Source organism: Lissotriton vulgaris, chromosome 1_1 (assembly GCF_964263255.1).
Source record: "Lissotriton vulgaris chromosome 1_1, aLisVul1.2, whole genome shotgun sequence".
Lineage (NCBI taxonomy): Eukaryota > Metazoa > Chordata > Amphibia > Caudata > Salamandridae > Lissotriton > Lissotriton vulgaris.
Window position 1 is genome coordinate 310,232,904 of NC_141685.1, and position 288,358 is coordinate 310,521,261.

A 288,358-nucleotide genomic window follows, 5' to 3' on the forward strand; every position below is an offset into this window, starting at 1 on the left:
AAAACCAATAGGATTTGTGTTTTTCAGTTTACCTTTTGGTTTTGCCTATGATAATTTGGCTTGTGGATTTTTTTTGTATGAAGGCACACATTTTATGACAACTGCCACAGCCAAAATGTATATATTTATTTATGTCAAAGCACACATTTCACCAGTAGTCCATGGCAATGAAGAGGACGCGGCTTATTGTGTAGATGACTTGCACAATGTGCAAGAATATAATGCTGTCACTCACAATCAGGTAAGAGTGACTGAAGTGGCTGATCCTGTGCCCCTTACTATAGTGAACAGAAGCAAACCAATGGATGAAGATGGCTGACTGAAAACCTGTAAGTATGAGCTTCTAAATTTAAAAAAACATAGCTGTCGGTAGACCTAAAAATGTATGCTCCAAATGTTAACGGTGAAATAATACCGTTCCAAGATGGCCGCCTCTTTGGTGACGTTTCTGTTCACACCAGGTACATTTATCGGCAAAGTCGCGTCTTTGCCAAAGGGGGCGGTGCTTTTAAATGGCGGCGCTGGCTGGGTGTCGGTGCATGCTGAGGGCGCGCTGCCCAGTATTGACATTCTGCCGATACAAATACAAGAAGAAATGGGTAAGGCGCTATCCTTGCACCCCGGTGCATAAAAGAGGTTCAGAGTTTCTGTCCATGCACTGTTTGTGGTTGCGAACAAGTAGCAAGCAAACAAAGTATCCACGCACGGCTTATAGAAACAAGACAGTGAAGTTGGAAGGGAAGTGGGCAGGGATAATCTTGTGTTCTAACAGTTTAAAGAAGGGTGAGAGCAAACCGACGCAATTGGAAATTGAGGGCTTGATGAGATTCTCGTTTTTTGGCATTGAATATTTTGTCAAATTCTTACTTTGAGATATTGTTAAAAAAGGGCTACTTTAGTAAAGAAGTTTTATAAATACACGATTAACTAGTAAATTATAGGATGTTCTGTAAAGCTTCATGACCTCTCTCTTGCACGCGACCCCCTCGCACCCATACGTAACATAGTAAGTATTTAAGCAGTTTGTGGAAAGTTTGGTAGTGCGATCATTGTTAAGAAGAAAGTGCTCCTGCCATGCATTACAAGTGACCTTGTAATTCTATGATTTTATAAAGGAACTCCTAGTTCCTATATGTGATTACGGGACTTCTCGGTGACTTGCAATAGTCTTATAATGTAGACGAAAGTGGGTACTTTATCCCATGTGTTTTCCAGTCCTCATAGACATGTGACTAAACCATATGACCTCTTCTTACATACAAAATGATTAGACGACCATCAAAGCCCATTCATTGATGCAGGACATTAACATTTGTATGGTGAACATTCTGCTACTGGTATGGTTTCGTAGCTCTTTATGTTTTTCAAGTTTTCAGCTCATTACAAGGTTAACACTGCAGATTGGGGTATGATTTATATTGTGACAATACATTACTGATATTGTATTCAGGGCTTCAAGTGGGATAAAAAAATAGGGGGGTCTCTCAAAGGAGCGTGGCCAAATTAATTAAGGGCGTGGCTTAAAAACACGAAAGCTAAAAATCTGTGCTTTGCATAGTGTGCCGTCCTACTTGTATTTTGCTAATTCTGTCATTGCATCCAGACATAATACAACAAGTAACATCCTACCTGTGGTATGCGCTCTAGTCTATGAGCGTGTGCGCGATGACGCGTCACGCCATAGACTAGAGCAGGAGGCGCACGCATGCGCAGGGAGTCGCGGGTGAAAGGCGCGAAGAGGAAAAGCGGCAGTTGGCGACCGGAGCGGTGATAGTTACACGCTCGGCGCCCTAAGCTCTGTAGTGAGTTATACAATTAAATAAACGCAAGTTACTCACCTTCCACTGGCTCAGCGTGTACTTGAAGAGGGAAAGAGAGAACATTACAGTGGCGACGAGGCTGGCATCTGGACACCACCAGGCGCAGAGGACGACAACAATCACCCCCTGCAAACCCCACGCACGAGCCAGCAAGGCAGGACACCTACAGGAAGAGCTAAGGGCGTGGCAGCAGCGCAGCAGCACGGTACAGACCCCAACACCGACTCCATAGTCAGGTCAGTGCTGCCCAAGACACCAGGGGCCCTCAGCCAGCACCCTGGCAACCAAGGGAGATACCCCCAAGCTAGAGGACGGGGGGAAGACCGAGCAAACCGCTCAAAGTGCGAGGGACAATACCCCAGGTAGTCCAAGGGGCCAAGGCGACACGGCAGAGAGCGCAGGAGCATCCGGTGAGCCTACCCAACGAAGGGCCCAGGAGGGAGACCCTAGAGGCGACGTCAGAATGGCGAATCAAGCTTCAGCCCTGATGGCACCCGTCCCTTTCCTACCCAGGCCGGGAGAACCCCAATTAAAATGGGAGGACTGGAAAGAATACTTTCTCAACTATATAGAGGCCCTCGGAGATGAAAGTGAAGGGGAATACACGCCGGAAAGGAAAAAGAGACTGTTGCTCCACAACTTAGGCCCAGAAGGGGTAAGGGTGTTCAAGAATCTGGTACCCAAGGAGAGAGGTGCAGCGGAGACAGATGTCTTTATGAATGCACTGGACGACCTGGACAGCCACTACCGCCCGGCAGTTTGTGTCTCCATAGACCGCTATAATTTCCAACAGAGAAAACAAGAGGCGGGAGAATCCATTGATGACTACGTGGCGGCACTCCGACGCCTAGCTATCACGTGTCGGTTTGGGGCCCTGCAGGATGAATACATTAAAGACCAAATCGTGATGCACACCACCAGCAGAGCGGTCCAGGACAAGTTATGGGCGATGAACGAGACGTCCCTTAAAGAAGTAGTGGCGATGGCCAAGAAGGCAGAAATGTCTAAGCGAGGTGCCGACGCGGCAAAAAGGGAAAGTGGGCCGAGGCAGATGATCAACAAGATTGACGAGGCACCACAGTCCAGCAGGCCCAAAAGCACTTATGGAGACCAGAGGAAGGACACAAGAGGAACTGGAAAACAGACGGCCCGCTCCAGTCCTGGTAACAAATTTGCGTGTTACAGATGCGGCAGTGCAGCGCACGCGGCGCAGGACAGACGTTGTCCCGCGTTCCGCGCCCGGTGCTCGTTCTGTGGTCTGACCGGCCATTTCGAAAAGGTGTGTCGGAAGAAAGGGTCGAAGTCCACCGTCAAGTGTATCGACTCTGCCACAGCGAACTTGAGTGAGGAAGAAGACCCGGAAGAAGATGATTTGGTTCTGTGCATAGAGGACCAGGTACTGGATGTAGCAGGGAAGCGAAGAGATAAGCCCCGCACGGACATGCTCATCGGGGGTGTGAAGGTACATGTGGCCGTCGATTCAGGGTCCCCCTGGACCATCGTGCAAAGATCGATATGGGAAGAGGACTTCGCACCGGTTGTGGGGCCCGATCTAATGCCGCCGGACATCAGACCCATCTCGTATACAGAGGATTCCATCCCCCTGGTGGGGTGCCGGGACTTCGTGTTCGAATTCAGTGGACGGTCGGCCACGTGCACCCTATACGTAGCGGAGAAGGGCCCATCGGTGTTGGGATGGAGAGATGCTGGAGATCTCGGCATCATACTCAATCCAGGAGGGAAAGAGCAAATACTGTTAACAGATGAATGGCCCCTCTCGAAAGATGAGGACTGGAAAGCGGTATACCCCAAGGTCTTTGAGGGCACGGTAGGCAAACTGGACAAATTCGTACATAAAATAGTCCTTAAGGAGGGGGCAGTACCAGTTGTCCATAAGGTCCGGAACATACCCATATCCACGAGTGAAGCGGTGCAACAGGAATTGCTGAAGTTGGAAGAACAAGGCATCATCGAGCCAGTGGACAGTGCGGAATGGCTATCGCCCTTGGTGGTGGTCAAGAAACCGAATGGTAAGGTCCGGCTCTGGGTGGACCTCAGAGAGCTCAACAAAAACCTCATCGTGGAGAGATTCCCGCTCCCCAGGATCGAGGAGATGCTGGCGAGAACGAAAGGCATAACCCACTTTTCCACAATAGACCTCACGTCAGCATATTACCAAATAGAACTGCATCCGTCAAGTAGGAAGTACACATCCTTCATAACACCCTTCGGATGCTACCAATTCCGGAGAATGCCCTTTGGCTTGGCATCCGCCGCGGCCGTTTTCCAGAAGCTAATGCACAGGCTGTTTAAGGACATCTCGGGGGTGCAGTATTTTCAAGATGACATTTTAGTGATGGGCTCCGACAAGGGAGAGCACGACAAGAAACTGCATCGAGTCCTAGGAGTGTTGCAAGGGAAGGGCTTAACAGCGGAATGGAGCAAATGTAGAATTGGGACTCACTCAGTGACCTACTTAGGACACGAAATAGGAACACACGGCATCTCGCCGAAAGAACAAAATGTGAAGGCGATAAGGGATGCCAAGGCCCCAGCAACCAAAGAGGAAGTGCGGTCATTCCTTGGAATGGCCGAGTATTACAGCAAGTTTGTCAGACATTTTGCCACTCGGACCTACAGGATGAGACAACTAATCAGAAACAATGCAAAATTCGAATGGGACGCAGAGGCTCAATCCGAATTTGAGACAGTAAAAGACTGCATCAGCCAAGCCATCCCACTGCAAGGGTACGTCCCCACCGGCAAGACCATAGTGACGACAGATGCAAGCGACAAGGGCTTAGGGGCGGTGTTGGCGCAGGAAAGAGAAGATGGATCCAAGGAAACGATCAGTTTTGCGTCCCGTGCGCTCTCTCCGACGGAACAAAGGTACAGCGTAATCGAAAAGGAGATGCTGGCGGTCACGTGGGCCCTAAACAAGTTTCGGCAGTTCATATGGGGCACAAGATTCAAGCTTCAAACGGATCACAAGCCGCTTATCAAAGTGTTGACGTCCTCGGGCCATGACACAGCGACCCCAAGAATCGCCAAAATGACTTTGAAGCTGCTGGATTACAACTACGACGTAGAATATCTTCCAGGCACGCAAAACAAGGTGGCTGATTTTCTCAGCCGGGCTGCTGCGATGGAGGGAGCGCCGGAGGAGGCCCCGGACAAAGAGGAGATGGTGGCCAGCATGGAGGATCACGAGATGTCGATTAGTGCACAGGAATGGAAGGCGGCCTACGAGCTAGATGAGGAGAAGGTGGAAGTAAGGAGACACCTCACGTCGGGCTGGCCGGACAAAAAGAGGCTCACGGAGGGAGTGCGACGATTCTATGAGATGAGAGAGGAATTGTCCCTGAGCGATTCGGGAATATTCTTGTACAGGGGAGAACTTGTTGTGCCCCCAGTGACACTGATACCCAGGCTGTTGAAGTTACTGCACGAGGGACATTTGGGCATAGTTAAAACCAAGGCGTTGGTCAAGCAGATGTACTGGTGGCCAGGAATGGATGCCCACATAGAAAGACAAGTGCGGGAGTGCGGACAGTGTCAAGGAGCGGACAAGGTGCTCCGCCCACTCAGACCTGCATTGGGGAAGTTTGACACCCCGCAAGGCCCCTGGGAGGATGTGGCTATAGACATTCTGGGACCCGTCCTAGACAGTAGAGGGGTGAATAAATACATATGTGTGATAATGGACAAGTATTCCAAATGGCCTGAAGTGGACATACAAGAGTCAATGGACACTGACACTATATTGAGATTCCTGACATCGGTGTTCCTACGAGAGGGTATACCCAAGTCCATTCTCAGTGACAACGGACCACAATTTGTATCAGACAAGTGGGGTCGATATATGAAAAGGAATGGTATTGAGGTGAAACACACGGCCGTTTATCATCCGGCATGCAACGGCCAGGTCGAAAGGTTCAATCGGGTGCTCATGGGCTCCATTCAGGCAGCCATATCACAAGGAAAGGACTGGGAAGTGGAAGTAATGAGCATGCTATGGGCCTACCGGATCACGCCCTCAGTAGTAGACTCATACTCCTGTGAGGGACTCTTAACCTGCTGGGGGGAATGTTTTGTTGTTTATATTAAAGGGGGGAGATATGTGGTATGCGCTCTAGTCTATGAGCGTGTGCGCGATGACGCGTCACGCCATAGACTAGAGCAGGAGGCGCACGCATGCGCAGGGAGTCGCGGGTGAAAGGCGCGAAGAGGAAAAGCGGCAGTTGGCGACCGGAGCGGTGATAGTTACACGCTCGGCGCCCTAAGCTCTGTAGTGAGTTATACAATTAAATAAACGCAAGTTACTCACCTTCCACTGGCTCAGCGTGTACTTGAAGAGGGAAAGAGAGAACATTACACTACCTACAAGTAACATCATACCTACAACAAGTCACAACTATTGGCTTTGTCAATGGCTGTTAGTTGCATGAGATAAGCAGCAACTATGGCTTGTATATAATATTGAAAAAGCTTCAACTTAATGCCCTGGTGACACCACAACAATGTTGCTGCTCTCGAGTTTCAAAAAGAAAAGGGAAATTCAGAGAGAAAATGACTCCTTAAATGATTTCTCTTCCCCCTACAACGCTCACCTGGCATGACGTCATGCCGTAACTTCTCTAGTGAGAAGTGAGCAAGCGCACATCGATGTGCTTGCTGTCACTGCAGTCTGGGGAAAAGACGGCTGCCTTAATCTTTGGTATTAAAGGTAGAACACTGGAGATTTTTATCAGTTGCATAGGCATTAAACAGAACCATTGCTCAGCTTTCACAGTTTAAGTATCGAGTGTCTTAGTGTAGTGTCCTGGTATGTAAAGTACCATCCATCTATATAGCCGAATTAGGCCTTGTTGAAATACTGTTATTGTTGAATTATAGTGTGAGCATAGTGAAAAATCAACTAGAGAGTATATATGTGTTGGATGTATGCGTTGGTATTCTATCTAATTCAGTGCTTCCCAAACGTTTTTAGAACCATAACCCAATTTTTAGAACCACAAACTTTCGCAACCCACCTAGCTGTAACACCTTGGCTGCTAGGCGTTTTCCCCCCCTGTGCTGGAAAATGATTGAGTGCATGATTCATGACGAGCTCAGCTCGTCATCAGCACAGCTCAACTGTGCATCATGACGAGCTGAGCTCGTCATGAGCATCGAAAGGGTTAAAGGACATGGGATGGGCATTTTTTTTTAAATTGCAAGTAAAGCATCTTTTGATAGCTCGCTTTTATTTACAAATAGCACATTTTCTATTGGAATGATCACTAAATTTGCTCAGGCAAACTGTTTTTGATAAAACTACTTCACAAAAATGATAATGTGTGGAAATATGTCTTTAATGAATATTTGTCTTGATTTGTTTTGATCCTATTAAAATCTTTGTTTCCATCACACTTCAGAAATTAAAAAAAGTGCTCATTTTTTCATTTCCTCCCAGCTGAATGGGTATAGTTTATTTACAGATATTTACATTTTGTTGTGTTTCCAAAAAAACGATACCCTGCAGCCTTTCCCTTCGCACTCCATGTAACCGAACAAGATTGTCACGTAGTTCACTTTACTTTTCTTTCTCTGACTGCAAAGTGAGCGGAGTTTGCAAACACCAACCCCCATGTTAAATAAATAAATAAAATAAGCAGCAATTTAATAGATGTAGTCTGACATTTGACCTCTGTCTTTGAAGCGCAGCAAATGTGACAAGCTAAACACCGAATTTAAAGGCATTTTAATTTATTTATTGTTTGGGCTTTCTCGACGCTCTGTTTTGGAAACGCTGATGTAATTTGTTCTGTTACTTAGGTGCGAGTGATATTGTACCCAATGTATTAAGGCGGTGTTGGGTATACGTGGTGTGTTGTGCCTAATGTGTCATGCTGGGTACTGGAGTGTCATGTGGAATCAATAAAAGCAGTATGTAACATTGTTGATTATCTGTCTTGACTGTCTTCAAGTTACAGGTAGTATTGAACAAAACAAGTCTAAAACTCGAATTTTCTTCTATGAAATGACTACATCTTCATCTTTTAGACTAAGCATTCAGTTTGTAGGGCAAATCACTCAACACATCAGAGTTTAATGTGTGCAGAGTGTTGGAGTTGGTTATTTCATTACATTTCGAATCATTTATCTAATTTTTAGGGCTCTCCTGCTGATGCGCTTGCGCATAGCTGGCGAGCTATTTTGTGGCTTAAACAGAGCTTAACCATCTCGGCGATTTGTTGCAGTGCCCGAGAGCGCGTGCACATCAAAGCCACCAGCCTCCTCAGGCATCTCAAGCTTCCCTCAGCCGGCATTTCTCGTCCCCTAATTATTCACTACATGGCCGGCCGGCCGGCCGGCACATCAAAGGCTGCTGCTCCCGGCCCCTATTCTTCCCTTCTTGCTTCTTCCCACCACAGCAATGCCGACGGCTTGTTTATATTGCAGTCTAACCATCTCGCACGCTGCTCTTGAAACAATAACCGTTGTTGGTCATGATATAATTAAACGCTCTAATTATTTTATCAGGGCCACACAGAATTTTATAAAGTCTTTTGCTGGCATTTTCGTTTTATGCTGATTGCTATTTTACACCTTTCACATGCTGGCGATTTGCTTCAAATGAATGCATTCATCCTGAATCCCGTTACTAGAGCTTTCTCCTCTTCTGCTATATATGGGTTTTAGTTGAATTTCATTGATCTTTTACTAATGATTTATAAAAAGTGCCACCCACCACACAGCTCCACCACACAGCTCCACCGATGCACCCACCACACAGCTCCACCGACGCACCCACCACACAGCTCCACCGACGCACCCACCACACAGCTCCACCGACGCACCCACCACACAGCTCCACCGACGCACCCACCACACAGCTCCACCGACGCACCCACCACACAGCTCCACCGACGCACCCACCACACAGCTCCACCGACGCGCCCACCACACAGCTCCACCGACGCACCCACCACACAGCTCCACCGACGCACCCACCACACAGCTCCACCGACGCACCCACCACACAGCTCCACCGACGCACCCACCACACAGCTCCACCGACGCACCCACCACACAGCTCCACCGACGCACCCACCACACAGCTCCACCGACGCACCCACAACACAGCTCCACCGACGCACCCACCACACAGCTCCACTGATGACCCCACCACACAGCTCTACCCACCACACAGCTCCACTGATGACCCCACCACACAGCTCCACAGATGACCCCACCACACAGCTCCACTGATGCACCCAAGACACTGCTCCACCGAGGCACCCACCACACAGCTCCACCGAGGCACCCACCACACAGCTCCACCGAGGCACCTACCACACAGCTCCACCAATGCACCCACCACACAGCTCCACCAATGCACCCACCACACAGCTCCCCTGAGGCACCCACCACACAGATGCACCCACCACACAGCTCCACAGATGCACCCACCACACAGTTCCACAGATGCACCCACCACACAGCTCCACAGATGCACCCACCACACAATTCCACAGATGCACCCACCAACCAGCTCCACCGATGCACCCACCACACAGCTCCACCGATGCACCCACCACACAGCTCCACCGATGCACCCACCACACAGCTCCACCGATGCACCCACCACACAGCTCCACCGATGCACCCACCACACAGCTCCACCGATGCACCCACCACAGAGCTCCACCGATGCACCCACCACAGAGCTCCACCGATGCACCCACCACACAGCTCCCCCGAGGCACCCACCACACAGCTCCCCCGAGGCACCCACCGCACAGCTCCACCTACACAGCTCCACTTATGCATCCACCACACAGCTCCACCTACACAGCTTCACTTATGCACCCACCACACAGCTCCACCGTTGCAGCCACCACATAGCTCCACCGACACAGCTCCACCGATGCACCCACCACGCAGCTCCACCGATGCACCCACCACACAGCTTCACCGATGCACCCACCACAGAGCTCCACTGAGGCACACACCACACAGCTCCACTGATGCACCCACCACACAGCTCCACTGATGCACCCACCACACAGCTCCACCGATGCACCCACCACACAGCTCCACCTACACAGCTCCACCGATGCACCCACAACACAGCTCCCCCGAGGCACCCACCACACAGCTCCACCTACACAGCTCCACTTATGCACCCACCACACAGCTCCACCTACACAGCTCCACTTATGCACCCACCACACAGCTTCACCGATGCACCCACCACACAGCTCCACCCAGCACGCAGCTCCACCCAGCACGCAGCTCCACCGATGCACCCACTAAGCTCCACCGATGCACCCACCACAGAGCTCCACCGATGCACCCACCACACAGCTCCACTGAGGCACCCACCACAGAGCTCCACTTAGGCACCCACCACAGAGCTCCACTGAGGCACCCACCACAGAGCTCCACTGAGGCACCCACCACAGAGCTCCACTGAGGCACCCACCACAGAGCTCCACTGAGGCACCCACCACAGAGCTCCACTGAGGCACCCACCACACAGCTCCACTGATGCACCCACCACACAGCTCCACTGATGCACCCACCACACAGCTCCACCTACACAGCTCCATCGATGCACCCACCACACAGCTCCACCGATGCACCCACCACACAGCTCCCCTGAGGCACCCACCACACAGCTCCACCTACACAGCTCCACTTATGCACCCACCACACAGCTCCACCTACACAGCTCCACTTATGCACCCACCACACAGCTCCACCTACACAGCTCCACTTATGCACCCACCACACAGCTCCACCTACACAGCTCCACTTATGCACCCACCACACAGCTCAACCGATGCAGCCACCACACAGCTCCACCGACACAGCTCCACCGATGCACCCACCACACAGCTCCACTGATGCAGCCACCACACAGCTCTACCGACACAGCTCCACCGATCACCCACCACCCAGCTCCACCGATCACCCACCACCCAGCTCCGCCGATGCACCCACCACCCAGCTCCGCCGATGCACCCACCACCCAGCTCCGCCGATGCACCCACCACCCAGCTCCGCCGATGCGCCCACCACCCAGCTCCGCCGATGCGCCCACCACACAGCTCCGCCGATGCGCCCACCACACAGCTCCGCCGATGCACCCACCACACAGCTCCGCCGATGCACCCACCACACAGCTCCACCGATGCACCCACCACACAGCTCCACCGATGCACCCACCACTCAGCGCAACCACAGCATCACTCAGCGCAACCACAGCATCACTCAGCGCAACTACAGCATCACTGGTTCAAATATGTTCTTTCAATGTTTCAAGCTGTGTTCAATCTTTCACGCTTTATTACAAATCACAAAAAGATGTTAATATTTCACTTTTGTTCTTGGATTTTCGTCACAATAAAAAACACTGAACATAATCTTCACAAAAGTTATTTACAAAAGTTTAAGCTATTGCCATTACAAATTAAATACATTATTTTAGTATTAACTATTTAAAAAAATTAAAAGCCGTTGTTATTTGTAATATCAATACATCTAAGTCACGTAAATACAAAACATGTTGCATTACAAATGCTATATGTGTCTCATTTGCGAAAGTTATAACTATTGGCATTGTAAATGGCAAAGCTATTAATTTAGCTATTTAAAAAAAAAACACATATTAAAAAATTCATTTATAAGACCAATAGATCAAACTTTCCTAATGCGAGCCCTATTGCATTTCCAATGCTTATTGTTCTGTGATTTTTATTTTATTTTCTTGAGTGCACGTTTAACCGACCTATGACTCATTGTATCATTGTTGTGTTCATTAGGTAGATTATGTGATCTTCTATTATGTAATTCAAAATATAGGTAAGTGATTTTGCGTAAGCTGGATCCCTAATCATGGAAGATTCTGAGACAGGCATATATATGGGCGACTAAGAAGAGATTAACAGGGTAAAACGGTTGGACCTTGTGCACTGTGTGCTCTTAGCCAAATGTAGAGTAGTGGACATCTTAGGTAAGATGGCTTCATAGGTGGGACCTGATCTTCATAGGTTCAATTTCAATTTAGTTTATTGCGATTTTAAATGGTGGACTTCATGTTTAAGGTGTGATCCAAGAAAAGAACAATATAGTCTGAGCAGTCTCGCCCCCCCCGCCCCCCCCCCTCCCCCCCTCCATTGTATTTACAGGACACTCTGAAATAACTCTGTTCCAAGAAATATTGGCGGGTGAGCCCCATTTAATAGTTTAGTATTGGAGTTCTCTGTCCAGTTACTAGATTCCCAAGGCTTATACAGTCTCCACGGGGCTTCACAATGTAAGTTTAGGGCACATCATGTGGAAACAGGATGGGGAGGATAAGGTTGAAAGTTAGGGGGTGTGAGGAAATAGGGTTCTGTTGCAGTACTCCCACACACTTTTTGCCAGCTTTTGATGCAACTTTGACTGCAGAGTACCGGGTCCCTGCTGTCCTGGTTCCCAGTACCAGTGTTCTTTCCCTAAACCTGAATCACAATTGACCATTCAGGCCCCCTGTAAGTCCCTGGTAAAAGGTACATGTGTACCTTGGGCATTGGGACTGAACTGAAGAGGGTCCCCTAAGAACCCCTCACCTAGGCCATGCAGACTGCCAATGCAACTTGCATGACCTGGTGCAGACAAATAACCAACCAGTTGACATGGCACACTACCTGTGTGCCATGCCAACTAGCACTTCCCAAGATATAGGTAAGTCACCCTTCTAGTAGGATTTACCAGCCCTAACTCAGGGTGCACTGTATCAAAGGTAGGGCATATCTGCATGAACAGATATTCCCAAAAGTATTAGGCTCTATCCTCAAAATTGAAAGTGCCAGGGAAGCCATAGAGAGTACATGGGCTGGGAGCTTGACAACTCGAGTTCCACAGCACCATGATAGCTTCACTGAACCCAGAAGTGTTTGGTACCAAACTGCTCCTTTTCAATAAACCCACACTGATGCCGGTGTGGGTTTTAGTGAACCATATATTCAGAGGGCACGTCAGAGGTGACACCTGAAAACCTACTCACCCTGATGTGGACACTCACTGGCTTTAGGTAGCCTGTCGCACACAAGCATGTTTCTGGACACCTGGCTCTCTGAGACCAGAAACAATGTACATGCTGAGCTGCCACACCTCTTCTCCCCCTTCCCCCCTCCCCCCCAAGGATGGGAACAGTGCTTGAAGGGGAAGCTTCAAAGGCTTTCTGCATTTGGAATGCAACCTCATAGCTTCTGCTGCTAGCAGCAGATGGCAGCACCCGGTTTACACCCCTTCTTTGAACGGGAAAACTGACAGAAAAAATTAGAGTAGGAATTGTGCCTACCTTTGCCAACTTCACCCCTAGGATGGAGGAGGCGAAGTTATGCACAGTTTTCACTTCCCTTCATCTTGAAAATGAGGGGACCCTTCCAAATTTGGACTAGGACTATGCCCCTTGCACAGGAGGGGGGCACAGTAGAGGGTGTAGTCACCCCACCTGAGGTGTCCTTTGGCTCTACCTGTTACTGAAAAACAACTATTAAAGGAGGGTCAAGGGGAATATATTTATAGACCGTCCAAACTCGAATAACCCCTAAGGAACTATAAAGAACAAGAAGAGTTGGAGGGTCTGTGAAGCAAAGTGCCAAGTCTGCAAAGTCCTCACTGAAAGCTACACATTTGGATTGCACTGAACCAGACCAAAGTGGTCACTAGACACTAGGTGTACAGTAGATATCCTATCAGCCCACCCACTTGGCGGAGCCTCGTCATGTAGGACGTCTAGAACCAAGTTGGAGTGTCCAAGCCTAGATGAATTGGCTAGACAACACACAATTATGGCTCATACAATAGAAGTGTCCACGCCACTGGGCGGTGCTGGTACAGTGCAGTGCAAAGAAAAAAAGTGTGTGAGTGATGTTAAAATGACGGTCAAGGCAAAAGAAAAACTTTTTATTAGTATTCACCTGGACGTCAGATTAAAAAGAGATGCAAGACAGTGTGACAAAATCACTGTCTACTTTGCTGTGTGGTTAAATAGGCCAACATGTTTCTGCCAATAGGTGAAACTACACCGGCATTCATCAGGGCCACTAGTATGGAATGTTGCTACTGCAAAGATACACTCTAATAGTAGTGTAAAAAAGTGAAGTTGACAGACCAAAGGTTTAAGACTGTCAAACTAATAGTGTGGTCACTCGGACCATCCTACCGTATCCTCTTGAACCGTTTGATGATAGAGGATGCAGTCCCAGCAATGTGTGGGAGTCAAGCCTCACCTCACCCGGCAACGGCTCGGAGATTGAGGCCCCGCTCTCTCCGTTGGTACCTCTCGGCTAAAACCAAAGCCGAAGGGGAGTGCCTTGACCGTCATTTTAACATCACTCACACACTTTTTTTCTTTGCACTGCACTGTACCAGCACCGCTCAGTGGCGTGGACACTTCTATTGTATGAGCCATAATTGTGTGTTGTCTAGCCAATTCATCTAGGCTTGGACACTCCAACTTGGTTCTAGACGTCCTACATGACGAGGCTCCGCCAAGTGGGTGGGCTGATAGGATATCTACTGTACACCTAGTGTCTAGTGACCACTTTGGTCTGGTTCAGTGCAATCCAAATGTGTAGCTTTCAGTGAGGACTTTGCAGACTTGGCACTTTGCTTCACAGACCCTCCAACTCTTCTTGTTCTCTACCTGTTACTCCCTTAAGATGCCCCCTAAATTTAGTATTTAGTAGGATCCCTCAGACTTTCAAACCAGTTCCCAGCGACCTAAGAAGGACGAAAAAGACAACGCTGTGCTGCGAAGCCTGAAGACCACTACTGACTTGTCCCCTAGCCCTGCCGGCCTCTCTCCAGTTCCAAAGACCCTGTGAGAAGACGACACCTGTCTGGCAGCCAGCGACGTCCTGAAACCCGAGGAATACTCCCTGAACTTTGACAAAGACCAGAACTCCAGAGGACAGCAGACCTGTCCCCCCACGAAGCGGATTTCCGATTCCTGCCCGCTCTGCACCCGATGCCTCTGGCCCATGTCCAGGTACACCACTCACCCAGAGCAGGCTCCCAAGCGATCCAGACCTCCAGTCAAGTGTTGGCTGACCCCTCTTGGACTCCATGATGACGCAGCCTGAATCCAGAGACTTCCTTTGACCGCAACTGGTAAGAAGAATCTGAAGTCTAAAGGCACCCCTGCACCCAAAGCCCTGGGTCTTGGTGAGCTGAATTGACGGAACTGTAAGTCAGGTACTTACCTGTCTAACAGCATTATTGTTTTCCTCCCTAGAACAACATTGAACTCACTGAAAATTGCATTGTCGACTTTTGAAACTGGCATATTATATACTGGGCAAGCTTCCTACAGGGAGGGAAGTAAGAAATGAAAACCCTCTGTTTTGTTGGTTTTCCTTTCCTATTCCGGGTTGTCTGAGAAAAGCCACTCCCTTCATGACATCCCTTTACTTTCAGTTTAAGTCCATCTTAATCTGGTAGGAATCATGACTGTGCCGGGGTGTCTGGATGACTTGGCTTCTTTCATCCATCTTTCACACTACAAATGTATGTCCTAACCCTATAGTACTCCATCCTAGTAAAGCACGCCTCACACATTTTTGTCTTTGATCCCCACAGACTTAACAGCAAGACTCTGACCGTACGCAGACAAATCCCTCCTATAGACCGTTAGGGAAAATGCATGTTCATCTTACTTTTGTCAGCATGTCTCAGTGTCTCCAGTGTCGCTAAATTCTTGTGCTATGAAAGAGGCATAGCTACTTTCTAGTCTGCCTGCATTCTCTAGTAGAATTAATTAATCAAATTATAAAGAGATGTGAGTTTCTATTTAAATCAATTTTTTCAACCAACAAAGCTGTAGGGAGTATAAATGCCAAAGGACTCCGGCTCCCCATCTTATTTGTTTATAAAGTTTTATATAGCGCGTACTTGATCCCGAAGGATATCGGAGCGCTTTACAATTCGAGGGGAAGGAAGGTAACAGATCACAACAAGAATCAAATGGGGAATCTAATAGACATTGAATCATGTAGTGCACACATAACAGATCCTTTATAAACCTGGGGTATCGAAGAATGGGCTAGTCGATGAAACATAATGACATAAGGGGAGCAAATACAATAATCCGGATTAATAACCAACACTGTAGTATGTCCAATGCGATTAGAGCTGACAATCGTCCCTCATGTTAAGGTAAGAATTTATTCATGAGGAATCTTTTTGCTTCCAGTTTAAAGCAACCTTGGAAGAGATTCTACGAATTTCCGGTGCAAGAGTTCCAAATTTTTGGTGCAGAGTAATCTGTGCATTATATAGTATTTGTTCAAGTAACACAACTGAATACACAGCCATTCGGAGGCATCTCCCTGCTGGGTCCAAACAGAGGTGGCATGGTGTGCAAAACAACAATTGATGGGGATGTGGCCAAAGTAATTACCAGTGGCTGAAATTAATTCAAGCATTCAAATTTTGTATACTTTAGTATGTTGCCCTAGTGGAATGGATATGCCTAAACATGCATCCCATGCACACTGTCACTGGAACCGAGCTATACCTGGCTGATGAGCCAATAACATGGGAAAACCAGTAATGGGCTGATGGTATTTCGGTTCAGGGAGGACCTAGCTTTCTATTTCTTTACTTTAACACCTTAAACGCGGAAAAACCGCTGCGGTGCAAGCGTTCTATTAAGTGGGCAGGGCTGCGTCGGCCGACGAGGTAGTGCTCCCGTCGGCCGACGGCAGCACGCAAGGGGTTAACACCTTGGCTGCTAAGGGGTTTTCCCCTCCTGTGCTGCATTTTGGTGAACCCCCATTGTTCATGACAAGGTCAACTCGTCATAAGCACAGCTCCACTGTGCCTCATGACGAGCTGACCTTGTCATGAGCATGGAAGAGGTTAATATGGTTAATATTGTTTCTTTGTCTAGATATATGTTTAAGAATCATTGTCCTGAAGAAGGTGCAACTATTTTTGAACACCGAAACGCCGCGTCGACAATTCCTCTTTAAACTTGGTCATTATTTGTGATTGTACTTTTATTAAATAACTAGCAGCTTGCACCAGCGTTGCCCGGGGCAGAAGGGGGCTGCTGGCAGCATTTCAGGCTTGCGTGCACCTTACCTCAGTGCTTGCTCCCAGTCGCACAAACCCAGGCCCCCGCTCCAGTCCGCCTCACTTCACCGCCCCCCACTACTCTCACTTAAATGTCTGCACCAAATGTGAAAGCCGTTTTAAAACCTATCATTTATTTTGATATCCCGCTCCAGTCCGCCTCACTTTACCGCCCCCACTACACCAAGCCAGTCTACACGCCCCGCTGCAGTCCGCTATCCCGCTCCATTCCTCCTCACTTACCGCTCCTCCCCGCGTACTTCACCGCTTCCCCCCGCGTTTCACATACCTTCTCCGCTCCTCCATGCGCTGTTGTCCTCCATTCCGCTCCAGTCCGCCTTACTTCACCGCTCTTCCCCGCGGTTCACGTACCTCATTCCCTCCAGTCTGGCTAAGTTTTCCACTCCTCCCCGCGCTGTTGTCCGCTCCTCCTCGCGTTCCTGTCCTCCTATGATGTCAGCACGCACGTTGTTAGCACACACGGCCGGCGCTACTTCTTAGGGCCTACTTATTTTTTATTGTTTATTTTTTAAATAACGTTTATTTTTTAATTTTTTATAGCCCATGTCATCTACTGACCCCCCCCCCCCCCCCCTTTCCAACGCTGTATTGGGTGTTGCGATTGGTGGTGTACTTTTCAAGTTTACCTGGCTCAAAGGACACCGTTCTCTCTTTATAATAGTAGTATAGATTTCATGTGAAATTAAATATATATGTTTTTTTTAAATGAATGTAAATTTTAAAATTGAAATGGTGATGTTTTTAATATATTGACAAATGAACAACAATAATAATAAAAAGAGAGATAACAAATTCTGCTGTTTCAGTATTAAGTATAAACCTCAATGTTCAATGTGAATTTGGTAATTTGTGAAAGTCTCTTACTCCGTTGCTGAAATTGAAATATAAGCAAATCTTCTTCCTTTCATTAGTAAATTGGAAAAGGATCCTTTTGTTATAATTTATCTACCCATTCCTTTTCCAAAAAAAGGTACCTCCCAATATACTTTAGCACATTGTAAATGACGATGCCATTTATGTATTTGTCAAGAAAACCTACAAAGTGCGTGTTTACGCGCACTGCTTGCAGGTTTTCAAAACACATAAATAAAAGGCAGTGTCATTTACAATGTCAAACTCTCGCAAATGCGAGACCTATTGCATTGCAAATGCTTGTTCTTTGTTGTTCCTATTTTTATTAAAGGCGTGTTTGTCATCTTTTTCTTCATCCTTGTTTCTCACCCTGTTGCTGCCTTAGATTGTTTTCTCCTTTCATACTTTCTCCATTATCCATAGATTTCTCCTTTTCCTCTCCATTTTTTTTTCTTTCTTTATCTTCTTCGTAAACTCTTCAACTTTCTGACAGGTAATTTTCCATGCCTCTTCTGTTAATTAGCTATTGCTAACAGTATATTGATCAGCAAGGACTGGCTGGCAATAATCACCTAACGGATCTTTATCCTAGCCTGTCAGTGGAAACTACATTTTGATTGTCCATGTTTCCTTCTTCTCTCAACCCTACACTTCTCTCTCAATCTATTCCTCTCTCGCATAGCTTATGCTTTCTCCACTTAACACTCCAGCCTTCCACTTTTATTTCTCACTTTCTCCCTTTAACCACCTTTTGAGGCCTTGGCTCTAGACAGCGCATGCGCTGTCCTAAGAGACATGTTGTATCTACTTTGTAGACTTCCGCCCACCCATAGGCTTCCCATTTGCTGGCTCCATAGTCACTCTTCTATTGTTAATCCCCATTTGTCCATGGCATGCATGTGTCCTGCCTCTTCCTGTTTTTAGCCCTCCCTGAGAGTAGGGACCAATTACTAATATCCATACACAGTTGCCATTTTAGCAAATGTTTGCGGGTCTACTTTTTTCATCGGTTAACAACACTTTTCATGAGCATTCATGATTACATTTCCTCCAAGCGATACTCTAAACAGGCCTGTAAATCCTGTTCTCACCTCATCACATTGCTGTGCATTCTGGTGTTGCTTGCCTGTCTCACAACCCCCTTCCTATTTGCAGCTTGACCCATCCCTCTACCCCATCCCTCTTTGCTCCCTGCTTTGTGCACAAGTGCTCGTGAGAAAGGTTTCCCAGCTTTCATTTACTAGGACACATAACGAGCAATGGAAAAACGAATCCATTGGAGTATATTATTTAACAAATGGTTTAATGAATGCTGCGCCCATATCTCAGCGACTGACCTGCTTCCTGCGCACACCTTAATTTACTCTACAGAAATGGTGTCTGTGAAGGAAGCGCGCCACAATACTGAAAAGATGTGCATCAAAATGACTAACATTCAGAAAAGTGTGGACTGATCTCTCTTCTTTTTCAATGATCTCTTTTCTAAGCCTTTTGAATTATGCAAAATAGTAAACCAAGAGAATGCTAATGGATTCTGGGGTGGCGGGATGCACACTGAATCAGCGCGACCTGTGCAATGCATGCTTTACAACAAACTCTTCCGGTGCGATTAGTGTTCGTTCCTGCAGTGAATGCAGTAGAACGAATCCTGCAATGCAAAGGTGAACTGCTCCGTGTCTACCGTTAAATTAGCTCGGTCATGCACATGGAAGAATTTGAATTTTGAATTTTAAAATATTTATAGAGCGCTCTTATACCGAAATCGGTTTCATGGCGCTAGAGGCAGAGGACCAGTGGGTGCGGAGGAAAGGGTTATACGGTTATACGGCTACAAATCTGGAGAACAGGAGGGTCTTCAGATGTCTGCGAAATTCCAGGTAGGAAGATGACGATCTAAGAGAAAAAGGGAGTGAGTTCCAAAAGGAAGGGGCCAGCACTGCAAATCTGGCCCCACCGGACTTCTGTTTCCTAAAGCGAGGAAGTGACAAAAGGGCCAAGTGAGTGGAACGGAGTTCTCGGGGAGGAAGGTAAGGGGAGATGGCTTCACACAGGAAAACGGGAGCGGTCCCTGCTCTAGCCTGGTAGGTGATACATCCAAGCTTAAAAAGGGCCCTCTCCCTCACTGGGAGCCAGTGGAGAGACTGCAACAGAGGGGTCGTGTGGCTGAACCTGGGGAGTCCGTAGATCAGGCGAGCCGCCTGATTTTGAATTTGTTGGAGCCGGCGAAACAGATAAGCCGGCGCCCCATTGTAGATGACGTTCCCATAGTCAAGGCGCGAAAGCACCATGGCCATGAGAATGAGCTTGAGTGCAGCAGTTGAGAAGAAGCGGGCGACCTTTCGGATGATCCGCAGGGAAAGGAAACAGGCAGATACAACTGCATTGATCTGAGTATGAAGGGTAAGCATGGGATTGATGAAAATACCCAAGGTTTTAACCTTGGGAACAGGAATAGGGGGAGGGCCAAGGGCAGAGGGCCAGAAGGAAGGGGACCAGGGACTGCAACCACCCCCCGTCAGGACCAATTCGGTCTTGTCCGGATTCAGTTTGAGGTGGTTGCAGTTCATCCACCCTTGGATAAAAAGCATAACCTTCTGGAAATTAGAAGCTGAGGAAGGAGAAGAGGAAAGATTGAAAACAAGTTGGAGGTCGTCGGCGTAATTAAACACCGAGACCTCCATCTGCTGTAAAGAAAAAATGAGGGGTGAAATGTATAAATTGAAAAGCAAGGGGGACCGGGAAGAGCCTTGGGGAACTCCGCAAGTCACCCTCCTAGGAGGAGCAGAGAAGTTGGCAAGATGGACAGCCTGTTCCCTGTCCGTCAAAAAAGAACGGAGCCAGGCATAGGCCGAGCCCCCAATGCCTGCCGCTTCGACACGGGTCAACAAGATGTCATGATCCACCGTGTCGAACGCGGCGGACAGGTCTAACAGGACTAGAGCCTGTGGCCGGCCGATGTCAATGCCCTCTCTTAACTGATCCATCACCGACACAACTACCTTCTCGGTAGAGTGCAGCGGGCGAAAGCCCGCTTGGCGAGCGGCCAAGCAGCCTGTGGATTCCACAAAGGAGCTCAGGGACCTGGTGATATGAGCCTCTGAGACCTTAGCGAGGTAAGGGAGGAGAGAGATCGGGCGGTAATTGGCGGGCGCAGAGGGATCGGCGCCAGGCTTTTTCAAAATAGGAATAATGACTGCTGATTTATGGGCAAGGGGGACAGTGCCAGAGTTAAGGGAGTGATTGATGAAAGTAAGTGGTGGGGTGTAGCAGTTAGAGAAGAGCTCTTTTAGAGCAAAAGCAGGACCAATGTCTCGAGGGGAGCCTGATTTGATCTGCGCTAGAAGAGGGAGCAAAGAGTCTCGGGTGAGGGGAGGGAACTGAGTAAAGGAGGGGGGAAGGGGGGGTGAGGGAACAGCAGAAGGTACCAAGGGTGGGGGTGGAATGTTGGCCCTGATGAGGGAAATCTTCTCAAAGAAAAAGGAATTAAGGGAGTTACAGAGTGTTTGGGACGGGGGGATTTTAGAGACCACCCTGTCAGAGGCCGCCAATTCATGAATGGTATTGAATATCTCCTTCGGTTGGTTTTCTGCTGCTAAGATTCTGCCAGAGAAGTACTCCGTTTTAGCTTTTAGAATGTCGCATTTGTACTCTTTTAGGGACTGGCAGTAACTAGCCTTAAGGAGAGGGCAGTAAGTGCGCCGCCAGGCGCGTTCCGCTCTACGGGTCGCAAGTTTTTTCCCCCTGAGGGCGGGAGTGAACCATCGGTTGGCCCCATGGGCGCGTTTAACAGTCACTCTCTTAAGGGGGACGGTGGAATTACACGCCTTTAACAGCCAGTTGTTAATGGCTGAGAGCTGGGAGGAAGGGGACAGATCATTAAGCTCCGGGCTGGTAGCCTCCAGGGAGGAGCAAACTGCCGGGAGGGCCGCCTTATCCCACTTTCTGGCCCAGATGTTTTTGGGCAGGGGGGGTTTAGGTGGCCGTCCGAGGCTGGCTGTGAAAGAGATGAGGGAATGGTCTGACCAAGAACAAGGGGAAATGGTTGTGGGTAGGGTTGTGAACACAACTAGAGTGCTGACTTTATACCAGTAACTCGAACAAACTCTATGCGACGCACAATGGTGACATAACTGCCAACACCAGCTACAGGACCTTTTTTTCGGCTGAGAAACCGTATATCAATAAAACCAGCCTCAGCGCCATTCACACATACTTTAACATTGCCAACGCCTGTAGCTCTTGCTGAGACTTACTTGCTTTGCCAATGTTTGTTCTTTAATGCACACGGTTCCTTTTTCCACCTGCTTTCTTTTTTCTTTTTTCTTTTTTTTCTTTCAGTACTCCTGTCTTGTGTACATTCTTTTGCCCTCTTTTTTTTTCCTGTCTTTGAAACTCCCTACCAGTCCCTATCTTCTGTTGTCTCTTTTGCCCTCTGCCTATTTTTCTGTCATTTTCTAATTTTACCCTACTTGTTTCTCCATCTCATTTCTTAGTGTCTTTGCTCTTCTTTCTCTCTCCCAAAGACGGAAGTTACTGGGCCACACTGTGCCGACCCTTAGTTCCACAGTTCTTGAGAGGAAGCCAGGGGCACAAGGCCCGGGCCATAAAGCCTGGACCAAAGAAAAGTAGAATAGCAATAATGTAAAATTACTTTTTGATACCAGTTTAAAAAAAAATGCAATACATTTGTATTGTTACTACAACGTACTTCTACATAAGTATACATGCTACTGAATTGGATTCATCAACAAGCAATACGTAGCTGTTTTCCAAAGGCACATTTTTCTTTTTTTGCGTATCTTTAAGCCATTTTCTGTTTCTTTAATCATAATAATGTACTTGACTTTAACCTGAAATACCCCCTCTCTCCAGATCCTACACAGCTTATGACTATCTGGACCATTGAGATTGCTGGCCCTTCACATTGTTTTATATTCATGCTTAACTAAGTAAGATAACATCATGGTTCCTTAAATTGCCGATATTTGTTCAGTCGGTGCAAAACAGTACATACTTTAAAGTATTCCAGAAAGTATATTTCTAAAAAGAACCGAGTCTTTGTCGGGTGGTGGGGGGGTTCACGGGTGGCGTTGCTAATCTTTACTGTGAAATGTCAGTGCTTCTAGCATTTTATCCCAACTATGACTAATATATGTTTATCTCCGACCAGCACGCTCTTTCTTCTCGATACAAATGTCCCTTCTTGACTTCAAGCCATTGAACAGTGGTTGAGTGCCCTCTCCTGGTGGAAGGAGGATTAGGTTTCTGACAATTGAGCTAAATCCATTAACTTCTCCGTGGCTTTTTCTTGTTTATAATTATAATGCGGGGAGGGGCAAAGTATACACACCTCGAGAATGTTACGGACTTAAAAACCTAACATTTGTGTAAGTGTAGTGATGATCCTATCCATTCCCAGTACGATTGTAAAGCGGGACAAGACCGCAAATGAGATACCTCAACTTCGGTTGAGGTACATCGAGGCTAATTAATGAGCCCCCAGGACGAATTTTATTAATTCTACTGGGTGACAAACAAGCTCTGTTTAATAAATTGAACTGCATTTAATTCGTGCATTGCACAATATTTTTAAATGCATACGAGAATTGTTCCCAATTCTGAATTGTGTAAAGGCCTAGTTAGATTCGTTTCTCATTGTGCACAAAGTTTATTCTGTGACGTATGTAGGTAGGTGTTAAGTGAAAGCTCTGTAAAACCATCTGGTTTGGCATTTACCATCGCCCGTAATGTATAGTGTCTGAAGGATTTCACGTGCAAGTGCTTCGGTGATGCGTATGCGCCATAATCCCTGTAATGCTCATCAAATTCTTTGATTTGTAAGAATTTGCAGTTTGCGATATATCGAGGTTGTATTAATGTCTCAAACGCTTGCAAAAGCTCATCAGAGAACAGCGCTCCAGCCGTGTCTGTACGTTTTGCGAGTCGGCCGGTTTTGTGCACAGGAAGGCCCAACAGTGGGGTTGCAGGAACATAAGGAAGAATGGGTTTTGTAAGTTCTAAGGCACGTTTTAAACACGCTAATGTAGTGTTAGCGCTCTAGCCGCGCCAGCGTGCGTGTGACGTAACACGCAGGGGTCTAGAGCGCGAAGGAGTGCGCATGCGCGAACGGCGGATCGCGCCTCAGAGAGAGAGTTGGAGCGCGATTGCAGTAAGATTCCCGGCACTCTTCCTACGAAGTGATATATATTTATAAATAACCTGTTCCCTGAAACCCTGTAGCAGCGTGGTTATTGGGTACAATCCTGGGACTCCACAGTGGCGACGAGGAGTGGGATCTTCCCCCACAGACACAACCCAGAAAAAACAGTGGAGTAGAAGGAAGAACCCAGGACGCACCAACTGACACCACCAACCTACAGAAGAAGGGGTAAGGCAGAATACCACCGCAAGACGCACAGGAAGAGCGCGGCAGAGGCGCAAAGGTCAAGACAACGCACACCAGTAGGAAGGCGGCAGTGTCCCCACCAAGGCCCTGGTGGAAAAGGGAGTCCATGTTGAAGGGGGAAGAGGAGAATCCAGTCCCAACACGTCACAAGAAGAGAGCGCCAGTGCTCCGGGCAGCCCCAGGAATCTGGGAGGAAACAGCGCGCCCGGCAGCCCCAGGAATCAGGAAGGTGAGCCAGAAAGACAAGCCACAATGAGTAACCAGGCGCCCTCGCTCACGGCACCGATCCCGTTTGTACCCAAGCCAGGTGAACCCCAGATGTAATGGGAAGACTGGAGGGAATACTTTATGAACTACCTCGAAGCCCTGGAAGACGAAACCGGAGATTAATTCACCGGCGCGAGTAGGAAACAAATACTTCTACATAACCTGGGCCCAGAAGGAATAAGAGTGTTCACGAACAAAGCGACAACGCCTCGACAAGCAGCCGATGCAGACGTCTTCAAGCAAGTTCTAGAAGACCTAGACGCTCACTACCGCCCAGCAGTATGTGTCTCCATTGATCGGTTCAGGGGAAGGAGAATCGATTGACGACTACGTAGCAGCTCTGAAAAGACTAGCAGTCACGTGCAAGTATGGGGACGCTTGAAGAAGACTTTATCAAAGACCAAATCGTGATGCACACCACCAATAAGACCGTACAGGACAAGCTGTGGGCTCACGGAGAAGCAACGTTAAAGGAAGTAATTGCAGTGGTGAAGAAAGCCGAACTCTCAAAGCGTTGTGCCGAAACTGCAAAGAGAGAAAATGCACAAAGAATCCTGGTCAACAAAGAAGATGGCGCCCGGAGACAGCAGAGGAACTAACAAATGGTTGGGAAGACCAGGACAAGCGGGGAAGCAGTCCTCGTACAATAAGTCCACGTGCTACAGATGTGGGAGCACGAACCACGCAGCCCAAGACAAACGATGGCCGGCTTTTCGCGCAAAATGCATGTTCTGCGGTCTGATAGGACATTACGAGAAAGTGTGTCGAAGGAAAGAGAAGAAATCGGTGGTAAAATACATGGCGCATCTGCAACCAGAAGAAGAAGCTGACGAGGAATCCGACAAAGATGACAGAGTGCTATGTATTGAGGAGCAAGTGTTAGGCATAGACAACAAGTGCTCCGACAAACCGCGTGCAGACATGCTAATAGGGGGAGTGAAGATCAGAATCGCGATTGACTCATGATCCCCGTACACCATAGTTCAAAGGTCAGTATGGGAAGAAGAATTCAAACCCAGCCTGGGTCCCAAGCTGGAACCACCCGACATATGACCAGTGTCCTACATGAGCAACCCGATCCCTATGGTGGGGTACCGGAGCCTGAAGTTCGAATTCAGAGGGAGGACAGCAACATGCAAGTTGTACGTAGCAGAGAAAGGCCCCTCTGTTCTAGGATGGAGGGATCAAGGAGACCTCTGAATCAAACTGGACCAGGAGACAAAGAACAAGTACTGCTGACAGACATAGAAAACTGGCTGGACCTTGAGAGAGTGAGAAGAGATTTCCCCAAGGTCTTCGGAGGCAAAGTAGGAAAGCTGGAGAAATTCATGCATAAGATCATACTCAAAGAGAACTCCCAGCCAGTGTCCCACAAAGTCCGAAATGTGCCCATCGCAGCGATGGAAAGCGGTGCAACGGGAACTGCGCAGGCTGGAAGAACAGGGAATAATTGAGCCCATCGATAGCTCAGAGTAGTTGGCTCCCTTGGTGGTCGCCAGAAAACCCAATGGCAAAGTGCGCCTGTGTGTGGACTTGCGCGAGTTGAACAAATGCTTGGTAGTAGAGAAATTTCCGCTCCCCAGAATCGAAGAAATGTTGGCCAAAACCAGAAGTGTGAAAATGGTTCTCCACGGTAGACTTCACGTCAGCATACCATCAAATTGACCTACATCCGTCCAACAGGAAACTAACGTCCTTCGGGCTTGCGTCCGCCGCAGCGGTGTTCAAAAAACTCATGCACCGTCTGTTCAAAGACTTCGAAGGCATCCAGTACTTTCAGGATGACCTCTTAATAATGGGAAGGACCGTAAGGACCACGACAACAAGTTGTACAAGGTTCTAGGCGTACTGCAGGAGAAAGGACTGACGGTGGAGTGGGAGAAGTGCAGATTAGGGATGACATCAGTCACCTATCTGGGGCACGAGATAAGCGGACAAGGGATCACTCCCAAAAGGGAGAATGTGAAAGCAATTTGCGATGCCAGAGCCCTGACCAACAAGGACTAGGTGCAGTCATTCCTTGGAATGGCCGAGTACTACAGCAAATTCGTCCAGCACTTTGCCACGAAAATGCACAAGCTGAAGCAACTTATAAGAGACAAAACAACGTTCCAGTGGGACGACTAGGCTCAGAGAGAGTTTGAGGAGCTGAAAGGAAACATCAGCCAGGCCGTGCCCTTGCACGGACATGATCCCTCAGGAAAAACTATTCTCACTACTGATGCCAGTGAAAAGGGCTTGGGAGCGGTACTTGCACAAGAGAGAGAAGACAACACCGTAAAAACACTCAGTTTTGCGTTCAGAGCGTTGTCTCCCACTGAACAGAAGTTCAGCGTGATTGAGAAAGAGATGCTGGCTGTCGCGTGGGCCATGGGGAAGTTCCGGCAGTTCCTGTGGGGTACAAGGTTTCGCTTACAGACTGACCACACGCCTTTAGTCAAAGTACTCCCCTCGAGTGGGCATGCCACGGCCACCCCGTGGATAGCAAAGATGACTCTTAAACTCCTAGAATACACATACGATGTGGAGTACATCCCGGGGACACGCAACAAAGTGGCAGACTACCTCAGCAGGGCCTCAGCCATGGATGGAGCACCCACCCCTGCAGCGGAGAACGAAGAGATGGTAGCGGTGATGGAGGACACGGAAAGAGCCATCAGCATACTAGAGTGGGAACAAGCATACAAGGAGGACGAGAACATAAGAGAAGTCAAGAAATATCTCGTCAAAGGATGGCCGGAAAAGAAGACTACAAGAGGTGCCTGGGAAATTGTATGAAGTGCGGGAGGAATTATCCATGAGTGATTCAGGAAATCTTCCTGTATCGTGGTGACAAAGTGGTGTCACCAGAAAAGCTGGTTCCAACCCTGCTGAACCTACTACATGAAGGTCACCTCTGCATTGTGAAGACTAAATCAAGGGTGAAACAGATGTACTGGTGGCCAGGAATGGACATCCAAGTTGAGAGGCATGTGAGGGACTGTGACCAGTGCCAAGGGGCAGATAATGTGCTCAAACCGTTGAGACCAGCGTTTGGAAGATCCCCAACCCAAGGGACAGCCAAATACCTGTGTGTTTTAGTTGACAAGTACTCCAAATGGCCAGAAGTACAAGTGCAGGAGGAGATGGACTCTGAAGTAGTAATCAAATTTCTTACCTCAGTGTTCCTAAGGGAAGGCATCCCGAGAACGATTTTAACTGGCAATGGCCCGCAATTTACATCCGATAAATGGCACCGATACACGGAGAGGAACGGAATCAAATCCAAACACACCTTGGTGTACCACCCAGCAAGCAACGGACAGGTGGAGAGATGGGGTCCATTCAAGCTGCCATCATGCAAGGCAAGGACTGGGAAGTTGAAATTCAAAGGATGATGTGGGCGTACAGGATCACCCCCACCTCAATAGGGTATAGTCCCTTCCAGATCCTACGGGGCAGACATCCGTTCACGAAAGACAATGTGGTATGGAGAGAAAAAAACTATCACCAGTAAATGGTCGCCGGCTGTGGTCCAGCACAATCTGGAGAAGGCCCAGAAGGTGTGCTCGGAACATTACAACAAGCGAAGAAATGTAAAAGGTTCTGCTCTGGAGAAAGGGGAATGGGTGAGAGTCAAGCAGGCAGCACTGAGGAAGAAGGGAGAGAGCAAGTACAGCCCACCCCTACAAGTGGAAGAATTGTATAGCAGAGCAGCACTACTCACCGACAGAAAAGTGTGGTCCCAGGATCGCATGGCGAAGATCAATAAAATCGTGCAGTGGCCGGAAGAGGAAGGAAATAGCACTCCTGTTCAGAGACCGGAAAGAGAGGCAGAAGAAAGGGCGTCAGACGGCGAAAGCCATTGAGAAGAAGACGCTTGCTTACAGAGAGAGGTTCTGGTAAGACCGAGAGCGAGGATGACACCAGCAAACAAAGCAGCGACGCCCAGGAGAAATGAACATGGTCAGGGGAAAGAAGAGGTGGGGAGCCCAGTGACCGAGGGTGTCCACGAAGCCTCCACTCCGGTAAGGCGCACGCGTGCTGGAAGAGTGATAGTCAGACCTGCACATCTCAGAGACTTTGAGTGAGAGGACATTGGACTTTGAACTGCATTTAATTGTTGTATAAAAAGGAGGAGATATGTAGTGTTAGCGCTCTAGCCGCGCCAGCGTGCGTGTGACTTAACACGCAGGGGGCTAGAGCGCGAAGGAGTGCGCATGCACGAACGGCGGTTCGCGCCTCAGAGCGAGTCAGAGCACGATTGCCTACGAAGTGATATATATTAATAAATAACCTGTTCCCTGAAACCCTGTAGCAGCGTGGTTATTGGGTACAATCCTGGGACTTCACAGCTAAGACAGTGAGTAGGAATACCTGCATCTTGTCTATAGATCAAATTCTAGATTGCATTAGTCCCTGCAGGGCAGTGGTCGAAGTGGGGGAAAAAAAGTAGGGGAACTGTGGGCTGAGAATCAGAGGGCGGGAATAACCTGAGGATTGGATCAGTGGGCCGACTTAGAGGTGAGGCCAGGATGTGCATAACATCCCAATCTTTAGTATTTGTGTGGCATTTCAATGACCAGTTACAGCTTATTATGTTATGTAATTCAACCAATGGATACACATGATTATTTAACGATTAATATGAGCTATTGACATTAGAAACATATTCCACTTTGTGAATTTATTTTAATCACAGAATGTCCCAAAAATGCTTAAAAGTGGAAGCACAAGCCATTTGTTTCCGAGCCATGAAGTTTCTGTTGTCAGCAATATACACAGAGATAATCAATTTTACGTGTGTAAATGACTGTATAGGAAATGTTACATAAGACAAAGGACTACAAGGTGTAGGAGTCACATGATAACCATACTAGTAGACAGTATAGTTTAATAGTGATTGGCCTGGAGAAACACGAACTCAGAATTTAAAACTTAATAAAATGATTGGGGGTTCTCTTTAAAAATCATTATTAATTTGTATCAAAAATAACACTTTTTGCAACATTAGGATAATGAAAGACTGAGGGGGTTGGGGGGACATAACGCTCCAATTTATACGTTGCAGTTTGCATGCAGCTCTTAGATGAAAGTTAGTAGCTCACTGTTCTTTGTTAGGATTTTAATGCAGTAGCAAAAGGATCTCACTGACAAAAGCAGTAACCCACTGACCTATTTACAATATGTGCACTTTGTGATGGGCCTGGTACATTTTCTTTGCAGCAGGCACATTAACCTTCTGTGCGATCTTTCCATGAGTCAAAACTTCCACTAGAAAATCTCCGATCTCGCTCTAGGAAGAAGTTTATTCATCAGAGCTATCATGACATTTTTATTATTGCCGAAAATAGCTGGCGGTCAGGAAGGAGGCAACAAGTGCTTTTAAAACCATAATATTCGACGCCCCCACTCAAAGTCAGCGCCCGTTTTGGTCACACCAGTCGCACTGCCCTAGAGCCAGCTCTTCTCAGGGGTCCTGTGACCTCAGTGACAGTCACTGTTGCTCGAGGGTCTGCTACTTCGCAGGCCTGCCCGCAAGACTGGAGGTGAACTTCAGTATGGATTGTGGTGGGCAAGCCTTCAAGGTGAACCCACACTTGCCACTGCTAGGGTCCATCTGATGGTGCTAACACACCAGCGCTTTTCTGGTGCCTTCTAGGGTCTGGCATGGGAATGTGCTCCCTCAGGAGAGTGGTCTGGGGGACTGTTCATGAAGGCTGAACCTGGTTCCCCAGTTCTAAATTTAGCAGCTCTGACCACAGTGCAACATCTGCTCCCTCACTGAACACCATACTGCCCCACTGAGAGAAACTCATACTGCCTTCAACTACAATCCAATTTGACCTGCTATAAATAACTGGATGCGACTCAATTTAATTTACACACTAGGCAAGAGCAATATGCTGCCTAAAAGAAAAGGTAACAACATCCTGGAAAAAGCAAACACTCATAAGGAATGAAAGATTTAATAAAGCATGTACTGTAAGCAGGAACATGGTGAACTTAATGCTTTTACAGTCATTATTCAGAAATCAACAAATATTTTTGCCTGAAAAGTTAAGGACATAACTACAGGGCCCAGAAAGGACCCATTTCAATGTCCACTGCTTATATACTTACAAAACGTAAGCCGTATGGTTTCAAAAGACCACATTTGTGAACACAAAGCCGCCGTACACATTTCGTTTTCCAATCCACCCATCAACCAGGTATTGCAGTACCTTTAGGCAGGGCCAGTCCTAGGATTTTCGGGGCCCTGGGCAAAAGGGAATGTGGAAGGCCCCTGAAATCTACATAAGTGACACCTTCTGATCTCGGGGAAGCTGCTTTGTGCAGACTCCACTTGGGCCGCAGCTCCTACTCTCAGCCACCTCAAGCACCTCTTGTACAGCCCATTTCGAACTGAAGGTGTGAGAATTGCTTGGGGGCTGAGTTAACTTGTGTGGGCTAAAGTGCTGACAATGGGTGCCCTGCCGAGTCTCTGAACTGGCTGCCTGAGAGGTGTACCCTCCCCATGGCCTTCCCACACCATCCCTTAGAGGCCCTGGAATGGGGGGGCCCCCTCCCATGAGCACGTTCGCGAAGCATTTCTTTCACTCTGATTGGCAGACATACACGAGGAGAAGTGGGGTGTTAATTGAAAGACAAGAAAACAAAAGTAGCGCTTTACTGGCAAACTCTGTAAAGTGGTACTAATGTGTTGGGGTTTGAAAAAAATTATCTGGCCCATTTAAGAACACTCCATCTTGCTTTATTTAATTATTTTTCAGCGTTTGAACATTTTATTTCCAAGGCTGCACTTTGGAATAGAAATGTCAAAACGGCATTTCCAGTGGTTTTCTTTTTTGCATCCATTTCAAAGGGGTACAAATGAACGACAGGAAGAGACGGTGAGAACCATTTCTTGATTCATGGTTTTCGGAAAAGTGAGAAGGAGTTGGACAGAACGAGAGGTAACAGGAGTAAGAAAGAGGGGGCAGCTGCCAGTGGCAGAGCAGAAGCGGACACCTTACTTGTATGGGCAGGAAGTAAGAGACAGAGACCCTTTCCTTCTCTGCTCCCCGCCCGTCCACGAACAGAATATTTCTGACGTCCAGGGACGCATGTTCATAATGAAAAAGTAGGGGAACGGAAGCTACAAAATTAAAGAAGTAGGGGCACGCCGTGCCCTGCACTTTCCCACCCACTTCGACCACTGCTGCAGGGTGCCATTTGTCAACTTGCACCTAGTAGGCTGGGCTTAAACATGAAATGTCTGGCAAGCCTGCTGCTTATCCACCGTAGTTTGGAGCTGAGTAGTGTTTTTAGGTCTCTGCTAGACAGTTCATGCACAGTCTTGAAGAGACATGTTGTGTTTAATCTGTGGGCTTCAGCTCACTCACAGGCTTCCCATTTGCTCGCTCGATGATCTTTCTCATATTCTTTGTCACCATTTGTCCCAGGCATGCATGGTCATGCCTCTTCTTGTGTTTAGCTCTTCTCCCAGAACATGGACCACGCACTTATAAACATCTCCTGCTCCAGTTTTTACGAACAGTTCAGGACCTACTTTCTTCTTTCTTTTTCAGCACTATACACAGTGCTCATGCTTTTAACAACTCTCTTCCGCCTACCCACCCTCATGCCCCGTCCACAGATCACTCCCTCCGATGTCACTGCTTTTCTCTTCATTGCTGCTTTAGGTTTCCCCCACCTTCTCCCTCCCGTCTCTGCTTGCTCCCTCACACCTCCTTGTGCTTGCCCCTCCAATCACCCCATTCCCCCGTTACTGCTTTAAAGCCACATTGTAGTCTGTTTCTTTCTAGTGAGTGGTGGTGTTCTGCCTTTTTAAAGTCCTGGTCGTGCATAGATGGCGTGATGATTGGAGCATATGTACATGACTATTACTTGGCACACGTGTAGTCTGTTAATTTTTCCACGTTTGTGGGTACTAGGTTTGTGTGCGCGTGTTTGCACCATATGTGTTTGGCAATGGTACTTTTAGTTGGAAAACCAGCCCATATGTGAATCAGGTAAGCTTTATCACAGGGCTTGTCAGAGCTCCTAAAGTACCTGCATCATCTTCTGTAATTGCATAGTGACCTTTCTTCTGCGCAAAATGATTGAACTGTTAATGTCTCACCTTGTTGATTCTCATTTTATTAGGGGTGACTATTTCTTCAGATTTCTCACGTTGGGACACTTGCTTACTTTTTCCACATTCACCGGTGAAGTGTTTCCATGCTCCAATGTTGATTAACTTGAATTCTCTTCAAAGGAGCCAGGCTGAGTCTTGATATCATTTAAGGGTTGCCAGCCCTTTTGTGTCCAGGGCAAAAGTAGTCCTTTTATTGTGGTTGAGGATACAATGTATTTCCTCATGTTCATTGCTGTATACCAGCCTAACACTGTGATTCTTTCTGTTTTTTGTGTGCAGTTTTTTATGTGGTGCCAGCATGACCTGAAGGTATTGGAGCGCTTTACAAAAGCACATTAATTTGTGTTAGCACGGGGAGATTAAGTGATTAGCCCAGAATCAAAGATGTAAGTAAACTCTGAAATTCGAACCTGGTGTCCCAGCTCCATAGTTGGGAGCTGTGGCCCATACGCCACATCCTCTCCCAAGGGGACACCACAAAATCTCCCTAGTCTCGGCCTCCGTTCCACATTGTGTTTATAGCCAAATAACTTGATCTCCTATGGCAGCCTGCATTTGCTGTTGGTTGCCTGTCAACCTCCTGACTGTCGCTGCTTACCCCGCTGAACTCCCGTTGCACAGATACCCTCTTCCCCTGACTCTGCTTTTCACATTTGTTTTGTGCATTTTTATGTAGTGCCAACACCACCTGAAGTTATTAGAGCACTTTACATTAGCACCAGTTACTTTACGTTAGGAGAAATTCATTTTTGTAGACAATTTGTCCAAAATCAAGGCTGTTAAGCCAATGCCAAAAATAGAACCCGGTTTCCCTGCTCCGTAGTCTGCATCTCTTGCCCTTACGCTACCTTCTTTCCTGAAAGGACGCCATATCATCCCTCTCTAGCCTAAACCTCAGTTCCAAATTATTGTGATTATGGAAAAATCACTTATTCTCCCTGTTTCTAAACACAAGCATTGGCAAAAGCCAGTAGGATTCACCTGTGTGAAATCTAATATTTTATGTCTCGCTGCTGTCTCAAAGAGACACGTTGTGTTTAATCTGTGGGCTTACAGGCTGCCCACCTACTATTATTAGTAAACTTCAGCGTCACACTGATTTTCTTTACCATTCGTCATGGCATTAGGGTATCATGTGCTTTTCCTGTGTTTGGCTCTCCCATAGAGCATGGACCAAGTACATGTCTCCTTGCATTGCTCCTGGTTTGCATAGCTACTTTTCCTTTGTTACCAAGCACTCCATAGCAGTACTTGGGGTTTCAGGCCATCTTTCTTGTACACATACATAGATACCACTAAAATGCATGTGCGTCATAAACAAATGCAATTCTTGAAGTTAAATTGGAGTGCTTTAAGTGCTCACTAACTACATTTCACAATGACACTGATTTTTGTTGCTGATTTCTCTTGCTATTTCTTGCCCATCTCCAAATCCCCTCCTATTTGACCAGCCCCCCCCACTACCCTCCTCTTGCTGTTGCTTTTATTTTTGTTTTGAACGATCAATGGTTTTGGAGTGCTTGTTAGTCCTCCATCTTGCCATAGTTTTAACACCAGCCAATGGTATTGAAGCTTTTTAAGTACCCCCATGTAATATTGCACAATGACTTATTCATTGTTGTACTGGGGGGAGGGGGGGAGGGGCTGAGTGTGGTGCGGGGAGTATGTGAGTCACGACCCCAGAACTCGAACCTGGTTCCCCAGTTCCCATGTCGGCAGATCTGGTCATTATGCCACATTCTTGCTTCACATCAGAGCTCCTCACCTGTTTCATACTATCAATTCCACATTTGATCAGCAAGACACCAACTCTGAACAAGTATTGGCAGAGCCAATATATCTCGGCTATTCCCAAACTATTGGCATTGTTGATGTGTATGTCTTTTAGCCATGTCGTCTGGCAGGACATCTGCTGTCCAGCAAGGCTGCAAGCCACTGAAAAAAGTGCCCTGTTGCGGGTCAGTGCAAGCCACATCATGGTGCTTTTTGTGTTAGCAGGGGCAGGACAAACTCAACAAAGGGGGCAAAGAGACTTGGCATCGGCTCAACATCCTGTGATTCTGGGCTTTCAGTGACTTACTGTGCAGACCCACGGCCTTCTCAAAGTCCCCCAGATGTCCGGAAAAGCAGTTCCTTTGACCGAGTTATAGACATCAACACCTGTTCCCTCAAATGAATTAATCCTGAACCATGAACTACATTTCATCTAAGTAAATGGTCATACACACACACATCCCTGATTCTCAAGGCTTCCACTAGCAGCCTCAATAACTTGGCATAAACTGCATAAATATATGGCTCAATAGATTTGGCCGGGTTTTGTCTCAGTTGAAAGTTGAAATTATTAAGCCCTCAGACTCAGTTATGGGGGTCTGCTTCATTCAAAGTATCATCTTTATGGAGTCGAAAGAGGAACATATCCCTTGCAGTTCTCTTTACTGCGTCCACCTATATTGTCTGATCTTTGGCCAACGGCTTCATAAGCCTGTTCCACCATTATATGTGTTGTGTGACTGTAAGTTGGGTGTTCAAAGGCGGATGGTGCCAAGCATAAAGCATTGCACTTTTGAACTGTATTTCTATTCATAATGGAGTCAGGAATATAGCACACTCCACTCCAGGTGGCCAGGCATTGTAATATTCTCTTGTATTTCATTTTAATGGAAATACTAAGGATGCATCAGTGTGCATTCAAAAAAGGGAAGATGTCCTTTGATGTACACGTGAGCTGATGCACGTGAGATGCTTTTCTAATGGTGTGGTGTTACTCAGTCCACTGACCGCTGTCTGTTCCTCCTGACGTGTACACCCACGCACAGCCTTGCATTCACGGCCAGCTCACCATCCTAAATACCTGAAAAGAAACACTCCCCAAAAAGATGCCTTTAGGATTATGAAGGGCAGATAAAATAAAAAGTTAGTGGCTTCCTAATATATGGAATCTATGCAATTAAGAGGGTATGTCTGGCAAGGCAAGTGCTAGTCCCTTCCTTTCATTACACATTATTCTTGTCACTCCACATGAGTTGTAAAGTTTATGGTGTGCCCTCTTATCCGCCACTCCATTATATACCATGCAAAAAGTATTTTGCAGGCATAACCACCTCTCAGCAATTATATGTAACCTGTATATATTTTCATGGCTTCTGACGCTGCCAAACTCATTTTCTACAATATTGAAATTAAAACCCTAATTCAGTTTTATATGACTTGTCACCATTTGCATATGATATCAGCATTAACTCGAAGATCATAGCCTGCCACAGAAGTTTTATCCTTAAGGCTTTCAGAAATGAATGTACTTCCCACAGGTAATGCTACAAATGTTCCAGTGAGACCCAAGGCCATGGTCACTATTGTATATTCGAAGTAACCATGACCTCAAGGACACTCTGTGTAAAAACAGCTTACCTGTGCCTAGGGACTTACCAGACGCCGTGAGGTAAACGGCCAGTGATCCTTGGGCCAGCTTCAGCGCCCCAGCACCCACTCCTACAACGCAGTGAGGGAAACGGCCAACACCGCCACACTGAGGACGCCGTGAGGGCTGGGACTTCACATCCCAGGTGCCCCGGCGGCTGAAGGCGCGGGAGTGACGCCACAGGAGCGCCCGGAGGCGCAATAAAGCACGGAGAGCCCTGAGCTCCCTGGGGGACTTACCAGACGCCGTGAGGTAAACGGCCAGCGATCCTTGGGCCAGCTTCAGCGCCCCAGCACCCACTCCTACAACGCAGTGAGGGAAACGGCCAACACCGCCACACTGAGGACGCCGTGAGGGCTGGGACTTCACATCCCAAGTGCCCCGGCGGCTGCAGGCGCGGGAGTGACGCCACAGGAGCGCGCGGAGGCGCAATAAAGCACGGAACGCCCCTCGCACCCGCGAGAAGTCCGGGACAAGGGCGGGGCCGTCTTAGGCCGTCGGAGGCCAAAGGAGGCTGGGCTGGGCCACCTCCCTTGGCTGTCCTTTTCCATTTCTGTGGACCATATGCAAGGTCAGTGATAAAGCAATTTAAATGTTGGTTATAACTGTGCCTGAACTATGGGGAAAAAAACCGCACCTGCAACTAGGTCAAAAGACTCTCTTAAATCGGCCCACCCATTGGTTACTACTACTCCGCGACCAACATTGACCGCAGTCGATAAAATGCTTCAAAAAACAATTGATGTTGTCGCGAATGCCATTCAGAACACAGAAAGGCGCTTTTCACTCCCATCCACCTTGCCCCCCCCTCTATTGAATCATGACAATTCCACTGACTCACTACTTGCTGCTTCCTATGCAGGACTCCCAGGGATAGAGCCAAATGAGAACTGCATAATCACGGACATTGCTCCAGTGTCACAACATACCCCTGGTAGCAGACTACCATCAACTCCTACCCTGCTCAGGGCTGATACAAACATCAGCCAAGACTCCTGCGCATTACTGGTTGATGACCACCCTTGTGTAAACGACACTGATTCACAGGCGGACTCTGATATATCAATCACTGAGGTAGACAAAAGTGAGAGTATCCCTGCGCGAACCAGGGGCCAAAAAGCCAAGAGAAAAATGAAGCATCTAAATATTGAGTCCCCATTAAAAACACATAGAAATAAAGGAGGACGCAAGCTCAACCGGAGGGCCCCTGCCCCCGTAGAACAGGAAAAGATCAGGGGGAAAGATGAAATTATGGCAGCCAAAACTTTACCTATAGAAGCTACTGTAGTACCAGGGAATGAGGCATTTTGGGGGGAGGATGGAGACATTATTGTCCACACTCTTAGGACCAATTAACCAACAAATCTTACATTTGGACAAAAAGCTGAAAGTGTTGGACGATCTTGTATCAAAACTGGGTACAGGGCAGATTTCCATTAATAAAGCTGATAATGGGATATCAGGCTCCTCTAAGGCCAAAACTAGTGGCCCCAATACTAACACCAACTTAAAAACGGTGAGCCAAAATAAACCCACCCCAACTGCGCCCACACCTAGTACTAGCAAACCCCCCCCCCCCCCCCCCCAAAAGAACAAGCCCTTAATTCAAATCAGAATTTAACTAAAACAGTAAGTGTGTTAAGGACGGACCCTAACACCGATAATAGTGAAAGGGCCCCAATTCACCAATCTAAGAGTAATCCCCAAAATTGCCCCACAACCTAATCTGAATCCAATTTATTGAATCCTAGGAAGAAGATGCCCTTTCGCATCAACCTTCCTCCTGAATGCGGGGCATATGTGCTGATCTTGGTAAATGTTCCCAAATTAAAGAATGAACAAGAAGAAAGCCACACAACTCTCAATAATAGGATTCTCCACTGGCTATCCGCTAATTGTAATTTCCCAATGGAAGGAGCAAGGGAGATTATCCAAACACAAAGAGTTGGGTCGGTAGGTCCATTGAGGAAAAAGTTTGAGGGAGACTGTGTCGTCATCTATTTTAGGTCCCCACAATGGGCCCAAAAAACCCTTGCTAATGCACCACTACCCTCACCCTGGGAATTTAATACGACCCTGCTCCCCTTGGGTTACTTCTACAGACATCTAGCCCCAGCTTCTGATTCCATGTTTAAACCGGCTGCACATTCCCAGGATCGAAATCTTGGAATCAGGAATCTTTACCCATTCCATCAACTGAACCAAGATTTCAATCCCATGAACAATCAAGCCCAGTGTTATCAAACAAAACCCACGGGATACCAGATGTCATATCCACAACTCCCTTTTATGTCCCGGCACAACTATAGTGAGAGGCCACACTTCAGCCCTAATGTAAATCCCAATCCAGGGTATAATGAGTTGAGGCCTATATACAACATACCAACTTATAACCGATTTGAGTATGCTTTCTCAAATCTAGAAGAACAGGATTGACTGGGGATAAAGGGAAGTAGTGACGAACAGCGAGACTTAAGTGCCTATATTGAGGAATTTCCCCCCCTGGTGTTAGACACTGTTACTCGGGAAATACCCGCACAAAGTCACACCACAATATCTGTAACCACAGAAGAGGCCGCACTTTCAACTTTAACTATCCCTATGCAGAGTATAGCCAACAATGTTATAAGAAAATCTGCTAAACATATTGAACACTGTGACTTATCTATTCTCAGCTGGAATGTTGCAGGACTAGAGACAAGACTAACAAACCCTGAATGGGTCAAGATACTGGATGGCAAAGACATTATTATTCTTCAAGAGACTTGGGCTGTGGAGAACTTATATATTGAAGGGTATCAATGCTTTAGCGTGACAGCACTGAAACCAGATTTTGGACGCGCAGTGGGAGGCTTGTTTATTGGTATCAAGACACTGGCCGGTGGTACAATCACAGACCTTTCAAGAGGGCACCCGAACATTCAGATTTTAGAGTTCAAGCGAAAGACCCGGATTTATTTAATTAATTTTTATAACAATGATTTTTGTTCTGTCCCTAATAAGAATTTTATGTTTAAAGCATTTTATTAGAAAGGTATAGCTCACATAGAATGCAGATTACATACACGCACTGGGTACTGCAAGAGGCAGCTCAAGACCAGAAATGCTAATGTCCCAGCCCCAGGGCTGTTTCAATGTCCTGCTCTCCGCACAAAGGCATATACAAGAAAAGATAAAAAAAGGAAGAGAAAAACAAGAAAAAAGCGTCGCCCTATGGGCCTGTACCTCTATGAACAGAACAACATGCCCCAACAAACTTCCCCCTCCCCTCCCTCCCCGCCCAGTGCTGTGTAGCATGAAAGCAATCAATCATCCTTCTTCTCACCCACCCCGCATATATCCGTGAGTCCCTGGAGGCCTCCACCCAAATGAAACCATGCCTCACAAAGGGGGTGTAAGCCGCAGTAACCTGAGGTATCTCGGGCATGTTATTTCGGTGAATTCTGAAGCCAGCAATGAATGAAAGGGTTGCCACAGTTCCTCAAAACCAGTCACGTCTCCTGCCAGCGTGAGAGACATTTTTTCCATTCCCAGAACATGCCACAACCTGTGCAGCCAACCCGTGCGTGAGGGAGTGGTGGTCGTGCGCCAGTGAATCAGAATGTTTTGTACCGCCGAGCCCAGCATAACGGCTATCTGCCTCCCCCTCTTAGATTTTAGCGGGTACATTAAGTCGTTTGGTAGACCCAGTAGGGTATACGCTGGGAAACGGGGCAGTTCGATCTCGAAGCATTTATCAACTTCGTCTATCACCATCGACCAGTAGGCTTGCAGTGCTGGGCAGTCCCAGAGTATGTGTGTCAGTGTGCCCACCTGCCCGCACTCCCGCCAGCATCTATCGCTAAGAAGCCTGTTCATTTCGTGTAGTCTTTCTGGGGTGTGATACCAGTAGGTGGATATCTTCGTGAAGGTTTCTGTGAGGCCTACATGGTAGGCCGAGTGACGTGCTCTGTATGAAATACGTTCCCATTCTTTAAGGCTAAGCGTTCTCCCCAGTTCCCTATTCCATCGCTCCCTGCCGGGAATATAGAAGTGTGAAGACGGGAGCTGGAGCAATTTGTATAGGTCAGTGATAAGTTTAGAGTCTGAGGTGCGGGTGATTAGCCATCGCTCATATGGGAGGAGCCTCCTGTCTGCAGAGTCCCTCACACTCGGCTGCAAGGCCCAGTGTCGGACCTGCCAGTATCTCATGCGGTCAGATTCGGTTAACTGATAAGTATCTTTAAGGCTGTGAAAGGGAATAATTCCATCCGCCGCGTACATATGGACGAGTGCCCTACAGCCCTTATCTCTCCAATGTGAGAAGGCCCCGTGTTCCATCCCCGGTGTGAAGTCGGGATTGTCTACAATAGGTGTGAAAGGTGAGGGGAACGTGGTGAGGTCAAACGTGCGATTCGTGGCGTCCCATACTTGCATCGGGACCCGCGTTACGTAAGAAGCATAGAGGTTCGGGGGGCGGTGTGGGCGGCGGAGGAAGGGTATTTCCTGCAAGGGGCGTCCGGCCACCGCCTGATCCTGGAAGAGCCAGTGTTTATCGGACTCCCACCTGCTCCATTCCACCAGATACCTTAATTGGGCCGCCTGGAAATATTTGCGGAGGTCGGGGACTCCCAGTCCTCCAGATTCCGGTGTCAACGTCGTGAGAGTGCGGCACATTCGGGGTTTACGGCCCTGCCACACAAATCGGGACACGTCAGTTTGCATTTGTGGAATCCAGCCCTTAGGTGGTTGCAAGGGCAGTACCCGGAACAGATACAGAATTTGGGGCAAGACCGTCATTTTGATCGCTGCCACTCTACCCAGCCAGGAAAGCGTGCCTTTGTTCCATCGTCCTAATTCGTCTCTCACCTTTCTGCCAACCGCCTCATAATTAAGGGAGACCATGGCCTGCAACGTGGGAGCTAACGTAATCCCTAGATATTGCACCTGATCTTTCGACCACCGCAGTGGGAAGAGCCTTTGTAGGTCGTTCCTCGTGGACAGAGTCAAGGAGATGTCTAGAGCTGTGGATTTCTCCACATTCATCCGAAAGCCGGCTACCTTCTCAAAAGCTTGGAGTTCCGCCATACAGGCGGGTAGGGCCTGCCTCGGGTTTTCCAACGCGAAGATAACGTCGTCTGCGTAAAGTCTGATTTCATGGGTGAAACCCCCCATTCGTACTCCGGTAACGGCCACGTTTTGCCGCACTCGGTGGGCAAAGGGCTCCATGTAGAGCGCGAAGAGGAGGGGGGAGAGGGGACAACCCTGTCTCGTGCCGCGTTCGATGTCAAACCGTCGTGAGTCGCAACAATTCACGCGGACTGCGGCAGAGGGGTATTTGTAGCAATTAAAGACCATGGTTCGGAACTTTTCCCCCATCCCCAGCTTCGCCATGACCCGTTCGAGGTAAGGCTAGTGCACCCGGTCGAATGCCTTTTCCGCATCGACTGAGAGGAGCATTCGCTCCCCTGGGATACGGGAGGCTTTTTCCAAGACGTGAACTATACGTTTAGTGTTGTCCACCGTCTGCCGTCCAGGTACGAAACCGGCTTGATCCGGTTCAATGAGGCCAGGGAGGTGCTGCGCCAGCCTCGCCGCTAGAATTCCAGTATAGAGTTTCAGGTCTAAATTTAGCAAGGAGATTGGCCTATACGAGCCGCACTGCTTCCTGTCCTTCCCTGGCTTGGGAATGACAGACACTGTCGCCCGTAGCAGACCTGGAGAGATAGTGCCAGGGTCAGAGAAGGAGTTAAATAGTGTGGTCAAGATAGGGCTTAACGTCCCGCAGAACGTCCTATAAAAGAGGGCTGTATAGCCATCCGGGCCAGGGGCTTTCTCTAATTTGAGTCTAGAAATCGCCGTAATCACCTCCTCGATCTTAATCTCTCTCTCCAGATAGGCTGCCTGCTCTTGGGTCAGTGACGGGAGGGCCACCGAATCTAGGTACTCCTCCGCGTCCTCCATATTGGTGTCGTCCGCTCTGTACAGATCAGCATAGAAGCGGCGAAAGGCCTCGGCAATTTCGGCGTCACCCGTGACCCCCTGTCCTGCAAATCCCGTCAGTTCTTTCACCTGGCGACTCTGATGGGCCACTCTCAGTTTGGTTGCCAGCAGGCGGCCACACCGGTCCCCCCCAGTATAATATGCGTGTTTGAGGCGCAATGCTGCATATTCCGCCCTATCAAGGTCCAATGAGGACAGGAGTTTCCTCGTAGCTTTCAGCTGTTTCCAGACCCTTGGAGCCCCAGTGCGGCGGTGTACGGTCTCCAATTCCCTGACTTTCTGGGTGAGTTCGTCCTGTTTCCGTTTCCTCTCACGGTTATCCGCCGCCGAGATCGCAATAAATTCTCCCCGTAGCACCGCCTTGAGAGCCCCCCACTGAGTCGACATGGAAGTATCAGCGTTGGAGTTATGCAGCTGATAGTCCTTGATCGAATCATTAATGCTCTGCACCACTTCCCTCCTGTGCAGGAGGGTGTCCCGAAGCCTCCAAACCCCCCTCCGGGCTGAGCTCGGCTGGAGCTGTAGGGTCCCCAAGACCGGTGCATGATCCGACAGAGATATAACACCCATTTCCGAGGCCGTGGCAAGGCTACGAACAGGGCCAGAGACCAGTAGATAGTCAAGTCTGGCATAAGTTTTATGTGCATGCGAATAGTAGGAGAAATCTATGTCAGTAGGGTGAAGTTCGCGCCAGAGATCGTGCAGATCGGATTCAACTAACTGAGCCTTGATCGCCTGCGAGAGTTCCCCAGTCTGCGGAGATCGCTGCGCCGATCTATCTTTCGCTGAGTCAAAGACCAAATTAATGTCCCCCCCTAGCATAATGTGCGTGTCCGGTGAAGCCGTAACCTCCTCCAGAGCCCCGCGTAGAAATCTATCTTGCTGTTCATTCGGGGCGTAAACGGTGCCGACAGTGAACGTGAGAGTACCCACTTTAAGTCTGTAGGCAAGAAGTCTACCTTTTTGTTCGACCAATTTGTGCAACACCTCACCTTTAAACGATTTGGATAGGAGGATAGCCACCCCTGCAGTTTTAGTGGTATTAGAGGAAAAGAACTGTGTAGGGAAATGATGGGACCTCATTCTGTGGCAATCAGCAGTTAACAAGTGGGTCTCCTGGAGCAGACATATGTCAGCCTGAGAGTTTTCTAATAAGGATAGGATGGCTCTCCTTTTCGTAGGGTTGTTTAACCCCTCAACATTCAGGGTCAGTATCTTCAATTCTGCCATGGATGGATCGGACTGTTCAGCCTGTGTGCGCTAACCAGAGTGTGTGAGGACAGGACGACTGCCAGGCAAATACGAGTGCCTGCGCTAGCATTCTCAGATACCGTAGAAGCACTGGGCCAGGTAATTTCCAACTCTCCCCCCCCCAACTACCCCCATCCCCAACTCTGAACAAACCCCTCTTCCCCCATCACTCAAAACCCACCACAACGCCTCCCAACTCTCGGTCATCGCCCTCAGCATCAACCCCCGGGTCATACTTCCCCCCCACACCCGCGTATCCAAAACTTTTTGAAATAGTCCCGGACAAGCCCAAGCGGACCAGTCCGTGGAATGTTACCTTAATGGACGTCCAGCCACACGTGGTCACACCTTCACCCCCCCCCCCATCGAGCACCCAAGCCTGCCATGGAAATATTGCTACTGTGAGTTCCCCCCGGAGCATAGTCAAGCGGTCAGTGCCACCTACTCTGGACCTTCAAGCACCGTAGATGCAGTCCGGACGGCGGCTTCTTGTTCCGCCCTAATCGTTGGAGACCCTGGTCTCCGCGCCGTGTCCACCGTCCTCCTCCTCCTGCTCGCAGCGCGATGCCAGCCGTCGTCGGTTGTGCGCCTCCGTCTAGGCGTATGGGCGTCCTCCTCCTCTGTGGTGATGCTCAGGATTTCGCAGGCGTCCTGGAGGTTCCGGACATGGTGCGTCTCTCCCTGCCACTTGAAGATAATACGAAAGGGGTGCCCCCACGAGTAGGGCGTCTCATGCTGTCTGAGGAAGTCTGTCACAATCTTGAACGACTTGCGCTTCTGAAGCGTGATTGCAGACAGGTCTTGGTATAAGGCCACTGGGTGATCCCGGAAAGTGAGAGAACGCACCTTGCGGGCCTCCGCCATGATTTTTTCTTTCAGCGGGAAGTCTGGGAGGAACGCCAGGATGTCCGGAGGGGTACCATTAGATCTTCTAGTGGGACCTACCCTGTGCGCTCTGTCGATTCTAATGGGGAAGTCGTCCCCTTCCCCCAGGACCATGCGGAAGAGTTCTTGCAGGTACTGAACAATGTCCGGGTTCTCTTCCGAGGGTGGCACACATCGGACCCTAATGTTATTCCTTCGTGACCTGTTTTCTAAGTCCTTGTTGTGTAATTGGAGGTCCAGGTGTTGTTCTCGAAGGGTCAGAACTTCCTGCTGGAGAAGGGTGATCTCTTCAGCTTGCCTGTGCGCAGAGGTCTCCACAGTGTCCACTCTCTCTCCTAGGCCCTCCACCTCCCTGCGGACCTCACGTACCTCCCCCGCAACTTCCTGTTTGAGGGCTTGGAAGTCCTCCCTCAACGTGCCAAAGAGAGATTCCAAAAAGGATCTGGTTACCGGGGGTTCCGCTGCTGCGCCAGATTGTGAGCCTCCTGCTGCTCCAGGCGAAGAAGAGGCTCTGTCCCCCTTGGCCTGCTGTCTGTTAAGCATCTCCGGGAGCGTGCGGTCGGTGCGATCGTTGCGTTTCCCTCCCCTTTGGCCCGCCATAGTCCAGGTCTCCCCACCAGTCTGTTTCTTCCTGTACGTGGAAACCGGGCCTCAAGGAACCCGTACCCAGCACAGGGCGGATGAGAAGTCGCCCCCGTCCAGAAGAGCTCCACTGGTCCGAGTCAGAAGCCCCCCTTCAGCTAGAGGAGGGGGGTTTTTGCCGTTGATGCCCCCACGGAGAGCCTGCCACCGCTTCTCTGGCTTGGGTGAGACCGTTTTGACCTCCGTCGCGATGTCCAGCTGATGCCGTGGGTACCGGGCACCAGGTCAGACCCCCCCCCCCCCCCGGCCAAGCCAGGCGTCCGCGCGGCTCGCGGCCCCCCTGGGGGAGTCCCACCTCAACCAGCGCGTCTCAGGGGATGCAGTTGGAGCATTCAGGGCTGCGCGGGTGTTCCGTTGCGTGCATGAAATGGTGCCAAGGCAGCGGGGGTGCCACCCCACTGGTGGGCCACTGTGTTTTGCCGGCGGTAGGCCGTTTCAGTTAGGGGATCACTCAGTCAAGCGCTATGGTAGGACCTCCACGTGGCCCCGCCGGGCCGCCGATCTGGCGTTTGCGTCGCTCTCCTCTCTATCCAGCCAATAGGTCGGTGTGCTGCGGGCCCCGGGGCCCAGCCGGCGAGTCTATCGCTCCAGGCGCCCCACGTGGCCCACAGCCCTTCCAGGCAGCTCCACCGTCCACAGCGTTCTTTAGGGTACGCAATCCTGGTACCACGGGCCACGCGGGTGCCACAGCCCGTGCGCAGAGTGCCTCCGGCGGTCCTGGGGCGCCCCTCGCCCGGGGGTGATAGTGTTCCTGCAGTAGCAGTTCGTGTCCACCAGGGGGCCGCGCTACCAAGCGCTGTGTGTCGTCTCCCTCGCCGCCCGGGTAGGCCTCTGAGCCGGGCGCTCGCGTAGGTCCCTCCCCGTCCAGCCTGCACCTCGGACGTGGAGACCGTCCGGATCCCGCCGGTGAAGCGTCAGCCCCAGATGCTGCGCTTACCGCACAGATGGTGGCGTCCTCCGGGTAGCTGGGGTAATCCGCCTTGGACAGCGGGCCTTCCGGACAGTTTGTGGACCTCCAGCCGGTCCGAGCGGGGGACCCTCCACTCAATCTGCCGCCATCTTGGCTTGTCGGAAGGCAGCGGACTCGCTCCAGGCACCTCACCGCTCCATTCCGCTGCGCATAGCCGCGCCGCCCGCCGGGATCAGAGAGCTCCACCTACAGCGGCGGCGTGTCCACACCGTGCCTTCCAGCCTCCCGGCGACCCGCTGTCCTGTCCGGGCCGGGGCACTGCTTCCGCCGTGGGTTGCGCCGGCTCCAAGCACGGCACCGGGATCTCGGCGAATTCGGCACGTAGTCGCGCGCTGGAAGCGACTGTCAGGCCGTCGCTAGCTCCCTGATCCGCGGAGCCGGTCTGCGTGGCTCCGGGGGGAAAATGCAGGTACATTCAGGGCTCGGGGCTTCCGATGGGGTCGGGAGCTCTAGCAGACACGTCCTGCTACCCCGCTATCTTGGCCACGCCCCCTCCCTAATAAGAATTTTGAAGCACTTACTAAGACTTTACGAAATCTTGAAACTAGTTTTGCCATTGGGGAGGAAACACGGATCCTTATTGGAGGGGATTTTAATGCAAAAATTGTTAGTAAATATGGCACCGAGGAGAGGAATCGCCTAGATCTGGCGGAACGCAGGGGTATCGAACTAGCTAACGTCCTATCTGAGTATAACTTATGTAATGTTATGGATATATGTCATACCTCTAGCGAACTCCACGCCCCTACGTTCAGAGGGCGGGACTGCTCATCCACAATTGACTTTATTTTTATGTCACCTCAATTATTAGACTGTGTGATAAAATCTATTGTGATAGAAACCTCGTTCGGTGACCACAATCCCCTCAATGTAATGCTAAAACTAGGATGTAATAAGGTCTATGAAAAAATAAATGGGGCAAGAGACATTACACCAACAGGAGATGGCTTGCGCCTTAAATGGAGGGGAGTTGATAGCGGGGTTGTATTAGAAAGCGCAATTAGAGCACACCCTAACCTAATCACTTCCTGCCTAAACATGGATGGGGACTGTCACAGGATAATCGATGATTTCGGTAAACTGTGTTCAGCAATAAAAGCCTCTCTGTCAGTCCCATTACCTAAGGTGCTGAAAGAACCTAGGTGGTTTGACTCCGCCTGCTCACTAGCAAATAGGGAGCTGCGCAGGGCATTTAATACTAAACCAAGATGTATAGTTGAGGTTCAGGCTGCCAGGAAATTTTATAAATTAAAAATAGCCGAATGGAAGGCCACATTATTAACCGAACAATGGGAGTCGTTGCTTTGGAGCGCCAATTTGAAAAACAGCGGACTTTTTTGGTCAGCTGTAAAACAAAACAGAGAAATGGGCAAACAACTTACCCCAGTTAGTTGTAACATAACTAACAACTCATGGGAGGCCCATTTCTCTAAAATATATGCAGCCCCATCTGAAGATACACCCGGCTCCCCACAAGGGCAGCTCCACGGCTTAAAAATAGAACTTCATGAGGTGGTTCTAGCCATTAAAGAGAGCCTTGGAAACAAGGCACCAGGTCCCGACGGCTTACCCATAGATGTGATTAAGCACAGTCCAGACCTATGGGCACCAATCCTCCTCAATGTTTTTAACAGCCTCCCCACACTCCATATGCCCAATACTTGGGCCACCAGCATTATAGTCCTAATCTTTAAGAAAGGGAAGAGATCGGATCCAGTGAACTACCGCCCGATTTCTCTTCTGGATAACACACTAAACATTTTGGGGCGAGTAATATATAATAGGGTGGTAGAGTGGACTGAGGACACGGGCATGCTGGACCCGTGCCAGATGGGATTCAGGAGCGGGGTGGGGACTGTCGAGCAATGCTTGAACTTGAAACTGATAATCGATAAGTATAGCATTGCCCGATCTTCCCCTATTTACCTTTCTTTTATGGATCTCTCATCCGCTTTTGACCTAGTGAATAGAACTACACTATGGGCAATTCTTCTGAACTATGGACTGGATGAGGCTTTCTTGGCATACCTCCACACAGACCTCAAAGCGCAAGTCAGGATTGGGGCAGGTGGAGAAGTATCGGGACCCATTAAAATAGGCAGAGGGGTAAGACAGGGGTGCGTTTTAGCACCCCTGTTGTTTATTATCTATATTAATGTACCATTTATCCAGGGGCTTCCATTGCCAGTTTTATTATACGCCGACGACACGGTCTTGATGGGAAGAACTCCCAATACCCTTCGTCTATTGGTTAGAGGCTTTGTCCAATACATGGGGGGCTTAGACCTGCGCGTCAATTTAAAAAAATCTTTTATTATGCCATGTGGCACCGGGAAACGTAAACTCAATACGATACATATAGGGGCAGATCAATTAGAATCTGTAAGCTCATTTCCCTATCTCGGCTTGGTTTTCGCTGCGAACGGCTCATGGAGTGGGCACAAGGCCCACGCCATGAGCAAGTTCTCGAAAGCCAACAATTCCATCTAGAGTTTGTCCCGACCTAAGAAAATAGGTGCCACTAGAGCTATCTTAAAATTTTTTAAGCTACAGTGTTTACCAGTAGCCACATACGGGGCTGAGGTCTGGGGATAGGGGAAAAGCCCCGGGATCCAGCGCGAAGAAGCTCGATTCTGTAGGAAAATCCTGGGTGCCCCACTCTCCTCTGCAGAATGGATCTGCCATGAGGAACTTAACCTCTCCTACGTATGCGACTTCATTAGACCTAGACCAGCTCTTTCCTGGCTAAGGATCTGGAGAAATGATTTTGTAACCTTCACTCAAAACATAATAAAAGACTGTCTTAAATGCGACCATGGCATGTCAATTCCCTGGCTCGCGGATGTTTCAAAAGCATTGAGCGATGTGAACAGGGAAGATCTTTTCTCCATCCCAATAATATTGAAGCGAATGACAAAATCGAGGTCAAACAAGCACTGTATGCACTTTATAGATGAGAACGAATGGAAAAAGAATCACTCAAATCAACTTTTGTGAATTATCAGAAAAATGATTTAAGCAGGAATAATCTTGCACAATACCTCACTTTACCCATGGCGAACTGGGAAAGATCATTACTGTTCAGATTAAGGGCAGGTTCTATAAAAATTTTATTGGGATTTCCCCTGGGCTATCAACATACAAATGATTATAACCCATGCCCATGTGATGGTATTAGTAAACAGAATGATTTGCACTTTCTATTCTTCTGCAAATTTTATTTAAAATATATTAATTGGTTTTTAAATCCGTATTTTAGAAAACACAGACCACTTTCATTAGGGGAATCTTATTTAATGTTATTGTGCAGATGAATTAATTTTCCGCACTAGCACTTTTTTGAGAACTATAACCTGTGCACGTAAAACTATGGAAAGCCCTTCATAAATTGTTTACCTGCCTCATGAGAAATGCTTCAGTTTTTAAAACTTATGATTCTATACTTGTTTTTTTTATTGTACAAATGAATGTTTTTACTGTGTACTTTTATGAAATTCGAATAAAGGTCTTTTGAACTTGACTACAAATGGTTAAGTGTGTGTAAATACTCAAACAGAATCAAGCATTTTTCTTTTCATCCGTCCCAGGCTGCCACCATCCCGAAGATTCCATGCACTAAAATGGCGCTACAGAACTTTGACATGAACTACAGTGTCCAGTTTGGAGACCAGTGGCCCTCCATTCGGATCGCTCTCTTATGCGAAATGAAATATGGAGCTCTTGTCAACAATTTTGGAGAAACAGAAAAGGTGATGCAGGAGCTGGAGCTTCTTAATGCAGAAGATTTCATCTATGAGTCTCACAAGAAAATACAAAACTCTGAGCCAGATGAAAGTGTGGGTTCCCAAGCAGAACGGACGCCCGCTGAACTCCTTGGTGCTCCAGGCAGACAGGTAGCTGTGGAAAGGTCTTCAGGGGCTGAGACCCCTTCCCAGGAGCAAACATTTGACCCTAATCTCTTACACAACTTTTCAAACATCAAATGTTATACCTTTCCCAAAGGAGACATCAGCCGATTTCCTCCTGCAAGGTGCAGTATAGCTTAGACGGAGCTGCAATTGTATTAGTATTTGTAGTAATGCATAACCTTTGTATATAAGTGTACGTCATTGCTATTTTCAAACCTACTTGATCTTCAGTCAGCGTTGTAACATGTGATCTCGTCTACACCTTTAATATTTTCTATTTCTACCATTCACATCCAGCAGTGGATTTTTCTCTCCCTCTCTTGTTTTTTATGGTGTCTGCTCTGCAAAATGTAGTGTCTTCACTAAACCCATTGCAGAAAGCTTGCAGGTCTTCAAATAGATTGTAGTAGACTCTTTTATTAGGATATAGGTAACAGAGACCACAGCCAACTGTGTTAGAATCCCCAGTCATGTAATTCCATCATAGCAACCATCCACACAATCTAGATCATGACATCATTACATAAATACAGAACACCACATCACCTAAGTATCCAGCATTACACATCAGAATGGAAACAAAGTCTAAAATTAAAATGTAACAATAATACAAAGGGAATATGCATAGTTAGTATGCAGGCTCAAGAACAAACGGACTCAAAGCTTTAAACAGACATGTAGCTGAAGAGGCACCCTCTTGATGTGTTGTGGTCTCGCCAGACAATTTTCCCTTCATTGTGCATCATGAGAACATAGAGAAGATGCATCAAGAGGACCCTCACCATCCCCCTGATGATATTTGGCCACTCTTTTCAGGTTCCAGATTCTATGATCACTCGTTTTCACAGCGTTACTAAACAGTTTGATAACTTTCAAGGCTAAACTTGGAGAAAGTGCTCTCCTTTCTGAGAGATTTTATGTTTATCCAGTCGCCAACCTGCACAATTGTTCATTAGGCTGCTTTTCGCACATCATAAAGATTTTTCCTTCTCACCATTTTCTCTCATTCGCTCTCCTTCCACCTTGCCTATTTGATCATCAACCTCTGCTCTTTTCTCATTCACCCACACTGGGACCACCTTACTATTGGAAAACTGACCCCATAAGAGTGTGAGGTGAGGCGATAGTCACTCAGCTTCTTCCTGAGTTTCCTCTCCCAATTCACACCACAACTTGTTGCAATCTCTCCTTTAGCACTTTTATAAACCGTTCCACAACACCATTACTGTCTGGGAGGTTCAGCACTTTTTTTGTGCTTTATGCTCCTTGCCTTCAAGAACCCCACCACGCTGTAAATGAACTGCACTCCATTAGCTGTAAAGAGCATTGAAGGCAAACACTCCCCTCTCAAATAACTCCTGCAGAAAATGTACCCCAGGCTCCACAGAGTTCACCATTTTTATTTTAGGTCTCTGTGAGAACAGGTCAATGCAGATCAGGATGTATCTCCCAAGTTTTGATCTTCATAGGACTAAGAATGTCTAACTCTATAACTACCCTTTGACCAGAAGCTTGTTCTCTCAAGACCATGAGATAGGTCCTGCACTTTAACACCTTATCACTGCGCACACACTCTATGCAGTTCTTCGCCTCCCACTCAATCATCCAATCCATCTCCGGCTACCAATAGCCTTCTCAGATCCTTCCTTTGGATTTGGCTAGACCCATATGACTGGCATGTGCATTATCCACCAACAACTACTTCACATTTTTATGAGGGTACCAGTTTATTTCTTCTCATCAACAAACCGGTGCAGGGATGTGGAATTCCTATAGACAGACGCCCAGGACATATTGTTTGGGGTCAAGGGCAACAAGTTTTCATGTGTATTTTTTCCTTGGGTCAAGTAGTCCCTACCACCTGCGGCACAAACCCTTTGACTGGCAGCTTGCAGTACCACATTATGGCTCAGGAGAGGGCACAGTCTGCAGTTAAGGTAATATTTTTGTCCATGTTAATGCTGTTCAAACTTGTCTTTATGGTTTATTATTGAAAGCCTTTATTATTAGGTTGAGCGCTCTAAGTAAGTGTTGTAAGCTCTGACGGCACTACTGACAGTGGTTCCAGTATGAAAATGTGTACACACGTTTTCAAAGTTTAGCAATATGAGGCTATGTATAATGCTCCCAGAATGCTCTCTGATTTGAAAATAAGGCCATTAAAATAAAATATGCTCAAACATTGCCAGACTATAAGAGAATGATCGTCTAGGAAAAAAGCAAGTACTTGACGTCAAAAATTTTGGAGGCTAAGAATTCCAGTAGGGAATTGTTCGCTACAGTAAACACTAGCCAATCTTCCGGCCAAACCTAAGACAGCCAGTAGCCCGGAATTTTGCAATACTCTGGGTCAGTTTTTCATAAATACAGTTGAGACAGTGTACAAAATCTTCATAGATAGTAATCTCCCCTCCTCCAAATCACCAAAGCCAGGACCAGATCTTCACACTCCACAAACTAGTTTCTCCTTTTCTTCGCCTCCTTGGGAAGATTGTCCAAGTAGTGAAGACAACTAAATGAGGAGCTCCGTCAGACCCCTGTCCTCCCAAAATCTTCTATCTGTTCCACGAAAAACTCCGCAAACCACAAAATTTAGTTTTCACTGAGATAATACGATCAGGCCGGTTTCCCAATACCTGGAAGGTTGCCTTAGACCTACCTTTGCTTAAAAAAAAAAAAAAGACCTGGAACCGGAGGAACCGGAGGAACCTAGTAACTACCGGCCAATCTCTAGAATAGCATTTCCATCTAAGGTATTGGAGAAACTGCTTAATACACAGCTTACTTCCTTCATCTCCGCAGGAAACCTCCTGGACCACTCACATTATGGTTTCAGAGAGTGTCACAGATCTGAGATTGCTCTGATTATGGCGACAGAGGAACTCAGAAGATCACTGGATTCAGGAGGGAGGCCCGCCTTGATTCTGTTAGACCTATCGGCGGCCTACGACGCTGTCAACCACAAAATATTAACCGACAGACTGGCGGAGTTGGGTATACAGGAATCCGCTCTTATTCTACTGTCATCCTATCTCACAGATGGAACTTTTTCAGTGGAACTGGGTGGCTCCGCCTCTAAATCTTTTAAACTGCCGTGTGGTGTGCCCCAAGGCTCTTCTCTGAGCCCCACGCTTTTTAATATTTACATGGCCCGCTGGCCTCGATTATTAGGCAGTGTGGTTTTTCAGTGGTCTCATATGCGGACGACACCCAGATGGTAGTGTCAATGTCAAACTACGTGGTGGAGACAGCCGATCGCTTTAACAACTGCATGTCTTAGGTAAATACTTGGATGCAGACCAACTGCCTGAAATTGAACGACAAGAAAACGGAAGTCTTGCTGCTAGGCTCCAGCCCTCCCGTCTGGTCGCCGAGATGGTGGTCGGCCACCTTGGACGATTGCCTGACACCAGTTTCCAAGGTCAAGAACCGAGGTTTGATTCTTGATTTCAGACTGATATTTGATGGTCAAATTAACAAGCTTTCCTCCACCTTCTGGGATATTTAAAAGATGATCAGGAAGATCCGTTCTTTCATTCCCCCAGATGCATTAAAGACACTTGTAACAACCTTGGCGCTGTCCAGACTGGACTCTGGCAATGCCCTCTTGTGGGGATACAATCCCAGTACCTACAAAAACTGCAACGACTGCAGAATGCCGCCGTCAGATTGATATTGGACATCCCTAAATATGAATCAGTTTCACATAGACTAGGAGCCCTCCACTGGAAAAAAGAATCCAATTCAAATCGCAATGTATGGCTTTTAAAGTAGTCCAGGGAACAGGGCCATTGTATCTAGCTAGAAACCTAAGATCATCTCAATCAAAACTGCTACAAATACCAAAGTATAAGCAGGTCCGCTGGGGAGGCAGAAGTTTCCTATTGGGGACTGCGAAAACCTGGAATCTCCTGCCATTATCAATAAAACGCAGTCCGTCTTTCATGTCCTTTAGAAGACTACTGAAAACATGGCTATTTTCCAATTGATTTTGCTGGAATTTTATAGGAGCATCGCTTGGGCCTGTCTACACATGTCCGCCCAAATTCAGCATCAAGATGCCTTCTGGCATACATGTGCTGTACAAATCGATAAATCAAATCAAATTTGAGGCAAATATTAGCAGAAGCTTGAAAGCAATATTGATGATCCTTTGCTTTAAAAAAAAATCATAAAAATATTTTGCTAAACTACTGTAAAATGTTAGGTACCATTTCTTTGCAGCATAATTTAGTAACATGTGTTGATCCATGCTAGTATTTCCCAAAAATATGCATAACAGAAAATCGGTGTAATCAGTTCCAATAAGATTATGGGAAACAAAAATAAACAAGCATTGGCAAAACCAGTAAGTCTGAAATTGGTGGTCAGCTTTTTAGTTTTGTCAATGTGTGACATGTTTTTGGCATGGTTTTTATAAAACCTTATTGGTGTGGGTGCTGCCTGGCCCTCGCCATTATAACAAACATTTGCAAAAGCATAATAGTTTTTGGTCTCAAAAAGCACATATTGCCACAGTAGTTAATCACACTACTACTTTTTGTGTGCCGATATGCTCCTTATGAAAGAGCAGAATGCTGTTCCTCACAGTGAAGCCAGCTGATACAGAGAGAGAAAGACATCATTTTAAATAACACAAAAGGTCACGGTCAACACCAAACCAATTTAGGGGCCCAGTTATTAAAGAAAGTCTCAAAAGTGCACCCATGGTATATGTCCTTGCATTAAGTGCAGCTATACGGTTTTCGTGAATTCCCAAGAATTTACAGAAGTAGGACAATAAATAGTACTCCTAACAAAAATTTGTGAACTGCATTTTAGCAAGAGCAAATATGCATGTGCTCACTAATGATAATGCGCCTTGCGACAACTCAGTGGAAACTTGCAATAAGATTGCTCGCTACTTTTCAGATAAGATCACCAACATCTATACCAGTTTTTCTGACAAGCTGCCATCCGGCCGTGATTTTATAGAGAGCGCTGTTACTAATTCCACTGAGTCTTGCCTCCAATGCTTCTCGGTTCCCACTCCCGATACGCTTATAAACATCTGCAAGAGCGTCAAATCGGGTTCCCCTCGGGACCCTGCTCCCCCGAAAGTACTCAGAGAGAGCCTACAGGTACTAGAACCCTACTTTAGGCAGATTATTCAGTTGTCCTTCTCCTCTGCGCACTTACCGACTGATTGGAAGAAGGCTATTGTATTACCTATCAAAAAGAAGCCTAATGTAAGTCAGGACACCTTGGAAAATCTGAGACCAATCTCTTTATTACCCTATCTTGCTAAAGTGACCGAAAAAATTGCAAACAAACAACTTATGGCTCACTTTGAAGCTAATAAATCCTTGCACAGCTCCCAGTCCAGTTTTCGGACTAATTACTCCACCGAGACAGCCCTCCTGAGAGCTACTGAAACGCTTAGGGCAGGAGCTGATGAGGGTCATACGATGGCGCTCATAATGCTGGACCTCAGTGCTGCGTTTGACACTGTAGCCCATTCCACCCTGCTACAGTGTCTAAACCAGGCTGGGGTCACAAAGGAGGCATTGGGATGGCTTAAATCTTTCCTAATAGACCGAAGCTTCCAGGTTCAGAGAGGCAATTCCCTTTCAGACAGCATTGCCCTAGAACAGGGGGTGCCTCAGGGCTCTGCCCTGAGCCCCACCTTGTTTAACCTTTATATGGCCCCATTGGCGGAGGTGGTTCAATCGTACGGCATAAAAATAGTATCTTATGCCGACGATACCCAACTCCTCATCTCCCTATCCCAGACACCCACCTTGGCTGCTGCCAATTTCAAAACATGCATGCAGGAGCTTGCAGGCTGGATGAACCAACACTGCCTCAAGCTCAATGGTTCAAAAACTGAGGTGCTGGTGATTGGGGGTAACTCGGCCAGTTGGACCCTGGACTGGTGGCCTTCCTGTCTAGGTCCTATGCCTTCCCCGTGCAAGGAAGCAAAGAACCTGGGTGTATGGGTTGATCCCAGACTCTCCTATGACAGCCACGTCCAGAAGCTAGCAGGAAAGTGCTTTGGTGTATTGAAGACCTTAAATCGCACCCTGGACCTCCTTCCTTTAGAGGCCAGACGCACGATGACTCAAGCTCTGGTTACCTCCCGTATTGATTACGGTAATGTTCTTCTCTTAGGAACCACTGAGAAGAACATTAAAAAACTTCAGGTTCTCCAGAACACGGCGGCCCGTCTGGTCCTCAGGCTTCCCAGAAGAGCGGCCTCCAAGCCTACACTAGTGGCTCTTCACTGGCTCCCTATAAAAAAGAGAATCTTGTTTAAAGCGCTCCTTATATGTTACAGGATTACCTCTCAGGTAGCCCCTGAATATCTGAAGGATCTCGCAATCCCCTATATGCCCAACAGAGAACTGCGCTCCAAGGGTACCGGGCTTCTGTGTGCCCCCCGGATAAACAAAGCAAGAATGGGAGGGCGCTCTTTTCGTGCGCTGGCGGCCAAGAATTGGAACCTTCTTCCTCTGCATATTAGACTGTCTGAGACAGAGACCTTATTTAGGAGACTCTTAAAAACTCACCTTTTCACCCTTTAGGTCGCTCACTTTCCCCTGCTTCTCTCTCCACAGCGCGGGGACACGCCGAGATGGCGTCACCAGGCGCTTTATAAAATCCTTTATTATTATTATTATTATTATGTGTAGATTTGCTCATGCGAAAATCTGAGTGTTTGCAAGTTCCCTTTCCTTCCAACCACTTTTTCCCCCAACTCTGGAAGAAGGTTTACATCTGCCATTGATGGGAGTAAATTTCTTGACTTGTGAAATCTGGATTTGCGGAGATAATAGAATTCCCTTATCAAGAAGATTGACTGGGATACTGTCTTGATCCCGAGTGGGGGATACCCTCTAAAATTTTGACCTTTGTGAACAGAGAAATTTACTCTCACCTGATCTATGAGGAGATTGGATGAGTCCATTGTGGATGCAAGCCTGAGAGGTTATTTCCTTTAATAGGGCTACATATAAGTGTAAAAGCAACATTTTTCGTATTCTACTTAAGCCCTGATGAAGTACCCCACCCCCCCAGGGAACAAAAAGCTGTGGCTGATGTCCAATCTTTTGAAATTTTCTTCATTAAAAGAAACTGCTGGACTTACTCGATGACTCTGGCTTCTTCCCTGGTGCACCTTCTTTCCTTCAACAGATTCATTCCCGCTGGACACCAGTGGAGCTTAACTGCGGCAGGCTCAAGAAGTGGATGCAAAGGAAACTTATTGTTTTTTGTATATAGGGATTGAGGTGCAGAAACTCTGGTTAGCAGCTGTTGGAAGGTTTTTGGTGAATTATTGCTTCCCAATACCTTCAGCCCCAATATATAGATCTGCCGAAACGTAGCAACATAAGGGGATTGCAGGTATTCAAGAACTACTATAGTATGAGCCCTGGCATAATCAGAGAGGCAATATCAAAGCTCTTAAATAATGAGATTGCTGCCATCATTTATCGCCACACTACATGGCACCAAAGGGACAAGTGGATTTTGTTTCAGGACCAGTAGATGTATGACGCAACCTGCCCCATGGGCAAGTAGATATTTTATTAAATTCCACACCCATGAAACATCAACAACAACGACGAGAGCATCCTTCACCTGCCAAAAGAGCTTTCTCACACTCATTCTTATCACACCAACCACCATAAATCATCCTAATATTTTTCAGCAACACCATGTCATCCATTAATTCTTTCCTCCAATCTTCTTCATGTATAATCCTATCAGTAATTAGACAAGCATTCACCTTTTCTTCATATTCCTCACCACCAGATAAATCTCCTTCTTCTGGATGCTCATCCTTGGTGTATAACATCCTTGAAAAGCAATACATCATTGGCACCAGGCACAAACAATTTGTCAAATTCTTAGAGGTCAACCACCCACTTGGGAATCCTATGGGTTATTAAATCCACTCCTTTCTTCCACAATACCTCTCTGAGGGGCTAATGATCTGCTTTAATCTCGAACCTGCGCCCCAAAGAAATTTCTTAAACTTTCTCACCGCCTAGAAGACTTACAATGCCTCTTTCTCTATTACTGATTAGTTAAGCTCTGCTCTTCTCAACTCGCTTGATATAAAAATATAGTTGTGTCCTGCCCCTTGGATCTCACCATTCGAACAGTTACAAGTCCTTTTGAACCGACATCTGTCATCACGTAAGTTTCATCCCTGGGCTCGAAACATCCCAAATGTGGAGCCTTATCTAGACACACTTTCAAATTCTTCTCATACAACGACCACCAGAGAAACTCTCTGCCCTTTGCCAGCAAGCTTCTTATACATTGTTTTCTCAGTGAACAGTGGCACAAACTTATTATAAAACTCCGCCATGCCCAGAAACTTTACCAGCACCTCATGATTTTGACGGGAACACATAGCCTCTACAAAACTAGTTTTAGGCTTGATACCAGATGCTGCAACCAAGTTATTTAAATATTCAATTTCGATAACATTGAATTGACATTTTTTTACTTCAATTTCAGTCCAGTAGCTTGCAATCATGCCAGAACCTTCGGAGTCTTCACTGTGTTCATCCAGATGAGATGCGAACACCAACACATCGTCCTTGTAGACCCTGCCACCTTAATTTTCCTTAAGAATCTTCTCAATTGCCCTTTGAAACACCGAAGCAGCTGAGATTAGTCCAAAGGGAACCCTCAAACTTGCAGGTGCCAAAGGGCGTAACAAAGTTTGGCAATTCTTGAGATGGGAGATGCTACTTTTTCTTATGGTATGCAAAAGTTCACTCCAGCTAGGAACAGTGTTTGGCACCATTAAGAGAACTCAACATTTCCTTGATGTTTGGCAGTGGATAACAATCCACCACCACTGCTTTGTTGAGTTCTCTAGGCTCCACACAAAGCCTGGAATCCTCATTGGCTTTCCGGGCCGTAACTGCTGGGGTCAACCACTCCGTATCCTCCACCTCCTGTATTATACCATTATTAATTAGCTTGTCCAATTCAAGTTTCATACTGTTCTTTACTATCAAAGGAACGTTCCTCACCTTGGGTTGTGCATCAGATTTGAGTCTAATTAAAAGCAGGTAATCTTTAAGAGACCCCAACTTATTTGCAAATACATCGGGGAATTTCTTCATCAAGTCACACCACCCACCTGACATGCGTCTCTTTAACTCAGACATAGGGATTTTCATTGGGATCTAAATACTCACACACAGATCCATTGATGGAACCAGCTGGTGAGCGAATCCCCTTCTATGGAGACATACATTTTACCCTGTATAGTCCTGTCTTTAAATTCAATGGTGCTTTACAGATATACAAGCCGCTCCATTGGTTCTCCACTGTACCCCTTAAGCCTTATGTCGGATCTCAATAATTGCACCTTCCCCTTTAAATGTTGTTCATAAAAGTCTTTAGGTACGAGTGTCACCTCGGCACCAGAGTCAACCAGCATTTGGATGGGTTCCTCATTAACCTGAAGAACCTCCAAAGGGCCCTCTGAGGAACCCTCTTTTCCCCTAAGAATCGAGCCTTTCTCAATGTCGTCCTCATCACACTCGATCTCCCTTACTTTCTTAGTCTGTTGTTGACCTACAACACTTAGCAAAGTGACCCTTGTGTCCAAAGTTCTTGCAAAACACCTTCACTCAGACACTCTTTATTTGCCATATGACCCAAGTTGCCACAACGGAAGCATTTTCCCTGAAAGGACTTCATAGTGGTAGCAGCTTTGGTATTCGATGAGGACTGATCACCGACTGATTTGTCTTACATTACTGTAACACTCGTGGTTTCTCCTTTATCAATGTTGCTTGAGTTAGAATTCCTTAGGAAGAAATAGTTTGGCCGGTAGAACAGTTAGACACTGGGTCTGAGGATTGTCTCGATTAATATTTGGTTTGTGTTCTTCTTATGCACAAAATGCAAAAGGTAATAAAAAGTGTCTGGCGTACCATATATGGCGAGTAATGTTTGCTGCGGCCTTTGGAGTCATAAATCAATGGTCCATGGTTACTACAGGTGTGTCTCAACCTCACGTGGGCTCAGTGGTGAATGTGTCCAGATGTTAGGCATGGGGTGCATGTGATCACTACGTGTGCTATGTCCTGATTGGCTATGTGTTCCTAACTCATTGGGTATCTGACTTTATGGTGTTTTTATGAGTGCACATAGCCCCTCCAGCCATGTGTGCTTTATTGGGGCAATCACTCCTGCTATTGTAGTGCTACTGCGCCTTAATATTTGGTTTGTGTTCTTCTTATGCACAAAATGCAAAAGGTAATAAAAAGTGTCTGGCGTACCATATATGGCGAGTAATATTTGCTGCGGCCTTTGGAGTCCTAAATTAATGGTCCATGGTTACTACAGGTGTGTCTCAACCTCACGTGGGCTCAGTGGTGAATGTGTCCAGATGTTAGGCATGGGGTGCATGTGATCACTACGTGTGCTATGTCCTGATTGGCTATGTGTTCCTAACTCATTGGGTATCTGACTTTATGGTGTTTTTATGAGTGCACATAGCCCCTCCAGCCATGTGTGCTTTATTGGGGCAATCACTCCTGCTATTGTAGTGCTACTGCGCCTTAATATTTGGTTTGTGTTCTTCTTATGCACAAAATGCAAAAGGTAATAAAGTGTCTGGCGTACCATATATGGCGAGTAATATTTGCTGCGGCCTTTGGAGTCCTAAATTAATGGTCCATGGTTACTACAGGTGTGTCTCAACCTCACGTGGGCTCAGTGGTGAATGTGTCCAGATGTTAGGCATGGGGTGCATGTGATCACTACGTGTGCTATGTCCTGATTGGCTATGTGTTCCTAACTCATTGGGTATCTGACTTTATGGTGTTTTTATGAGTGCACATAGCCCCTCCAGCCATGTGTGCTTTATTGGGGCAATCACTCCTGCTATTGTAGTGCTACTGCGCCTATCTGTGGGATTGATCAAGTGTTTGCTGCTAGCTATGCACCCTCCCACCCGTGACCTATCAATCAACAATTCCCGGGTCTAGGTCACAGGGCCTGTCCAACTACATATTTGCGAGTTGAGGTTGAACAGGCAACTCTGTAAATAAAGACAATATTTTATTTCCATTGATGTATGTTTCATTTTCCATATTAACATTCCCCCCCAGTTGTTTTTTTTTTTTTTTTAACTACACTACCTGATTCATGCATTTCGACAATTGCTGCACTTGGGGCCTGTTGTCCTTAAGTTCGCTGTTGACAACCATTACCTCCCTATATTTACTTGCATTCTATCCAGTTTGAAGACTGTATTTTTACAGCAGGTGAATTCCAATTGTATATCCCTGCATACCAATAGAAACACAACGTCAAATGGCCACAGTGATATAAATACACCGGATATCCGTCATGGGAGCCAGGAGAAACCAATTTGAAAACCACTCCAGCTCAGCGGCCCCTCTCCCTTCATGCATGCTCCTTTGAGGATTATGCAGTGCTTGAATGGCAAGCGTCAGTATTCCATTGTCCATGTCATTCCCTGGGATGAGCATGAAGCAGGCGCTACAGATCTTGGCACAGACCCCACCCTCCATTGTGGTCATTAAGTCCAGTACATAATAGTCCCCCCTCCCCACTGCTGTGCTTTTGTGAACGGCATACATTCTTCTGTAATATCTTTGAAATGAGCCCAGCCAAATGGTATGCTACTCTCCCTTTCACAAGCTTTCTTCTGAATTGTGGTCTTTTTCTTTACCGGGTGCTGGTATAAGTCTGTTAGCTGTTCTCCAGGAATGGCTCGAGTGGGGGCATGCAGTGTGACCAGGGAACACAGTCCTCTCCATCCGTCAACCAGAAGAGTATAGGCTTGTTCGCCGCACTGCCAAATAAATCCCTAAGCTAGGAGGTGCCCCATGGCATATCCGTAATATGTCATATCACTCCGCCGATAGCATTTATCCCTGCTGGAAGCGTTCTTTTTCTTCTGAAAAACAAGGAATACAGTGTAAGTTTCCATACAATTAGGGGTTGACCTTTCCCTTCTAGCCAAGCGTATCCACCCACCTCAGTGTCCCAGATTTCCTGACATGAGTTAGTCCATTAGACCCTCCCCCATGCGACCCATTCCCCTTTTTCTCCCCAAGCTGGACGGCCCTATACAGGAATTCCATGTCGGGAGACCACTTGTTGTTTTAAGGAAACTGCCCCGGACACACTCTCTGTCCACAGGTGGATGCTGGAGTGCACTGAGCTGGGGGTTAGGCTTCCTCTAAAAATCTCTTCGCAGGTAAATATCAGGGCCAGGTGATATCCTCCCCAATGGTACCTTTCCTACCCATGCTGTCCAGCTCAGTTTGGATAACTGTGGGCTCAGGGAAGATGTATAGCGCTGTTGGGTTGGTGTTGTATCTGGTTATGTTTAAAACTACCCTCAGGGGTCCTAGTTTGTTGGGTTGGATCTTGGCTCTTATCCTACCTAGGGAGAGGTGTATAAGGCATTTTGCTTTCTCGGGGGCCACTTCTTCTTGGGACAAATAGTCTTTCTGCACCTAACGCATGTGGGATTAATGAGCAGACGACATATGACCTGGCAGATGCTTGGGAGCCGACTGTAGTAATGTGCTGATACCATGTGTTATGTAAAAGTGAATGTGCAGTGAATGTGGGATGCTGGTGTTCTGTTTAATGTAATTGTAGGTGACGTATGAGAGGTCACTATGCAGGCGCTGTAGCTCCTCATTAGTGAATCTCTTTTGAACTGACGGTTTCTCTGTAGTACTAGAGTGTGGCACTACCCATAGTAGACAGAGCATATATACCCACAGAAATATACGTAACTTTTGTCGTAGTACTGCAGTTCGAGGTATTGGTCCACCTGTGAGTCTTCTGTGCCCTTTCAGTGGCTGTTTTTTTTACTGACCAGTTAAAAAATGTTTGCAGTATTGAGTTCAAAGGTTGACAGAAACGACTTTGTCAAAAAATTAGTATGGTCTTCACATTTTATCCTCAAGTAAGAGAAGATTAGCGTGGAATATGTTCTAAAATGAACTGGATAGTTGGCCACTATCTGCTCCTAGACAAAGGTGGTAATCATAGAAACCATTTAGTAATAACTCTGGAAACACCGGTCCCTCTTGGCCACACACGAGTTGCTCCCGGTTTCCTGTGTCCAGGTTTTCCCTATCCAAATTCCGCCCTGTAATGCTCTGGGTTAAGCTAGATGCACCTCTCACGCTCCCTCCAGATACTGCGGGTGTTAAGAACCCTCTTTAGCACTGGAAAACCATTGAACTTATAAACGGAGACTGAGGTGTCTGCTCCACTCAATCAGGATAGATATGCCACCACAATCTGCGTCCTGGGAGCTATCAAGGGCTATACACAATATACACAATATTCACTTTAACTAGCCGCTGGCTATCAGGCTATCGAACACAGGTGACTTCCGCGGGAACGCCTCCAAGGCTGCCCTACAACTGATACAGTTAGGGCATATAACATTTGTAATATGCCAGATCCTATCAGTGCGCTCAGGTTATCGTTTTACTCTTCTCTCTAGTTTATAATACTCCAGATGCTTTCGACTGTGTTTTAGGTTCGGATGTAGTCTCTTACCCATTTGTGACAGCTGCTTCAGGATAGACCTCCGCCCAGGGTATTAAGCAGAACTCCCAATCAATTGCGGTGTCTGCCCACCTTTCTCGTTGCGCAAACATGAATCCTTCCGGGCTGGGTCTCCTTACTTGGGCTGCAGTCCTCTTTTCTGGCTCATTAATTTTTTTTCCTTGAGTTACAATCCCTTAGAAAAAAACAGAAGACAAGAGGCGTTTGGCAAAACAGGAACAGTTTGTTTAATTAAACCGTTCGGCAGAGAGAACAGTTGCAGACGTTTGGTCTGAGGACTGTCTCAATCAATATTTGATATGTTCTTATACCAAATTGCAATTGGTAATGAAAAGTTTCTGGCGTACCATATATGGTGAGGAATGTTGGTTGCTGCCTTTGGAGTCCTAAATTAATGGTCTGTGGTTTCTACAGGTGGGTCGCGTGGGCACAGTGTTGCCAGTGGTGAATGTGTCCAGATGTCTAGCATGTGGAGCGTGTGAACACTGCATGTGCTAGGTCCTGATTGTCTGTGTGTTCCTAACTCATGTGGTGCCTGACTTTTTGGTGTTTTTCGAAGCATACCCCCTCCACGTTCATGTTTGCCTTATTGGGACAATATCCCCTGACCATTGTAATGTTTCTGCGCTTATCTATGGAATTGTGCAAGAGTTTCCTGCCCGAATGCACGCCTGCCAGCTATGCACCCTCCCACTTGTGACCTATCAATCAGCAATTCCTGGGCCTAGCTCTCCTGGCCTTTCTTTTTTGTTTAAATGTTTTTATTAGGGTTTTACTTTACAGATTCCCATGTGGGACGTCAGACAGATCACAGGCCAATCATCACATATGTAATTATTACACATCATCTACAGTTATAACACATCATTATCATTCAGGTTCCATTCCCAAGTATGGTTACACATCATCTCTCAGGTATCTGTTACTAGATCGTCTTGTTACATGATGCTGTGCCGTGTTGCGTCCGGTCCCTTGGGCTGTATAATGGCGGGGACTGGTGTAACTTCCTCCCCTCTATCTGTGTATGATCGCCCTTTACTGCGTGTCCAATCTATAGTACTCTGTGAATAGGTCGGCTACCGAATCGCCGTGGGAAGAAACGTCTCCCAAAAGATAGAAGGGGGCGGGGGGGAGTACATGGGGAGGGTGAGAACAAGTGGTTGTGGCGGGCGGTATGTAAGCCGGTTACTGGCCTGATGGGTGGGGTCGTGTGCATCCCGGGAGGGGGATGAGCGATCTGTCATGGGGGTAGATGATCTTCTCAGTGGTATTGACTGTCTGTCCTTTTCTATCCTCTCACCGGGGACATCACTCGGCTGGCATTGAGGCCTGTGACCTAGGGTGTTGGGAAGGGTTGCAGGCGGGGGTTGTGTCGGCTCCTGTGCCTCCTCTGCTGTTGGCTCTTGTTTAAATTGTATTAATAGTTGCGCCCCCTCCATAGAGATTGGGTGTATGCGTGTGCCCTTCACCTCTTCCTCTCGCAAGGTCTCTTTCTCCGCTGCCCACCATTTGTTCACCGCTCCCACCCAAGCTGCTTCTGAGGGTCCTGTATGGGCTCTCCAGTGCATAGCTATGTTTCTTTTTGCTAGGAGGATAGCTAGGGATGCGAATCGCCACTGCAGCTTTTCAGACTTTTTCCGGTAAATTCCTAAGGCGCACGCCTCCCATGTGGTTGTGATGCAGGTTGACTATTGTTTGTAGTGTGTGATGTATTTTGTCCCAATAGCATTGTATGGATGGGCAGTCCCAGAACATGTGTCTGACATCGGGGGCATTTGAATTGTGTGTCCGGATAGTACCGATGCAGTTTATTTGGTGTGAGGTATGCACGGTGCAGGATATTAAACTGTATGTATGTTTTTGAAACCTGCATTTCTGGAAACCTTTTTAGTGTATTCTAAGGCATGGTACCATTCTTTGTCGTGGAGGGCTCGACCCACATCGTCCTCCCATGAATGTCTTAATCCGTCCAGGGATACGTTGGTCAATTCCCGGATCGCTTTGTAGTGCCATGTTACTAGGTGTCTGCCTGCCCCCATTCGTAATATCGTGTGCAGTACCTGGTGTGTTGGGGTTTCCCCATCTCGTAGGTCCCAGCATTGGTGACTGCTATCTAAGAGTTGCCCATGTGTTTAGAATTGCCCTTGTGGAAGGTCGTTCCATTCGACCATTTGCTCATATGTTTTGAGTTGCCCTTCGTGGAACAGAGCTTCTACTTCCATCACGTTGTGATCGGTGCATACCAGCAGGGCTCTCACGGTGTAATATTCATCCTTTCGGGGGAAGCCCACCAAGGGAAGCAGTGGGGAGTATAGCGGTCGCCCTTTCGACATTCTGTGCACTCGCATCATGCATTTGCGGGTTATGGCAACCTGTATCGGGTGTGTGCCGTATGTGTTTCTCTGCTGTCCAGTGAGACAACCACTGAAGTTGTGCAGCGAGAAAGTATGATTCAAAGGACGGGGCTCCCAAACCTCCGCATGTTGTAGGTAGATACAGCGTGCGCAGTGCTACTCTGTCGACCATCCCCCATATCAGCATTGTGAGGAGTGTGTCCAAGTCCCGGAAGAAGGACCGAGGTGGGAGCACTGGAAGATTCGTGAAGTAATACAGCATTCTGGGAACCATAATTATTTTAGCTATAGCTACCCGCCTGATAGGCGCCAGGGGTAGTGTCTTCCAGAAGCCTACCGCTGATCGTAGGCCTGCTAACGCTTTGCAATGGTTACCTTCGTAGAGGTCCTCAGGGGAGTGATATAGGCATACTCCCAGGTATCTGGGGGCCGCTTCCCTCCACTTCAATATCTGTGTGCCTATCTCTATGTTGTGTGGTGCCAGTTGGGGACCGAGTGGGTGAATTGTCGATTTTCCCCAGTTGACTTTGAGACCTGAGGTCTCTCCAAAACCTGTAAAGCTGCCCATATCGAGGTGAGGTCGCCCGTTACGTCCCGAACGTAAATCAGCAGATCATCTGCGTATATCGATACGCAGTGTAGTGTTTCCGCTATCGGGATACCCCATGCTTCCCCTTCTCATCGTAATCGTATGGCCAGGGGTTCCACTGCCAGTGCAAAAAGGAGGGGGGAGAGGGGGCAACCCTGCCTAGTCTCCCTCTCCACCGGGAATGGGGCTGAGATACGTTTGCCGACTCTCACCTTAGAGGTGAGTGCTCTGTATGTGTGTGTGCCATCAGTGTGGGGCCCATATTTATTTTCCGAAGGACTTCAAACAGATGGTCCATGTCAGCGTGTCTAATGCCTTTTCTAGATCGAGGATCAGGCACGCTGCACTTGGGAATCTGTGTTTTTACCCTGTCCTGTATATGAAACAGTCGATGTAAATTATGCGAGGTGTTGCGTTGTGGCACAAAGCCGCATTGGGCAGGATGTACCAAGGCTGGGGGAATTTGACTGTAGCGATCGGCCAACAGCTTTCCCAGGATCTTGCAGTCTGCGTTCAAAAGTGTTATCGGCCTGGGAGTGTGGAGTCTCTATGGGGTTTCGGGAATGTCACCAACATCGATTTGCGGAAAAACTCTGGTAGTATACCTCTGGTTAGGGCGTTGTCGTACATGGATGCCAGGTGGGGCACTATCTGGCACGCGAACGTGCTGTAGTACTCTAGTGGGAATCCGTCCATACCCGGCGCTTTTTTCTTTGCTAACGACCCGATTGCATGATTTATGTCGGAGGGTGTGATTTTGCTGTCTAAATCTTTCGCATCTGCCTGGGAGATCTCTCCTGCCTTTCTAACTACATATTTGCCAGTCGAGGTTGATGTAGAGTTCACAACGGGCGAATCTGTTAATAAAGCTGATATTTGATTTCCATCGATGTATACCTCGTTTTCTATATTAACATCAGCAAGACACTCCTCTTTGCGAATAACTCCTACGCATCCCGTCCTAAATTGGACCGTCAACTGTTCTCTGTAGGGACACCAAAACTGCAAGTGCAGGCCAATTTACGCAGTTCAGTGATGTATTGTTCCTCAGATTCCCCATGACGTTGCATTCTCGCTCCGAAGTGGTAGTGCACAAGTACAGTGCTTATTTTGGGAAGATAATGCAAGTCAAATTTTTTTAGCCGAATTTCATACTCCTTCAAAATGGTTAAAAATACCACCTGACCTTGAGGAACCCGTCCTTAAGACTTGTATTGCGGGTGCCAGTCACCCGAAATTGTAGCAGTTTGTAGATCGTAGTCTTGGGAGTCTCAGAATGCATCTCTTCAGCTTCATCAGCATATAACCTAGCAGGCAGCTTGTCGCCAGTGTTCAGTTCCCTGAAGAAAGCTTGCATACTGTCAAATAGATTGTAGTAAACTCCTTTATTAGGTTATAGGCAACATAGGCCTCAGCCACATCCAACGGCCAACTGAGTAAGAATTCCCACATCTGTAATTCCATCATAGCAACCATCCACACATTCCAGAACATGGCTTCATTACATAAGTAAAAGTCTGTAAATACGACAGTTGCCGGAAGAACAGTGGCAATAGCCTCTGCTGATCTGGTGGGCTGGTAGGCCATCCTACCTGGGTCTCAATGATCCTGCACCCAAGTCTATGAGGTTGGTATTATTCCCTTTTGACTAATTATAGTAACCTCAATATACTCCCATTCTTTCAATATGACATTGATTCAGACTGTGTTGTAAACACGTCCAGCTGTGCTACTCTTGTCTATGTTCTTTTGTAACTCTGGTGCTGCTTTATTTGCATTTGTCTTCACAATTTTTATTACCACTTCTCCTACTGTAATGTACTTGGCTAGATATCCTGAATGTTGAACTTTGTTATGTTAAACAAGGGGCCAAGTTGTTTGCTGTGCCTCACTGTCCCTCACTGTTCCTATGGTTCAATGAGGTGGTCTTCTCCATGGTTAAGAATGTGGCTGTTGATGGTAGGTGGACAACTGCCGTATAAAGTGTGATGGGCCGTTAAAGCACCCCTACTGATAGTGTTTCATGTTCTGTTTTTAGATGTCACTTCTTAATTGACATGTATGCACCACGATATTAAGCATGTCTTGACAGTATAAACTATACGATGAGCATGGTTTCAATAGAGATTTAAAATAAAAAGAAAGTATGGCTGCTTCTCCTGTGACTGCTTGCTCCTATCTTTCCTTTTAGCTGAGATTGGTCACTTTCCTTGTATTAGGCAGCTTAAAGACATTTCAAGATCAGCCACTGACTCACTTGGAGCTTCAGCCCCACTGCTTGAACAATCTGTGGCGTGAAGGATGGGATTGCACAGCAGCCTCTTCTGTAGTATTACGCAATAGTGGTCTTTATTTGTTCTTTACTCCTGCTGCTGCCGCCTTAATCTGTTGACCATTCTTTTTTTGGCCTTGTGATTGCTGCCCCATAGGCTAATATGCTCTCGCATCCTTTTGTCTAGCCTCCTTCTCAGTACCCAACTCAGATTTTTATCTATTCCTAACAGACAATGAGAGAGGTTCTAACTGTTTATCATACTCCTCTGTCCAATTCATACGCATCACCCATTGGGTGCTTTTGTTCCCATCAGTCTGACTGTTTTCACCTGGAATTCACATGGTCTCTTCCATTTACTTGAGCAGTTGTTCCTTCAAGCACTCATGTTTCTGCTTGACATGGTAATATTTTTCCAGATAGATCCCCATAGTCAAATAATTATCCAGGACTCTTAAATGTCCAGCTTTGACACTGGCATGACTCCTGGAATCTGCCTCTATTTACAATGAGAAATATAAACTTTGTTTGCAAATATAAGGTTTATTTGTAGTTTGTAGCTGTTTGCCTCATAAAGTAAAATGTGATAAGATTTATTAACTAATAGCCGATTAGGGGGGTTCTTGTTCCTGCTACCTGGTGTAACATCCATGTTACAAACTCTTAATTCTCACATTCTCAGTTCACAGGTCATCACTAGGTTGAGAAATTGAGTACCAGGAAGTTGAGTAATATTGACTGCAGTATTAAGTGTTATAAGAAAACATTTATATTATAAAGTATGTCATATTTTGCACTTGAATAAGAACCAGACAGCATAACCAAGCTATTGGTGAGGCGCATTCTGCGTTGCTTAAAAATAACAGGAGTTTAAATTATCCTACTTTGAATGTGCGCGTGAATCAGTTTGTCCGAAACTACAGCAGGGGTTTAAAATATATTTTTTCAAAGGGTTAAAGGTACATACATTTGTTTGAATCCAAATATTTGAATTAAAGCTGAATAAATAGCAAATGCCTTCAGCAAACATTAGCTACAATCTAATGTTTTGTTTCCATATGTCTGGGAATGTCTTTAGTTTGTCCATCCTTGATGTAGACATTCTTTCTTTTTACAGTTGTTTGTGCTTAACATATTAGCCTTACTCATCTTCTTGTTTTAATTTCTTCTAGACCAGATATTACTGGAATTCTTTCATATTATCTGATGGATGCTGCATCGGTCATGCCTGTCTTGGCTCTTGGTGTGAGACCAGGTGATATTGTCCTGGACATCTGTGCAGCACCAGGCGGAAAAACACTAGCCCTTCTTCAGACTCAGATGTGTAGTAAGTGAAGATATTTGTGCATAATCTTTGAGATCGATCCTACATGGTACAATGACACATTTTATCCATTATTAATCTAGTAAAGTAGAAGAGGTGTTGCCATCTGTATGTAACTTAAAGTTTACAGGTTTGTGGTTCAACTAAATGATGTATTAGTTTGTTCTTCTCAGATGTTTATCCGCTGCCCTTGTTGTTATTCTTGTTATCATTCGTGTTAATACAACCTCCCTCCACACATTTTAGAGCTCTAATTATATTGACTTGGCAGGTTACCTTGCAGCCAATGATATATCTGTTTCCCGCACTTCCCGACTCCAAAGAGTTCTCTACAGCTACATCCCCGAAAACTACAGCAATTCAGAGAGTGTCCGTATTACTTCGTGGGATGGGAGAAGGATTGGTGAAGTAGAGAGTAGCAGATATGACAAGGTATGTACCGCATTACATTTAAATGAAACCGGTCACTAATGTATACAAGTGTCTGTTGTTTATGGTAAAACAGCGGGCTAAATCTGTTGACTTAACAAGAGCGTATTTAAAACCGTTGGATGGAGCAAAGCGACTCTTTGGTCTCTCCTCCACTCAAGCTCTGACTATTCTCTCACTTATAGTGATCCAGGGATGTGAAATTCCTATAGCCCGACGCACAGGACATATTGTTTGAGGTCAAGGGCAACAAGTTTTCATGCATACTTTGTTCTTGGGTCAAGTAGTCCCAACCCCCTGCATCACAAACCCTTTGACTGGCAGCTTGCAGTACCACATTATGGCTCAGGGAAGGGCACAGTCTGTAGTTAGGGTAATATTTTTGTCCATGTTAATGCTGTTCAAACTTGTATTTATGGTTCATTAATTGAAAGCCTTTATTATTAGGTTGAGCGCTCTAAGTAAATGTTGTAAGCTCTGACTGCACTACTGACAGTGGTTCCAGTATGAAAATGTGTACACACGTTTTCAAAGTTTAGCAATATGAGGCTATGTATATTGCTCCGAGAATGCTCTCCGATTGGAAAATAAGGCCATTAAAAAAAATATGCACAAACATTGTCATACTATAAGAGACTGATCATCGAGGAAAAAAGCAATTACTTTACGTCAAATATTTTTGGAGGCTAAGAATTCCAGTAGGGAATTGCTCGCTACAGTAAAAAACACTAGCCAATCTTCCGGCCAAACCTAAGACAGGCAGTAGCCCGGAATTTTGCAATACTCTGGGTCAGTTTTTCATAAATAAAGTTGAGACCGTATACAAAATCTTCATAAATAGTATTCTCCCCTCCTCCAAATCACCAAAGCCAGGACCAGATCTTCACATGCCACAAACAAGTTTCTCCTTTTCTTCGCCCCCTTGGGAACAGATTGTCCAAGTAGTGAAGACAACTAAATCAGGAGCTCCGTCAGACCCCTGTCCTCCCAAAATCTTCCACCTGTTCCCCGAAATACTCTGTGAACAACTAAATTTAGTATTCACTGAGATAATATGATCAGGCAGGTTTCCCGATGCGTGGAAGGTTGCCTCAGTCCTAACTCTGCTAAAAAAAAAAAAAACCCACCTGGACCCGGAGGAAGCTAGTAACTACCATCCAATCTCTAGAATACCATTTCCGTCTAAGGTATTGGAGAAACTGCTTAATACACAGCTTACTTCCTTCATCTCCGCATGAAACCTTCTGGACCACTCACAATATGGTTTCAGAGAGGGTCATGGAACTGAGACTGCTCTTATTATGGCGACAGAGGAACTCAGAAGATCACTGGATTCATGAGGGAGGGCCGCCTTGATTCTGTTAGACCTATCGGTGGCCTTCGACACTGACAACCACAAAATATTAACCGGCGGAGTTGGGTATGCAGGAATCCACCCTTATTCTACTGTCATCCTTTATCACAGATATAACTTTTTCAGTAGAACTGGGTGGCTCCGCCTCTAAATCTTTTAAACTCCTGTGTAGTGTGCCCCAAGGCTCTTCTGAGCCCCACGCTTTTTAATATTTACATAGCCTCGCTGGCCTCGATTATTAGGCAGTGTTGTTTTTCAGTGGCCTCCTATGCTGACGAAACCCACATGGTTGTGTCAGTGTCCAACTACATGGAGGAGACAGCCGATCGCTTTAACAACTGCATGTCTCTGGTAAATACTTGGATGCAGACCAACTGCCTGAAATTGAACGGCGAGAAAACTGAAGTCTTGCTGCTAGGCCCCAGCCCTCCCGTCTGGTCGCCGAGATGGTGGCCGGCCAACTTGGGCGATTGCCCGACACCAGTTTCCAAGGTCAAGAACCTAAGTGTGATTCTTGATGACAGACTGACATTTGATGGTCAAAATAACGAGCTTTCCTCCACCTTCTAGGGTATTTTAAAGATGATCAAGAAGATCCGTTCTTTCATTCTCCTGGGTGCATTAAAGATACTTGTAACCACCTTGGCGCTGTCCAGACTGGACTCTGGCAATGCCCTCTTGTAGGGACACAAACCCAGTACCTACAAAAATTGCAACGACTGCAGAATGCCGGCGTCAGATTGATATTGGACATCCCCAAATATGAATCAGTTTCACATAGACTAGGAGCCCTCCACTGGCTCCCAGTGGAAAAAAGAATCCAATTCAAATCACAATGTATTGCTTTTAAAGCACTCCAGGGAAAAGGACCATTGTATCTGAGATCGTACTTGAAATGCTATGCAGCAGCTAGAAACCTAAGATCATCTCAATCAAAACTGCTACAAATACCCAAGTATAAGCAGGTCCGCTGGGGAGGCAGAAGTTTCCTATTGGGGGCTGCGAAAACCTGGAATCTCCTGCCATTATCGTTTTTTTGTTGTTTTTTTTTGTCAAATCTGTTTTTATAGATTTTGGTTTTCACATAGACATGACCGGCATCTCATATGTAAACTTACAGTCCTGCATAAGGCTGCTTGCCAACATTTGGATATGTAGCAACATAAGATTTGCATGTATTCTGAGTGTACTTTAGTTGGAAAGAAGCGTGCTCGCGCAGGAGCCAGGTTAACTTAGATCTGAAAGTCATGTTGCAATCTCCAACAGTATGTGTGGTTCTATACTGACCCTTCACCTCAGTCATTTAAACAGATGGCTTACATATAAAAACAAAAGTACCAGAACAGTAGCAACATATACCAGTATGTGTATATTTAACTCCCTCGCCCCTTCCCCGCATCCCGGCCCTGGGCCCCCTTATGTGTTTCGCGACTTGGACTACATTGGCGTGGTTACACGTGTACAGGATTTCAAACAAATATAAAGTTTCACTGGAATACCACGTCAGTGCATTAGTAGATGGCATGTCTCCGCTTGTGTGATCATTATCCGTTCCTTCAGAGTGTCTCCTGTGTCCCTCCCTCTCCAGTTGCTAAAGCGCACTGAGTATCTGCTCCCAGTGAGCTGCTATAGACTCCTTCCACAGCTCCAATGTTTCCTCCCTTCGAATGGCAATCCCCTCTGCCCTGGCCCATGCCTGAAGTGAAGAGCTCCACGCCTGCGTGTGTGGTGGGTCCTGCGCCTTCCATCTCTTTGTGAGGAGGCGTTTTGCAACCACTCGCCCCAGATCCAGGACGTCACCTTGTCTTTAGGGGTCCTCCTAAAGTGGTGTAACAGGTGCTCGGGCCAGTCAAAAGGTATGTTGCGACCTGTGCAACCCTGCAACAGCCCACTGATTGTGCGTCAGTATGTACCTAGTCTCGGGCAACTTCATAACATATGTAAAAATCCCACCACATGCTCGCTACACCTGGGGCACAGAGCATCATTACGACGAAAGTACCTGTTGATCAGCTTGGATGTGAGGTATGCCCTATGGACGATGAATAGTTTGATTTGGCGGAACCACATTTTTCTAGGTATACGCACAGGACATTTGAGTATCCGTTCCCATTCCTTATCCGCCAATTGTCGCCCCAGATCCAATTCCCATTTGCGGTGGAGTGGGTCGAGGCTTAAGGCCGCATGTATCCACAGCAACGCCACAAACCAGCAGACCAGGTGCCTGCCTTTCCCCATAACATGCTGATACTGTATGGTTAGATGTTGACTGGGCTCCATAGACCTATCCCCCCCATTTGACTGTCAGCTTCGCTATCCGGGAGCGATGTGCTAAAAGAAACCCGGGCGAGAGCCCCGCCTCTGCCACCAGATACTTGTATGGTGTGAGCACACCATCCCGGTACAAGATCCCGAGCGCGTGTACATCAGCCTCCTGCCGTTCTGCAAGTGTAGGAGCCGTAAGCACCCCTCCTCCCCTGGGGGATCCTTCCAGATGTATTGCAGGTGCGTAAGGGACGATAATTTTGGTGAGGTATAGAGCCCTCCGATAACACTTGTATTCCACAGCTAAGAGTAGCGGCGTCGGCCGCACGCCAGCGGCACCAGCCGCACGTCAGCGGCGGTAGGGTGAAAGAGTTTGGTTATGTGTTCCAGCGAGTATGGCGGCAGTGTTGTGGCCATATCCTCTCTACCCCTGTCTACCAGCCAGTGGGCGACCCATTGCAGCTGGGCGGTAAGGTAATAGTGTTCAAAACAAGGTGCAGCCAGGCCTCCCTGATCCATTGGCTGATATAATTTCGCTAGTGCCAGTCTATGCCTAGCGGTGCCCCAGATAAAGTCGCTTAACATCCTAGTGAGCATGGTAAAGAAGGCCGCCGGATTAAATAGGGGCAGATTAACGAAGTAGTACAGGAGGCGAGGGAGCATGACAATATTGGCGAGCTCTACCCTGCCCGTGGTAGTCAGTGGAAGGGTGTTCCAAAAGGGCATCTGCGATTTAAGGGCCGTAACTGCCCTCCCCAGGTTCCCATCAAACAAGTCAGCTGGCTGGCGGTAGATCTGTATCCCCAGGTAGCGAAAGGTGCCCTCCCTCCACTGGACTCGTGTACTGCCAAGGGAGTACCCCGGGCCGATGGTCTCTTCTCCAAAAACGTAAAGGCAGTATTTACCCACATTCACTCGGAGCCCCGAGATGGTGGCAAAAGTCTGCAGCAGTTGCGCTAGCTGTCCAGGTATGCCTCCTATGTCCTTCACCTACCAGCAGGTCATCTGCATAGTGCGACACTTGATGGACTGGGTCCCACAGCGGTATGCCATCCCCCAGAGTTGCACGCATAACAGCGGCTAGGGGCTAAATTGCCAATACGAACAGTAACTGGGACAAGGAGCTCCCTGCCTGGTGCCTTGACCCACTGGTATGGCATTAGATATGTATGGGCCAAGCCGTACTCAAACCATTGGGTTTTTGTACAGTAGATCGACCAATCTCCTGCCATTATCGATAAAAAGCAGTACGTCACTCGTCCTTTAGAGGACTACTGAAAACATGGCTATTTTCCAATTGATTTGCTGGAATTTTATAGGAGCATCGCTCGGGCCCGTCTGCACATGTCCTGCCTAATTCAGCGCCAAGACGTCTTCGGGCATATGTGCGCTATACAAATCGATAAATCAAATCAAGTTTGAGGCAAATATTAGCAGAAGCTTGAAAGCAATATTAATGATCCTTTGCTTTCAAAATAAAATGTTCATAAAAAAACATTTTGCTAAACTACTGTAAAATTTCAGGTACCATTTCTTTGCAGCATCATTTAGTAACATGTGTTGATCCATGCTAGTATTTTCCAAAAATATGCATAATGGAAAATCGGTGTAACCAGTTCCAATAAGATTATGGGAAACAAAAATAAACAAGCATTGGCAAAGCAAGTAAGTCTGAAATTGGTGGTCAGCTTTTTAGTTTTGTCCATGTCTGACATGTTTTTGGCATGGTTTTTGTAAAACCTTATTGCTGTGGGAGCTGCCGTGCCCTCACCATTATAACAAGCATTTGCAAAAGCAAAATAGTTTTTGGTCCCAAAAAGCACATAATGCTCAGTAGTTAATAGCACTACTACTTTTTGTGTGCTTATATGTTCCTTATGAAAGAGCAGAATGCTGTTACTCACAGTGAAACCAGCTGATACAGAGAGAGATACATAATTTTAATTAACACAAAAGGTCACGGTCAACACCAAACCAAATTAGGGGCCCAGTTATTAAGGAAAGTCTCAAAAGTGCACCCCATGGTATATGTCCTTGCATTAAGTGCAGCTACACAGCTTTCGTGAATTTCCAAGAATTTACAGAAGTAGGGCAAGAAATAGTGCTCTTAAAATAATTTGTGAACAGCATTTTATCAAGAGAAAATATGCATGTGTAGATTTGCTCATGTGAAAATCTGAGTGTTTGCAAGTTCCCTTTCCCTCCAACCATTTTTTCCCCCAACTCTGTATGGAGTTTTACATCTGCCATTGTCTGGAGTAAATTTCTTCACTTGTAAAATCTGGACTTTCAGAGAATGTAGACTTCCCTTATCAAGGAGAGTGGCTGGGATAATGTTTACCCTGACTGGGGGGGGGGGGCTCTATACCTTTGACCTTTGTGAACAGAGAAATCTACTCTCACCTGATCTGTGAGGAGATTGGATGAGTCTGTTGTGAATGCAAGCCTGAGATGTTATCTCCTATAGTAGTACTACATATAAGCGGAAAAGCAAGATTTTTCGTATTCTACTTAAGCCCTGATGAAGTTCCCCCCCAGGGAACGAAAAGCTTTGGCTGATGTCCAATTTTTAGAAATTTTCTTCATTAAAAGAAACTGCTGTACTTATTCGATGACTCAGACTTCATCCCTGTGCACCTTCTTTCCTTCAACAGATTCTGTCCCACTGCACACCAGTGGAGCTTAACTACGGCAGGCTCAAGAAGAGGATGCGAAGGACACTTATTGTTTTTTGTATATAGGGATTGAGGTGCAGAAACTCTGGTTAGCAGCTGTTGGAAGCTTTTTGGTGAACGATTGTTTACCACTACCTTCAGCCCCAATATATAGATCTGCAGAAACAAAGCAACATAAGGGGATTGCAAGTATTCAAGCACTACTATAGTATGAGCCCTGGCATAATCAGAGAGGCAATATCCAAGCTCTTAAATAATGAGATTGCTGCCCTCATTTGTTGCCACACTACATGGCACCAAAGGGACAAATGGATTTTGTTACAGGACAAGTAGATGTATGACGCAACCTGCCCCATGGGCAAGTAGATATTTTATTAAATTCCACACCCCTGAGTGATCAAAGAACCAATGGGTTTTGAAAACTTTATATGCATACTTTTCAGATTATAATTTGTCACCTATGTGCACTAGAAATAAATGATGGACGGCAAGCATGCTTTCCTAGGTCTGTCAAATGATTATGCACGATCTGTCAGATGGATATGTTCCCTTCACACAGATCCTTGTATTGTCCATGGCGGCGCCATCCCACTCCTGGCAGGGATATCTGCTCTCTGTGTGGGACTTGGCACATTCACTTATCAGAGACCTGTTGCCTTTGTTTGGGAGGACTTTTTATTTTTACTTTGAGATGTTTGTGGAATGCTCAAACCCTTAGTAGAACATCCATGTGCTCTCATCGTGCTTCTGATGGATACTTCGGTTTGCAGATTCCTCACCTCCTGAATCTGCCCTGGTGCCAGAATGTATTTGGAAAAGTTGAAATATCTTTCTTGCGCAGACGTGGAGCTATGAATCCAGCTAGACTCCGGTGGTCCACGGATGTGCTGTCGCAGAGCTGTATATGGCCACCCTGGCATCAATTCTTTTTCATTTCACGTGGATCCTGAGTTGCTCTCTACTCAATGTCGTTGTTTCATTCATTTTGTCAAGCTGGCTGTCCTGAGCTCCTTCTACATCTTTTGACTTCTTCCCGTTTGTTACGGTACTTGGTTTTATATTGTTATCCTGGTGTGTACTTTTCAATAAAAAAGTGTACATTGCTTATGGGGAATTTTGACCCATGTCACCGACGCAAAGGCTCTTTCTTTGGCAATATCTAGGAGGGTTCTTGGCACAGATGTGGTCGGACCTTAACACAGGACCTGGTTCACACCCTTACCAGACCCGGTGCACTTGGGCTGCAGAGAAATACTCTTGATGATTAGTTATAGCTAAGCCTATTCTTTGCATTATCTCTGCAGACCTACCTCCTCGGAGTACTGCTTTGGCATTGATTTATGAGGTGAGCAATGTGCCGGTAGAAGCATCCATCAGAAGGCTCCTCGCTGATCTCCTGCCTCCCCGTTCTGAGGAGTGGGATTACACATTTAATATAGTTCCAAGTTAGTTTTCTCCACTACATTCATATTGTTTTGGCGGACTCGTCCCTGCATTTAAAGCCATAAAAAAAATGATAGGAACTGACGCCTGAGAAGTGGAATGGCGCAATATACGTTTTTGCAATATTTTAAAACCGGTGTAGGGCGGGATGGATGTCAGGATACTAGAATCGATCAGAGTTGGGGCATCACGTCTGTGCAGTAGTTATGTAAACCTTTCTGGATCCAGATCAGTGCCTGAGGATTTTTATGAGGTGATAAATCTGAAGGTGAATAGATTGGCCACCAGAAAGATCATTACCAAAGGTACATTACTTATTCATTGGCATAGCCATCCGAAAACTTACTGTTCCCTGAAGAATGTCTTCCGCTTTTCCATACACACTCCAGATAAATGTCAGTTGATACAACGCGTTTGATTACATTGTGCCTACCATTACATTGTGATACTTTATGGGAATTTTTTGTCACAGCTGAGGTGGGGACTTGTATTTTTAACTCCTATGCACGCGTTTGTATGGAAATATGTGGCCAGCGAGGGTCATGAATATTTTATGTTTAAAAGTGAACATCTAGTGTTTGAATTTCACAATGTGAACCCAAGAAGCATGGGATTAATTCAGTCTTCCTCCTCTTGACTAAATTGTGTGATCCGAGTCCATTATCTTTTTCCAACTTTGCTTCTTTGTCCTTATCCGCAAATTATCTGATGATAGGCAGTTGCCTTAATTCACTGTGCTTTTGTCTTTTTATCATCACATCTACTGTAATGATAATGGACAAAGGGGCACAGTTAAATGAGACAGTTGCGTACGATCAGAAACATTTTGTTCAAGGTTAAGCTGAGATTGATAGACCACCTTGAAATAGTTATGTTTAGAATGCACCAATGTTTAATTCGTAAAACAAACAAATACATTCCGGTGGTCAAATTCTTTCCCATTTCCACAAACCATATTTATGTATGTACTTGATATTCGCAGCATGAGACACATTGCATGCATGAAACAGGGACTTCTCTAAAGTATGAAAAGTGGGTACTGGGACAAAGAACAGAAAGTTCTCTGCTCTGGGAGTTGTGTGTTGGTACACAAGGAAAGATGGCCACGATGTTTTAGAATTGGGGATGCTTGCCTTGGAAGAGCACCACAGGTGCTCACATTGGAGAACATATGAAGTTCCTATATAACCTGTGTGTATTAGAGCATATGTCGTCTCCATTCAGAATAGCTTGCTTTCATTTGTAGAGCTAAAGGGTTCTCTGTCTGTATTGGATACACAGGGCATACAGCTTAAGGGCCTTCTCTTTCCATAGTAAACACTGTGTGTCCATGTGACAAGAAGCATCTTAAATTGAGGACACTGATTATTTTTTATATCTTTTCAGTAAACAAACAGAATGTGTTCGGAAGCTTTTTAGATGTATTTAACACACACTTAATCTTCTCACAGCATGTCATGCGTGCCCATTGTGCAGCGGGTTGTGTGTTCAGTGAGCCCTAACCAGCATGCAGGAGGTCAGATACTAGGCACGACTTACTGGCCGTAGCATTGAGGCAGGCACTCCTCGGTGGCTGGGAGTATGAAAGTCAGGCAGAGTAGCACACTACACTTGCAGAATCCACTGCAAGTCCACAGTCCAGAAAGATTGTGTTTTTTTACTGAGTGCAGTGAATATAAAATGTCATAGCTGTCGTGAAGGACCTTTTCAATTCTATTAAGGACGCGGAGGCGATCCCCCGCCAGTAGAGTTCAGCTGGGGAATTGGTAATTTTAGGTATGTGAGCATACAGGTGAGACAGGCCTGAAGATCAATATGCCCTAAATATGGGGACGGTAATCGTGAAGCTCGCTGAGTCGATCCGGTTCTGGAACTGGCTCCCTCTCTCAGTTATGGGGCGTGTTACATTGGCTAGAATAGTCTTGTTACCTAGGTACCTTTATGATCTACAGAATACACTCTGCCATATCCTGGACACTAAGTTTGTTACTCTGAATAGATTGTTGGTTTTGCTGGTTTGGGCTGGCGGTCGGAATAGTGTGAAATTAGACGCACTCAAACTAGATACTTATTTGGTGGACTGGGTTTCTGGGACCTTTAGATTGTATTAGTTTGCTTGACTGCTTCAATATGCAGCACAGTGGTGCATGGAGGGGCCCAATATGGAGAAAGCATTATTAGTGAACCGTAATAACGGTTCTGACCAACCCAATACTTAATGATGGGCACTCTGGTCTCCAGCTCGTGCCCATTCATAATCCGATAGGTAGCAACGGTCTTGGAAGAGGCGATCATGCTTGTTGTCCGTAGGGCGCCCTACACAACCTTGCTCCCTTTGCAATGGCTGCAGGAGCTCTGTCAAATTAAGGCAGTCATGAACATCTCTAAATGGCATGAAGGAGGCTGCTCGACGGCTGGGGATCTCTTTGCTAACGGGACCTTCCTAGCCTATGAGGAGTGATGAAATGGTATCAAATACCTAGAGGACACTTCCTGATGAACCAGCAGAGTCTCATACGCTGGCCCTCCTGCTAAACCCATGCTCAACTAGAGGCCTTATCTTCTGCATTTATAAAGCCCTTAAAGAAGACCGCATCATCGATACGTCCAGATAAAATTCATGTGGACCGCCGACCTGACTGTCCCCCTTACGGACTGGTAATGGAAAAGGGCGTTTGCACAGGTCCGGGTGGTAGCTAGTAATGCTAGGTTTAAACGTACCCAGTTCCACTGCTTACAGTGTACGTATTTGACCCCTCAGAGACTATCGCGCTTTAACTCAGTGCACCATGCCCACTGCCTTAGGTGTTGCTCAGATCCTGCCACTTTCCTGCACATGACTTGAACATGCATCCGGTTACAAAGGTACTGGAATCAAGTTATTCAGAGACTCCGGACCACCACAGCAGTCCAGATAGAACAGACAGTTAAACATTGCCTACTGGGTGTACTTCCAACACCAAAAAAGGGAACGTGCGCCAGACACAAATTTGCACTCCTAGTACTGGCTAAACGATGCATTTTGATACACTGGACTCAAACACTCCCTCCAAAATTTGCGACATGGCTGTCCGATATGCAGGAGTGCGGGGTGGCGGAAGAAAGTTGCCTAAAAATTGTACGCATGGACGGACATGCTGAACAGGATTTGGAGTACTGGCGACACATAACATAACCCCTGAATGACGGGCAGTCACCCAGTCCAGTGAAATGGATAATTAAAGGTTTGGTATCCTCAATCCTTCGAGCGAACCCATCACCGGTCACTGCTGCGCAATGTTCGTTTTTCTTTTTTTCCTTACTCCTACTGTATGATCCTTATTATTGTGATTACTGTACAAGGATTGTAAGTATAAATGATGAGTGGGTGTGTAACCGTGATACATTACGGGGATTGCAATGTAATCCTTGTTGATGGCCCATGGGCGGGTTACGAGTAAATGTAGAACGTAATAATTTTTGTGATTAACAATGCAGTATTATAAGAAAAATAAGTATTTAAAAAAGGACGCAGAGGCGAGGATTATGCTTTACTCTTCCTTTATTTTCCCGCTCAGCATCCTTATAAACATGACAGATACAAAAGACTACAAATCCCATGAGTCTTTGTACTAGAAACAAGAGGCAGTCCCATATAAACAATAGTAAGGAACTTCATTTCCCCTTTCTTCGGGCGAAACAGATGTTATCCCACTTTCCATTCAATAGTCCTGCTTCTGATCCGACCCTGCGAAGAACAAAGGGAACCAGTATCCAGTAAAATGAACCTCAAATAAAATGTCAAACAACACTTCTTATAAGACTAGAATATGCTTTGGTGAAAAATGTTTGAAGAAACACATCCAATAACTCCCGGTGGCACTGAGAGAGCATTGCACTGAGATCAGTGTGGGCCTCATTAACTCCCGGTGGCACTGAGAGAGCATTGCACTGAGATCAGTGTGGGCCTCATTAACTCCTGGTGGCACAGAGGGAGCATTGCACGGATGCAGTGGTGCAGTATGGGCCTCCTTAACTCCAGGTGGCAACAAGGGAGCATTGCACGGAGTGCAGTGGTGCAGTGTGGGCCTCATCAACTCCCGGTGGCACTGAATGAGCATTGCACTGAGGGCAGTGTGAGCCTCATTAGCTCCCAGTGGCACTGAGAGAGCACTGCACTCTGATGAACTTTCGAAAGGCAGGTATATTTATCCAACAGCCAATGGCATGTACATCCAGGGAGGGTGCAAACATGTATGGCCAATTTTTTTTTTTTTGTATGTTCTTATATAGCGCTCGACTACCCGGAGGCATCTCAGCGCTTGCCTTGGGAACCCGTCCTGGCTTTTCCCTGTGAGATAGCCCCTAACGGGTATCCCCAAGGTGAAAGCCAGGCATCCCGCCGCGGGGGGCCGTTGTGGAGATTAAGCAAGCTTAATGCCCAGAGTTGCAGAGTGTGAACCCATGATTAGGTCAGGCACCGAAGCGAGAATTATCGAGTCCGTGGACATTTGAGCTCAAGACCCTGCCGCGTCGGGAATTGAACCCTGGTCCCGGGTCTGACCTCTGCTTCAGGGTCTGCCTGCTCTAGCCAGTGAGCCACACTTCTCCACAATTAAGGGGAATTATCCTCCCCTCCGCGTCGTTAATAGAATTGAAACTTTCCTTCACGACAGCTAGTAATTGTTATATTCTATTCCAGGACCGGAGGCTCAGATTATGCTAGTTCAAAGCTGATTGACCACTAGTGAAGGCATGCTTGAGATAGGCTTGAAATGAAAGGCCTTAAAAGTGCAATTCGAGGACTAATCCGCTGCTCTAAGGATGTCCTTCCAAATGACACTCTAGTGAAAAAGCTTTCGAAGCCATGGCACCCCTGGTGGAGTGTGCTCCAAAGGTTGAGGTATCCACCCCAGCTTCCTTAAGTATCCATCTCACCCATCGGGCGATCCTAGTGGACGAGACCAGTTTGAAAGGTTTCCTTAATGACAGAAAAAGTTGTAAAGTACCAGGGGAATGATACTCTTCCGCCATTGACTCATACACCCTGAGGCAATGTACCACACACAACTTTGGGTGATCCGGGGACGCTGGATAATGGACTAACCTGGTATTGGATTTCAACCAATCGTAAGAGACACACCTTTTGGCGTTAAGAGAAGAGATTTCCAGCGCTCGCACATCTGATACTCGTTTACAAGGGATCACGCACAGAAGCATGGCTAGTTTTCCTGTTACCTCCTTTCATGAAAGAAAACGGTTATCCTGCCAGATTGAAGCAGTCTGAGGAGAATGTTTACGTCCCATAAAGAATATTTTCAGCACAGGGGAAGAGACAACCAAATAACCCTCATCAAGGTTCATCACTGGCCTGAACCCTTTGTCTTTCTTTTCAACCAGGAAGAGGTTGCTGATGAAGCCTCTGGGATGAAGAGACACAGGTGCGATGGCCTCTTCTTGGAGGAGATCTTGGTCGGGACATTTGATCCGGTGTACCGTGAAATTCTATGTGAAACTTAGTGACCGTCTATAGTACCCAAGCATCCTGTGGAACTGCTGCCCACCTGGGCCTGAACCACTGCTGCCTCCCCTCCCCACCCCCCCTCACCTCTGGTAGGAAAAAAAGGGGTATTCCTTACCGGTGACACCACGCGGTGCGTTGTTGGCTATGCAGAAGTCGCACTTTCTGCCATGTGCCTCGCTGTGTCCTCTTGAGGGGTAGAAGCCCCCGAACTTCTTCTGGGCCTGCCACTGCATGGAACGTTTAGTCTGGAATTGAATGCATGGCTGGAGGAGCGCCCCTACCTCTTATGGCCCCTCCTAAAATTTATTGACCGAAAACTTTATTGATAGACTGCTGTGCCTTTTATCTAGAGAGGAGAACATGTTCACTAACCAAGACACGTCTTTTATGATCGCTTCTCCAAAGAGTCCTCCATTCGCCACCGGGCCAGCCTCCGTGGTGGCTTGTTCACCAACTCTGTTCTCAGTCTTTATCAACGGGGAACCCCTATGCGCTGATGATAGCGCATAATTTACGTTTCCAAGGAAACAAAGGGCTCTTTGGGCCCAACCCGAGAGAATCACTGGATCAATCAATTGGCTAGTCTCTCTGGCGTCCTCAACCAAGTCTGGAATTTTAGTTAGTGGCCTCTTGATGTCCTTCACCTTATCTTGGCAAGACAAGGGTCTTTGGTAAGCTTCGTAATAAATGTCACCATTCTGGCAATAACTTCTGGGGTGTGAGCCACATCCGCTAGGGTGGGTTGAGGACACTCTGCCTTCAGTCGGCCGTGGACCTCTTGATCCATAGGTCTTCTGAGGCAGCTGGCCACGTAACACGCCACCAAGGGCACCGGTACCCAATCCGCAGAGTGGGGGTGATAGATGGCCTCAGTATTCAGCATACCTGATGTATCTGAGGTGTTGTTAGTTTGAGGTGCCTCCAGCTGTGGTTTCTTGGTGTCCCCTGCCGAGTGCCAGGGTCTGCTCGGACTTGGCTCATTGTCCGAGTCACCATCTGGATCTGTATCAACCCCTGTATTGTCCTCTGTCTCATCCTGGGGGTTGAAATCTACGTCGGGGGTGGGGGCTGTATCGCCCAGCCGAGAATCCTCCTGAGTGTCATCATACTGGGGGACCTAATCCCTATCGGTTCTCTCCCACTGGCCACATCTGTCCCTTACTCACCCTTCCTCCTCGTCACGTCCCCCTCCCTGTTTACCACCTTCACTGCTCCTTACACCCCCACTCCCCTGTCCGCCCTCAGCCCTCATCCCCTCCAACCCCCCCCCCCCCACTTCTGCCACTCCCGCTCTCCTCCTTACCAACCTAACGGACCCCTAACCTCCCTAATCCTGACTGTGCAATTTTCCGGCTCTCTTTTCAATTTGTGCCTATGATATTTTTGATTATCGTATCTTCCACATTTTGGTGTGCTTATTTCCCATATTTATTATTGTGAAATCTGCCAGGCGGTGACTTTTTATGTTTTTTATATACATCGATGCTATGTATGTCCCCTGTATTATTGACCTTCCTGTCTGAAAAATGTAAAGCGCTCTGATACCCAGATGGTCCAGCCAGCGCTATATAAAACCTCTAAAATAAATAAAATCATGGCGCCTCTTTAGGGAGGCCTTGCGCAGCCTCTCAAAAGCATCTAGAGAACCGGCAGTCTTGGGAGGTTCGGCACATGCTTTGCGCTTGTCTTTACCCTTGGAGGGGCCTCTTGCACCAGAAGAGGGTTCCCTCCGTTCTTCCTCTGAAGAAGGCACCACAGTTCTCCTGACCGTAAGTTCAATAATCCTTTGGCTCAAGGGTTCAATCGCAGAGGAGACTGCCCTCACTAGGGATGCATCCAACGCATCCACAAGTTCCACATGGATAAGGAGCAGGGAATGCTTCTCGTCCACGGTGTCCGGTTATGTAAAAGTAGTAATTTGCACCAGACAAGGGGAAATGTAGCTAAATCTCCTTTGATTAGTTGGGGCTTGTTTGGGGAGGTTTATGCACACTCACTAAGTGTGTGGGCTGGACTCAAGAAAAACGCTCTGCGGAAGAACCGCCCTATGGAGCCAAATAGGTCACTAGGTTCCTTAATGGCAATGAGAAAACCCTGAAAAATGAAAATGATGCTGCTTCCGTGGCGCAGTCCCTGCAGAAAGCATGTGCGGCAGAAGCAGCCCTATGCAACGTCAAAGTCAGAAATTTGAGGGGAATTACGCTCTCCATCGGGAGCACACACGCGCGTGCCCTGTCCTCTGTTGAGATCTAGGTCGGAGCGCAGCGCGCACAGGACTCCTGCAGCGCCGGAGTAAAAAACGCTGAGACTGGACATAAGAGGTAGCTCATGCTCTCTGTGGCAGGGTATGCACCTGAACCAATAAGGAACAACTGCTGCCTTGCTCTGGGTCGTTCATTTCGGTAGACCCAGGCGAAGGCGGATTGTGGCGGAGGTTTCCCTGAGGAGGCGGGCCCAGCCTGTTTAAGAAACACCGGCATATCAACAGGGTGGAATACTGCAATAGCACAGAGAGCACTTATGTGCTAAAACGTCCCTCAACTAACGCCACCCAACAAGGTAGGCAAGAAATACACGCACACAGAAATAAGCAATAGCAAGGAAAGGCACTTGGCTGCTGAGCAGTGAAGGAAGAAGTGCTGTTCCTTGCTATTGTTTATATGGGACTGCCTCAATGGTTGTTGCTGTTGTTTCTAGTACAAAGACTCATGGGATTTGTAGTCTTTTGTATCTGTGATGTTGATAAGGCTGCTGAGCGGGAAAATAAAGGAAGAGTAAAGCATAATCTGAGCCTCCGGTCCTGACAAAGAATCCTCTGCGTGCAATATTAAGCTCTGTTCACATGCTCACAAATATCTGCTTCTAAAATTCTGTCCTTTAACAACTCGTTGAGGTCTGCAAGCTTTGCTAATCTCTGACCCACCAAATGATTTGGAAAGGATGGGTGGGTAGTGTTGAAGCCTCTAAGATAGGAATGCAGCCCTAGGCATTGCAGGGCTTGAGCCCAAAGTGCCTGGGGCTGTGTCATAAAGTGACACTACTCCATGATCCCTGAAGAAGACCCTTGACTAGAGTAAATCCTTGGCTTATCAAGACTACACGAAAGCAAATATGTGCACCAGTACAGATTTGCTTGTCAAACGGGACTGACTGCCTGATCCTTGGGGGTCAGGCAGGGACTGACATAGCAGTACACCACTTTATTTCCATATAACCATTTCAAAAGTACCATTGCCAGTCTTGAAATTAATATTAAAGATGGCAATTCAGTCCAAGTAGCACAATGCTAAAAATAGGAAAGACAGCCCTGATGCATTCTGTAGCCAACTGTCACTGCTTTAGTTGAAACTGCTGACTTCAGCCTAAGATGACCATTTTAAATCCTGGCTTTCTCCACTTATCCATCTTGTGACATTAGACCGATCACATTGTCTTCTTGTCCTTTGTTCAATTGTTCTTTTAGGAGCTCCTCTAGGAAATTCAGCGTTCAATGTAATCTTTCAGGTGAATTCATTCAGAGAAGACGTGTAGACTAGTTGAACGCATGAAACAAAAAGTTGTGTGCAAGGGGCAGCCATCAGGACACACTGAATGGTTTGCCATTATACTGCTGTACTGATGGTCTTTTTTGACAGGTCTAATGTATTTATTTGAATGTATTTTTTCAGATTGTATAAAACAAACTTAGGAAAAAATCGCTGGATATTGTGGTTTGCATTTTTTCCCCTTACATTGAATCACATGTGTAGGCATAACATTACTAGAGTTCCTTAAAGGGTTGGTGTAGATTTATTTTCATGAAAAGTTCTTTTCTGTTGAAACAAGTTCTTTGTAACTGGAGTGGAGAGAGTTTTTGTTCATTATTTTGATGGGTTACAGTTGCAAAAAGACAACATTTAAATAGAGTATTAGAATTTGCCACCATAGTACAATTTTTGTAGATTAAAAAGAAGTTTGACCAAACACATTTAAAGGATTCCCCTGTACTGTAAAATGTCAGAATGTTTCTTGAGACACTATATCCCCTGCATTAACAGTGGAACGTTAGCACGACAGCCACCATCTTACCATTCCCTGACACATGAGAAGAAGAAAAGTGAGGAGGTACTTGTTACTTTATGCGATACTGCAGACTTGCCTATTGTTTAGAAATGTTTGTGAAATATGACCAGCAGGATTTAAAATACATTAATCACATATGTTCCAAATATGTACTATGTACCATCCAAACAACTTTTTTTGTGGCCAAACATATTTTTGGCCTGTGTAGAGTAAGGTATCCCCCATTTGAGTTCAGGCCTAATAGGAGAGGGAAGAAGATAAATGCAATGCAAAAAACCTCTTATCAAGCCTATCTAATTTATACAATGGTGTTACTCAAAGTAGACCTTTCCCCAAGAGAGACAAAATCTCAGCACAGAAATTAAATTCTTTCCAGTTTTATTTATCAAAAATATAATTTTTATTGTTTTCTGTATTATATCAATTTCTGTGCAAACATATTTTTGCCCCATTCTCTCCTGTACGTTCTAGCGGTTAAGTGGTTGCCTGTGGTCAGTAAAACACCAGAACATAATCCAAAATTCTGCTCTTCAACATATTTTGTGTTCATCAATCTTTCAACATATGCTTCAAATATGTACTATGTACCATCCAAACAACTTTTTTTGTGGCCAAACATATTTTTGGCCTGTGTAGAGTAAGGTATCCCCCATTTGAGTTCAGGCCTAATAGGAGAGGTAAGAAGATAAATGCAATGCAAAAAACCTCTTATCAAGAAATACTGGTGTTCATCAATCTTTCAACATATGCTCCAGTTTACTGATCTACTTTTTGGGAACACCAGTATTTCTTTAAGGACAAATGTTGTTCTCTCCTTGGCAGTTTGGGCTGGACTGTTCCCATGAGGCACAGGGTCAGACTGATTTGCATATAGCCATGTCTGAACTGGGGTGGCAGAGTGGGCTAAAGAACGGTGATGGATTTAACCCAGATCTTTTGACTGGGTGTGAGTGTTTGATTGGTTCAGATGCTCCGTCCATTACCACCCCCTTTTGTACCGCTTTTGGCCGCCATAAGTGTGGCAGGGTATGCTCAGACGTGAGTCCCTTGCTCACTTTGCCACTGGATTCAAGCAAGCCAGGCTGAAGACGGCTGGAATGCCAGAAACCGGTCCTCGGAAGCTTGTTTTCGATCCAGGGAAGGCATGACTTGGTAGTTCGGGCTGAACGGTTCCCATGAGGCACAGGGTCAGACTGATTTGCATATAGCCATGTCTGAACTGGGGTGGCAGAGTGGGCTAAAGAACGGTGATGGATTAAACCCAGATCTTTTGACTGGGTGTGAGTGTTTGATTGGTTCAGATGCTCCGTCCATTACCACCCCCTTTTGTACCGTTCTCTCCATGTGGCGCTTAGTATGTGAGCCTTGGTGTGCACAGAGCAGACCTGTAGAAGTTATTGCTTGGCTGTCTATACCACACCAAAGAGAAAAACGCTGTCCCGTTCATACAGTTGGTCAAGTGGCCTCTCTGTCAGCGGTGACACCGAACAATGCACTACATCTTTACAGCACACCTTTGTAGAATGCCATAATAGAACTACTGATAACTAAACCAGGACTGTCCTTCCTAGGATACAAACGAGCAGTACAGGTGAGGATTCAGCTTGTGGAGGCCACTTAAACGCCAACCTGTGTAATATTCAGTAACAGATCTACGTGGGTACACTAGTGTTTTGTATTTTTTAATTTTTAAAAAAATTTTAAAGTGCGAAAATGTTAGAGCGCTTTACATGAGCATCAGTTTTGTTACAGATGGACACGTTCGTTTTTGTTAGGCATGGGAAGATTACGTGATTTGCCCAGAATCACAGGATGTTGAGCGTTGTTGCTGAGACTGGAACCTGGTTACCCAGCTTTGAGGTAGACTGCTCTAGCCATAAAGCTACATCCTCTTCCCATACTAGCTAAACTGTTAAAGTTTGTAGATTGGGAGGCAGATTCAGACTATTGTCAGAGAACTGAGCTTTCGGTCTACCAGAGTAGGGGATGCCCTAAGAAGTGGAAGAAAATATGGGACGGTTGGCGTAGATGTAGAGCGTCGGTTGAGGGATAGGGAGGGGGGGGTTGAAGGTGTTTAAATCCCATTCCTAGAGATTTTAGACATAGGAATTCTAAAGCTAAGTGCAGGTATGGCCTTCTCAAACACTGTACTTTCATGCTTTTTGGTGACAGTCATATGTATGCGATTATGCTCTAAAATGCAGTCACTTGCTGTATGTAAAAGTATTCATGCTTCTTGTATACTAAGCAACATTTTAATAAAAACCTTAAAATAAAAATAGTTAAAGTTTGGCACTAGACACATCTAACCTGCTTAAATATGTTTAGTGTGCGTACACGGCAACAAACACAGCCTGCTGACTGGCCTTTACGCTGAAGGATATATTTTCTCATTAGGTCAGCAGACCTGCTAACATCACAGTGCAGTTTCCAACACTGATACAGAACCTGTGCAGCATGAGGTGCAGGCTAATGTGCAGAGGGCATTATTGGTTCATATCATCAAATGAAGTTTATCTATGTGAGACTTCCTTGGAACTTTTCTTTCTTCAATGATTTGTAATCCTGCAGTGCCCCAACAGTGGATCTTAGAATTTCTTCTATTCCATTGTCGACCAGTAGTACTGGCTGCCCCACAACATTACAGTAAATAACAGGACAAGTAAGATTAGTGCAAAATGTCAGAGGCCTAACCCGACAACAGTCGAAATACTATACCTCCTAGCCTTTCATTTAATTGGAACAAGTCTACCCATACTTTTTGATTGAGTCAGCGCTACCCTTCATGCATACACAAAAGGGGCAAATTATGCCTCACATTTTAAAGCAAACCACAGTATCTTCAAGAACTCAGCTACTGATACTGCAGGGCTTTCAGACAGTAGCGCCAATGGACTGACTTGACCAGAATAGGCATCTTTTCTGCAGTTTTGGTACAAATACTTATTATGTATAAAGACATGTAAGTTGCATTTTTCTGAATATCATAGTTAACACAGGTAACCTTGATAAGGTTCACTCATTAGTGATTGTTTCCCTTAGTATGTGCAAGTCCCATCTGCCATTCCTGAACAGAGTTGGTAACACTCTTAACAGTACATGATATCAGCCGGGCATCATTTCCATAGCAATAGATAGGTGGCTGTGAGTTTGGCGGGACTGGAAATCAAAGTTGGGGGTGCACATCATGGTCACTATGAATTGCATACTCTCTCGCTGTGTTCTTTTCTCGGTTGGATTTGATCCAGGTGCATGTGCAATTATCTCTTTCCCCATTCCCTCGTCTTTACCTAGTTGACCCTGGTTTGATTGAGTTTAGGGAGGGTTTGGTTGAGAAGGCTTGTTGGAAAATTTACATCGCTTCTCCAAGATTTCCTTAGCACTGCACACAATTTAGTTGTGCTCCATTCTATTTTCTAACAGTGGCTCCTTCCTTCTGTAGATGCATTGCACTCTTGTTGGCTTTGTTTTATCTTCAAGCCCATGAAACGGGGGTTCAACTATACATATACTACCTTCCTTATGTTTGTTAAATATACCTTCCATGTACTTATGTAGCTATATATTTATTACTTTCTTCTAATTCAAAATATCCAATGCACTACCCTATTTCTTACCTTATACCACTCTCAATATATCCTCTACCTCAACTCTGACTCATCTCTAAACTCATTTTACGACTCTTTCCAATGCACCACCCTATTTCTCACCCTACACCTTTTATCAATATGTCCTCTACCGCCACTCTCTCATTACTATGATCCCCAAAATATCCCTATCTAGACTCTTCCCTCCTCTACCCCTCACTGCATCATCTAATACCTCTTTTACTATTCAGGTCTTCCAAACAAGCCTTTCTAAACCCTTACCTCTGACTCTTCCCCCCTCCATCTCCCTTTTACTCATCCCAAACCCCCCCTACTGCTATGAACTCAAAGAAAAAAAGATTCAAGACCCTCCCTCTCCTATCCCTCCTTCACTTTTGTATCCCTCCACTATTCATTTTCTATCCCAAAAAAGAGATGAACATGTTCACCACTCAAATTAATTGCATATTTCGCCTATACTAATTGCCAATAATCCCGTTTGGGTTCTTGAGTAGCGGGCTATCAATCAATCATAGACATTTATTGAGCGCTCTACTTACCCGGAGGGTCTCAAGGCGCTGGGGGGGGGGGGGGGGGGGGGCTGCTACTGCCCGAACAGCCAGGTCTTGAGCTTCTTCCTGAAGGCGAGGTGGTCTTGGGTCAGGCGCAGGTCGGGAGGGAGGGAGTTCCAGGTCTTGGCGGCCAGGTAGGAGAAGGACCTTCCTCCTGTCGTCGCTCTTCGGATGCGGGGGACGGCGGCGAGGGCGTGACTGGCTGATCGGAGGTGTCGTTTAGGGGCGTAGAAGTTGATGCGGTTGTTGAGGTAGCTCGGGCCTTGATCGTGAAGGGCTTTGTGTGCGTGGGTGAGGAGACGGAAGGTGATTCTCTTGTTGACCGGGAGCCAGTGCAGGTCTCTTAGGTGTCTGGAGATGTGGCTGTGTCGTGGGACGTCGAGGATGAGTCTGGCTGAGGCGTTCTGGATCAGTTGGAGTCTCTTCTGGAGCTTGGCGGTGGTTCCGGCGTAGAGGGCGTTGCCGTAGTCCAGTCGGCTGGTGACGAGGGCCTTGGGTGACAGTCTTCCTGGTCTCGGTGGGGATCCACCGGAAGATCTTCCGTAGCATGCGCAGGATGTTGAAGCACGACGAGGAGACGACGTTGACTTGCTTGGTCATGGAGAGGGAGGAGTCCAGGATGAAGCCCAGGTTGCGTGCGTGGTCTGTCGGTTTGGGTGCGGTTCCCAGGGCGGGGGGCCACCAGGAGTCGTCCCAGGCGGAGGGCGAGGATCCCAGGATGAGGACTTCCGTCTTGTCCGAGTTCAGCTTCAGGCGGCTGGTCGACATCCACTCGGCTACCTCTTTCATTCCTTCGTGAAGGTTGGCTCTGGCGGCGGCGGGGTCGTTGGTGAGGGAGAGGATCAGCTGGGTATCGTCGGCGTAGGAGATGATGTTCAGGTTGTGTTGGCGTGCGATGGCCGCGAGGGGGCTCATGTAGACGTTGAAGAGGGTTGGGCTCAGCGAGGATCCTTGGGGTACGCCGCAGATGACTTCGGTGGCCTTTGACTTGTACGGTGGTAGGCGGACTCTCTGTGTCCTTCCGTCGAGGAAGGAGATGATCCATTCCAGTGCCTTCTCCTGGATTCCGACGTTGTAGAGGCGCTGTACTAGGGTGCGGTGGCAGACGGTGTCGAAGGCTGCGGAGAGGTCTAGGAGGATGAGGGCCGCTGTTTCTCCGTTGTCCATCAGGGCTCGAGTGTCATCGGTGGCAGCGATGAGGGCGGTCTCGGTGCTGTGGTTGGCCCGGCAGCCAGACTGCGAGGGGTCGAGGGATCCGTTCGTCTCGAGGAAGGCGGCCAGCTGCTTGTTGACGGTCTTCTCGATGACTTTGGCCGGAAACGGGAGCAGCGAGATGGGGCGGTAATTCTTGAGTTCGGTGGGGTCCGCTGTTGGTTTCTTGAGTAGAGCGCTGAGTTCGGCGTGCTTCCAGCTCTCAGGGAAGGTGGCGGTGGTGAAGGAGGTGTTGATGATGTCCCGCAGGTGGGGTGCGATAACAGCGTCGGCCTTGTTGAAGATGTGGTGAGGGCAGGGGTCGGTCGGAGATCCGGAGTGGGTGGAGTTCATCATGCGGACGGTGTCTTCGGTGCTGATCGGGGTCCAGGCGCGGAGGGTGGTGGTGGGGGGCGTTGATTCGGTCATGTCGGACGTGGCGTTCGTCGGTTGGGGCTACTCATCGAATATCGCTTCACCAGCTCATCAGGGGTAGCAATTGCTATATAAATGCAAACCTTACCCCTCTTCTATCCCTCATTTATACTTATCAATCCAAATAACTGACTAACATATCCACCATTCGAGTTACTTTCATATTTCACTATACTAATTCACCACTAATCCTTTATGGGTTCCAGAAAAGCATGCCACTTGCCGAAAAAGCACCTCATCAGGGATAGCAACCACTATATAAATGCAACCTTTTCCCTCTGCTATCCCTCCGCTATCCTTCTTAATCCAAATAACTGACTAACATATCCACCATTCAAGTTACTTTCATATTTCACTATACTAATTCACCACTAATCCTTTATGAGTTCCAGAATAGCATGCTGCTCACCAAAAAGCATTTTGATGCCTTGTCAGGAGTAGTAAGCGCTATATAAATGCAAATACAATACACAAATACAATGTATTTCTACTCATTATTCCTCCCAGGAATCAATGACTCTGTCAAAGCTGACTTGGTGCCTTATATAGTATTGATGGATGAGAAACTCTCATAAAACATGGAGGATATCCCAACTGCTGTATTCCAAGTGCCATACTGGTGGACAGGACATCTGCCAAGTTTGTGTCTGAGTATCTCTTCCCCCAAACTCTAAATCAGGCCTGAAAGTTTTGTCTAATCACTCGAAACACCACCTAGAGAAATGTGATTATCCGGACATATAGGCTGTAGTGGAAGAAGGTATATGAGCAAATAATGATTTAAAAAAATGATAATGTATTTGGTTTAATAACCTACACAATAGTTGTGATCGGGCATGTCATTCTCGGGTACATTAATGAGAATCACATCATGTAGGCTATCATAAATATAACACATAAGAAAAAAGGTCAGGGCACTAAAGTCCTGCACTGGTTGACACTGCTCTGGGTGCACTTACTTTAATATTCCCATCCTTTAGACCCACAGTGAGTTCCTTAGATTCACTGTGAGAGATGAGCACCTCCTGTCCAGGGTAAAGCATATTCAACAGATAACTTGATTTTGTTATCTGTTGCCTTTCAGCTGCACATGACAATGCAAGATAAGCATTGACTAAACTGGATTGACCCATTGCCCTGGTTATTTGCTTTGGTGACCAGAATGGTGGGTTGGGAGGGGCGTGGGGGGTGGAAGGGGGGGGGGGGTTGTGTGTGCCTTTCCTTTTCCCCTTTCCCCTTTTCCTTTTTACCCTTTCCCTTTTTACCCTTTCCCTTTTTACCTTTTATACCCTTTCCCTTTTTACCCTTTCCCCTTTTTCCCCCCCCTTTTCCCCCTTTCCCCCTTTTCCCCCTTTTCCCCCTTTTTCCCCCCTTTTCCCCCCTTTTCCCCCCCTTTTCCCCCCCTTTTCCCCCTTTTTCCCCCCTCCTTTTCCCCCCTTTTCCCCCCTTTTCCCCCCTTTTCCCCCCTTTTCCCCCTTTTCCCCCTTCCCCCCCTTCCCCCTTCCTCCCCCCTTTTCCCCCCTTTTCCCCCTTTCCCCCCCTTTCCCCCTTTCCCCCACCCTTTTTCCCCCTTCCCCCCCCTTTTCCCCCCCTTTTCCCCTTAAAGCATTTTTTTGACTTGGCTATAATTTTGGCATCGTTTGACCAATCTTCCCCAAAAAGTTTCAAGGTAGGTTCTGGTTGTCATGGAAAGTTTGGGGGGATCCGTGCAGCGGAGACCGAGTATTTAGGGGTGAAATAAGGTTGCGTCTGTTAATTCATATAGGAACCTTTAGCCACACCTACAGACTGAACAGACTTCCACCAAATTTGGCAGGGAGGTAGATGTTGGTTCATGGAAATGCCTTTTGCTTATTTGGTGCCAATCCGTTCAGTAGTTTTTGAGAAATGTAATCCGAAAATTATAGCGATCTCTCTGGCCATGGATATTTTGTGGTGGTTTCACGATGGATCACAAATGCTCTGGCTGGACCCAACCTGAACCAAAAGATGCGGCTGACATTTTATTTGTCGGGAACTGTTCGCTGACTGTTTGTGTGAAAGCCCACATAAGGGGTCAGGGTGGCGATACTCTGATCCCATGGTTGAGAAATGGAGGTGTTAGTGACACAAGTTATGTGTCCAAAGTAGATTTTTCAAATTGCGCGTGATATTTACGGCAACGACGCGATTGCCAGCGTGGCCCCCGTTTCCCATCGTGGGTACATCGCAACTATTGACGTTGTCGCAAATATTGTGGAAAGTATAATAAAATATATTAGTGAAGCATTGATATGTATTGTTATAGAGATATTGAGATTTTTCGAAATGTTTTTATAGTTATTTATATAGTGAGTTATCTACTGTGATGGTAATTATATCATAATTTTTGGATGTGTTTGTGGCCATTGAATTGCTGCTTTTGCTTTCCACTTTCGCAACATAACTGCGGGGATCGCTATGACCAACATCATCGTAATCTCCGGCATCACCGCCAAAACAGAAAATAGATTTTAGAGACAGTTGTTTTAGAAAAACATGAGTTTGAAGTGTACAGTAATAAACCCTAGTATGTAAAATATTGTGATGTGTGCATATATGTTTTCACTTTATGGAAAAGGCGCGATCGTCGCAGTTAACTTCATCGCAATGTCTTGAATAACCTCAAAAACAGAAAATAGGTATGAAAGATGGTTTTAAAGTACTATGGAGAAAAATTAGTTTAAACATGCTTTGAAAGAAGTATGTATATAGTAATATGCATAGTGCAATGTTCAGAATGGATTATTTTACATATTATTTTTGAATGTGTTTGAAGACTGTTTATTCTGTAAACTCACTACAAAAATGAGTTTGAAAAGTACTCTAATAAAGCTCTACTGTTAAATATACTGTAGAATATATATATATATATATATATATATATATATATATATATATATATATATATATATATTTATATGTATGTGTATATATATATATATTTTACACTTTGTACAAACCATGCGCTCTTTGCGACTACCGACGTCACCGCGACTACGTCTTTAGTCGCGAATATAATTTTTGGGGGAAAAGTGTCTTCTAAATTGATCACAGAAAGAAAAGTGAAAACAATATTTTACTAAATAGTTAAACTTAAACGTTATTTAAAAAATTTCTTAGAGTGTTTTTTTTGGTATGTGAAATGCATTTACTGATCACAGATTTTCAACAGTAAAAGCGACAGTGTTGTGCCGACTCAAAATTGTTAAAAATAAAACCAGTTATTAACGTACTTACAGATTAACACATACAAAATCAAAACATGAGTGGTATATAATACACAATATCCAATTATAGAAAGAAAATACAAAATTCTTAGAGATTCACTTAAAACAAAAAAAAACAAAGGTTACAAGGACGTTCTAGTTAAGAATCAGCATCAAAAACCTTAGAAATTAACTGAAAAAATCAAAGGTTACAGGGACGTTCTAGTTAGGCTGACATTTCACTGGTACAAAACCATAGAAAATTAGCAGGTGTATGTGTGGCTATATGGGTTATTGATTGGTTGTCTGAGTACAGTGTAGGAGTGTCTGCGTGGGTGGGTGAGGGTGTGTGTGACTCCCTGCATCGATGATCGAGTGGATGAATCAGTGGCTGTATGGGTTCATGAGTGTGTCTGTGAGGTGCTGCCTGGGTGAGTTAGTGTGCATATGTCTGTGCTGCTGAGTGAATGTATGTGTCATTGATATATGGGTGAGTAACTGCATATGTGAAAGGCAATATAGGTGAGTGTTGGAGTGTATATAAGTGACTGTATGAGGAGTGATTGTGAGAGTGTCTTAATGGGTGAGTAGTGGTAGTCCGCATGATAACAGTCCTGAATACCAATCCTTGTGTGGATGGTGCTGTCCTCGATAAAAGTTCAACCAAGTGGGAAAATGTTCAAAATTGCTGATAGTCGGAAGTGACAGGTAAAAGCGCTGCTCTGCCACCAATACAAATCCAGGGGCGGGACTTATGCTGTAATAAAACAAAATGGCTACTGAGCAGAAACAGTGCTGTCTTCGTGTGTTTTTATGCAGGCCAGTGATCAAGAGCTATTGGGGCTTGAAACGCGTTTGGCAGACTGCAGTGAGGTGACAAGGGAACGCTGTGGTGCGACTACCAGGGGCCGTGTGCTGTTTCCCCTCCTTGTGTGACTTCTCCATTGGGCAACCTTTGTTTTCAGATATATATATATATATATATATCTGAAAAATCCATAGGTTTCACACCAGTTATAGTTAGGTGGAAATTTTACTCTCATAAAACCATTGAAATTCCCACGTTATAGTTAGTTGGACTCACTATAACTTGCGCGTGCAATGCACTGCTGATGACGTCACATATTACATCACTCATGACATGGTCAGTGACATCACTCATGACCCCCCCTTTCTTACGCTGTATTGGGTGTTTCGATTGGTGGTGTACTTTTCGAGTTTACCTGGCTCAAAGGACACAGTTTTCTCTTTATAATAGTAGTATATATGTATATGTATATATGTATGTATGTATGTAAATATATGTATATATATATATATATATACATATATCATTTCTATGGCAAAATGAAACCCCTCATTTTGTTCCTTTTCAAATTAAATGTATTAAGTGTTACCACTTTATTCCAATCAAGATGACTTCAGGTGTGCCATACTTTTGTCATAAGTAAGACTGTTAGCGTTCTAGTTGTTCTTTAGAACACTCTGGGACATTCTGTCATTGGGCTATAGTTGGGCTACCTCTGGCTGATATTTGGGTTACATTTGGGCTCTTTTGTCTCTGGTGGCCATCTTGGGAGACTGCATATCAGAATTTTTTTAATGAAATATAAGAGGATTTGAGAAGTCACTCAAAATGTGCCCTAATTTTTCTTTCTTCAGCACTAATCATAATTTCTATGGCAAAATGAACCCCCTCATTTTGTTCCTTTGCAAATTAAATGTTTTAAGTGTTAACACTTTATTCCAATCAAGATGACTTCAGGTGTGCCATACTTTTGTCATAAGTAAGACTGTTAGCGCTCTAGTTGTTCTTTAGAATACTCTGGGACATTCTGTCATTGGGCTATAGTTGGGCTACATCTGGCTGATATTTGGGCTACATTTGTTTTTTTATGTCTCTGGTGGCCATCTTTGGGCTACATTGGGCTACATTTGGGCTCTAACATATATATAGCCCAATGTAGCCCAATATATATTTTTTCAAAGTTAATTTTCGTAAAAACCACTGGAGCATATATCTTGAGACATAGCAAAGGCACATCGGGCTACCAGTCCCTACAATTTTGCCAAGTTTGGTGGAAATCCATTCAGCCGTTCGGGCTAAAAGTGAGGTTGACCGCCCTATGGAAATTAACATGGGGAAAACACGTTTTGGGACCCCCCTTTTATCTCGGCCCCCGCTTGACGAATCCTCCCCCCCCCCCCCCCCAAACTTTCAGGGAAGGATCGGAGCGCCGCGAGGCAAATTTGTGGAAATTTTCAGGCAGATTCCTCACCTGGCACCAAAGTTATTCCCAATAGAATGTTGAGATTTTGCATTGAAAAAAAATCCTAACTATAACTACCTACTGGCGACCGCCAGTAGGTAATATATATATATATATTCACACACACAGCACAAAACTCCGACTACATCCAACACACGCTGGCGAAGGAGACTCAGACCACCAGAGCTCTTCAGGCGAAGTTCTTTTTATTCAAAACACAGCCTGCAACGACGCGTTTCGGGCACTCAAAGCCCTTGATCACATACCTTCACCTCTGCCAGGCCCCCAAGTCAACCCCACTGCTTGTGGCTAAACCACCTTTGGCCATGTGCAGTTGGGGGTTGACCGCAGAACCCAGTCTCTGCAGGCAGCTAACTCATCCTGAATTAACTTTTTCTTTTTTTAACTTTAAGGGGTGGGTGTCTCCACGTGAGCCTGGGGTAGTTGTGTCCACCATGCTCCCTTTATGGGTTGTCATATTTTTTAAATTGTTTTGTTAGGGCTTGGTCTTGGAATTGCGACTGCCACTTTTGGATTCCAGCTGTGGCTAGCCGATTAGATTACTTGGTACTGTGCTTTCGAACTGGTCCAAGGAAGAAAAAGCTATCGGGGCCAATCAGAAGGCCTCGTTTTTTAAACTGACGCTACCACAGGACTCTGCGGGACCAACCGTCCTAATATACCTAACTTGTTAACCCCTCCAAGCCATCCCCGAGTCACTCTATAAAGGTACATTTTAGAAACCGTGGAACAGATTTACATCATATCTCAAAATGAATGTTTTGTTAGTAAAGGTCTGCCTTTTGGCTACATTTGGTGTAAAACCATTACGCTTTTTTATTTCTTTGTATTGGAGAGCAAAGTTTTCTGTGGGAAAGCAAAGATTTTAGACTCCTTTTTCATGCCCCCTCCCTTGATGTCTCAGTGCAAAACTTTCCAGGAAGGAACTGGGGTGGATTCTCTTTTTTTTATGGGGGTGATTTCACACTGAGTTGTCAGAGTGGGAAAAAGTTATCAGCAAAACACTCCCTATAGAAGCTCTGATCTAACTCCACAGTGACAACCCCCGGAGTGCATTATATTTGTAATTTTTTTGATTACTTAAGGCTGGCAGTACTGCTAAAGGAGAAAACGAATATAATAAGCAAAATAATGCAGAAATGGGTAACATCGGACGAAGGTGAACAGAAGAAAATATATTTCCAACTTTAAAGTCAAAACGATCCAACAAACTTGCCAAGCATGAGTTCCAGTCTGTGGGTGGGGAAGACCAGATACTAAGCTTCTTGCCTACCATTATGTAGCGTGGTGAGTAAGCATAGCAGTTCCACTTGGTCAACAAAGTTACTTTCTTAGTTAGAGGAAATTATGGAAATCAAATTCTCCAGCAGGGCAAGGCAGGACACCGTGGCTGGAGAGGGCTCCATGTGGCTGAATATGAAGAATTTGAGGCTCTGCTGAATATTTCAGTTTTGACTCCAAATGCTTTGAGCATAAGATGCAGAGGTAACGTCTGAAGTTGTTTGGCGATCCCAGCAGCAGACTTTTCTAGCCGGCAGCTTCTTTGTTCGCACATGCTTTCTTTTTTTGGAGGTCACAATGCGCCAGTGTGGCGAGGCTGCACTCTGTAGCCTCTAAGGGATCCATGAAGTTGTATACACTGGATGCTAGATCCCCTTGAAACCTTCAATTTTGGCACCAAGAGTTCTCAGCCGGAGAAGTCTGAAATCAGAACTGTGCAATTCATCTCGGTGCCGGGCCAGGTTGCTTCTTTGATACACTCCTGCTGTTTACCTTCAGACTTTGCCCCTTTTTGATCTGGATCTCAGAATCCCCCAAAGGGACGAGGCTGGCCAGGGCTCCATGAGGTCAGATCTAGAATCTTCAGTCCTTCTGAAACCCTCACACTTTACTGCCAAGAGCTCTGAGTGGGACAAACTAGGAAATCCTGTTTGCTCAAGTCTCATCTTTCTCTGGTAACCACGCCTCAGTCCTACAAGTGGCAGTTCGTTTTGGTACAATCTTTGCAAGAATAGTGACATTCATTCTCCTGAACACTCCTCATGACCCAACAATGCAGGAAACGACCTCTAGGATACTGGGGCACAGTTAGCAATGGGAAGCAAGCTCCGCTACTCTCTTCACCCAGGGCACAGCCACAATCTAGTTCACTGGTCTGCTTGATCTTCAGCAACTTGTCTTTTATGACCTTTTTCCCCACGAGACGATGCAAGGCCAGTTGGGCTTATCCTTGAACAGACCAGCCCTTATTTATTTCTGAGGCAGACAGATAACAGGTTCCTCCTCTTCTGGATGTCACGGAGTCCATTTGTGTTCTGAGGTGGTAGTAAATGGAGGCCAGAAAGTAGTTATACCTTAGCAATAGTGGGTGGGTGTAGTAATAACATGCTGGAGTCCCATGGAGATTTCTTCAGACTTAATTGAAGGTAGGCTCTCTCTGCTTCCCAGAGGCCAGCTGGTTTCAGCTTTCTCCAGGAACCACTAGAGGTCATGCCATGACATTCTATTAGCTGACCTGAGTCCGAAAAAAAGCTACAAAATCTCTCCCTTTCTGATAAACAAAAAAATGTAACTATAAACTACAGGTACATATTATATAAAAAGTTAAAACTATCACATACATCTATACTTTGGACATACAAAAACAATAAACAAAAATGATAATTTTAAGCGCTAATAGGAAGTAACGGGCAAAGAAGAAATAGAACACCAAACAAAAATATAATATAGGTACTCCGGAATGTTTCAGGAAGGTAGGCGGGATAATTATTGCTTGTGAGGAGGCCATTGCTAAGTGTTTGACAGACTGAGGTTGAAATAGAGCAAAGTGTTATTTTGCCTTCCTTTGTAGATTTGTTGGCTTGCATTTTGTAATTAATTTAATCTGGTTGAAGCGTTGTGTATACTTTTAAGTATTGTTGTGGTAGGTTGAAATGTTGCAGGGAATCCACTGGATGGCACTGTTGCTTTAAGAACAGCAGGTTGTGATGCTGATTAAATAAAATCAGCATCAAAACCTGCTGTCCTTAAAGCAACAGTGCCATCCAGTGGATTTACTACAACATTTCAACCTAACCACAACAATACTTAAAAGTATACACAATAAATAAGGGAGTATCGGAGCGCTTTACAGACATGATCGATTGAAACAGTTTTAAGGAAGCAGGAGTTACAGAAATCAGACTTGTTCAGCGTTGGGTCACATAAATTCTGTCGAGGAGCAAGCCTACAGTAAATAGTAAGCTAGATGGTAGTCCGGAGGGTTGGGGCGTCAATTAAGGAGATCATCTTTTAGTTGTCTTTCGAAGTTCATATAGGAGGGGGGGTTCATCCTGATCTGGACTATGAGGGAGTTCCAGATTTTGAGAGCGTTGGACGAAAAGGAGCATTTTTTTTTTTTTTTTTTTTAATTGTTTTTTTTTTTTTTTTTTTAGTTTTTTGGTGGGATGAGCAGAAGATTATTGGTGCTTCTTAGATATCTTGACTGTCCTACCTTTGATAGTTTGCACGCAAGGTTGGCTGGTTTCCTGCAGTGCTTAATTTGTAAAAAATGAATTGCCAGGGCTGAAAATGCTGCCAAGGAGCTACAGCTCACTTCTACCTTTGGTGTGCCAACTTTCAACACCCGCACTGCCCCAGTCTCTATCCTGTAACCATGCTGTGCTGTCTGTCCCATAAGACATGCTTTTTACTTCTTTACCTACACCGACAGATGAGTGTGAAAACAAAATGTACACCAAATGAAAATGCTTTTTTTGAACCTATTAATCAGTGCGGTCTGACTGGGTTTGTTGCAGGTCAGGAGGCTGCTTGAGCACAGCAGGTCACGTCACTGCTAGTGCTGCCTGTAATTAGTTTGGTCCAGTTATGACGACGGAATAGGTATCCACTGCTCAGCTTGCTGTGACCCTGCCTGCTACAGCAAAAGCACTGTCCCCAACCGTAATGCTGCAATGCCTGTGAGACATGAGGTTGGCTGTTGCACCTACTGGGCTCAAGCACACTCCGCAATTAGCATGCTTGGAGGCAGCGCACGGAAGTTGTGGTGGGCCACAGCCACATCAAGCACGTTGAGGATAGTAGCAATGCAGGGCTGAAGGCCCCCACTACAATTATCTAATGGGAGGCTTAGGCCCAGGCAGGGTGCAGCAGTCTCTGGGATTAGAATGCAAGCCGTTCGTTAGTGACGACTTCTTGGATTCATGACGGGCATGACGACATCATCACTAAAGTGATGATACACAATCATGCCTGCCTGAACAGATGTATGCCTCCCTATGAAAACGTACCAGCCCGTCACCATGCAAGGTATGTGGTTTTTTATTTTAAATTGGGCAATTAATATTGAGACCATCGCCTGAGGACCAGCAATCGTAGCCCCGGCCCTGTGAAAGAAGTGCAGGTGCTGAGCACCTGAAAGCACCTGCTCAAATTAAGCACTGGTTTCCTGATGTTTTGAATCTGCAGCGGGCTGCCATTGGAGATTTTTTAGGGAGGGGGAGATGTGATTGTGTCTTTTATTTCCAGTGACCATCCTTGCTGGTGCATTTAGTGTGGCTTTTAAGGAGGCTTGGTGTGGCTTTGAGGTATCAGTGAGGGTGGCTTTCCCATAGTCCAGTTTCAACAGTACTATCGCTTGTGTGGCAGTTTTTAGGTTGTTCAGGGGGAGGAAGGGTTTGATTTTGTGTTGGAGTTTTAGGTTGTAGACTGTGCCCTTGGGTGTGTTTTTCTATGTGTTGGTTCATGCTCAGATTTGGGTCCAGGGTGATCCCCAGAGATTTGACTTATTCAGATAGCTTCAATTTACAATTCAGAGCGTCTATGGTTTTTAGCCACTCTTGGACCTGTGGTGTTGGTACATTTTTGGATAGGAGCAGTGTTGGACTTGGCCCTTCTTGCAGGTTCACCCCTAAACTTTTTGCTTTTAATTGAGACTTGGTGGTAGTGATTTTTGGTTTCTGCGCACTTTACCACTGTGTCCCAGGGTAAAGTGCGTGCAAGTAGTGAGGTTGGCCTGCCCTCCCGTATGAATGCATGGGGAATGTATGTGTCCATGTTAGTTCCTGATTTGTGAGGAGGGCAGGTGCGAGTTTGGTATGTGCAGACTCGTGTGATTAAATGCTGCGCAATGATGTATGCGGCATGATTGTGTCTAGTATGGAAGTGCCACTACTAGAAGTTGGCATGTTTGTGTAATTTGTGTCTGGCGTGTAATTAGCTGTAGCTGGCTGGTGAGCCTGGCGTCAGGATGGGTCTGCCCCGGTGGTGAGTGTTGAGATTAGCATGCTGATGTGAGGGAGGGGTGCATCTGGCACCTGAATAGGGCTGGGCTTTCCCCACACAATGCTGGCTCCGCCCCCTGTGGTGCGACTGATGTCCCTAGCCTGGCCAGTGAATAGTGAGAGGGGCTGAGCACATCAAGAGTGCTCCAAAACCAGCTGCGACTGGTTTCTCCCCCACCCTGCACAAAGACAAAGGATTTACTGTATATAAAGAGGCTGTGACATCTTGAAAGAGGTTCTCTACCTGTTCCTGACCTAAAGAGGGGGGCCTGCTGCTGCTGGGTGCCAGGAGGACCGCCACTAGGGACTACCTCCCTGCCTGGGGGGCCCTGTGAGCTGGATCCTGGGCCCAGCCTTGCCCCCCCTTCCTACCTTCCTAAAGGACTTTCCTGGGACTGTGGGCCTTGTAGCGCCTGAGGAGCACTGAATCTTCATCCCCAGGAGAGCGCTGTGGTTTTAACCAGCAGCCCTGAGCTGCCCTCGCCGCCCTCTAGGGATTCCCCGCCGTGGGGATCCCCCTTTTTTTGCTAATTTGCGGCACGGGTGCCCACCCTGCATTGTTGGCCGCTTATTGTGTCCATTTTTAGGTATTGATTCAAAATCAGGTGCCCACCCTGCGTGTGGTGCCTCTGGACGGGAGCCCACCCCGTGTTGTTTGTTTCTTTAAGTCAGCTGTTAAGAATCCCCTGGCAGGTGCCCACCCCGCCAGGGACCTTGCCGCTATTTAATTATTTATATAACGAGGGAGCCTACCCCTCTTGTTGCCCCGTGTGCAGCCCGCTACCAGAGGGAGCCCGTGTGATGCTGAGGGCCGCCGCGCTGCCTGCGGCGACCCGGAAGTGGTGGCAGGAAAACCGGAAGCCGCCGGGAGCCGACCCCGTGCTCCGGCATCCTAGGGCGGTGAGTGCAGTTCGGGACACCAGCGGAGCTGTACCGGTGTCCCGGGAAGTGTGGCACTAAGCGACCCCAGGCTGTACCCTACCCCGTGCTGTAAGTGAGCCAGACCAAGGGAGCGGGCCAAGGAGCAGCAGCTGCCGTAAAGAAGCCCCGTGGAGACGCCGCCTCCAAGCTGCTGGTGAGTGCGGGCGTCTCGTGGGGGAGTTCCCAAGTTAAGGAGGAGCGGGCCCCGGTTGGCAGCGGGTCGCTCCCTTGCTAGAGGACTGCACTTTGTCTCCCGAGTTCCCAGGGACCCCACCAAAGGGGCCATTTCTTATGAGTCCCCGAGCGGGACTCCTACGATCCCAGGGGCATTGCTTTGCTTTAGAGCCCCGGGGGTCTAGGGGGCAGTTGTTTCTTCGAGTTCCCAGGTGGGGGACTCTAACGTGAGCGAGCCACAAGAGGCTCAGGGGGCATTCAGTTTCTAGAGCCCACGAGGCTCAAACCGGGCAGCATTTCCTAAGCGCCGTGGAGGCTCCAAGGGTGCCTTGATTTCTCGAGCCCACGAGGCTCCCAGCCCGCATTTTGGAGGAGAGCCCTGAGAAGCTCCTGGGCATTTGCATGTTTCGAGTCCCCCGAGCGGAACTCCAAAGGAGGCACATTATTGTTAAGAGGCCACGAGGCTCGTGAAGGCCCCATTGTTTTAGAGCCTGCAAGGCTCCCACGTTGCTTCTGGACCCATTGTTCAGTCAGTGCCCAGAAAAGAGCCAGGAGGCACGTGGTGCCTGGCTCCCTACTACAGCTGCCCAGCACTTAGTGGGCAGCTGCCACGTTTAGGCTTGTACTTTGGTTGCCTGCGCAGCCGGCCCTGACATTTGGGACACAGGGCATTTCAGCCCCATGAGGTCAGTTGGCCTGGGGGACAGTTCATGTGTTGTGCCCTTGCATAGGGCACATGTTTGGCCGCCCTATGTGTTTTGCACAGATGTGATTTCCTGCCTAATGGGATTGATGCAATGCTTTTGCCCATGCCTCTAAAAATTTATTTTTAATGCCTAGGAAGTTGTTTGCCCTAGAAGAGTGATGCTAGTGAGGTCATGGTGCCCTGCGTGATATTTACCTAAGGTGTTTTAGGATTACGTAGGTGGTGTTTACCTGTTACCAGGGAGTACTGGTTGTGTGCTACATGTGCTAATTTTGGTACTACATTTATATGTTCTACGTGCTAGTTCTAAAAGTGAGTACTCCTGACAGAGGTCCAGGTGGCCCTGTCCCATGTAAATAATCCCCTCTACATTCTGCCTGTGCCCATGGCACCTTGTAAAGTATATGTTTATTATCTAATGTTTGTGGTATAATACAAAGACTATTTTTTTATATATACCCTTGTGTGGAGATTCCTTTGTGGTGGGCCTTGGGTGGTGTTGCTGGGTGCGCGCGCAAACGCTTTACACATCGCCTTTGAGATAGGCATGACTGCTCGTGCCAAGCTACCAAGGGGGTGAGCTGGGGTTATCTTGGCGGGTAACTTCCTTGCCCTGACTAGAGTGGTGGTTTCTGCCTGGCTTTGGCGCAAGCCTCAGCCAACCAGAAATTCCCATTTCTAACATTGGTGATCAGCGGTGAGGATAGGACTTGCGTTTGCACTGTACCGCAGCAGCAACTAGCTGCACCACAAAACTATGCAATTTGTTTTAGATAATTACATGTTGGGGATTATTGTTTTTGAAGTTCCATGATTTCCTCTCCTGAGAGTGTCATTTTCAGAGTGTGCACTCTTGCTTCAGCTCAGAGTGTTAGGTCCCCTGTGTTGCACGTGTCCCCCAGCATCCTACCAAGATGGAGTCTGCTTTTAACTTCTGTGGGCTGTTGAGATACAGTATGTATGAGTTGGTAGAGTTTTGTGTAGAAAGAGACAGATTTCCGTCTTATCTTGGTTGAGTTTCAGGTGATTGTGAGAGAGCCAGTTTAGGACTTTTTTGAGAGTTGAGTTCAGTCGTTGTACGTCTTTTAGTGAGGAAACTGATAAGTAGAGTTGGGTGTCATCTGCATAGAGGTGATATAAGTTGTTTGCTTGTTTCAGTATAGTAGTGAGGGGTTCCATGTACATATTGAAGAGAGTAGGATGGAGGACTAATCTTTGGGAGACACCCTTGGTTATGGTGGATGCGTCAGAGGTTGAATTGTTTATTTGTATTTGTTCGGAGCGATTATGAAGATATGAGGTGAGCCATTTCATGACCAGGTCATTCGCTGGATGTTCTGTTTTTCACGGAAAACTGGACACGACCAGACAGGGAAGTGGAATTAGGACTGGCCTGCCCCCCGGGTTTTCAAATATTTAATAAACCTAGGGTGGGCGGGGGAGGTATTCTATTTAAAGATACCTGGAACCTTGCCCCATTGTGCGTAGAGCAAGCCCAGGGTTTTGAGTTACTCGGGTTCTCACTTAAGGACAATGGTGGCTCTCTATGCTCCGGTATACTCTGCTTTAGTCCACCGGGTGGTGCTGCCCCCCACTACCAAGTATTGATTGATTTGATATATAATTTATCACTCCCATTTTAAATTATTGATTCTCGGAGACTTGAACCTCTGGGAGAATGGCAACCTTGATATGGCTCTCAAAGAATTATGCCAGGTGTGCGAGAACACTAACCTAACAGCTGGTGCTACGCCCTACCCATCGGGGAGGTCATGTGTGGACCTTATCTTTGCCAGTGTAATGGACGTAACTGTGAAGGAGATACTCCCACTGTGCTGGACAGACCACTTTCTGGTCTTGTTTTCCCGAAGGTTACCTGCCCGTATGAACAAACTTCACTACCGGTTAACGCTCGACCGGGTAGGAAATGTTCTAAAATGTTAAAACTAAAGGAACTCCCAAGGTTTGTTGATAGCAGTAGCTTTGACTATAACAATTCGGTGGATGTAAATTATCTGAATCTATGCGATCAGATCACGTACTCACTAGAACTGATGGTTCCATTGAAGAAAGTCAAAGCTAACAAGAAACCGTCCGCCCCCTGGTATAATGAGGAACTGAGGGCAATGAAGACCACCTGCAAACAAGCAGAAAGGAGATGGAGGAGGAAATATCAGGCGATAGACAAGGCAGCCTTGAAAAAGCTAATCCATATCTACAAAGAAATTATAGGTAAGGCCAAAGCCAAATACCTTGAGTAGACTATCTTACAATCATATAATAAGTCTAAAACCCTATTTAGCTTAGGAAGAGCTATGTCTAACCCAGATTGCGCAGAAACCAAGATACCAGCATCACAAGCTCTCTGTGACGATCTGGCAGTATTCTTTGAGGCAAACATTAACCCAATTCTAACTGGGCTCAACTCCTCCAGGGATGCTGAACTGGATAGAGAGGCTGATGTGCATTTATTACTAAGTGGTGGAACTCCGGATGTAACTTCCTTTAGGGAGGTTACGCTGCCCCTGGAGTGCTTCCATGTCCCTTCACAATAAGAGTTCAATAGGATTGGAGCCAGTATCTCTTCAGGCTCTCCTCTGGACCCAATCCCACATGAGATGTGGAAAGTCTTTGGCACTGAGCTCTTCCCATATCTCTGCCAAATTTGCTGCCAATCTCTAACTAATGGCACAGTGCCTAATTGCTGGAAAGCGGCAGTTGTGTCTCCTCTATTAAAGAAAGCAACGCTGGACCCTCAGTGCCCCTCTAATTATAGACCCATCTCCCTGGTACCCTACCCTACCTGATCAAGATCTTAGAAAGAGTAGTGAGTAAATCTTTCTAAATATGTGGAGAAAAACAATCTTTTGGACAAAGTCCAATTTGGGTTTCGGCCAGGACATGGCACCAAAACTGCCCTGGTGAGGGTCCTGGATGAATTGACAATGCGGGCTGACAATGGTCAAACAGCCATTTTAGTGCTGTTGGGCATGTCAGCTGCATTGATATGGTCAACCATAAGATCTTGATTAGGAGGCTTGAGGAGATTGGCATTGTGGGCAAGGCACTGAACTGGATGCAGTCTTACCTTTGTAGTGATGCAGTGCCATTTTTCTCCCAAGATAGCCCCGTAACATACGGGGTTCCGCAGGGCTCAGCGATTAGTCCAATGCTTTTTAATCTTTATCTGTGTCCTCCTTTGGCATTGATGTCATAAATTACGCGGACGATACCCAACTTGTCTTCTCCTTTGAGGGCAATAATGCAGTTCCCTTGGTGAAATTCCATAACTGAATGCGAGAAACAGCAGGCTGGCTCAGAGATAACTCCTTACAATTTAATGGGGACAAGATGGAAGTACTCTGCTGTGCTGCAAGTAGAGTCCCTCGAACCCTAGCAGCAGATTTCTATCCCATCCCTGCTAATGATCCTCAACTGCCTGTCAAGACGGCGCATAATCTGGGAGTACTACTTGACCGTAATCTACAACTTGATTCTCAAGTGAATAAAACTGTGAACACTTGTCTATCTCTGCTCCAAGCCCTTCGAATAATACTCCCCTTTCTACCTGCCTCAGTTAGACCCCAAGTGGTGAGGAGTATTATTATGAGCAGATTAGATTACTGCAATGCCCTACTCCTAGGAGCTCCAGCTTCTTTGTTAAAAAATCTGTAAAGAATACAGATTATGGCAGCCAAGCTTGTGTTAAACACACAACGCAGTGCATCAGCCTCGCTTGCCCTAAAAGATATTCATTGGCTGCCCATTGTGCAGAGTCCAGTTTAAGTCGCTGTGTGTTGTCTATAGGGCAATACATAAAATGGGGCCTAAGCTTTTGCAGAGGAAATTCCAATGGTACTCCCCAGTTATAAGCATGTGCTCCTCTTCAGCCAATCTGGTATGCAGTCCCCGTGTCAATAGAGTTCGATTGGGCAGTAGATCATTCAGTTTTGCTGCATGATAGTGAACACCCAGCTCTCCCGTCACCTCGAAGACAACAACATCCTGGACCCCTCCCAATCAGGATTCCGCAGCAACCACAGCACCAACACCGCCTTCATTGCCGCCACAGGCGACATCCGGATCCTTCTAGACAACTGACGGCGGCTCTCATCCTCCTGGATCTCTCCGCCGCCTTCGACACCGTCTGCCACCGCACACTACGCACACGACTCCAAGACGCAGGCATCTGGGAGAAGACTGGACGACCTCCTTCCTCTCCGGCAGAACTCCGAGAATCCGCCTCACACCGTTCCGGTCTGAGGCCTCCGAGATCATCTGCGGCGTCCCACAAGGATCTTCCCTCAGCCCGATGCTGTTCAACGTCTACATGGCACCACTAGCACGCATCGCCCGACAGCACGACCTCAACATAATCTCCTACACCGACAACACGCAGCTGATCCTCACCCTCACCAAGGACCCTCTCACCGCCAAATCCAACCTCCACCAGGGAATGAAGGCAGTCGCCGACTGGATGAAGAAAAGCCGACTTAAGCTGAACTCAGACAAGACGGAGTTCCTCATCCTCGGGTTCAACCCCTCAGCATGGGACGGCTCGTGGTGGCCCGTATCACTGGGGACCCCCCAGGCCCCACCGACCACGCATGCATCCCGGGAGTCATCCTCGACTCAAAACTCACTATGACCAAACAAGTCAAGGCAGTCTCCTCCACCTGCTTCAACACCCTCCGCATGCCCCGCAAGATCTTCAGATGGATACCCACAAACATGAGGAAAACAGTCACCCAGGCCCTAGTCAGCAGCAGACTCGACTACGGTAACGCCCTCTACGCCGGAGCCTCGTCCAAGCTCATCAACAGTCTGCAGAGAATCCGGAACGCCTCTGCACGCCTGATCCTCGACGTCCCGCGCCGCGACCACATCACCCCCCCCCCTTCCACCCGCCAACCTGAGGAACCTGCACTGGCTCCCCGTTGACAGGAAAATCTCATTCAAACTCCTGATCCACGCACACAAGGCACTCCACAAGACCGGACCAGCGTATCTCAACAGTCAACTCTCCTATGTACCCAACAGGAAACTCCACTCTGCTGAGCACGCCCTGGCCACGGTCCCGCGCATCCGCAGAACCACTTCCGGAGGCAGGTCCTTCTCCTACCGCGCCGCCAAGACCTGGAACACCTTCCCCCTCTACCTACGACAAACCGAAGACCTGCTGACTTTCAGGAGACAACTCAAGACCTAGCTCTTCGACCAGTAGCAGCAGCACCCGCCCCCCCCCCCCCGCCCCCCAGTGCCTTGAAACCCTTACGGGTAAGTAGTGCGCTTTACAAATTAAATGGATTGATTGATTCCTGTCTTTGGAATTCTCTGCCAATTGAGCTTAGACAAATGAACACTCTATCACGCTTTAGGAAGGAATTGAAAACTAGACTAATTCCTAGCTGTTTTTCAACTCTGTTACACATAGTGTTTTTAGGTAATCAGGATACCTGTTGGGTGGCAGCCGCGCTATAAAAGTGTCCCTTACATTACATTACATTACCATGTTTCTTGGATTCGGAATCGTCCGCCCCTGCATGTAGTCGAGCTGCAAGATTCGAGGGCTCACCTGTTTCTCCCCTCCCATTGAAGAATAATAATAATCCACATTTGTAGAGCGCGAACACTCACCCGTAAGGGTCTCCAGGCGCTGGGATAAGTCGGGAAGATTAAGCAAGCTATTGCCCAGAGTCACATGGTGCTGGGCTAATCTGCCACCGGCGCCGGGGATCGAACCGTGATCCCCAGATTCCAGCGTCAGTCGCCCCGGCCGCGGTGCCACACCTCTTCCCCTGGAGCTCTTTGTGCAGGGTTATAAAACGATATGCAGTAGTCCTGGGATGCATATAAAGTAGTGGCCTCATCAAGAGGGTTGGAGGTGGATCGGCAAGCTCTTCAGGTTGACGTAGTCCGCATATGTATGTGAAGGTTTTCAAATTTTATGATGACATGAGTTAAACCCAAAGCAACCAATTGTTGATATCAACTGACGCGACTGGTCCAGTAGGCTGACCCTGACAACTGCCGGCAGATTGTAGAGGGAGCGCTTGTGACTCCACTGCTGAATGGCGTCATGCTGCCGGGAGTTGTCCGGCTCAGCCTGCTGGGCCTGTCGCGTCAGTGGGTAGGTGGCAGACAAAGTAGTATTAAAATGTTGTTGCAGCTAAGCTGCATTTACCATTGCTTTTCTCATGGGGTCCTATCTGAGGACCATACTGTTATTCTGAGTCTATAACATTCGAAAACCTTCGCATATATATGTGGACTATGTCAACCTGAAGTGATTTCCGATCCACCCCCACCCCTCCCCTCCAATCCATACCCCAATAACAATATTTTTCTGTCTTCTCTGCCCTAGCCGTAACCCTGAACGGTGTGTGTTGTCCGAGTTGCTTAAGTGCACAGACGGGTGGATGCGGCTGGTGTGGGAATTCTGCTAAGGAAACATTTTCCTTTTCGTTCTTCCTGAAAGTCAGACGTCGTTACAAGAGCATTCCCACACTTACTGCCCGTTCTAGTGTGTTTTAAGTTTGTGAGCGCAGTATGTGTTATTTACCACCGCAGCAAAAACACAACAGTTGCAATCGTTTTCTACCACTCAGGGTGCTAGTTGCCAATGTAAACATGAGAAGCAGATCCTGTATTAGTGACTTGGGTTACAGGTTTGTGTGCACGTAATGTTTACAGCCGACAATTACATTTCGTGCAGAAAATATGTTGTGATTCTGCCCCTTTAGACTAAAGCATATGCACTGAGCGTACAGGGCCGGTACCGGGCAAGGTCATTGGATGTTCCCCTACAGCAGCAGCTTTAGTTATAAATGTGGCCCTCAGCCACAAGTAAACATTTATCTCACTTTTCCTATTTGTAAAAGACCTAACTACAATTGTCTGGACAGGATCAGGGTAGAACTTCCGCTGCTACACGTCACTCAACTACTGAGAGGCTGGTGGGGGTGGGGGGCTAGAGAATGGCACATAGAGAAATATTTAACAGGCGTTCACCTTCGAAACAGCAGCAGGCCTGGTGGCTGCAAGTGCTGCCTGCCTAACATGGGACTGACTGACTGTGTGTGTGTTGAACAGGTTCTGTTGGAGGCTGACCTGCTCCTAGCGACCCGCGCCTCTAGTTCCCTCCCCCAGGATTTTCCCGGTGTTACTGTGGTTCCACCGACTGACTGTACCAGCTCTTCTGACCTTTAGGATCACTGGGCTGTTGCAGAATCTCATTTCCCCATCAGCAAGGCCACCGAGTTACATTTCAAGAATGTTCAATTAATATATACCAAGCCTGCATGTATTGACTGCTATTCAGCTACCCTCATACCACACACTTGAATTAAGCCTTTGTCGTGGAATAAAACAAGAGTACAGGGGCGGCTTCTCTTGCACTGCTGCCCTCGAATCTTTCCCAGTAATTGTCTCATTCTGAGTTTAAAATCAGACTCAAAGGTGCTCCAAGCAAAGTGCTGTCAGGTCCGAGTTGTTTGCTTTGCTGCATGTATAATGTCCTCCCTCCAGATAATACCTGGTGGACTTGCTGCTCTTATAACACCACGTTAAAGCAAATACCATAGGATAAAACCAGACACAAAGACCATTTTAGCACCTTACACTACATTGCATGAGGAAAATACACCGATCCTGGAGAAAAAGTCTACCCAACGCCAGCAGCGAACTCTTTACCTGGGTGGTTTTTGAACCTGATTGTCACATCCAACACTTAAAATGTACTTGCATCTTTCACTATACTAATTCAACACTAATCCTCTATGGGTCCCGAAGTAGCGTGTTACTCGCCAAAAAAGCGCCTCAACGCCTCGTCCGGGGTAGTAAGCGCTATATAAATGCAATTACAATACAATACAATACAGTACTCCAAGTGAGGCTCTCGTTGTAAAGTCCCGCGTGCACCGTCAACAGACAACAAGCATTGCAGATGGTCAGATCTTAACAGGAAGTACTCATGTAAAGCAGTGGGTGCCCCACAAGTACACGTCAAAGGTTTATTATATCCAGTTATAGCTGGAGACGGTATGGGGTCAACTGCTGCTGAAACCTTACCAGCTAATGTTTTGAAGCACCAACTTGGCTGAATGGGCGTGAAGACGAGCAACTGATGACATGAGTTAAACACCAAAGCAACCAATAGTTGAAATCAACTTTGCTTTATACGAGTGAGGCACGCATGTTGTAAGTGTAAAACAAGGGTACAGTTCCAGAACGGGAGAAAGAAGCATGAGATGTCCTTTGTATAAATCTCCCTCCCCATCCCCTATCATTTTGCTTTGCTTTCCTTTCTTTGCGGCCTTTTTTTAATTGGTGTCTGGTTGGGGATCCTCAACTAGCTGCTTTCTTGATGAGGCCAGTATCTTTATATGTATTCCATGACTACCTTCTAAACATGTGGTGCATTTGCTGCTTTCTCTATAGAGGAGAGGATGTGGCCTTATGGCCAGAGCTGCCGAATTTGGAACTACTTCCATGTCTCCGCACCCTTTGATTCTGGGCAAATTACTTAATCTCCCTGTTCCTACCAAAATATGAATATGTCCTTGTGTAACCTAACTGCTGCTCATATAAAGTGTTCCAATACCTTCGGGTCCAGTTGCGCTATATATAAATGCTCATTGGCAGCGCTTTAGTTGGGGAATGAGAACCTATTGGGACTGGCTCTCTCTCTAGGGTAGAGTGTCTTTGTGTGACTCCACTGAATACTGCTGATAAAGCAGTGGTGCATCTATGGTGTCTGGTTGTTCTTTCTTGAATGCCCTGGCTTTGTGTCTCTCTGCACCTTCACGGACTGGATTGTGGCTGGTCTATTCCTGTGTCTGGATCCGACCAGCCCGTGACTGCCCTCTAGCTGCTCTAGTTGTGGTGTAGTGGTTTTTACTTATGCTGCTCCTTCCCTCTCTGGCGGTCTATAACAATTGTCTACTCTTTCTAACACTGAGGTATGTCTCTGCTCTTACTTCACTCTGGTAGCTGCGCAGTGGCAGTGGGTCCATTAGGGCTCTGGTGCATTGCCCCACAAGCCACCAGCACCCTCAAAGTAAACAAACAGTAATTAACTGACAATGCATGTCAGACAGTCAGCATGATGCTGGAGGCCGGACCGCCCACCCCCTTCAAAGTCTGAAGGGGGTGGGTGGTCCGGCATCATGCTGACTGACATGCATTGTCAAGCAGCCAGAGGGTGGACGGAGTGCACAGCAGGTAGCAGCACAAGTGCGCATGCTGGGTGAAGGTCGGAGAATTTTTCCGATCAGCCCAGTCATGCGCACTAGTGTACTGTCTGGCTGGCAGTTGCACATTAGGAGACCGAGGGTTGCTCAACGCTGCAACCCTGGGTCTCCTAATGGGCGGCAGGGCGGCGAGTAACCCTGCTAAGCCAATACTGGCGCTGCTCGACCAGCGCCCGTATTGGCATAGAGTTGCCACCCCAGTGAAGCCACGCAGCTATTCCTGAAGACATTGGGCGCCAACACGCGACCCCAGGGCCTTCCCAGGAGCAGAGGCCATCAGATAAGTTTTCTTAATTTTATTTTCCATTTTATTTTCCTGACTGAGTCCCCCCCTGCCCCCCACCCCTGTGAGTACCACCCACAAGGATTGCAAGCCGCACTGTCCCTCCCGCTTTCCTTTCCCCGCATTTCCCCTTCTTTCCACTCTAATAGAAGCTGCTGCAAAGCACTGTGTGTAATCTGAAGGTCATAGGTCTGAATATTGGCAAGAAAGCCTAACAAGTTCATGCATTTGTAGCTTTGACCACAGTGGTCGAGGTTGCAAGTTAGAATCGTGATAAAATAGCTCAGTAGGTTATGCAGCCACTGCAAAGGCTTGCTTGTAGTTTACAGGAAGTGTGCATTAATGTGGCAGTATCTTCTTGCATGAAACAAAGACCGGACAGTGCATACTTTTCATTGATATCAACTTTCTTTCATTATACATTTTGTTTGCTGCTGTAAGGTAAGTCGCTTCTCTTATATGACTGTGTAAAATTGTTAACTTTTACTCATCTGTTTAGGGTATGCAGATAACTGTATTGAGAAGCCACGTGTGTGTGTGTGTGTGTGTGTTTTGAACGAGTCGGCTGGCGCTGGCTCTATGGACCCGCACAGGGGCAGCCAGAACACACAAAGACTAATGTGCACGCCGCATGCTGAATGGGTATAATTCACAAGTGCAAACCTGGAGGGGCTGACTCACGTTGTCATGCCTCCTAGGTCGATAACACGAGATCCAATGAGCTGTCAAATACTGACATTTGCCATTAAAGTGCTTGAAAGTGTATAAGCACTAAACATGAATTCCTCATTCAGAACTTCTCCTAACTGCCCCACGCTCAAATCCCAGCCTCAGTGGAAAGTTGTTATTATATCTCCCTATTTAGCATTTGTGTAGCGTTTAACTGCCACTGGTGTGGCATCGTAGGTAGCACTGGAACTGTCTGGAGCGAGTACTACAGGCAGACGTGCATGTGTGTCTTTGGGAGAGTTTGTAGTTACATACTGTAATGTGTCATGTTATGGCATTGTTTGATAAGGTGCGTACTAGGGTTGTGAGGGCATGCTTCAGGGGGTCAGGGCGGGTTCTGGCAGAAGGACATCTCTTTCGCTGACATAGTACAAGGGCTTGTACAGAGGTCTGCTTCAGGGAAACCGGTTTGCACGTTTCGACGTCAGACCGTCTCTGTCTCTTTTGAAATGTGTATTATGAATCTAAAGGAAGCTCACTGTTTGTTTTTGGACGTGGTACAGAGCTAGAATTGTCTGCATTAGTAGCATTGCCAGGAAATTAATCTCGAGCGAGGTTGTTTCCTTGTGGTGTCACTCGAGCGCAAGGCCAGCACCAGGCATGGGCGAGCCCAGGGCACTTGCTTCTGCTGAGCTTACCTCCCAAACTACTTTTAATCACAATTCCAGACCTCTATACATCTTTTTGTTCTCTTCCTTCAGTACCTTATTTCACGTTCTCCTTCTCTGCGTTCTTTCTCCCTACCGGCCCCTCACTTCTAATTTGGTATGAAAGGACAGGAATTTGCATGTGCTTTCGCCCAGCGTGCTAGATGTTACAGGGGCTTCTGTAGTGCGACATGCATAATAAAGGTCTGTACCGTGCGAAGTAATTCAGTGTGTGTGGACTGCATAAGTAGCTACGGTATGAGATAGTGCCAATGCTTGCAGCCAGACAGCCTCTGGGCGCTACTATCATTTTTAGGTCTCGTACTAGGCAGCGCATGTGCTGTCTCGTCAGAGAGATGTTGTATACAGTATTGTGGGGGAAGCTCCACCCACTTTGCAGGCTTATTTGTGGTTAGCTTGCATCATATTTTCAGCTTTGTGATTGGCTTGGTAATCCCGCCTCCTAACGGCATGTGGTCATTTTTTCCCTTCCTCAGCTATTAGCACCTTTACTTCCTAAACAGTTTGGCTCCACTGCCTCTCCCCGTTCCCTCCCATACTCCGGACTTCATCGTAAGCATGCGCGACAAAACACCACACATTGCCGTAGACCCTAGAGTAGTATTTGTATTGGAAGAAGGAGTCACTTTTCGCTGTATTCGGAGCTTGTTTTATTAGTTTGCTCGGTGTTTTGGGCAATCTTCAGAGCGATGTTCCCGAAGACGTCGAGTGGTTCGTGTATTTAGAAGTCTAATGTCAAATGAAACAATACGCTCGGACGGAAGTGTAATTGTCTTCACCTGCGACGCGTTCCTTCGCAGCTTGACTCTGTGGGGCTGAACAGGAGTTTCTCGGTGGGTCTGTTGAATTTTATAAAGTGCGGTTTAGAAGGCTGTACAGGTGTTTAGGTCAAGAGGCAAGGGACTGTAAATGTGCTTTAGTTCAGCACGGCAGCTGTATAAGTGTTTTGGTTGTGCAAGTGAAGTTCCAGGGGTGCTTGTTTTAAAATGCTCAAATTTACATTAGCGTGGCGCCGATTTTAAAAGCCTGCGCTTTAATTTTATTTGCAGCTTCATCTGCTCCCCCTCCTGCCACCAAAAACGGGCTGCACATTTGATGCTCCTCCCACGTCTTCACCAGTGGCAAAAGCCTCTTCCAGCCATAATGATCAGCCGCCGTGCCACGCTCCGACCTGCCCGCCTTCCCTCCTTTTAAAATGCGCACGCACCTTGTTGGTAAAAGGGAGAACACGTTTTGTGCCATGAAGTGTGTAGTGTTGGAGCAGTTTCTATTATTTCTTGTAATGTTTTAATGTGTGACTGGTACAGTGAAGTAATCCGCATGCATCTTGTTATACTAAAAACCATCGCGTGCGCCATGAATTCTGTAGTATGGGAGCTGTTTTAATTGTTTCCTCTAATGTTTTTAAAGGTGTGAACGAATGCCCATGCCCCTTTTTGTTAAACGAAAGACTAGGGCGTGCGCCATGAATTCTGTACTGTGGGAGCAGTTTCTATTGTTTCCTGTAATGTTTGTAAATATGTGAATGGTGGTGTGAACAAACGCGCATGCACCTAAAGTTGTGCTGCTGGTGACTTTCGCATTTTTTTTAAGAGATCTTTTTATTAAACCAACATCGGTGAATGATACATTACAGAGGACCAGGTAGTTTACTTTTCACAAATCGCATGATTGGAAGGATACATAGACAGTGCATATGAAAGGAAAATTACGGAGAAATAGGGTCATCCTGATCTACATTATGAGGTGGTGTACAGATCTCTCCTCTATAAATATTCCAAGGGCTTCCGATACGGGATCACTTCTTAGGGCACCCCCTTGCCAAAAACACTCTTTTCTCTGAGCATGCACCAGTCCAGGTTTCTTTCCCAGGCTTCCAACGTGGGTGGATGAGCTGCCCCCCAGAGTTGAGCGATGTTTCTTTTTGCTAACATGAACCCCAGAGTGGCCCATTCCGTCTGAGAAGTGTTTAAGTCTGTGGGCTCTCAGATATTTAGGAGGCATCTTCTCGCCTCAGGGCTGAGGGAGACATGCAATACTTTGTTAATCGTGTCGTGTACTTGACGCCAATAAGAGCTGTTATGCGCGCATTCCCAGATAATGTGCATAAATGTTCAGGGAAGGCCACATCGTCTTTTGCATTCCCCTGTGTCAGACCACCCCATGTGTACTAATCTAGGTCCCGTTATGTAAATCCTATGAAGGATCTTAAGCTGAACAAGTCGCAAGCGTGCCGGGATAGCTACCACTTTGGGGGAGGACACTGCTGCCTGCCAATCCTAGTCGTCTAGCTCTGTCCCATCATGTGCCCACTTATCTTGCAATGTCAGGAAGGGTTTTGTCATGTGATTAATTAGCTTTTTGTATATTAATAATATCGTTTTGTCAGGGTGGTGGGCATCTAAGATTCTTTCCTCCAGAGGAGAAGCCTCCGAGGGCTCAGCTCCTCTAGGCAATAACGACTGGAGTGAGTGCCAGACCTGCATATAACGAAAGAATTCCTGGTCTGCCAATTCATATTCACTCTGGAGTGTGCTGAAGGACTCGATCTCCCCTTTTCCCCAAATATCTTTAATAACTGAGATCCCAATAAGGTCCCACTTGTCGAAACCCCTTGTTTTCCACAGATCGCCCAACTTCTCTGAATTCCAAAGAGCGGTGGCCAGTGTTAGTCTGTGCCTCCAACCAAGAAAATTAGTGGCATCATGCCAAATTTGAACTGAGTGCTTTGTGGGGCCTGTTAGTTTGAATCGTTCAGGACGAGAGTACAACGCCCTACCATATGTGCGACGTTAGCATTTTTTGTGGTAAAAATAGTGAGAACTCTGCAAGTGCCACACAGCCGGGGGATAAAAGCAAAATGATCAGCCGTTTTTTGTTTACAAATGAGGTTAGTTAGCCAAAAGTGCCATTGTGAAGTTAATGTAGAGAGTTTGTTTCTAGTTAACATAAATACGGGGGGCTTTGTGCAACATATAACCCAGTTGCGTATACTTTAAAATGTTAACGTTGTTAAGTGTGAAGGTGTGGCGTAATGCGAAAGCTGGTGCTTTTGGAGCAGAGAAAGTAGGTTGGAGCCTGTCATGTCGTGTATAGCAGTCTAGTGTTTGAGGATAGACTCGTGAGGAGCAGGAAAGGGAGGAGCAGGAAATGGGGAATGGGAAGTTAGTTATGAGTCGGACAGACATGAATAAAGATGTGTTGAATACTACTCCTGGCTCCTGTCCTATTTGGGGGGGCATGACAATGGCGACGAGGGTGGGATAATGCTGAAACCCACATCTGCCCAAAACCCCTGCCGTCCGTGAACGGCCCGAGACCTGAGAGCCTGCAGCCTGTGTCAGCGCCGAGTGCAAGAAGCGCGAAAACGAAACGCGCCACACGTCGAGCCTGAATGCTGCCCCATGAACTTGACTTGAAGTCCTGGCAAGTGAGCCAACTCCACAATCCGGTGATTGTGTGAAGCCTGACCAGCAAGCCCTGTTGAGCGCTGGAGCCGCCTGAAGCCGAGCGCTGTTTGGAGCCCAAAATCGGGAGCTCACCCCGACTCGTGAGACTTGGCATATAGTCGCCGAGTGAGCGCGCGACCGAGGAAAGTGAGGTGGGAGCCCACCCCGACCTCACCTGGATGCTGCCGCGGCGAAGAGACCCGGAGAAGAGTTGCTGCCTCTGCGACCAGAGGTCGGTGAGTCCTGGATGAATCAGCATTGACCGGAATGAATGAAAAGGAAGTATCGTGTGAACTGAGACTTCAGTGTCGGCGGCCATCTTTAAGTCAGGTAGCCTATAGAGACACCCCTGTTCAAACGCCTAAGCGGCCATCTTTAAGTCAGGCAAGCAGGGTTTGGGAAATGAGCACTGGAAAAAAAAAAAACCTGGAAACAAGCATTGATACACAGGATAAACAAGCACTGATAAATGCAATAAATAAGGTGTAGAAACAACAAGCACAAGCCAACACAAAACCTCGAATATAACAAACACAAGCAAATACGGAACCCCGAACACAACAAGCACGAGCGAAGGCAAATTAGTGAAGCAGCAAACCCAAGCAAATGCAAGCCTTAAAAGCAACGAACACGAGCTAATGCAAATTCTGAACATAACAAGCACAAGCAAATACAAACAATCAAACGCAACAATTACGAACAAAGAAACATACAGCCAATGGGCGAGTGACGACCAAGCTGATCTCAAGAAACCAAGTCCTTCCAACTGAAGCTTGCGCATTCCACCATCATGCCAGTGAGGAAAGACACGCATAAACCCAACCCCTGCATCGGAGTACCTCCTCCAGTGGCACAGACCAGCGACCACTGTTTAGGTCCTGAATGGTCAAGGTGGCTGGAGTCGTTGGACGAATTCCTCGCAACAACCGGTGAGCGGAGGGATAGCAGACGTCGACTACTATTGCTTCAGCTGGTGGGTCACGAAGGCTGACGCCTAATCAAAACATTTTCAGCAAAGGACACAGAGACATATAGGGGACTCAGAGAGACGCTGCTCGCTCATTTCTACACAAAGGAAGACGTGGATCATGAACGCCTTGCTTTCAGCGCAGCACGGCAGGAACCATTAGAATCCTTACCAAGCTTCATTACCCGGCTGCAACTTCTAGTGAAATGTTGCCACTTCGACACTTTCACAAATGAAGATGCAATCCGACTGCGGGTGATTGAAGGCTGTTCAAAGCCCGACACCAAGCGCAAGATCATTCAAGGGCGGTTCTCGCTAAAAGAGATCATCAGGAGAGCCGAAGTTGGAGAGCGGGTCACAGCGAGGGAAGCATCCAAAAAATTCCACCAGGACGCAGGAAACAAAAAGAGAAGAAAGGAGACATCCCCCATGTCCGCGAGGAAAGCCCAGGAGACAAACAAAACCCGAGAGAGGGAGGGCGAAGGCGGACTAGAGGCAAGATATCATGAAAGACGAAGTGACAGCGGACCAGAGACAAGATACCATGAGAGACAAAGTGACAGGGAACTCCCTGAGTCACCAACGCAAAGGACAATGGATAAGGGTGTACGAAAGACTGGGACAACCAGGAATTGTGACAACCAGATTGACATAACGTCGAGGTCACTCGACACACTACTCTGGAGACATATCAAGCAGTGACACAGACCACACAGAGGAGGCCGAAGACAGTCTACTCAACGGTCATGACGAAAATACCAAACACCGGCGAGGGGACAAGTCACGTTATATCCAGAAACTAACATACTACTCTGGAGAACCATCAAGCAGAGACACAGACCACACAGAGGAGACCGACGACAGTCAACTCAACGGTTATGAGGAAAGGACCAAACACAGGCGAGGGGACAAGCCACGCCATCTCCAGAAACCGATATACACACACACTCGAACAACTCAAGACTCATACGCTCAAGCCATCTGTGATCAGGAGAAAACAGAGAAGCGTTGAATGTTCCAAGACCAAACCAAGGAAGTAAATACGTGGCTAGCAAACAACCCCGTCACAGCAATAACACAAAAGACATTTCATGAGATGCACCCAGAGGAGTGTCTCCTCGACAGCATCGACTCCAAGAGCGTGTCATCGACACTTCAAGAGATGCACCCAGAAGAGTGTCTCCTTGATAGCATCGACTCCAAGAGTGCGTCATCGACCGATTCAGAAAGCATGTCTGGACGATCACTTAGATCAACGGAATCCTGGTACCGACAACAGTCACGGTGTCCACCACCTGAAAACACAGTGGAAGCAAAGACCGTCTTCCCTGTCCAAAGCAACACACCTCAGGCCAACAACCCGCAATGCCTGAACTCCCCACAAAACAACATGCCATGTCAGCCCCAGGAACATCATGACGTGAAGAATATACCGTCACCATAGAAGGGGTCAGCAAGGCTTACGCAAAAGGGGCACAGAATAAGCACGGATGCAGGCGACTGTACCTGCTGGGCGGGAAAGGACCACCCAGTCACCCCACCCAGAAGGGCCAACACGTTGGGAAAGAGAGGTCATCATCATCAGTCAGAAGGGAAACGTGCACCTATGTTGTCTGGTATGCCTGTCCACGGACAGGAGGACAGTGTTGCCCCTGACCGAATAAGACAACGAGAAATAGAAGTGCATGCAGGCGCTCGGAAGAAAACCAAAACAACGTACACACATGTAAGAGATCAATTGTCACTCAAGCAAGAATTACAAAAGAATACGGACAGCCGACATCTAGCGGAGCCATCGACAGCCACATCACAAGAAGCGATACTCCTGTCAAGACTGCCGGAAAGACACAACGAAGTATCTTCAGCAGACTGCGCCCTGCTGACTGATATGCACGACTCGGAACAAGAGGACACAGGGCCAACAAATGAGTCCCGAGACCAAACCGGGTCACCCATGTCAGACAGTGCCTTGCTGACTGGTATTACAAATGAGTCCCGAGACCAAACCGGGTCACCCACGTCAGACAGTGCCTTGCTGACTGGTATTACAAATGAGTCCCGAGACCAAACCGGGTCACCCACGTCAGACAGTGCCCTGCTGACTGGTATGCACGACTCGAAACAAGAGGACAGTGCTGCCCCCGACTCAAAGAGACAGAAGGGAGTAAGATCTCGTACAGATGCTCGGAAGAGAAACAGAACACCCTCCACTCCTGAAGGAGATCGAGCGTCAGTCGAACGAGAACTACCAAGAAAGACAGATTGCCGCTATCGAGCTGAGTCACAAACTGTCGTCTCACACAAAGCAGCCACGATCGCGTCAGAATCTGTAAATGGGTGGATAACCCGGAAGACTATTGAGGCCCGCAACGAATCAGAGAACCAGAAGACCACACACAATACTCCGTACTTTCAAAGGCACACTCCCGCAGTCAAGGATACCCTTGTCGGGGCAGCTGACAGCAGCTTGAACAAAGCAGTGCCTCAATAGACTATACCTTGCTAGCGCCTGAGAAGCTGGCTGAGTCTAAGCCTGGAACGGCAATGTGTCTATGACCCCTGCGGACTCCCGCAGACCTGTGTGTGGACAGTCAAGAAACTACGAACAAGTTGAAGATGACTATTTTGTTAAGAAAGGGGGAGATGTCATGCCGTGTATAGCAGTCTAGTGTTTGAGGATAGACTCGTGGGAGGAGCAGGAAAGGGAGGAGCTGGAAATGGGGAATGGGAAGTTAGTTATGAGTAGGACAGCCATGAATAAAGATGTGTTGAATACTACTCCTGGCTCCTTTCCTATTTGGGGGGGCATGACAGAGCCTAACTGGGCTCAACATGTTATTGTGTAATTTAGTATAGCGCTTGAAGTTTGTACACTATAAAATTTGTTTGTTTTTACTGGTGTCTGACAAAGTAATTAACACTGGAGAAATAGTTAACAATTCTTGGCAGTCAATGTTTCAAACTTGGAAAAAAAAAAGGTGGCAAATGCTGTGGAAAGCCACGCTTTTACAAGTCTAAATCTAATAACAGAATAAGCACTAAAACCCCATAATAGCCATCAATATTGAGGGTAGGATAAGGTTTGGCACGTTCTGTAACCTGACGCTGGGGTGCCGAGCAGAGAAAAAGTGCATTGCCTGCAGACCCCAGGGCAGGTGGCGGTGTGGTTTAAAACCAAGGCAACAAACGCTGCTAATAATGCAACTAAAACACTAAAGAGAACTGCTCTGATGTGTGAAAGCAGAATAACAACATATCGCAGCCATGCCCTCTTCCCCACGTGATGCCTAATGACGGTGATACTTGTGGGAAGATCTCCAGATGGCCTTTAGCACTGGGCACAGGAGGGCAGTGTGAAATGAGGACAAAGAGGCTGGCACACCAAGAGCTTTACAAATAAAGAAAGCCATGAGATGTGCAGTAATCAGGCCATCACATATTACTCCACTTGGCACCGTGTGTCTATTCATTCACAGTTTGCAGAATTACTCTGTTGAACGGAATGTGCAAACAGTACCATTGCAGAAACATTGGAAGGCCCAGTGAGTTTTACCTTAAAATATCCCCGATCCATCATTTCCTTCAGCCATGCACAATTACAAAATGCTACAGAGGCAAACTGTAAAGATTATCCGACTCAAACATTTTTAACTTTGTCATTCAAACTTTGATAAATAGCATTCTTTGATAGTAATATGTCTACCACCTATTCATGTAACTGGAATACAGTCTGACTGGTAGGGACACACCATTTTATCGGAATCTCCCTCTTAACACTGTTTATGGTCCATCAAAACCCGCCCGCCCTACCCTTAGTACAAAGCAGAGTTCTTCCAAAGAAAGAACAATTTATTCCAGAAGTAGTTCTTAACGCCTTAGCTGCGACCGTTATTTCGGCGCAGTGCTGGGCGTTCCAAAGAGTGGGCGGGTCTGCGTCAGCTGCTGAACGTTCGCAGCACCCGCCAGGTAGTGCTCCGATTGTTCAGCGGCCGATGGCAGCAGCTACGAGGCTAATGTGTAATAAAATAAGTGGCAGGTCCCTCATCAGGAGGCCACTGCAGCTTTAACTACCCATTGCCCCTCCCAGCGCTGCCATCATTGGTACCAACACAACTACTAATCGGAACACTCCTGTAAGTGTGACATTTCACACTATTCCAGGCACCCAAAGCTTCAAGAATGGGTTGAGTGGTAGGCATTCATCGTTTTTATTAATAAACCGCTTCTGTTCCCATCTCTAAATTACACAGACCGCATCACCATGTGGCAGTCTGTCATCAGTGCCAGTGTTCGTGTTCACAATTAAGTGCCAGTGCCGAGACCCGGAAACCACTGGCTCAAATTAAGCCCTACCTATAAACCATGATTGTGTAGGACCCGCATTTCTAATCATCATCTTCCCTGAATTATCGCTGTACAGGAGGAACCCACTTTACTGCAGGTGCACTTGCCTATATGTGGCATCCCATACCCTGCGGTACCTATAACAGCTCACAGCTAAGAAATTCACAGGCCTCATTTTCATTGTGCGCTTCTCTTTTACAATACAAACACATTATTGCACCCTTGCTGCTTGGCTTGGTGTTAAAGCGGCACCCAAGTACTTCACAGGTCTTCTTCACATTGTGTGCTTTAGCACCATGGAAGAAACCAATCTCTTCAAAGTAACATCATAGCTCGGCGTCCGTCTTCTTGGAGCCACAGGTAACTACTTCACAAGGATATAAAACACCATGTATACGTTAACATGGCTGTATTGTTGCTGTTAACTACAGGGCTTGCTTTTCCGCTGTGTTTCTCTATTGCCAATGTTGTGCCTCTAAGGCGCACACTTATATAAAATGCGCCATCATCAGTTATTTTAAATCTTAGTTTACTTGGCAATTTGACCACTAGTACTGCCCCCCCTTCCCGTTTTACTGCTACTTAAACAAAGAAAAGTCGATTGCTGTTACAATTAAATTTGGCTTCAAAATACTAAAGCACTGTCAGTTGTTTATTTAAAATAATATATCAAACATTACGTTTTATTACCATCATATTTTCATGAAACACTAATATGCCGAGACCGATTGGCATGGCCAATGCTTGTTTCGAAAGGATGAGTCTGCAGGCAGCTATTTGTAACAGTTCGATACAGCAGGGCTCTGGGCTGGTTAGAGGCAGGGCTGGGGTATGGGAGAAGGACGTACGGGGACGTAGAAGGCAGGACAGAGGGAAGACTGGAAGAGTCGGTACCCCGGGCTTGGGATGAATGATGTGAAGTGAAAGTGGGAGGCAGTATTAACAAGCATTTGCAATGTAATTGGTCTCGCATTTGGGACCTTATAAGTATTTATCCATCTAGCACACTATCCTTGGTGCTGCAACCAGAGGCTAAAATTAAGCAGAGGGACAGACAACCTGTGAGGGAGAAAAAGTCGACAGACTGGACTGACTCGGTCTTTCATCGTTCCAAGATTGGTCACCATCACATCACCAGCTCCACAAGACTAATCTACAAAAATTGAGGTTAGGGAGGATAAATAAGGCTAACTTGGTCTTTTATCCTTGCAAAGTCAATTTAAATTGTCAGTTAATCAGTGCATGCATTATAATTACTGAACACGTAAGGGGTTATGGGTGGTAAAACCATTCATTTTAGAAAAAAGGAAGGAGAGTGGGTATAATTCATAAAACGCATGCCCACACAGCTCTCAGGATACACTTAGGTGCTTGGATGGGTAAACAGTTTCAAAAAATGATAGTGGTTTGCCAAGAATTTCCAAAAGATAGGATTGCTCTTTGCCAATGACCGACGAATCGTTGAAAGATGAGTCGAAAGATAACTGTTTTTTTACTGAGCTAACACTGGATGACAAGCACTTAACTGTTAATTGCAAACAGCAATAAGGACTTACTACTCCTGAATGCAAAGGAAGAGAACAGGTGCAGGGAGAAAATGTGCTACCATCCGCCGTGGTCTATACAGCCAAATAAAAGTGGTCACAATTTAAAAACAAATGTAAAATCTTTTTTTTCGCAATTTCGGATAACATGCTACTGAAATGTTGCAAATTAATATTGGATCCAATTAATCTCTTCTGCTTTTGTACTGCTGCCTTCAGTGAACTCTCCACACTTTTATCTTACTGTCTGTCTGTTAAACTGTATTTCTTTCCTTATATTAATTTTTAGGTCTCGCCTGTCAATTCGCATTGAGCTTGCGAGACTATAGGGGCTTAAACAGACTTTAACCAACTTGCGATTCCATGGCGATTCCTTGCAGTGCCCGTCAAATTTAAGCTCAATGCGCAAGCACATTGACATTAAAAGCGCGTGCACATGAAAGCGACAAGGCTCCCTCCCATGGCTATTCCCACCCCCAGCCGCCAGCACCTCCCCTCGCTCACCCCGCACACAGCCTGGCTCGCATTTCTCCTCCTCCTCCTCTGCCGCCCTCACACACCCTCACACCCTCAATCACACTCACACCCTCACACACCATCACTCACACACACCATCACTCACCAACACACCCTCACCCACAACCTCCACACCCTCACCCTCACACACCCTCACTCACCCTCACCCTCACACCCCCTCACTCACCCTCACACACCCTCACACACCCTCACACCCCCTCACCCTCCCTCACCCTCACACACCCTCGCTCCCCTCACACCCTCACCCCCCTCACAACCCTCTCACCATCACTCCGCCTCACACCCTCACACACCCCCTCACCCTCGCACCCTCTCACCATCACCCCCCTCACCCCCTCACCCTCACACACCCTTACCCTCATCCCCTCACCCACCCTCAGTCACCCTCACACCCCCTAATCCTCACCCCCTCACACCCCCTCACCCTCACACACCCTCGCTCCCCTCACCCCCCTCACAACCCTCTCACCCCCCTCACAACCCTCTCACCCTCACTCCGCCTCACACCCTCACACACCCCCTCACCCTCTCACCATCACCCCCCTCACCCTTACCCTCATCCCCTCACCCACCCTCAGTCATCCTCACACCCCCTAATCCTCACCCCTTCACACACCCTCACACACCCTCAGTCACACACCCTCACCCTCTCACCCACTCTCACCCCCTCACCCTCACCCCTCACCCCCTCACCCCCTCACTCTCACCCCCTCACCCTCACCCTCATCCCCTCACCCTCACCCTCATCCCCTCACCCTCACCCTCATCCCCTCACCCTCATCCCCTCACCCTCTCACCCTCACCCCCCTCAACCTCACCCCCCTCAACCTCACCCCCCTCAACCTCACCCCCTCACCCCCTCACCCCTCACCCCCTCACCCTCACCCCCTCACCCTCACCCCCTCACCCCTCACCCCCTCACCCCTCACCCCCTCACCCCTCACCCCCTCACCCCTCACCCCTCACCCCCTCACCCCTCACCCTCGCACCCCTCACCCTCGCACCCCTCACCCTCGCACCCCTCACCCTCGCACCCCTCACCCTCGCACCCCTCACACTCACACCACTCAGTGCTACAACACATATTGCGTTACAATAGGTGTCACATTTACGAAAGATAAAACTATTGGCATTGTAAATAACAAAGCTATTAATTTCGCTACATTCAAAACAAGCACATAAATAAAAAATGTGTCCTTTACAATAACAATAGCTAAAACTTTCTTAATGCAAGACCTATTGCATTGCTGTTCTTCTCTCCCCTGCTGCACTCTTCTGCTCTCTAGAGATGTGGCCTAACGACCAGAGCTGCCATCTAAGTCACGTAAATACAAAACATTTTGCATTCCAAATGCTATAGGTGTCACGTTCCCGAAAGTTATAACTATTGGCGTTGTAAATGACAAAGCTATCAATTTAGCTATTTTAAAAACCGACAAATAAATAAAATGTTTGTCATTTATAAGACCATGGCTCCAACTTTTCTAATGCGAGACCTATTGCATTTCCAATGCTTGTTATTCTTGACATGGGTCAGCTAATAAAAGCTCACAAGCTGAAACACAGTCATCTAGAGCTAACTACAGCAGGAATTGCTGTCTATGTTCCGTTTTGGATGTAACTGGCAAAAATAACTGGATAGTGAACAAATTGACACATTCATCATCACTAACGAATGCAAGAAACTTCGTGATGTGACTAGACAACAAATCTCCCAAAAGCTTAAGATAATTAAATTGGGCAAGGCACACACAGCTTTGAAACTGAACGCCGCTATTAGCCTCACAGCTGCACTGTAAATTGATTTTTTAACTGAAACAAGATACTTAAAAAATAAATATTAAAAGCCTCACTGTGAGCATGCATGCCTTATCTCTGTAGGCCAGATTTATTTAACTCCGTGTTTCTGAGCTTACAAACATCGCCCTCCTCTCATTATTGGGCAAAGCTTAAGTATTTAGATGGCAGTCAGATAAGCTGTTTCCGGGGGATTTAATGACCCGGGGATGAAAGCTACGGTGTACACACAGTTATTATAATTCGCAAAGGAACAAAAACGTGGAGAACAGAGGATCGCTGAAGAAGACATTGTCACAAAGCTGGACTATTACTTATGGAGGATGTGGCGTTATGGCCAGAGCTAACAACTTTGGACCCTGGGAATCAGGTTCGAGTGCCCGCGTATGCTCAACACCCGGTGATTCTGGGCAAATTTCTTAAACACCCCATGCCTAGAAAAAAAGAATGTGTCCCTCTGTAATGTAACTAACTGGTGCTTGTGTACGGCACTCCTATACCTCCAGTTCTATAAAACTGCAAAACATAAAAATGTGATTGAAAGAGGGCTCCCTGTACAACTCAAACACTGAACACAGACATTTCTACCCTCCAATCTTGAGCCTCCAATCAAGTCTCTACTAACCCCCTTGTGATAGGTCACCCTCACACCGGAAAGGCAAGGGAGTTCCACTTGTCAGATTCTGGGAGATGCAGGTCCCCTCCACGGAAAATAGGGATAGCCTGCCCCTCCTTACCAACCCCAGTGTAAGACTCTCACAACCTCCGCTCCTAATTTGATCAGAGCCTTTGGATCGCAAACTGCTGGAGGCCTCATGACACTCTGCACATTATCCAGACATGATACTCAGACTGGATGGTCACGCTCACTTTAGCACCCCACTCATAGGAACTTATGGCCTGTATTGTCGCTCCAACTATGACACTGCTAGTACTAAATCACGACCTTAAATGTTCCGACCTACCGGCAGAAGTAGTGACCCTTCTCTCCCGCCCACTCTCCTAAGCCCCCACATAATAAACGGTACTCAGAAAAGAAAAAGGAAGTACTGTACATATTAAATTAAGCGTGCGCCTTGCTTACATGAGGCACTAGGCGGTCCGAGTTGGATGATTTATAAAATAATAATGTAGATAGTGAGCGCGGAGCTTGAACATGAAGCTTGGCGCCCCTGCATATTAAATTATGGCAAGCGATGTGGTAGAACATAAAGCACAAAAGTTGCAGAAAATATCAAAAGTAAAAGCATCGGTTTACGAGCGCATTTTTAAAGCTTACTGTTGTAACGTGTCAAATGTCTCCAACAGTCAGTCTTAATTTGATTTGACATTCAACAAATAACGAACAGTCTGGAGCACACTGAAGTCCTACCTAGTCTGTCAGCAGTCAAGCCTGAAGGCACGGACAACGTGAGGGAGAGCAAACAAGCAGCTTCAACCGGTGACTGGCCAGACTGGCCGCGGCTTTGCTGCTTGTGCTGTCTCTTCCTCCCACAGTGAATCGTCACTGTTTTGTCACGCATGCGTATGATGTAAAGCATCGCGCGCATGCGAGACAGAGTGCAAATTCAGCCACCAATCAGAAAACAAACAAGCACTCAAATTGCAATAGGACTTGTAGTTAAGCGAGCCCCATTGCATTTTAAACAGAATTGCGGTCATTAAAGAAGGCACGAATGGGAGGGGTGTGGAGGTGCTTGTAGTAAAAAAAAAAGTACAGACTGTGGGAGGGAAAAGGGAGAGGTAGGGCAACAAAAAATTTTTAAAGTAAAGGGGCTGATAGCCTCTGAAGAGCAAAACTGACGACCTGGCCGCCAGGAGGCGGGACTAAGAATCAAATAACCAATCACAAGGCTGAATTTATGATTGCAACCAATGAAAATTATTGATGGAAAGTGGGCGGAGCTTCCCCCAGCTATAGTGTATACTGCATGCCTCGCAAAGCGATGGCAGCGCTTTGCACTGCAACGCTATGCGAGACCATAAAAAACCGACTATATTTTAGTTTTTGTTCTTGTTTTGAGTTTTTTGTAGCGCAAACTTGATCCGAAGGTATCAGAGCGCTTTACATGAGCACCAGTTGCATTACAGATGGACACTCTGTACTACAGAGCTGTTCAGCATTGTATGTTCTGTGTAAAGATTGTTGAGTTCGAGACCAGTCTCTCATCGCATGCATATGTGTGATAAAATAGCATCCTCACAGTCAGTGGCTTCGATGGGCGCAGGATGGATGCAATGTGTATTTGACGTTTCTTTATTTCCAGAGGGAAAACGCTTATTTGTAAAATCATCCTGTTTTGATGACCGTGTTGCATTGTCCCTATCTCACTGTGCTTGCGCAGCCTGCTGCAGCAACTTTGAGCCAGACATGGGTTTCCTAGCAGTTTATATATTTTGTAGCTCCAATATCCCCCCAATCCTTATTACCTGTGCCTAATGCGACCCCCTCTACTCCGTGACCTGCAACCGCTCCATCTCATTAAGGAAATCGCTCTTCAATGCTGATTATTTTATTTGCAGCCATAATTATATTTAAGTGTGGTTGTGAGTTTAGGTGGCAGGGGCTGAAGAACGAAGGCAGCAGTGGCTGGGAGATAGCTCCGCATTAGATATGTGAAAATAAATAGATTCATTTCCACTGGTGGAACAAAGCAGATGGAGGCACATTTTAATTGGAAAAATGTCATGTAATAAGGTGTGGTGAAAAAAGCCTGAATGAGCACTAGATTAACAATAAAAATGGGAGTACGAGAACTCAATTTGTGCTCACCTCAATGTTTGCCGAGAATGCATAGACACTCATACTGGCAGGAACGGTGCACAGTACAACCTTGCTTTCTAAAAGTGCTTGGAAATGCACAATTTGCCCACTCTTTAATAAAAAAATTCCCATGGGGGGGAACCCCCCTGACGTTGTTAGAGCTCGCTCGCTACACACGTTCGCCGCGGTACACTCCAACTAAAATTTTACGCGTCACCACGTTCAAATGTCACCAGCCGCCACTGCTCTGTATCACATTTTGCCTCCTAACTGCTTCCTATCTCTTCGCTCTATGGCCTAGGTGCAATGAGTGTCCGCACTACCTGTGACTGCATTCTACCTCCTGGTGCTACTGTCTGTAGCTTGGATGTGTGTACCTCCTATGGCAGCTCTCTAGTCTGCCTACTAGCCTTGCATTTTATTACGCGTGGCTGCTCTGTGGCTTGGTGCTTTCTATGTCCTCTCAATGCATTCTGCCTCCTGTGACTGGCCTTTGTAGATACGGGGTCCGCATCTCCTAGCTGCATTCTGCCTTGTCTCATTGCTCAGTGTAGCATAGGGTCTGTGCTTCCAGTGATTGCTCTTTGAGGGACTGGGTCTTTGCCATATAGGAGTGCATTTTACCTCCTATGGTTGGCTTGTATATAATGGGTTTCTGAACATCATTCAGCTGCTTCTACAGCAGGAGCCTGTGCCTCCAATGGTAGTTCTCCTTAGCCATGTTGAGGGAAGCAGTAGTCTTGTATTTCTACCGGGATGTCAACATGTAAAAGCTGCAGTTGTTGCAGTCTCTTATAACTGTTCTCCTAAAGTATCATTGTGTTTCCTGGTTCTGCCAGTCATGATGCAAAGTGGCTTCTACCTTGGAATAGTAATCCCCTTTCAGTGGTTGAGGGGCTCAATACAAATATAAAATGCAAGCTTATGTTTCTGCAAGTTTCACATTTTTAGTTCATCGTGATTTTGTGGCATTTGAATGGAAGTAGAATCTTTAGATAGAAAAAATGTTACATTGTCTTTAAAATTTTAATAGCTAATACACATTTGTATGAAAAAATAATTAAGTAAAATAGGCTGATTTGCTAGTGCCAACTCTTCAATCCCTGACGGTGCAGCACCCAGGATAGTGTGCCGCATGGCTATTATTATTATTATTATTATTATTATTATTATTATTATTATGGAAGTTTGTAAAGCGCCTGGTTACGTGCACCGGCGTGTCCCCGCGCTATACACTTCTAAGGTCAAAAAGGCAAGGCTTGTTTAACACAGGAATTAGTGTTTATAAATTTCTCTCACTTTGCAGTCGGAGAGAGAAAAGTAAAGTGGATTATGTGGCAATCTTGTTGGGGTTCAGAGTGTGAACGGAAAGTCTGTTGGGCGTCATTTTTTTGTAATACGCAAAATGAGAATACCTGTAAATGAACTGTTCACCTTCAGCAGTTCAGAATTACAAAAATGTGCTTAATTTTTGCTTTACGAAGGGTGCTGGAAAGAAAGATTTCAATAGGATCGAGACACTTTACCTGGTGATGCATGAACAATAAATATTAATTGAAACCCAATTTATACGCAGTATAGTTTTTATCAGCAAAGCTGTATGCCTGCACAAATGTAGTTGTCATTTCAATAGAAAATCTGCAGCCAGTAAATGATAGTGCGCTGCGAAGGCAGCGAAGCTCTCGTTTGAGAGGCAGGGCGTGCTCTGCTCGCGAAATCTGGCCTTTGAGGCGGCTGCGTCTGTTTTCTGTTTCCATTAGCGCCCTGCTCAGGCCCGCAGTGCAGTAGGACAGGCAGCTGAGTGGGCAGCCTAAAGTCGCTGCGGTCTGTGACGTAACGCTCGTGCGTGTGCTACAAGCGGGATTGGGGCTGTTGCGCGCGGTGCTCAGTGTGTGCGGGGCCCAGTAGCAGTTTCGGTCCGTCAGAGACGTTCATCACCGCCTCCGGGTACTGGAGACAATATGCCTACTATTAAACTCCAGAGTTCTGATGGAGAAATTTTCGAGGTTGATGTTGAAATTGCCAAGCAGTCAGTAACAATCAAAACCATGTTGGAAGATTTGGGAATGGATGATGAAGGTGATGATGATCCTGTGCCCCTTCCAAATGTTAATGCAGCTATACTTAAAAAGGTTATCCAGTGGTGCACCCACCATAAGGATGATCCTCCTCCACCAGAGGATGACGAGAATAAAGAAAAGAGGACTGATGACATCCCTGTGTGGGATCAGGAATTCCTTAAAGTAGACCAGGGAACGCTGTTCGAGCTTATTTTGGCTGCAAATTATTTGGATATAAAAGGATTGCTTGATGTCACATGCAAGACGGTGGCAAACATGATTAAGGGAAAAACCCCAGAAGAGATTCGTAAGACATTCAATATCAAAAATGACTTTACTGAAGAGGAGGAGGCACAGGTACGCAAAGAAAACCAGTGGTGTGAAGAAAAGTGATACCTGGTCACTTGCACTGATAAACGCACTGTAACGTTTGCTCCAACACTAGGTGCACTGCTCTGTTAATACTTGTTAATATTGGGCGTGGCAGAAAATCATTTGTTTTCCAGAAGGACATATTCTACTGCATGTGTAATTTTGAGTAAAGATTAAACCCCAAGGCTGTGTTTTACCAATGTAATTGGATTTGTGACTTTTTACTTTGCTGTAATAAAACATCTTGATCTTGATAGTGCGCTGCCGCGCGATGCTTTAGTTAGATTAAAAATCGCCAGTCTCATGGCCATTACAGATAGATGGTCACAAATGTTTGTTGTTCTAAAACGTGGGTTGTGGTTCTAAAACATTTGGGAAGCATTGGTTTAAATAGAATCCGTAGCACTCTTTCTTATTCAGAAGTGAAGCCTGTGAGACTCAGTGAAGCCGGTGAGACTCAGTGAAGCCTGTGAGACTCAGTGAAGTCCACCATGCAGTAAGCCTAAGCTAAGAACTTCCAGTGGGGGACTGATAATGGAATTGTACTGCATGGATCAGCTAGGCACAGTAGAGACAAATCACCATTCCAGATTTCATGTACCCCAGCCACGAAGTGCACTGTTTTATTGATCAACTAGGAGCAGGAACCTGGGGTATTTCAGAAAAATGTACTAAATCCCTCAACCAGTGACTAACTGGTTCCCTTTTAAAATGCTCAGTTTGACCAACTCTGAGGAGAGAAAGCTGCCTGGATCCTCCGCCTTCTGATTCTAGATACTTCTGCCTTTCTGCCAGAGGTAATGTAAGAGTTCCCTCCTGCTCTGCATGAACCTCTGCTTCCAGCATTTTTCTGCAGTACAAATGACCATCTCCTGGTGACCTAAAGTGGTCCGAGGCCTAATGTAGCAGACTTGCCCGTGTGAAACATCTATCTAGATGTCAGGGCACCCATATGGTCCTGAGAAAAAGCCCTCCCCCCCGTAAAGATTCCCTATTCGTTTCTTGTTGCATTGAAAGCTGAGTTATTGTACCCACTACAGCTGAAAGATGTGTGCTAGAGTCTCTGAAAACCTTCTACTGATGGCTTGCAAAATCACTGAAAAAGGGAGAAACTGAGGTGTTTCAACTTAGCTGTTATTTTCTGCTTAAATTTTTTGAGACACACCATGCCTTCCTGGAGATATTTTTTCCAAAATGTATCCTGTGTACCGAGGTGAAATGTTTTCAGTGGGACTGACTTCCAACTTGTATACAACCAACTTGCTGTTCTCTGGGAAATATATCTATTAGCTCTTTGCTTTCTGCATTACTAGTGTCCCACTGACTATACACGCAGTTCTAACCAAGACTACTAATGGTGGTTGTAAGGGAACATAGTGTGAAAATTAATGGTGCATGGGAGGAATTTGTATTTGCTCCCGGACTTCACTTTTGGATGATTTTACCATGGGGCTGTTGCTGATCCAACAACTGAGAACTTTATTGGTTAGCAATTCCTTGAATGATTTATGTAAAGCTTCTCACTGAGGTCTTTCATTGCACAGGACACATACTCCTCTCACTTGCAGAATACATTTAACATTTAGCGGCCATCATGATGTCTAGGATTTCTCAGAAGGGAAAGAAGACATTTGTTAAAGTCCAATTATCTGGGTAAATCAGATCTGTTCACAATCGCAGAGTCGCCCAAGAGAAATGCATCTTTGATGTTTGATCATTTATATAGGACAACTTTTAAGAGTTCATGGCACTTTGAGCCCCTGACACCGGCTTAAAGGATGCATGGAAATGCAGCATGTATGAACAGGAAGAACTGGATGGATCTAATAGTGCTTTCTTCAAATATTGGATATGCCAGAAAAGGGGAAAAAATAATAATAAAATACAAGGTTTGTGCTGGACAGACAGTGGCTAAAGGGCACAAGGAATTGATGTGCTACAGCTTCTAGTAGGTTTAGTTAGATTAGTAAAAGGCCGTCTACTGATTGTTTTCTCATTACCGCTACGTTGAATGTTGATATTTGTAAATGGAACAAAAATTGGTTGTCTGGGTACCAGCTCTTTTGGTACTGAATTCCTGAAGGAGTGACGTTTAAAGCATTGGATCTTGAAGTGTACCAATGTGAAGGATAGTTTAAATAAATTGCGAAGGTTTGTTGACCAGTCGAAGTATGGACTGGCCTGGGTCTTCTGGACCCGCGCCCTAGCCATGACTATGAAATGGGACGGTCGTCCTTTCTACCTCATTAAGCGTTTTTTATGAGTTTCTTAATGTATATAGAACGTGTAAGAACGTCCCTTTTGCCCTGTTTTACAGGTGCTGGTCGATGTCCCTTGTACCACTGACAGACACTCCCTCATGGAAGAAGACAATAACATTTTCCACAAGTTGAGAACGAAAGAGCGGCAGATGTTGCCATTACTTCAGGTTGAGTTGCTTGTGTAAGTATGGCAATTTATATGCTGTTAATGTTAACAGAGCCAGGATCAGCATGTATGGTGGCACTGAAAGCTATTAAATACATTTTCTCTACTTTCAACAGCAGTGTATGATTCTTGAGCAAAGTGTGCATAAGTTAGTCTCTTAGAGTTGGAATTCCTGCATCTTGCTTACACAACCAAAAGTTGTCAGTAGTGTGTGGATAAGGCCATAACTCAGTTCTAAGTAGTTTCATTGCACACCTTATCTTATTCGAGTGATAATTATCTACTGTCAACTGCCCAACATATAACTAGCTTCCATAAGGGTAGAATCATTGTGAAAGTGAGGGCTTCTGCACTATTTCCCGCTCCCAGACACAAGATTGTTGATGAATAGACCTACTAAAAACACAGACTGGTTCGAATAGGCTCTTTGGTGCATCAGGCACAAAGATGATTCTTTGGCGTCACTACCTGCAAGTTTTAAGTGTCTCACTCCTTTTGGTTAACACCTACCACCTTTCAGTGTACTTCGTTTCCTGCTCGACTACCCAGAGTTTTCCCAGTATCCCAACCTTGCTTTTAGTTTCTGCCTTCCCTAGTATCTTTTTTCCTCCACTATTTTTTTTCTCCAAAATTATGGAGTCATACCACCACTCAAATTACTTTTGTGTTTCACTATACTAATTCACCACTTATCCTTTATGGGTTGCGGAGTAGCGCGCTACTCGCCGAAAAAGCTCTAACGCCTCCTCAGAGATCGTAAGCACTATATAAATGCAATTAAAATACAATACAATATACACATTACATTGTTATTACATATTCACCATTCATGTAGTGTAAGCAGACAAATGTACAGATCCCATGCTTCCTCTTCCTTTCAGCCCCAACTATGCCCCCTTCACCCTTGTACCACTGAATTCTACTGTTAAAGGATACTGGTGAACGTATGTCCTGCGGCTTAGATTTGTTCCCCCTGATTGCACGGGCTAGCCTTACCTTACTACTCCCTATATCTAGTAGATTCCCATACAGTAACTTCAGTGCAAATATAGATCCGACCGTAATGTTATTTTATTTCTTACCCCTTAACTCGGTGTTGTCTTAATCAAGGCAAGGCTGTCACTGCTAAAGTGATGAACGTGTATGAACATGATGGGGAATGAAACATCGTCCATTTACAGTTGTGAGTTGCAATAATGTCATGCAATCGGGGACTGTGAAATAGTAGAAATGGCGCCAATTCATAAAATAACTAAAATTTATTTACACAAGAAATATGTTTCCATTTAAATAAGAGATTTCAAGAAGCAAGAGAAATGCCAGGACAGGAGCATCAAAGGAAAGCATGTAGAGGTCAGGAAAATGTACATAAGACGGAGGAACCTTTAGTAAATGAGATGATGGGCGGTAAAGATACAGGAGAAGATGGAGGAAGATGGGTGATGTCAAAACTGAGTGACCTATAGCCTCACTTAAGAATGAGTGATGGAGGCTGTGTGATGGGGAAAGGGCACACCTGGTGGGTGAATTTTTAGCTTACTTTTTAAGATGTCAAAAGAGGATCAATATGAAAGTTTTCCTTATTGGTGATGCATTTGCTGAGACGACGGCCTTAGAATGGTCTTCTTTCTGTAGTGGGTGTCTTGATGCGAAGAATAGTCACTACTAAGAGCTCTGTTGATGCCAGAGATCTCGCTTATTTTAGAAAGGTGATCTGGTGTATATGATGAAAGGCCTTTTAGGTATCAACAGAAGCTAGGGCCAGTGAGATATGATCATACATACATAAATAATGGGATTGCTTAGATGGACTGCTTATTTAGAGGCAAGTGAGCAAGGTATCACCACAATTTTTGAATCCAAGCAATCATTTAGGCTCAGTGTTCACATTTTCTGCCAGTACATTCGGTCCATCTAAGCAGTAGGGTAGTATTACTGTAGGGATCCCCTGCAAGAACGTCTATCAATTTTTTTTATATCCACTCTGCCAGTCATTGACGTGCCAGTGTTCACTTATTTGCAGTAACTAATAGACACCAAACACTGTAAAACACATTTTCCTGTTTACTGGCCCCATAAATGATCCTTCTCTGCTTGGGTGCAATTGGACACACATGTAAAGCTAATCCCATTACTTTATAAAAGCGATGTCCTCTGCTAGTGATAGGTTCATTTTACTGATGACACTTTCATTTGTGACTATTTTGTCGACCTCGTAGTTTTTATTCAGTTGTTCCTTTGTAATTGTAGCTTCTGGAGAGACTGTGCTAGCATCCTATGTATTCAAGTCCTTCATCAATTATTCTGTTTTTAATTAGAACATCCTTTCCTCGCTTTTCACTATAGCTACTTTGGGTATAATTTTGTCTTTCGTAAATGCTTTGTACATACAATTTCTTGATCCAACCTGCTTTTAAGTTTGGTATATTCTTCTATAGTTTCCACAGCCTAGTCTTACATGCATGGTTCTTGAGTAAACTTAGTCTCTGCAGTTTTATTTTGGGTGTCCCATTACATATTCAATTTTATGTATGTCACTTCATAGTTGGATATGCTTCCTGCCTTTTGCATTCCATTTCTGATCTTGAGTAATATGTTGGATAGGGAAAAGTATTTCATCCTTGTGTAGATACTAAAAACACATAACCGTAAACTGTTTCATCCCATTCAGTAGGTTGTCATGTTTTCCATGATTCTCTAAAATGATTTTCCTTAATTGCGTCTTTGAACGTTCCTAGCCTTGTAGTCTCCTACTTTAACTCTTCTTGACCTGCCTAGAAGACATCTAACACTACATACCGGTCTCTAATTGTTAATCAATACTTATCTAAATCAACAACCTATTGAGATAAGAATAAAAGGTACAATTGTTAGCATTGGTTGTATATCTGCCCTGAGCTAGAGACTGTTTTTGGACATTCATATTTGTAAATATCAATGTGCTCTCTGACATTTTCTTTGAGTGTTCGGATCAGACACTGCACATTTCTTTCCATTCGCTTTATCCCAGGTTTCCAATCTCTATCAAATTGCTTTTCAGTAAAGTAGCATCTTTGCTTAATATGTGTGTTTCTTGTAGTAATGCTTCACCTTGTTTATGCATTTTTAAATATTGCAACATCGATTTCAGCTTTACAGATTGACACCAGTCAAGTTAAGCAAAACTACTTTCAAAGTCCTCAATTCTTTCCTCATTCTGAGTAATCATTTAATCCACCGCTTCCAGTTCACAGAATGTTTTGGTTTTCAACCATTTTGACCTTTAATTATCAGTACTCTGTATGGTTTAAATATTCCAAAACTCCTGTCCTGCGACCCCTGTTGCACATCTCCCCAAAAAACTTTCATCTTTGCCATTGTACCGATGGGTCTCAAATTCAAATAATTTGTTCCCTTCCTTTAGCAATAGATAATGCTGCAGGAGTCCTGACCTTAACTAACTGCACCACAGAAAGAATCTCATTTCCTAATTGTTGCGTACCATGCGCAGCTTCTGCGTGCTCTGTGGAGCTCTAGCCAGGAGTGGAATTACATTTGTAGCAAATTGGCTATAGTTGGATTTGGAAACCTCACCAGGGCTTGGCTCGCTGTTGCCTTTTGCATCTGAACTTGTTCATTTGGTATATAAACTTGTTAAGATGTTTGGGCCCAAATTAGGGATGCTCACTGATTCAACTTCCATCCGGCCTATTCTGTCTAAGGCTTCTTCCAACCTGTAAAATAAATGTATTAATTCTGCCTGCCTTTCTGTGACCCATTGAAGCGTAGGCTTGGTTTCATCATCCACTGAGCCGTTTACTTTCAGGTCTGTTGATTTGTATTAATCCTCGCTTCCTCCAATCTACATTTGGAACACTAAACGGGAAATATTGTGCAGAACTGAAAAGTTTATTTGGTTACCAATACAACCTGCTAGACAAAAAACTGGCGTCTCTTCCATACATTGGTTGCTCCACCTTATGTAATCTATACATGCCTTATATTTGTTTCTTCAGCCATGGCAAGCTCTCCATCCATATTTCATTAAGTTAATCATGTTTCCACATTTGGTGAAGCATTTGATACCGCCTTAATATTTTCATTTGGTCACCAGAGATACTTCAATTTCATTAAAAAAATGAAAAATCTCTGATTTTGATAGTTGTTAAATGAGCTTGTAAAATTTGAAACTTGAGAACCTCCTACTTTACAGATCTTTAAAGTCCTCCTAAGAATGAAATGTCAGTCTACTAAAGAAATCCGCAATCAAACGTATGCTAGCTTTTTCTTGCATGCTTCTTAATCTGTCATTTAGACTCTCAGGAGTGCCCTGTGACTATCACATTGATTGCTATGGAATGCATATCATCTTTGTCACTACCTCCAGATCTTTTCAGCTGCATGCAGCACCTCTATCTTGAATTTTTAAACAAAATTCAAGTGCCGCATACTTGTATGAATTACCCTGCCAGACTCCAGTGCAGTTATGGCCTCAAGCCAGTCCATGGTTCATTTCTGCTCCGATATGCAATAAGTGACCTCGATTGATTGCCTGTAAAGGCCAAACAGTATAGCTGAAACTTTGGTAATGCCCACCTTCTCTTTTTCAAAGGGCGACTCCGCTTCAAAGCCAACTGATTGGCCTTGCCACTCCACATAAAGGTGTTTATCGCAGCTTCTATACTTCCTGTTTATCAAAACGTAGTCTAATGGTCTAAAAATAAAGCTATATTTGAGAAAAGATAATGTTCTGTATATGTACCTTACCAAAAAAGGTTGAGAGAATTGCCCCTCTACTTTACAAAAAAAGCTTTTACCTCCTAATTTTTTTTTTAGATTGTTATGGGCAATTTTGTTTCACTTTCGGAACAATTACTGCAACATACTTAATCTTTTCCTTGTTAATTTTATACCCTGAAATATAAAAAAAAAAAAAAGGAATTGTTGGATGCAATGCAGTTATCTTCTCATTATTGTGTGTTATATGTGAGTGGATGGATTTACTCTTTCTACCTGAGCTTGCACACTAATAGTTCAGCTTATAAAACAGAGTAAGCGAGACAGTGGACATGCTTACCTGCTCGTTATGATAAATATTCTTGATTTACCAAAACTCTTCTCCTGGACTACAAGAAAATTCTGTAGACATAAAATCCTGCTTGCTGTCTTCTTGGTTTTCCTTTGACAGTGGTTAGAACATGCTCAGGTTCTCCCTCTGGCTAGAGATGGTGCCTTTTTTTTCAGGAGAATCCCTTTTCCCTACTTACAAATGTATGAATGTTTATGGAGTACACTGTGACTTTGTAGACGAGAAGGGCTCTTTGTATGTTTGGTAGCCGTATGATAATACCTAGAGAACAGGTCACTTTATATGTTCTGAAATGCGAATTGTTGAAGGTAACTCAAAAGAACTTTTCATTTGTTCTTTCCTTAGACTCCCTTTGGTCAATTTTAATAGCGGCTGCGAACCACCGTCTTCTGATAATTTCCAGGTCGTATTTTGTTGTTTTTGGAGCAGCTGGTTGTAAGGTTCTCTCAGTTGGAAGTGCACTTTATGACCTCCTGGCTGCCGTGCTGTATTTCAAATAGTTTTCCCCTTTAGCCTATGTTTTACAGGCGTAGACGTTGTTGTAGGAGATTTATTTCTTTATAGGATTAGACCACTTTCAAAATGGTTCATGTTTGTTGTTGAGGTTGTGTCTCAAAGAGGTCTGTATCTTCGTCTTAACATTGTTTTGATCAAGCCTATAATCTGTGCTGAAGTCCCACCGTGGCATGAGGGTGACCGTAAATGCTTTTTGAATAAGTTGATTTGTTAGTTATCAGTTTGCTTCCTGCACCTTGGCTGAAGGCAGTGATGTGCAATATGCATGATCCCTCTTAGATGAGTTGGTTGTGAGGTGCTGGCAGGATAAAACATTATGTTCAGTTATTAGGGCAGTCGCACAACTCTATCTTTTGGATGGCAATGCTGTCCTTTCCAGCAGGAAGCATTCTATGGCAGACACACTGGACAGTTGAGGGTGAAAAAAGTGTCACGACCGGCCTCTGTCCCCTGCATGCCTCTGTACCCTCAACCGCAGGGTCATATTTAATTTCTAAGGGTTTGTGAGTGCATGTAACTGCAGACTGGTGCAAAGGATCTGCAAAGGGAATGAAACACACTCCGAATAGAAGAAAATCAAACTTGATGACGAATGTGATGTTTGTTTTCCTCAAATCTTCTACACTGAGGCACTAATATAGAGGGCATTTCATTTTCTTCTCAGTCATATGGCGGCAATTGAAAGCCAACATTGTGCATGTAGCTACAAAAATGTACCTCAATTAATAAGGTTTTAGCTAGGATTCTTCTAACCGCTTCTACTGTATTCCACTTTCAGGTCTGGAATCAGCTCTCTGAAGCCTGGCGGCAGCGTCGTCTATTCTACGTGCTCCCTTTCCCAGCTGCAGAACGAGTCTGTGGTGGAGCGAGCTGCAGAGCTGGCAGCCACCGACCATGGTGTCCATGTTGCACTAGAGGACCTGAGCCACTTCCGCAAACTGTACTGCAACACCTTTCGTTTTCACAGCACAAGCAGGGTGGGGGAGCTCATCCTGCCTAACCTCACAGCAAACTTCGGGCCCATGTATTTCTGTAAATTACGCAGAATAAAGTAGATCTATTGGTATAGAACATGACCCGTACCTTTACGAAGGCAACCTCATGCTTTAGGGTAACCAGAGATGGACATTCTGATAAGACTCACTCGTATTACAAGAGATTACTTTATAAAAAAATAAATTATTATGACTTTGTTACGTCTCCCATGTTGACTTGAAAGTCCTTACTTTACAATACCGGATTCATAAAATAAACAGTGCAACAGAAATAGTGTACTTAAATTGAAGAATGTGATTTTATGTTCCTATACCATTTGAATGGTCCTGTCCTCATTTGACCTACATTCACTGGTGTATTCAGCTTAAAAATACTTTCACATGCATCTCTCTATTTAGTCCAATACATTTAAAGATCAAGGGCCAGAAGAACTGATCTAATCCGTTTTGACAAGTTGAGTGTAATCGGTAGGTGGGTCGGGCCAAAGATGAGCAAATAAATGGGCGCGATGAGGTGCAGTATGATTTTTTTGTGTTGGTTCTTGGCATATCCAAGGTTTATTTATAGGTCTGGGAACAAGGGGGACATATATAAACTATATAGAAAAGAGCTCCCACCCGACCTGTATACTTTTACTGTAGGCTAGTACTAGCTCTTTGGGCTGCCCACTGCTATGCAGACAAGTCAAACATTTATTTATATTTTTTGATCATTTTATTATATTCAATTCATTCTTACTTTCATCTATGAAAAAAAAACGTATTTTTTACTTTAATTGTACAAAAGTTAAAAACATGTTAGTGTAACCACCAAACAATTTTAAAGTGCAAGTGTGCAGTTATTCAATTCCAACAGACATTTCATGTTTGTTTGACTATATCCTCTCAGTAAATTGTGCATGCACATTGAAACGTATACTGTATCCCCATGATTAAACCTCGCTCTCATCCTGTGTTACGTTTCAATGTGCATGAACATTTTACTGAGAGGCTATAGTCAAACAAACATGACATGTCTGTTGAAATGGAATAATTGCACATTTGCACTTTAAAAATATTTGATGGTTACATTAACATGTTTACTTTTATACAATTGAAGTAAAAAATAAACCATTTTTTTCATGAATGAAAGTAAGAATACATTAAATAATATAATAAAAGGAACCAAACCTATAAATACATGTTTAACGTGTCCTTATAGCAGTGGGTAGCCCAAGGAGCTAGTACTAGCCTACAGTAAAAATATACAGGTCGGGTGGGAGCGCTTTTCTATATAGTTTGGGGCACAATGAAAAAGGCATAGTCCGGGCTAATACAGCAGAGACACCGGCCCCATCTGGCCTCCCTCTAGTGACTCTCCTGGAGTATGGCACAGGCTAGAAACAGGAAATGCAAGTATGAAAGAAAACCAACATTCTGGGAAGCTGAGAGGTGTCAACATATGTTTAATGCAAAAATGCGCTGGCAAGCATGAAAAAAAAGCTTACGTGTTTATATTGTCGATAATTTCTCAGTTGAAATGGATCAGAGAATGCTAAATACTATAACTTTTCAACTGCTTTTATGCATTTTTTTCGGTGCAGTAAGCAGAGTACAGAATATGATCAAATTGAAACTCAAGGTAGATACCAACAAATTGGGGCCTAGATCTTCTTGTCTGAACAATGCGAGAAAGCCTTGAGATGCAAAAAGCTAGGGTAAAAAGCGGACTTACCTGAATCTGCAGTTCTCCCTTGGTTCAGAACGAGGCTACACTTACTTGAATGGTCATGATAAATGTGCAGTGTACAGCAATACAAGGTGGAAGTTAATTTAAAATGTGCTCCAGTGTGAAATTATGCATATGCTTTGATAATGCTTTAGGCAGGTATCAAAACAAAATCACGTTAATGCAAGTTTAAGTTTAAGTTTAAAGTATTTGTAGAGCGCGACATACACCGAGCGGTTTCTTGGCGCTAAAATAGCAAACTACCAGAGGGATAAGAGTCAACCACAAGGACATAACCTGAAAAGGGGGATGTTAAGGCAAGAAGGCCTGGGTAAACAGGAAAGTTTTAAGAGATTTGCGGAAAAGGGAATACTGGGTGAGGGATCTGAGGTGGAAAGGAAGGGAATTCCAAAACACAGGGGCCAGAGTAGCAAATTTAGAGCCGCCCTGTTTTTTTTTCTTGAATCGTGGGATAACTAGAAGATGTTGAACTGAGGAACGAAGGTCTCTGCAGGGAACGTAAGTTTTGATGACTGAAGATATGAAGAGGGGGGCCAGACCAGACCTGGCCTGAAAGGCCATGCATCCTAGTTTGAATAATGCGCGTTCCCGAATGGGAAGCCAGTGAAGGGTCTTCAACAGAGGAGAGGTATGATGGAATCTGGGGAGACCAAATGCAAGTCGGGCCGCCTGGTTCTGAACAAGTTGGAGCCTGCGCAAGCTGTACTGTGGGATGCCGTTGAACAGGGCATTCCCGTAGTCCAGGCGGGATAGGACCAGTGCGGACATAATCAGTTTGAGTGCAGGGAGGGAAAAGAAACGAGAGATAGTGCGGATAGTGCGGAGAGTGAGAAAGCAAGAAGATACCACGGAACCTATCTGGGAGTGCATTGTGAGTTTATCATTGAGCTTGATACCTAATGTCTTAACTGAGGAAACAGGAGTAGGGGGAGAGCCGAAAGAAGGGGGCCAAAATAACGAGTTCCAGGGACTGGAGCAACCACCCGTAAGCACCAGTTCCGTCTTATCGGGGTTGAGCTTCAGGTGGTTGAAGTTCATCCAGTCCCTGATGAAAGACAGAATAGATTGGAAATTAGATATAGAGTCAGGGGAAGAGGAGAGGTTGAAGATGAGCTGGAGGTCATCGGCATAATTATATGCCGTGACCTCCAGCTGCTGGAGAGCAAAGATGAGAGGGGAGATGTACAGATTGAATAACAGGGGAGACAGAGAAGAACCCTGGGGCACCCCGCACTGGACCTTACAGGGGGTAGCTGAAAACTCCCCAAGACGAACCGCCTGGGTCCGGTCCCTCAGGAAGGATGAAAGCCAAATGAGGGCCGTACCTCCGATGCCCGCCGCCCTGACACGGGAGAGTAGGATGGAGTGATCCACCGTGTCAAAAGCGGCGGATAAATCAAGGAGGACCAGCGCCTGAGGTTGACCGTTGTCCATACCCTCCCTGAGGGTATCCAGCACAGACACCACCACAGACTCTTTCGAGTGCCTTGGCCGGAACCCCGCCTGACAGGGGGCCAGCACCCCATTCTCCTCGACATAGGAGCTGAGCACAGAGGTGACGTGTCGCTCAAGCACCTTACCCAGAAAGGGTAGCAAGGAGATGGGGCGGTAGTTAGCCAAGGCAGAGAGGTCAGCTCCAGGTTTTTTCAGAATGGGAACAATGGTGGCAGATTTCAGTGACGGGGTCACAACACCCTGGGCCAAGGAGTTATTAAGAAACATGAGAGGGGGTAGGGTGCACACTGAATAGATCTGCCGTAGGATGTGAGCAGGGCAGATGTCAGCTGGGGAACCAGATTTGATTTTAGGGAGAAGGGAAAGGAAAATTTCCTCGGAGAGAGGGGGGAGAGAGGTGAGTGAAGCATGGACAGGGGGTGGCTGGGGATCAACAAATAAGGGGGACGGAGGAGGGATATTGGTTTTAATGGTCGCAATTTTTTCCACAAAGTAGGAGTTCAAAGAATCACAGAGATTTTGAGAAGGAAGAGGTTTCAGTGAAGTCCTGTCAGAGAAAGCCAGGTCATGAGTGATGGAAAAGATCTCCTTAGGTTGGTTCTCAGCTGCTAAGATTTTGGCGGAAAAATAAGCCTTCTTGGTCTCTAGAATGCTTTTTTTGTAAGCCCCTAAAAGGAGGACATAGCGGGATTTGGAGATGGGACAGTAGTCCTGTCTCCATCTACGTTCTGCCTGTCGGACCGTGAGTTTCTGCTCTTTTAGTTCTTTACTGAACCACCGGTTTGCGTCTTTAGGACGCCTAATCGAGGTACGTCGAAGGGGGGCCAAGCAGTCACTTCCCTCCGTAAGCCAGGAATCAATGGCCTTAGCTTGGGCGGCAGACGCCAAGTCCGATAGAGTGGGAGAAGAGGCCAGTAGTGAGGAAGTAAGGTCCGATAGGTTAACTTTGCCCCAATTGCGAGCCCAAGAGTTTTTGGCGAGGGTAGGCCGCTTGGTCAAGCAGAGGCAGAGGGAAAAGGAGATTAGGAAATGATCTGACCAAGTGCAAGGGGACACGGTGAGTGAGGAGAGGGGACAGTTGAGGGACCAAACTTGGTCTAAGGTGTGACCGTGGATATGAGTGGGGATGTGGACCAGGGAGGAAAAATTGAGTGACAATAAAGTTTCAGAAAATTCTCTAGAAGAGGAACATTCCTTGGGGTCGGAGGGCCAGTAGTTAAAATCCCCAAGGACCAGCACCGAAGCATAGTTAACAGCCAGGGTGCCAAGTAGATCTTGAAAGGCAGGGAGAAAAGAGGGGGTGGGTTGTGGTGGACGATATACCAGCACACAGGCTAGGTGAGGGGAGAAAGAAGAGGAGCGGACCACTAAGTGGTCAATTCCTCCCATAGGGGGAGAGGGAAGAATCTGAAACTGAAAATCCGTGCGGGCAATGAGGGCAACGCCTCCACCCGTTTTCCCTAGTGGGCGGTCGGCGCGGATGGAATAGTATGATGAGGGGAGGGCAGCCAGTAAGGACGGGAGGGAAGACTCACAAAACCACGTCTCAGTTAGGAATAAAAGATCGGGTTTGTCCGTCTCTAGAAGTATGAATAGATCCTGATGGTGTTTGATGGCTGACCTGGTGTTTAGTAACATAATAGATAGTGGGGGGGGGAGAGTGTCAAGAGCGGGCGTCGACTGACGTGCCGATGGAGAAGCAGAAGAGAGGGAGCAGCCCTGAGGGCAGGCTTGGCAAGGGGAAAATGCAAGCAGATGAGCATATGCATTATGGTTACATCCTCAGTTACTTACCCTGTAACTTTCGGATTGTAGCTCGCAGACTCGCATGTAGAGTTGTGGACTGCATGATGCCAGTGTGCACAGAGTAAGAATGGAACTGGCCAAGTGGGAGCGTGAGGGGGCTGGTGCGAGGGTAGAGAAGCCTTTGAAGATGTTCATACATTTTGCAGCTCCAGGGATTGATATATGTTGGCAGGAGACTGATCCGGAGCCTATGGTTGGTGTTCCACTGGGTCTCTGAACCACTCAGATACTCAAATGCAACACCTAAATTACCATTGGCGACCTCTGACCCTGCTTGCAGGCCAGGTCGCTCCCCTGCTGCCACACAGCTCCACCTGTGCGCCAGTGCCTCCCACACTGCCACTGCCTCCCTGCCCGCAAGTTCGTTCCTGCCATTGCCTGTGGTAGTGTCTCTGTTTTTTGGTACCTGTATTACTGTGAATCTGTAATTTATTATACAGTTTTTCTGCTTGTGCCGTCCTCGTCGTTTGGCCTCGTTCCCCCCCCCCTTGTTTGCCTTCTGTTCCCCCACCTGTTTCCCGCCGCTGCTCCCCTGCGGCCCGCCCCCTCACCGCCCCGCTCCCGCCTCCCAGCTGATCCTCCCTCCCTACCCACCTTAAATGGCGGCCGCTGCGCGGCAGTAGGAGCGACCTCTGACCCTGCTTGTAGGCCAGGTTGCTCCACCGCTGCCACACAGCTCCACCTGTGCGCCAGTGCCTCCCACACTGCCACTGCCTCCCTGCCCGCAAGTTCGTTCCTGCCATTGCCTGTGGTAGTGTCTCTGTTTTTTGGTACCTGTATTACTGTGAATCTGTAATTTATTATACAGTTTTTCTGCTTGTGCCGGCCTCGTCCCCCCCCCCCTTGTTTGCCTTCTGTTCCCCCACCTGTTTCCCGCCGCTGCTCCCCTGCGGCCCGCCCCCTCACCGCCCCGCTCCCGCCTCCCAGCTGATCCTCCCTCCCTACCCACCTTAAATGGCGGCCGCTGCGCGGCAGTAGGAGCGACCTCTGACCCTGCTTGTAGGCCAGGTTGCTCCACCGCTGCCACACAGCTCCACCTGTGCGCCAGTGCCTCCCACACTGCCACTGCCTCCCTGCCCGCAAGTTCGTTCCTGCCATTGCCTGTGGTAGTGTCTCTGTTTTTTGGTACCTGTATTACTGTGATTCTGTAATTTATTGTACTATTTTACTGATTTTCTGCTTGTGCCGTCCTCGTTATTTGGCCTCGTACCCCCCCCTTGTTTGCCTTCTGTTTCCCCTGCCCATTTCCTGCCGCTGCTCCCCTGTGGCCCTGCCCCCTCGCTACCCCGTTCACGCCTCCCAGCTGATCCTCCCTACCTCCTCGCCTTAAATGTCGGCCGCTGTTCAGCCACGCGCAGCGGGCGAACCACTGGCGCGCCAGAAGCAAGCCCGTCTGCGCCCGTCTGCGCCTAGACCGCGCCCAGCGCCTGAACACCTGACCCCGCGAACTCCACAACACCAGAATCCAGTACGACGCAGGCACTCTCCTCACACTCCCCCCCCCCCCCCCCCCCCCGGACGAGACCACACCTGCATTCAAGCCGTCTTTTACACGTTGTAGCACAGAGGCCACATAAGGCAGGACCACACTGCAAACAAAGACAACACGTGAACAGAAATGCTACAACAACCCCAATGATCATCAGAATCTTCCAACCCCGCGTCGACATTAGGCCCCAAAACCATCCTAGTAGCGTCCAATCACCTACGTGTATGGACTCGGAGATCTTATGCAACTTCGAGATGGCTTGATAGACAGTTGGAGCGTTATCAGGGATGAAAATGCAGCAACTCGAATGGATCACCTTGCACGCACCACCTCTATCTGCAAGAACAACGTCTAAAACCATACGGTTCTGCAACGTCATAAGCCTATCCGCCTGAAGCTCTGCTGTCAGATTACCAAGAGCACTTGCAGTTATATTAGCAGTCGATTCCACCACACGAGTCAACTGTCTCAGGTTCCTACTATTAACCATAGGTCCCCAAAACGGCAGGAAACCCTTAAAGAAGTCTCCTGCTTCTTGACCGGCAGTGTCCTCTTTGCTAATAACGCCTCACAACTCTAGTCTTGTGATAGTCCGAGGCAACTGTGATGGTCGGTGGCAACAGATTCGCAATATAACAGGTGCCCGAGAAGTCACGGGGCAATCATGTATATGCGCGATCGTAACATACAAAGTATGTACCCTTGGCAGTCGGGAAAACAGGGGAAGAGAGCTTTGGTAAAACATACGTTTCAGTGCAAGCACTCTTCCCAAGCTGAGCTCGCGGATTTCGGCCAAGGCCTTGCAAGCAGAAATTACCAAGATGGGGTACGATCCAGATCGGAGACGAGCTTTTAAGCTGTCTATCACCCACTGATATACTATACTCAGCCTCACTCAGATCCTTGTATGCTCGCACCTCTTCCTCTGGGATAAGCGATGCATCAAAAATATCTCTATCTAAGTCAGCAATCGCTCTTGCCAAAGGCTTGTGGTACGGGCCGGGACCAGAATCGGAAGAGCGTGGCTCTCGATGGGGGTAGGAATCTAGTGCGCTACGAAACATAGTTTGGAATGCTCGAGCTGACCCCTGGGAGCTGTAAGGAAGAACCAAATATGGAATACCCCTATCCATGGTGTGTGGCATTAACCCACACACCCAACAATTAGTAGTATTCATCACCAACTGATGCTGATGTAAAAGCTGGACAAAGGAGTTGTTCATGAATTCCGCACGTCTAACCTGTTCGTGTTGGGGCAGAGGATGAAAGGAATGTAGAGAAACAGTGGGAATAGATTTCAGTTCAGAAGAAGAAGTAGGTGAAACAAAAGGCAATAATGACTGTATTCCGAAATACACTCCACCCACCAATAACATGGAAACAGTCAGAAACAGCAGGAATACCTGAAACAGAAAGCATTTTGTTCGTACAACCCTATGCAATTTCGATATTTGAGCTGACATCCTCTCTACTTCCGACAACTTAGAGAACTCCATCCTCTAAAAACCGTCCGTAACGTTCTTGACGCACTTCGTTCTGAGTAGCTATTATCAATTCCCAGGAGTTCCCAGGAATCGACAAAAGTAACCGACCTAGTGTCAGGAACCTGCTAAACAGAAGGAAGTACCCGTAAGGCCCTACGGTCATCCCGGATGTAAGGTTTTCTTTAATCAAACATTCAATTTTAATGCAAATCTCCTAGCTGTGGAAGAACATACGTAGAAAATGGCTCAAGAATTAATAGAGGATGCAATTGTTCACAATGCTCAAGGCAACAGTAAGAGGGTAATATGAATTCAAAAAGGGAAAACAAAAAGGGATTTTATTTATTAGCCTTTGTTATGAGAACGAAAAAAATATCTGCTTCTTCCAGGACGAGTCTGTTCTTCAAATAATTGTTCAGATTGTGAAACTGCGTCCAATCGATCAGATGACAGTTCAAGCCTCGAATTCTCCAATGCTGATGGTTCAACAGATGTATCTGGCTGCAATGGAGTGTCTCCTACAGGTTGAGCATCACTAAACGGCACAAAACTTGTTGGGGTCTCTGTTTCCGTTGCGGCAATCCCAGTCCTCACCCAAGAATCTGCTGGCAAAGGGATAGGAACTTTTTTGGTGTGGGTGGCATGCACCCAATTCTTTCTGCCTTCCAAACGAACTGCAGTCCTTGTAGCCAGCAGGACTTGGAAGGGACCCACAAATCTCGGCCCCAAGTTGCCCTATCTGCCAAAGTTGCGGGTGACGACCCAGTCACCCGGTTGCAGCCGATGTCCAGGACCCTCAGTCTGTGCCGGTAGAGCTTCAAAGACCTGTTGATGAATTAACCTTAGTTTAGCAGTCAGATCATGAAGATAATCAATTAACATTGGATACTCAAGACTATCAAAGGCCTTAGGCCTCGGGACTCCCCAAATGTTCGCAGGACGGCCGAACACAATCTCATATGGGCTAAGCCCTACTCGAGAGTATACAGTCGCCCTGGTCGACAAGAGAGCCAGAGGCAAGGCATCAGGCCATGACAGACCAGTCGTAGCTTGAATCTTAGCAAGTTTCAGTTTCAGAGTGCCATTGTACCCTTCAACTAAACCCGCTGACTGGGGATGATTGGCGCTATGGAATTTTTGTCGAATTCCAAGGCCCTTACACACACTCTTCATCACACTCCCCACAAACTCACTTCCGTTATCTGACCATACAATCCGTGGCATTCCATACCGAGGAAAGTATTTCTTCAGTAGGACTTTCGCTGTTGACAGGGCAGTATTATCTTTGAGTGGGTAGGCCTCAATCCATCTGGAGAACGAGCAAACCACAACTAAAATGTACTTCAGGTTATTGCATCTCTCCAAATGGATGAAGTCCAGTTGGATAACCTCAAAGGGACATGTAGGAGGAGCAAAATGGCCAGGTGGAGTGGGGGTGCCCTTGCCGGGATTGTACATCATACATACCATACAATTCTTAACCACTCTCTCAGCACACTTAGCAATATCATCATTCTTCCATACAGGGGACAGCAACTTACATATACCTTTCGCGCTAATATGTGACAAGCCGTGAGCCATAGTCACAACGGCTAGCACATATGCATCCGGTAACATCCACCTCTGACACTCCGACAAATCAATCCAACATCCATGCGCATCTAACTTTCCCGTGCTTTCTTTCCACTTAGTCTTTTCAGTTTCAGTGGCCTCATTCTGAATCGCTTTCACGCTCTCAACAGTGTCCTCACACATACCAGTCTCTGCCGGCCACCTTACTGAACTCGTAACATACATTCGGGTTGCAAGATTCTTAGCTGTCTCTTTAGCAATCTCATCCGCTAACGCGTTACCACGACCAACATCATCCGTAACCTTTCGGTGCGTGCTGCATTTAATTATTGCCACCTGTTTAGGCAATGTAAGTGCGTCCAAAAGATCGTTCACGAGCTGTCCGTGTTGGATCTTCGTGCCATGCGATGTCATAAATCCTCTTTCTCTCCACAGACGACCAAAGCTATGTGCAACGCCAAATGCATATTGACTATCCGTAAACACATTCACTCGCTTTCCCTTCGACAAAACACACGCTCTCGTCAACGCAATCAACTCTGCCGCCTGCGCGGAATTCTGGCTCAATCTCGCAGTTTCCACAACCGTACTCAATGTCACCACAGCATACGCAGTCGTCACATCACCATTCGGCAACTTGAAACACGAACCATCAACATACAAAGTGCCATCGGGATCTGCCAATGGAGTGTTTTTTAGGTCAACACGACCCTTCGTTTCTTCCTCAGTTCGTAAATAGCAATCATGTGGTGGTACATCATCTGATTCCATATTAGTTGGCAACAATGTCGCCGGGTTCAGTACATTACAGCGCTTTATTTGTATATGACTTGCCAAAAGCGTCAACTCCTAACCGGACAACCTTGCGCTGGTCAAGTGTTGAGTTTTTGTACGATTCAAGAGTGTCAACTGCATGCGGAACCATCACCGTAAGCATATTATCCATGACCAATCCTGCAGATTGCCGGATGGACACCGCAGCTGCCGCTGTCGCTCTTAGACAACTCAGCAATGCTCTAGCTACTGGGTCCAAGGTCGAGGAAAAATATGCACATGGACGCTGCTTACCACCAAATTGCTGCGTCAAAACACTCAACGCACAACCCTCTCTCTCGTGAACGTATAGTGTAAACGGCTTACTGTAGTCAGGAGTACCTAACACAGGGGCCAAACACAACGCATCACGCAATTCAGAAAAACTTTTCTGACACTCTTCAGTCCATGGCAAAGGAGTCGGAACGTCCTTGCACGTGAGGGCGACCAATGGCTTCGCTAGCAATGAAAAATTTGGAATCCATTGCCTGCAGTATGACGTGATACCTAGTAAGGCACGCACATCTCTCTGAGTTGTTGGCACAGTCATTCGAGCGATCGCTCCAATTCTCTCTGGGGTCAACCTTCTTCCCTCCTTTGACAATAAGTGACCTAGATAGGTTACTTCTTGACAACAATACTGTAGCTTAGAAGGTGACACCTTGTAATGTAAGTCACAGAGATGCTGTAACAGCGATACTGTAGCAGTTTTGCAGATCTCTTTAGTGTCAGCAGCCACTAACAAATCATCAACGTACTGAATCAAAGCCGCACCAGCCGGTAACACAAACGCATCAAGTTGACTCTTCAGGGCTTGGCTGTAGATCGATGGAGACTCACAGTAGCCCTGAGGAGCGCGTTTAAACCTAAAGCTGCGACCACCTAATGAGAAGCCGAATAGATCTCTGCTTTCCTCAGCAATCGGAATGCTAAAGAAAGCATTCTTCAAATCGATCACTGAGAACCAAGAGGCGGATGCTGGAATCAGAGTCAGTAAAGTCGTAATGTCAGGCACCACAGGAAATTGTGGAATCACAATTTTATTTACCACCCTTAAATCAATGACAAAACGGTACACAGGAGGCTTAGATGGATCAGTTCGTTTCAAAATAGGTAACACAGGACTATTACACACATTTCCCCGAGTTTCCTCGATGACATCCTTCTTGATCAAATCATAAATGATCGCTAACAGCGCTCGTTCACCATCAAGAGAGATACGATACTGGGGAATACGTGGTAATCGCACATTCGATTTCAATTGGACAACATAAGGTGAGATATTCAGCAGGCCCACATCATTGGGAACTGTTGCCGACAAAGACTTAGGAAGAGAACTCAATTCTGGTGGGAGCTTATCAGTTGACAAGTACACAGGAGAGATCACTCTCTGACCCAATGTAAGCTCCACTCCCGTAGGAGAACAGTACAGGGTCGCATATAACCGTTTCAGCAAATCCAGGCCCAAAAGATTTTCACCGCAACCAGTAGTCAAAATCAAAGGAGCCTCCAGCTCACGAGGCCCAATTGTGAGGGGCAAAGGGCTAGAAACCGGATTGCTAACGGGGGCGCCAGAGAATCCAACGGAAATATTCGTTAAGCCAGACAAAGGTGCGCCAGGGAGTTTCGAATGCATGATGGAACTTTTCGCTGCACCAGTGGCCAACAGAAAAGGCTCAACTACGCCCGATGTGGCAACTGCGACGTAAGGCCCCCTCTGATCAACCGGAACTGATACTACTCCCTCTCTTTGTCTGTGGCTGTCCTAGTAATTACCATCATCGATATCATGCTCGACGTAACAGTCATCCACATGATACTGTGCAGATCTACCTGACGATGAACCGTGCTGATCAAAGCAATTATTCGAATCTGACGAAGTGGTAGAACGCTCATTCTGATTTTGAGTGACACCACGACCTCTACCACGTGAAGCCTGTTGAGGACCACTACGGCCTCGTCGAGCCGAAACACCATTATTTCGGTCACGTAAAACCGGACAATTAAACTTCAAATGGCCCTCACCCCTACAATATGCGCATTGATTATAACCAAGCATAGATCTCGCTGTGGAGGAGTCATTACGCGACTGCGACCTAGAAGACTGTGATTGCGATCTATTCTGCTGCTGTGCATCGTTTTGATTCGAGCGCGGAGGATACGCTTGCTGCAACAGAACTTTAGTTTTAAGATCCTTTGTTTTCTTATCCGCACGATCATTTTCCTCCTTCTCCCTATTTTCGTAATATTGAGCCGTGGCCAATATTTGAGCAGAAGTAGAAACAGCCCACGAACTTTCAGAATTTTTCAATTTGTTGCTTAGTTCAGGCAACAAATTCGATACAAATTTATCTACAAATAACCGCTGACCTCCCTCAGTGCTCATATCCTGACCAATGTGATCGATGAATGCCTCCTCAAATCTCGTAAAGAAATCAGAGACACTCTCGTCCTTTTTTTGCTTGCACGCAGACAGTTTATCCCAATTAACTCTCATTGCTGGCATAAGTGTCTTCATAAGTGTAATTATCCTCTGGGGCAAATTCTCAATGATCTGTTCAGGCTTAGCCTCACCAACTTGTCGTCCGTCGGCCGCCGCAAGAGCAGCCCAATCACCGCCTAACTCGGCTACGTGATTCTCTTGACGGATTTTTGCCCAAATTGGTTGAGGTACTATGTTACCGAACAGCATGTCGATATCGGCAAGGTTCTTAACAGTAGCATCCACTAACTGGGATAACTCCTTATAATAACCTGCCGGATTTTTGCGGGGGTCAGGCAAAGTTTGCTTTACCTGCAAAACTTCCGACCGATTCCATGGGAGATGTATCCTAACTCTCTGAAAGTGTGGCGGAATAGAAGGATTAGCGGCAGGATCACCTGGCATCCACACTGGGGGAACTTCTCGCATGGGATACTGACCAGGTTGTGCCATCCACTCCTCAGTTTCGTCCTTAAACAATGCTCGAGGCAGTACTGCAGATCGAAAGGATAGGAGACGCTCTAAAGCCGTCGAACTTTACTACCCACAATCATACCGTTCGAAAACTGATTCTGGAGTTCAGTCATTTCGTACGGCACATTGTCTATCTCATCAGTATCCCATACCTCTCGTAAGGATTTACACATTTCCTCAAACACAAATCTCTGCGTGGGCTCATTGAATTGAGAGAACGTCTCAAAAACCATGCGCGGGGTGTATTTAATGGGATACCTCATCCACTGACGCGTCATTTTCACTAACGTATCACTCTCCCTACCACCAGGAATTTGACTTCGTCTTTGAGGGACATCAGAAACATCGGACCCAAGGATCGGTCCAAATGGAGAGTAAAGATTAGCAACAGCATTAGGTATGCGACTACGGACAGACGGAGAAGAGGAGAGAAGTACAGGGGCAACAACATGAGGACTAAACATAGGAGCAGTAGGAGTAGCCAAGAGAGCAGAAGTAGCGGGAACAACAGACTGAGAAGGTATAGGCAGTGGAGCAGTAGGAAGAAGGGCAGGTAAGGGAGCAGGGACAACTTGAGGAACAAGAGGATTCGGCAGAACAGGACCAGCGACAGGCTGACCAGCAGGTGCCGGAACAACAGGTTGAGGAACAGGAGGAACCAGGGGGGCTGTAGTATCCTGTGCGTATGGAGGTGGTGATTTCAGTAGATAGGACAACAAAGAGTCCTCTACCGCTTCCTCTCCCTTCTTATCGGAACTCGACGGTAAAACAGGATAGCACTTATCCACCGCCATGTGTTGCAGTCTAGCAATAACTTCCTTTTCCTTCTCTTCTTTGTCTCGCTGGAACTGCTCTGCATTTCTTATCACCGTAACGATACCTTCCCTCTTATTTTTCTTAAGCTGTTTGATTTCTTTCTGCTTGGCCTCTTTTCGCCATAACCGAAAGGAATCAAACATGGCCGGCCTAGATTTCTTTTTAAACAATTTTGCTTTGAGATTATCCAAAATTGCAGTTTCGAAACTACCATGAGGTGGCCAACTAAGGACACCATCATCTTTAGTGTAGCGGATCCAATAATCATTATATACGATAGGACCCACCCCATGGCGACTATAGAGCTCATAGATCGGAGTTCCAACTGGAGGTATCGGACATGAGTCCTCCAATCTGGAATCCGCACCGCAACATTTAAAGCAACCAAACAAAGTACTACGGCCAGGCATCGTGCACACTAACCGAGTTTACAAACTTCAAGGGTTATCGAATTACGATGTCCTCGCAAAAATGCAAGACCCTCGTTTTTTGGCAATTGCAATCGTCAAATAAAACCCAACAACTAAGAACCAATAACTAAGAACCACAAATGCAATGGAACCATGCAAACAACCAAGTTTCAACAACGACCAAGGACTCTGGGAGCGACCCACAAATACATAACTAAATGAGCAATGGCGTCACCAGGAAGGCCCGTCTATCGTCTCGCTGTACAAAGGACTACGCCAGGCGCCAAAACAGGTCGACAGTCAGGGCATCAGTCCGTCGCAGCCGTCAGGAGGCGGGGATCTTCGCTGGAAAAATCTTCGGACCACTTATTTCGACAACAGGATCGATGAAGCGGGGTGCGCCTTCCCTCAGAGATTTCACACGAAGTTCCTCACGATCGTCGGGCTTTGGACCGGTACCACTGATGGGCGCCAACTGAAGGACTGGGCTATTCTAAGGCCCAGCGGTGCCAGGGGACAACACCTGAAACCTTCGTGGGTTACCTGTTCCGGCGTACAAATCACAGAGACACGGGACACTTCCTTCGGCGTCAAAGATCAAGGTTTATTTACTGCAGGGAATACAGAGATCGCAAGAAGTACACTGTGTGTAGGTTCTAGGAGACTGCTTCAAATTGCAACAGTGGATTGCTCCTTTTATACATATTTTGTCATAGCACAACACGGCGAACAAAAGGTTACAACTCAGTTCCCACAGTAAACTTCAAAAAGGGTTGCTTTCATGTATTCAGGAGCCCGGAACATAATTACAGTAGCATCGCCGGTTCCCAACTGTAAAGTACGTTATCCCACCATTAAGTACATTCCATTCCGGCTGTAAACGAGTTTAAGATAAGAGACAGAAATAGGTGCAAGGAAGACAAAGATAGACAACAGATTGAAAAAGAGTGTAGAGGGCAATATCGGAAGCACGATTGCAGGATCAAAGGATTCGTGCCTAATGCATGCACGGCTGAAACAATAGACCGGCACGGCAAGATGAGCCTCGAGCGGGGCCATCTGCCTTTGCAGTGTCACCCCCCTCGTCATAAAGACACCCTCAAAGGAACACGTGTCTTCCGCAAGAGCTTGGGAATCCCAGGGTCACGAAGCGGACAGTGTCCGTTCGCAGGCTACTTGAGGGCAAGAGAAAAAATGGATGCCGTATACAAAATGGAACGCGTGGGTTCAGATGGAGAAACCCACGAATAAGACGAACGATTCAGGCCAGCGTAGCGAAAACGCGTACACCCACTAAACTCGTCATTTGCGGTTCATAGATACCAAACTCGTCCATATTCGAACGAGTCAGAAACACCATTATTGTCACGGAACCTCAAGCCATCGCCCACAAGTCCACCCTCAAGGTCTCCACCCACGCAGACGACACTCTCAACACCGCCGCGCACCTGCACTTTCAAATCCGCACCGACCCCCAACACCACCCTCCGAGGAACACTCATCTACAGACCCCCTGGACCCTGGGCCCAGTTCAGCGACTCCATCGCCGACCTCGCCAGCACCCATGCACTCGCCTCCACGGACTACATCCTCCTCAGGGACCTAAACTTCCACCTCGAGAACAACAACACCAACTTTGCCACCCTGATCAACAACCTCGGCCTCAGACAACTCGTCACCACACCCACCCACACAGCCGGCCACACACTGGGCCCAGTCTTCTCCACAGGCACCCACATCGCCTTGGACCATACCACCAAACTCCACTAGACCGACCACCGCTGCATCCATTTTACCTTCAAGAAACCAACCACGCACCACCGCACCCAACAGTGGCCCCACCGCTGCTGGAGCAAAGTCAACTGTGCGACTCACTAGCCATCTTCTTCCACCGCAAGATCGCTGACATCCACAACGGCTTAAACACCACGACCACCCCGAGTACGCCAGACTCCACTTCCCCTGTGAGCTCCACCAGCACCAACCGCCTGACCCAATGTCAACGACAATGAGACAAGCAAGGTCATGAACTCCATCCTCTCAGGATCTCCGTCAGACCTGTGCCACACCACGTATTCAACAAAGCAGACGCTGCCATCGCACCCAAACTACGGAAGGTCATCAACATCTCCTTCGAATCAGCAACATTCCCGGAAAGCTGGAAACATGCCAAAATCAACGCCCTCCTCAAGAAGCCCAAGGTCCTCAAGAATTTCCGGCCCATCTCCCTGCTCCTGTTCCTGGCGATAGTCCTCGATAAAATTGTCAACATACAATTGGCCTGCCACCTGGAAGACAACATTTTTGACCCGTCACAGTCCGGATTCAGACGAAACCACAGCACCGAGACTGCCCTCATCGCCGCCACAGACATCAGGCGCCAACTAGACAACGGCGAAACATCAGCCCTCATCCTCCTGACCTGTCAGCCGCCTTTGACACAGTCTGCCATCGCACTCTAAAGACACACCTCCTAGAAGCCGGAATCCAAGAGAAGGCTCTTGACTGGACCATGTCCTTCCTCTCCGGAAGAACACAGAGCATCCACCTCCCACCCTTCTGATCCGAAGCCACCAACATCATCTGCGGCGTTCCCCAGGGCCTATACCTCAGCCTGATGCTGTTCAACGTCTGCATGGCCCTCCCTCGCACAAGTGGCCCGCCATCACGACCTCAACATCATCTCCTATGCCGACGACACCCAACTCATCCTCTCCCTCACCAAGTACCCACACACCGCCAAAACCAACCTCCACGAGGGAATGAAGGCCGTCGCCGACTGGATGAGGAGCAGCCGCCTGAAGCTGAACTCGGACAAAACGGAGGTCCTCATCCTCGGACCCACCCCCTCAGCCTGGGACAACTCCTGGTGGCCTACCACACTGGGAACAGCACCGACACCCACTGGCCATGCACGCAACCTTGGATTCATCCTCAACTCCTCCCTCTCCATGTCTAAACAGGTCAGCGTCGTCTCCTTCTCCTGCTACAACACCCTCCGCATGCTCCGCGGGATCTACAAGTGGATCCTGACCGAAACAAGAGCAGTGTCACAAGCCCTTGTCAGCAGCAGACTGGACTATGGCAACGCACTCTACGCAGGAATCCCAGCCAAACGCCAACTACAACGCATCCAAAACGCCTCCCCCCGACTGATCGTCAACTCCTCCCGCTGCAGCCACATCACCCCCCTCCTGAGAGACCTGCACTGGCTCCCCGTAGAAAAGAGGATCACCTTCATGCTCCTCACCCACGCACACACAGCACTCCACAATGCTGGACCAGCCTACCTGAACAGCAGACTCAACCTCCACGCCCCCACCCGCCAGCTCCGCTCCACCAGCCTCGCCCTCGCCGCCATCCCCAGCATCCAACGAACTACCTCCGGCGGCAGATCCTTCCCCTACCTCGCCGCCAAGACCTGGAACACCCTCCCTACCCACCTACGGCAGACCCAAGACCTACTCGCCTTCAGAAGACTCCTCAAGACCTGGCTCTTCGAGCAGTAGCATCCCCCCACCCCACCCCCCTCCCCTCAGTGCCTTGAGACCCTAACGGGTAAGTAGCACGCTTTACAAGTACTACGATTTTTTGATTGATCGGTTACCTTATGAGGCAAAGAACTAGTGGGTGGGACTGGGCCCGGGCAGCCTCATGCCATTGTCTTTAGGAGATGATCGTTTGTCCTGGCGATCTACAAGCAACCTGCTGGGACAGAACCTTTGCACTCTAGTCCCATGTATGCTACTTTAAAGAGAATGGGATGGTCAACCCTCTCACCTTACACTCACAAGCCTGCACCACCCACCTGAAACCATGAGCTAATTTTTTTTTCTAGCTTTTGGGGGAGCTTCTAATATAGAAGAAGCACAGAGACCAGAAGTCATTAGCCTGGCGTTATGCAGAACGGGTACTCTAGGTGTCATTCTAAACACATTAGTCTATACCTAGGCTGTGGGGTTTTAAGTTGAAACCTATAATAACTGATAAAACCACACTGAAAGAAAAATAGCCCTCACCGGTGAAAACATATAAACACTGAAAAAACACCTGGACAACCACAAACTAAATGCCATTCAAAGAAAGCAAAAAGAGAGTGAACGTTTTCTTCCTGAAGGGGTCAATACAACGCAACTTTGTTATACAAGCTAGCAGTAAGAAAGACTGGCTAACATTATTCTGCTTGAGTTTTGTTCTTTAGGGATGCCACTAAAATATTGTTTCTTCTTACTTTTACTTTTTTCGTTTTTGTGGCCTTTGGTCTAAAGATGCAGAGTTTAGTTTCATGTTTTAGGTCTAGTTTAATCCTTTTATAAACTATAGAGAATCAGGAAATATCAAACTCATATTTGATATTTTGGCTGCATTTGATTCTTTCACTGATAGGTAAAATGGCTGGTTTCAGAAAAATCTTTCCTAATATGTGTCATTGCATTTACCCACAGAGAATGGGTAAACACCCTTAATACATCAGACCATAGTCTCTAGTGGGTCAGTATTGATAGTAGGTGAATTGCCAACACCTCAGGCTTTAAACATTCAATGCAAGGTATAGTGACAAGTATATATATCACCAAGCATCTGGGAGAGTGGTGAAAACATAACACCAGACTTTTGGAAAACATGGAACACATTGTCACTTTGAAAGAACCTTTTTTGCAGAGCATTACAAGTTCAACAAAGATTGGAGTGATATTGTTTGTATTTGTAGTGATTCAGCTACATATATAAAAAAGTTGTGTGATGACCTGTCAAAATTGATACCCGAGCTGAAGTGATTCCCTGTAGGAGATCCTTGCCACTTGTTAGATGGTATGCTGAAAGCATCTTCACAGTCTTCAGAGTTCGTGAGGGATGCTATTGACTTTTTAGTCTATTTTGGTGCACTGTTTACTTAGGCACAGGAACTAAAACGCAAATATTTATCATATTGTGCTTTATGTGGCATCAAAGAAAGAGTCATTCCAACTCTGTCCCTTAGCTGATGGTTCTCAGCCCAAGGGGCTATGAATGCTGAGAGGGCCTTTTCACAGAAGTTTACATAGGAAAGAAGGGGTGAGCGCACATGACCCAAAGATTCACTGAAGAAGTATTGTATGGTGTACTACAATAGGAATAATTTGCAAAAATCTATATGGACCTCATGTACACTATATGTACACTGTCTATATACCATGTTCTTTAGGTGCAATAAGCCAGCAATAATAAAAGCAAAACGTTCCATAAACACCAGAATAACACTTTTTCTGTTGCTTTTAGTGGCGCGAAAATGTGTAACCACTGATAGCAACTGTTTTTTAAGATATTGAAAACCCTGAAAAAAAAACCACCAGAATTTACCAAAAATAGAAACTGAAAACAGGAAAGCCTATCTATACCCCTAGGCGTCACTGTGGCTTAGGAGTGTGGTCCCTCTGCGAGAGTGTGTATTTTATGATTACATACTGGATATGGGCTAGCCTTATTGCCCAGAATGTGCCACCTACTTGTTTTCCCTTCTAAGAGAATGCAGTCAGCACCCACATTACTGTATTTTTCCCAATAAAAGGGTGAGGTATGCTATCTCTTTTATTAGAGGAAACTGATTTATTTGCAGTTCTACAAATGTCTAAATATTAAACAGGGGTAATGTACTTGTGTTTATTGAGAGGTGCTAAACTTATGGCATGTATGGTACACATGTCCACATTAAGACCTCAACTTCCCATGCCTGTTCATCATTGGTGACGGCATTTATCCAGTATTAGGGTATCTTTCTTAGATTCACATGCCTGAATCATTCCCAGTTGTCAGGATGGGAGTCCCTGGAACATAAATAAAGTAATGTCCCATTAGACATATAGAGTAATAGGCCAAAGGCCTTACATTAGTAACATATCCATGTCCTTTTGTAAAAAGGACCACACTCTAGAGAAGAGCCAGTCAGCTATCACCACCCTCTGGCACCTTCCTAGAAAGAGTTCTAGTCTTCCAGATTTTCTACCGCACGTCGTGCCACTGGAGTCTCTCTCTGAGAGACTCCTGTCATTTCTGGGTTTCCGGTGTTTCTTCTGGCATATTTCCATCTTCTGGGTGAAGTTCTTCAGTTCTTCATGGTAGATACACCTAAGAAGGACTTTTTAAGCCCTGTGCTTCCTGTGGTAAAATGAGGCTTCATGTGGATGACCAACACAAAGATAGTCTCTACTGCCTTTACCCGGATCATTCTTCAAAGGACTGCAAGGTATGTCGTACCTTTTCTTCAAAGATCGGGAGGGGCGCCTCTTGATTTGGCTGCAGAGGCTTAAAGACAAAGACCAACTAGAGTCTTCTGAGGAGAGTGAGGGCTCTTCCATATCCTCCAAATCCTCTCAAAAAAGACCAAGGGTGGCTTATCCAGGCCATTCGTCACAGCCACGTCAAAAGAAGAAGCATAAAAAGTCTTCAAAGGTACATCCCAAGGCTCTACCACCAAAGGTTTCTTCTCAGGAGATTGTCACACCTTTAAAATGCCTTCTTCCACTCCGTTGACGACGACCTCGTCGACGGTGGCTTCAACAACGAGGAAATCGATGTCTACGGTCTTGTGTGTCACTTTGTCGACGACGACTGTTTCTACTTCTGTCGCCTCTTCTTCACTATCTACGTCGACAATGACGACTCCATCGTTGATGGCCGGTAGGTCTGTTTCGTCGACGATAAAGAAGTCATCGTCGACGTCCAAACAACCGTTGACGCTACGATCACCGACAACAGTGTTGACGACTGCTTCGTCGATGAAGACTGTCCCGTAGACATCCACTCCATCGTCGACGATGACAACACCGTCTAGGAGACCTCCGTCGACGACGACAACATCGTCGACGGCTCTGTCGACCGGAACTCCATCAACCATGGTGCCCGTCGGCGCTTCACCGTTGACCACTACGCCGTCGACTTCGCTCGTTGACGACGACAGATTCCAATCTGAAAAGTATGTATGTATGTCCATCTCAAAATCACGAAACCTACGTTGACGCCGGCCCTGATTTCCCCTAGTAGGGTCCAGCCATTGTACCCAGCTCACCTCTTGGACGAAGAGGATTCTGACGTGGGCAGTATGTTTAGAACAGCGACAAACCCATCTGAACTTAACGTGAAGTATCAAGACAGTTCGGATTATGAGGGGCAAGATCAGGAGGATCAGACGGTTTATCCTGAAGAATACCATCCGCCTCCACGTCCCATTGTTTGCCTACCAGCATCTTTGGTTTCCGACCTGCAATTCCTCATTACGGATTATAAGCAGAGATTCCCTACTTCTGCCAAGTCTCCACCTCCAGCTGTATCTCCACCTCCAAGACCACAGCTTCCACCTTTAAATCTACAGCCGGAGCCTGTCATTTCACTACCTCCACCTTCCACAGACGATGAGGAGGAGGATCCACATGAAGAAGGGGAACTTCATGATTCCCAGTCTACTCATGATGAGTGGACAACTGTCATACCCTGTCCTGCTTCTTCCGCGCCTACGCAGGCTGACTCGCCTCCTGAAGACATTGGAGGATTTCACAACATAGTGGAAAGAACAGTGCAACCTTTCAAAATACCTATGCCATCACACCAGCATGATTGCTTCCTATACGAATTTAAGGAACCTTTTAAGAAATCGGTCAGATCTATACCCATTATAGAATACGTTTGGTATCAGGGTGTGAAAATAATGCGTAACCCTTCCTCGTGCCCCCAGTATTGCCTTGTCTGGATAAGAGATATAGAGCTCCAGATACTGCTCCAGGTTGCCTGACAGGACATCCCAAACCAGACTCTGTCATCACACAGGCTGCTCAACGAAAATCACAAAATCCTTCTGCCCCACTAGCCGCTCCTCCAGACAAAGAAGGTCGAAAACTTGATAACATTGGGAAATGTTTCTCATCAATGTCTGCTTTAACAGTGCGTGCATCCAATTCCTTGGCACTGTTAGAGCGTTATAACAAACAGTTGTGGGCAGACATCGCTCCATATCCGGCGGACTTGCTGGATGATTCAAATGAGGAAGCAAAAAAGATCTCGCTTGAAGGAGAACGTTCTGCATCAGAGATAATAGATTGCATGATAAATATTGCTTCTACGGGATTTCGCCAACTAGCTGGCGCAGCTGTATTACGACGCCAGGGTTGGTTGAAGTCCACTTCATTCCGACCGGAAGTCCAAACAAAAATCTTGGACATGTCCTACGATGGCCAGCTTCTTTTCGGATCACACATTGACGAAGCGCTTCAATGAATAAAAAAAGGATACCGACACGGCCAGAGCTTTGGGTACCCTGCAATTCAAGACTCCGCCTTTTTGTGGCTCAAGAGGAAGAGGACAATCCTCTCCAAGAGGTGATTACCAAAACCGATCTTCCTACTTTTCTGGTCAGCAATATTGGCCACAATACCAGCAGTGTCAGAAGCAACAGTCATCCTACACTAAATCCTCCTTTCATGGCAATGATGGTCAACAGAAGGGCGCTGCTTGGCAACAATGACCTTTCACTACTGCCAGTCTCCATTTCATCTCCGCCCTCAACAGTTGGAGGAAGAATTTCCCATTTCCTAAAAAATTGGTAACAAATCACAACGGACGTTGGGTTCTGCAATTGGTTCAATTCGGTCATTCACTGGAGTTCACCCAAATTCCTCCCCAAACCCCTCCCTGACCTACGCTTCACAAGAATCTACATATTCTACTTCGGGAGATTTCACTTATGCTCCAGAAAGGAGCTATAGAAAGGATTCCTCTTTGTCAACGGTGGAAAGGATTTTACTCCGGCTTTTTGCTAGTACGCAAAAAGGAGAAAAAATGGAGACCAATCTTAGGCCTGAGAAACCACAACAAATTCTTAAAAAAGCAGTTGTTTCGTATGGTTACCATCCAGGAAGTACTACAACTTCTCAATGCGGAGGACTACATGGTATCTCTGGATCTTCAGGATGTCTATTTTCACATCCCTATCCACCGGACTCACAAGAAATTCTTGAGCTTTGCAGTAGCAGGCAGACACTTCCTATTCCGTGTCCTACAGTTCAGACTCAAATCGGCACCACACATTTTTTTTAAATGCCTCTCTCCAGTAGCCGCATATCTCAGGCAACACCACCATCGGGTCTTTCCATAACTGGACGACTGGCTGGTCAAAACACCATCTCTAGAAGGCACGTCCAGGTCTTCCGACGCCTGTCTACAGCTTTTCGAGCGCTGGGGGCTCACTCTCAATCGGGAAAAGTCTGTCCTCCAGCCTTCTCAACATATAACTTTCCTGGGTGCTACTCTTGACAAGACCCAGAAGAAAGCGTTTCCGTCACAGGAGCGAAAAGACAAGCTTCTTTCATTGGCAATTCGCATACGTTCCAAGAAGTCTTTAACAGTGCGCCTTTTCAAATCCCTCTTCGGGATGATGTCTTCATGCATTCTCCTAGTTCCACACTGTCGTCTTCCCATGCGCCCTCTTCAAGAGGCCCTATCTGCTCAGTGGGTCCAATGTGCAGGTTCATTCGACTATGTGATCTGAGTGACCCCTCAAATGGTCAAGACACAAGGTGGTGGATTTGCCTACAGAACCTTTCTCAAGGCTTGCCTTTCTTGCTTCCAGCTTCGCCGCATATCATAACTGAAGCGTCCCTGGAAGGTTGGGGAGCTTTCCTCCAAGAACTACAGATCAGCGGAAAGTGGTCCTGTTCCGAAAGACAACTCCACATAGACAGCTCGCAGTTCGAGGAGATTTATCTCGCTCTTCTGGCATTCCTACCAAGAATCAGAAATTCTCTAGTGCTCGTGCGTACGGACAATACCACAACGATGCACTAGCTAAACCAGCAAGAGGGAACTTGCTCTCTAACACTCTCTCACGAGTCGCAAAAGATCTAGAACTGGTTGCTCCTTCACAACATTTTTCTTCGGGCAGAGTACGTCCCAGGAACGGACTATGTTCTGGCCGATTCTCTAAGCAGACAACAGGAGGCGTGTCACAAATGGGAATTTAATCAGCGGACTGTCAACCGCACATTCTCTCAATGGGGCACTCCTCTCCTAGACCGGTTCGCTACAAGGCAGAATGCCAAATGCCAACACTTTGCAAGCTGGCGTCCCCAGAAAGGATCTCTAGGGTATGCATTTCCGATCGCATGGTGCAACGTCATTGCATACGCTTTTCCACAGTTTCCCCTAATTCCCAGAGTTCTCAGGAAATTGAAAGCGGAGCCTTGCACACTCATTCTGATAGCCCTAGCTTGGCCACACCAGCATTGGTTCACAGAGCTTCACCTTCTCTCCCTGGAACTGCCAATCCAGTTGAAACCGTTTCCCTCTCTTCTCACAATGAACCACCAACAAGTCCAGCATCCGGATCCGGCATCTCTCAGATTATCTGCTTGGCTCCTGAGTTCAGGGAATTCCAGGGCCTAGACATTCCGCCGGATTGTAGAGCAGTTCTGGCTCTGGCTCAAGCGGCCAGTACAAACAAAACCTACTCCTTAAAATGGAAGAGGTTCTGCATCTGGTGCAAGTCGAAGAAGATACACCCTCTTTCATCTTCTCCAGTAAAAATATTGTCTTACCTTCTCCATCTGGCGAATTCAGGTCTTGCTCACGCTTCCATTAAAGTTCACTTGGCAGCAATATCCTGTTTCAGAAGATCTTCTGCTGGCCCTTCTCTTTGGTCTAACGGGTTGATCAAGCAGTTTCTTAAAGGCCTGTTCATGACTTTTCCCCCTGTAAAGACTTTACCTCCCACTTGGCAACTCAACACAGTTCTTGCTCCGCTCATGAAGCATCCTTTTGAGCCGATACACAGAGCTGATCTTAAGTATCTTTCCTGGAAGACGGTGCTCCTTCTGGCCCTTACCTTGGTGAGGCAATTAAGTGAGCTCCAGGCATTTTCAATTCAAGACCCTTTCCTTCAGTTCAAACACGACAGGGTTATACTATGAACAAATCCTAAGTTTGTGCCTAAGATCCCGTCAGACTTCCATCTCAATCAACCTATAGTCTTACGTTCCTTTTTTCACAATGGCAGAAAGAACTATGCATCATCTGGATATTAAACGCTGCCCAAAGTTTTACATTGACAAGACAAAGACCTTCCACAATTCCAACCAACTCTCTGTTTAGTGAGTGGAAGACCTTTTCTAGGTTGACTGTAAGCCACAAAGTATCTCTCGCTGGATCTCTGCAGCTATTACGTTCTGTCACCAGCAAGCGGGGCAACCCCTACGTTCCAAGGTCCGAGCCTACTCCACTAGGGCGATGTCTACTTCCATGGCACTTTTTGCGGTGTGCCTATCACAGACATTTGCAGAGCGGCAACTTGGAAGACGCAGCATACCTTCACCAGGCATTACTGCTTGGATACGGAACTCATGAAGGATGATGCCGTGGGACAGACAGTACTTCGTCATGTATTTTGATAGAGGTGAGCCTTCTTTTCATCCCACCATCCTTTCTTGTATACGCACATTTCTCTGTTGTGTTTCTTAATGCTTTCTTTGATTGCAATTTGGTACTTTCTATGTTTCACATTGATATGTTATTATCTGGGGAATTTGTATATTCTGTACCATCCGAAATGTGCGTATTGCTTACTACTCTGATTCAGGCATGTGAATCTATGAAAGATACCCTAATACTGGATAAGAAATGTGTTACTTACCTGTAACTGCAGTTATCCAGTATTGGTATCTTTCATAGATTCACATGCAACCCACCCACCTCCCCTGGAAGGGCTCATTTAGTTCTCTCAGTGATACACCTACTTAGCACTGTGCTTACGAAAATATGAGGGACTAGAAATCCTTCCAGGAAGTCTCCAGAGGGTGGTGATAGCCGATTGGCTCTTCTCTAGAGTTTGGTTCTTTTTACAAAAGGACATGGATATGTTACTAATGTAAGGCCTCTGGCCTATTACTCTATATGTCTAATGGGACATTACTTTATTTATGTAATGGGGACTCCCACCCCGACGACGGGGAATGATTCAGGCATGTGAATCTATGAAAGATACCAAAACTGGATTACTGCAGTTACAGGTAAATAACTAATTTCTTCTTTCGATTCTTCAAAGAGATAGTGGGCGTAGGCCCTGCTCTGAAGGGCTAATAAGGGGCTACAAAACATGATTTTTTTATTTTTATTTCATGGATGTTACCTTCTTCCGCCCAACATACAGTGGTCCAGGTGCTTATCACCTCAAGGCTGGACTATAGTAACATCTTTTACTTGGGTGCCTCTAAGGAAAAGTTATGTAAGCTGCAGTTAGTACAAAACGCCGCAGCCCAGCTGCTTTGTAAGATCCCCAAAACTGCGTCTATTTCAGGTGCAATTCAAGAACTTTATTGGCTCAGGATCGAATGCCGCATTAAGTTTAAGTCTTTGAGTCTTATGTTTAAGATAAAATCTGGTAAGGCTCCTCCCTACTTGACTCTTGTTCACCCTTATGTTCCTTCCCGCACACTTCGATCAGCTACTCAGGCGAAGTTTGTCATTCCTAGGATGAGACTAGTGCGTATGGGCGATCGCTCTTTTTCCCACCTGGGTCCTTCTTTATGGAACTCCCTTCTGGCTGGTCTCCGTAGTGAATCTTCTTATGAGATCTTCCGGAGAGGTAAAAAAAGTGGCTATTTAATATGTAGTTCTCTTTTGATTTCTTTGTGCACTTTTCAGGTGGCGCCGGGAAACCCTAGGGTAGCTGTGCGCCTTATAAAATTAAAATAACAATAACATGACCATAACAATGAAAAAACTATTCTCTATCAAGTTGCATACCCAATTTGTTTGAGCTACAGGTTGTACCTTTTTAGGTAGAAGCCGCCCGGACAGCGCAGCTGTCTTGTTGCTAAAGATTCTGAAAGCCGACATAAGAATGCATTCCTCCTATAGCTTACCATTGACTGGCTTTTTGGTTTGTAACTCTCATTTGCTTGCTTTCTATTTGTTTACTGTATTTGTTTTAGACTGTTCAGAATGTGTCCCTCCTTGAAGCATTATCTTTTTTACTGTATTCTTCCACAAGTTCTTGCTTTCTGTAAATAGGCCTTTAAATATTATTATTTTGTCACGCTTGCTGTGCTTTTAAAAACTGAGTTCAAATGTCAGGCTGTGTCTTCTGTGGTAGCTTGGTGTTAGCTTTCCTTTCTCATACTTCAACGTATGTATCTGACAATCTGGGGTGTGAAAGGATACACTTTTTTTTTCGACACACAACCAAATGTAATTGAGCTGTGCAAATATTTCAGAAAATATCTGAATTAGGAAAGTGCAATGAAGCACATTCTTTTTGTAATTCTGAAGTGGGTGGAAACAAATATTTTATTACCATCAAAAAAAGCAATACACTAGGGGCCCGATGTAGGTAAATCCCATTTACCGATTTTGAAATACCGAATTTTACCGATTCGGTATTTCAAAATCGGTAAATGGGATGTAGGTCCCAACATCTGGAATCGTTACCGATTCCTTACAAATTTGGTAATTACCGATTCGGTAAATACCGAATCGGTATTTGCTATTGAATCCTATGGGCCTTTGAAGCCCATAGGATTAAAGTCAAATACCGAATCGGCATTTACCGAATCGGTAATTACCGAATTTGGCAAGGGAGCAGGGGGTGTCACTTTGACACCCTCTAGCACCCCCAAAACGGGCATGTGTGCAATGTGGCACACAGACATGCCCTAAGGGCACGGATGTCTGTCACATGGCACATGTGTACATGCACAGATGTGCATGTACACAGGAATCGGTATTTTACCATGGATTTGTATTCCATGGTAAAATACCGATTCTGTAAGCCATGTGCTGATGGAACATTGGCTACCTACATTGCATTTTCGGTAATTTTACCGAATCGTTATCATTACCGAATCGGTAAATATTACCGATTCGGTAAATTTACAGATTCGGTAATGATAACGATTCGGTAAAATTACCGAAAATGTGCCCCTACATCTCGATATCCCTTTACCGATCGGAAACGGCAGAAAATCGGTATTTTCGGCCGATTCCGATCGGTAAAGGGCTACCTACATCGGGCCCTTGGTCATGCCATTTCTATACATTACCGTTTGTGGGCTGCATAGTTATCAGTAAAATAATGTCTATCCAAATGTAATGGTCATTTCAATTGAAACTGTCTGTAATTGCAGTGCCCTACCACACCATGCATACTGCACTCTATGCCACTCTGTGTCGCTTCACTCTGCGCTGCCCATTCCACTCCGCCCTGCGCTAGTCCACTCCAATCCACCATCTACACTATGACACTCTGACACTTTATACTACTCTTTGACACTCCACTCTATAACACTCCATACTATACCACTCCTCAATACTCCACTTGGACACTTAACTCCACGGTACTCCACTCTGCAGTACTTTACACTTCTCTATGCCACACCACTCTACATTTCACACACAGCCACTCTGACACTTTACTCCTTGACACTCTACACCGTGCCACGGTACCCCCACGCTATTCTCCGTCATTCCACTCTGACACTCTACCACATTCTACGTCATTCCACTCTGACACTCTACCGCATTCTATTCCATTCTACTTGGCTCTTCACCACTCTACACCACGGAACGCCGCTCAAATCTAAGCCACTCTCCTCCCCTCGGTAAATCCACTCTTCTCGCCGCCGCTAACTATTAACCATGACGAATGGCAGCAAAGCTGGTGTACAACATGGCTAAAACACATAGGCATGGCAAATAGCTCTTGCATAGGCGAGACCTATTTGGCTTTGCCAGTTCTTGTTGTTTCTCAGCTATTTGATTGAAGTTCCACAATTCAGCTCACTATTTCCTCCATTTTTAGGGGCAGCATCCACATGCCACTAGTCTTGCTTGCTCAAGGTGCTTCTGTGTCTGCAGCCTGCAGATTTTCTGTCTCTCTGCCAGTGACAATGCGTGTATGTGTGTCTGTCAGTGTGTCTGTCTGTCGATGTGAGTAGTGGATCGGAGTGTTCCAAACTCCGTCTCATAAATTATAGTGTGCACTTGCTGATACCTGTGATGCCCATTAACTAGTTCACACTGAAAGTGGAAGCATGAGGAGAAGATGTACCCAAGTGTGTTCTATTTGCAGAGCAGAATGAAATGTCCTAGCATGACCGACCCTCATCTGTTTCTAAGAAAAGTAGAAACATCAACCGGTGATACGTGAACTCGTGCACCCGTAATTAAAAAGATAAACTAAGGACCGGTCTTTTTATTTTTGCAAGTTCATCTTCATTATTTGCACGTGTGGTGGCACTGATTGGTGAAGGCAAGAATGAGTCAAAAGGCGGGTGAATAAGTGCGTGCATAAAAGGTATGACTGGTGAGTGCATGGCTTAAGACGAGCTGTCATGGTGCGGGCGTCATACATGGACTAGTGTATGGACTGATGCATTTGAGTGATTAAATGGACAAATGTCTGGATAAGTAATCGAGTGCACAGAGGACCGGGGAGTGTGTGAATCTGCAAAGGTAATGAATGAATACATGTGTATGTGGATGGCTGATGGTATGGTTCTGGGGTAATCCCGGTCCTGTTGGTGGCAGAAGGTTGCTCATGCATTCACATATAGCACGGTCTCTGAGCCCTTCGTCCTTTGACGCACTCCGTCAATAACCCGTCCGTGCACTCACTCTTGCATCAGTGCCTCCACCCCTTGACTGGGACTTGTATTCATTCACCCAGTTTTACATCCCCACAACCACACCCAAACAATCCCAGTCAGTGAAGAAGCCAGACTATCGGAAAGGGTTGAAAATAGTGATTTTTGAATTGGAGAAAGTGCTGCCCTGAGAGCACAGCTCGGGGCAAAAGCTAGGAAACGTTCTCCGTTACGCCACTGTCTCCCCATTTGTTCCCCAGTCCCGTATCCTAAGAGAGGCCCGTCCTTACCGATGTGTGGGGATAACACGTTTTCCAACTGTGTTCATCACTCAGAGCAAAGGAAAGCCTTTCACTATTTGAGAGAGAAGCTGCGCCCACGCTCGCGGCTGTGATGCTAATGGATTAACCCTTTAAAAGAAAACCCCAAACTGTCCTGTACAGAGCAAAGTAATGGGGACAGGCTCCAAAGGACGGCAAATTCGGTCGTGGAAAGGCAGTTGAGTGTGTGTTTTTTACACTGAAATACTAAGTTATTTAGTCCTGTTCCTAAAAACAATATTTGCTAAAGTGCTACATTCAATTTTTGGAACAGTTTAAAAACAATCCTTCTGGATCCATAAACACCTGGTGAGCAGACACTGAACGTGTGATGAAACGAAATATGACTTTTAAAGTAAAATTCAAATACTTGTTGAGTCAAGACAACCATGTGGTAAATGTATGCAATGTGCATAACCAAGGCACTGCCACCTAGGAACAGTAAGCTGAAAGGCAGGCAGTCTCATATTAACAATGATTCTTGTTGAGTTTGCAGATAAATACATCCACCATCATGGAATTATATAATTCTTCAATAGACTGGTATCTCATTTCAGAATAAGGTTGTAAACATGGAACTATAGATGTGATTCGTAACTGAGTTTAGAATTAAAAAAAACGAGTTTTGCCCTTGCAGAAATGGAATATAGTCCTCTTCACTATGGAAATAAATCTGGATTTGTAGAGCGTGACTAATCACCAATGAGGGTATCCAGGCCCTATCACCCTGCTGTGATCAGTCGAAATGCCAGGTCTTGTCCCTCTCTGAGAGGATGCTGATCTGAGGTGTAAAGGAAGGTTGTTCCAGGACTTGGTGGTAAGGTAGGAGGAGTGTCCTCCGCTGTAGCTTTGGCGGATCCGAAGAGTGTGAGCGCAGGTGTCTGGAGGGTTGGTGGTTGATATGACTACGTGGTCGCGGAGGGCCTTGTAGGCGTCTATCAGCATCTTAAATTAGTATATTTTCTGGACGGGTAGCCAAACTGGATTCCTGAGGTTGGCTGTGATGTGGGTCTGTTTGGGGATATTGAGGACGAGTCTGGCAGCTGAGTTCTGTATCGTCTGAAGTCTCTTCAGGAGTTGGGTTGGTGATTCCTGCATAGAGCGAATTGCAGTAGTGAAGTCTGCGGTAATTAGGGCCTGATTGATTGCTTTCCTGGTATCGACTGGGAGCCATCTGAAGACCTTTTAGAGCATGCAAAGGAGGTGGAAGCAGGCGGATGTGACTGAATTGATCTGACATTTCATGGTGAGTTTGTTGTCCAGGGAGGTGCCAAGGGTATAGGTGTGATCTGTTGGTGTGGGCCAAAGTTTGGAGGGGCCCAGATGTCACTCTACAGGAGATGTTGTATCCAAAGATCAACACTTGAGTCTGACAGGTGGTCTTCATCCAGTCAGCGACGCTCGTCATGCAGCTGTGGAAGTTGGTCCTTGTGGTGGAGGGGTCTTCTGAGGGCGAGAGGATAAGCTGGTTGTCGTCTATGTAGAAAAAGATGTTGTGACCATGGGTACTGACTATGTTGGCCAGGGATATCATGTAGGTGTTGAACAGGGTGAGGCTGTTGGTGGAACCTTGTGGGACGCCATAGATGATACTTTTGGGTACAAATGTGAAGAGTGAGAAGGCAGATTCTCTGGGTTCATCCTGTGAGGAAGGATGTGACACATTTGAGGGCGTCTCCCTGGATCCCAATGTGGCAGTCTCTTCATAAGGGTGTGGTGGGATACGTTGTCTAATGCTGTGCCTCCCCAGTCGAGGAGGGTTCTGATGTCATCAGTAGCAGCGATCAGGGCATTCTTTGGCCTGTGGTTGATGCGGATGTCCATCTGGGCGCTGTCCAGCATGTGGTTGTTCTCCAGGTGTACTGTGAGTTGTCAGTTGATGGCTTTCTCAAGGACTTTGAAGGAGAAGGGGAAAATAGAGATGGGGCTTCAGATCTTGAGTGTGTTCGGGTCGGCGGAAGGTTTCTTGAGGAGGGCGTCTGACCTCTACCTGTTTCCATTGATCAGAGAAGGTGACTGTGGTGATGAATGCATTGAGAATAGAGGCAAGTTCACCGCAGAGATCCACTGGGTGCTCCAGAGTGGATGGAGTTCATGATAATGTATGATATGTGGTGAGCTGTTCTGATGCGGTGAGCGTAGGGTTGTGGGTGGCATCAGCAGTGGAGGCTGTAGAGGTCATTGGTTAGGGGGTTGAAGTTACTGTAGATGGTGGATATCTTGTTGTGGAAGTAGTCTGCCAGGGTTTTGCAGAGTTACTTGAATTGGGATATTGTTTTCTCGGTGGCTGACAGGCAGAAGAACTCTCTGCCAATGCGAAGAGTTACTTGCAGTGGTTGGAGCAGGCTTCAATGCAGTTTGCCTGGGCACCTTTTTGTTGTGGTTTTTAGGCGTTGATGCCATTTGTTGAGGGCTGATTTTAAAGATTGTGAGACCGTGATGGGTGGTGTTGAGGGCATCTGTCCATTGGGTCTCCGTCACTTTGTTTCAGCTGCAGTGGGAGGACCTTGGGGGTCTTGGTGGTGGTGCATGATGATCCTGTGAGGGTAAAGTGAAATATGGTATCCCATGAGGAGGGAGGAGTGGGAGGCAAGTGAGATAATTGAATGCCTTTGGAAATATCCGCATAATCTAATAAAATGTATAATTCCATAGAATGGCATGGCTATTAGTTATTGATGTGCAAACCACAACAGAAGTGGTTTACACTAGAAAAATTGGAATGATGGGGTAGCCGGTCCAGGCGAGTTTGGTGACATGGCTGTACTTGACTTGAAAGGAAAACGTAACTGTGATATGAGGTCACTGCTGTTCGTACTCTAGCTAGATCAGCTCCTTTGTACACAATTGTACATTTAGTTTCTGATTTTAATAATTTAATTATCAAATTTATATATTTATATGCCCTTATATTCTTCCTTTATACAGATACTGTTGGTTAGTCCAGTGGATTGGATAATGGCCGCTTATTCACTTGTCATCCAGTCTTGTAGTTGCTGAGGCCACACTACAAATTTTTGCTACTGTCTGAAATCGTAACCATATTTGTTTTACTAGCAGTCTCTAGTAAAGTGCACTATGTGTGCCAGGGCAAGTAATGCAAATGCTACTAGTGGGCCTGCAGCACTAATTGTGCCACCCACACAAGTAGCCTTAAAAGAGAGCACTCAGGCCTGCCACTGCAGGGCCTGCACACAGTTTGTTAAACTGCCAAGTTGTCCTAACAAGTGCACCCACTTGCCAGGCCTTACCCTTCCCTTTCTATGCACATCAGACACACCCCTAAGGTAGGTCCAGGGTACCCCCTGGGCAGGGTGCAGTGTATGTGAAAGGTAGGACATGTACTGAGGTGTGTACCATGTACTGACAGTTTTTCACTGTTGAAAGGCCATCTTGCACATATGATAGAATGGGGAGACTGTGTAATGTGTTTCCACCCTATCTTATCAAAAGCTTAAGATGGAAAGGTGCAGTTTAGTGTGCCTGAACTCACAATTAAATAACACAACTTTTTGTGAAGATGGTTTTTGCTTTGTGTTTAGAAGCCACTCTTTTCGAAGTGGCTGGGTTTTTGTGCTCTAACATGTCTGTGTCTCTCTGCCTGGTTGTGGATTGACTGTCTGGATCTGAAAGTGATAGGATCTGGGGAATGTCTTGACCCAGGGGAGGAGGTGAGACCGCAACAGGCTGACCAGCTTCTGGAGTGTAGGGGGAGGAGTAGCCACTGGAGGTGAAGAGGCCTGGGTTGCCGCCATAAAACAATGGCTCCACCTCCTGCTGAGTGATTAAGGATCCAGACCCCCCACTATCAAAGGAAGAAGATAACTAATTTCATCGAGCAACTCAATGTCCACAAATTGCTTTCTCAAGTGAAAGTCTTTTATTCTTGGTATATTTCAATTTGCATCTTCATTGAAATTATCCTTCAAATATATCTCGAAACCATGTACAGCCAACACGTGTTTCGTCTGGTCTCAATCGACCATCGACTTCATCAGGGCTGCAACCCAAACAAAACATGATATCTATTACAATCTTATTTCTTCACTTAGACTCTAGTGTAAAAGGAATTTGGTTTACATTAAGAGTTTCTAGGGGAAACATCCCACTGACACAAATGTGCTCAAAAGTAAAAAGAGGAAAAAATAGTAGTGTGCTATTTACCAAGTCATAGCGAGAATCACCAATGTGTAATATTAGTTTATAGGTGGAATAGGTAGCCTTCACCTTTATGATTGGTACTCATTCAGTAGGTGGATTAGTATACATTATAGTTTGCGACCTTGTTATAGGATTTCATACTTATATTCCTCAGCGGTGCTTAACTCTAAATTCCAATCAAATCTCCAAAGTATCAGGGTTCTCAATTTATTGCAATTTACAAGAATAGCATGTTGTTATTATTTTTGTAAGGGAGTAGTTAGGTTTACTCTGAATTAATCAATTTGGTTGTTGTGGTAAGGTATAATTCCTTCTTACCTACTGTTTTTCACGTTCACTCTATCTTATAAATCGTTGTGTCAAAAGTTCCGCTTTATGTTTCCTAAAAAGTGTGAAAGCACACATTTAGTTGCTATTCGTACCAAAACCTAAGCGATAACCGGTTTAGTACCCGCATAAAGGGTTCTCACCTTGGATTAGTATGCTCATACTTCGGATCGCGTATCTCCGTGTCAGCGTCCTATTCAAGCGCCATCTTGCTATTACTTATTTTTATATGATTGAGGGTAGGAAGTGCCATCTTGATTAAGTTCTTAAGTGTTTGTAATACTGTTACTAACAAGAGTTCTAAATGTTCGTAAATTAATACCTAGATCTATAGTTTGTGATAGTATTCTCAATGAATATTTCGAAAGTCAATTCTTCGCAAGTCATCCCGTTTCAAAGTATATTAATGTTGAGTACATAATAGCGTTATTCGCGTTGAATAGTAGTCGCCATCAGAGAATGGTGAAATTAAAGTAAATATATAGATGAAAAACGTTTATTAAGATAATGTCACAGGTCTCTTGTTTTATTATGGATTAAGATATAAGTATTAATATTTTCTTGTCACATTCTAAGTTTATCACCATCTAAGTTTGTGAAACCATACATATTTATTGAAGCAAAGTCTCCTACGAAAGTTCGTATCAATAAGGTTAATGGAACCGCGGTTATTGCGTTAGGTGACCTATTATTAAAGCGAGCGGTTAAGGTTTCAGTTTAATATTTCTAAATTATCAAGTGACACGTATTTGAATTTGGCAACTACAAATGGTATGAGTAAAGTGATTTATCGTTAGTACCTTACAAGAAGGTGTGAAAAATCAATGCTATGTATATACAGAATGTAGCTTCCATTGCCCTTATATTGAGATTGCGACGTATCGTAAGAAATTACTGTCTTTTTATTAAAGCCTCTTTGGATAATTATCAGGTTTTCAGAGCAAAACAGGGCGAGGGACACCAGTAGTCTATCCCACAATTCGGTCATAGAGAGTCAAATCATCAGATAACATGCAGAGTGATAGGAGATTATAGTTTCAGAGAAAAAGGATTCCAATATTTACGATCAATAGTAAATCACATTTGTTTTCATATCAGCATTGTATTCATTTTGCTATATAACGGATTAATTATAACAATAATTATTTGATGACTCCATAATGTTAGTGCAGATTACGTTCAGTCGTCATTGTCTTGTCCTATATTCCATAAGTAATAATTTTACAACAAGTTGGTCTTCATACATATTGCATAAAATTAATACAGGTTCTAAACTATTGCAATAGAATGGGTCATCTCATAGAAGTACACTGTTTTCATCCTTAAAGAAAAATTCATAATCTATTCACCAATCTTCTACATGTAACATGAGCCTGTTACAGATACAAAAACATTTTACAGCACATGTAATCTTTGCATAGATAAACATCATTATTCATTCCCTAAGAAAAATTTGTATTCATGATCGACATTAAGACCCTCCTCAACAGCTTTAAGTTTAATCAACCAGGTTACTTCCTTTCTTCTCAGTGTAAGTATCCTATTGCCTCCTCGGGGGTCTGGGTCAATGCGATCAATACCATGATAACTGAAAGTGTGTTTAGTACTATCTGGCATATTCCTAATGAGATGAGAAGCAGTTGGATATCGGGTATCACCTTGTTTAATTGCTCTAAAGTGCTCTGACATTCTATCTTTGAGTCGCCTCTTCGTGCTCCCAACATAAATCTTACCGCAACTGCATACAATAACATACACAACAAAGGTTGTATCACAATTAATGAATTTGTCTATGGTATTGTCTCCTGTTCCATTGTAGTTAAATGTAACTACTTTTTTCTTTGCCCATCTACATGAAGAACATTTACCACATTTGTGAAAACCTTTGAATCAGGACAGCGAATCTCTGTTCACTGGTTTCTTAGGGTAGCTTGGACTAAGCATATTTGCTAATGTTAGTCCTTTCTTAAATGTGACAGACGGGTGTTTGGTAATGTATGGTGTATTTCCTGATCTAACATCAGTAAGTGCCAGCGTCTTTTAAGAATTGAGTACAGTTTGGTGCTTTCTGTACTGTAATGTGTAATCATTCTTACTTTAGTTTCAATTTCCTCTTTTGCTTTTGCTGGCTTAACCTTCAAAGTATCTCCACGTTTAAGTTTTTTAGCTCTAGTAGCTGCAGTGTCAATCTCTTTTTGCTTATATCCTCTTCTCAAGAAGCGCAGTGAAATATCTTTAAGATTAGATGACCGATTCTATTGCAATAGTTTAGAACCTTTAATAAAAAGACAGTAATTTCTTACGATACGTCGCAATCTCAATATAAGGGCAATGGAAGCTCCATCCTGTATATATACATAGCATTGATCTTTCACACCTTCTTGTAAGGTACTAACGATAAATTACTTTACTCATACAATTTGTAGTTGCCAAATTCAAATACGTGTCACTTGAAAGGGAGGCTTTCCCAGGGAGGGAGTGTGTCTCCCCGTGCCTTCCTTTTTCTCTTTTTCTTGTTTATTTCTTACAATCACAGTTGGTTTTATGTATACACTAAAAGGGCGGAGGGGGGGAACACACGGGGGTTGGGAGCAAAGTAGGGAAAAATACAACAAAAAAAAAGTCCTCAGCAGGATGTTGTCCTAAAAGGAGAGGGAGTAATCAGGGCCCAGCTTGATAACAGTGAAATTCAGTTAACTAACAAGAAGAGATGGGAAGAAGTCTAAAAAATATAAAAATAACTTCCTGGAACGTCAACGGGCTAAGAACTAAAAGCAGGCGACGGAAATTTTTTGAATATCTGGAAACTATCGATAGCGAAATTATAATCTTACAAGAAACACACTTAAAAAAGAGTGGGAAGAGATAAATAAAACTCTCCACTGGGTCGACTCTTACATATGCACTGACCAAGAGTGTGTTATAAAAGGGGTTGCCATCCTTTTTAAAAAAATCTTTGAAAGCAAGAATTTTATCAGCTGAGATAGACCCTAAGGGGAGATGGGCGATAGCTAATGTCAGCATACTTAGTAACACTTTTACTGTGGTTGGATATTATGGACCAAACACAGATGATCCTACTCCACTCCAGTCACTATACTCCCAACTGATTTCAGCAACATCTCCAGTAATTTTGGGTGGAGACTTTAATATCATCTTGGATCCAAAAGTAGATCGGCAACCTAGAGGGAATCTGGCAAGTTTGCCAAAAATGAGGGAATGGTTGGGAGTGTATAAAAGGGACCTAAGCCTTATCGACGTATGAAAAGAGAAGGGCATCAAACAAGACAATTTTACCTTTAACAATAAGAAACTTGGGATAAAATCAAGAATTGATTATTTTTTAATAGATCAGGAGTTAGTAGAGAATACTCATAATGTAATCCATTTTCCCGCCCATCTCTCAGACCACTCTGCCGTCCAAATTACGTTAAGAATAAATAACGATATAACGACTCCGAGATGTACACTGGACCGCTCAGTTCTCTTAGACCCTGTAATTATTGACCAACTTAAACAGGAGTCTGAGCTATACTTTCAGGACAACAACGGGAGTGCCCCACCTCAAACGGTTTGGGAGGCATATAAGGCAGTAATAAGGGGCAAGATCTGTGGCTTAACTATTCATAAATCAAGGGAGGTAAAAAAAGAGATCCAGAAAATAGAGGAGAATATAAAAACACTGGATCGGCAGATATCCTCAGAAACTTCATCCTTGAGGTCAAGATCTATGCAAGGAAAGGCTTAAACTGAAAGAAAGTTTATCTGTGTTATTAGAGGGTAAAATTAGAGAGAGATGGGAATGTAGTAAACTCGCCCATTATGAATATGGAGAAGGTTGTGGAAAAATGCTTGCTTGGAAGATCAAAACAGACCAAGCTAGAAATAAAATCAGCAGTATAGAGCCAACAGACAGCTCCCAGAATGGGTCTGAAGAAGCAGTCATAAAGAAGGAATTCTTAGCCTTCTTTTCTAACCTCTATATGGAGGACTGCAACCCAAAAACTGAAGAAATAATCAAATTTCTAGACTCGCAAAACATCCCCGTTCTATCCTCTGAAGAAAAAGAAATTCTAAATAGCGAAATAACAGAGGAGGTAGTCATAGCGATAAAAAATCTAAAAAGAGGTAAGGCAGCAGGCCCTGATGCCCTCCCAAATGACTTCTACATGAAACTAAAAGACATACTGGTCCCCCACCTAACTGCCCTATTTAATAAGATCTTTTTAAATAATGATAGAATCCCGGATACATGGAATGATGCAACCATTTCCATTCTTTTGAAACTGGGTAAAAACCCGAAAAAATGTGAGTCTTACCGCCCAATATCTATCCTAAATTGTGATTACAAGATCTTCACCCAAATCATGGTAAAAAGACTAGGGAAAGTTGCGGGGACATTAATAAACTCCAATCAGAAGGGCTTCGTGGCAGGAAGACACCTTCAAGATCTTACACACGAGTTGATTGGAGCAATAGATATTGCCACCACTGAGAAAATTCCTCTGTCGATAATTACAATTGACGCTGCTAAAGCGTTCAATAGAGTTAACTGGAGCTACTTAAGCGAGGTTCTAAAGAAATTTAATTTGGGGGAAAACATCTTAAAAATGGTAGAAAACATCTATAACTCTCCTAAAGCTAAAATATTAATTAATGGCAATCTAACAAACAATATCCGGATAGGTAGAGGAACTCGCCAAGGGTGCCCCCTCTCTCCCTTACTCTTTAACTTCTATATTGAGCCGGTCGCAGAGTGCCTTAGGAATCTCCCTTTAATCTCCCCATTTCACTATCAAGGGTGGTATAAGAAAGTAGCTCTATATGCAGATGACCTCATGGTTTTTACTTCAGACCTAAAAGAGGCTCTTAAAACAACAGAAGAGACCCTGATAGGTTTTGGGAAGTTATCTGGTTACCAGATAAATCAAACTAAAACTGAAACCATGAGCTGGAATGAGGATTTTGTATCTCCTTTTTGCAAGGAAAAAATAAGATACTTGGGTATTGATCTCGTAAAAGATCTGGATAAAATAACCCATACCAACATTCACAGAGTAGAAGTTGAGGTAAAAAAACTTCTGAAAGTATGGAGTGGACTTCCTTTAAAAATTCCTGGGTAAATCTAATATTATATAAATGGCAATCTTGCCGAAATTTACTTTCATTTTTAGCGCTATCCCGCTTGAGTTCAAAAGAGAAACTATAAAAAAAATCCAGGGAGAATTATCCAGCTTTATCTGGTCCTCAAAAAGACCAAGAATCGCCTGGCATAAAATTAGGAGAAAGAAGGAGCAGGGAGGTATAGCGTGTCCAGACCTCCTGGAATATTGAAGGGCCTTCCAATTTAAAAATAGTAGGATGTTGTTGGGCTCTTACGAAACCTACCCATTATTTCTACAAAAATTAACAAACAACACTAGTCATTTTTTCGTACAAATTCGGTCACCCAAAGTTCTTTAAAAAAATCGAATTGAAGATCCTGAAATCAGCCGCTAGGCTGTGGTACTGTGTTAGATCTACATTGGATATCCCTTTCTATAGCGATAAAGCTCCGATTTGGGATTCCCAGACTACACCAGACTGCCTCAGGGACAGTTTAGCGATTCCCCTAAAATCGGCAGGATTAGTAGAATGGGGGCAACTCCTGTTTCAAAACAAGCTTCTTGACTGGGAAATATTATCGCAACGTACGAATTCCACACTATCGAAATTCAAATATTACCAACTGCTGAGCTGGACTAAGTCACTCAAAGAAATCAGAAAAGGTAACATCTCCCTAGAAATAAAGATGCAGGTTAATGAACCGTTCCCAAAAGAAATATCCTTCTGGTACTGGGCCCTAATTTCAGCTGGGGAGGAGGACTTCCGGATCCCAGAGAGTATATGGGGGAAAGACCTGCCGGCGCTGGATACAAGTAATATATGGCAAGTATCTATGAGCAAATGCTGGTCGATTGTAACGTCTGCTGCTCTCAAAATAAATCATTTATTCACCACTCATAGAGCATATTGGACCCCGAAGAGGCTATCCAAACTGAACGGGTCCACAGTGAGGAGCTGTCCAAAATGTGGACTACAGATGGCTGACTACCTGCATTTGTTCTGGCGATGTCCCAGTCTCGATGGCTTCTGGAAAGATGTGGGTATTACCTTAGAAGGGGTAATGGGAAGACAACTAACTGTAAGTATGGACCTAGTTATTTTTGGGGTGACAAGCATGAATGCAGTAAGATCTTTCTCTAAAGCCCATGAAAATTTAATCTTCATGTTGATCCTCCTGGCTAGGAGGGAGATCTGTATAAAATGGATAAGTCCTGTCCCTCCGACCTATAATGAATGGCTTGCGTCAATTCTGAGAGTGTACAACTTAGACAAAAAAAGAGGCTAGCTTCTAAAAAATATAAATTTTGGGACATATGGGAAGAGTTTCATAAGGGTTGATTTAAGCTATGGTTTTCTTTTGTAGATGTTGTGGTAGTAATCTATTTGGATCTCGCACTATAGTCCACTAAAAGTCCAATGATTACGCTATCGCAACACTATTGGAGTAAGGCCTGCAAGAGTAGCCATAATGGCTAGCTCACCCCCATCCGAAATACGAATCCTTCTCCTTACAAGTATATGGAAGTAAGGGGTTCCCTTTCTCTGAAATGTCGGAAAGAGATGGTCCAGACCTTCGGGAAAATAAAGAAAGCTTGGAGTAAGAGAAGGGTCCCTGATAATCTCCTAACTTTAACTTGTTGCGTAATGAGGACTATAAAAAATAAAAAAAAGATGGCGCTTCCTACCCTCAATCATATAAAAATAAGTAAAAGCAAGATGGCGCTTGAATAGGACGCTGACACGGAGATACGCGATCCGAAGTATGAACATACTAATCCAAGGTGAGAACCCTTTATGCGGGTACTAAACCCGTTATCGCTTAGGTTTTGGTACGAATAGCAACTAACTGTGTGCTTTCACACTTTTTAGGAAACGTAAAGCGGAACTTTTGACACGACGATTTATACGATAGAGTGAACGTGAAAAACAGTAGGTAAGAAGGAATTATATCTTACCACAACAACCAAATTGATTAATTCAGAGTAAACCTAACTACTCCCTTACAAAAATAATAACAACATGCTATTCTTGTAAATTGCAATAAATTGAGAACCCTGATACTTTGGAAATTTGATTGGAATTTAGAGTTAAGCACCGCTGAGGAATATAGGTATGAAATCCTATAACAAGGTCGCGAACTATAATGTATACTAATCCACCTACTGAATGAGTACCAATCATAAAGGTGAAGGCTACCTATTCCACCTATAAACTAATATTACACATTGGTGATTCTCGCTATGACTTGGTAAAAAGCACACTACTATTTTTTCCTCTTTTTACTTTTGAGCACATTTGTGTCAGTGGGATGTTTCCCCTAGAAACTCTTAATGTAAACCAAATTCCTTTTACACTAGAGTCTAAGTGAAGAAATAAGATTGTAATAGATATCATGTTTTTTTTGGGTTGCAGCCCTGATGAAGTCGATGGTCGATTGAGACCAGACGAAACACGTGTTGGCTGTACATGATTTGGAGATATATTTGAAGGATAATTTCAATGAAGATGCAAATTGAAATATACCAAGAATAAAAGACTTTCACTTGAGAAAGCAATTTGTGGACATTGAGTTGCTCGATAAAATTAGTTATCTTGTTTGAGCTAATTTAGCACTGATTCTTGTTGTGGTAACCGACTTGCTTCATCTGAGCACCAAAATTTACAATAGTTCATTGTAACATACCTTTACCTGCTGTGCGCTCAAACTTAAACAGTTACCGCATCTCTCTTTGATCAAAGGAAGAAGGTGTCACTGGCAGGGAAACACCCAGAACTGGTTTGGACAGGGGTCAGGGCCCTCCTGAACACAAAGACTTCAAAGAAATTTAGGGGTATAACTATGAGAGCTGAAACCCCTGAACGTCAGATTGCTCAAGCCTGAAAAGACTTGAAACTACTTTGTGGTCAAGAGGAACCTCTGCAAGGAAGAACCAGCTGAAGAGATAGAAGGAAAGGACTGACCCTTTCTGTGTGTTCTGGGGCTGGTCTGCAGTTTGCTGATTTAACCAAGGAGGGGCTAAAGGGACTTTGTTGTGTGCTGTGACGATCTGCTTGAAAGGACCATGCTGTGTTCTGAAGTACCTGAAACCCAAGGGCCCGAGGAGAGTTGGCTCCCTGTTGTGGAAACTCAGGAACACAAAAATTTCCAAGGAGAGTCTCAGGGACGCTGTATGTGTGTTCTTCTTGCAGCATGAGACCTTCGTGAGGATTGCCCTGTGATCGTGCACACCCGAAGCTCAAGAGAGTCTCAGCGACACTGTGAGCGTGTGCCATGTTGCAGCCTGAGATCTACGTTCTCGCCAACGGCCTGGAATCCACAAAGTTGCATTGGAGGCCCAAATCATGAGAAGAGGAGAGGAGAGCGAGGTCGCACCCCTCAGGTAACGTGTGTCGCCGTGGGGGGGAAGGTTCGGAGAGGGTCGCTCTCTGCCTCTCCCATCCTTGCAGTGCAAGCCTCTACTACAGCTCGTGTCACAGCCCGTACTTGCCGAGGAGTGGCAGTACCGGCGCCGTGACGTAAATAATTAATTTACTCTCTTAATTTCTATGCAGGTAAGTACTTAATTAATAATAACTCAATCAGAATGAAGGAAAACAGAGTCCGTGGTGTAAGAGTTTCTAAGGGTTTTATTCCTCATAAAGGAATCAGGATATCATGTTCTGACCACCACACAGGGTGTCAGAAGGGATAGATGAGCGCGCTCACGTTTATTGACAATACATAGCTTATATACTTGATTTACATCATAATGTTCAATGTAAGAGGCGTAACAGCTGAGAGAAAACAAGATAACAGTATACACGTGGTACTAGTACATCATCAAGAGGCGTAAACTAGGCGTAAACTAGAGGTGTGTGCTAGAAACGTCACTGATAGGTGACGCAAATGGGTGGCACCAAGGGGTGGTGCTAACAGAATGTTGCAATGTCAGCAGAAATCGGAAGCTTGGATGCGCGCGCAGCTGCATGACGTGTGATTGACGGGGTGCAGGGGACTTGACATTTACACTGACGGAAAGAGACAGAAGTCTGGCATGTCAGATCAACTTGTGCTTTTATCATATCTGATATCTGATGTTTAGGAACTAAGCTATCTGGGCAGAAAGGTCTCTAGAGCAGAAGCTATTCTATACTTGCTGTGAGTGCGTGTATAAGCGCCTGAGTGTCTGTATGAGAAGCGTGGGGGCATGGGGCCTTCCATGGAAGCATGGCAACAGAGGCTATGAATTACTTGCATAGAGACAGGTCGGCCCTTTAGCCCTGCAGCTGAGGAAGGATGTTTACTGAAACTAGCAGGCTGGAATGTATCTTCGGGGAGGAAAACAGATAACTCGAAGGTTATAGTCAATCTTGGCAGGCAGCAGGCTGAGCTGAGCACGGAGGGCCGCGCTAGAAGTAAGTCAGAGTTCACGGGTACGGGGGCTGCTTGGGCAGGGGCCCTCGCAGTCAGAAGCCAGAAAAGAGGCTCGGTGGCAGAGATTCAGGGCCTACTTTCAGCCAGGCTGAAAAACGTAGGAGTACACTTCAAAAAGACGTTGGCATAGCATACTTAGGAACGGACCATCCAACCCATTCATGGTGGGTCTGAAAGAGGACAAGTTAACGTTGGACGCAAATGTATTTGCGTCTTCATAGCTGGTACAGGAGGGAAGTTACATGCACTTTTAACTCGTACATGGAGTCGGTGGGGTACTCGCTAGGGAACACAACATGACCATAAAATTTATATTACCTCATTCCCTCCTTGTTCCCTACGGACCCTTCATGATATATCGATCCTCATAAATCGATCGGTTTGTTCTTGTAACATTATATGTTCGTCTTTCTTTCTTTGACTGTTTGAGAGGCAACTGGAATGCTCAATGCAGGATGTGGCACACAGTCCACATATCGCTGGCCCACACTGCAGGCACAGGCAACAGCTGAATACTATAACAAGGCCAATGCCTAGGAAGGATAAGATCTTCCATCCCCAAGCTGTTAACGTAGTCCAGAACCAACCGGACCAAGTCCAGGTGCCTGGATTCTGATGTATCTGATTTGCAATTTTATGTAAACGGGTGATAGCTTGATAGACAGATGGTGCATTTTGTGGAATGAAAACACAGCAACTTGACCCGATGACCTTACAGGCTCCACCTCTATCTGCCAAGATGACGTCAATCACAAGACGATTTTGAAGGACAACAGTCCGTATAGCAGACTGCTCCTCTGTTAAGTTACCTAGAGCGAAGGCAGTTTCATTCACTACTGCTTCAAGTGTTCTCGTTAATCTGCGTATTAATTTACTGTTTTGGACAGGTCCTAGGAAGAAAAAGAATCCTTTATTGAAATCAGTGTACTGTTCCCATGCCGTTTCTGTGTAGTCGACAAGGGGAATATCTCTTTTGGGTCTATTCGGTGTTAGATTCGTATTTCTATGGTAATCAGGGGGAGCTAGAAAAACAGGTGGCAGAAGGAATGCAATGTAACAGGTACCATCCCAATCTGGAGGTAGGCTAATGTATGCGGTATGACCACAAACAAAGTAAGAATGACTGGTAGCTTTAAAGGATGATTTACCATGGTCACTGAACTCGACCACAGTAGTGCATTTGCTATGACCTACGTGTACTGAACCTTTCTTGCTAACACATAATTCACCTGTGACTGGTAATACTAACATATGGGGCAAAACTGGAGCAGCTTCAGATTCAACAGTAAGGATCATAAGGCTAATTGTGTAATTACCTAATCCATATACTTCGTTTTCTAGATCAGTTCCTATTCGAGTGGGAAGTCCCTCTTTATCAGGATAACAGACGTTGAGCAGGACTAAGTTCAAGTTTCCCCAAACCCAGCCCCCATCGAAAACAGCAATATCAGGATCTAAGGAATTAATTATTTTAAACCATGCTCCACAGGAGCCATTGTGAGTGAATGGGTACGGAAAGAGGGGCAGAGCTCCCTTGTAATTCTGGTAGGGAGGGAGTCGGCCACATATCCAACAGTCTGTAGCATTATTTGTCTGATGGGAATGGTGTAACATACTAATGAATGTATTGTTGCGCAGCGCAAGTCTGTAAGGAAGTTCATGTGCAGGAAGTTCACTAAAAGTGTGTTCAGCAGAGACATTGTAAGCAGATTGTTCACGCCTGAAAATAGGCCAATATATAGGTAGCAGAATGCTGGCAATAATAATTAAAATACTTAGAAAAAACATTATTAACAACGTCACTATACAGTGACTACGCAGTGATTTACAGTAGGTACGTTTCTTTTCTTCTCTCTCTCTATCTCGATCTAGGGGATACATGTCAGAAACTATTTAACCGATTCACCTAGGGGAGGACTTAAACAATTAAACTGTCTGACTTGCTAGATCGGAGTTTCATTCGGTAGAGTTCTTGAGGAGTCTTTTCTCGTTCGGCAACGGTAAAATCCTTCGTCTCAACACAGTCTTTGGAGGGGGTGGACGAGTCAGAGTCCTGTTTCAGTCCGTTCTTTAGTTCATTGCATAGTTTGATGTGACTCGTATGGACCCACCCCTTTCTCCCCTCGATTTTCACAGCGGTCCTGGTGGTAAGCAGAACGGTCTTTGGAGACTTCCAGCGGGGCTCCAGCGGACTTTTCCGGTCGAAATTCCGGACGAGTACCAGGTCCCCTGGACGGACCTCATGCGCCTTTACATCGGTATTGTCAGGGAACGCTGCGGCAACCTGTGAACGACATGATTGGAGTGCAGACATCAAGGAGGCAAGGTAATCTGTCAACATGTTACAATCAACATCAGTGATCTTTTTCGGAACGGGCGTCCCCCACATATTCGGTGGTCTGCCAAAGACCACTTCGTACGGGGATAGCCCTGATCTTGAGTGGGCGACCATTCTCATGTAGAATAGTGCCACGGGCAGGGCGACTATCCAGTCGACCCCTTTTTCCTGACAGATCTTGGCAAGACGGATTTTTAGTGTCTGATTATGCCTTTCTACAAGGCCAGCTGCTTCGGGATGTCGGACACAGTGGAACCTCCACTGATATCCTAGCAAGAGGGAAACTTGTCTCATCAACTCGGACGAGAACGGCTGTCCGTTATCTGAATACACGACACGGGGCAAACCGTACCGTGGGAAGAATTCACGAACCAACTGTCTGGCAGTGGTCGGAGCAGTGTAGTCTGGGACTGGGTATGCTTCGGTCCAGCGGGACAGAGCACAAACAATTACAAGGACATACTTAAATCCTCTACAGCTATTCATCTGGATATAATCCATCTGGAGGACTTCAAAAGGGTGATCGGGAGGATGGAATCCACCTTGCTCAACAGGGACGCTTTTACCTGGATTGAACTGACAACAGATCATGCAAGTACGCACTTTCTGTTTTGCTGCCGCTCGTAAGTGTTTGTTGTACCAGAGATTCTGTAAACTGTCTAACATCGCCTTCTCTCCTAGATGGGCCGGGCTATGTGCTGTATTTATCATGACCTGAACCATTGAGTCGGGGAGAAACCATATAGATTTTCCCTTCGTCACCCAACCTTGATCTGTCTGAATCCCTCCTAGTTCAGTCCATTTCTTTATCTCCTCTGGAGTAGCATGTGTCTGGATATCAATTACATCTAGGGCGGGATCTCTAACTGCCATACACTGTGTCTGTACTATTGTCTTTGTCACATCAGTAGTCTGGGTGTGAGTCAGTGCTGTATGTTTTGCTGTCTGGTCTGCCAGGTCGTTACCCTGGGAAACAGAATCTGTGATTTTAGTATGTGCCTTACACTTCATGACTGATATGCCCGAGGGCAAATGTATTGCTTCTAACAGTGCTTGAATGAGGGGGCCATGTTGTATCTTGGCCCCATGGGAAGTCAGAAAACCTCGTTCTTGCCAGAGGACTCCGAAGTCGTGCACAACTCCGAAGGCATAGCGGGAATCTGTGTATATGTTAACATTTCTGTTCTTGGCTAAAATGCAAGCTCGGGTCAGAGCGATGAGCTCTGCTGCTTGAGCAGACAGTGTGTCAATACGATGTGTTTTTTTAATTTCAGTTTCAGTGGTCACGGCATACGCGGCCACTAATTCTCCTGTACTTGTTCTTATGCATGAACCGTCCACATAAAGTGTCAGGTCTGGATTTGTCAACGGGACATCTGTTAAGTCTCGTCTAGGCTTTGTTACTGCATTAATGATTTCTATACAATCATGTGGAGCTGGATCTGTCATGACTGTAGGTAACAGTGTTGCTGGATTCAGGATGCTGCAACGTCTGATTTCTATGTGTGGCTGGAATAGTGTTAATTCATAACCTGTCAGTCGTGCTATAGTTAAGTGTTGAGTCTGGGTTCTGTTTAACAAAACCTCTACAGAATGTGGTACTTGAACTGTTAACTGATGACCTAAAACAATTGAATCACTTTGTCTTATTGCTAACGCTGTTGCTGCTACTGACTTTAAGCACGCAGGGAGTGCTTGAGCTACTGAATCCAATGTACTAGAAAAATAAGCACAAGGCTTATGTGAACCTGCTTGATCTTGAGTGAGGACAGACAACGCTGTGCCATCACGTTCTGTAACAAAAAGTGTAAACGGTTTGCTGTAACATGGTGTCGCTAAAACTGGTGCTTGGCATAAAACTTTCTTTAATTCTTCAAAAGCTTGTGTATGTTCCTGAGTCCAAGGGAGGACAGTCGAAGTCGCTGCCTCCTGTGTCGTTAACTGGATGAGTGGTTTAGCTAGAAATGCATACTGGGGAATCCATTGTCTGCAGTACGAGGTGAGGCCTATGAAGGCCCGCACTTCCTTTTGTGTCTTGGGTTGCGGCATGTTCACAATTAACTGAATGCGATCGGGAGTGAGCTGTCTCCCCACTTTGGACAGCAAGTGACCCAAGTACACAACTTGCTGAACACAGAATTGTAGCTTCGAAGGAGACACCTTGTGTCCCTTGTCGGCCAGGAAATGTAAAACTGTTAGTGATGCTTGTTCACATTCGGGCTCACTTCGTGCGGTGATCAGCAGATCATCGACGTATTGTAGTAAAGCGGTGTTAACTGGCATTTGAATACAATCTAGTTGTCTCTTCAGTGCTTGACTATAGATGCTGGGGCTTTCTGTGAATCCTTGAGGTGCGCGCGAAAATTTGAAACTGCGTCCATTTAAACAGAATCCGAAGAGATATTGGCTCTCTGGATCAATAGGCACGCTGAAGAAGGCGTTCTTGAGATCAATTACAGTAAAGAACGTTGCTTCTGAATCAATAGCAGTCAAGAGAGATGATATATCGGGGACCACAGGATACTGTGGGATAATGCATTTATTCAATTCTCGAAGATCAATCACCAGCCGATATACTGGCGGGGCATTGGGATCAGTACGTTTAAGAATCGGAATGATGGGTGAATTACAGATATTGGAGTCGGTTTCGACGATCACTCCTTGGGCAATGAGCTCTTCAATTATTTTCAGTAAAGCCACTACAGCATCGGGTGGTAACTTGTATTGTCTGATTCTGGGTAATACAACACCTGCCTTGAGTGTAACGCGGTATGGTGTAATGTGCATACATCCTACATCAGTTGGGCCTTTTGCCCACAAGTAATCAGGTACATTTTTCAATCTGACGTCAAACTCACGAAGAACGTAATGACCCTTGAAATCCCGCAGAAAGAGTCTAACTCCCTCCGGGGAGCAACAGATTATAGCTCCTAGAGCCTTCAGTGTTTTAATTCCTAACAGATTTTCCGGACATGATTTTGTTAGTAACAGGTCTGTAACGCGTGATAATGGACCCACAGCCAGGGGAACTGGTTCTGATACTTCATTTACAATAGGCTGTCCTGAAAAACCAAGGGAAACATTTTGTGAGCCTGAGAGGGGTGCCCCTGGAACTTCGTCATGACTTATTGTAGTGCGACTTGCCCCTGTGTCAATTAAAAACTTTCTGTCTTTCCCCAATACTTGACTGTGTACATAAGGACCTTCTTGATCTACAGGAATCTCGATAAGAGGCAAGCCACCTTCCCTCTCTAGGCTGTTTCATGTATATCGGGAATATTCGGGGTAAGCAGACTGGGCATACTGGTACATCTGTTGTGAGACTTGCTGAGTTGCAGCAATGGGCTGTGGCTGTGGTACTGCTACGGTCTGTGCTGTCTGTGCGGATGCATGCATAGGCTGTGTATTCTGTGTAGACTGATGCTGGTTATGGTCTTGTCTAGGCGGATGCGGTCTTTCTTTAGTTTTACCTGTCGCTATGTTATGTTTCAGAACTGAGCATTCGTGTACGTAGTGACCTGGCTGCTTGCAATAATTGCATGTCCCTTTAACAGGAGCTGCAGTGTGACTTGTCTGGGTCGTACCTTTTCTGTGACTGTCGGATGGGACCGTCTGAGCTACTAACATTTTCATTTTCGTGTCTTTCATACGTTTCTGTTCCTGATCTTGTTCTTCCCTAATTCTATTCTGGTGATATTGTAACATTTGTAACATCTGGGATGGCGTATTTGCTTGCCATGTACTCTCGACTTTATACACTCTATTTTTAACTAACGGTAGGGAATTCTCGACTAACTTTGATACAAAAAGATGTGGGTACGACTCGCTACTTGGCTGGAGGCCACTATTGATAATAAAACATTTCTCGAATCTTGAATAAAAGTCGCTAGTATCTTCATCTTGTTTCTGTTTACAGGACGAGATTGCGTCCCAATCTTCTTTTCTAGTTGTCAATAATCTGGGCAGGACCTGTACTATTAAACCTGGTAATGCTTTAGTTTTGTCCCCAAGGCCTAACCCTGGAACCCGTTTTTTCTCTTCTTCTTCTATTTCTGCCCAGGCAATCTTTGTGTCTCCCACCTCCCATTCCTTTTCTTTCAGTTTCTCGAATATCCCCGTAGGCAGTAATACTTTCAACATTTTCATGATATCATCATACGTGTAGTCTCCCATCAGTAACATATCCTTAAGCTCTCTATGAAAACCTGCAGGGTCTTTATCATGGCACGGGACTAATTTCTTCATTTCTAACAGTTCTAGTTTAGTCAGAGGCGTATGTACATACACGCGTTTCAAAACCTTGTCCTCACCCATAACAGGGTGTACTTCTCGTAAGGGGTTCTGACTTTCAATACCACCCCCGCACTGCATATGGTACATTTTCCTCTCTGGAGGTGGGGCGGGAACATATTCAGAACTTACAAAGGTATCATATCTGCGTCGTTGTTCTAGAATTATTTGAATTAATTTGGTACTTAAGCCTCTCCATCTATCCATCAGTAGTGCTTCTAGTGTCTCGTGTAAGGGACCTGGATCGGAATAATGTTTTCTGTATTTAATGAGAAGGTGCTGTATCATGTATACACCTGCTAATTTCTGTTCGTCGGGGGAGAGGTTCAAAAATGTCTGTGCTACGGTATCATCATTATATATGTCGGCATTCTCGGCCCATGATACAGCTGATCGGGCTAGTTCTTGTTCATCCATAGAATTGAGTACATGGTACCCAACTCGATCTCGAAGCCTTTTATCAGTCTCCTGGAACTGATGCTCAGCAGAATTCGGATTCGTTAAGGCAGAGAAGAAAACTCTCTTGCTCTCCGGACGGACACCTTTCCTAAGGTAGTTTCCCCTACCTACATATGCTATAATGTCTGTAGACTTTCCTGATGTCTCATCTTCATTTTCTTCCTCGGAGGAAGTTTTATCAGTTGCTTCCTGATGCGCAGTTAATACTGACTTTCTAATTTTCTGGGACATAGCGGCTATGCAAGTCCCCTTGTCATGTTTTGCTTCTGCTATATTTTGGCCCCACTTGTTCAATACGTCTAATTCACTCTGATCTGTTCCAGGCCTGTCTCGTTCTCTTATTACACAATTAATGAAGAATCGTAATATCTGTTTTTGAATGTCAACTTTCTGTTTATACATGGCAGCTTGGACACTGTCGGGGTCTTTCCCTGTCTGTATGAATTTGTATAGTCTGTCGAGGGCTTCCTGCATTCCCACACAGCATAACAAGCTATCGGTGGCAGATCTTAAGCGCAGTGATGCTAATACCATTAGATCGTCTGTTCCGGGTACTGGATCATATCTGCAGAATGACATCCTATCTTTCAATGCCTCAAGCCGGGATGAGTAGTGGGGAGACTGGAAAGGATTCTGTGTGTCCTTTAAATGCAATCTGTGTGTCGGTGGCGGGGTCTGTAGACCCGCTGTCGCACCTCCTGAGGCGGATGCTTGGGCATTATCTCTCCGCGGAGTCTGTATCTGAACGTGAACTTGTCGTTTAGGTGGATCAGGCAAACGTGGTTTCGGTAGGTCAGTTTTGAGTAGGGGAAGTGGCGGGGCTGGCGGAACAGGAGAAGTCTGTTGCGGTACCGGCGGAACGTGACCTGGGGGTGGAGTACCACCCCCGTCCCTGTCTACAGGCAGGGCGCGAACAGGCAGATTGGTGTAGGCTGGTGCTACATCATCTAGATAGGAATTTAGGAATATGTCTTTAGTAGTCTTGTGCATTACTTTAGTTGGAACCAATGGTGACGGCAAATTTTTCGGTATTTCTGAGATGGCGTCAGGGGTACCTTCGGCCAAAAGATACATGTTGTTCACTTGGCTATTTTGGGTGCGATCTATTTGTTCTAATTTTACTCGAATTCCCTCAGTAACTAATTCGTTTTCTTGGGCCTTTTCTGATTCTTGAAGTCTGTCTTCTCTACGGAGTGCTCTTTCAGCACGCTTACGTGATTCCTTACGCCAAAATTCTATGGCGTCTTTCTGAGATTGTCTAGCTTTCTTTTTCCGTAATATTTCTTCTACCTTTATGATGCACTCGGCATCCCATGTTCCGTTAACTGGCCATCGGTATCTTTCCTCTAGGTGCTTGGTATAATCGGTCCATAACTCTAGATACAGAATGGCGTCTATGCCATGTTTATTGTACATAAAATTACCTGGAGTGTCCCTAGGGGGGATTGGAATCTCTTCCTCTAACATCCCTTTCCTAGTCCCTATCTGCCTTAACTTGTTGAAAAACGGCATTGTGCCTACTTGATACTGAAATGCTTGATCCTTGATACTTAATGTCGACTGTAACTATTTATACAAGAAAACACAATAATACACAAAAACAATCACATTCATACCACGACATTAATTACAAAAACATTTAAAACATAGATGACTACCCCTCTACACTAGATGTACTGCTCAACAGTACAGATACACTGTTGTAACAGTGCAGAATTTCAGAAATTCGGAATACTAGATATACTGCTAAACAGTACAGATACACTGCCTAAAAACAGTGCAGACCGGACTTGCGTACCCAAACCCGTCTAGATACGACCCAGCAATGGTACTCACCGGGAAGCACGGAAAACAGAAGGCCTCGGAAAACTCGACTGGACTCGGCTCGGAACTTCGGAAAACTTCGGAAAACTTCGGAAAACTTCGGAAAACTTCGGAAAACTGGTGGGCCTCTTCACACCTCGGACCTTGCTTCCTTCGGCTGGGCTCTGGTCGGGATCCTCCGCACTCCTCACCGCCTCGTCTGGGCACTGATTGCAGTCTTCGTCACCTCCGTGGGTCAGAGGGAGATGCAGGAAATCCTGCCAGTACACGTGTATTCCATCTAACTGATGGCAGGGGACACAGTATGCAACGCGCCAACCGGCGCGTGAGGTGGGGGAGGGGTCCCTATTCGGGCGCCAAAATGACGTAAATAATTAATTTACTCTCTTAATTTCTATGCAGGTAAGTACTTAATTAATAATAACTCAATCAGAATGAAGGAAAACAGAGTCCGTGGTGTAAGAGTTTCTAAGGGTTTTATTCCTCATAAAGGAATCAGGATATCATGTTCTGACCACCACACAGGGTGTCAGAAGGGATAGATGAGCGCGCTCACGTTTATTGACAATACATAGCTTATATACTTGATTTACATCATAATGTTCAATGTAAGAGGCGTAACAGCTGAGAGAAAACAAGATAACAGTATACACGTGGTACTAGTACATCATCAAGAGGCGTAAACTAGGCGTAAACTAGAGGTGTGTGCTAGAAACGTCACTGATAGGTGACGCAAATGGGTGGCACCAAGGGGTGGTGCTAACAGAATGTTGCAATGTCAGCAGAAATCGGAAGCTTGGATGCGCGCGCAGCTGCATGACGTGTGATTGACGGGGTGCAGGGGACTTGACATTTACACTGACGGAAAGAGACAGAAGTCTGGCATGTCAGATCAACTTGTGCTTTTATCATATCTGATATCTGATGTTTAGGAACTAAGCTATCTGGGCAGAAAGGTCTCTAGAGCAGAAGCTATTCTATACTTGCTGTGAGTGCGTGTATAAGCGCCTGAGTGTCTGTATGAGAAGCGTGGGGGCATGGGGCCTTCCATGGAAGCATGGCAACAGAGGCTATGAATTACTTGCATAGAGACAGGTCGGCCCTTTAGCCCTGCAGCTGAGGAAGGATGTTTACTGAAACTAGCAGGCTGGAATGTATCTTCGGGGAGGAAAACAGATAACTCGAAGGTTATAGTCAATCTTGGCAGGCAGCAGGCTGAGCTGAGCACGGAGGGCCGCGCTAGAAGTAAGTCAGAGTTCACGGGTACGGGGGCTGCTTGGGCAGGGGCCCTCGCAGTCAGAAGCCAGAAAAGAGGCTCGGTGGCAGAGATTCAGGGCCTACTTTCAGCCAGGCTGAAAAACGTAGGAGTACACTTCAAAAAGACGTTGGCATAGCATACTTAGGAACGGACCATCCAACCCATTCATGGTGGGTCTGAAAGAGGACAAGTTAACGTTGGACGCAAATGTATTTGCGTCTTCATAGCTGGTACAGGAGGGAAGTTACATGCACTTTTAACTCGTACATGGAGTCGGTGGGGTACTCGCTAGGGAACACAACATGACCATAAAATTTATATTACCTCAGCCGGAGTACTGAGCTGCGCTTTGGTTTATACCATGCCCGGGTTGGGGGCATCTGTTGAAGGAAGCTGACCCGCGAGGCAGTATGAGTGGCAGAGAGATAGTCTAAAGCACCGTGATTGGTGCTGGAGTGTATTACGCATTGCATTATTTCTGCATTACGAACTACTGGATTAGGGTATTACGCATTGCATTATTTCTGTATTACGAACTACCTGATTGTTGTATTACGCATTTCAATATTTCTGCTTTATGAATGACCTGATTTTAAATTACGCATTGCATTATTTCTGCATTTCGAATTGCCTGATTGTTGCATTATGCATTGCACTATTTATGCATAACAAACTACCTGATTGTTATGCAAACTAATGCAATGCGTAATGCAACAAATTGCCTGATTGTTGCATTACGCAGTGCATTATTTTGGCATTACGAACTGCTTAATTGTTGCATAACAAACAGCATTCTTTTTACATTGTGAAGTGCCTGATTCTTGCATTACGAACTGCATAGGACTGTAGTGGATCATCTAGAATTGCTCATTAATATCGCCAGAACCTACAAGGGACCACAAAGGGATTCCCCAACAACAATCTGAAAAAACTAAACGACACATAGTACATTTTACAGCAAAATTCACTAGAATTCCCTAAAAAAAGACCATGGACTTCGAGATGGTTTTTGTGAAATGTTTCAATACCTTATGGTGCGCCAAGAAAGTTTTACACTTCCCAGGACAATATACAGAAACTGTCCTGTGGGCACTATGGGCGTGTACATGTGCTTTGTGTGCCCCATGGGCACCTTGGCATTACAGAAGGAGTTGCAGATGTTTGCATACAGCTCCTTCCGTAATACTGATGGCACTGGTGCACATGTAACACCAATGAGATAGTAAGAGGGTGTTCTCTCATTTGCATGGGGCCTGACCCCAAGCAAATAAGGGAATTACTTTGCCTCTGCCCATATCACAGACACTGGCAAACATGACTTTACTCGTGCACTGAAAGTGCTCCAAAAAAAGATGATGCATTGTCTGATGCGTGGCACGAAGAAAGATTAGACCCCTGCTGTGCTTAGTGAATTAGCTTGCCGCGCATACAGCATTGTGATATGAAGAAGAATTAAATGCCTATTGTATCTTCGTCTTGTTAAATTAAACTAACACAGGAAGGAATGTGTGAGCAAAGCATTTGGTTATTTTTTGAATAGCAAACTAGTGCTTGAGATTAGCGTGAGATAAGCGTTCGGGAGACATTTGTATATATACAACTTTATAATTGGTGGGAGCGAGCGCCCGTGAAGCTGCACGAACGCGAATGAGGCAGTAACAAGACATTTGCAAGTAAACAAGATGCGTGTGAGGGCGAGCGCTAAGAAGTGATTGCTGCCCCTGAAGTATTTGTATGTAAATAAGGAGACCGAGAGCCGGTAAAAGTGCAAAGCTGACGAAGCAGTCAATGGGTCCCGGGGGGACTTGGCGTGAGCCGGTGTCCCCCTGGGATAATTCGCATGGTGGAAAGGTCCACGCGACGCGCTTGGGGCAGCCTGGAGAGAGGGAGGGGCTTGGTGGGCTCGGGGTGGGAGCGGGAGAGCTGACGTCACTCGCAGGAGTGAAGGAGCTGTGGCGTCTTCGTTTTTGCGCTGTTCCTGTCAGCTGTTTTGTGTGGTATTTGTTGGCGCAATTCTTTGAGGCAATTTCGAGAGGGGGAGCTGAGAGACCATGTCTGCCGAGGACATAGCGATGGAAGCGGTACGTGTGCTGGTGGCAGTCGGGCGCACAGACTTATTGCGGCCGGGAGCTACTGTTCACTGCTCTGAAGAGGTGAAGTGCCCGAGGAGAATAGCGGCGGAAGGGGTGAGTCGTGCTGTGGCGGCTTGTATGCCCGTGTCAAGTCGCCAGTCAGTAAATGTTGGTGAGGCCCCAAGTGCAGCGTTAAGGCCTCGTCGAGCGCGCTCCTCAGGAAGGGGTGCTCATGGCAGAAAAGTTATGCTGCGCTCAGCATCTGCGCCAGGTGTGTTAAGGGGTGAACAGGTTCTGCTAGTGCCTCAGACTAAGAAGAGAGCTGGAAAGAGAAGTGAAAAAACCGGCAACAGTGGTGTGAACAGTCAGCAGCATGTTGATTTAAGCGAGGAGACTGTTTCGTGGTTATGCCACTGGAGACAGAGTGTCTGTACAGTCTCCAAGGGTATATATGCTACAGAAAGAAGCAGCATTCTCAGGAAGGATACCCCCAGTCAGCTATTACAAACGCTCCGATAACACCAGAATTGACATAGCGCCAGAGGTGTGGGTTGGGGGTCCTGTGAATTCGCTAGTGGATTACCCAACTGACAGTGAGGAGGAAGAGGTTGCTCAAATGGAATTCTTTGGGGCTGGAGGTGCTGGTCGTGGAGAGCCATCTTTGACTGCACACAGGATTCAGAATCAGGAGTGCGCAGATTTTCTGGAGGTTTTGCTGCCTCAACCTAGAGGCCCCTCGAGGGTGAATATTGAAGTGGAGGCCATGCAGGATGACGACAACATTGACTGTTTTGTATATGACTTCCTGCCTGAGGAGGGCTGGGCGTCACTGTTTGAAGGGAGCTGCTAACTTTGACAGTGAGGTGGTGGCGGTTTTACCGGAGTCCCGGCCACCGCCGTGTCACCCACAGGTGGAGTTTGACTCAGATTTGGGTCCACAGAAGGGGCAGTGGGTATGGGTTGAACATGCTGAAATGCCCAGGAAGGTGTTGGCTGGAGTACATATGGATCAGGTAAAGGGTACGTTGAAGGCGGTTCCTGGCCGGAGCGGCAGGAACTTGGTAGCGGACTCTGGTGATAGGGCTGTCTCTCAGAGTTCTTTTCCATTTGCAGCGAAGCAAGGTGCAGCTTTTGGTAAGTCGAGCATACCCGAGGCGGATCTGGTGCGGATTTCGGGTCATGGCCAGGCGCACTAAACAGCGGCCTGTGTCCAATTGGGGGACATATGATGGTGGTATTGGAGATGGTGCAATGCCAGGCACCAGTGTTGAGAATAATATGGTACATGATGTCTATAATGTTGAATATGATGGTGATGATAAAGAAAATGTGAATACTTCAGGGGAATGGTTGTCGCATGATGCGGCTCCTGGCTTGGGCGGTCAAGAGTTAGGGATGGGGGGTAGGGGACATTTCACGTCTTCTAATGTGTTTCAGAGAGTTGGAGCGGCCTTCTCTGCGGATTGGGGGCGGCGTGGCGGACATCATAAGCGTGATGGTCTCAAGGAATTTCAGCAAAGGGCTACGCAGCTGCCTTCAGGTAAGAAGGACTGGTGGGCTGCGTGGACGCGGCCTTTGGTGAGCGGCTCAAGTGTGGTGCCAGGGGAGGGTGATGCTGATGGGACTGCAAATGTTCTGTTGGAGTTAAACCAGGTTCCACAGGAAATGTCAACGGGAGGTGGATGGGGGGGGGTAAGCTCTGTTTCGTCCGTAGTTAGTACTTTACAAAGTGGGGTTCAAGGGTGTGGTCTGACAAAATTACCCTATATGGGAGTGGCCATGCCCTTGGGCACACACTTGTCAGAAAGGACGAGACAAAAAATTTGGAGCCATGATTATGTGGATGTTTTCCGATTATTACATAGAGATCTGTAGGCTAGAGAGGGATCGAAAGAAGAGATGGAGTTGTCCCGCCGCCCTAAAGTGCCTAATACCATAGAAAACTGGACGGCCGCTTTTATAATTTATGCTAGTGTTTACTGTGAGCAGTATCCGGAGAGGGCGGTGGCGATGTTTAAATACATTGACATCATTAGGAGGGCACACTTGCAGGTGGGGGGCTATGCCTGGCTTAACTACAACGAGAAGTTTAGGGCCAGAGTGAGTCTTTTCAATGACAAGCCGTGGGGGGAAGTGGATCAGGAGTTATGGCTTCAATGGATGTCAGTACATCAGTCCTCAGCGACTTTCCATACGGGAAGTGGACTCCCTATAACATATCGGCCCTTTCTTCAGCGTCCCGCTCCAATGGGGGTGGGTGGAATGGGAAGAGCACAGTTGCCTGCCACGGGTGCGTGTTGGAGCTTCAACCGGGGTGCCGGTGTCAGGCAATTCTGCAAATTCAAGCACGAGTGTGCTCAGTGCGGGCGTAGACACGCCATATTTCAGTGCTTCCCCAATCATCACCATGGAGACCAGGGAAGGGGGCAGAGAGGCAGAGGGGCCATTCCACCTTTTGTCCCAAAAGGCTCCTACCCCAGTTAAGCTTCAGGCCATGTTACCATATTTGGAGGCATACCAGGATGGGTTAGTAGCGGTTAAGTTGCTTTGGGGTTTTAAGGTGGGTTTTCGGAGTGGATACCAAGGTCCTCGAGAGCAGCGTTGGGCTGACAATTTGAAATCTGCAAAAGAATTACCTCAGGTGGTTCGATCCAAATTGAGTAAGGAATTGGAATTGGGCAGGATAGCGGGTCCTTTTCTCAGTGTCCTATGCCCAATTTGATGGTCTCGCCTTTGGGAGTTATACCAAAGAAAGCTCAGGGCGAGATTTGACTCATTCACCATTTGTCTTGGCAGGAGGGACAGTCAGTCAATGACTTCATTGCATCGGAGGATGCTGCGGTTTCATATGCTTCAGTGGATGATGCTCTGCATTTGGTTCGCATGGCTGGAGTGGGTGCGGAGCTGGCAAAAGTGATATTCAAGCGGCTTTTCGGTTGCTGCCCATCCACCCCTTGGATTTCGAATTGCTTGGGATGTTTTTTGAGAATGCTTTCTATGTAGGTCGTGTATTGCCCATGGGTTGTTCCATCTCTTGTTCTCTTTTTGAGACTTTCAGCACGTTCTTGGAATGGTGTGTAGTACGGAGGTCTGGCCATGCAGCAGTTTGTCACTATTTAGATGACTTTTTGTTTATCGGTCAGTCAGGGAGTGAGCAATGCAGCAGGGTGTTGGTTTGTTTTCAGATGATGGCAAAGGAATTTGGAGTGCCATTGGCTCCAGATAAAACGGAGGGTCCAACCACTAAATTGGTCTTTTTGGGCATTGAAATCGATACAGAAGCAATGGTGGCTAGATTGCCCTTGGAGAAGGTACAAGAAATCAGGTCTTTTTTGCGGGAAGTACTTAGTGCAAGGAAGATGGAACTCAGGCAGGCCCAGCGGCTGCTGGGTTATCAAAATTTTGCCTGTCGTGTGGTGAGAGCAGGAAGAACTTTCTGCAGACGGCTTGGCCTTGCTATGTCGGGAGCTTCACTGCCACACCATCGCTTACGTTTGTCTAGAAAAGTGAAGGAGGACTTGGTCATTTGGTTGCGTTTTTTGGATGACTTCAATGGTGTATCGATCAACTTTGTTGAAGATGACACTGTATGGCAGGTGCAGATTTTTTCGGACGCTGCAGGGGCGCAAGGATTTGGGCTGTTCTAGGAAGGGCGCTGGTGTGCGGAGCGTTGGCCGGATCATTGGCTATCGCAGGGTCGTAGTATCGCCTTCTTGGAGTTTTTTCCGCTACTGGTGGCATTGCAGGTATGGGGTGAGGAGTTCAGGGACCGCAGTGTACTATTTCACATTGACAATATGGCAGTGGTAAGTTTAGTCAATGGGCAGAAGGCGAATGATGAACGGTTACTGCAGTTGTTACGTGCATTTATGTTACAAACTCAAGTTCAACATTATTTTTAGGGCCAGGCATATACCAGGTGTGAATAACTCAATAGCCGATGCTCTGTCTCGTTGTAATTGGCAGAAGTTTTGATCTCTGGTGCCAAAGGCGGACAGCTGCAAGACGGAGATCCCCTCGGACATCTGGGACCTGGGGGAGTGAGGATTACTGAATTGGTGGAGTACTCCATTGCTAGGTCCACAAGACGAAGTTACCAGCAAGCGTGGTCTGAATTTCTTAAGTATGCTTCTTCGCAGGATCAAGGTGGTGCGGCTGTGGGTGATGAACAGTTCCTGTTACGTTTTGTGTTACATTTGATGGACAAAGGTTTGTCGCACACGACTATTTCGGGCAAACTTGCTGGCATTTCATTTTATAGTCAGTTGCTGTTAGGGAAAGAAGTACGGGTGGGGTTTTTGTTAAGCAGGATGTTAAAAGGTTTTGGTAGAAGCAAAGTTCTTTCCTTGCATCTGCGGGAACCTATTACTTTTGAACTCTTACGTGGCATATTAAATGTTTTACCTAGTTTTTGTTATAGTGAATGGGAGTTGGTGAGGTTTAGGTTATGCATGATATGGATGTTCTTTGGTGCTTTCCGGGTTTCGGAGTTATTGGGTTTACGGAACCCGACTGGGATTCTAGCAAGGATGTTTGAGTTTTTATCATCTGTGGGAGGGGGTGGGGCAGGAAAACACCTTGGTTTTCCTGGGTGGCGTGTTTTTGGGGATAGGATAGTCTAGTGCGGACGTATCCTTTCCCTCTGGGGGTGGGGTGGGTAGGTGGAAAAGGGAAAGGGAAAGTTTGAAGGAAAACATTGGTTTGGATTTAAACAGTTTTGGAGTTTTGACAAATGATGAACTCATTGGGGAATTTGTGATGCAAAAACCAGTATGAAAAAAGGTCGGGGAAAATATCAAAAGGTTTAATCATTTAATAAAATGCAATGGTTGGAGTCTGTCTTTGACTGTCCTAAAATAAAGTGACCTTTTATGTTACTATGGAAAGATGTGTGGAGTGTTCTTATTGCGCGAGTCATAAATAAACAAGGTACGCGTTGAGAGCGAGCGCCAGGAAATAATTACCGCTCTGCTTACTACGAAGGCTCTGCGCAGTCTGCGTTTCACAAAGCACCTCGTGATGTAATGACGTATTAATGAGTAGGCACGCAGGCAGGCAACAGGAAACAGGAAATGGAGTGTTTATTTAATAGGAGGAACAACACTGGAGTCCATAATTTAAAGGAACAGTACACCACGCACAGCGCGAACAGGAAACAAGAAATTTATGTGAAAGAACAATACTAAATCACACAAAATGTTTGTTAACATCAATTTAAAAGAACATGGATTGAAAAGACAACGGTGACTACTTTATTTGTTTAAATATTTTTTTGTTTTCTTGGACAGCCATGTAATTAATACTCTGTTGACAATGATATATTAATATATCATATATTGTGTGGGCATTTATAGCATTGTGAAAACTCCAGACATTTTTTTGTTTTGTTTGTTTTTTTGTCCTCATACACCTTGATGAGCATTCTTGATGGGAAACAGAACATCCCCTCTCAGACAGCCAACCTGTTCCAGCCTTGGCGTTGAGGCCTGTAAAGAGAGTGGAAAGTGGAAATCCCACAAGCCGATACTGTTTTCCTAGTCCTCTCCGGTTCACACTAACAACGGGACCCTGTGTTACTTTGGAGACTAAGAACCAACAGTGCCCAGGCAAAATCATAGGACCACAGTTATCTATTTCGCCATGCCACTAAGGCCGCCCAGATCTTAAAATAGCTCGTACTGTCACAGGCCATATCTGATTCACTTGTGAAAATTATATGTTTCAGGCATTCCATAAAAGTTGGAGTATTTACATCTTTCCAGGCCCTGCATATCTCACGCCTTGCCACAATAATAACAAAAAATAAATTTAGAGGCTAGATCGTTCAGATGGTAATCTGTCGTAAGACCGAGAAAAATTGCCGCGGGGTAACCTCCACATCCTCCAAAAATTCCTGTATCTCAATCCAATAATTAGAGATCTTTGGGCAATCCATGAACATATGGAGATCATCCGCAGCCGGGTGCTTACACCTAGGGCAATGATATTCTAGGCCCGTCACCTTAACTAGTTTTCCTGGTGTAAAATACACCCTATGTGTAGTGTATAAATGATTTCTTTTAAGTGCTGAAGGTTTAACAACTGCTTGTAACATAGTAAAGGAGTCCCCCCAAATGCCCTTGATTTCATTAGAGTTAAAACTAATGACATTGCCCCATAGTTTTTGGAGTTCGGATTCAGTCACTCCCCCGGTTTCTAGAAGGGCCCAATACCAAAAAGAAACCTCCCGTTTCCATCTCCCCCTCCTTGAGACTGCATCGAATTTGGAGTTTGGTTCGAGGTTCCAAGATTTCGTTGTCCACCATCCTGACAGCTGATAATACTTAAATCTAGTCAGTGTCCCTCCTGTCAGACCCGAGAGGGACTCCCAGCTCAAAAGCTGCAAATCTTTATGCAAGTCACCCCAACATATTAGGCCTGCCATTTTTAAAGGCCGGGACAATTGGTCTTTAAGACAGTCCGGGGTACCAGGGGAGTCCCAAATTGGGGCCTGGGATGCATAGTAGGGGATTTTAAGGCTTTTCCTAATGTATAGTCAGTTCTTGAAAGCAGCACCCAAAATCTTAAGCCTGACTTTTTTATAATACTTCGGTTCCCCAAATTTAAAAAAAGGAAAAACTCTTGTCCCTGGGGGATGTCATACAAAAAGCCTGGAACAATAAACCCATTGAAGATGCATCCGTCTTGTTAGCCAATATTCTGAAGTTTTTCAAATGAAATAAGTGACAATAAGTAAATAAGTCTGGTAGAGCTAAACCACCCATGTTTAAACTTCTCCTAAGCTTTTTCCAGGAGATTCTAGAGGATTTAGTGTTCCAAATAAAAGAGCCAATTTTTCCCTGCATTTTCGCAATATCTGGTGTCATAAAAGATAACTGAATTGAGTTAAATGAGTTATTTTTGGCAAAATGATCATTTTTATCAAATTAACCCTCCCAAAGATATTTAAAGGGAGGCTTGACCACCACTAAAGCAAACCACAAACATCCTAAGAAACTCTAGTCAGATTAATTTTAGATATTTCTCCAATTTTCTGCGCCAGATGGATCCCCAGATACCTCATTCGAGGCTTAGCCCCTTGTGTCCCCACATCCTGGTTCCATTCCATAATCTCGGTCTTATCTTTATTTATTTTACATCCCGAGATTTCCCCAAACGATTCGGCCTGACCTATTAATCTGGGGATAGCTTCAGCTGGATTAGATGTAAACATAAGCAGATCATCTGCATATAGAGCAAATTGTATCTCCAGATCTTCAATTTTGAAGGGTTTAATCAAAGGATCGGACCTGAGCTGACAAACAAAAGGTTCAATATAAAGATTGAACAATAGGGGTGACAAGGGGCACCCTTGCCGGGTGCCCTGGGAGATTGTAACCCAATCTGTTAAAGCTCCGTTAACTAGGATTCTTGCCCGAGGGCAAAAATAAAGAGACTTGACAGCTGAAACAAAATTACTGGAAAAACCAAACCTGTACAAAGCTTCCCATAAATATGACCAGTTCACCTGGTCAAAAGCCTTGGCGGCATCAATGGCTACCAAAGTCAATGGGAGCTTCTTATCTGTTGCCACATCTATTGCCGCAATAGCCTGAAAAGTTAACTCTTTCAGCTGCCTTTCGGGAATAAAACCCCTCAGATCCGAATGTACTATGGGTTTAATAATTCTTGCTGTTCTCGCTGCCAGGACCCCGCAAAGATGTTATAATCCGTGTTTAACTGGGAAATACGTCTATAAGACTCGATTTTTAACGGGTCTTTATTGGGCTTCAGAATCAGAGTGACTGTGGCTTCAGACCATGATTTTGGGACAGTCTCGCCTGATAGATAGATTCTATTAAACAAATTTGTGAGGACAGGGACAACCTTCTCGAGGACTGCCAAGTATAACTCTATTGGAAGCCAATCTGGGCCAGCAGCCTTGCCCCTGGCCATTTTCTTAATCTGGGTTTTGACTTCGCCCTCTTTTATGCTCTAACATAAAAAGGCTCTATCCGACACAGATATCTGAGGCAACCCTAACTAATTCAACCAATCTTTAGTTTTTTGAGGTACAAAACAAGTGTCTTCTTTGTATAGATCTTGCATAAATATTCTCGCTTCCTCCCTAATTTGGTCATCATCATATATGATTGCTCCTGTGCTGCTCTGAAATAGGCTTTTGATTTGATTCCTTACCTTATCTGTCCTGGTTTTCCAGGCTAGAAAAGAGCCACATCTTTCGCCATAGGAGAGGTTTTGGAGCTTGCTGGCATCCCACCTATCTTTTAGAGTCTTATCCAAACTTGCTCGGAATTCTGCCCGTAATCCATCCAGTTCACTTTGCAGGCGTGATACTATATTCTGATGGTCTGCTGATGCCCTCTGAAGATCTTGCTCTTTTTGCTTGATCTTAGAGAGGCGCTCTTCCTCCAGCCTCCTCCTATATTTATTTCCCCTAATCATCAATGTACTTAATGATCCTCTAAAAACGGACTTAAATGCCTCCCAAACCACCTGATCGGTTACGGTACCACAATTATAGCTAAAATATTCCTCTGCCTGATTCACTAAATCCAACTTGACCTCCTCCTTTAATAATAAGGATCTATCCAGGGTCCACCTTCTCTGACCTTCTTTTTGCTTAAAGTTGACTACCAACTCCACCGCAGAATGATCAGAGAGTAAGGCTGGAATATATAAGATGGAGTCTACTGCTGAGAAAAGGGACTGATCTAATAAAAAAAAAACAATTCTGGAGTGGTGTCTATATTTCCGGCTGTAAAAGGAATTGTCCTTTTTGCTCTCCAGATATCTATCAAATTAAACTCTTTAATAATATTTCTCAATTCCAAATGCGATTTACGGGGAGGGACGTATTTAACCCTTGAGGTGCGAGGAGGGACCAAAATGTAGTCTATCTAAGGTAGCCCCAAGATGAATAGTATTGCTAATAAAATTAAGATAATTAGCTGGAATGTCAATGGGTTAAGAGATACAAGAAAGATGTCTAGAGTGTGAATTTTTGAATAATTCCAAGGCCCATATCTGCTTTCTCGAAGAAACCCACCTAGAGGCGCAGAAGTGTAAGCTAGGGTTTTGCAAGCTCAGATGGGTCCAAGATCTGCTCTGTTCCGAACAAAACTGCAGTACCAGGGGAGTCGCAATAGTAATCAGAAACCATGCTGGCATTAAATTAGAGAAGTTCGAGACAGATCAATCTGGGAGGTGGCTTGTAGCTTCATTATTAACTAGCAGCCTGCCCCAGCGTTGCCTGGGGCAGAAAGGGGCTGGGGGCAGTACACCCTCTCCTGCCCCGAACCCCTCCCACACCGACTCACTCGCGCCCCCCTCCCGCCCGACTCACTCGCGCTCGCCCCGACTCACTCGCGCCCCCCTCCCGCCCGACTCACTCGCGCCCCCCTCCCGCCCCGACTCACTCGCGCCCCCCTCCCGCCCGACTCATTTGCGCCCCCCCACCCGACTCACTCGCGCCCCCCCCCCACCCGACTCACTCGCGCCCCCCCCCCGCCCCGACTCACTCGCGCCCCCCTCCCGCCCCGACTCACTCGCGCCCGACTCACAAGCGCCCGCCCGACACACGCGCCCCCCTCCCGCCCGACTCACTCGCGCCCCCCTCCCGCCCCGACTCACTCGCGCCCCCCTCCCGCCCAGACTCACTCGCGCCCCCCTCCCGCCCAGACTCACTTGCGCCCCCCTCCCGCCCAGACTCACTTGCGCCCCCCTCCCGCCCAGACTCACTCGCGCCCCCCTCCCGCCCAGACTCACTCGCGCCCCCCCTCCCGCCCCGACATTTTCATTTACTGCTGCCTCCTTCTTTCCTCCCCCTGCATCACAGTCTCACTTTCCCTTTCCTTACCTGTGCCGCCGCTCCTCCCTGCACAGCCGGTTGTCACTGCATCGCCCTCCTCCTCCGTCATCACGCACGTCGCGGCCAGCGCTAGGTCCCGGCCGGCGCTACATTCAGGGGACTACTTTGTTCACAAACGTAATTTTTTAAATTTACTTTTTTAAAAAATTTATATAGCCTATGTCCATCTACACACCCTGACATTTTCATAGATGTATCGGGTGTGTAGATTGGCGCTGTGGTTCCCGGGTTTACCTGGCCAAAAGGTGCAAGTTCTCTCTTTATAATAGTAGTATAGATAGGGACCTCTCCTTTGGTGTGTGCGGTTTACTATGGGCCCATTCAAGATGTCCCAGCCACTCTTTTGAAATTAAAAGCCAGCCTCTCTGATATGGCAACACCCATTATCTTAGGGGGAGATTTTAACTTGATCTTGGATGAATTTCTAGATTGCACCTCAAAACTCCTGACATTAACCTGTATTTGAATTTCAGTCACCCTGCCAAATGGATTTGTCATCTGTAGTAGCCCAGCAACCTTGTTGTGGATGTAGCCTAGTGATGGTTACCACTCTTGATTAAGACAGTTGATGCAGATGAGACATGCCTAGGGGTTGCTCCATGTAATTTAATAAATACATTATTTATCCCAATCCACAAAGTGTACTTTGTAATACTCCTCCCTGCCAGCAACCCTCTTGAAGGGTGAAAGAATTTCCCAGGGACCTTTCAGACAGTGAAGTAGTGTGGCTCACTGGTTAGAGGCGGCAGACCCGAGAGCAGAGGACGGCCCGTGACCAGGGTTCGATTCCCGGCGCGGCAGGTTTCTGGACCAGGGTCAGCGGACTCGATAATTCTCTCGCCTCGCTGCCCACTCTGATCAGCGATCACACTCGGCAACTCTGGGCATTAGCTTGCCTCATCTTCACTAACGGCCCCACCAGACCGCCGGGGATGCCTGGTCTCACCCTGGAGATACCCATTAAGGGACCATCTCTCAGGGAAGCCAGGAAGGGTTTCGCAGCGGTCGAAGCGCCTTGGGACCCTACGGGTAAGTAGTGCGCTATATAAATGCCAATACATTCCCTGTGCGCAGGTGCTGTCCCTCACTAGACCTGCCTGCAAGGGAATCTCTAACCTCTCTTCAAATTGTAGGTGGGTTGCCGCCCACACAGCTTTTAAGCAGAAGCTCTGTATTTCACTGAATGTGCTAACCCCAGGGCAGGGCAATTTCCCAGCTGCCCTGAGGGCAGCCCATTCATCATAAGAGTGCACTTTGTCTGTTTGCTCAGGTGCAGCTGTTTAAAGGTGCACCGTGGCTCAAACAGGGAAAGCGCACCCTATTTATAATATGAGACTATATGTCTAAAACGGTATTGGTGATACAGGCAATTCAGAAAACTCAATTTCTCAGGGCATTTTATTTGGCACACATTTAAACTGCTCATCTACATTTCCCTCCCTTTTGTATTTCTGTTCTTCCCCCTTTAAGTAGGTTCTCAATCATATGTTACAACTGAGCATCGATTTGGAAGGGACAGGCTTAAAAAGTAAATATTTGTGCAATCTCCGATACCAAAGCAGAACTAGACTAGAATTGACAGGCACCTACAGCAGTGCTGGCCCTCATTTCGGAGACTCCTTCATCAGGGGCGACCTTAGGCATGTGCAAGCTGTGCACCTGCACAGGGCCACCAAATCCCAGGGGCCACCACATCAATATATATCCTTAATATAATAATCCTCTGAGGATGGATACATATTTGTGCGGCGGCCCCTGGCATGGATTTGGTGGCCTCTGGCTCTATACCACTTCCAAACACCATGACCCCCCCTCTTCACTGGCCCCCGCCCGGACCCCCTCTTCCGGGGCCCCCTTTCTAAGTTCCTACGCTCCCTACCCAGGGCCACCATGCCTTTATGCGCAGAAAGGAGGTGGGTTATATTTATTTTACAGATTAGAATATCAGACAGCGGTAGTAAGTAGTGCCTCTTTAAATATATATTTGAAAAGGCGGTAATTTTGTTTCCAATCTTCAACTTCTCAAAACACGTGCATTTTGCTACCAAAGACAATGTTTTCATTTTAAAATAGCATCAATTCCCCCCCACCCCCAGAACGCCTTGTGCTTTCCAAGAACAATTCTAGAATTGTTCCAAAATGTTAGTTCTATTTTAGTAAATACAAATTTGTTACCCAACATACATTTGTCATTTTCACCAAGTACTCATATGTACCACTGCCACACTTCGATAGATGCACTTGTACACTAGGCTTTGCCAAATATAATCTCCTTGTCGCTAACCCTGCTCGTGCTGCTTTGCTTCTCGTTACTCTGTCCACTGGGCTGCCGCCACTGGGAGGCTCTCCTTAGAGAGATAAAGGCCACCTTCTTTCTTTCAACATTCAAGGTCACCTTCAATATATACTTCTTATATCTGAATGGCTAACAGAGATCGTTGTTAAGCACGTGCTGCCCATTTCCTGGTTACTCCCCAAACAACTGGTTGCCAATTGCATTTCTGATGGCTACTTCTAACTGCAGATTCCTAGTATTGTGAATACCTCCAGGCTCCAGGCTGGACCTGCAGAATTTTCTCAGGACCTCCCTCACATGCCGGTGGGTGGAACCGCGTGGCTCTGTGTCTTCTCAGTGTTGCATCGAAAGTGACACCAGAGCCACATATAATTGCCACCCCTTTGTACTGATATCAGTTCCTTTCTTTCTGTGCCTTTGGAAGTGGATCCGGAGCATGCACCCGCCACTCTTCTGTAGTTTGACAAGATATTTTTTGTCAAAAGAGAAACGGATTGAAACCTTTCAGGGGCTGTCACAAGTAGATGCCTGTGGCAGACTCCCACCAGGAATTTCTCTGGTGCCTGGGTTTGTCGCATGACTCCAGGTCTTGTGGCGACTGCACCAAGGTGAATCCCAAGGTGATCCTGGACCATGTAGCCTAGCTCGACATTGCTGAACACAGTGTGACGGCACATCAGATTCAGTCCCGGTTTAGGGCACGAACCCGTTCCTAGGTTCGTCTTCAGTAGAGGTACTCTACAAATTCAAAGTTGATAGGTAAATCCAAAACAAAGAAAGAACATAACTTAAAGCTCAACTCTCCCTTCCTCTTACTACTCTCGTCAGACATATTGCCGTAGACGTCAAGGTCCTCTCGCTCTCGGTCCCAGTCTGCTACCATGAAACTGATGCCCCAACTTATCTCGATCCAGCGAGAATTCATGAGCCCATCTGTGATGCTGCAGAAGTTCATGCCTTCAAGAAAGCTTTGTTGCTCATCTATCACACCCTTGCAGCTTCCACTGGAGCACCTATGGGCCCCAAGGATCCAAGGAGGCCTGCAGTCTGATTATTGTAGGGAGATCCATCCTTGATGCTGTCTGCGCCTCCTGATGCCACTTGTGCATCCCCCCTGACTCTAGGGCCAAAGCCATTCTGAATTTAAACCTAGCACCAAGATCTTCGCTGGTCCCCCATGCCCAGAGGAAGATCCTATTGGCATATTTGACTCTGAAGCACACCCAACATGACCTTGATCAGATTTGTGTCCCCAACAACCTCGGGTGCTGCTGATTCAGCATCTTTCTGACCCAGAGGTTACCACGCCTTTATCCTGATCATCCCAGGTTCTTTTTTCAGATTCATAAAACCAGCATAGTTATGGAAATGACAGGGATGATGTACTCCAATTCACCCCAATACTATGATGCAGAAAAACCTTTTATTGGACCTTCAAGAGGCCAGTGGAGTAGACACTTTCCCAGAAAAATCTTTTAAGTCAACCCCAGGCCTTCCACAAAAGAATCAATCAGCCTTGTTCAGAGTAGTAATTACAAGGGAGGCTGAAGTGCTGGACCTCCAACTTCTATTTGTTGAAGCGAAGACTAATGTACCCATAGAGGTCCTGCAACCTTGGTGTACTTCATCAGAACCACTTGCACCCTTCTAAGCCCTGATGGACATGCTTATGGGTACTGGGCCAAGCCTGCAATGGAACATGGACTAAGGCAATGTTATAGAATGGCACTGGTCAATTTTATGCCCTTCTGAACTTTCATTTGATTCTACTATCCTGAGCCACTGACCTGGCCCATGGGAACCCTTCTCCTCGTCTGTGAACCCCATCTGTGCAGCTGCTAACCATAACTTGTTCACGGATGAATCCCAGTCAGTACACATGGTCTAAAAAGTGATGTGGCCAATTCCACCCTTGGAGCAGACCTTTGTCCCCAACCCAAAAAAATCAATTGACAGATGTTGGTGTTAAGAGGCAAGCCATCCAGTGGTCTCTCACCTATGGTGTTTCTCAGAGTGGGGGCAACAGCCCCATGTATTAGATAGCCTGAGATTGGCCACTCAATCCTGGGTCTGTACCCTGAACCTTGGTGAGCCAGGACTTCTAGGATGGAGCCACACCCACTCCACAGGATGACACTGTGTAATGCAGGGGTCTGCCAGGTGCAGGTCTCTCTCTCTCTCGCTCTCTGCGACAGGGCAGAGAGCTCCTCTAAGTCAGAAGTGGCATCACCAGGGTCAATCATGGGGTGCTCTGGTCTGAGTTGGCAACCCCTGATACATTGGTCCTCTCATACTGGACTGTTTCCACCCCCTTCCTCTTTGCCTCTGTACTCTTCCTTTGTGGGTGGCAGTCCCAGAATACTGATCAGGGCACCCTAGTCTGCTGCCCCTCTCAGCTCTTCTGACAACCGGGGCAACTCCTTCCCCAGAATGCAGTCAATTGACTAACTATGATCCTCCTCTGTGTCAGGTCCTTGCCTCACTCCATTAATTGTGGGGACATGGGGTGGAAAAAGTCCTTCCACTGTTATAGTCCCAAGTTAGTCTCAAGTAGAGAAGCCGCTTATTTCTTGCATTGTCATCACAGTAACATTTTGGCTGTGACCTTTTGCACATATTTGCGTGCATGACAATGTTGGATTAGTTTCCCTGAAATAGAACTTGTTTACACATCTAGCTTTGCACAACATTATCACAATGCCCTGAACATCATGTACAAGGTCTCTTTTTGCACTATCTACTAATGTAATCTGTCTTCATCTACGGGGTGTTCGGGCTATCTACATATCCATAACATCCCTAATCCATTCTTACATTGCAAGGCTTCTTTTTTTTAAATTTTATTAAAAGATTAGCATCCTGATAGATTAGCAGAGGAGTCACATCTGCTGACACCAAGGGTCTTTTCATGCTGAGGATTCACTATGCAGCCTGACATCTTGTGAGGGGTGTCCAGTTTCTGACCAAGACCGGGTCTTTCATTCTCTCCTGTCGGGTAATGGGGTTGGATCGTCCCTTGGAGAGGAAGGGGTTGCTTTACATACTAGGTATACTTAGAGTGGGGTTCGCATCATAGGAGTTTGTTTGATTACTACCTTGTTTTATATGCTTGCATACATGCATTGTTTTAGCACCATGGTAGAACTATATCTACTAATCACACTTTTGGTACTTGCAATCACTTTTCTCTGCTTCTGTCTATTAATCATTGCAGCATATGTATTCTATACAAGAATAACACCAGGTCAATAAATATATTGAAAACGTCCCACTGTGTATTCTCTGTATACTTGTCTGAGAATAAGTGAGCACAAGTGACAGGTTCTGTACTGTTTCCATGATCCTTGAGGGGTCAGGGTTGTCATGTTCAGTGGTTGCCAGAAACTATTCGCTCCCTGGTAGGTTGGGGGGGGGGGGGGGGGGGTGAGTATGGTGGCACTGTGAGCTAGCTTGCTTATAGGCAGCCTATCCTGCTGGGGTGTCCGGAATCAGTCTTGGTACCTAGCCCCTCGTTTATGTTGTCCAAACAATATGCAGATCCTACAGATTAGTAGAAGCTACACAACACCCCTGGACCTGAGCAACCTTACACACCTGGTCGTGTGCTGCTCTGGAGAAACCAGCTTTTGCACTACCGTGATCTATCTAGCACCAATGTCCCTCAATGCAGTGACAGTGATCCTTAGTGGAAGAGATGACTCCCACTACGAGATCATCCTCTTAATCTACTTACCATCTAAGGGAGATCAGAGCATGGTCTATGATTTGCCACATGGGGACTTCATACACCTATATTATCCACCCCTGTAAAGTTTCCACCACTGGGTGGTTTCTTAGAACAGCCAGTAACCCCTTGCTTGTGTCCCAGCTGGAAACAGTCAAAGCAGTGGCACTAGAAATTGAGCACTGTGGGCCACCACCCACCAGAATCTCCTCCCTGTTTCCCAGAAGTGGCATGGGAACACTCCCCCCACCTTATTGTAGGATGTTTCTGTGTCTCCCTGGACTTCACCCTCACACTGCTGGGGGGGACCATAGCCACCCTTCTTTTGGTCACTCCCATGTACCTTCTTATGGACCCTAATACTCAGCCAAAGGTCTACCGCCTTAGCAAGCCCTCTGGGTTCAGTGAGCTTACTATCAATCGGGTGTTGGCGCAGCGGGAAAACAAAGCATGAACATGTTCTCCCTTACCACCAAATTGTACAGCCCTTGGTAATCTTTGACTTCACTGCCCTTCCCCCAACCACCCAATGCCTTTCAAAAGGAATATATACAATCCAATGATGGGGGCAGCTTCAGGCTGTCCCTAAACTTCTGCCTATCTCTTTTTGGGGTGAGGCCATGCTTCCTGACAAGGGTGTCCTGCGTGGGGGGGATACTTCATCCTGCCCCCCCTTTTCTAGGGCCATCCCTAGGTATGTGTTTCCGGGGACTAGCTTCCCATTCCTCTTTAGGCCAGGGACCCTTTGCATCTCCAGAGCAGCATCATAGGCTACAAACCAACTATCGGTGTCATCTCTCTCAACACAGTTAGGCTCCAGATCCTTTTGAAATGCAGACCCTCTTGTCTCCAGAAAACACTGCGGATATGCTGCCAACATTGTTGCTAGATTCAGCTTGCTTAGCTCTTATATCCAACTCTTTGCGACTTAGCTCATGTGCCATTCTCCATTCTTCCAAGGCCAGTTTCTTTTCCTCCATGACTTTCTGGGCTGCTGCTTTCTCCATCTTAAATCTGGCCATCTGCAGCCTAAACTCTTTCAGCTTTCCTGTCCGACAGCTCTTTTGGGTACAGGCCTTGGCAGGAAACATTGCTTTATGTTCTGGGAGGGATCTCTTCTTCTGGAGGTAAGACATTCCCCTCCCCTGTGTGCTGCAGTGCAAGCCCTGCACCAAGGTCTTCTCCTGGCCTTCCATATCATCATCCCTTTTGTCTGCTGTAGCCAATTACTAGTGGACTTCCTTCTAGGCCCTCAGCAACTTTTGGGGGTTCAGTCTCCTTGCAGAACTCGTTCAGCTCATCCACAGTGTAGGCATCCATGCTGGCAAGCTCGAATTCCATCCTTGCAGGTGTAACTCCAGGTATAACATTCAAGTAGATGGAGGGTGAAATTGAAAGTAAGCAAAAGAGCCAATGAAGCAGATGCTTTTTTTTTTAAACCTCAAATTGGAATCCAACTATCTAGGAATTTAATTATACACAAAATCACTGTATGACCGCACAAACGCAAATCCTAATCTTGCAGCTAAACAACAATGTAGGACACTGGGAAACTGGTTGGGGGGAAACCCTACTCAAGCAGCATCTACAATTTGTCAGGATTGAAACACAAGCTAAACCCAAATTAACCTGTGCTTAACCGTCTGGTTGCTTGGCACAAAAGCAGTCAGGCTTAACTTAGAGACCATGTGTAAAGCATGTATGCAGCACTTCAAACCGTAATTAACTGCAAACTCAAACACAACACAAGAAAAATTGCACACAAATTAAGAAAATAGTGTAACATTTTTATAAAATGAGACTGAAAAACAAAAATTCAATCAGTAGAGCCAGAGATATGCAATTTCACAGTTTAAAATAAAAATATTGCCGAGAAGTACAAAATGCCAACAGTGGTTATCTGGTTGTGCTGGGACAATGCCACGAGTTTAAGGTGGATCCCGATGGAGCGCAGGCCGGAAACAGGAACCAAGATAGGTCTGCTGAAAAAAGGATCTTAAATCCTGGCTTGCGAAGCATTGCAAGATGCCACCTCGAGGATGCGCTGTGCAGCAACTGTTCTGAGGAGCCGTGGGGCTGTGATGCAGAGTCCTGCCTGCAAGGATTCCATAGATAAGGGGCTTCTGATGAGAAATCATGAATGTTTTGCACAGAGGTAGTTCTGAGAGGTAGTTCTGAGATGCTGTGGGGCTGTCATGTTTACTGACACTGTCACTGAAGGGGTTGTGATGCAAAAGCTTGCATCTAGGAGGCGTTGCACAGCAGCGGTTCAGGGGAAGTTGCAGGCTGCTGTGCAAGGTACTGAGTTGGGGATGTGGTGGTTCTGATGTGGTTGCAAGGAGATGCACTGTGCTGTGTCATCTGTTCACAGGACCACAGCTGGCTATGCAGAGATCCTTCAAGCCCCCTTTCAAGTTCCAGGAATGGGGTGGTACCACTTGTGGGGTCGGACTCGCAGAAGAAGTCCAGGTGCTTGGTTTAAGGGAGTTGGAGCCTTTCCTTTCGCTGAGGCCCTGATCAGGAGGCAAGCTAACTAGCCCCTGGAGTCTATCTGATGGTCCTGGGTTCGAGATGCAGATCCAGTCCGTTTTCCTCTGGTAGTAGGGTAGCAGAGAAGCTGTAATTTCGAGTCTTCTACAAATCCATAGATGTTTTAAAAAATTGGGTCTGAGGTTCCAATATTTATACTTGGTGCTCACTTTGAAGTAGATGAAGGTTCTGGAGGTTTCTACCCTCATTAGGTGGTTGAAATTTCCTACCTCCCTACCCCGGCCCCAGCTTGTCTAGGGTCACAAAACACCAGTGTCAAATTTTTGTGAGTGAGCTTGGGCAAACCCTTTGTGATGTGCAAGTGTGGTAGGTGACAGTAACTCCCCCTATCAAGTCAGAGATGGCCCTTCCTGCTAAAACCTATTCCCCTTTGTCTGACAGCAATACACAAAAACCTACTGCAGCTACACCTAATCATGTGACCTAGGATATAACCTGTAGGCACCAAATGGTTAAGAGAATAAAATGCCAACTTTCTAAAAGTGGCAATTTCAGAATTGAGACTTAAAATCTGGCTTCATTATTAAAGAGGGTTTTAAATTACAATTTCATAGACACCAGACTTGACATTCCTATCAGCTCCCAATTGAAAGTTACCACATATTAAATGTAATAAGGGAATGCAATGTTATCCTATGGGAGAGGTAGGCCTCACAGTACTGAAAAAATAGTTTGGGGTTTTTTCACTACCAGGACATGTAAAACCTAAGAGTACGTCTCCAACTTTATAATACATTGTACCCTGCCCTCTGGGCTGTGTAGGTCCTACCCTAGAGGTGATTTACATTTATTAAAAAGCAATTGCAATGCAATAGGTCTCACATTTACGAGAATTTAAGCTATTGGCATTGTAAATCACAAAGCCTTTTATTTGTTTAAAAAACAAAAATAAAAGGCATTGTCATTTGCAATGTCAATCGTTCCAACTTGCGTAAAGGCGAGACCTATTGCATTGCAAATGCTTGTTGTTTACTGTGTCCAGGCAGACATGAGGTCAGTCTAGCACAAATCTGGTTTTGTAAAATAACATGACGTGTATTTGTAAAACGCATGTTCACCAGTAGGCATCTTGGTGCTGAATAACAGATGTTTATTGTTACTCAACTAAATGGTACTCATTTTATCGACCTAAGATGGATATGAACTTGTGACCATAAGGTCAAGCACAGGCCCCTGCAGTGGAAGCATACGTCCACGGAGCCACCAGACCCATTTAAATGGAGAATGAATGGCTCGTGTCTGTCATAGAGCACATTCTGATTACTCCAGACACAGCCATTGCCTTCAACCCGGAGGCCGGCAACGTTAGGTTCCCCTCCAGGAGCACCCACTTTTTCTAGTTACACAGCCTTGTAGCCGGCAGCCCGGAGGACCGACGGCGAGTCAGTTACGTATATTCCAATATTTAACAACATATCTTGTTAGGCTGAGTGCATCAACACCTTCACGTCGAATGGGCTGTTGGACTCCAACAAAACTTCTGGGGCGCTGCATCAGAAGATATCTGTACAGTTGTATACTCCCTGTGTCATGTGAATCAACTTGAATAAACATACTCCCAACTCCGAACCCCCCCCCCCCCCCCATTCTCCTATGCACACTACCGTCTCTGTTCCTAGGGCCTCGAGACTGTGTATGCCTGCCAGGTTGTTAGCTCTTACTCTTGCCCAAGTGCCATTAGCTGAACCAGTAGTTATTCCAAGCGTGACTGACTGTATGTCCCAGAACCCTGCTGTCCTGTCCAGGGAGATCCCCGAAGGGGTATGTCATGTGTCTATATAGTTTCTTCTCGTGTCCCCCCCAACCTTTCCCATCTGCGCTCTGATACTAACTCCTATACCACTTGTCAATCTATTATGTTCCTCTGCTTATTCCGACACTATGGGTTCACGAATGTCTGGCATTGCGTCTACCTCACCCTCCACACCAGCAGCACCACTCCCACCATCACCCGTTCGAAGGTGCGTTTGGTATAGACCCCAGAAGTTCTTCGGGCGACTCTTGGGGGGCAGCAATTCTCTGTAGTGTTCTGACTGCGTACAGCAGTATAGCATATCATGCGCCCATCGCTTTGCTGTCGGAAGTGGGCCTTTCATCCAGCATAGAGCCACCACCTGTCGTGCAATTAGCAATCCCATGTCTGCAAGACGTCGTATCGCATTTGGTAGCTCTCGTGAATAACCTAGCAGCGCCAGCGCTGGATCGGGGGTCATTTCAATCTCCAGTATTTCGCTCAGTTTCGAGAATATGTTGACCCAGAATCTCTGTACGCCCGGGCGCAGCCATGCGAGGTGTATGAAGTCCGCTGTTGGCTCGTGACAACGATCACACTCAGCTGACTGTCGCAGACCGTATCGTAGTAGTCTCTCCGGTGTATAGTATACTCTCTGCAAATATTTAAAGTGTATCAACCTATGCCTTCCATTTAATGACAATTTCTTAGTGTTTGTGCAGCAGTAACGCCACATGCCATCATCTATTGTTATCTGCAAGTCCCTCTGCCAGGCTATTCTGGCAGCAGAGAGTTGCTGCTGTCTGTGCAATATAGCTAACTTGTACAATGTTGTGATCAATTTCCGTGGGGAGGTCGTTTTAATCACGTCTGTGAGTTCTCTAATCTCAGGTGGCTCTGCCATTTACTGACCAAGTAGCTCTAGTAGTGCACTGCGCACTCTGTGGAATTGGAATCGGGTAAGTAGTGGGGTAGCAACTGGGTCTGTTGTCACCTTGTCCCAGGATTTCACTTTTCCCTCCTCAAATAGGTCACCAGCGCGGGCTATGCCCACCTTGTGTAATACCTGCGTGACTCCCCGTTCTGCAAGCGGCGACAGCCATATCATCCATTCAAGAGACATGTTGAGGGAGTATAATAAACCACAATCCTGGGCGCGTAAGAGGTGGTGCCATGCATGGTTTGTTGCGGTGAGGGAGTCCAGGATGCCCGTTCTTCGATCCACAGGTCCGAAGACTGGGAGCGGGAGAGGATCTGCAAAGAGGCGTTCCATACGTATATGTGGGATCATTTCATCACCATGTATCCACATATGCAGGTGGGCAGCCTGGGCCACTCTGTAGTACAACTCCAGATCAGGTGCACCCAGCCCACCCAGCTCGTAAGGAAGCGTAAGGGTGGTCCATTTCGCTCTGGGTTGTTGGCCTCCCCATGCCATCCTGAGTAGGCGTTCTGCTAGGATTTTGAAGAAGGTTTTGGATAGGACCATCGGGATGGCACTAAACAAGAATAAGAACCTAGGCAGCACCACCATTTTCATGATTGCTATGCACCCCATGAGGGATAAAGGCAATTTACACCATTTCTCCACCTCGTCCTCTAGCCTGCTGCAAGCCACTCCGTAGTTCTCCCTTAGGAGGATGTCGGGCTCTGTATGAAGCTGAATCCCCAAATACCGCACCGACTCTTGTGTCCATTGTAGCGGGTATTCCATGTCGAACTGACATGTCGCTGGAGTCAGAGGAAAGGCAACCGACTTCCCCGAATTGATTTTCAGGCCTGACAGCGCACCAAAGCGCACCACATCTTGGAGTACCGATGTTAGATTGACCTCTGGGTTACGCACATAGAGCAGAGTGTCATCCGCGTATGTTGATATTATGATCTTATACGTGGGGAAGCTAATGCCCTCAGCGCTGTGGTATTCACGTAACGCACACGCCAGCGGTTCTGCTACGAGCGCATAAAGCAGAGGCGAGAACGGGCAGCCCTGTCTCATTCCTCTACAGATCGGGAAGGGGTAAGATACTAAATTTCTCAGCCTGAGACGAGCCGTCGGCTGGTGATGTAAGGCACCAATCATTTGTAGAAATGGTTCACCCAGACCAAATCTCCGCAATGCTCGTACCATGAAAGGCCACTGCACTGAGTCGAAGGCCTTCTCCATGTCGAGAAATACCGCTATTGCTTTCGTGTCTTGTCTCACATGTTGGATTGTGCCCAGTACCGTCCGGATGTTGTAAGTGAGATTTCTGCTGGGAATGAAGCCCGCCTGTTCCGGGGCGACCAGCTGTGGCACAAGTAACGCAAGGCGGGTTGCCAACACCTTCGTGTACAGTTTCGCGTCCACATTAAGGAGCGATAAAGGCCTGTACGAACCACAAACATTGCGGGGCTTGCCAGGTTTAAGTATGGTAACAATCAAAGCCTCCCTCATGGTTGGGGGCATACTTCCCTCCACTCAGACGTCATCGAAAAGTGCAGACAAGTGCGGGACCAATTTATCCTGGAATGCTTTATAGAATCCCACTGTGAGCCCATCTGTTCCGGGAGCACTACCTGAGCGCATACTTGAAAGCGCTTCTATGATTTCATCTTTGTGAATGGGTTGCATTAAGAATTTGTGGTCTGCGTTCGTTAGCATAGGTAATTTTATATGCTCCAGATAGTCTGCTATTTCGTCTGCACATCCTTCAGGACCCGCAGAATACAGATCCGAGTAATACCTCTTAAACTCTTGCGCAATCTCATCCTCAGCCGTGACCTTTTCGCCCGTGACCGTTTGTATCTCGGGAATATACGCTTGCTCTCTATGTCCCTTCAGTATCCTAGCTAGTAGCGAACTCGGTCGTTCTCCCTCACCAAAAGTCCGAGCTGTCGCATATTTCCCCATGTGCTGTTATTCCCTATCTGCCTCTTCGTTGCATTCTGCCACCAGTCTCTTAATGTCCTCCTCTATAGCAGCAGTAGGACTATCCCTTTGGCTCCTCTCGAGTTCCGCAAGCTGTTGTTCTAAGTGCTGCAATCTCTGTCGAATAGCTTTGAGGACGCTTGAGTGTTTAGGCATAGCCACACCTCTAATAAAGACCTTAAATGCCTCCCAGACTGTTTGGAAACTGTCACCCGAGCCTAAGTTGGCCTCGAAGAAGACATCGATCTCCTCCGCGAGTTCCCCCTGAAAGCTTTCGTCCAGCTGAGAGTATGGAGGATAGCGCCATGTAAATGGCAGGATTTTTTTAATTGGTGTCTCTAGCACCAGTAGTAACGGTGAGTGGTCTGAGAGGGTATGCGGGAGCACTGAGCAAGCCTTGATACATCTCAAGATCGAGGCAGACGCAAGCCAGTAGTCTATTCTGGTGTGTATATTGTGGTATGCGGAGTAATGTGTGTACCCTCCCCGATCTGCATATCTGTGTCTCCATACATCCTCCAATCCTATAGTTAGGAGCTCTGTCTGTAGTACTAGTGCCGCCGCTGACGGCTTGCATGGTGGGCCCGCTGATCTATCTAACGCCGGATTCAGCACCAGATTAAGGTCACCTCCCCAGATCATCTGTGTTGTTGGGTACGTGTGGCAATGCGAGCTAGGTTGCTATAAAATGACGGTGAGTCAAAATTGGGGCCGTAAACATTAATAACAATCACATCATGTTCCCTCCCAGTGCATCTGGATATCACAAAGCGGCCATCAGGATCTGCTAGGAGCAGCGATAGCGTTAGTTTTGATCTAGGGTTAACCCACGTGAGGAACCCTCTGGAGTGTGTCGTAAACCCAGCAGCGGTGGTGTTGCCCAATAAGTTCATGCTGCGGAACATACCACTTGTAAGTGGCAGATGTGTTTCCTGCAAGAGCGCCAAATCTACCTTTTGGAGCTGTAAGTAGCTGAAGACCTTCCTAAGTTTACGGTGATCATTCAATCCCTGAACATTCCATGTGAGGGCCCTAAGTACCTCAGTCCCTGGCGTGTTTATTCCTTGCCTAGAGCTAGTCATCTCTGCAAATTTTTTGTAGATCTTAAGGCAAGTTCCGTCTCAAGTCCCCCGCGAACAGTGTGTGCATGCAGTGTCCTAGTTTAGTCTGCCCTGTTCCCATGATGCACTGGGCCAGGGACAGACTGATTTGCATATAGCCAGGTTCTGAGCTGGGATGGGGCAGTGAGATAAATAACGGTGATGGATCAAGCCCTGATCTTTGGACTGGGTAAGAGTGGTCTGCTCAATTCAGACACTCTGTTCATCACCACCCCCTTTTCTGAATCGTTTTTGGCCACTATAGGTGTGGCAGGGTATACTCAGACATGAGTCCATTTCTCACTGCTCCATCAGGTTTCAAGCAAGCCGGGCCAAAGACGGCTGAAATGCCAGAAACCGGTCCCCGGTAGCTTGTCTCCTTTCTGGTGAAGAATTGGCTTGGTAGTTTAGTCTGCCCTGTTCCCATGATGCACTGGGCCAGGGACAGACTGATTTGCATATAGCCAGGTTCTGAGCTGGGATGGGGCAGTGAGATAAATAACGGTGATGGATCAAGCCCTGATCTTTGGACTGGGTAAGAGTAGTCTGCTCAATTCAGACACTCTGTTCATCACCACCCCCTTTTCTGAATCGTTTTTGGCCACTATAGGTGTGGCAGGGTATACTCAGACATGAGTCCCTTTCTCACTGCTCCATCAGGATTCAAGCAAGCCGGGCCGAAGACGGCTGAAATGCCAGAAACCGGTCCCCGGTAGCTTGTCTCCTTTCTGGTGAAGAATTGGCTTGGTAGTTTAGTCTGCCCTGTTCCCATGATGCACTGGGCCAGGGACAGATGATTTGCATATAGCCAGGTTCTGAGCTGGGATGGGGCAGTGAGATAAATTACGGTGATGGATCAAGCCCTGATCTTTGGACTGGGTAAGAGTGGTCTGCTCAATTCAGACACTCTGTTCATCACCACCCCCTTTTCTGATTCATGCAGTGTCCTAGAACCATCACCCCCGCTTCTGGGCAGGAAAACATAAATACAATTGAACAGCTCCTCCCCCCACCCACAGCAGACCTTCCCCAACCTGGCCTTGCAGCGCCCCATCCCTCCCCTCCCACCCCTTACCAGAACTTCCAACGTGGACAGTGTAAACTGCGGTGTGCGTTGCGCGCTGGGGCCAAGGTCGCCTGGCAATACAGAAGTCGTGGATATAAACCAGACTGTCTGGCAAGCCCCACCCTGCTACCGCCATTTCTCACTTAGTGCTGCATCAGAGCGACCATACCTAGAGTCATCAACAGCACTGATCCAAGAGCATAATCCCCAGCTCCAGCCCCCGAAACTCCTTCGTCAACATCTACTAATCGCTGAGTAGCTGGCTATGGTAAAAAAAGCTTTCTGGCGAGGTGTCCTCTGTACCAGATCCACCCCAACCTCCCCCAAGGCCCCGAACCATGGCGCGGGCAGCAATGTAACAGCAATCAAACTCAGTTCCTGCTAGTAGCACTTCTAATCAAGTTTCTCAAGAAGGCAGTCCCTTACGTCGTCGACCAGTCGTTGCTGGCTATTCTTACCACACTGTTCAGACTTCGTGGTCAGTCCTGCTCCTCTAGGTGGCTGCTGCCTTCCCCATTGTCCTGTGTCCCATTGTCTCCGCCAGTCCGTTCCCTGGACCAGCGTTTCAGCGCCTGATGTAGAGCCTGCGGGTCAGTGAATATGTGCTAGTGTCCCTGTCGGTTCACCCTCTGTTTAGCCGGGTACAGCATTGCGTAGTCTAGCCCCAGTTATCGGAGCTTTTTCTTATGAGGGATGCAGTGTTTGCGCGCCTCCTGCACCCTGGCCGTGAAGTCTGGAAATAACGATATCGCCGACCCTTCATATTGGAGCGACGTTTTGGCTCTGGTAAGTTTGAGGGCAGTGTCTCTATCTCGATAGTTCAGTAGTTTGGCAATGATGGGGCACGGTGGGGCCCCAGGGCGCGGTTTCAGGCCTAACAAGCGATGTGCCCCTTCCACTACGAACATCGTTGAAAAAACACTGGAGCGAGGTGAGTAGCTTCTCAACAAAGATCTCCATAGTGCCTGTTTGTGGGGATTCCGGCAGGCCCGTGAAACGTAGGTTGCAGCGGCGCGAACGGGCTTCTAAATCTTCACTCTTGTCTCGCAGCGTTTGCATCATTTTCTCCAGTTTCTTGTGTTCCTCCACTTCTGTCATCCTTCTTTCAGCCATATCGTGCCGCTCAGCGTGTTTGTCCAGGCGTTCCGCCATGCGGTCCATCCTGTACGTGACTGCATCTATCTTGGAGCCCAGCGAGGAAATGCTCATCTGCAGACCTTTTTCCATGGACGTCAGCATGGCCTTGATGTCCAGCCCCACTGCCTGGTCGTTTTCCGGCCCTGTAGGTGCCCTTTCCTCAGTAGGAGTCCCCTGGGACTGCAATCTCCTCTGCGCAAACGGCAGTTTGCTTTGGGTTTTGTCGCCTTTGACCATCTTGGAAGTGCGTCTTCAGCCCAGGACTATCATGCACTCCTACTAGGCGACACTTGAGGAAGACTCCAATCTATGAAGGTGATGCCTCCTTCCCAATCAGTTCCGTAGCGCCAGGCCAAGGCCAACCGATCGTTCAGCCACTAGGCGCGGTAAGTCTCCCTGCGTCCCTTCAGAAGATTTGTCTGGGCGACCATGCCGCGTCGCAAGACGCACTCGGTGTCGATTAGGCCAGACTTCACCTCCGGTTGCTCCTCAAGTCTTGTGTACCGTCTTCCCTTTTACCGGATGGGTACCGCCGGGCCACGCCAACTCCACCATTTCCACTCCGTCAAAGAGGCGTTGAGCTGTGCGAAGATATGTAGTGCTAGGCCTCGAGCATTCAATAGTGCAGGTGGGACCACGATCCGCAGTCCGCTGGTATTGAGGTTCGGAGAGAGCCCTCCATTTGCGGGTAGGTCTCAGTTCCTCTGGGGTCCTTCCTTGGGGAAGTGCTATACTTCCTCAGTCCCCCTCGCCGTTCGTGGTACAGGGCTCAGTCCGCCGCCATCAGCCGCCGCTTCAGTGGTTCAGTCGCTTAGTATGGCCTCCCGCGCTTCGCTTCCAGGCCCGCGTCGGGCAGCCTCTCCTCCCACAAGGCTTCTGCAATGTAAGGGCCAGGCCTGGGCAGACTGTACACAAGGGGGGGGGGGGGCGGCAGGCAGCAGAGGCAGCCCGCTTCGATGCCAGGTTCCCCCCTCTCACCCAACAGTCCGGGTGCAATGTCCTCAGTGATGGCACCAGGGCCTTCCGCGGAGCACCGAGACGACTCGGCCCAACGCAGCCACATGTCGCTGCACATCCCTCGGCTCGCCGCTTTACTGTGGCTCGCGGCTTTCCAGCCCTCAGGCGCGCGGTCCGCCTCTTCGTTTCCCGCGGTTCGGATCAGCCAGAACTCCGGCATTAGGTGCAGTGCCAGTCGCCCCAGGGCACTTCTGACTCAGGGGGGAGCAGGGGGCACACAATCTGGACACTCTAATGCAGGATAAATGCAGGATAGTAGTTATTCACGGCGGAGCGGTGGGCTCAGGCGGCCATCAAGGTTGCCGCCGGCAAGCTCCGTCCCCTACTCCAGGGATAGTTAAATGCCTATAGAAACAAGAGCGGGCCTCCTCTAAGAACAAGGAGTCAATGCAGAAAAACAAAACTGACATTTCACAGAAGGGGAAAACCATAAATAACGCAGTATGCCATCTTGAATTACGATTGCACATTTGGGGTTTGTATCCTCCAGCTTCAAAAGCCCTTCTCTAAAACACATCAATTTACACCATCCATGAATTTAATATCTTTAAAAACCTCCACACAAAACTCAACTGCTGAATGTGACCCCCAACTCTTGCAAACAGTGAGGTTCGGCACTGTGTCTTGTGTGCAAAATTGTCATGGCTGTTGATCCTTTGGAGGTAGAATTAGAAACAAAACTGATTATGGGGAAAACAAAGTAGGTGGGCAAGGCCTCCAGCCAGGTCAGCACCTACCAGCCAAGCAATGCCTTGAGCCCCAGGGTAGACAATTGATGAATCTCACCCAATCTCTGCCTCTAATATTGCACTGAGCTAGAGCCTGACAGATCCAACCATGTCGCTCTATCAGCAAAGGCCATCAATGGAGCTCACTCATAGAGCCTACATTTGCCCCCACTTTGTGGCTATAGAGGGACGCAACTGTAGGTTTATCTCCCGAACAAAAGAGGAAGATGAGAGCCTGCACAGTCTACTTATCATGTTGTTAAAGTTCTACTTATTATGATGTAGTTACATTCTTTAAAGGGCTGCATGTTTGGGCAGCAAATAAAAGTATTTGCATAATGTTAGCCTCCGGTCTTGTAATGAAATCCAGAACTTCACCTAGTTCCTGCATTTAACACTGTTCCAACAGTCACAACTACTGGCTAGAGAAGCTAGGTCTAAGCCTTGCGTGTATCAAAAGGCTGCACAAACGCTGCCAGCTAGCAGGTAAAAGCAAACCAGCATTAGGAGAAGCGCTGCCTATATTAAATGTAAAAAAAAGTTTTAAAACAGTACCAGGTGTTGCTCAAGTAATCCCTCATCTTTGTATAAATAACGATTTTTCAAAACCGCTGGGAAGTAAAGCAATTGTATTTTAAGTGGGAAACAAATAATACAAAAATAAAACTGCGTAAATATGAGTTAAAAAAAACGCATTTCAGTGTAAAAACCCAGTTCGTATCCATCGAACATATAAAACACCAATCTAAAAAAAAAACACACCACATTTAATGAATGCCGGTGCCTTAAAAAGAAAAAAAAAGAAAAACTCATCATAAACGTGAATCTTAACCCCTTCCTTGCTCCCTCCCTAGAGCTGCCGTCGGCCGACGAGCCCTGCCCACTCAATAGAACTTCCGCACCACGGCGGAAAAAACGCTGCGGTTAAGGCGTTAAGCCAATAACCTAATAGATCCTTGTGTACATTCACAAAAAAACAAAAGACTACAGCAATGTTGAAACTGAGCCATCACAGCAACGCACAGGTCAGGAGAAATGTCAGATATGAAAGTAGTACTGTTCTAAATAAATTATATTCACCGTACTCATCGAACTGGAACAGGCATGTAAGCCTAGACACATTCTTTTTGTCAACAAGAACTGCACGTAAACAAAAATTAAAAGATCGCTTCAACTCGCACAGCCTGCCAACACAATAGACATATGAAAGTAAATATTCACAAACTGTAATTAAAACTTTCGCTAACAATCACAAGTTACATGCTAGTCAGCCAAAGGTAACGTCAGGCGAGACCAATCAATCAATCAATCAATCACAGCATTTATATAGCGCACTACTCACCCAGAGGGTCTCAAGGCGCTAGGGGAGGGGGGGTCCGCTACTGCTCGAACAGCCAGGTCTTGAGTTGCTTCCTGAAGGCGAGGTGGTCCTGGGTCAGGCGGAGGTGGGTCGGTAGGGAGTTCCATGTCTTGGCGGCAAGGTAGGAGAAGGACTGTCCCCCTGTGGTGGCTCTTCGGATGCGGGGGACGGCGGCGAGGGCGTGGCCAGTTGATCGAAGCTGGCGTTTGGGAGCGTAGAAGTTGAGGCGGCTGTTGAGGTATCCTGGGCCTTGGTTGTGTAGGGCTTTGTGTGCGTGGGTGAGGAGTCGGAAGGTGATTCTCTTGTTGACCGGGAGCCAGTGCAGGTCTCTCAGGTGTCCGGAGATGTGGCTGCGGCGGGGAATGTCCAGGATGAGTCGTGCTGAGGCGTTCTGGATCCGCTGGAGTCTCTTCTGGAGTTTGGCGGTGGTTCTGGCGTAGAGGGAGTTGCCGTAGTCCAGACGGCTGGTGACGAGGGCCTGGGTGACCGTCTTCCTGGTCTCGGTGGGGATCCACCGAAAGATCTTACGTAGCATGCGCAGGATGTTGAAGCACGACGAGGAGACGGCGTTGACTTGTCTGGTCATGGAGAGGGAGGAGTCCAGGATGAAGCCCAGGTTGCGTGTGTGGTCTGTTGGTTCGGGTGCGCTGCCTAGGGCGGGGGGCCACCAGGAGTCGTCCCAGGCGGAGGGTGAGGATCCCAGGATGAGGACTTCCGTCTTGTCCGAGTTCTTCATCCATTCGGCTACCTCTTTCATCCCTTCGTGAAGGTTGGCTCTGGCGGTGGCGGGGTCGTTGGTGAGGGAGAGGATCAGCTGGGTGTCGTCGGCGTAGGAGATGATGTTGAGGTTGTGCTGGCGTGCGATGTCTGCGAGGGGGCTCATGTAGACGTTGAAGAGGGTTGGGCTGAGTGAGGAGCCTTGAGGAACGCCGCAGATGACTTCGGTGGCTTCAGATCTGAACGGGGGGAGGGGGACTCTCTGTGTCCTTCCGGCGAGGAAGGAGATGATCCACTCCAGTGCCTTCTCCTGGACTCCGGCGTTGCGGAGGCGCTGTACTAGGGTACAGTGGCAGACAGTGTCGAAGGCCGCGGAGAGGTCTAGGAGGATGAGGGCCGCTGTTTCTCTGTTGTCGAGCAGAGCTCGGATGTCATCGGTGGCTGCGATCAGGGCGGTTTCAGTGCTGTGGTTGGCCCGGAAGCCGGACTGCGAGGGGTCGAGAGATCCGTTCGTCTCGAGGAAGGCGGCCAGCTGCTTGTTGACGGTCTTCTCGATGACTTTAGCAGGAAACGGGAGCAGCGAGATGGGGCGGTAGTTCTTGAGGTCGGTGGGGTCCGCTGTTGGTTTCTTCAGTAGGGCGCTGAGCTCGGCATGCTTCCAGCTCTCCGGGAACGTAGCGGTGTCGAAGGAGGTGTTGATGATGTCCCGCAGGTGGGGTGCGATGACAGCGTCGGCCTTGTTGAAGACGTGGTGAGGGCAGGGGTCGGTCGGAGATCCGGAGTGGATGGAGTTCATGCGGACGGTGTCTTCGGTGCTGATGGGAGTCCAGGCGCGGAGGGTGGTGGTGGGGCGCGGTGGTTCGGTCGTGGCGTGCGTCGGTTGAGTGCTGAAGCTGTTGTGTATGTCCGCGATCTTGTTGTGGGAGTAGGAGGCGAGGGAGTTGCAGAGGTCTTGCGAAGGGGTGATGTCGTTGTTTCCGGCGTTGGGGTTGGAGAGCTCTTTGACGATGTTGAGGAGTTCCTTGCTGTTGTGTGCGTTGTTGTTCAGTCGTTCCTTGAATGCGGTTTTCTTGGTAGCGTGGATGAGTTGGTGGTGCTTGAGGGTGGTGAGCTTGAGGGCAGCCATGTTGTCCGGGGTTGGGTCTCTGCGCCAGGTTCTCTTTAGAGCTTGGCAGTTCTTCTTGGAGCTCTTGAGTTCGTCGGTGAACCATGGGGCTTTCTTGCTGCCGGGTCTGCTAGGCGGGGTCCTCAGGGGGGCGAGGTCGTCTGCGCAGTCGCTGATCCACTTCGTGAGGTTGGTGGTCGCCTGGCTTGGGTTCGTTGTGCTGGTGGGAGGGTTCATGCTCAGGGAGGTCGCGATCTGGTCGACTGTGATCTTGTTCCAGCTTCTGCGTGCAACCTGTTGCTGGTGGTGGTGGATCGTGGTCCTTCCGAAGCTGAAGTGGACGCAGCTGTGGTCCGTCCAGTGGAGTCGGTGGCGTGGCTGAAGGCGATGTCTTTGCTGGATGAGAAGATGGGGTCGAGTGTGTGTCCGGCGTAGTGGGTGGGGGTGGTGACCAGCTGCTTGAGCCCCAGGTTTGCGAGGTTGTCCAGCAGGGTGGTGGTGTTGCGGTCGTTGTTGTTCTCCAGGTGGAAGTTGAGGTCCCCGAGGAGGATGTAGTCAGTGGAGCAGATGGCGTGCGGGCTGATGAAGTCGGCGATGTCTTCGCTGAATTGTGTGCGTTGTCCCGGGGGTCTGTAGATGAGGTAGCCTCTGAGGGTGGTCTTGGGGTTGATGTGGACCTGGAAGTGCAGGTGCTCGGCAGGGTGCGAGGGTGTCGTCGGTGTTAGTCGTGATGCGGATGGTGTTCCTGTGGATGATGGCGATGCCTCCTCCAGTGTAGTTGGTGCGGTCCCTTTGGATGATCTTGTAGCCGTCTGGGATGGCGATGGCGATGTCGGGCGCTGAAGAGGCGTTCATCCAGGTTTCCGTGAGGAAGGCGACGTCTGGGGCTGTGGTGTCGAGCAGGTTCCAGAGCTCGACGGCGTGTCTGTGGACGGAGCGGGTGTTGAGCAGGAAGCATTTCAGGTGGCTGCTGCTGTTGTTCGTCTTGGTCTTGGTAGTTGCTGGAGTAGGGCAGGTCCAGAGGCAGGTGAACTTGCAGGAGTTGCAGCAGAAGGGTCCGTGGGTGTGTCTCGGGGTGGCTTGGTAGCAGCCCGGGAATCGGCCGGCGTTGAGTGCGTTGAGGGTGGCGGCGTCGTACGTCCGGCGGGCTGGGGTCTGCGTGGGCCTGGGGTCCTGGCACTGGGCGCGGTCCAGGCGCGGACGGGCGTAGACGGGCTTGTCAGGGAGGGAGGTGCTGTAAGGCGGGGAGCGGGGAGGGTGCACAAAGGAAAGGGGGCGTGGCCGCTGGCACGGCGGCCGGAAGCGGGGCGGGGGGCACAGGGGGACACGGGGGGCAAGAAAATAGAAAAAAGTACAACCAAATAGATTACAGGCTCAGGGGGAGAAAATACGGAGCAAATAATAACACAGGCTCAGGGGGAGAAAAATACGAGCAGAAGCTCAACAGTGGCTCAGAGTAGCAGGAAAGCGCGGTAGTCCACCGGCAGGGAGAGCGATCCCGCTGGGGCAGCGGGGGCGGGGAAGAGGCGGCAGGCTCAGCGAGGCTGAGAGCAGCAGTCGGGCAGAGGGCACACGCAGCAGCTGGTGGCCGTGCGGTGTGGGGGTGTCCTGCGAGCAGGTCACACTCACTTTCACTGCACGGTCGCCATATATGGCGAAGTGTCAGGGAGGGAGGAGCTGGGAGGCGGGGAGCGGGGAGGGTACACAAAGGAAAGGGGGCGTGGCCGCTGGCACGGCGGCGGGAAGCGGGGCGGGGGGCACAGGGGAACACGGGGGGCAAGAAAATAGAAAAAAGTACAACCAAATAGATTACAGGCTCAGGGGGAGAAAATACGGAGCAAATAATAACACAGGCTCAGGGGGAGAAAAATACGAGCAGAAGCTCAACAGTGGCGCAGAGTAGCAGGAAAGCGCGGTAGTCCACAGGCAGGGAGAGCGATCCTGCTGGGGCAGCGGGGGTGGGGAAGAGGCGGCAGGCTCAGCGAGGCTGAGAGCGGCAGTCGGGCAGGGGGCACAAGCAGCAGCAGGTGGCCGTGCAGTGCGGGGGTGTCCTGCGAGCGCACTGCTGCAGGAATATTGCTTTGCACAAAACCAAGACAAATGCTGCTTGGGTTTTATTATCGTTGGAGCCGCTAGTTCTAGTAAATCAACATAACTATCGCTAAGAGAAGCACAAGATGCCTTTAACTTGTTATTATTAAATATATAGAATAAAAAGATTCTGGAAAAGATACAATTACAAATATGTCAAAATAATTCAGAAAAGGCTAAAGGTCTTACTTTACCGTTAAACTGCAAGCTGTGCGGCATGGATCATTTCTGCTGCTAAGGAGAAGAGAGGACTGGAGAAAGGTTTGGGGACAGCAACAATCTCAAAAATGTAAATGCCTTGAGTGGGGTGAAATCATGGAATCAGCTGAGCGCATTCACTGAGACATGCCAAACACAACACAATAATGTAAATGCTGTGTGTGGGGTTAAAACATGCAGTCAGCTGGGTGTATACTCTGTGACATGCCTAGCTCAGAGCAAAAAATGTAAATGCAGTGTGAGGGTGAAAATGAAAATGCTGAGTGCATTTAGAACGCAACAACCAAAAAGAGACTAACTAAGACAAAAGAAACAAGCAGCCGTTGTGTTGGCTTTGAGAACAAGCGGTCTTCAAAAAGGAGACGGCGGAGTAAGTGGGCGCGGAGAGAGAGGCGGAGCGAGTGGGTGAGGAGAGAGAGGGAAATGAGGCAGGGAGCAGGAGGCAAGCCCGCAAGTGGTGCGCACGCTTACCTCGAACGAAAGTGAAAGCGCAAGGATGTCGAGCCGGGAGAGCAGTCTGCTCTTTTTCTAAGCATGTACTCGTGCTTGTGGCGCATCGCTGCGCACTCCCGCAAGCTGTATGCCGCCACAAGCACGAGTATGTGCTTGGAAACAGAGCTGCACGACGGCTAAAGGTCTCATATGCAATACATGCGCACTGCGTAGGCGAGACCTAAAAAGGGAGGTTGGAGCCTGGTGAGAAGTTTAACTTGCCAGGTTAAAACAGCAGTTTAAAACTGCACATACAGGCTGCAGTGGCAGGCCTTAGGCATGTTGAAAGGGCTACCAAAGTGGGTGGCACATTAAGTGCTGCAGGTTCAATAGTGTTACATCAAACAAATGATGGACGGAATGCTGGCAATGCAAACATTCTCCCCCCAGTCAAAAGATCTGGGTTGAATCCATTGTTCTTTTGCCCACTATGCCACCCCAGTTTGGACCCAGCCATATGCAAATCGGCTTTGACATCGTGCCTCATGGGAACCGTCCGAACTTAACTGCCAGGCCAGGTCCTCCCTGTACCGGAAACAAACATCTTGGGACTGGTTTCAGGGTATGTCACCCTTCTTCAGGCAGGCTAGCTTGAATCCAGTGGCACAGTGAGCAAGGTACCCACATCTGGGCATACCCATCCCACTGAGGGCGAAAAGTGTTACAGCAAACAAATGATGGACGGAATGCTGACAATGCAAACATTCTCCCCCAGTCAAAAGATCTGGGTTGAATCCGTCGTTCTTTTGCCCACTACGCCACCCAGGTTCAATACTAGCATTTAATTTACAGGCCCATGGTACAAATAGAACCAGTACTAGGGGTGTACAAGTAAATGAAATATGCCAAATTGGGTGTAAGCTTGTTTTACCATGTTTAAAGGAGAGAGCACAAGCACTTTAGCACTGGTTAGGAGTGGTAAAGTGTGCAGAGTCCTAAAAGCCAACAAAACTGGGTTCAGAAAATAGGAGGGTGAGGGCAAAAGGTTTGGGTATGACCCTGCAGAGAGGGCCAAATCCAACACCTTGTTAAGTGTTGCTATTGCAAATGCTGATCCTCCGTTCAATAAGAAATCAACACAAGGTTTAGCTGATCTGTATGACGGTTCTGCAACTTGAGTTCCAGAACATGGTAAATACCTTGGGAAAACGAAAATATACATATACTACTTTGAACTAATAGTGCTGTTTTCTATGACTTAATAATACATTAATAACTGACAACCTGCAGCCACTTTGGATGCCTTTGTAATATAAACATGTTTGAGTTCTCGCGTTGCTGACATGCAGTCCTTGTTTTTGTGCTTATCCTTGGATCCTATATTAATGGTTGATGTAATCAATAGCTGCTCACTTTTTCTGCCGGCTGCTGTTGGACGGGAGGAAGCATTTTGTACGAAGTAAATGAATTAATTTCATGGTACATCTTGATGTTGCCAAGACTGATGCTCCCGGTCTGAACACTGCGTGATTGGCTCCATTAGTTGACACCTGCCATTGAAGAGCTTTTTCATTTAGTGTGTGATTTCCACACTAACAGGTCATCTTCCTTATTGTTAATAATTTTGATTACATCAACCATTAATATTGGATCCAAGGATAAGCACCTTGTTGAATTAGCATTTAAGAAAACTTTATTAAGTGGTTATCTCATCACTCTTGAAGTTTCGTTGTCCTGATGATGACCCTTTAAACAACCTTGGGTTGAAACGCTGTCGACGCTTCCAACATGGCCTTAATTTCAGAGGACATTAATGTTTGATTGTGTACTGTGTCAATTGTTGTATGTATTTTTCCTCTGCCATTGTGTGTTATTTGATTTTTCATACGTTATGTGTCATTTTAGTATGTTAAGAGTGTAATTATTTGAGCCCCCTTTTTTTTCATTAAAGGTATTTATATTTTGTGATCTTCTGGGTGTATTTGGCCTTTCCCCCTTTTTGTTTGTGGTATATTTCAATGGGTGTTTAGTTGTATATAGTGTGTTCATACAGCTCAAGAGCCTTTGTTTGGAAAACAGTTATTGTCACCCTTGGCTCTTGCTCTACTTGCTCTAAGGTTGCCCCTGTGGTTAGTTAATTACATTCTATGCAGAGCATATGTATCCACAGCCACACATGCTATGAACTGAAAATGTTACCCTGTACCTTTTCATTGCATATAGAGCTGTGTATTCACATGTGCTCACTCTCCTCTCTGGAGCCTGTGTCTGCTGTAGATCCCTCCTCTTGTTACCTACATTCTTACACTCGCAACAGGCATGATCACCAGTCTACCTTCATTCGCCACTACATACATTGTTTCACCTGATATGCAAAAAACAATCTACCATGGAGCAGGCGCCTATGTATGTTGCCCTCGAAGGAACGGGAAAGACTTCTTCAAAGAAGAACCACCCGTAAACGTCCTAGCCCAACATTACATGTCAGGAGTATGCAGAGCATGCAAATCTGCAGCACTACATGCTACGGACAAATGCTTACAGGGTAAGTAACATTTTTCTCATCTTCTCTTTGGCTAACACTGTACACAAAACCTGAGGGTGTAAACAAAATCAATCTCTCTCTATATATATTTGTATGTATACATTAAGGCTGTGCTCAAATAACTCTCCAATGAAACCTCCATCTCCCAAATTGGCAACATATTTGACACTAGTGAAAACGGAGAGCATATAAAATGCACACTAACTGAACAGTGATCAATAGCTTGCCAAAAATCCACACAAGTGAAATTTGCGTTTTCCAAATATGGAATTATAGATGCAAAACTAAGTCTTAAAGAAAACATCAGATTTCACACATTTTTCAGTACCATTGAAGATATATAGATAATGATGAAACTCACAATTTTACAGAAGTGTTAGATTACCAACATATCGACTCTACTTTTTTCTAATAACCAGCAAAGCGGGGGTGAGATGTTTCATCTAAGGCAATGTCAGGGTGAATTTTGGAGAATAAAAACTTGCATCTAAGTTAGCTCAGGCCTATTCTTTGAGACTAATTGTTGGACCGAGCATTAGGGGCAGTATCTGGCTAAATATGAAAGACATGGCGCCAAAGAATAATGCTGCTAAGCCACAGGGGCAGATGCTTGTAATACAAACCTATTCCAGCTGTTTTATGATGATGCAAGCTAAATATATTTATTAATAACCATTAAAAACGCTATATGTTTTAAGAGAACATTCAGCTAGTACACTTAATACAAGCACATAGCAAAACGTACACTGCACAGTTAAAGGCAGCCTGTTGATAAATGTGTACTCGAATATTGATTTAAAACACAAATGGGACAGCTTTTTATGACTTTTCCCACAACCAAATCCCTGTCCAATTCAACAGTACTCAGTAGATTGGATTGCTGCAACAGTCTATTAGCAATCCTTCTGCAATATTCTTTCTCCCCAATGGACAAGGTCCTTAACTTTGTTTCTCGAACCTCATGCAACCTTCCAAATCACACTACTACCACAACCTATCCCCACCAAGCCGCAATTAACAAGGCCAATCACAAACTATGATGCTGATATATTACAACCATTCTGACACCGGATTGGATCCTTCATTGTGCCAACTAGAAGCTTCTGGTGTCGCCCATACCACCTCGTGCTCCATCATGGTTAAGGTCCTTTGACTTTCTAGGACTCCTCCACTGGAACTTTACTGCTATCTGATATCTGCACTTGCCTCTCACGCAACCCGTTTAAATCGACTCTTAAGTTCCATTTCCCGGATCTTGATGGTAAACACCAATCATTTTCCCTCATCGACTAAATATAGCAGGTATGTATTTTAACTTGCATTTTGTTAGGACAAGTTATGCATTTGAAATTCTGTTTGTTTAGCTGAGTTTTAAAATTGGGTGTCATATTGTGCACAGATCCCTCATTGTGCTCCCAGGTGTTGGCTTTCTCCTTGGCTTGTTCATAGCAGTTGAGACATGAATCACAATACATTGTAGCAGTTGAGTGAGTGTGAGCCTGCCAGCAGCCTTAGCTCACTGCGAGCCCAAAGCCTGCGGTAGCAGCACGCGCATGCCACTGGCAGCAGCGCCCCGCCAACTGCTACATTTACAGTTTTAGGCAGTACTTCCAGTGACCGCTGAGGCACATGCTATATGCGTGACAATGCATTTCAGTGCGGTAATGCGGAGTACCACATTGAAAGCGTTAGTCTAATGCCTGGTGCATGGTACTTAACAGGACTGAAGTAGGAAGTCCTACCTGGAGGGGGGTAGCTAGCTTTTCACATATCAGAGGATTTTTAGGTCAAGCATTTGAGACCTCTTGTATATACTTTTGTATATACTTATGTGTGTCTGTACTTTGTGGGCTCTGGAGATCAGCCCTAGGACTTGTCTGCTTCCGTTTAGGGACTTTTTTTTCTGTTCAACTGCCTCCGTTTAACTTTCTTGATAGAAAACGACCAGCAGAGGTCAGTAAAATACCAGAATCACTTTAGCATTCTCGGGATTCTAGTTCATAAAAATTGTCTTCCACGAGCACCCATAAACAATAAAAAAAATTCAAATCTTGTATTTTCTGTGACATGACCACCGAAGGCCCTGATTTTATATTAAAAACAAAGCTTTGGACTATACCATTTCCAGCTGAAAGGCAATATTTTTCTCTGTCTTCCCATACCTACTGTGTCACGTAGGTTGATGCTTACTTTCTCTCCATTTTAAAGAACAGTAGATGTTTCAGCACCGAGGCTAATGTGCTGCAGAGCTAAATACATATAAGGTCCCAAAAGCGAGACCAATTGCATTGCAAATGCTTGTTTGCCTTACAATATCGTATAAAACTGTAACGAGGAAGTGTCAATGTCCACTTCATCTGGGTATGCGCTGCTGCACTATGTGCTCACTCACCCCTCGTACACTCTGCAAAAGCAGAGTTCTTCTTCTAGATAAAATCCCATTAAAATAATCCCACACCTACCAGGACCTTTCAATATACATACTTCCTCATAGTTCTGCAAACATTACTCAGGCCACACATCGCTGTCCCACAATGGTGGTTGTGTGGGCTAGAAGGAAGAGTATTAGCCCACGTGTCCCTATTACTTCATCAAAAGGTACACCACATGGGAATACCTACGTGTAACCGCTCCCGACCACAAGTACAAGTGGGGAGATCATCTGCCTTCTATTTTAGTGAATCACCTTCATCACTTCATGATTCTGCTACCGGAGAGGGGAGTTTGAGGAGACAGTTGCTGGCTTGGGAAAGTTGGTGAGTGAGGTAAAATGGAGGGCACAATCTTAGGAGGACGAGTCTCTCACATTTTTTGGCGTCCATATATCTAGTCTTTTTCGTACGGTACAAGTTGATTACAGAATGAAATGGAGACAATGTAGCCGAACAGCTAGGGTGGCCGATCTCAAATCTGTGGAACCCCGTTTGAGTCTCTGCAATGATGGTCAACATCCTGTGATTCTGGGCAAATCACTTTATCTCCAAATGCCTAACAAAAATGAATGTGTCCTTGTGTAAGCAACTGGTGCACATGTAAAACGCTCTGATACCGGATACCTTTGGGTCAAGTTTGGGCTATAAAAAATGCCATAAAAAAAGAAAAAAACTTTTCAGGGTACTCCTAAATTCCAGGAGAGAGGGTGCGTGGCTGAGTGGCAGAGGAAGGACATTCCACAGCCTGTGAGCCTAGCTTGAAAGGTTTTGTTATGTGTCTTCTCTTTGCACTCTTGAACAAATGAGGGACCCTTTGTGCACCATAGGACTAGGGTTCAATCTAGAAAAATAACTATATATCCTTTGGTTGGCAAATACTGAGAGAACTCTTACTCATTCACTCACCTAAATCACACACATTCAATCATGGGGGATACAGTAGTAATTGAAAAAGCAGTGTGCCAGTACACAAGAAAAGTATTAGAAATATTATGTTTCAATTTCTAAAAAGCATATAAAACAATTGTAGCAAATAAAAAAAACTGTTAATCATACATAGTGTATTTATGTTCAAAATGTTCATCTTTGTACAACACAGTATTTCAAGTCTTGCCAGAGCTGCCTCAAGGTACTTCCCCCCCCCCCCTCCTCTCTTTTCAGCACTCACACCTACACCATTTTTAAGTGGGTTATTTAATGGTCCCTCCCCAAGCAGTTTGTACCAAGCCGTTGGTGACTTGTGTGACAGTCTCAAGTTTGAAAACAATTCTTGGTCTCTTCCAGGCTCATCTCATTGCTTAATTCAAAGGTTCATCAATGGAAGTGGAAAAACTAGTTATTCTGGCATGAAGAGAACACAAAACTCTTGCACTTGGGCTCTGTGAATGCAGCACCACTCGCTCCTTTCACCGCCTGTGGGGATACTGGAGTTGGTAAACTGGAAGTGTCATTTGATAGTGAACATTTATTTGGCTCACTGTAAATTAGCACTTCATCACATATGTCTGTTTATCGGTTTTCTACCATTTCACCATCAGCAGAAAACAGTTCCAATTGGTGTATTAATAAAAGTGCTCTGCTTTAATGCATTTAACTTTTTTGCTAGTTTCTATATATCTCTAACATCACAGTGGGTTAATGAACAAGCCGCAATGCAGTTGTGTTCGCAAACTCACTGTCATATTTTTTAATAATATTTCTATAAGGGCAAGTAATTACCTTTTTTAATCCTATTATTGACAGTGCAGTACATACGATCTCAGCAGCTTGTTGAGCTGGTGCAACAGGTCAATAAGTTAATGCCGTTATTTTATGAACTGTAAAATGTACTACTTTAAAGTGTAAAAAGTGCTTCTTTGTATTTTCTTTCTTAAAACTTTTAAATGTATACATCCCATTAAGCACTTCAACCACAATTAGCCTTTGTGCTATTGAGGAGGGTTAAAGCTTTCAGATCTATAGGATGATGCTCATATTAACACTAGGTTACCATGATAATATACTGAAAGCAATTATGAACCAACATTAACACAAAACCTCACTGCCTCTGTTCTTTAATTTTATTTATTTATTTATTTTTACAATTTGTAAAGAGCAACGTCTGCCCGTAGGCGTCTTAGGACAGTGTTAGGATTTTGCTAAAAAACAGGTGAAGCAGAAATTACTTAATTCTAACCCTGGGCATAGTTTGCGAAGCAGCGCTTCACGTAGCTACGCGAAGTTTACTTTGCACTAGGTGAGCTACGCATAGCTACGTGAACTGCGTAGTGCACTGTACAAAATGCTGTTCGCACTGATTGCACAGTGTGGAAAAGCATACGGCACTGTGCAATCAGTGCAAACTGCATCTTTTACAGTGCAAGCAGTCGTTTTTTGCCGCTCGAGTAGATTTCTACTCGAGCAGCAGCTTTCTCAACGTGGACTGGTAGTTTCTCATCGCGAGCGTCCACGAGCATACGCGACCACTCGTAATGAGAAACCTGACCTCCCCGCGTTGAGAATCTCGCCAGGAGGTTTATTTTCCACGCTCCTGATCGGCAACTTGATGTTGCTGATCGCGAACCAGGAAAAAGTCTTGCCGGGATGTCATTTTGGTTACTCGCGGTCGCCAACTTGGCGTTGAGGAACGCGAGCAAGCAAAAAATGACCGATGCACTACGCTACGCTACGCGTGTTTGCACTGTGCTACGTGCAGTTTGCGTAGGGTGAAGCACCGCAAACTTCGCAAACTAAGCAACCGTAGCGTAGTGCTTTGTCCATGGTTACTTGATTCCACTTGGTGTGCTGGTTCAGGCATCCGCTGAAACCGGCAGCCTATTAGGCATTGCTCATATTAACTCCTTTTTTCACATCTATGTATGCCTTGACAAGTAAACTAGGGATATATCCCACTGTGTAATGCAGTTTCTGCATAGTTTATTCAACACCAACAAATGACCGGATCTAATCAGCATTGTTCGACTCCAGCTGTTTAGTTTTCAAGAGTCAATTAAAGAAGTACCACAGTAATAAACTCAATTTTCCTACTGTGTAAGAAATGTGATTGAGTGGCTAGAGCTGCTGACTTTAGAACCTGGTGATCCGGGTTTGAATCCTGTCTTTGGTACAGTGTAGCCAGCTTTGCAGACCAGAGTCTGCAATTATGGGGTGTTATATTCCATATAGGTACTATAATATAGGCCTTGGTAAACCCTTACCCTTCACCTATGTTCTCTCCCTACATTACACTTGTCACGGTTCACAGGGTCAGGACTTTTACCTAGATATTACACTGCATTCAGAACGTGGGTTTTCCCTAGTACGAAATCTCATACATTATGCATGAAGGTTCTTGGAAGCACAGCAGGACTGCCATCTCCTGTATAAAATCTATTTTTAAAGTTAATGCCCAACTTCATACAGCAAGTCATACAGCAAGGTAGGACCCCTGGGGAGACCTATGGGTATATATACATCTCATCTTGCTAAGATAGATAGAGGAGACCTAGACTTCCTGGTCGACACACTGACCAGAGACGCTGATGTTCCTTCATGCAGACACTCCAGCTCGCAGTGGTCTAACATCCCTCATGGGGTGTTCAACTCAAGACCAGGATGGGGTCCCACAGTCTCACACTTCAGGTAATGGGGTTGACTAAATCCTGAAGGGATTCTTGGCTTACCCCCACACCCATGCTAGGTACACTTAGGTACATATAGTTAGGGAGACATCGTAGGAGTACGCATCTTTTATCATGTGTTTTCTATACTCTAGTGTATTTATGATTTTAGTAAGATGGTAGAACTATACTATCCATTTGCATTTATAGTACTGTTGATCATTTATATCTTATACTGTCTAATGGTTGTTGCAGCACATCTATTCTACACCAGAATAACATTTGTTCAATAAATGCTTATTGAAAACGCCTCTGAGAGAAACTAAGTAAGCACGAGTGACTGAGCGAAAGGTAGTATAATCTTTCCACGGTCCTGAGGGATCAGGGTTGTCCTGTTCGATGGTTGCCAAGAACTACTCTCTCCTTGGTAAAAAGAGAGTCTAGTGGCACTGTGAGCTAGTTGGTACAAAAAAGGGCCAACATACCCGGTGGGGGTGATCAGAGTTCGTCTGACACCAATCCTGCAGTGTATGTTGTCTAAACGTGCAGATCCTGTATATTTTCTATAGGAACTACACAACATGGTGCCACCAACATTGGTTGGGTACTTATTTAACAGTAGAATCTGAGAAGTTCAGTCGTGCTATCCTCAGAAATCCCTATTCACAAAACACCAGAGACGTCTGGAGTGATTGGGCTAAACTCTGCCACAGCTGAGTAGGTGAAATAATCCTATTTATTGGCTGGTGGTTAATCAAGCTTGAAGGCCCCAGTGTTCTTAAAATTGTGCAAAACACCTTATCTTAGTTTCCTTGAAAAGTTATTTTGTGTTCTAAGGACAATGGCTAACCAGGACATAGACCCACTAGAGTAAGCACTGCCCCTCTCAGAAGGCGAGGAAGATGCAAACGCAATACAGATTGCGGCAAATATTAGACATGTATTCACCCTGAAATTACTTGCACATGGTCTAAGACCTAGGGGTGGCTTAGTAGCTTTTGTGATTGAGGCTCACAAATCATACTGAACAGATGTATTTTATTTGTGGGTTACATTCCCAGCAATAAATGCAAGAACAAAAACATTTCACACCTACACAGAAGGTGATGCACCAGTGAAATATTGTCCATTTGAGGACATTGAGGTTCTGCTCACGTACCAGGAAGACTTATATTGGTTTAAAGGCGCCCTACCCCATATAAGAAGAAGAGTAAGACTCGGGCCGCTCGGAAGAGAAGGAGCGACGTGGCCAATATTAGCAGCCTACACACCACATCCTGTCATCGAAACAATGCCAGTAGGAGACTTACTCACACTTCACAAAGAATTAATAAAACTTTACAGAAACATAACTCAATATGTCATGAGGACATTTACAGCCCAGCTGGCAATGGTAACAATAAACACAACTCCAGTTAAAAATACAGCAACTAAAAAACAGTACACGCAGTTCTGGGTAAGATGCCCGCAAAACGTGAACAAATGCCATTCTGGATAGCTCAGAAAATAACACAGCTAGAAGCAGTATTCCCAAATACAAGCCCTTATGAAAAACACAGGATGCTGACAATCCGCTTGCCCATGGGGATCACACCACAAATAGAGGATTGTACCTCATGGGTATAGTTTTTGCTGACGTATATACCAGAACTCATGGTATCCTGTCATTGGGAAACAGCCGTTACAACGCAACTATTACAACGCACACCGTTACAACGCACACCATTACAACGCAGGTTCCTTTACAAGGCATGCCTAAACAACGCATGATATTACATAGCAGATGCTATTACAACGAATGCCTTTACAACATAAGTATAGGTAAGTATATCATTTTTTTTATTTCAAAAATATTAAAAATAATTAAAATTAATTAAAGTTATTTTTTATAGTTTGGGTTTTGGGGTACAGGGGTATTTTTAGGGTTCAAGGTTGGGTTTGGGTTTTGGGGTACAGGGGTATTTTTAGGTTTCAGGGCTGGGTTTGGGTTATGGGGTACAGGGCTATTTTTAGGTTTCTGGGTTGGGTTTGGGTTTTGGGGTACAGGGGTATTTTTAGGTTTCTGGGTTGAGTTTGGGTTTTGGGGTACAGGGGTATTTTTAGGTTTCAGGGTTGGGTTGGGTTTTGGGGTACAGGGGTATTTTTAGGTTTCAGGGTTGGGTTTGGGTTTTGGGGTACAGGGGTATTTTTAGGTTTCAGGGCTGGGTTTGGGTTTTGGGGTACAGGGGTATTTTTAGGTTTCAGGGCTGGGTTTGGGTTTTGGGGTACAGGGGTATTTTTAGGTTTCAGGGTTGGGTTTTGTTGTACAGGAGTATTGTTAGGGTTCAGGGTTGGGTTTGGGGTACAGGGGTATTTTTAGGTTTCAGGGCTGGGTTTGGTTTTTGGGGTACAGGGGTATTTTTAGGGTTTTTTAAATACCTATTCTATTTTTTAAAATATATATATATATGTACAACCTAATTATTTAAAAATAATTTAATTTATTAAATTAATTTAATTTTAATTAATTACATTTATTTAAAAATAATATACGTACCTATACTTACGTTGTAATGGCATGCGTTGTAATAGCATCTGCTATGTAATGACATGCGTTGTAAAGGCATTCGTTGTAAATGCATCTGCGTTGTAAAAAATGCATTGTAACGGTGTGCGTTGTAAAAGTTTGCGTTGTAACGTCATACATCCCCTGTCATTAGCAGTAATACCAGACGTATTCACAAATTCAAAATGAGTACAGAGCAGAACCTGCTCTGACTTTGGGGATGAAGTCACTAGGTAACCATGCCCAGGTATCAGCCATAATTTTGGCAAATATTAAAGGGGAGGCAGCATCAGTGGCCATCCGCCAATGCCTTAGGGAGTTCAGTCCTTTACAACATGAGCATGAACTACCCAAAATAATTGAAACTGCGTATGCAGAGTTAGGCTGGGGCAGTTTGGATGGAAGAGCGTTAAAACCACAACTGATGGGTAGTCCTGAGAAGGAGACTTTCAAGCAGACGCCTACCTCTTCTAAAAAGAAGTGGGACAATAACAAAAAACAAAATGTTAAAGAAAACAGATCTCAGTCCAGAGGTAGATCTCCTCCACAGGAGCCCTCCAAAAGGAGGTATAACCTTAAGAATAGGGATAATGTTAGGAAACCTGACAGATATCAGGATACTGATACATGTTCCTGTCATTCCTTTCAGGGTTCATCGAAAAACCCTGAGAGGGAAGGACGGTCAGACAGACAAGAAGAGCATACAAAGTCCAGAGACAAGGAGAACGCTCAAGACTATGCTTACAAAAAAGAAGATAAAGCCAAACTAAAACCACAGTTCAAAAAGAAGAAGGTTGCAGGGCCAAAGATCAGACATGCCCAGAATTCTGAGGACTCGAATACTGAACGAGGAATGGGCTCTGACGATGCTAGACAGTGCTTCAGAAGTAACAATAGGTCGCCAGAACCTGATGGAATTTCTGGTGACAGCGGACTTGAATGATTATATCACTGTGGAAACACCTGATACTAGGGTAAGTGTCCCACATAAATTGTATGAAATAACACTCCAAATGGAGGCGGACAAATGTAGGACAGTTAGAGGTCTCTTTTGGGAGAACCTGATGTTTGGCTGTGACATTTTGTTAGCTGAGCAAGATTGGCCACCAGCTTTCGTGATGGATTGCCCAAGGGGAGAAACGGAAATTTTACCAGCAATTTCCGACCATGTCCCCATATATTTAAAATATACATATGCACTGTAGCCCAGGCCCCGGCGCTATACAAAAAACATGTTGGATGGGATGAAGACTCAACACACCGCATAATTCCACTGAAAAATACTCGAACTACACAAAGGCAGTATCCAATAAAGCAAGAAGCTAAAAAACAAGGCCGGGAGATCCTAGATCAACTTGAATATCAAGGGGTATTTGAAACATGCACCTCTCAAATGAATAAACCTTTGTTTCTCATATCAAAACCAGACAACACATACCGTCTGGTATTGGATTAGAACCATTTAAACACCTGCACTACAACATTTATAGTACAGAAAGCACACAGTGCTGTATTAATGAATAACATTGTGAGGAAAAAATACAAAACAACACTAGATATCTCAAATGGATTCTTTTGCCAAAATTTGGCACCTGAGAGCAGATATTTGACAGCATTTTCAACGCTAGGGTCCCAGCGGCAATTTTGTTGGCTCCACCAGGGGTATAAGAACAGCCCTGGGTTGTTTTCAGCCAGAGTAACTCTGGCAAAATCTGGATGAAGAGGCATTGTCCTGAGTGGGTGATATTTATCTAATGGATGATGACCTGGAGGAACACTTGGACAGATTGAACACCATAATTCTGGGATTCGCCTCTGAGGGTTACAAATTCAACTTTAAAAAAACGAGAATAGCCCACCTTAATGACGTTTTTCTAGGATATATTTTTTTTTTTTTGTATGTTCTTATATAGCGCTCGACTACCCGGAGGCATCTCGGCGCTTGCCTTGGGAACCCGCCCTGGCTTTTCCCTGTGAGATAGCCCCTAATGGGCATCCCCAAGGTGAAAGCCAGGCATCCCGCCGCGGGGGGCCGTTGTGGAGATTAATCAAGCTTAATGCCCAGAGTTGCAGAGTGTGAACCCATGATTAGGTCAGGCACCGAAGCGAGAATTATCGAGTCCGTGGACATTTGAGCTCAAGACCCTGCCGCGTCGGGAATTGAACCCTGGTCCCGGGTCTGACCTCTGCTTCAGGGTCTGCCTGCTCTAACCAGTGAGCCACACTTCTCCACATATAAGCTTTTAAGCAAATGAAAAAGCCTGGCGGCTAACTTTTTTAGAAAAGTGTGCACTGATCCAACCTCCAAAATCATTGAAAAACTTACAATCAATACTGAGATTCCTTAATTTTGGCAGAACATACGTTTTGGATTACGCAGAAAGGGTAAAACCTTTCTACGATTTAATAAAACCTGACCTTTCAGTTCGACAATGGACACAGTAACACACATGATGCTCTTTGTTCCTTACAAGCTGACATGATAGCTTCAAAACACTTACAGACATGCATAAATGTACGTAACCTGGTGATCCGAATAGTAGTGGGTCAATCTGGGTACACCTATCTATCATACAATGAGGGTGAGACAGAACCAATAGCATATAAATCACATGTATACACAAATGCTGAGACGCGCTTTGCATCAATTGAACAATTTCTAACAGCAGTACAAACTGCTGTAGTTAGAGCCCTAGCCCAAGGGAAATGTATAATAGTCGTTACCGCAGTTTCAGCCGTAGAGGCTGCCACAAAGGCAAGCGTTCCCAACGCTAAAGCCTTACATCCAAGAGATGGCTACAATGGGCTAATTCTCTTACTGCAACAGATGTAGAATACAGGTACGACCCAAATCTAAATACACAAGCATTTCTGCAATACGAACAAAAATATCCTCTACCAAATGAAATAATGCCTCTAGATCAGTATGAATACATTATTTACACTGATGGTTCTGTTCAACTGGCCATAGGGAGTAAACAGCAATACTGCGCAGCTTGTGCTATCGTTAAAGGACGTATGCAGGATGGAAAGTTTAATCCGAATTGCACAAAAACAGTCTCTTGTAGACTGCACAGCGCAGCTGGCAGAACTAAAAGCTCTTAATACTGGCACTAGTAAAAATGGATCGAGAATTCCCCACACTAATAGTGTGCGATTGCTTTTACTGTGTATAGTCATACAATGAATATTTACATCACTGTGGACAGAATGGGTTTAAAGATGCAAAAGTGGCACAATTATGCACAAAATGCTATGGGAGCAGGTAGTGGGGTTGAAAATGAACTACCAAGGGCTCACGTGATACACACATTGAGTCATCAGTGTGATAGCGTTCGAGTTGAAGGAAATTCATTGACTGACAAAGCCGCAAAGGGGGCTGTACGTAAGGCTTCCATAGCTGCAATCACTCGTTCAAAAACGAGGATAGATGGTGAGATAATAGTTGAGATTATTGCCACACACAATAATAAGTAGAACCAAAAAGATTTCCACTCAAGTACTCCTACAAATTAGATGCAAACAATGTTCCATTTGCTAAAATTCCAGGAGTGGGGGATAGAGTAATACCAAATATTGTTCAATGGTTAGGATTCATTCTAGCAGCACACAAGGGTATACGTTCTTCACATGCAGGAGTTTCTGCTACTGTTTCTCTATTGAAATAACGCTACTGGTGGCCAGTACTAAGAAGGCCAGATTAAGGACTATGTCTTGAAATGTGACATCTGCCAGCAGATGAAAGGCTCCACAGTAACACGTCCAGTGCAGACACCATTAATAATATCTGACAAACAACTCACATGCATTTATTTGGACCACTGCGGCCACTTAAATCTGATAGGGCTTACAAGTATAATTTGGTTGCAGTGTATTCCTGCTCTAGGTTCCTATGTGCGTGGCCCCAGACCTCGGCTGATGCTCGAACTGTTATAAAAGATTTGCAAGTCTTTATAGGGACATATGCAGTAGGCCCACTAAATTCAGCCAAGTAGCTCTCTAGGGGGTGTCACTCCTTTTGAGGGTCTATTTGGGATGAGAATGTGGGTACCTGATCTTGATTGTGAAGGCACAGTGGCGGATAGAAAGCCTTTTGACATCAATAAACTTTTGGCTGTTTTACAGGACTTAAACAAAACCAGGGCACTACAGAGTAATGTCCTGATGAAAAGGACCGCCACTAGGGAATTAAGAAGTGTCACTGCAAGACCTGTCTGGATCCCTAAAGTTGGTGATCTGGTCAGAGAGAAAATAGCAGGAAAAAAAAGAATTTGGGCCATCATACAGAAAACCTGTTCCTGTCCTGGCAGTTGGAGGAACAAGAACAGTACTTCTGCCACCAATTTGTCCCAATTGACCTGATCAACCCACACTATGTGGCTGATACTGAGTAGTAGGCCACGTGGACTCCTAAGTAATAGGTATCCTTCTCTCAAAACTATACAAGAAGTTCAAACAGAAAGACTCATCACGTTTGAAGTGTCACCTACACGGAATGAAGGACCAAGCAACAATGCAATGGAACTCGTTCCTCTTGTTACTGAAGTTCAAAATGAGAACTCAATTGAAAGATATATTTCTATTCGACCAAACATGGATATCTACGTCAACATGCCCCAACGAGAGCACGCTACAGTTTCTACAAAACCTGCGGAACTACGGAAGATTGGTCGAACTGCATCTGGCTATTTCATTGACTTTGACACCTTTTCGTTAGATCCAACGGAACCTGAAACAACGCCAGCCCCAAAAACATGTCTACAGCAATTTAAAGATTTTATGAACTTTCTTAAAAATATTTACCTGGTATCACCTTGGGTGGAACTCTGGTTATTTACAGGAATACTTTTCTTTCTTTTCCGGATAGGCCTAGTAACTGTTTTTAGTATGCTTATTAATGGAACATATCTTCGAGAAAGCTCTGCAGCACAAAAAGTGAATGTAATTCTGAAACCGTATCTATCATCACATCGTGAAAGAAGGGACCTATCATCAGTGAACATTACAGCAGTTCCAATTCCTGATGGTACAGTATGAGACAAGGTTGATAACGATATATTTGGCCAGACTGAACCTTTAACAATACCACATTTATTTAAAATATCATTGAGTGATATCATTACCTCCAGTACATTTTCCGATGATTGAGATTATGAACTGTAAATAATATGTTGTATGATTTAGAGAAGTCTGCTGCTTTTTCTAATAATAAAATGTTGGAAGACACGTAAGACTTTGAAAAAATGTATTGGTATCAACATTATGGTCATCACTTTCTGAATATATCTGCCAATCCTAGGAATGTTTTCACATATCACCAATGGAAACATTGCCTGATACCGCCGAAAAGCAGTTCAAAAACATTTGCACAAATATTATTTATTTTTCAGGGTTTAACGTATCAGACACAGCCTCATATTACTATAGGAAAAATATGTTGACAAACACTAAACAGATCTATTCTGCTTCCTTTATTGCCCAGCTTTTGAACAAGGGTTCGACCTGTGGAAAGACACCATAGACTTAAAATCCATCTGGGGTACTAGAGACTTGCAGGTCCAGGGAACAGAGGCATTTTTTAGAGCATGCCTTATTTCTCAATGTTAGAAATGGGGGTGTCTAGGTGGCAGCGATCGGTATCTTTGTCCAAATAGGGACCCTTGCTTTTAGTCAGGGTAAGGGGGATACACTCCTAAAATAACTCCTGCTCACCCCCTTGGTAGCTTGACACGAGCAGACAGGCTTATCTCAGAGGCCATGTGTAAAGCATTTGTGAACACATACAATAATACAGTGAAAACACTACAAATGGACACCATACCAGTTTAGAAAAATAAGTAATCTTTATCTAAACCAAATGACAGAAATCCACAATACAGTATTAAAAAAAGGCTTTCAAATGGTAGAAATAGTTCAGTACAAGGCAAGTTGTAAATGTGACACTTTTCTCAAAAGTACCTTGGACGCGTCAAGCAAAAAAAAGAAATGGCCACAGGAAAGGTGATGCCTCTGTTCCTTTCATGCAGGGAAGGTGATGTGTCTGTGCCTTGCTTCGGGGGAGGTGATGCGTCGGTTCCTTACTGCAGCACAGGGAAGGTGATGTGTCGGTTTCTTACCGGAGAGGTGATGCGTCATTTTCTTACTGCTTGGGGGGTTGAAGCGTCTGTTTCTGACTGCGTCCCCCAACGATTCGACAGTCTTGGCGCCTCAATGCGATGCATCGATCCAGTACAACGCGGGACTACGTGCAGCCGCACAGCAGGCTTGCTTCTCAAGCCGCAGCAGGCCCTGCAACAGTTTCTTCAGCGATGCATCGGAAACAGATGTGGATGCGTCACGCTTTTTTAATGTTGTGTTGATTTTTCATCTCCCAGCAAAAAAACAGTCTCTAGAGGTCCTAAACAGCAGCAGGCGACTCTTGACAGGTTGGAATTTCCAGCAAGGAATTTCATTTGAGCTGGTGCTGAAGTCTTTGTGTCCCTGAGACTTCGGAACAGGAGGCAAGCTCAGTTTCAAGCCCTTGGAGACCTTTTCTTCAAGCAGGTGACAAAGCAAACAGCAAAGTCCTTTTTCTCCTTTCCTTGGCAGCAAGCAGCCACTGCAGACAGCAAACAGCACAGGTGCAGTATTCCTCCTCAGCTTATCCGGCTCTTCTCCTTGGAAAATGTTCCTCTTGATTCCTCAGAAGTGATCAAAAAGTCTAGGGTCTGGGCCCCTCTTTTTATACACCACAATCCTTTGTTCTCTGAAGGCATAGAATGTCTGTACCCAGCCAAAACCAGTTCTGTGGGGCACTTTGAAAGTGCACAACAACCTCCTTTGTCAGTGTGAGCCCTGGTGCCAGAAACACCACAGGGGGGGTGTAACGGTCATTGTGGAAGGCAGGCACAGCCCTATTCAGGTGAAGGTGCTACTCCTCCGACCACTCCAAATGCAGACCAAGCCTATTCAGCCCAGCTCAGACTTATCAGACGTCTGGAGCTGCTGCCCTTCTCCAGCTCCTGTCATCCAAAAGCCAGACATGCACGACACAAACCTAGCAGAGGCACACTGGATGGTTAGGCAACAAAATACCTATTTTCTAAAAGTTACATTTTCAAACACAGAATGTAAAAATCACCCTCACTAAAAGATGCAGTGTGACATTCTGAGTTCAGACGTACTAAACTTTATATTCCCATCTTGTTCCCAGGGTCAGTTATGTTTATAAGATGTTATCAACAGACTCCCCATTCTAGCCTATGGGAACAGATAGCCTTGCAATAGTGAAAAACGAAATTGGCAGTATTTCACCATCAGAGCACCTTTCCCACACGGGTACCTTGGGCCTACCAAGGTGACTAATATGTAGAAAAGGAAAGGTTTAAGGACTGGCAAGTGTGTGCACTTGCCAAGATGACATGGAAGGCCCCGGATGCACACAGACTCTGCAATGGCAGGCCTGAGTCACATTTTACAAGCTGCTTCTGTGGGTGGCACAAACTGGCCCTGGGCACACATAGTGCAATGTACTAGGGTCTGACAAGTAAATCAAATAAGACAATATGGGATCACTAATCCATAACAATACTTTACAAAAGGAGCCCTTGCACCTTGGCGCAGAACAGCAGTGGCAAAGTGACCAAAGCATCTAGACCAGCAAAACGTAGTCCAAAACACTGCAGAAACATAGGAGGCCAAAGCTAAAATCGAAGGGAGACCCACGCCAATGGTGCCAGGTCTAACATTCAACAAATATTGTTTTCGAAACAAACAGTACAACAAACAAACTGTATTGGGTAAGCCAGGAATAAAGATTTGAATACACCTTGGGTGCCTGCACCATCGCACACCGAGGATCACATAACATCACAAATGGAGGTTACAGTAGATGACATTTTGCAAAGCAATAGATCAGACCTCAGTTGGAAGGGATGGTTGATTTGCCCGTAGACACCAATAACTGTCAAGAAAGATTCTTGGGTAAAACTAAAGAATTTAGTATCCATAGGCCAGATCCAAGCTATGTGTGATTGGCTAAAAGCCTCAACACTCACATAGGTGAAACAACACTTATCCTTACTTACAGGGAATGTGGACCTAAGGGATTTTTTATTAGGTCCTAGGAAACCACGTCACAAACGATTCTATTATGCTGTCTACAATGAGATTTGGAAGATTTCATAACAGCAGGCCACGGAAAGATTATGAGAAATAGATCGTAGTAATCTATAGAAAGCTCTAGCAGTGGTTGACAATGGATTAACAACATTTAACATCCAGGATATATTCACAGCATCAATCAAGTTTGATGAATTACAATTCGTGAAAGATTTTAAGTCTATTGAATGTTGTTTGCTGAATAATTGCTTCGTTTGGATGACCATTTTGCAAGCCTTGCAGTGGCCACACTTATGGTGGCCCAAGGGTGCTGGGTGACCCCACATCCATTGAATAGATGGTTCCGGTGGAGGATCCAGAAGAGACCGCACCACATGGTCTCGCACAGTCTTGTGATTTCTGTATGAGTGCATAGGTCAGACCCTCCAGGATTTCGCAAAACGCAAAATCAGCACTTTTTTAAAAATGCCACGATTTTTACAAAATTGCCTGCGAAATGGACCCAAGTTCATTAATAATGAAAAGTAGACAAGCTATGTAAGAAATCAGCAAATACCAGAAACCATGTCCTTAATAAATCACATTTTGAAATATAGCAAGTGTAATTGATAGATCGCATCACTTGTGTTTTTTAAACGATTGTTAACCCATCGGTTCTCTGGTATAATACAAATGACGATCAGAAGTGGACACTCTGGTGTAGGGAATGCTCAATTCACACAGGCATGCGAGTTTTTATTACTTTATTATAATTATTAACCATAGGCCTCTGTTCTTCCCCTTGCGTCCTTTATGTTCATTAGATTTTGTTGATAGATGGTGATTAGAACTGTTAATGCTGCACAACTTTTAATTTACTATTTAAAAGAAAAAATATATTCCAGCCGGTTTTATGGGGGCCTACTGAACTTGGGGATAGCCAGTCAATTCTGACGACAAATGGGTCTGTTGGTCCTCGAACCCCAGGGACTAGAGATTACTTCAGGTTTAATGAAGCATCAACAACCTCATTGTTATGCTGCGACTGAAGGTGGACAGTCAAAGATTACTCCTGCTGACCGGTGCCAGTATATAGGGGCTCAGATGCATAGAACATATCAACTAGCTATAACAAGGTTAATTTATTGCAGGCAGTTTTAGAACTTTAAACAGCTTAAGACACTTATTCACTTGAAGCTTCAATAGTACAGCAAAAATAAACAGCCACAACCACACAGACAGGGGCAATCTGACCGCTCCAATGCTGCAGCCTCAATTACGTGCTGTACACACAGTGAACTAACACCAGAGTGTTTGTTACTGAAAAGTGTGGCCAAGGAGTGGGTGTGTTGGGCGCCAGGAGGCTCCACAGGCACTCTGCAGAGATGACTGGCTTCAGGAGAAAATGTGCTGACTCAGGGAGAGATGAAGGTGCAGCAAAGAGCGCCGGTGTTACTGCCTTACAGAGACAATCCTCACAGAGTCAAAGCAATGCATCTGGGGCAGTGGTAGGAACAGTGAGGAGTATGGCATGGCAACCAGGAAGGATGCAGGCTGCCTGAGAAGAAATAGCACCTCAGAAATCCAACATTTACCATCTACTTGCTGAGCTCTTTCCCTGCACACCTATTGGCTGGAAAAACAATGACTGGGTCTATACTCACGGGGACAAATGGAAAGAGATATAAACCGTATACTCCTTAAAGGTGAGGATTCTTAAACTGTGGTAGGCACTGGTTGAAAATCTCCTCAGCATCATGTGCAGTGGTGTAGTCTTCCTGGGGCATTTCAATAACGTCAGACTTGGTCCATGAGTGGCATAGTAGGTGTGCCAAGGTTCTGCCCTGCCAGTACCCTTTCCATATCATCTGGCTCTAGTCCCCATGCCAAAAACCCAGAACTCTCCTTCAGTTATTTCTCTCTTTCCCCCAAGATTAGCGTGGATCGCAGCCATCACCACCAGGCCCGGACTGGCCGTTGCGGGCATCGGGCAATCCCCCGCTGGGCTGCATGGTTGGGGCCGGTTTTGGGCCCCTGGGGGCCGTTTTTGTTACAGGGCCGTTACGCTGCAAAAACGGCCCTGTAACAAAAACGGCAGAAAAACGGCCCTGGCACAGAGCGCGGTCGCACAGCCCCCACCCGTGGTGGGGGGGGTGGAGGGGGGCTGAGCACTTTGCCAGGGTCGGTTCTGGTTCCCAGTCCGGCCCTGATCACCACTGTGTCTTGCTCCACAAAAAAAGGTTTACTCTTGTGAAAGGATCTTTTTTTGAAGATAGCACAGTGGCCTCAGAGAGTTTTCAGGATACCAGATTGTCTGATTATGTGTGTTCCTCGGATTACATCCTTGAATGCCTCCTACACAGTGCTTCATTCTCCAAAGAATCCACATTAGGAAGAAATATTCATGCCACAAAACCTACCTTGTTGCGACATGAAGGGCGGAGGTAGCAAAATGGGCGTGAGCCCGTGGAGGTGCAAAGATCTTTCGAAGACAAACAGATCAGTAAATCCTGCAAGCCGGAATCACAAAGGTCTCACTGCAAGGGCAGTCAGGGGGCCTCTCAACGCATACCAGGGCCCATGGTCCCACCCCAAAGGAGGCACTGACTGTCACTGCCCGGGGGTCCTCTCACCACACAACAGGGCACCTGGCCCCACCACAAAGGGGGCACTGACTCTCAATGCCCGGGGGCCTCTCACCGCACTACAGAGTGAAAACCAGAAAATCTGGATAAAATCATGGCTTCCAAGCTTAAATTGTGTGATCTTAGGCAAAAATGTAATTTCACTAAGGTAGGTTCTGGAATACCATTTCCCATGGGATGCTACCAGCCCATCTTTTATGGGCTTCTCAGAACCTATACTAAAGCAAATGGAGGATTGCATTTCCAATGGATAACAGCCTTCACCTGTGGGCTGCTTCCTCTGTTCCATATCCCAGATTGCCTATTTCATAGCGGAATACTCTGCTAAAACAGTTTCCATTGCTTTAAGGCTGAGAATGAATGATTATGAGTAAAATAAAGTGCCACAAAAATGCTGCTAAATTTCCATATTTGTGCCGCTAAATTTCCCTATTTGTCCGGCTAAATTTGCTAATCCATGCTGCTACATCCTGGGGGGTCTGATAGGTGGGTCATAAAGTTCCAAATCATCAGAGATTAGGCCCCAATGTTGATTAATGATCTTTCTGATTATGTGATTTTGAGTGCTGAATGTAGTGACACATATCATCCTCTGTAGTAGATCTTTCTCACGTGTGTTTGCAGTTAGCAATGTTTCTCTGTTATTGAACCAAACTCTTTTGCAAGCCCGTTTGACAAACCGCTTTGGGTAGTCCCTCCCATCGAATCACGAATTGTAATTCATCAAACTTGATTTAAGCCATTATCTGCCCCTGTGAGAGAGTATATGTGGGCCAAATTCAAGAAACGGTTAAAGCACGCATACTCCAACATTGCAGCAGGGTCCACTGCTCTGTACCAGGAGCACCACTGGTGGACCATTTCCAGAATGCCCAACACGAAGCTGAAAGTTTGACGTGGATAGTCCTAGAAAAGGTCACACTTAGAATTAGAGGAGGAGACATTCAGTCCATCTTGAACGTCCGAGAATGTAAGTGGATGCATATATCAGATTCAATCCAGAATGGTCTGAACGAGTTGGATGCGAGCAGCGCGCAGCAATCTTGCCTAACTTCAGAGTAATCTTGTTTTCCTTTTAGCAAGTACACTCCGTCCACATTTTGTCCATATTCATCCTCCATACTTAAGGAGCTCTGTTATGTGTATGGATCAATGTTAGTGATGGAGCAGATTTCATCTGGAGTCAGGCATTGCTTTATTTTTGTGCTTCAGACAGACTGCATTTAAATTGACACGCACATTTTGGTGCAAGTGAAATCAAATGGCACATGAGACATGAAATGAGACCTAGTCAGTCTGAAATGCTTTTGCTGAATTGACATGTGTTTTTGCAGTGTAGAGAAAAACTTGTGATTTAAGTGGTCTTTTTAGCTTTGAACAATAACCATAGAACGTGTTCTCTCTTCCCAGCTCATTTTTTCCTTGCAATCTACATTCACTATTCCTGTCTTAGGAGACTTTGGCTTGTTGCGTATTTGGATAAACCTGTTCAGTTTATAACACCTCTTTTTATAATGTGTGTTAATTAACATATGCACCAAACACTGTGTGCGCTTTGAAAATTTACACTAGTGCATGTTTATGCTACGTTGCACATTTTTATTTTTGCATGTTGAGTACAAATAATAAGAAAAGCTGTTTTAAACTAATAGCTTTGCTAGGAAATCTTTTACAAATGGTATTAGTATGGGGTCTGGAAAATAATGGGGTTATTTACATAAAGTTAATACTCTTTTGTGTTTGTTTTGTTTTTGGGCCTAAGATAACATGGCTGCCTGTGAATCCAGCAAGGCTGTGACTTGCATTAAAAGAAGAGATTGTACCAGCTTGCCTCATGAACAGAAAGAGTCAAGGCCACTGTGAATTGTACATTCCTGTCTTTGTGCCAATGTGCCAGTGTTAGTTAAAGTAAAATCTTCGAAAGTTTCTGGATTTGCTGCCTGCTGATTGCCGTAAAGCAGTAGTCCATGCTACCGTAACTTCAAGACTAGACTACGCAAACGGTGTATATCTTGGTCTGCCGAAGTATGCAATCCAAAGGCTACAGATGGTGCAGAATGCGGCTGCGAGACTGATCAAACATATTCCGTTTAAGCATCGGGTCTCTCCGCATCTACGCAATCTTCACTGGCTTCCAGTGGTAAGCAGGATCGAGTTCAAGGCTCTGACCCTGGCATACAGGGCACTCCAGGGTAAGTGCCCTAACTATCTTAAATTAAGACTCCCCCAGTACCATCAAGTGCGGTCCTTATGCTCAAACACGCTTAACTTTCTCGCTGTCCCCAGATTTGCGAAAGCCCGTCTTGGGGGGAGATCCTTCTCGGCGAGAACAGCTAGTTTGTGGAATGCTCTTCCACTCTCGATTCGCAATGCCAAGTCAGAGACCTGCTTTAGGAAACAGCTAAAGACCTGGCTCTTTGATCAGTAACTCCATCTACTGATCCACTATCTGGTCTGTATCACTTAGTTCACGTTTGCTGCTCACTAAGCGCCGGGACACCTCCGTGTGAGGTAGCTGTTTGCGTTCTCTAAAAGTTAGTATTATTATTACCACAGTAGTTATGACAATCTAATATATGGGTATGTGCTGAGCTCTGTTGAAACTTGTATTTTTGGTTGTCAAAAATGTGAGGGAAATAGAGAGGTCAGGTTCCCAGCTCTTGCACTGCCACTGCTTGCCCATACTTCACAGAATTATATATGTACCTGTGCAGGTCTAGGATGCCTTGACCTTCTTTCTTATGTGTTAATGTTATTTCAGTGTTTGTAAAGAAGGGAGATATGTTATACCTGCTGCTCAGCCAGTGTGACTGAGGTTTGTGGAATGTTGGTGTGGTGATGCTGTGGAATGTGGAGGTCTGAGAGAGTCAGTTAGGGAATGGTCTGAGCAGCAGGACTGCTGCTCCTGGTTAGGATCTAAATCTTAACACCTGTCTTAATAAACATCCTGCTTAAACTACTATGGACTATTGGAAGTCTTTCTATTACAACATGGGACTACCCAGAGTGTTCCTTTTTCTTCAAATTCAGGTTCCTTAGTTCCAGTTGTTTTTTTTTGCCTTGCCCCCTTTACCCCACCTGACCCCACCTGCCCCCAAACCCCCACCCAACCTACACCCTCCCTTCCCACACCACCTCCCCAGAACCCACCCAACCTCTACCCTCCCCTGTAGTGAGGCATTAGGACCGATGGTCCCTGAGAAAACAAGCCCCGGAGACCCAGATGCTCCCCCTGCCTAAACCCAATATAGTATTATCACACAAAGCACCCCCGCCACATATACAGTATAAAGAAACCAAGCCCAAAAAAAGATAGAAAAAAAGGAATATCAAAGACACTGGAAAGCTAGAACAGCATACATGATGGCTTGTAAGTACTCTTTGACCAGCACCTAAGAGGTGAAAAAACGAGTATGTTCCTTATATATGATATTTAGCTTAGCTGGGTTAAGGAGAAAGGCTTGGGCACCTTTGCCCTGAAATGGAGCAATGAGCTGACATAGCTACCAACGTTTCTCCACCGTCTGGTGACAAAAATCTGTAGTAACAAAAAAATTCTATCCATTTACCAACACTCTTTTTATCTGGGCATGCAAGTTTGAATTCAGCCTGGCGGGCCAAAAAGTTATTGAGTGAGATTAGTATCACTCTAGGTCTAGAAGTAAACGGAAATCAGTGCGCTCTTTGGATCTCTGGTTGCCAGTCTCATCGTGTGAATACGGGAAAAGCTTCTGAAAATAACTCAATGATGTATTTGTGGGGGTCCTGGCCTTCTGCGCCTTCTTAGATCTGCAACATTCTCAGATTATTTCTCCGGAGGCGATTTTCCATGTCTGTCAATTTCCACTGTGAATCCTCTTTTAATGAATCCATAGCCTCAGTTGCAGCCTTCTGAGCTGCCAGCTAATCGTCCAGACATGAGATCCGAGCTTCTGCTTCATTAAACCTCTCTGTGAATTCAGAGCATGACTTCATAGAGTTCTGAAGTTTGCCGCAAGCACCTTGGGTCAGTTGACTCTCAGTGCTTGTTTCTTCCCTGTGGGTCATTATAGTCTGATATATCAAAGCTAACAAAATCTCATCAGGTGTATCTACCATGCTCTCCTTGTTGAACTCAGGGATGTGCCCACTAGCTGCCCCCAGTTCCGCCGAAAAAGAGTAGTTCCATTTCAAGGCATCATTGCCCGTTGCCTGCATAGCCCCATATCCCAGATCATGTCTCTTACGCACTGTCCGAGGGCTGGCTTCCAGGGTATCGGTGCTGTGTCATCAAGGTGCCTGCTGCTTCGCTCACTAAGCCCACTACCATGAGAGCCGCCCCTTGCACAACATTTTAGAATTGACAGAAGAGTCCGAGTGGTCTGATAGAGAGTTGAAGTTATCCCCAGAGTCGGTTTCCTTGCTCGCATTCTGGATATCATTTTTACTTAATGCGCCCAGGTTATCTAGGTTTAAAGGGTGTCTCTCTGTCCATCCTTTACCATGGCTTCTTCTAGTCGACCTTTGTCCTCCGCCTCGGGTCCTGTGTTGATTTTCGTAGTTGGGTATGATGGGTAAAGTGATACTGTGGCTTTCACCCCCTCTTACACCTCCTGCTCTTGCCTTTTCCACTATCAGAGCTTCACCCTCTGCTAATTGCACTGTGCTGCGAGGATCTACAGTTCCATGTGTTGAAGAAAGATTTATAGATTTACACATTTATTCCGCCAGTCCAGTACTATCATTCTCTGGTGTATGCAACAAGTTATGCTCTGTCTTTTTCTTCTCTTTTCCCGAGGTAAATAAAGGGGGAACAAAAGCGCTTACCCAGGCTTTCTCATTGAGCGCCCTCGCGTTTCTCCCCCAAGGTATCGCTATTGCGCCTGCTATTGCCTTTACTGAATACTGCAGTGATTGCAGAATTTTTACTATTAGGACACAGGATTTCCCTTGCCCTGCATTGGGAGGCATCGCCAGGTCAGCTCCCTCCCCCTCCATTCACGCAGCCGTCTGTCATCGCGGCTGCCACACTGCACAGGTGCCAGCACCGCGGCTGTCTCCAGATCACTCCCAACTGCCGCAGCAGCCTGCTCCACAGTGTCGCCGGATCACCACAATTCATGCTGGTCTACAGCCCAGAGAGAAACCGGTATGTGTGCCCAAGTCCCCACAACAATTACCAGTTTTTTTTTTTCAAATGCCTTCTCCTTTGCAGGCGGGGGAGGGGGGCGGGAGCACCAGCTCACACGTCCGACAGCACGGACGCCATCTTGCTTAATTCCAGTTTCTTAGTTCCAGTTTCTTCAGCAGGTTCATATACAGTATATCTACCACAACACGTAGGTTCTTTCCTCAATTTGTTGCCAGTGTTGTAATGGGTAAAAGATGTCCATGTAGTCGTAGAGTAGGTTTTTAGAAGATTCATTTATCATCCTTAGTCACAAGGCGAACTCAAGGCAAGTAGGTAAGTAGATGATAGTAGATAGACCCACCACGTCACCAGGCACCCTTGCATTCTGTGACATCACCAAGCATTCATCATTCCACTCATCACAAGCACTGCAGCACTCACCCTGGCTGAGCAGTAGGGAAGGTGAGCTAAAGAAAAGGTATGGCAACACTTCAGTCTCAACACTAGTAATGCTAACTTGAGGCCTAGTTATGTTAATTTTGGCCTACTGATATTAACCTCAACATATAAAGAAAAACATTATTTTGTAATCATCAAAAGTGCTGTAGCAGGTACAAGTGACGCAAGAAGTGACAGATTGGGACAAACGTTTCTAGAGTAGAAATATCACCCATGTGTGTCCATTGTTGACACAGGAGAACTTTAGCTTGTAACTATTCAGAACCCTGCATGCTAACTGCAATTACCGGACACAGCAACAACAGAGACACTGAATCTGAACCAAAGCGTTCCGGTATTGCTTGTGTTGGGCACTGCACGGATCACTGACAAAATATAGAATACAAAAACATAGAAGAAAAAAATATTGAAGTAAAAATATAGAAAGCAAAAATATCGAAGTCCTATCTACAAACAGGTAAGTACAAAAATATCGAAAAAATATATATAGTTAGTCAAAATATCGAATTTTTTAAAATGTCTTAAAAGTAATTTAAAATTAATGAAATAATAACTATAATTAACTAAAAATTACTTAAATAACTCTAAAAGTATTAAATAATTAATCTAAGTTAAAAAAATAAACATACAATGTAATTTTTTAATACATATATATATATATATATATTAACATAATATTAATTAATAATCTACAATATTTTTACTGTAGGATAGCGGGAGAGTAACATTTACTATTACCACTCCAGCAACTGCAACAGTAGGGTAAACGTTCGATAGCGTAGGGGTAAAAATTACTATTCCCACTCCAGTGAGTGCAACAGTAGGGAAAGCGTTGGATAGCGTAGGGGTAAAAATGACTATTCTCACTCCAGTGAGTGCAACAGTAGGGAAAGCGTGGGATAGCATAGGAGTAAAAATTACTATTCCCACTCCAGTGAGTGCAACAGTAGGGAAAGTGTTGGATAGCTTAGGGGTAAAAATTACTATTCCCACTCCAGAGAGTGCAACAGGAGGGAAAGCTTTGGATAGAGTAGGGGTAAAAATTACTATTCCCACTCCAGACAGTGAACAGTAGGGAAAGCGTTGGATAGCGTAGGGGTAAAAATTACTATTCCCACTCCAGAGAGTGCAACTGTAGGGAAAGCGTTGGATAGCGTAGGGGTAAAAATTACTATTCCCACTCCAGAGAGTGCAACAGTAGGGAAAGCCGTAGGGGTAAAAATGACTATTCCCACTCCAGAGAGTGCAACAGTAGGGAAAGCTTTGGATAGCGTAGGGGTAAAAATTACTATTCCCACTCCAGAGAGTGCAACAGTAGGGAAAGCGTTGGATAGCGTAGGGGTACAAATTACTATTCCCACTCCAGAGGGTGCAACAGTAGGGAAAGCGTTGGCTAGTGTAGGGGTAAAAATTACTATTCCCACTCCAGAGAGTGCAACAGTAGGGAAAGCGTTGGATAACGTAGGGGTACAAATTACTATTCCCACTCCAGTGAGTGCAACAGTAGGGAAAGCGTTGGATAGTGTAGGGGTACAAATTACTATTCCCACTCCAGAGAGTGCAACAGTAGGGAAAGCCGTAGGGGTAAAAATGACTATTCCCACTCCAGAGAGTGCAACAGTAGGGAAAGCTTTGGATAGCGTAGGGGTAAAAATTACTATTCCCACTCCAGAGAGTGCAACAGTAGGGAAAGCGTTGGATAGCGTAGGGGTACAAATTACTATTCCCACTCCAGAGGGTGCAACAGTAGGGAAAGCGTTGGCTAGTGTAGGGGTAAAAATTACTATTCCCACTCCAGAGAGTGCAACAGTAGGGAAAGCGTTGGATAACGTAGGGGTACAAATTACTATTCCCACTCCAGTGAGTGCAACAGTAGGGAAAGCGTTGGATAGCGTAGGGGTACAAATTACTATTCCCACTCCAGAGAGTGCAACAGTAGGGAAAGCATTGGATAGCATAGGGGTAAAAATTACTATTCCCACTCCAGTGAGTGCAACAGTAGGGAAAGTAAATACTTCATATATTAATAAAAATAAATTAAATATTAATACCAATAAAAATGAATTAAAAGTAATTACCAATCTGATATAATAATTAATCAATTAAAAATACAAATAAAAAGTAATTATTAAAATTCATTACCTATTAATACAAATTAATTACCAATTAATTAATTAGCAATTAATTCAAAATAAATACCAATAAATAAAATAAAACATTTAATTAATTAAAATTAAATTACTTCCCACCCTATTCCCTTATAAACCCAGAACCCGCCACAGAATTAAATTACGCAAAAATTAAATGACATAAAATTCATTACTTAAAATAAATTATAAAATAAATATGCACTTTTCACACATATACTAACATACAAAACACTTTACAAAATTCGATATTATTAAAAACTCGATATATTATATACTTCAATATTTTGACTTTCTATATTCATGAAAATCGATATTAAATTACTTACCTTAAATTAGATATTTTTGTTGACGATATTTTGTCCATTCTATATTTTCACTTCGATATTAGTGTTATTCTATATTTTTGATTCAATATTTTGTCTGTATACCGTTGGCCATTTCTGCTTGTAGGGTGAAGAAACATGCATAGTCATTGACTATTGTATAAAAACAGCCAGTGGCATTCTTCTTTGATGAAACACTGCATCATATAATAGAAAGGCACTATAAGTACACACCTCCGCTTAGTCAATGTGTACATGGCTATTCGCAAAGGGAGTTCCTGCTAGGACCCCAACATTGGCCAGTGTTAGAATGAGAGGACATTTCAAGGCCCGATTTGTTCTCTGCCGGAGAGTAAGGTACATATGGGAACAGCAGATACCAGGTCACAGAGGGTAAAGAATCTAAAGATTTGCCTTTGGAAAAGCCTCAATGAGTGACATATTCAAGATCTAATAATGTTTCAACTCTGACCAGTGTTCTGTGCAGGCACATGTTCTGTTGAGCAATGTGTATACTTAAAATAACACTTTGTTCAAAACTGATCAGTAACACTTTATCTATCTCCGAGCCAGCAATTTTCAGCAGAAAGAAAAGACCTGTTGGCTAGATTAGAATTGGCCTGTTTGCCCATGACACCACCATCTTTCTTTCTCTTACTAAGATGGGCAGTAGCAGAGCCTGAAAAGTCCCTTCCACATCCTCACTCCTAGGAAGTGTCAGCCTTGAATATTAAAAATGGGACTTTTGTTTTTACTAGATTACAGTCGCCAGTACTTTACAAGAACAGAATATAACTTGTGGTTTGGTGGAGGAGCTCTGATTACTCTAGAGACAATTGTACAGGTTGCAAGTTGCCTTTCTTGAAATGATGCAGACTCCGGCCAGTCTTTATTGTCACTGATACAGATTGTAAGTTGTAAGTTGTCTTCATGGCAGTGATATAGACTCAAAACATCTTTAATGGCAATGTTAGAGAAGGCAGGTTGTCGCTATTAGCCATGATACAGACTGCAAGAGGTAAATTGACAATGATATAGAGTGGAAGGCACAAGTGTCAATGGGTCCTTCTTGGAAACGATACAGATTGTAGGAGGTCTTTATTGGGAATAATATAGACTGCAAGAGGGCTTTCTTTTGGCAATGATACAGATTGAGAGTTGTCTTTATTGGCAATGATACAGAATGTACAGGGTTTTGTTAGCTACGGCACAGACTGCAAGAGGTGTTGATTGGCAGTGATAAAGATTGCAAATTATCTTTATTGCAGACACCAAGCAGTTTTTATTGCAAATGATATGGATGGTAAGTGGCCTCTAGTAGCTTTGATACAGACTGCAGGAGGCCTTTATTGACAATGATACTCATACCAAAGAAATCTTTTTTCGAATGAGCTAAGTAATAGGAATGAAAGTTACTGCATGCTTGTGTAGCTTCTACAGGTTTGAAACTTAAGATTTCTATTGAATGTATTTTATTAGTGGTTAACTTTAAGGCACATTTGTCTGAATGGGATATAAACTATTGAAATTGTGCACCTTCTTATCACAGAGCCTGGAACTTCATTGGACAGGACTGCCCTGTTGCTTGACCCAGAGAACTTGGAATACGTATCTGAGAGGGGCAGAGCCTCTCAGATCTGTTGCTTGTAACTGAAGGAAAAAGATGGGTCCTTGCTGAGAAGTGTAATTTACACCAACAAGCCCTGCACTCTGAAGACTGCACCTGCTGCAAAATCTGCCACTACAGCCCTGTGGAACTAACTTGCTTCATGACTAAAGAGTGGACTCCCTTGCAAGTTACAGGTTAACAAAGCTCACCTGGACCATCACCATCAAGAATACCCAGCCTGAAGTACTACAAGAGGATTTGTAAGGGATTTGTCCAAGTGAATTTTTTGGAACTGAAGTCCCAAATTTTTAAGGACCATCTTGGAGCTAGCAGACCCTTGTAGGAAGTTCTTAAGAACTTCAGGAAGAAGTTCCAGAAGTTTGGAGAACTTTGGAGCAACTTTGAAATAATTGCTCTATAAGTGGACCAACTCGACTTGGCCAGCCAAGCTGGCGACCCTGAACAGTGAGTTGGTCTGCCGTCCAGGTTTGTCCTGCTGAAAAGCTCCGGAGGTCCCACTTCCAGAGTATGAGCGAGAGTTGGCTGAAACCCAAGCCGGGGAACTCTCACCGAAGCCGGCCTGGTGAAGAGCAGCAAGAGACCCTGAAGAAAAAGCTCCATTGATGTTTCTAAGTCCGAAGGTAGGAGATGAGACAGGGACCAACCGCAAGAGTCACGCCACCCACCTTCAACCACGAGCCACACTGGATCCCTGGTTCATCCTACTGGAAAGCTCCGGAGGTCTGTCTTCCACAAGTTTGACTGGAGCGTGTCAAAAGGCAAACAAGCGAACCCTCACCGAATCCAGACTGGCTGAGAGCTTCGAGGGTCCCGGGAATAAAAGCTCCAGAAAAGTTTCCAAGTCTGAAGGTAAAAACTTTGACAGAGACCTACCGTGAGGGGTAGTGTGGTACTGAAAATTCTGGACCCGTGTCATATACATCGTCGTATCATGACGATTTTGGTCTCAGCAGACCGGTAATGGTTCGAACACTATGCACAAGCATTTCCGTCATGTTCGAGTGACGGAATCACCCTTAAATCGGAGTTTTCGTCCGGAACCCACGGGTTCCATTTTGTGATCAGCAGCCATTTTGTGATTGCCCTCACATAAGGCAATGACTAAAGGCTGAAACCAACCTGAAGGACACGTACACCTTTGCTGACTCCGCTGTGACCTGGGCAAGCTGACTCCACTGCCTGAAGCCAAACCTGTTCGGGCAGTTTCTTTCCCAGTGGCCGTGCGAGATCAGAATCAAGGCACAACATGTCATAAACCGATCACCACACACAAACCATGCCTAATCTCACACACACCTGTCCCTGTGTCTTCTTTATGACCTGTTTTACGAGGAGGAGGTGCCCGTTTTTATTAGGGGTCCGTCGATATCTGATGAAAGTTCTGGGCCTTGCCGGGTAGTTGATTATGGGCTGGACAAACTGAAACGTGGGCTTGTCATCATGACTTTGCTTTTCCTTTGTGGCAAAAATATGTGAAAATAAGGAATGTTTGCCTGAAGCATATTATTTTGTATATAAGGAGAAATCTGGTTTTGTAATGTTGAGCAGTCTCCTGAGAACATACATGCTGTTCATGCTGTTGTACTTCTAGGATACCTGTTACTGGCTGCAGCCAATAAATACTAAATTTGACTTCACCAAGAAGACTCTGTGTTTCTGTAGTCTGAAACAAGAAGGACTCGAAGTCTTTGGGTGTTCTCCCTGGCACCGCTGGGTTCTTAAAAACCAGGTACTTCAGTAGCTGCGCAGGGCTCCATCGCGGTTGGCCTACACCTTTGACTTTGTCCCGGTCTAGCGCAACCAGATGCCCCAATAGGTTCTTATGTGCAATATAGTGCTAAATCTTTAAAAACGCATATCTCCGGTTCTTTACATTGTATTATTTTTGGTTTGGTGTCATTTAAAAGATACAAATATTTCTTATTTTCATAAAATGGTGTTGGATTTTTATTACAAGTTGAGTCTTAATTATTTACTGAGTTTGTGGTATTAAATGCTTTACATACCAGTCTTTGAAGTTAAGCCTACCTGCTCGCAGCCAGGGTACCAAGGATTGAACATGGGAATAATTTTGAGCTGTATATTGGGTTAGTGGCCTTACTGCTAGTGGCAGATATATATTTGCCTCTGCTAATATTCCACTTTCCAACATCCACCACAAGGTAATTTTAACTTACCTCGTTTGTGATATCTTTACTTCCTCTTAGTATCAGGGTTGAGGACAGCCCTCTTCATAAGCACCTACAGATTCCTTACTAATAGCTCCATCTTCATCCCCCACTGAAAGAACTCCCTCCATATTGAGGTGAGTCCATCTCTATTACATGATGCTACACATGGATGAGGAGCATGCCACCCAAGGGGTAGGGAGGCCCAGCTTTCTCTTAAAATAAATATCTTTCTAGGACACATCTTCCAAAATCTAACTCTCGACACTGGTCAGCAGGTTTCAGTTTCCACGTACCCACTCTTGAGTAATTTCAGTTTATGTCGACAATAGAGTGTGCCTGGAGCCAGATTGGACAGAATGGTCCAGTGTATGAATCCGGCTTGAGTCTTCAGTATGTGACCCTTCTAAGAGGCTCCATAATGCTTTTTGCACTGAAGAGCATTTTCAGAGATGAGTCCTACTGGGTCTGGATAGGACTTAGAAGCAAAGAGTCAGTCAGATGGGCATCAGGCCTATCGTGAGAAACTAGATAACTCCCCTAAATTAACCTGGTCCACTACTGCTGTGGCAAAGTGTAGTGGTCTGGAACCAGATTATGATGGGAATCGGCACAAGCATTGCCAAAACTGAAAATAAAGTTTGCAGCATCTATAATTGACCACATTGGCCTATGAACCCTGTGGGAGGAGGAGTACATACAAGCACTCCCCAGCATTAGTCTATATAACTGCTATTCATTAGCGCTGTGAAGTCCAATTGCAACTCGGGGATGAAGGAGTAACCCTCGCATAAAATCCACATATCCCATCAGTGTTCATCATGGTACTAGACCTTGCTCCTTAAAGGCACACAGCAGGAAATAACTTGCATAGAGAAGATGTAGGGACAATGGGATGTCTAGCTAGGGGGTCTAATCACATTTTAAAGAGTATTAAAATGTGATAAAAAAACTACTACTGTCTAGAGAGAGAACCATGTGGCATTTCCATAAGAGTTTGACTTTGTACTATCGAAGTGTGAATGCGTATATGTGAGTGATTCAGGAACTAACAACACCCAAGAGTATTCCTTGCTCAAGTCAAGTTAATATTTATAAAATTCCATGATCCATGAGTATAGAGGTGCCTGCATACAACACCAGCTCAGAGCATGCAAAAAGAAATCTCAATGATTAGAGTGGCAGACCCTGATGCAGAGGTCTAGCCTGGGACCAGGGTTCAATTCCCCGCCTCTGCGGGTCTTGGGCTCAAAATTCCACGGACCTGATAATTCTCTCCTCGGTGCCTATTCCAATCATGGAGCCCCACTCTGCAACTCTGGGCAATAGCTTGCTTAATCTCCACGACCGCCCCCACAACGCTAAGGAGGCCTAGCCTCCACCTTGGGGGTGCCCAGGAGTGGACGTCTCACAGGGAAAGCCAGGATGGGTTCCACAGCGGTATTCGTACAAGCGCCTTGAGACCCTTGTGGGTGAGTAGTGCGCTGTACAAGTATCAATTTACATTTATTTACTTTTTACCCTCATCAGCAAAGTCATTCCAGCATCTTACGAAGGTTGAATGAAAAGGTGTTCCTCCTAGTGCACTACATTTTACCCTAGGTCTCTCCAGCCAGCCGTTATTCAGGGTTTTAAGGGACCTACATTGTTTAAGTATTTTATTTATGGGCTCACAGTGTGCCACTTTAAACTGATGAACTACTTTTAAGATCAAAGAGAACCAGAGTGCTTACACTGTACATCATTGGTAGAAAATCAAGTCTACTCACCATGAGGCTGACCAAGTCACTGTGGTTTTCGACTGCTAGCAACCCAGATTTTGGGTCTTTGTGACAGACCTAATAACTTTTTTGAAGCTCCCAAAAATAGAGTTGTTTGTGGGAATGGATGCATGATGTATTGTGAATCAGTCTGTCTTTGCACGCTGAGTGAGTGCTGCTCCTTCCTTATTCGTTATGGCTGCATGCTTACTGACTGCCAGCCAAAGCTTGTAAGAATATTTAAGTGACATTTAATGATGGATATGATCCAAAGCTAGAGAACTATGCTAACCTTTCTCATGTTTGACCTGGATTGGTGTTCCAGATTTCAAAATTTGGTCCCAATTCAGATAAGCCAAGCAATTACCTAATGTGGTGTATGAAATGAAGGGTAGACCGTATAATCACCGGATCACATTTAAATTACTGGGGGCCTGATTCACAGAACTAACTTAAGACAAAATCCTAAACTTACTACTTATGGTATTCACAGAAGTTAGGATTTTGTCTTAAGTTTGTCTTAAGACAAACTTAAGACAGACTTAAGACAAACCTAAGACAGACTTGTCTTAAGTCTGTGAATCAGGCCCTCTGATCACAAATTAAGCATCATTAACCAATGGCATTATTTCCCTAACACTGACTGATGAGCCATTGGGTACACTAAATGAATAAAGGGATGAATACGTGTATCCTGTGTGTCTATTGTAAAAAATGAAGTGCTTAGTATCCACGTTTAGGATTTTATGAGGTAACTCTTTAATACTGTCCTGATAAAAACTGGATTTGAAGAAATGGTATGGTACATGCAAGAGAAAGATCGCCATTCTACAAAACGTTCCTCTTGTGTGGTGTTGTATTTTTTTGTGACCTTATCTTACTTCAAAGACAAACTCCAAACAACAGGTGGAAAAAGTCCTACAACAAGAAAAAAACTTCCTCTCAAACTATTAAAGTCAAAGAAAACCAAAACTGCCAAACAATGTTTCTTCTCCCTCGTCCTAGACAGTGGAACTTCTCCATGATGCCCTTGGACTGAATCTGATCCTCCTAATATTAAGAAAACCCTTAAGACAATCTCTTCAAAAAATATTTCCCAACCTAATATTTTGTTCCTTCTGATAAACTGTCCCCCATTCCTTTTACGCTAAGGTCCCCCTTTTGACTTAGGGCCATATGTATCAACATACAGATTTGCGAATCTCAAATAGCGATTTTTTTAGAAATCGCTATTTGAGATTAGCAAATTTGTATGTTTGTAGAAAATCACAATTTTTGTGCGATTTCTTAAAATTCCTTAATTGCGATTTGCAAATTGCGAATCGCAATTAAGGAATAATTTCCCATTCATTACTATGGGCCAGGAGGCCCATAGGAATGAATAGGAAGGTATTCTCAATTTGCAATTTGCAATTTGAGAATCGAAAATTGAGAATCATTTCAAGGGTGCAGGTGTGTCCAAAGGACACCCTGTTGCACCCCTGAAATTATCATGGGTGCACATGTGGCGCACATACATGCCCTAAGGACATGTATGTGCTACACATTGCAAAATGCAAAAAACTTGCATTTTTCAAGGAATTGTAATTTGTGATTCCTTAAGGCCAATTTGCTTTTTTTTAATGCTTCTTATATTGCATTTAAGGAATCGCAAAATTTGCCATTCCTTAAATGCAATCGCAATCGCAAAATAAGGAATCGCAAATTTTGCGATTCCTTATTTTGCACTCAATTTTGCTACATACATACCATTTAGCGAAAATGAGTTCGCAAACGCTGAAATTGTTTGCGAACCCATTTGAGCTTCATACATATGGCCCTTAATCCTTTGTTTTAACTACTTATTTGTATCTTAATTGTTTCTTTGTAAAGCGCTTTGTAGCCCCTGTGAGCAGTTCTGCATTATGCTGGGGCAGCAGTGCGCATTACAAATGTATGTAACATAACATAACATAACATAACATGTAAATATCTAAAATGAGGGAAAAAGAGTAAGATGCTTATTTTGTAACACGAGATGAACATCAAAGTGTATAGGTGCAAATGACATTGAACAAGCTATGCAGACACAAGGATAGGGTAACACCCCTCATCAGCCCGTTCCCAAGATGCTTGTTTCTGGGCCTTCTTTTTGCTTTGTTCGCCCTAAGTTGGCAGGATATGCCCTGACGTGGGTCCCTTGCTCACTTTGATACTGGATTCTAGCTAGCCTTGGTTGATAAGGGTGTTACCCCAAAACAGGTCCCAGTATGCTTGTTTCCGGTCCAGGGAGGACCTGGCCTGGCAGTCCGGGCTGAACTGTTCCCATGAGGCACAGGGTCAAGAATGATTTGCATATGGCTGAGTCTGAACTGGGGTGGCTAAGTGAGCTAAAGAACGATGATGAATTCAACCCAGATCTGTGACTGGGGGTGAGTGTCTGACAAGTTCAATGCTCCGTCCATCGTCTCCTTGTGCTTGCATTGAACAAGCTAACTCAATGGTTTTCAACTGTGTACACATAGCCTAATGCAAACATTGTCTTCATATTCTGAAATGTAAGTAGTGCCATATTTGTCCAATCAGTTTCTGAAAAGGAGAGAACGTTAGAAGAACCTGACATCTCAGGGGCTGAAGGAACTATTTATTTATTCAAAATTTAATGTAGAGCTTGGAAGGCTCCAGAGTGTCAGAAGGCTACATATAGAACAGCTATTGTAGAAAAATAAAGGTAGAGCAATACCTGGAGTACAAACAACCTCTTAGATGGTGAACAGTGGTTATCTATTACATGGGTCTAATGTTAAAAAGTTGAGTCTTGGACCTTGGGCAGAGTTAGACTGATCTTACTTGTGATAACTACATTTATTGCCCATAGATTTTAGTAAAACAACATACTGGGCATAGAACAGTGGTTTTCTCTTACAAAGATCCTTTGACAAATTTCCTGTGGCCCTCAACTCAGAGATACGCTTTTCAGAGAACCATACAGTAATTAGACTATCAGTCTGCTAGAGCCTTACTAAATAATTGTTTCCTTGAAAAGTGTGCATTTCCAGTGTTTGCAATCATTAAGATATTACATTTTTATTAAAACCAAGGACTAATTTCTTGCATATATTTATGATGATGAGATGAGCTTATGTCAAAAGGTAAGTTTACATGTTCCTGAAGCTATGACACCTGTGCAGACTATAGCATTGGAGGGACGCGTGTAGTATAACAAACTATCTGAATCAGAACATAGAATTTCTTGCTTTAAAATTGACAGTGGTGCTTTGACATGTTTGACCTGGATTGCTGTTCCAGTTTCCAAATTTTGGTCCAAATTCAGATAAGCCAAGCAATTACATTAATGTGGTGCTGTGAAATGAAGAGTAGACCCTATAATCACCGGATCACAGTTAAATTACTGATATCCCAAATTAAGCATCATTAACCAATGGCATTATTTCCCTAACACTGACTGATGAGCCAAGAGGACTAAACAAATGAAGGGATGAATACATGTAACCTGTGTGTCTATTTTAAAAACAGAATTTCCTAGTATTCACGTTTAGGATCATATGAGGTAACTCTGATCTCTTCAATACTGTCCTGATGAGTAGTGGATTCAAAGAAATGGTATGGTTCATGCAACAGCAAGACTGCCATTCTACATAAAGATCCTCTTGGGTGGTGTTCTATTTTTTGTGACAATTACAAAGGCCATAAGGTCATCTATGCTGGTCTTCATCTTACTTCAAAGACAAACTCCACATAACAGGCGGAGAAAGTCCTACAACAAGAAAAAATACCCGTTCAGGGTATTTGTTGTCTCTATTATAGATACATTCTGGTCATTAGTTCACAAAGGACATCCATGTTCTAGGGTGAACATTGAGCTCCTGGTTACAGAGAATGAACCAATTTTAAGTTAATCATTGGTCTAAAGGTAATGATGGATGCCTCTTGAGTTGTGCAATGTTACTTGGTGAGATTACAATGTTCTTTGAGTTTTCAGACTTTTGTCTAACATTGCCTTTTTTTAAAACAAATTCTGTTATGCTGGTTTTCCTATAACAGCAAGAAAGTAAGAAGAATGTTTCTCAACATAGGTTATTGGGCACAAAGCAAAAATGTGGCTATACATGGATCTAAAATTTGCAAACAACAAATGGTGGTTGTTAGCCATCAAGCTCAGGGATTGGGTGTTGTCTGGGTTCACACACAATAAGACAGGACCCGAATCTTGATGTGGCACATGCCTATAAGGTGGCTTCACACAAGGGCCACTGGATTGAAGTGGATTATTTGAAACAGGTGATTGGTTGGTGCCTGGTTTATGTACGTACGATCCTGGGGTAAGAAATCCCGAAATCTGATGTTGCTTTCAATATGGTATTCTGTATTTATTAGTTGCTAGAAATAAATGTAATGTAATGTAATATATATTTATTGAGCGCAACTGTCACCCAAAAGGGTATCCTGGCGCTGTGACCAAAACATTACCGACAGATGTTACGCACTACACTACTCTTCGGAAGAGATAGCTTTTTAAACCCTTTTTAAAAGCCGCCAAAACCTGGCAGCTCCGCAGGGGCAGGGATAAGGAGTTCCAATGTTTTGCAGCTGCAAAACTGAACGACCGGCCGCCCATCCTCACCCTTTTAATCCTGGGAACAACTACCAGGAAGGCTGAGGAAGACCACAGCGGTCTTGCGGCTGAGTACCAGGAGAAGAGATCTTGTACCATTACTGGCCCCAGCCCATGTAAGGCCCTAAAAACAAGGCAAGAGGCCTTGAAATGAATCCGTTGCTGAACAGGCAGCCAATGAAGGTCCGAAAGCGCCAAAGACGATGACGCTGAGAGTGGACGAGAAAGGGCCAGCTTGGCAGCCATGTTCTGAATCCTCTGCAGCTTAAAAACCAAGATGTTAGGGGCTCCTAGAAGCAGTGCATTGCAGTAGTCTATCCTACTGAGGATGGTACTACGCACCACTTCTGTCCTGGCCGCAGTTGGAAGTAACGGCAGAATCTTCCGTAAAGTGCGGAGCAGGAGCATACAGGTCGCAGTGGTTTTATTAACAAAAGCATCAAGCTGCAGGCTAGGCCCGAACATGACGCCAAGATTACAGGCCGAGTCAGCAGCAGTCACTGTGCCCAAGATTGAAGAAGGCCAGAACCCATCAGGTAGAGGGCGAGGCAACCGGTCCAGGGAGCAGTGGAGCACCTCGGTCTTCGCTCCATTGAATTTGAGAGAGTTGTGGCGTAACCAATCTGCCGTTGCAGTCATGCAGCGGTGAAAGGTTTCCCTCGAAACTGCATCACCTCCTTCAAATGAAAAAATAAGTTGAGTGTCATCGGCATAGTTAATAACAGATATGCCAAATTACCTAATCAAACTTTTTATTAGTAGACGAAGATATAGATTGAAAAGGATCGGGCTAATTGCCGGTCCCTGAGGCACGCCCTGCTTTACATTCTTCACTGCTGAACGAAAAGGTGGAAGTGCCACAGCCTGCTGCCTGTTGCAAAGATAGGAAGTCAACCAGTCCAAGGCCAGACCAGTCACCCCGGCCTTCTGAAGCCTGCCCAGTAACACCGCGTGGTCAACCGCGTCGAACGCGGCTGACATGTCGAGCAGCACCAAAAATGCCGCTCTGCCCATGTCGACACGCATCCGACATGTGTTGGCCGGCAGGCCAAGGGAGTTTCTCAAGGCAGAAAGTCTCGTAGTGAAATGCTCAGTGTGTCTTGAGTCAACCTGACCACAGATACCTTCCTATGTTCCAAGACGCATTAGCGCCTCACTATAGAACTACAAACTTTTTACAAGATACACCGAGCATTTAGCCACAAGACTTTCCACCGTGAGAAAGGCCTTGGCTTGCTGACCATATGGGCGAATTACAGGTTGGCTGTTTGTTTGATTTCTTTCTGGCAACTAATAAATACTCAATGTTTTTCAACTGTATATACATAGTCTAATTCAAACATTGTCTTCATATTCTGATATTTAAGTAGTGGCATATTTGCCCAATCAATATCAGAAAATGAGAGGAGGTCAGAGAAACCTGTCATTTCAAGGGCAGAAGGAACTATTTATTTAAAATATTATGTAGAGTGTATAAGGCTCGTGAGTGTCAGAAGGCTTCATATAGAACAGCTATTGTAGCAAAATAAAGGTAGAGCAATAACTGGAGTACAAAGCAACTGCATAGGTGGTGAACATAGGTCATCTATTACATGGGACCAAATGTTAAAAAGTTGAGTCTTGGGCTGAGTTAGACTGATCTCACTTGTGATAAATACATGTATTGCCTTTAGAGGTTAACAAAACAACATACTGAGCATAGAACAGTGGTTCTTGTGAGAAGTTGGCCGGGCATTTGATGTTCACTATTCTAGTGGGCACCTTGCACCAGTCCAAACGACCCTTATTGATGGTAGGTTTAAGACAACCTTTATAGAAAGCTATCCTAGTGGTAGTTGTGGAGAGCAGCCTTCAGACTAAGGGGCAGATTTACAAGCCCCTTGCGCCTCATTTACGCCACCGTTGCGTCACTTTTGTGACGCAACGGTCGCAAATCCTGCTCTATGGTGCGGGGGTACTTACAATGTGACGCATCTGGGAGATGCGTCACGTTGTAATGCCCTGCGCCACATGTAGGCGTTGTATTGTATGTATTGTATCGCCTATTTATATAGCGCTAACTGTCACCCAAAGGGTATCCTGACGCTTTGACTTTCCTGAGCATGCACGATGTTACACTATAAAGATGTTACGCTGTCCTAGGAAAAAGGTGAGATTTTAATCCCTTTTTAAAGGAGGTACGTTCCCCTGCACTCCTTAGGGACAAAGGTAAGGAGTTCCAGAGCGTTCCTGTGCAGGGGGGGGTGTTCCGGCGCAGGAACGCCACCAATAAGTGGCTGAGTGAAATCTACAAGATTTCACTCAGTCACTTTTAGGCCCATGCTGCGTTAAAACCCTGCACCTGCCTGAAGCAGGCGTAAGGATTGACGCAGCATTAACTAGATAGGGCCCCCAGAGCATTGCTGGAGCTGCGTCTAGCAATGTGTCACTTTTACGGCACAAATGCGTCACGCATCTGTGCCGTTTTTGCACCATGGTGCGCCGCATTGTAAATGCGGCGCATCCATGATGGCGGAGCTGTGGTGCACAATAACTGGCGCATCCCTGCTGATTTGCAGGGATGCACCAGTTATTGTAAATATGCCCCCTTGTCTTGAAGGAATGTAAAGCAGCTTATTTTAACAGTCTATAATCCCTTGAATAATCAAATGAAAAGAGAACCACACCAGGTATATATATATAAAATATATGTATTTATTCTAAACACATCCCTCTAGTCTCTTTATGAGGCTAGAAATAAAAGTACAATACAAGAACTTAAATAGCTCACAGTAAATTAGCACAGTATACATTTTGCCCTAGGGGCCTCACAAACCATATACTAAGAAAGTGGTATAAGAACCACATGAGGGATAGAAGTTAGGCCTATGGCCTGTAGAACCGCTAGGGCAACCAGGAACCACCCAAGGTAGGGGCGCAGGAGACCCACGGGGGACGCGGGCAGTGTCTAAACACAGCCACAAATCACCATTGACGTCTATGGCGAAAGTTAAAGTTACAAAGTTAAAGATTAAGGACACTTGGGAGTGTACTACGATAAAACCCCTTCAGTAATGGACACTTCGAGAGTCAACATCCATGGGAGCACCAAAGTACTCGTGTTACCTCACCCAGGGATGCCGGGTGCATGGGTGTCTTTTCTTGTCGGGTTTCGTCATCGTTTCCAATGGAGAGCTGCAAAGAAGTGCTGCAGGCGACCAGGTGAAAAGTGTCCGGATAGATCCAAGGGTGGATCGGAGATCTGAAAAAAACTAAAAGCAGAGGGGACAGAGTCTGGGTCACTAGCCAGTGACCAGTGAGGCAATAAGAAGATGCCAGCCGATGTCGGGTGTTTTCAGGTGATGTAGGTGAAGCTAGACTCTTCAGCCACGAGGATCAGGCAGTGTCGACAACAACCAGGAGCTGGATTCGAGCTGTTCCACATCGGATGTCGAGTGCTGCAGTGTCGGTATCAGGATTGGACCCAACAAGCCTTGGCAACAGCAACCCACGCAGAATGCAAAGATTGGCTTCGGTGCAGACCAGCAAAGCCTAAGGGACTCACCCTTTGGAGGGAAGCCAGGGCACGTCTGGAGCAATCAGGAAAGCCCAAGAAGCAAAGGAGATTCCTTTTTGGGGACCCACCAGTCGATGGACCAGGGATCACAAAGAGACCTCAAGCAAAGATGCAGGAAGCGGGCCCACGGAACACTCGTGGAGTGTAGGCCCACAAGCTTCAGTGCAAAAGGTGCTTAGGGCTTGGATTACAAGTAGCCCAGTGCACAACTTCGGGAAAGCTCAGGAAGTTGATGCACTAGTAAATGTGCTGGATGTCCAGCTGTTCCGGTCCCAAGTCTCTCGTGATGGCTACAGGTCTCAGCTTTGCTGGGGACCCGTATCAGCCTCGAAGATGTCTGGAAGTCCATGTCCTGTGTCGCAGATTCTTCAGGATCCGGCCGGAGCCTCAAAAATGCAGACCAGCAGAAATGCAGATCTGCATTTTTGAGGCTCCGGCCCTTTTTGGTGCCTGTTTGAACAGGGGAGTCACTCCTTGACCCCAAGGGAGATTTCTTCAGTCTTCTTGTCGAAATAGAATGTCGAAGGTCCAAGATATATATTTCAGTTTCGTACAGGATAATCTAAAGTCCTAGTGACTGGATTCCTATACTTATACTAAGTTTAGGGGATGGGCTAACTCTAAGGTCCCACCTATGGGATGCCTGGGGAGGGGGTGGTTATACCCCTTCCCCTTTGTCCAGTTTCTTGCCAGAGCTGGGGCTGAGAGCCCCAGCAACTGGTTTGAACTGGGAAATGCACGGGAACACCTTGTGTGCCCCAGGCACCGTCTAAAAAGCATTCACTGAATGTACCCAGCCTGCCCCAATTCACTAAAGCCTGTCTGGGGAGGTGGTTACATCTCCCTGTGACAGGAAACCTATTGTCCAGGCCTCCCCTGCCGGAATGTCGTCCAGCAGCAGGAGGTCAGACTCGTGTCTGTGGCAGCAGCATCCATTTTGTGATGCTGGGGCTCTTTAAAACTATTACCGGGAAAGTCTGTGTGTACATGTCTTCTCCCTCTAGAGGAGGGGATTTCTACCCCCCCCCCCCACCAGAAATGGCGGGGAGTAGTATTCCAATGTGTTTGACACCAAACACGACATGTTTTGATAAAGCCATTCCAAAGTTAGCATAACCACGAGGATTAGAATGCACTTTAGAGTGTATGGTATGGCCATATCACAGACCAGCTATAAGGAAGGGATTCTGAAAGCTGCAGAGGGGCTCAGCTGATGCTAGGGCACCCTCTAACACAAAACCAAGCACTCTGCCTTCAGGATTGTCAAGGCCTGCCATAGGAGTGGTTTATAGGTTTATATGTGTCTGTTTTAAAAGGTAGATATAGGTATACTATATCTAAGTAAGAGGTGCTAGCACCACCTTACCCAGGCTGCAGTAGCAGGCCTGTGGTGTCATTTTGGAGGCTACCCAGGGGTGGCATAATACATGCTTCAGCCCTGGTAGGCCTCTGGGGTACCTATGGCCTTGATACCTAAGGTACCATATACTAGGGACTCACAAGGGTAACCTAATAACCAATTTGGAGTGTACCTAATGTACATGCAATCAGTTTAGAGAGGAAGGAGCTAGGCTGGGGTCCTGGTTAGCAGGGCCCCAGCCAGACTAGAGTCGATAAGTCAGTGAAACACAGCAAAAGGTGGGGGCAACCATAGTAAGCAGATCCTCCTCTCCTACAGTTCTCCTGTTAAATATTAGATTGCGATGTGAACATTACCGGCGCCATCTTGTCCCATCTAGGCCTTTACGAGCGCGTAAGCGGCAGCCATTTTTAGACATTGTGGCCACTTTGTAACATTGCCGATCGCCTGCACGTCTCCCTGACCTCACAATCATCCCCCACGTGCTGGCAGCCCCCAAGCACACATGCTAGAGTCATAAAGCATCCTCAGCGCGACCCTACCCCCGGAGCAACTTCCCGTGCCCTGCCCACATACCCTTTCATCCCTTGCGCACAACCAGGCCCTTCGATAATCTCCTCCCCTGCACCTGACTGTCCGATCCGATCCTAGGCCATAATCAACCCCTGTGGATACAGTTTATTGCCCCCATACAGTAGGATTCCGCCTCACATCAAAGGAGCCGGAATTAATCAATGCCACAACCCCATGAGATCCGACCGATTGCACGCATTTCAGCTCCTGCCAGAATACCCAGCTGCGCGATAGCAATCACCTATTGAAATCGGGGTGGGGTACAGTATGGTTGATATGTGTGGGAACGGGCCTGAAGCGGGAATTCCAGAGAAGGTTTACAATGCATCAAGCCACAGAGGTACAGTCAGAACACCTCGAGACAACACCCTGTTGGTCCGATCTGAGATGTTTTCCTTCAAAGAATAAATACGTTTCCTGATTTCCAGTTCCAGCGCCCGCCTCTTTATTTGATAGTTTACCGAGAGAATTAAGGCATTGAGGATATCGGGGGAAAATCTGCTTTTTCTACAATTGGCGCCCACGTGGGGCCCATCAGTGACACGTGGATCCAGCGAGAGAGGTCCTGATGACAGAGTGAACGACTGCAACTATCGGGAAGAGCTCCTGCCCGATAGACCCTCGTCTGGAGGCCGATCATCCGACCTTCGCTTGTTCTGAACGGACCTCTCTCGAGTGATCTACGGTCCTGACTGGGAGCCCTCAGGAGTGCCACGGCAATAACGGAGAATAGAGGACGATCAGGCGCTGAAAGTGAAAGACGAGAAACTGTCCATACGGTCCGGGTAAGGTCGTGCAGCACGACACTTTTTGTTTGATTGATTGATTGTACGATAATACTAGTATTACTTATTGATTGATTCGTTTAGCCTTTGTTGCTACTCGATATATTTATTGGTTCTTTTGAGATATTCTCTGTTTGCAAATAACGTAGAATGGATATATTCTGTCTAGTCTTTGCAAGTAGTGAAGGATAGTAAGTGCGGACCTTTGTCCACCTTTATTTGAGATCTTCACTTGTCCGATTTACGCCATGCCTATCTTCTCCCCACTGATTGGTAGTTGGTTTAGCCCGGACCGTTTATTAGAGTTAGATCTTCCAACTCCGCTGGAAGGCACCCCTAATAAGGACATGTTTACGAAGTATGGACTAGTCGCTGTAGCTTATAGTAAGTTATGGCATAAAAACACTAAAAAAGATCGATAAACCAACAACCATAAACAACACTTTATTGTATGCTTTTGCTACCATACCCTCACAGCATACGAAGAAAGGTATAGAGATAAGGGACTCGAGCACCTTGCAACTCTGTACAGGAAAATAGATATCGGGGATGAGAGTGAGTGTGATGTGATGTAACATTTCTCGCATACGCTAGAGGTCTTCCACCACCTCACAGAACAAAGACCAATAACCAAAGGCGCAACCCCTGTAACGATCAAACCCGCGGTAAAAAAGTTAGACACTATGATGCCTATAAAAGAAGCCGCTCCCTACTGGGTCCCCCCACAGGGTCAGGGAACTCATGATGATATCAATCACCAGGACGCTAAAGGTAGGGTAGTGTACAATTGGGTATACCAACCCTGGGATCGGCAAGATATCCTCACCTTCCGTAAATCCTTGCCGGACTTGTGAAAGAACCCCACTGCCTTTTACAGAGAATTAGGTACCGCCTTAGGATCGACAATCATGACCCTAGCTGACATAGACTTGTTCTTTGGGCTATGTCTGCCAGCTGACGTGTGGAAGCAAATCCGGAAAGTCGACCACCTTGAGCTGTTCGGACATACCTGGTTACAACTCGATGTCATAGACAAACAACGAGATCCTGGACAGAAACCCCTGAAAGCTATATTGGAACTCCCAGATAAAATCGTGCCAAAATAAAGACTCTAATCCCCGAGAAAAAGGTAGACTGGTCAATAGTAACAGCTTGCCGCCAGAAACCCCAAGAAGATATCCCCGAATATTTCTCTCGGTTCGAAACGGTGTTCTCCAATTACAGCAGTCAGGACATGACTACTGCAACCGGACATCACTTATTCGTGCAGAATTACGTTAAGGGTCTGTTGCAGGAAGTTTCGCAGAAACTACAGACTAGCGAGAGTAGTTTGGCAGCCTCAAAGCCCGGGCCGTCCTTCAGATGGCCCAATACTATGAACATCAAAAGAATGAAAATGATAGAGCCTCAGAGAAAAAGAAGAAAGACTTAAAGGAGCGAGTCATGATAGCTCAGTTGCAAGGAATAAATTTAGGGAAGGAACCCTACAAAGGAAACTACCAGCAAAATGTCCCTAGAAATCCACCTCCTAGAAATAATGCACCCGCACCCTACACTGGACGTAGAGATTTAGGTGAGAACCAATGAGCATTCTGCAAAGAGTACAGACATTGGAAGTCGCAATGCCCGGTCCAGCTAGAAAAACCAGAAACAAAGAGACTAGAGACTTAACGAACGGAATAAGAAATAGAGGACGCGGTAGAGGGTACACAAACGACATTAGCGATGAAAGGCCTGGTAGAGTGAACACATTTGACTGTCCCCGAGAGAACCAATTCCAACAATCCGACTATGACAACGCTTACGACTTTGCATAGGACTGCCTAGGGCAAGGGAAGGATCCAGTTGAGCTCCATGTTGACCAGCAAGGCCCTTATGTTACCGCAAAGGTCCTAGGCACGGAGTCTCCATTTTTGGTAGACACAGGAGCAACACGTAGTGCATTAACTAAGCGACTGATTCCAAGGGCACCCTTGTCTGGCTCACATGTAACATCAATAGGATTTGATGGTACGCCCTCCACCAACCCGTTGTCCAAACCGATTCCTTTTGACCTTGAAAAATATACCACCAACACAACCTTCCTTCTCTCCTCCAATACCCCTGATGCTGTTATGGGTCTTGACTTGTTGAAACATTTTTGAGATACTATCAGGTGCTCGCCCAACGGAGTCCTAGTCATCCTTTATGATAACCCCAACCTACTCAGGTCCTGCCCTTCACAACACATGTATCCCATTACTGAAGCTAACGTGTCCCTACTTGATACCTCACTGTCGAACTTATGGGCGAAAGCTGACTCGGACGTAGGACGAATGATGATAGACCCAGTACATGTGACAGTACGACAAGACGCAACTTTACCGAAAATACCCCAGTACAAGATATCACCAGAGGGTGAGAAAGCACTAATGGAGATAATACAGTCATTAATGGATGCAGGAGTAGTGGAGGAAGTAGTGAGTAATGTCTGTAACAGGCCGATCCTACCAATCATTAAAAGACAAGGAGAGGGAGATGAGAAAGCGTACCGCTTCATCATTGTCCTACGAGAGATCAACAAAATAGTCGTGCCACAGTACCCCGTAGTTTCCGACATTACTACTATCCTGACACTGATCCCGTCCACTGCCACCACCTTCACTGCCATTGACCTAAAGAATGCCTTCTTCTCCATACCCATTCACCCAGACAGCCGCTACCTCTTTGGATTTACCCTAGGATCCCGCTCGTATAGATTTTGTAGAGCACCCCAGGGGTACACTGAAAGCCCGAGCATCTATAGCCAGGCGCTCAAAAGACAGCTAGACGCAGTTCAGTTGCCAGACGAAGTGGTGTTGATACATTATGTAGATGATATCCTTTTAGCCGCCGACACCACTCTGCTTGCAGTCACAGCCACCATCCAACTCCTACACTTCCTTGCAGAGAACGGTCACAAAGTATCCCAAAAGAAGCTACAGTTCTGTAAACCCCAAGTGACTTACCTAGGACACCTCTTATCAAAGGAAGGAAGAAAATTGAAACCAGACAGAATCCAGACTATCATAGATACTCCTGTCCCTAAGAACCAGAAGCAAGTATGTATGTATGTATGTATGTATAAACCATTTTATATCGCGCTTTGTTACTTGGGAGTATCCTGGCACGAAAGGGACCAGCAGAGAAGGACCGACAGAAATCAGCTTATGCCACACTCCTGAATAGATGAGTTTTCAGACTTTTTTTAAACTGGGCAATGTTTTGAGTGGAGCGCAGGTGGAGGGGCAGAGCGTTCCAGGCTCGGGCAGCCACGACAGCTATGGACTGGCCCCCTAGTCTAGTTCGCTTAAAGCGCGGGAGAGTCATTTTAAATATAGAGGATGATCTGAGAGCTCGTGTGGGGGTGTAGAGAAAAAATCTCCTCTTCAGGTAGGCAGGTCCCTGATCATGCGTTGCTCTAAACGAGAGTACCAAAGATTTAAACAGGATGCGCTGCGACACTGGTAGCCAATGGAGGCTGCACAGCTGGGAGCGAACGCTCTGCCATCTCGGGACATTAAATAAAAGACGGACAGCGGCGTTCTGAATCACCTGCAAACGTCTAACCAAGTACGCGGGGATGCCGCTAAACAGAGCGTTCGCATAATCCAGCCTTGCCAAGATGAGAGCTCGGGCAACAGTCTCCCTGGCCTCTCTTGGAAGCAGTGGAAAGAATCTCCGTAGCATTCTCAATGTAGCAAAGCATGTCCCCGAAAGTTTCTTAATGTGGTCCTCAAATCTTAGGTCCTCTCCGAACCATATGCCAAGATTTTTTGCCGGGCCACCCATCACCTTTGGACAGGGAATATTCGGGGACCACAGCGAGTCTTTGAAGTCGGAAGGGAAGGAACCATAAAAGAGGACCTCGGATTTGTCCTCATTACATTTCAACTGTGCCATAGATAGCCAGCGAAAGACTGAGGACAAACAAAGCTGCACTGCAGAAGTATCCAGATGATCATCCAGCCAGGTGAACAGCAACTGCATGTCATCCGCATATCCTATGATCTTAGCCCCGTACTGTTCCGCTAGATATATCAGAGGAGTGATATAAATGTTGAACAGTAGGGGACTAAGAGTGGATCCCTGTGGGACTCCAGTGATAAGTGGTTTAGGCTGTGAGGCATGAGGCGGTAACCAGACCTGTTGTGTTCTGTCCCCCAAAAAGGAGGACAGCCAGGCCAGGGCATCCCCCCCAATGCCAACAGCGGACAGCCTGGCGAGGAGGAGCTCGTGGGGGATGGTATCAAATGCGGCAGAGAGGTCCAGTAAAATAAGGACCGCTCTGCCGCCTCCGTCCAAACATTCCCGAATCGACTCCGCCATCTCAACCAGTGCTGTCTCTGTGCTATAGGTCGCTCTAAAGCCTGATTGAGCTGGATGTAGAGCATTGGAGGTCTCCACAAAACTCTCCAATTGCCGGAAGACCACTTTCTCACATATTTTGGCCAGCGCTGGCAAGAGGGATATTGGACGATAGTTTCCAAGAGTATTAACGTCTAGCCCAGATTTATTCAGAAGTGGTAGTAGCTTTGCCTGCTTCCAGCCAAGAGGAACTTCAGCCGAGGATAGAGAAAGATTCACTACCTGGGTGACCTCACTGCAAACAATACTCGCCACCTCCGAGAGCACCCGAGCAGGGCAGGGGTCAGCAGGGGAACCCGATTTAAGGGACTGAAGGAGAGGCCGTACATCGCATTCTTCAGCTGGCAAAAAGCCCGTAAACTGTTGGATGTTCCTATGGCATGATGAGGGAAAAGGACCTGCCGCTGAGCCAGCCGCTGGTAGCGCAGAAAGTAAGTCTTGCTGAATTTTAGCTACTTTATTAACAAAGAAATTGGATAGGTCCTCGCACCATTGTACCGATGAAGGGTGAATAGTTGTATCAGCAACAGGGTATACAAAGCTTTTCACATCTCTCTGCTATTATTTTCGGCTTTAGCAATTCTCCCAGCATAGTAGACCCCCTTGGCTGTCTTTATAGCGGCATAGTAATCTTTCTGAGCTGCGCGTAAGGCAGACTTTGTTTCCAAGCTATACCCAAGTCTCCAAACTCGCTCCAACTTTTTACAACCCAATTTCAGCTCTCTCAGCTCAGGGGAGAACCATGGCTGAGATGGGGTGGGTCGGAACCTGGCCACGGTAGTATGTTTGGTAGACATGTTCGCCGCCTGAGACACCCACCCATTAAAGCCATTGACCGCCTCACCCAACACAGGAGTGAGCTTCGGACGGGCTCTGGTTAGAGCCTGGCTGAACGTCGCCAGATTGACCTTCTGGGGATAACGCATGGGCGGTGTGGGGACTAATTGGCCCGCACCCTCCACCTCCCAGGAGAACTTAACAAGGTCATGATCTGACCACGTGACTTTTTATAGGCTGAGAGTCTTTATGGGGAAGTTGGAGCAAACTAAATCTAACAAGTGACCCTTATCGTGAGTCGAGGAGACCACCCATTGTTTAAGTTGTGCCAGATCCAAAACTTCCCCAGTCGGCGAGCTTCAGTGGAGTCAGAGACATCCAAATAGATGTTAAAGTCGCCGACCAGAAGAAATTTTGGAAAGCTCAGAGCTCGTGGCACAATACACTCCTCCAAGGTGTCAATGAAATGGCTGGCAGGGCCCGGAGGCCTGTAAATCTGGGAGCCTCCCAGGGTGAAATGCGGGTTAATGGTAAGGGAAAAATGGAAAACTTCACAATCAACGCCTGCAAGAGATTGCTCAGAGGCGAAGTGCCACCCCTCCCTAAAAATTACAGCTAGCCCACCCCCTCTGCCTAAAGGTCTATCAACTCTAACAATATTAAATCCTCTGGGGACAGCAGATTCGACAATCGGGGCACATGAATTGTTAAGCCATGTCTCCTTAATAAAAAGAAGCTCAAACGTACCATCTACCAGAATATCAAAAATGTTGGCTGCATGTTTTGCCATAGACCTAGCATTGATTAGCCCGGCCCTAATAGTCGAGCGACCTGTGCCGCCGGCTGAACATGGAGGTAGGGTGGGCTTGGGGAAAAAGCCGCAGCCTGAGCACTTCGTGGTAACAGTCTTGTCCCGTCCGAAAGCATGTATCTCTTCCGGCGGTCAAATTAAGCCTCAGAAGCTCGTAACGGAAGTACCTAATCCTATCAGGCCACATCCGACCAGGAGAGAAATGGGCAGTGTGGGTGGCCCTGGGCCCGTCTGAGGCACGGACGGGCACAGACGGGCCCTCCTTTGGCGCTCCTTCGGCGCGCAGACGGCGCGCCCGCTGCGCGAGACCGCTGCGCGCTCGGAGGGGCATCGCCATTTGAGGCCCAAGCCCCTCCCCGAGCTGGACCGCTAACTCGAGTCCAGCAGGGGTCCGGGACTACCTAAGATGGCGCCCGACCTGGCCCTCCACACAATCGACACTAGCAAGCCGCTCACTGGTAGGCCCCACCTCATTCTGCCGACAATGGTTGCCAAACTTTAGTCTCATCATCAAGCCCCTTCTTTCCCTCCTAGCCAAGGATGTTCCCTTTCCACTCCCTTGGACTCCCGAATGTCAGGCCTCTTTTAAGGAATTGCGAGACGCCCTTTGTTCGGCACCCGTTCTGGGAACCCCAAACTACTCCAAACCATTCTCCCTTTTCACTCAAGAAAGGGAGGGATGTGCATTGTCTGTCCTGACACAATCAATTTACCCTAAACAGCGCCCTTGTGCTTATTTCTCAGCTACCCTTGATCCCGGGGCCAGGGCACTACCAGCCTGCCTACGGGCTGTGGCAGCCGCAGTAGTCTCGATACGGCAGAGTGAAGGAATTGTGCTTTCCAACCCCCTCACAGTGTTAGTACCCCATGCTGTTGACACCCCTTCTGAGCCAGACAAATACCCAACACCTGACTAGTGCACGACTGAACTGACCCTACTGGCACCACACATTACTCTGAAGCGATGCACCACTCTGAACCCAGCCACTTTGTTACCCCTGCCTGAGAACGACCCTGATGTAACTCCCCTACATGACTGTGTGACCATTACCGATGAACAGACCAAGAGTAGAGTAGATCTCCGAGACACTGCCTTCCCAGAACCTGATGGAAAACTATGGGTGGATGGCTCATGTATCAAACTCCCCGATGGTACCACCTCATCGGCATATGCCGTCACCACTGCCCGAAACATTATTGAGACAGCCCGAATTCCACAACGATCCGCACAAGCGGCAGAACTGATTGCCCTCACACGAGCATGTATATTAGCTGCAGGAACGACAGTCAACATATACACCGACAGTCAGTATGCCTTTGGGGTGGTACACCATTTTGCGCTCCTATGGAGGGAATGGGGATTCCTGACCTCACATGGCACACTGATTTTACATGGAGATTTAGTCTCCACCCTAACAGAAGCAGTCCTCCTCCCCAAGCAGCTAGCAGTAATAAAATGCCAAGCACACAAGAAAGTAACAGACATTATAGGACAATGAAACGCTTTAGCTGACGTTACTGCCAGCACCACAGCCGGAAAAAGACTGATGACACGAATGTATGTGACCAGGTCAAAAGCAGAGAAATGGACAGACGCTTGGACAACTATCAGAGATATCCAACA

At 46.0% G+C, this 288,358-nt stretch overlaps 2 protein-coding genes across 2 annotated transcripts; both read left to right on the forward strand.

The window, feature by feature from the left end:
• Positions 1 to 491: 491 nt before the first annotated feature.
• On the forward strand, positions 492 to 143,879 carry NSUN4 (NOP2/Sun RNA methyltransferase 4). Its single transcript, XM_086952346.1, has 6 exons — positions 492 to 599; positions 49,341 to 49,783; positions 69,630 to 69,784; positions 70,053 to 70,213; positions 136,981 to 137,105; positions 143,453 to 143,879. Exons 1-6 carry the CDS (start codon positions 513 to 515, stop codon positions 143,727 to 143,729), a joined length of 1,248 nt encoding a protein of 415 aa, XP_086808472.1. The 5' UTR covers positions 492 to 512; the 3' UTR covers positions 143,730 to 143,879.
• LOC147747098 (S-phase kinase-associated protein 1) lies at positions 134,048 to 134,868 on the forward strand. Its single transcript, XM_086952347.1, has one exon. It carries the CDS (start codon positions 134,193 to 134,195, stop codon positions 134,682 to 134,684), a length of 492 nt encoding a protein of 163 aa, XP_086808473.1. The 5' UTR covers positions 134,048 to 134,192; the 3' UTR covers positions 134,685 to 134,868.
• Positions 143,880 to 288,358: the final 144,479 nt, after the last annotated feature.

Excerpts from the sequence above, each read along its gene's own strand:
- NSUN4 (XM_086952346.1), top strand. The coding sequence starts at position 513 with ATGGCGGCGCTGGCTGGGTGTCGGTGCATGCTGAGGGCGCGCTGCCCA. Across the intron at positions 600-49,340 it reads ACAAATACAAGAAGAAATGG|GCTGCCACCATCCCGAAGAT; the intron begins GTAAGGCGCTAT and ends CATCCGTCCCAG. Across the intron at positions 70,214-136,980 it reads AGAGTAGCAGATATGACAAG|GTGCTGGTCGATGTCCCTTG; the intron begins GTATGTACCGCA and ends CCTGTTTTACAG.
- LOC147747098 (XM_086952347.1), top strand. The coding sequence starts at position 134,193 with ATGCCTACTATTAAACTCCAGAGTTCTGATGGAGAAATTTTCGAGGTT.